Raw genomic sequence first — 288,358 nt, 5'->3', positions numbered from 1 at the left:
CTTGTGAAATGGCGACAAACTTTAGTAACGCTATATTTTCTATAGGCAACACGTTTAAAGGTCATCAGTATAGTGTTACAGAGGAGGACTGGTGTTAGAATTATTGCTCTCATTCTGGCGTGCACGACGATATGTAACGTGTATTGCAATTGACATTAGTGTAGTGTAGGCACCCGAGCATGTGCTTTTACGTTTGTGCATGCGTACATATGTGGGGGTGGGGGGGCCTTGAAAAATTTGGGGGTGTTATATGCCTGGGTGTAACTTCCATTTAAAAAAATTTAATTAACCTTTTTTTTTTTTTTTTTTTTTTTTGAAATCGCATAGGGGACAAAAAGTCCCCTATGTGATGATTTTTGGTGACAGGTTTTTTTTTAGTTTTTTTTTTTTTGAGACATCCAGGGTCTAATAGACCCTGCATGTCTCCCCTGTATTACACTTAATGTAATGCTGCGCACATTGTACCGCATTACATTCTTTCCCGGCTTCAATGACCGGTAATCTGTCAAACGGGGACCCGGAAGTGACATCACATCACCTCCGGGTCATTAGAAGCAGGGGAGCGGAGTGGATGTGTCCGCTCTCCTCCTCCCTCCCCTATACCACATCCCATGGCGCCCACTGAACCAGTCTCGGACCCGCAGATGGGCAAGTGGAGCCCGGGACATATAGCGGGGGCTTCCCCTTCCCCTCTAGCCGGCGGTGAGCCGGGCCCGCAGATGGGCAAGCGGAGCCCGGGAAACCTCACGCCAGGGCCGCAGAGAGGCTGGCACTGTGTGAAAGCAATCGGCAGCAACCCTGATAGGTGAGCCCGCTGTTTGCCAGCAGCAGGGCTAAAGGCCAAAAAACCTACCTGACCGGCACCCGGAACTACATGTCCCGAGCGTCGAGCGATAGGAATTGTACATCCCTGGTCTCTGTGTGCCACATGAAGAGAAAGATCAGCAAAGAATTGAGGATTTTAGAACAAAAAGATGTGGAAAAGCATGAACAATCTCAAGGTTGTCCATCTCCAGAGATCTTAATGTTCCTGTGTCTACTGTGCGTAACATTGCCAATTAGTTTACAGCCCATGGCACTGTAGCTAATCTCCCTGGACGTGGATTAAAGAGAAAACTTGATCAAAGATTGCTACAAAGGATTGTTCGAATGGTGGCTAAAGAACCTCGATCAGCTTCCAGACAAATTTAAGCTGACCTTCAGGCACAGGTTACAACTGTGGCAGTAAAATAATGAAAAAATTGCCACCCAAGTAGGTGGATCAGCCTATTTAACTCTCTGACAGCCGTGAGAACAGACTGTGGAAAAAAGACGGCTCTAAATAAACCCAAGCAGAGTAGTATTACAACTTAATACAAAATCCTTTATTGCAAATCTTATACAAAAAAGTAAACCTTGCAAGGTAATCAAAAAAATAACACAACAGTAAATTTAAAATAAGCAGTCCGGACTGCAATGTCAACAGGTCGTCAGTAACATCAATTAAAGCAGCCCGTGGCAACACAGTTGATCAACCGAATGCCACTGATGCGTATAAGCCTATTAAGGAGAGTGGAAACAAAACAACAAAGTGCTGTGTATAAGATAGATGTGGAGAGGGCAGAAATGGTCATCGATATCATAAGTAGTGCAAATCAGTGTCCTTAATCATAAATAATCATATGGGTTTAAGTTACAAGTTCCAATGACCTTGGAGTGGAGCATTCTCAGCGTTATGTAATTAATCCGAAGAACACTGTAGAGTTATCCACAGATGTCTATACAAGCCGCACCCCAAATCTGCAAAAGTAATGCAGGAAGTACGTTTCAAATTGGTGCGTCTCTGAAAAAAGTCAGGGAATGGTTCCATTGGCAGCCATTGGATGCGATTTAACATGCAGTTTGAATGGTCAAATCGCATGACAAGTCGCATCAGTGTGAACCAGTGACTCAACCAAAAACTACTTTGTAAGGAATGTTAAAAGCCAGCTTTCTAAATTAACAGTATGTTTTAAAACAAAACCAAAATAAATCACACAACTGTGGAGGACAAAACAAGAAAATGTTTACTCCTCTCCTTCCACTATTTTTTTCAGCCTGAGAAACTGGGTGATATCTGCATTTCCTTACGATATGTTCCAACAGCTGGGAAACTGACAGTCTGCATCTTGGAAGCCAAGAATCTCAAGAAGATGGATGTGGGTGGTTTGTCAGGTAAGCAATTACTTCAGCGTATATATATTCAAATTCATACCAGTAACTTTGTAGCAATTACAGATCTCTGACTGCTTATTGTGGAGTTTTGTTGCTTTTTTAGATGGCTGCAGTACTTCTCTATACAGCTACACACTGGATTACATGCATTCACATGTATTGCATGCAGCTGACCGAGATCTTTCAATGATTGCAATTCAGTTTTCTTAATCCTACATTACAGGTCACAGAAGTCAATTCTTACCATTGAATTATATCCCACCTCAAGGTAATTGGACAATGGCAAATAGCCAAAATGAAGTCCTTTCAGCATTGCCTCAGTATTTTGATAGCATCTGTAGGTGATGGGCCTATCTTTCTCTGCCAAGAGAGGTCTTCTGCTTTGAACAGATTTCTATTTGACTTGCTTTCTGCTGCCGAGTCCTGGTGCTCAATAGCAGTGTCAGTTGTCCCGATTGACACTTTTGGATATTTAAATCCCTGTGAGACATTACCTGGACCCCAGTGGAAGAATGGAACGGCTTGCAAGCTGCATTGGAAGATAGTTGCATCTGTATGTTAGCTGGTGGGTTTCTTTACAGGTCCACTGCATCAGAGCCCAGTTCTTGGAGACTTCAAAGGGTATGCATATTCTGGAGAAAGTGAAGATTGAGCCTTTTTGTGGGAGAATTCCCCTGTGTTTTCTCCCCAACGTTGGGGCAGTTCATCAGACTAATGGAGGATCCACGAGTCCTGGCTAGTACAGCATTACTAGAGGTTACTGTGGGTGTACTTGTTGGGACAGGGCACACATATGCCACCCTGTTTGATGCATTAAAAAGCTGATATTTGTTCTACAAAGCAGGAGCGGCCCAATGATGCTAATATATAGGAATGACCCTGCCCCATTGTGCTACTGCGCAGGTTTGGCTGGGAGACTGCACTGGCCATGTGCAGATGCCATCTTGGAATCACCCATTTCTTCATTTCTTATTGAGAACAGCAGCTGAGAAGGACTTGTATTTCAGCGTTCCTACAGCACAGTTTGCAGCATGACTGGGGACCCTGAAGCCTTTAGGTGGTGGGACACTGGGAAGCTACCCTTCCCCCCGTTATTGGTGCTCTTACTCAGAATTGTGAGTATTGCTCACCCTTGTTTGTTTGACAGGAATGGAGGATCTGGTATCAGGGAAGGATCAGGACCAGGTGGACTACAGTGCCTTGCTGCAGGAGGCAGTCTTCAATTCACAATTTGTCTTATGGGGCAGCAAACTGGTTCTTGCTCCTAGACAACATCTGGCTTCATACTAATGCCATCTTCGCAAGGGCGCCATCTTCTGGGACCTTCGTATCCAAGGATAAATTTTCAGCAGCTTCTCCAAGGTGGACTGGGCTTAAGTGTTCATGCAACATGGAAGAAAGTTTCTGCAAAAAGTGAAGCCGTTACTGTTGTGGACCCTGTGGTGTGTTACTTAAATATAACCCTTACAGCACCCGTGGGCAATGTACAGGTGTTCAGGGACCTACAGACAAAAAGTTTAAAGTGGAACTAAATCCTCTCAATCAACATTACCTATTTTTAACCCTTAAGCTGCTAACATTAGGAAATTAATAGGAAGGTATGCCATATTTACTGGTACAGTTGCTTTCTGGTTTCTGACCTGGGCCAAAGTTATGTGTCACATCCTATGAGTCTGTTTATTTTTGTTTTTTTTCACCTTAGCCTTCTCAGCTAAGCACACCGCCTGTCTTCATGCCTGAGCTAAGGGTAGTTGAATTCCACCAATTGCTACATCAATCTTCTGCCTTTTACTCAAGATGGCCTCAGCTAGAAATGTAAGGGGGTGTTTTTCAAAGTGATTTCTTAACAGAATAAAGCGTGTTTTCAGTTTGTGGTACTCAGATACAGTTTAGTTCCTCTTTAAATACCTTTTTAAGGCTTTCTTTTCCTTCACCAGTGCGTCCAGGTAACCCACCATTGCTTCCATGGGAGTTTGTCAAGCTTTGCTGGTATGGGCAAAGTGTATGTCAGATGAAGTTGGAACCTTCAGTTTGGTTCGTTGGCTAGGAAGCACTGGGAGCTCTTCCCTGAAGCGTTGCACTTCTGCATAGATCAGGGGTGGCCAACCTGCGGCTCTCCAGCTGCTGCAGGACTACAAGTTCCATCATGCCTCTGCAAGTCAGTAACTTCCCATCTTTGCAATGCCTCTTGGGAAATGTAGTTCCACAACAGCTGGAGAGCCACAGGTTAGCCACCCCTGGCATAGATGATTTGGAAGAGTTTCTCCAGCAACTCTCACCTGGGGTATATTTCAATACACATGAGGTGTGTGCTGTTGCTTAAAGGTTGGTCAGCAGAGCTATCCTGCAAGAAGCAGTTAAAATGTTAAAAACGTTTGCCTTTCAAAGGTGAACACTTCTTTAGCAAAGCTCAGGATATGTTTATCCAAAAAAAAAAAATCAAAGAAAGAGCATCCTCTTACCCCTAGAGAAACAACAGAAGCCTCCAGAACAGAAGTCCTCTTTATCTGGAACAAAGAGGAGTTCCTTTTTTTTCTTTTCACAATTCTGGGGTTAAACAGAAAACTTTCCATCAGAAAAAGTCCTGAATCTTGCCAAGATCGGCATCATCTTCCCAATGAAGGGGCTGGGTAAAGGCACATGGTAGACTTTGCAGCCATATAATCACAAGTTATCTACAGTGTATGGGTCTAGAAGGTTGTGTCCAGGGGCTACAAGCTGGAGTTGTGTTTTTCCTTCACACCATCAATGTGCTTATTGTACCTGTTTCAGAACCAGAAAGGTTTCACTATTACAGATCAAACCTGTTCAAACTGCCAAAGCCAAATGGCAGTGTGTGGCCCATTCTGCACTTGCAGTGTTTGAACAGGTTCTTACAAGTTCATGAGTTCCATATCGAATCTGTACAATCAGCAGTTGCTTACCTCTGGGAGATTTCCAGGCCTGGGCATCAAGCTTTTTGGCCTAGCCATGACATCGCAAGTTTTCACAAAGATGCTGTCCCCAGTGTATTTTCTTTTGTGAGCCAGGGGATCCCTATTCTTGGGTATCTGGACAGTCTTCTCCTGCAGGAGCAATAAAGAGATGGCCTCAGGACAGATGCACAGTAGATGAAAGTTATCCCTGGAGCCATCACATTGATATATGCGGGCCTTAGCCTGGGCATGGCCCTGCCTTTTTTTTTCTTCCCTGGAACACTTTGGGCACTGATATAATTTCATATTTTGATTGCCTAATTTTTCACATAATTTTGTTTTTTGATGCACAAGTGTTAGAGATGTGATTATTGCATGTTTTATGTTTTCACAGGGTTAGTGTATTTTTCAATCTTTAGCAATGCTCATTTTTAAGTATTTGATTCACATATTGTTTTCTGTGGGTGAATTATCAGAGTGCGAGCTTCCTGACATTTTGTTTACACACACACACATCATATTTTTTTTTGTTTTTGCACAGCGAAAGTTTTTGATTATTTGGAGTAGATGCCCTTAATCAATCCGTCGAATCTGTTCAGCCTGACTTGTGCATTTCCCCCTCTCAACCTCGGCTTCGGAAGATAGAGAGGGAAGATATTCTGTTGATTCTCACTGCACCGAATTGTCCCAAGAGGGTGTGGTTCTCAGACTTCCCTCCATCCCTTAGGAAGTCATGTGACCAGTGATGCAATGCATTGGCCAGTGCCTAGTGGTGTTACTTCTGGTAATGCACAAACTGGTGAGAGTGCGGTGAGAGGAACCACCTTTGACATTGGATTTTTATGCCTTTTATCTGTGCACTTTTGTGAGTAAATTTTGTTATAATAAAGCAGAATTCTATATGGGGTTGCACTATAATTTGTCTTAGTTTCCCTTGAGCATATACCATCCTAGTGGGAACTAGCAGTGGATGAGCAGAGATTGACCAACTTTTAAAGTGCCTATTTTCAATATAGGTCAAGGAAGAAGGTGAGTGCATGGTACATGTATTAATGACAGGAAGCACTATGGATAATTGTACACGTTAGTGTGAATACTGAAACACTTTGTTGTGGAGCACGTTGTGTCTATTCAATGTGAGTGCATACGTTTATTTCACTTAGTGTGTAGTTTATTGAAACAGTGTTGCACTACGGAATATATTTTGTTTTTATGCACGGTTGGAGCCATAACTGAGTGAAGATTTATTTGGAGGGAGTAAAGCACGGATTTATTGCAATATGAAGGATATACATTCCAACAAATGCATTTGACCTAATATAATATCTAGGTCAAATCTTAAGGTGAGCAGGGAGTGTGTCCTTAATACAAGCATGTTTGGAAAGTGAATGATGTTATTGGGACAATTTGAATTTGGGATTGGATCACTACTTTTCACAGTTGATTTATTTTTCACTGATGTGTATTGTTTATTTTTGTTTTCTTGAGTTTTATATACTTTTGATGAGTTATGTACTGCTACATGTAATTTTATGAAAAAAAAGGTTCTCAGACATTTTTAGACTCTTAGCAGACTCTCCTTGGGTCCTACCCAGACCATCTGGACCTTCTTTCCCAAAATTCCATGCATGTTTCACAGTCTCTAGCATTGATGGCTGGGTTGTAGAAACCCAAATCCTGAGGCATGGGGGCCTTGCTGACTCTATGATTCCCACGTTGCTGAAGAACAGAAAAACCTCTATATGGAAAGCATACTTTGCTGGGTGCAAAAAAGGAAAGCTTCATTCCAGGAAATAGTCTGTGGCATAGGTGTTATCCTTCCTTCAGTCAGGACTTGACAAGGTCTGAGGACTATGAAAGGTCAGCTTTCTGCCTTGGTGGTGTCTTCAGAGACTGACTTTTTCTTCCGAGCCTTTTTACAAGTGATGGCTCATATTGTTCCACCAGTATGATTGTCAGTCCTTCAGAGACCACCGTTTAAATTAATGTGGTGTATTTCTTTCACTCACCTATCACACAGGGTTGCATTTCTCATAGCAATCACATCAGTATGAGGGATGTCCAAGCTTGCAGCTTCGTTCTGTTAGGAGCCTTTTCTTGTGTTTCACAAGCACAAGGTGGTGTTGAGTCCACATAGTTTCTTCCTGCCTAAAATAATTTCTGTGTTTCATTTCAAATCCAGACATAGTATTGCATTCCTTTTGTCCAGCTTTAAAAAATCCTAAAATGATTGCTCTCCATGGTTTGGATGTGGTCAAGGCTGTGTGAGTCTACCCCACAGCCACAGCCTCATCTCATCAATCTGATGCCCTAATCATGTTGGCTAAAGGCTCTCAGAAAGACACTGTCTCCCGATCCACAATTGCTAGGTGGCAAATCATTACTCAGAAGTACTTGAAGGTAGGGTGCCTCCATTTCCTGTGAAGGACGACTTTACCAGAAGTGTTGGTGCTTCCTGGACTTTTCAACATCAGACCTTTAGTTTCACAGGCTAGCAAAGTGGCCACCTCTGATCATACTTTTGCAAAGTTTTACCAGGGTGATGTTCAGGCTACAGCAGATGAGTCTTGGTCAGAAAGTCTGCCATGCGGCCCTGTGAGTGCCAGTCAGTTGTTCTTCTTGTTATGTTAAGTGGATAGTTAGTAATGGGCCTGTTAGCCACTGTTTTCTGTTGCTTGTCCCTCATGGGAATGCTTTTGGATGTCCGTGATCTAAAAAGTAATTATCCTAAATGCTGTGATGTACGAATAAGTATACAGAATTTTTTACTTATCTGTAAAATTCCTTTCTTGCAGTATTTCACAGGGCACAGATCCCTACCATTTGGTTTCATTCTGATATTAATTGCTGATAAAACAAATAAATTGGGTGAAACATAACCCAATTATTTAATAATTAACTCTCCTGTGTCCTTTGATGTACTGTACTCCAAGGAAGGTGAGTAATTCTGTAGTGGTTATTTTGGTCACAGGACCTTGATGCTTGGTTTTGCAAACTTCTCATAATCACTGCAATCAGTTCCATACTGCAATCTGTATTTTCTCTTTTTTTTTTTTTTTAAAACTGTGTTATTGTGAGTTTTACATGTTTTATTTGTAAAATTGTGTGTATCGTTTGTGTATAAGACTTTGTTTGAAGGTTGTGTATTTACATGGAAAACAGTTTCTGGCCTTTGGTGGCTTCTAGTGACTGAGCTCAACCTTTTGTCAGCTTCTAATTTCTGGTAGATGAAGTTTTTATCCAGCAGCTGGCAGCCCTCGACACTTACTGGCTTCCTTTGGATTAGTACTTAACACGAGGCTGACCAGGGAGGAAGCATCTGCTGTCAGTTTTTTCCTGAGACAGTATTGGTATTGTAGTGGTTTTGCTGTTGAGTTTGCTTTCTCACATAGTAACATGAAAGCAGTTCATGTGGCAGACTTCAGAAAGGAACACATTTTCCTTATGAGGATTTGACAATGAAAGACTTATTATATTGCACTCTTGTCCTATGCTTTCTTTACATCAGCCATGCTACGATCTATAGTTTTTGTGTACCGTGTTATTTTTGCTCATAATTGCTTTCTTATTTTTAGATCCTTATGTAAAAATCCATTTGATGCAGAATGGAAAACGTCTCAAAAAGAAGAAAACAACAGTGAAGAAAAAGACACTGAATCCATATTTCAATGAGTCTTTCAGTTTTGAGATTCCATTTGAGCAGATACAGGTATTATGTCCAAAAAAGAAACAAAGCTATGCACATAGTGAATAAATGAAAAAAGCTGCTGGAAAGACAATCAGGTCAATTGTATACAAATATTATAAATAAATTGCCGTGCTCAAATGTTGCAACTAAGGCAACTATATAAGTGATAATATAAATAAGTCCAAATGTGAAAATAGTCCCAGTATTTTGAACCATGCAGTAGATCACCATTTGTCTTCAGTATGATTAGTGCTCCACCACCAGAAAATGGTGGGACTCTTACCAGAATATATGGACCCTTATACAAGAGTCACAAACGCATGAGATTATATACACCAAATCCCTCAGAATTGGAGGAAGTTAGATCTTGGTACTGGATGGAAATATCGCCTTCAATTCCTCTCCATTATTAATCTCACGATTAAACCTCTCAGTATGACCATGCAGAGAAAGACAAAGGGGCGACCATTGCATAAAACCATAAAACGCGTTTATTGATATATAGTATTGCACTCACATTCAGATAAGTAGATCAGCGCTGTGTACAGAGTATTCTCATATCCCAGGAACAGGTACGCTTCCTGGTGTTAAAAAGCAGCATGTAGACGTCCAATGCGCAAGCTTCTCCAACGTGTTTCATCACATATGACATAGTCTGTGGTGTGGAAACTATTTGCAACCGTCACCGCTGCTTTTTATAGCCATCCAGAGAGGGAATGGGCCCCCTTAGATAAAGTAAAGATGGACGCCGTGACACTGTACCTCGATATGGTTTTAAAATGGCCGCTGCTTGGCTAAACCAAGCCTCGGTCTAGATGTCATAATGAATCTAATTCCACCAAGCCTCAGTCTGGGGATCACCAGACCTCAATGTAAACTTAAATGGCTGCCGCTTGGCTGAACAAAGCCTCGGTCTGGATGTCACAATAAATATAATACCACCAAACCTCAGTCTGGGGATCAGACTCCAACATGGCTGCCATCATTATTTGTCTTATGTGGAATGGATAATGAATTATGTCTCTTCCACAGTGATTAATCAATATATCGCCTCACATAAACTTAAACTGAGAATGAATGTATAATTATTTAAAAACATAATCATATTCTAAAATGCTAAAATTAAAATTTTAATTCAAACCCTCTATGGATGGATGGATACAGCTCAATATACAGCGCTATATAAAAATGAGTCATATCCATTTTTACATAATTAAAGCATTCCTGATAAAATAATTAATATCCCACTCAACATTCATGCCATAGCGGGGAAAAAGATTTAAGCTCGTAAATCCACCATGTCTCTAATTGAAACACTCCCCTTTTGTGGGATCCCCCACGCCATGGTGCTTCATATCTATCGCCAAAAATTTGGCCCCCCTTTATATCTTTATTTTGATGAAGAGCATAATGTTTGGGAACACTATGTTCCTTAATCCCTTTATGTTAATGTGTTCGTTAACTCGTACTGAAAAGTACCTAATGGTTCTACCTACATATTGTTTCCCACAAGGACAAATAATTAAATATACCAGATTTTTGGAAGTACGTGTGATAAATGATTTTATAGAATACTGTTTGGGGCAATGGTAATAGGTATTTTAATGAATTAGGGGTTCATCTTTTAAGATTCCTGGTGGGCAGAAAACTGAATAAACTTGATGCTATTGATAGGGAGATCAAGGAAATCAAAGATAAACTCCTACAGTTTAAGCAATCTACTGAATATGCTTCTTTATCTACCAATTTAAAAAATTCCCTTGATAAGGAAGAACATGAACAAAGGGGGGAAAAAAGGAAAGGAAGTATATTTGAGATGTTGGAGATTGAGTCAGGTTCAGTCTTTGGCTGGCAAAAGAAAAAAGATACTAATACAGAGATGAAAAAGGAAGGACATAATGATGTTCAAAATGGGGTTAATCAGAGGCCCAACATACAACATCCTATTTGTCATGGTCAGCCTCCCTTTAGAGGTGGTTGACCACCCCCACTGACACAACCACCCCAAATGAGTTGGAAAGGACCTAATGTTAGGACACCCAATCAACCATATAGGGGCCTCCCTAATAAAAATAAACAGCCAATATGGATATGCATGTGGGTCCCCGCATAGAGGAAAGGACCACCACACATATAGGACCCCTTCATTTTATAATAATGGATATAGGGGCCCCCCACAATCCAATAATTTTTTGGAAGCCTGATTATTGGTCCACACAAAAAACAAAGGGTATCCTGGAGATTCTCATGGTCCCCAAGGATACACACAAGGGGAGAGGGGTCATGTCCCCACCTATAACAGATATTCTCCATTAGAGGACAATCCATGTCCATACATGGTGGGGATGTTGATACTTCCCCCTTACTGTATAATTATAACCAGGTGTCCCCAAATCTATACCAACAGGATTTTCCCCAATACATGCAAGGAAAAAGAGGGGCCTAGAACAAAGAGGGTCTAGAGGGGGGAGGAGATACCAATGAAAAAAAGAGAAAAATATACAGTCAGGTCCATAAATATTGGGACATCGACACAATTCTAACATTTCTGGCTCTATACACCACCACAATGGATTTGAAATGAAACGAACAAGATGTGCTTTAACTGCAGACTGTCAGCTTTAATTCGAGGGTATTTACATCCAAATCAGGTGCACGGTGTAGGTTTTACAACAGTTTGCATATGTGCCTCCCACTTGTTAAGGGACCAAAAGTAATGGGACAATTGGCTTCTCAGCTGTTCCATGGCCAGGTGTGTGTTATTCCTTCATTATCCCAATTACATTGAGCAGATAAAAGGTCCAGATTTAATTTAAAGTGTGCTTTTTGCATTTGGAATCTGTTGCTGTCAACTCTCAAGATGAGATCCAAAGAGCTGTCACTATCAGTGAAGCAAGCTATCATTAGGCTGAAAAAACAAAACAAACCCATCAGAGAGATAGCAAAAACATTAGGTGTGGCCAAAACAACTGTTTGAAACATTCTTAAAAAGAAGGAACGCACCGGTGAGCTCAGCAACACCAAAAGACCCGGAAGACCACGGAAAACAACTGTGGTGGATGACCGAAGAATTCTTTCCCTGGTGAAGAAAACACCCTTCACAACAGTTGGCCAGATCAAGAACACTCTCCAGGAGGTAGGTGCATGTGTGTCAAAGTCAACAATCAAGAGAAGACTTCACCAGAGTGAATACAGAGGGTTCACCACAAGATGTAAACCATTGGTGAGCCTCAAAAACAGAAAGGCAAGATTAGAGTTTGCCAAACAACATCTAAAAAAGCCTGCACAGTTCTGGAACAACATCCTATGGACAGATGAGATCAAGATCAACTTGTACCAGAGTGATGGGAAGAGAAGAGTATGGAGAAGGAAAGGAACTGCTCATGATCCTAAGCATACCACATCATCAGTGAAGCATGGTGGTGGTAGTGTCATGGCATAGGCATGTATGGCTGCCAATGGAACTGGTTCTCTTGTATTTATTGATGATGCGACTGCTGACAAAAGCAGCAGGATGAATTCTGAAGTGTTTTGGGCAATATTATCTGCTCATATTCAGCCAAATGCTTCAGAACTCATTGGACGCCGCTTCACAGTGCAGATGGACAATGACCCAAAGCATACTGCAAAAGCAACCAAAGAGTTTTTTAAGGGAAGGAAATGGAATGTTATGCAATGGCCAAGTCAATCACCTGACCTGAATCCAATTGAGCATGCATTTCACTTGCTGAAGACAAAACTGAAGGGAAAATGCCCCAAGAACAAGCAGGAACTGAAGACAGTTGCAGTACAGGCCTGGCAGAGCATCACCAGGGATGAAACCCAGCATCTGGTGATGTCTATGCGTTCCAGACTTCAGGCTGTAATTGACTGCAAAGGATTTGCAACCAAGTATTAAAAAGTGAAAGTTTGATTTATGATTATTATTCTGTCCCATTACGTTTGGTCCCTTAACAAGTGGGAGGCACATATGCAAACTGTTGTAATTCCTACACCGTTCACCTGATTTGGATGTAAATACCCTCAAATTAAAGCTGACTGTCTGCAGTTAAAGCACATCTTGTTCGTTTTATTTCAAATCCATTGTGGTGGTGCATAGAGCCAAAAATGTTAGATTTGTGTCGATGTCCCAATATTTATGGACCTGACTGTAGGTAGTGCATGGATTTTTAATCTCAGTAGTGTTGTACTCACAAAGGATGAAATTATGGTTTTAGATAAGTTTGCTGCTCTGCAACGACTGGATAGATTTCCCACTTTTGATATATAGAAATATATCCGGAAAATAAACATTCAACAGTATTTGATTACTGATCCTATTTTACACAGACCTGAGGTTAACTCATTAGGGGTTGTTCACTCTGGTCTGTCGAATGCCTCTACTTATAATCCTCCTGGTTCCTTGGATCCGTCTGTGAGTATCATTAGAGAATTGGTTTTGAAAGACAATGAACAATTACCTATAAGGAAATCCTCTCTGTCTATTCCATTAATCAGTGGACATAAGTTACTTTGTGAGAGAAGACCTGGTAGTACTCCCTGCTGATAAGGGGGGAGGGATTGTAGTGTTAGATAAAGTTGATTATTTGGCGGAGATGCAAATCATATTGAGTGATAGGGAGACTTATGCGATACTTAAAAACAATCCCACTTTGCTGTATATAAAAAATCAAAATTATCAATTAAGAATTTAAAAATAATATTGTAGACAAAAAGAAGAAATCTTATCTTGTCCAATTAGCTCCTTGTATACCGACCATTTATTATCTCCTAAAAATTCATAAAGATCAAAAACATCCTCTGGGGCATCCTATTATTAGTGGGATAGACTCAATTACAGCGAGGATTGGTAGGTACATTGATGTTTACCTACAACCTTTGGTAAAAAATGTACTCTCATATATAAAGAATACTAAGGATATCATCAAACTTTTAAATTACATGGTGCTTAAGATGGAACCTTGATAGTAACAGCAGATTTGGCATCACTATATACCTGGATTCCATATGCATTGGGTCTTCGTGCCATTGAATATTATATTAATAAGGATACACGGATCTTGGAGGCTCAAAAGGAATTCATTATGGAACTGTTCGTATTCGCTACTCAACACAGTTACTTTTGGTTTGATGAGCAATACTATATCCAAAGGAAAGGAGTAGCCATGGGGGCTAAATTTTCCCCCAGTCTGGCCAATTTATTTATGGCCAAATGGGAGGAGAATGAAATATACTCTTGCGTGCGACCCCAGTTACATCTGTGGGTAAGACATATAGACGATATCCTCCTACTTTGGGAGGGAGATGGAATATCTTTACAAATGTTTATAGATGAGTTGAATCGGAATAATAGGGGAATTCTGTTATCCTTTCAGGCAAGTGCATACTCTAGACAATTTTTGGATTTAGAAATTATGGTAAACAACCAAGTGTCCACCAGAACATTCTTTAAGTCTACTGACCGTAATTCTTTTATTTTGACTGATAGTTGTCGTCATAAGGCATGGTTAAAATCAGTACCTTGGAGTCAAATTATCATGTTGAGACGTAATTGCTACAAATTGGAGGATTACATGGAGCAAGCTAATATTCGACCCAATATAGGCAGGTACAAAATATTATTAAAAAACATTGGGGAGTTCTCAAAAATGACAAGGTTTTAGGCCCAGTTCTCCCAAATAGACCAGCTTTGGTATTCAGAGGACTATCTTCACTTCATGCTGGAGTGGCACCAAATTTTGTTGATCCTCCTGTACGACTAATATTTTTTCATGATGTCAAAAGGTATTACCCATGCAAGAAATGTTCTGTCTGTCGACATAACGTTTTGTGCAGAAAATTGAATAATTTTACATCTACGGTTACTTCCAAACCGCATTCTATAAAATGATTTATCACATGTACTTCCAAAAATGTTATTTAATTATTTGTCCTTGTGGGAAACAATATGTAAGTAAGACCATTAGGTCCTTTTCAGTACGAGTGAACGAACACATTAGCAACATTACAAAAAAGGAATTAAGGAACATAGTGTTCGCAAACATTATGCTGTTCATCATAATAAGGATATAAGGGGGACCAAATTTTGGGCGATAGATATGAAGCACCATGGCGTGGGGGTTCCCACAAAAGGGAAGTGTCTCGATTAAAGACATGGTGGATTTACGAGCTTAAATCTTTTTTCCCCCATGGCATGAATGTTGAGTGAGGCATTCGTTCTTTTATCAGTAATGCTTGAATTAGGTAAATGTGTATGACTCATTTGTATATAGCGTGTGTATTGAGCTGTATCCATCCATAGAGGGTTTGAATTAAAAATTTAATTTTTTGATTTTAGAATATGATTATGTTTATAAATAATTATAAATTCATTCACAATTTATTTAAGTTTATGGGAGGTGATATATTAATTGATCACTGTGGAAGAGACATTTATTATGCATTCCACATAAAACAAATATTGACGGCAGCCATGTTGGAGTCCAATCCCCAGGTTTGGTGGTGTTCTACTTATTGTGACATCCAGACCGAGGCTTGGTTTCGCCAAGCGGCAGCCATTTTAAGTTTACATTGAGGTCTGGTGATCCCCAGACTGAAGCTTGGTGGAATTATATTTACTATGACATCTACACTGAGGCTTGGTTTAGCCAAGTGGCGGCCATTTTAAATCCATATGGAGGTCTGGTGTCACGGCGGACATTTTTAATATATCTAAGGGGGCTCATTCCCTCTCTGGATGGCTATATAAAGCAGCAGTGATGGTTGCACATAGTTTCCACACCCCGGACGACTTATGTGACGAAAGGCATCAGCTGGAGCTTGTGCATTAGACGTCTACACACTGCTTTCTAACACCAGGAAGTGTACCTGTTCCCAGGATATGAGAATACTCTGTACACAGCTCTGATCTGCTTATTTGAATGTGAGTGCAATACTTTGTCAATAAACGTGTTTAATGGTTTTATGCGATGGTCACCCCTTTGTCTTTTTCTGCATGGTCATACTGAGAGGTATAATCGTGAGATTAAGAATGGAGAGGAATTGAAAGCGATATTTATATTATCACTTATATGGTTGCCTTGGTTGTGACATTTGAGCACGGCAAGGTATTATGTCCAGGCTCTTCAAATCATAAGAGCCCGATCACACTTGAGCATTTTAATTCCACAAAGTTTTAATTGAAATATTAAAGACACACTTGAGTGTTTTTCAGTTTGAAGCTCAACACTCAAAAACACTCAACAAGTACAATTACATTATTTCCAATGGCCCTGTTCACACATGAGCTTTCTGTCGCCTGTAGCAAAACTCCTGTCTGTCAAAAAAGTACTTGCACGTCTTTTCAGGTAGATCTGAGCATTTTGTCCCCATAGACTTGAATGGAAATGGCTGAACAGTGGAAATGAGTGCTTTTTCAAGCGGTTTTTTTTTTTTCAGGCATTATCAGCTTAAACAGCTGCTATTTCTATTTTTACTGGCCAGAGCAAAAAAGCCTAAATGAAACACGCCTGAAAAAAGTATATACTCTTTGCAAATGTGCTAAAAAAAAACGCCTGAGTAACACTCAGCTCAATGTGAATGTAGCCATAGTCCAGTGCTTTTTTTTTCCTGCATCAAAAATGCATGCACAGTGTATCCCAATGACCCTAGCTTACATCGGTGCAGTCAGTTCCAGTGCATTCTGCAAAAAGCCCAAAAGACGCATTGGTGTGAACAAGGCCTCAATAGGGAGGTAAGTTTTTTGGTTTCTTTTTTTTTTTTTTTTAGCTCACCAAATATGCTCCAAAAAATGCAGCAAGCAGGATTTTTAACACCAGAAGCATGACTGGTTTGAAGACATACATTGAATTTAAAGGGATGCATTTTTCTTGAGCCTTTCTTGGGCCTTTTTTTTTTTTTTGTTACGCAAATACGCTGCAAAAACTGCTCAGTGTGAAAGCAGCCTATTGGACGAAAAGGTGCTGAAAATAAATTCATATTCATTTAAATGATATTAATATACTACAATATAATACAACTATAATATATATATATATATATATATATATATATATATACACACACACAGTTGCAAGAAAAAGTATGTGAACCCCTTGGGATTACGTGGAGTTTTGCATGAATTGGGCTCTGAACATCATCTAAGTCACAACAATAGAAGAACACAGTCTGCTGAACATAATACTACACAAACATTAGATGTTGCCATGGTTTAATTGCACATAACATGTAAACATTCACAGTGCAGGGAGGAAAAAGTATGTGAACCTTTGGACTTAATAACTGGTTGACCCTCCTTTGGCAGCAATAACCTCAACCAAACATTTCCTGTAGTTGCAGATCAGACCTGCACAACGATCTGGAGTAATTTTGGACCACTCCTCTTCACAAAACTGTTTCAGTGTAGCAATATTCTTGGGATGTCTGGTGTGAATCGCTCTCTTAAGGTCATGCCACAGCATTTCAATCGGGTTGAGGTCAGGACTCTGACTGGGCCACTCCAGAAGGCGTATTCTGTGCTGTTGCAGCCATTGTTTTGTTGAATTACTTGTATGCTTTGGGTCATTGTCCTGTTGCATCACCCATCCTCTGCGGAGCTTCAGTTGTCGGACAGATGGTCGTACGTTTTCCTGCAAAATGTCTTGATAAACTCTGGAATTCATGTTCCCATCAATGACAACAATCCGTCCAGGCCCTGAGGCAGCAAAGCAGCCCCAAACCATGATGCTCCCTCCGCCATGTTTTACAGTGGGGATGCGGTTTTGATGTTGGTGTGCTGTGCCTTTTTTTTCTCCACACATAGTGTTGTGTGTTCTTTCCAAACAACTCAATCTTGGTTTCATCTGTCCACAGTATATTTTGCCAGTAGTGCTGTGTAACATCCAGGTGCTCTTTTGCAAACTTCAAACGTGCTGCAATATTCTTTTTGGACAGCAATGGCTTCCTCCGTGGTGTCTTCCCATGTACTCCATTCTTGTTTAATGTTTTCCTTATTGTAGATGTGTCAACAAAAATGTTAGCATGTGCCAGAGATTTCTGTAGGTCTTTAGCTGACACTCTGGGATTCTTCTTTACCTCATGCAGCATTCTGCGCTGTGCTCTTGCAGTCATTTTTACAGGACGACCACGCCTAGGGAGAGTAGCAACAGTGCTAAACTTTCTCCATTTGTAGACAGTCTGTCTTACCGTGGACACATGAACATCAAGGTTTTTGGAGATACTTTTGTAACCCTTTCCAGCTTCATGCAAGTGAACAATTCTTGATCGTAGGTCTTCTGAGAGCTCTTTTCTGTGAGGCATGGTTCACATCAGACAGTGCTTCTTGAAACCAGTAAGCCCAAAACAGTTGTGTGTTTTTTAAGGGCAGGACAGCTGTCAGCAACACATCCAATATCATCACACTGATTGGAGTTAAGGTTGGCTCACTCCTGGCTCCTATTAGCTCTGGGAGAAGTCATTAAGCTAGGGCCTCACACACTTTTCCTCCCTGCACTGTGAATGTTTACATGTTATGTGCAATTAAACCATGGCAACATCTAATGTTTGTGTAGTATTATGTTCAGCAGACTGTGTTCCTCTATTGTTGTGACTTAGATGACGTTCAGAGCACATTTTATGCCCAATTCATGCAAAACTCCACGTAATCCCAAGGGGTTCACATACTTTTTCTTGCAACTGTATATGTATGTATGTGTGTGTGTGTATATATATATATATATATATATATATATATATATAAAAAAAACCTTCCATTTCGGTTTCTTTTTTTGGCCAAATGCATCCTGAATTTTCAGTTTCAGTCTCAGTCCAAGGATTTTCATTTTGGAGTACCACTAATTATTATACTGGACTTTGAGCCAACAGTTTGCGCAGCGCTTTACAAAATGGAGGGAGACAGTACAGTTGCAATAAAAGGGGGATTAGAGGGCCCTGCTTGTTGGAGATTATAACCTAAACGTCCCTACATTCTAGCCCCCTCTCCACCTTACAAATCAAATTTTCCACCGAAACTTCTGTCTGGTGCCAAACGTGACTTTTTTGCAGTTATTGTGTGGTACTTGCAGACAGTAGTCTGTTTTTTTTTTTTGTTTTTTTTTTTTTTTATAACCTAGATGGGTACACAGACCAGTGATGGAAAATATTCTTTAACCACTTGCCTACTGGGCACTTTCACCCCTTTCCTGCCCAAGTCAATTTTCATGCACCACTGTACACATATGACATTTTTATAATTTTTTTGAGATGTATAGAGCTTTCTTATGGTGGTATTTAATCACCACTGGGTTTTTTATTTTTTGCTAAACAAAAGAAGACCAGAACATTTTTTTTCTTTGTTATAAAATTTTGCAAACCGGTAATTTTTCTCCTTCACAGATGTGTGCTGATGAGGCTGCACTGATGGGCACTGATGAGGCGGTACTGATAGGCTGCATTGATGGGCACTGACAGGCACTGACTGGCGGCACTAATGGTCATTGAGCATGAGGAAAGTGCAGCCGATAACGGGCAACTGTGTTTACATTGTGATCAGCTGTGCCATTGAACACAGCTGATCACATAGTAAAAGGGCATTGTGATTGACCCTTTACCATGTCATGTGATCAGCTGTGTCCTAAAGACACAGCAATCACAGAGCTTGCCGGGGGCGCACGGGAACCGCTGTTCTGGAGGACGTCATATGACGCCCACCCAGAACTAGACGACCATGATGTAGCTGTCATTCAGCTATAGCCTGGTCATCAAGTGGTTAAGCAGGCTTCAAGTAGTTAAATGGTCTCTTACTCTTACACTATCCTTTTTTTTTTTTTTTTTTTTTTCTTCACTGTGCTGTACATTTCATTTCTCTTTTTGTTCCCCCCCCCCCCCCTAATATTTTATAATGAATCTTACTGAGGAAAATGTCAAATGTGCTACAAGTAATTTTTAAAGCCTAAGGCTAGGTTCACACCTATGCCTTTTGCAGTGTGTTTTCAGATTTGCAGAAAGGCAATACAGTCCATTTAAAATTATTTCCTATGGGTCACGTTCACATCTGTGCGTTTTCAACTGGTGTCTTTTGGAAAGGGTGAGGGACTTTTTTGCCCGCAGCAAATTGCATTTTTGTAAAATAAAATCACTCTTGTGAGCCACCAATTAATTTTAAATAGGTTCGTCAGCACCAAACACATACTCATCCAATGTGCATGAAAATTCAACAAATATTACAATAGTGCCACACTCCTAATTATTATTAATAACATAGTAGTAAATTTCACAAAAAATTATTTTGAATTCGGTCCATATAATAGTGTATACACAATATATATATTCATAATATAGTGCAACCATAAGTGACAAAGTGAAAATAATCAATATTCAATGTGCACAAAAAAATAAATATAAACATGATTGATGGTAAATAAATAATGAATAAATCAGTCTCTAGTGATGCACGTGAAAATTCCCAAATGATGTTAGCCCCAATTCCCAGTGACTTGAATATTAATCTTATGCGCTCACCTCATACAAGCACTTGGACATTCTTGGGCTTGCTGGACCTTTGAGGATATACCAAGGAGGAGTGCTCCAGTGCATTAAGAGAGCGAGAGATCTTTGTTGGGATAGTGGCAGGAGAGGAGAGCCACGTTGAAGGAGTAACCACCATTACTGCCACGTTGTTAAGGAGTAACCACCATTACTGCTACGGTGCAATTTAAGGATATAGTTCCATTTGGGGAACACAAGCTGTTTTAGCCTATTCATAGGCTTTGTATGAGGTGAGCGCATAAGATTATTATTCAAGTCACTGGGAATTGGAGCTAACATCACTTGGGAATTTTCACGTGTATCACCAGAGACTGATTTATTCATCATTTATTTACTATCAATCATGTTTATATTTATTATTTTGTGCACATTGAATATTGATTGTTATTTTCACTTTATTGTCACTTATGGTTGCACTTTATTATTATATATATTGTGTATACACGATTATATGGACCGAATTCAGAATCATTTTTTGTGATATTTACTACTATGTTATTAATAATAATTAGGAGCGCGGCACTATTGTAATATTTGTTGAGATTGCATTTTTGGTTCCATAGATCTCGATGGAAATGCATGAAAAATATATGTACATGTGTTTTTCATGCATTTCCTGCACGACAAGACACTTCCCCCTAGCAATATTAACACATCCTGGAAACGCAAATCTCAACAAAAGCACATCAAAAACAAGTGTGAAAAACCGCACCTCAAAATACACGTGAAAAAATGCATCAGCTGCAACCTGCATACGTGTGGACCTAGCCTAACTCCAGGTTTCATTTCAGTTTAAATAGTTTGCTTGGCCTAGCCCAATACATGCGCCCAATGTCAGCACTGTATAAACTGTATGTAGCTTCAGCTACATACAGGCGTTGATTTACTAAAATTGGAAAGTTCAAAATCTGGTGCAATTGTACCTACCATCTTCTAACTTCAGCTTGTTCAATTAAGTTTTGACAAATAAAAACTGGAAGATGACTAGTTTCTATGCAGAGCTGCACCAGATTTTGCAAGCTCCAGTTTTTTAGTAAATCTACCCCACATTGTACAGCGCAATTTTCCTGCAGTGGTACAGGGACTTAATTAAGTCTACCTTAGCACTACTTGGCCATTCACTAGAAGCTTTGTTTTTTATGAATAAATACAAGGCCTCTTCTAATTGGCTGAGGTGGACAAATAATATCACGATCTCCACCTCAGCTAATCAAAGGAAGTCTTGTATTCAATTATAAAATACAAAGGTTTCTGTGAATGATAAAGCAGCACAAAGCCTGACTCAATTTTGTTTCAGAAAAAAAGATTGGAAGTCCCCGTACCACTAACTATACATAACGCTGTATACTATGTGTAGATGATGCTACATGCAGTTTATACAGCTTTGACTGTGGACGCATGTATTAGTAATTGAAATAGTTTGTTTGGGCCTGCTTGAAATCTGGAGTTAAGCTTTAATCCCTTGGCACCAATAGTATGCATATATGGGTCTTCACTGAAGTGGGTCTTCTTCCCTGGGGCTGCATATACAGTTGTGTTCAAAATAATAGCAATCAGACATCACTAACCTGATCATTCGCTGTTTTTGGTAGAAATTATATTTCTACATGGCAAATAATTTACTAGCAGGTGTAGTAGAGTAATAGAAATCCAGCAGACCCAACAGTCATGACATGCATGCTGCTGATTCTGTGTAATTGAATCACTAATTGAAAGGGGCATGTTCAAAACAATAGCAGTGTGGAGTTCTATTAGTGAGGTCATTCATTCTTTGAAAAACAGGTGGCAATTATTGCCCTTATTTAAGGAAGGCAGCAAATGTTGTACATGCTGGTTACAGTGCATTTCTCTCTGAAATTCTGAGGAAAATGGGTCGTTCCAGACATTGTTCAGAAGAACAGCGTACCTTGATTAAAAAGTTGATTGGAGAGGGGAAAACATATAAAGAAGTGCAGAAAATGATAGGCTGCTCAGCTAAAATGATTGCAAATGCTTTAAAATGGCAACCATAACCTGAAAACATGGAAGAAAGCGAAAAACTACCATTCGAATGGATAGAAGAATAGCTAAAATGGCAAGGACTCGGCCAACAATCAGCTCCAGGAAGATCAAAGAAGGTCTAAAGTTACCTGTGAGTACTGTTATAATTAGAAGACGCCTATGTGAAGCCAAGCTATCTGCAAGAAGCCCCCGCAAAGTCCCACTGTTGAAAAAAAGACGTGCTGAAGAGGTTACAATTTGCAAAAGAGCACATTGACTGGCCTAAAGAGAAATGGTGCAACATTTTGTGGACTGATGAAAGTAAGATTGTTCTTTTTGGGTCTAGTGGCCGGAGACAGTTTGTCACTGAAAACACTGAATTCAAGCCACAGTACACTGTGGAGACAGTGAAGCATGGTTGCGCAAGCATCATGATATGAGGATGTTTCTCATACTACAGTGTTGGGCCTATTTATCGCATACCAGGGATCATGGATCAGTTTGAATACATCAGAATACTTGAAGAGGTCATGCTGCCTTATGCTGAAGAGGAAATGCCCTTGAAATGGGTGTTCCAACAAGACAACGACCCCAAACACACCAGTAAACGTGCAACATCTATGTTCTAGACCAATGAGATTGACGTTACGGAGTAGCCAGCCCAATTCCCGGATCTTAATCCAATAGAAAACTTATGGGGTGACATCAAAAATGCAGTTTGCGAGGCAAAACCAAGAAATAGAGAACTGTGGAATGTAGTCCAATCATCCTGGGCTGGAATACCTGTTCACAGGTGCCAGAAGTTGGTTGACTCCATGCAACACAGATGTACAGCAGTTCTCAGAAACTGTGGTTATACAACTAAATATTAAGTGATTCAAAGGAAAGCAAAATCTTCAAACATTTTTTAATTTATATAGTGAATGTTTGAGTTTGTAAAGAAGAATACAAACACTGCTATTTTTTTTGAACAGTCTAATATTCACTTTTCTTAAAATTTTTTAGAGGAACAACACAAATTTGATATATTTTTTTTCATGTTTTGATTTGGAATAGAATGTGTTCCCAATGCATTTGTGTGTATGGAAATAAAAGCTATTAGATGGATTTTGAGCTTCATTCACTTTTTTCAACACACTATTATTTTGAATACAACTGTATGCACTACTGTGTATGCTGTACAATGTGCTTCCAGCCCTATTATGGGTATAAACAAATAACATACACATATACAGGTGAAACGCCAAAAATTAGAATATCGTGCAAAAGTTCATTTATTTCAGTATTGCAACTTAAAAGGTGAAACTAATATATGAGATGGACTCATTACATGTAAAGCAAGATAGTTCGAGCCGTGATTTTTTATAATTGTGAAGATTATGGCTTACAGCTCATGAAAACCTCAAATCAACCATCTCAGAAAATTAGACTATTACATGCAATCAATAAAACATATTGTACATAGAACAATATCGGATCTCTGAAAAGTAAAAGCATACATATGTACTTGGTTTGGGCCCCTTTTGCAGCAATTACTGCCTCAATGCGGCGTGGCATGGAAGCTGTCAGCCTGTGGCACTGCTGAGGTGTTATCGAAGACCAGGATGCTTCAGTAGCAGCCTTCAGCTCTTCTGCATTGTTAGGTCTCATGTCTCTCATCTTTCTCTTGGCTATGCCCCATAGATTCTCTATGGGGTTCAGGTCAGGCGAGTTTTCTGGCCAATCAAGCACAGTAATCCCATGGTCATGGAACCAGGTTTTGGCGCTTTTGGCAGTGTGGGCAGGTGCCAAGTCCTGCTGGAAAATGAAGTCAGCATCCCCATAAAGCTCGTCTGCGGAAGGAAGCATGAAGTGCTCCAAAATCTCCTGGTAGACGGCTGCGTTGACCCTGGACTAAATGAAGCACAGTGGACCAACACCAGCAGATGACATGGGTCCCCAAATCAACACAGACTGTGGAAACTTCACACTGGACTTCAAGAATCTTGCAGTGTGTGCCTCTCCATTCTTCCTCCATACTCTGGGTCCTTGGTTTCCAAATGTGATGCAAAAGTTGCTCTCATCAGAAAAGAGGACTTTGGACCACTGAGCAACAGACCAGGTCTGTTTTTCTTTAGCCCAGGTAAGACGCTTCTGACGTTGTTTGTTGTTCAGGAGCGGCTTGACAAGAGGAATACGACATTTGAAGCTCATGTCCAGGATCCGGCTGTGTGTGGTGGCTCTTGATGCACTGACTCCAGCCTCAGTCCACTCCTTGTGAAAGTCCCCAACACTTTTGAATGGCCTTTTCCTGACAATCCTCTCCAGGCTGCAGTCATCCCTGCTGCTTGTGCACCTTTTTCTTCCACACTTTTCCCTTCCACATAACTTTCTATTAATGTGCTTTGATACAGCACTTTGGGAACATCCAACTTCTTTTGCAATTACCTTTTTGAGGCTTTCCCTCCTTATGGAGGGTGTCAATGATGGTTTTTTGTACAACTGTTGGGGTCCCCCAAGGCTCTGTCCTCGGGCCTCTTCTCTACTCCATCTACACCTCCTCCCTCGGCAAACTGATATACTCCCACAGCTTCAACTATCACCTCTATGCCGATGACACGCAAATTTACCTCTCCACCCCTCAACTCACCCCTTCAGTCTCCACCAGTATCACCCACCTACTGAACGATATATCAGACTGGATGTCGCTCCATTTCCTCAAACTTAACCTTTCCAAAACCGAGCTCCTGATTTTCCCCCCAGCCCGTGCGCCCCCCCCCCCCCACCCTCTCCATCACAACCAACAACGCCACCACAGTCCCACCCCACAAGCCAAAGTCTTAGGTGTCACTCTAGACTCAAACCTGTCCTTCCAACCCCATGTCCAATCGTTGGCAAACTCATGCAGGATCCACGTCCGTAACATCTCCAAAATATGTTCGTTCCTAACCCCAGACACTACTAAACTACTCGTTCACTCCCTTATTATCTCACATCTGGACTACTGCAACTCCCTTCTCACCGGAATCCTCATCGCAGACTATCGCCTCTTCAGTCTATCCTGAACTCAGCGGCCAGACTCATCCACCTCACCAACCGCTCCGCTTCTGCCACCCCCCTCTGTCATTCCCTCCACTGGCTCCCGATTGCCCAACGCATTAAATTCAAACTACTAACATTGATGTACAAAGCCATTCATAATGCTGCCCCAAACTACCTCACCGACCTGATACCCAAATACCACCCTACCCGTAATCTTCGCTCCTCACAAGACCTCCTACTTTCTAGCTCCCTGGTCTCCACCTCCCACGCCCAACTGCAGGACTTCTCCAGGGCTTCCCCCATCCTCTGGAACTCACTACCCCAATCCATCAGACTGTCACCTACCCTCCTCACCTTTAGGCGCACCCTGAAAACGCATCTCTTCAGGGAAGCCTACCTCGCCCTCACCTAACAGCCGATCTCCTCCTCTCCTCCCACCACTCCATCCCCCACAGCCACTTCCTCTTGTACCACTATCCCCCTGTTTTGTTACTGTATTGTCTCATGTACTGTCCCCCACTATAATGTACAGCGCTGAGCAAACTTTTTAGCGCTATATAAATACTGTATAATAATATTAACTGTCAGGTCAGCAGTCTTTTCCATGATTGTGATTCCTACTGAACCAGACTGAGAGACCATTTAAAGGCTCAGGAACCCTTTGCAGGTGTTATGGCTTAATTAACTGATTAGAGTGGGACACTTTGAGCCTAGAATATTGCACCTTTTCACAATGTTCTAATTTTCTGAGATTGTGGATTTGGGGTTTTCTCATATATTAGTTTCACCTTTTAAGTTGCATTACTGAAATAAATGAACTTTTGCACGATATTCTCATTTTTTGAATTTCACCTGTACAGTATCGCTGCGATCTTCAGGAAAAGGAGAATTTCTTTTGGGTTAGTCTTTGGTGTAAGGTCATGGTGGTAGTAAAAAAATATACAGATACATTTTTAAAACTGTACAATTTTTTTTTTTTTATATTTTAAATAATATCTAATATTTAGAAATATTATCTTTTGATAATATAAAAAATTGGAGGTTATCCATTACTATCTACCACCAAATAAAGGACCAATTTGTGCTGAAAAAAACCAAGGTATAATTCACCTGGATACGCTAAGTAGATGCGATGATTTTTACAGTTTTATTTAACACATGCCAGAGTTGCAAAAAGTGGGTTCATGCTTTAAGATTTTTTTTACCCTCCATCAAACAGAAGTTAAGGATGTTATAGGAAGTACAAACATGGAAGCTTTGATTTGTAAAAGGGTTATAATTGCAATGAACTCTAGCATTCTCCTATAATGTGTGTTTGAGGTCTCTGACCATCTTCTACAGTATGTCTACAGTCTGACCATCTCTTGCAGCATTCCTGTAGTCTTTGACCATCTCTTGTTGCAGGTCTGCTGTCTGAGTATGATTAGTAGCATATTCATTCTGACCATCTCTTGCTGCATGTCTGTAGTCTCGACTTTCTATTGCACTATGTTCCATAAATATCGAGTGTGGCCCTTTAGTGAAGTCAGGGGCAACACTTGAGACCCCCAAAATTAACCACTTGTACATAAACGGCTGGACGGGAGCAGTGCCGAAGTGGGTCGTGTTTATAGTGAAGGAAATAAGTATTAGATCCCCTGCTGATTTTGAACACTCACATAGAAATGATCAGTCTAAAAATCGAATGGAAGGTGTATTGTAACATTGAGAGATAGAATAGCAACAAAAAATTCTAAAGAAATGCATGTCTAACAAATTATTCACTGATTTGCATGTTCATGAAGGAAAAAAGTATTTGATCCCCTTCCCAAAACATAACTTGGTATTTGGTGGCAAATCCTTTCTTGGCAATCACAGAGGTCAGACGTTTCCTGTAGTTGGCCACCAGGTTTGCACACATCTCAGGAGGGAGGGATCTCTCCTCTTGGCAGATCCTCTCCAAGTCATTAAGGTTTGGTGGCTGACGTTTGGCAACTCGAACTTTCAGCTCCCTCCACAAATTTTCAATTGGATTAAGGTCTGGAGACTGGCTAGGCCACTCCCAGACCTTAATGTGCTTCTTCTTGAGCCACTCCTTTGTTGCCTTGGCCGTGTGTTTTGGGTCATTGTCATGCTGGAACACCCATCCACGACCCCTTTTCAATGCCCTGGCTGAGAGAAGAAGGTTCTCACCCAAGATTTGATGGTACATTGCCCTGTCCATCGTCCCTTTGATGCGGTGCAGTTGTCCTGTCCCCTTATTAGAAAAACACCCCCAAAGCAGAATGTTTCCACCACCATGTTTGACAGTCGGGATGGTGTTCATGGAGTCATAGGCAACATTCCTCCTCCTCCAAATACAGCGAGTTGAGTGGATGCCGAAGAGCTCGATTTTGGTCTCATCTGAGCACAACACTTTAAACTAGTCCTCCTCTGCATCATTCAGACGTTCAGTGGCAAACTTCAGACGGGCTTGGACATGTGCTTTCTTAAGCAGAGGGACCTTGCGGGCACTGCAAGATTTTAATCCTTGTCGGCGTAGTGTGTTACCAATTGTTTTCTTGGTAACTGTGGTTCCAGCTGCCTGGAGATCATTGACAAGATCCTCATGTGTAGTTCTGGGATGATTCCTCACTGTTCTCATGATCATTCACACTCCACGAGGTGAGATCTTGCATGGTGCACCAGACCTAGGGAGACTGACAGTTGTTCTGTGTTTCTTCCATTTGCGAATGATTGCACCAACTGTTGTCACCTTCTCCCCAAGCTGCTTAGCGATAGTTTGGTAGCCCAGTCCAACCTTGTGTAGGTCTACAATCTTGTCCCTGACATCCTTGGACAGCTCTTTGGTCTTTGCCATGGTGGAGAGTTTGGAGTCTGATTGCTCCTGTGGACAGGTGTTTTTTATACAGGTAACAAAATGAGATTAGCAGCACTCCCTTTAAAAGACTGCTTCTAATCTCCGCTTGTTACCTGTATGAAAGACACCTGGTAGCCAGAAATCCTGCTGAATGATAGGGAATCAAATACTTTTTTCCCTCATGAACATGCAAATCAGTGCATCATTTGTTACACATGCATTTCTTTTGATTTTGTTGTTGCTATTCTGTCTCTGTGTCACAATACACCTACCGTTCGATTTTTAGACTGATCATTTCTTTGTGAGTGGGCAAACATTCAAAATCAGCAGGGGATCAAATACTTTTTTCCTTCACTGTATAACTGGCCCCGCATTCACTGCCTGTGCGCGCTCCCTGGGAGCATGCGGCACCACAATCGCTGTACGGGACCTCTGTGGGAGGTCCCGATTCATGTGATCCCTGATTGCCAATAGTAGTAAACAAGATGTCACTTCCTGACATCATTGCTTACTACTTGTGAAATCTGTAAATGATCAGAGGTCACATTGTACAAGGCTATTCAAAACAGCCTTGTACCATGTGACAAGCTGTGACCAATCACAGCTCTCACAGTATTTCTCAATGGCTACAAGAATGCAGCCAGAGAGAAGGAGAAATTGCTTTTACGCCTTTATGGGTGTAAAAGCAATCGGTGTAAAAAAAGAAAAAAAAAATCTTCATCACCCCCAGAAGTAGTACATTGTCACTATAGTGACACTGTACTGCTAGGGTGACGGTATGTGAAAAAAAAAGAAAAAATATATATAAAATTTTTTAAAATATTTAGAAAACTATAATTTTTGGTTATAAACTAATTTGGGTTATTTCTTTTTACTAAAAAGCTAGCTGAATACATTTTGACCAAGATTTATGAAAGATTTATTTGAAAAATTTTATAAGAAAAACACTTTTTTTTTCAAAATGTTAGGACTTTTTCATTTATATAGCAAAAAAATAAAAATCCCAGTGGTGAATAAATACCACCAAAATAAGGTTTTTTCTATCTCAAAAAATTCAAAAAAAATTCATATGGGTACAGTGTTGCATGACTGTGCAATTGTCTTTCAAAGTGTGATAGCACTGAAAGCTGAATATTGGCCTGGACAGGAAGGGGGTGAAAATGTCTGAACTTGCAGTAGTTAAGGAAGTTGAACGCCACTGCATTAGAATACCTATCTTAAAATGACAGTTTTTTTTCTCCAAAGATGGTACTCTGTTGGTATATTTGTTTCTGTAAATTGCTATATACTTTTTCATTTCATCTTGGATGTCTGCTATTCTTCAGTAACTATTATTTTCTTATTTTTCTCCTTTGGTGTTTTGGTTGTTTTCATTTTACTTTTTTTTTTTTCTCTTTGCAGGCATTAAAAAAAAAAAATACAGGAGCTGCCATTGCTTACCACCTCCTGAAAATGCCAGTTGCCTAGCTGACATGCTGATCTTAACTCAGGAAGTAAAGGTTGATTAAAATCAAAACTCCTGAGATTCATACTTGTTACTGGTCTATGAAAAAAAGTACAAAAACCATTGAATCAATATGACAGTCAGAAAGGTAGCATTTTCAAAACGATGGGACAGTAAGGGCACAGGTTTCCTTGAACAATGTGTATTTTAATATGGCTTGCTCCCACTAATCAAAACTGTCTTATGATAAGTGGAGACTTTTTTTCTTTTTTTTTTTTTAAGAACTTTTATTTTTATCTTTATTACAGAAAGTACAAGTTGTAATCACCGTTCTGGACTATGACAAACTGGGTAAGAATGAGGCAATTGGAAAAATCTTTGTTGGATGCAGTGCAACAGGAACAGAGCTTCGACATTGGTCAGATATGTTGGCCAATCCACGTCGCCCTATTGCTCAGTGGCATCCACTCAAACCAGAAGAAGAAGTGGACCTTGCTCTTGGATCAAAGAAGTAAACAATAAACACACATACAACACACATACTTCCCCTTAATATTTTTCCTCCAAATGCCCTCTTACTCTGCTGTGCAGACTTAATCTACAAGCACCTTCTGCTCACCCACTGGCAGCCCCAAATGCACAGCAGCCAGGACTTATGGAACACATTCAAGGGGTGGTATTACACTACAAAGCGGTTTACACATTCAGCCACCAAATTCAGAGGTTAGACAGTTTCCCTCTTTTTTTTTTTTTTTTCAAGTGATAGGATTCTAAGCCAATGATTTCTATCAATGAAGAATGACTTCTGAAGCTGATCAGTGCTAGCAACCAGACATCCACCTCTTGTGTGTGTTCTAGGCAAACTTTATATTGTATGCATACATTGGTGGGTAAATAATAGCTGTATAATATTCCAGTCTTCCAAATATTGGTAGTAGACAGCCACTGGGTTATTGAAAAAGTACTTGTATGTTCTCTGGCTTGGCTACAAGTCAGTATATCCATTTTAAATGATTACTATTAGTTGTAGGGACAGTAGGTTTACATTTGTTATTGTATTAGTATAGAAGATGATGTTTTCAAGATATTTTACTCAAAAATAAATCCAGTATATTCTGTAAAAGGTGAATATATTTCTTTACAAAGACTTTTAGTGTGTTAGAGAAATTGACATGCACATCATATTTTTTTCTTATAACTGTTGTTCGAATAATTTCATTTTTAAATGTACTTTTCTTATGCACTTCTAGATTCCCCATTTCATAAGCAATCTCCATATCTATAATATAATTCCTACTCTGTAGCATCAGTGGAAAGAGGTGGTATGAATATCTTGTCTTTAGAATCACATGTCTTCCATTTTTCTAAAGTAGACATCTACTCTAGGATAAATTGCCAAGGAAATTAAATACCTAGTGTGCATCTAGCTCAAGCAATTTTATTTTATTTGAGGTCAATATATAGATTTCTTTTGCCACCAAATGCAGATGCAAGTGGTGAAACAAAAAATTGCAGGTATCTCTATGGATGAGTGAAGTAGTTAGATGCACACGTTTTAGAAAGCAGCATAAAGATTCAGGAAAGCTTGCAGATCTACTGAGACCAAAGTGATAACCCAAAATATTGAGAGAGGTTTTCTAATAGCATTTATCATTTTTATTCTGTATAAAAGTATTTGCCAGTTTGTGTCTATAACAAATTATGGGAAGTATGTATAAAATATAGGAGGGTATTTACATTTTTTTTCCTGCATGTCAAAATATACAGTTGTTGGCAGCACCATAGAGAAAGCAAGCATTTACTAAATAGTCATGTTTTATGGCTTAAGGGAACTTTCAACCAATTTTATGCCCAAAATGAGGTGTAGTGCAAGGGAATATATTGAAATGAGATAGCTTCAAAATTTGAAAGTCATCACACCTACACTGTAAGGATCATATTATGGTCTCTGTATAATTTAAAATCTAGGGCTTGAACAATCATTAGAAAACATTTGTCAATAGATTGTAGCTGTATGTTAAAAAGAATATTTATTTGTGCTTTTTTTTTTTTCTCCCCCCCCCCCCCCCCCCAAGACTACCAGTGGCAGTAACTGTTTTGTTTACCAGTGGCAGTAACGGTTTTGTTTAGCCAGAATTGACTATAGTATCTGTAAAGATGCATGTTAAGGGGTACCCCATAGGTACCTAAAGAACATATTCAAGAAAAAGACACTGGGAATAAATGATTTATTACTAGTGACATTCCAGCCTTATTGCCTCCAGTTTTCAAATGTGAGATCCTATGTAGTAGGGAGTACTGATTTACGTATGCAGCCTGACTCCTAAACTGTTAACATGGTTAACAATAATTGTATCTATCAGAAAAAAATAAGTCGGCCTCGTCATTACCAGTTGTTGTCTAAAGCAAGTATAGATGTAGTTGCATTTTTATGCTAGTGGAAAGGTCACAGTTTGTAAATAAAAATACACAATTTGTGAAAAATTATTTGCAAAAGATGTTAAGTTATACATAATTAAAGATTTGTTTAGGTTTGGGAAACTTTACAAGGAAGACGCAAAATAAGCAGTTACAATTTGAGAATTTACAGTATATTGTTTAAAGCTGTTACTTGGTTCTTTAAGCTTTTTATTGGGAAAAGATTTTTGATAAGGTGAGTTAGCAAGGAATGTGAGTGTTTTACTTCCAGATAATATGAATTCTCAGTGGAAACATGCATTTTAGTTTATATTGCTTAAAGCCACTTTTGGAATTTGTAAAGGAGTTACCTTTGAAGTACCTCAACAGAATTATTGGAAGTGTCTTGCCGGTATAGCTATGTCCCCTCTTCCCAGCATTCCTGTGATGCCACTTACCTATGTGCTCTCCAAATCAGGGCTTTGAGCTTCTCTAGAGATGTTCACTGCTCTATGACTTGCGATTGCCTTGAAATAAAAGTGTCTGTGATCACATAACTTCAGAATGGGAAAGCCAAACACAGAAGGGAGCAGATGGTTAGAGCATGATTCCATAGTCACTGGGACCATCACAGATAGTGAATCACAAATATTTTAAATATATATGCTCTTGCTGTTTAGCAGATAGGTTTTTTTGAATCCTAAGAAAAAAAAGTTTATATGACTGGAAGAAATAAATATACAAACATAAATGGAGGAGCACGTAATGTATAAAGAAGCTAGATGTGTGTGTATATAAGGAATTAAATAAACCATGCTATACAGGGTAGTTCATAGACCAAGACAGATAACGGAGAGCAGCCATATTATGTTTAATGAAAAGTTGCAGAAATCATGTTTCCTTCATGCCCATTATGATCAGAGGCCTGTTTGTGTGTTCAGATATGTGCGTGCCTGCTCAGGATGTATGGTAAATATTCTGTACATAACATGCATGTTACACCGTGTACATACCAGCATGGGGGATAGATGTATGCTCGTGAGAGTGAGTGAGACCAGTGGAATATTTTTTGGCCCCTTTACTAACTTGGCAAATCTGTTGTGGCATTATATATTCACTAGTAAAGGTAATAGAATAAACATTCACCTTTGTTTTGTGATGCAGCAAACTATACTAACTGCGGATCTGCTTTCCCAATGCTTTTTGTTTTGCCATGATGTAAATGGGTTAAAAATAATAACACATTGGTTAAATAAATTAGGCTGCCAAATGCTGTTCCAGGCTTTACTGGCAGTTAATCTGAACATTTGGATATATCTTGGAGAGGGTTTTGTCTTACACTTTATATTTTTGAATGTACGCATGCTAAAGAGGAAAAATAAGTATATAGATAAAATATATATAAAATAAAATAAATATAGGTACATATGGAAAGGGGCTGTGTGTTTACTGAACTTATTTTTTCATTTGTGTGTGTCCTGTTGATGTCCTATAACCTGCTAAATGTTGACGGATTTTTATCCATGCAATAGATTATGGCCTTTACCCTGGCATAGGGACAGACCATTCCTGCGTCTCGTGCTGTCTGTATTATAAATCTTTGCCATGCTGAGATATAAAAGCCATAATTTCTGAGAACAGAGTATCCAGGTGGGGTATACTCAGACTAAATATGCATGTATTCTGTCTCTTGTCTCTGTGTTTTCAAAAAATATGAGGTGGTGTTAACGGAAGGTGCTTCTCTGTTCCACCTACCTTGGTGTGTTATTGTTTGTGTGAGATAATTGTTGTCTTTGTTATTTTGTAAGACGTCTCCTTAATAAAGAAACATTGACTCAAGTGTCTTCTGTAATCTTTCAAAGCACTATTTTCAAAGGTTTGTTGTAACCTTTTTATCTGTATAGATCAATTTGGAGTATTTTGTGTTAAGTCTTTTTTTATATTGGATCCTTGTGAGTGGATTCTTTAAATTGGGTTGTAAATTATAATTTTTTTTTACAGTCAAGTTTGTCAAAGTACAAACCCACTCTTATGCTTCTAACCTGTGGTAATTAGGTTTGACCTAGTTCTGAATAAACACCCTGGTTTATAATCTCTAAATGGTTTAGGCACATTTATGTCCCCGTATATGGAGAATATGCATTTTTTTTATTTTGTCTAATTATGGTAGACAGACAAAAGAAACACTAGTAATCATACAAGTTTGGAGTTTTTATCCAGCCTTGCATTCTCCTATGTGCAGATACATAACTGTAGAGATCATTTTGCATGCCCAGAGAATGAGATGCATGTGGTTGGTCAAAAATGTTTTTTCTACAGGTCTGCTCCTTCAGTAAAAATAAAGAAGACTTTTTTGAGCCTTTGCAACATTTTGCAAGAATTGCATATAACTTAACTGCCAATATTTCTGTATCTACTGATCCAGCTGACACGTGGTTGATCAGCTCGTTATGCCAGGGTTGTTTACTGTCTTCATAGCTAAAAACACAAGCAGAAAAATAGATGATTTTAGAATGGCTGCTGCTTTCCTATACAGGTAAACATTACCTATTTGTAAAATAGTATTTCATTCTCTGGAATATAATAATAATCAGAGTTAGAAATTGTCCATCTGTGCATTCGCCACTTTAGGAATGTTCCTTAGTTCTACAAAAAGTGGGCTAATCAATATAGTAAAGAGCATTTAGTCTTTTATTAAAAGAAAACATTTTTTCAAATTGACAAACTCACCAAAACTTTCTCATTAGACCTATCTAAATCCACACATTGTAGTTATGTAACTTGAAATAACATAAATGATATAAAAACATACACATAAACATCAAGCAAAATATGATGTAACAATATAGAAAAAGAGAAGATAGGGGAGTATCAGTTCCCCTAAACCCATAAACCATCTAGAAGTATTAACTCCATGGTGCACAGATATACACTAAAAAAGAACACGTAGTAAATGAGTCATTAAATCATTGGGTTTGATTTACTAAAGGCAAATAGGCTGTTCACTTTGCAATGAACACATGATGATGCAAGGAAAATAAACACAAATAGCTTTTTTGCTTGCACATGATTGGATAAAGGAAATTAGCAGCGCTTCACCTTGTTCATTAAGCTTGGGGGCGTTTCCCTTGCAAAGTGCATTTTTCCTTGCAAAGTGAACAGCCTATTTGTCTTTAGCAAATCAACCCCACTAAATCATGTGGACTGCAAACCTTTACATAGTCTAAAGGTCGTAAATTCTTTCCACAGATCCTACATGTTGCAGCTCAATGATTTAGAGCTAGGCTGTGTTAATTCGTCTATGAACATTGTATGATCTATGTGTTTAAACCATGATGTAATCAAGGCTAAACGATGACTTTCAATGTAAAGAAACATTAATCTTTAATATGGGATGATGGAATAAGCTGTTCTGATTATTCTTATATGATAAATTAGAGCCATGAAACATATCCAAGGTTCTAAGGGTGCAACTCTGTGTTTCCAGATCTGCCTTAGCTCTGCACAGCCAGGCAACATGCATTTTTACACCTGCATCCACAGTCCATGAACAGTCCTTGAACTTGGTTTTGGTTATTTTATTAGGGGAAATAACTTTGATAGGGTAAAAGGGATTATGGCATGCCCAACTTTACTGAATCAAAGCACGGGGCCAACTTCCTTTGTTTTTACAGAAACAGATCCTGGACTGTTCTTTTCCTTGAAAGCCATCACTTTGCGGATCAGTAGCAACAGCCCCGTATGGGTGAAGAACTTGAGGCCCCTCTGAAAAATCAGGTCAACTACATGCAGAGATGTTGCCTCTCCCCTGTAGAACTGCTTCCAGCTCCAAAGCCCAGAGACACTACCAGCCCTCCTGGGTGCTCTGAAGCTCTCCCAGGACAAGGATAAAGGATTGAGCACAGCGCTGTCCTTTGAAAACTTGCTACATGAGGCCTTGATACAGTTTATGCCATACTGCTGAATGGACCCTCCTGAGCCAGCCCAAGCCCAGCCTGGAGGCCAACAACCCCTAGACCTAGGGGACCCTTCCCAAGCCACCGACAGTCTCCTCAGCACTCCATTATCCAACTGACTCCCCTAGCCATCCTGACTATCCCATATTTATGGGTTAATCCACCACTCTACAAGGGCCTCCAAACCTGGGATTGGTTAGACTTCCATAAACATGCAGATTAGGTCTCCACCTCTTCTGTCCACTTGCTTCTGGAAGGTTCTAGTAGGCCTCCAGAACAAGGTGGAGGCGATAGAGTCCCAACCTGTTAAGCCATCCAGCTTGATCTTAATCACAGACTCACACAGTTACCATGAGTCATACACAACAGATTTGCCTACACTATTCTAGTAGCACACTAAAGGGTGCTACACTTAATTACATTTGCTACTCTGAAATTGTTTGAATAACAGGAAAAAACTACTACATGTATGCAATGGCCCCTGCTATGATGAATAGGTCATGGAGATAAATGCCAGTTGCCATGGGGATGAGAACTAGTATACAGCAACTTAAAATTCAGGGTAATAACCAAAACTTATGTTTTTGGTTGTATAATACATGGCCTTAAAATTTCTTTTTAAGTGAAATCTCATACATTTTGCAATGTGTGGATATGTTTTCCAATCTACGGGTCCGTTGTGTCAGGCTTTATGGTCACTTTTTTGGTTAACTTTTAAGTCACCACACAAACAACCACATGTGGAGTGTTTATAGGATTTTTATATAAGTGTATTGAATGATATGACTGGATTGTATTTGTACGAAATGTATACTGACTGTGGAATTTTAAAGATTCAAATAAAATCAACTCCTCAAAACTTTGCCTTTTTAAAATCTTGTTTTTTTTCCCCATTAGGTAGAGTAGTACCAAGATCATTTTCCCATTTGTCTAGATAACTGAGGAAAGTAGTGATCTCTAATTCCAGAATACATACCGGAAAGAGCATGATCAGAACCTAATAGGGGAGTCTCTACCAGATTTAGGTTACGTTCACACTAGCTCTGTCAGCAGGCATCAGACTGGCATTTGGGAAGCGTTTTTAATGCTTCTCAGACACCTCTGAAAATTCTGCACATGGCAGCACTCAGTGCTCTTCATACGGAAGTGTTAGCGTTGTGGCAAAACTGACGCCTCTGGTTGAGTCAGGAGGAGTTGAAGCCTCCCATTCAAGTCTATGGTGCCGCTCCGCAAACGCCTGGCCGGCATTTGCGGTGCAGTTGTGAGGCATTTGCAGAGCATTAATACTATTTAAACTTCATTATAAGAGTTTGTGGTGTGGTTTTAACGCTTGGCAAACGCCTATCAACTGCCTCAAAACCGCACATAGGGCACTTTGGGAGCGTTTGTGGAGCGTTAAAAATGCTTCACAAACGCCTGTCTAACGCTACATGGGCGTTTGGCAAGAGTTAGAAATGAAGTCAAGTGTGAACGAGCCCTAAAGTCTGCTATGTCCCTGATAGGTTGAGAAGTAGAGTGTCTGAAATATATCACCTGACTGTACCTTCCTGAATCTCCTGGGAAAGGACCTGACTTTTCCCTTTGAATTTGAGGAACCATTAAAAAATTGTGTACTGTACGCAGTATATAATACTGTGTTCATCTTAAATGACTATCCTTCAGAGCTGGCAGAAATATTCTGTGTCCAGTGATGTGCATTCATAGTGAATTCTACTTCCATGTGAAATTCTTATGGAGAAAGTGCTATTGACATAACACTAAGTGAAGCGAATGGTATTCTCCCCTTGGACTTTAATGCAGCCACACAATATCCATCATAATAGTTTTATTTATATAAGGCATAAAAAGCATGTACATGTACATTGTGTTCAGATTAACATGAGGCACATCACAATACAAGAAACCCCTTAAACTGTGGCAGAGGAGCACTGTACACTTCATGCTGCCGATAATTCCCCAATACGTTTCAGTTGAGTTTAACAATCATCAGAGGGTAGCAGGTAGTCTTTCCACAAAAAATATAAATAAAATGACAAACAGGTGCAGGAAATGATCTCCAACCAATAACATAATATCAAATATATGGTACAAAGTATCACCACACACACAAGTAGTTAAATTACATTTCTAGAAGGTGATATTCCCCCACATTGCCACAGGGAGCTCACTGGACCAAGTGCCCTCACACTCAAGCCTGCAAGGGGTTCACTGCATTTGACCGTACGCCAGCCCCCACAGTGCAAACCTATGATCAGTAGATATTAAAACAAATTAGCCCATGATGTGACAATAAGATTACAAAAATTCAAGCAAACAAGCTTATATTCTAACCAGAAACTAGAGGTACTTGAACATCCAGATGGCGAGAAAGGGCCAATGCAAGACTTGCAAATGAGGCCAAAAAATGTAGCTTAAAATAACAGAAAAAGTATAAAATAGTATTAATCAGTGAATGATAAAGGTTCTAGGGCCAAAGAAATCAAACCATACACATCATAGGTACCATACAATTAGCCACTTGCAGAGCACATCTCTCCAAACTGGACCAATTACTTTATTATTATTATTATACAGGACTTGTATAGCACCGACAGTTTGCTCAGCGCTTTACATTATGGAGGGAGACAGTACAGTAACAATACAGTTCAATACAAGAGGGATTAGAGAGCCCTGCTCCTTTGGAGCTTACAATCTAGGAGGAAGGGGATAGTGGTACAAGAGGTAATTAGCTGTGGGGGATTGAGTGGGTGGGGGAGTAGGGGATTCCAGTAGTTAGCTGGGGTCAGGGTAGGCTTCTCTGAAGAGATGAGTTTTTCAGAGTGCACCTAAAAGTGAGCAGGGTAGGCGATAGCCTGATAGCTTGAGGTAGGGAGTTCCAGAGGATGGGTGAAGCCCGTGAGAAATCCTGGAGACGAGCATGGGAGGAGGAGACAAGGGAGCTAGAGAGTAGGAGGTCTTGCGAGGAGCGGAGAGTACAATTTGGGTGGTATTTAGAGACAAGGTCGGTGATGTAGTTAGGGGCAGTGTTATGAGCGGCTTTATACGTCAGTGTTAGTGTTTTGAATTTTATCTGCTGGGCAATTGGAAGCCAGTGAAGGGATTGGGAGAGTGGTGGCAGATACAGAGCAGCATTCATGATGGACTGGAGTGGGGATAGTCTGCAATGAGGTAGGCCAGTGCGGAGGGAGTTACAGTAGTCGATGCGTGATATAATAAGGGAGTGAATGAGTTATTTAGTGGTTTCCGAGGTTAGGAACGGTCATATCTTGGAGATGTTGCGGAGGTGAAGTCTACATGAGTTTGTCAGTGATTGGGGCTGAAAGGACAGATTGGAGTCTAGGATTACACCTAGTACCCTAGCGTGAGGGGTGGTATTGATGGTAGTGTTGTTGATCTTGATGGAGAAGTCGGGGGGGGGGGGCACGGGCTGGGGGGAATACTAGAAGCTCAGTTTTGGAAAGGTTGAGTTTGAGGAAGTGAAGTGACGTCCAGTCCGATATGTCACTTAGTAGCTGGTGATCTGATCTGAGACTAAGGGGGTGAGGTAGAGAGATTTGTGTCGTCGGCATGGAGACTACTTTATTGTAACATCAGGGGCCAATTTTTTTTAATATCTACTGATCTTAGGTTTACTCTGTGAGGGCTGGCATATTGGTGACCCCCATGTGGGCTTGACTGTGGGAGCACTTGATCCAGAAAGTGCCCCGTGTCAATGTGGGGGAATATCACTTTCTGGAAACTTAATTTAACTACTTGTAAGTGTGGTGATACTTTGTACCTATATCTGTTATGTTATTGGTTGAAGATAATTTTCTGTACATGTTTGTCATTTCATTTATATTGTTTTGTAGAAAAACTGCCCTTGTTAAACACAATTATAACCCGTTGGGGAATTATGGGCAGCATGAAGTGTACAGTGCTCCTCTGCCACAATTTTCGGGGCTTTTTCTTGTATTTTGATGTTTCTCATTTTAATCTGAACACAATGTACATGCACATGCTTTTTATGCCTTTGTATAAAAAATTTTTTTGATTTTATGATCAATATTGTGTAGTTACATTAAGGTCACAGGGGAGAATACTCTTTGCATCAAGTACAATTGGGGACGTAGCAGCCCATTGTACCTCAGGCCCACCTGCACTCCCTTGTACACCTAAATTGTAAGTGGGCAGGCATTAGTGTATAGCTCTCTATAAGGAAGAACTATCCAAAAATGTTCTGAGAGATGTATTCCACATTTTTTCATTCTTTCCGCTAATGCGGAGCCTATATGTTCTGGGAGATATATTACACATTTTTTTCATTTTATCAGCTAATCCAGTCTGTCTTTTCAACAGAGTAGCAAGGCCACTCTCTCTATATTCAAATTAATATTGAAGGAGAGATTTTCTATGTTTTGCAACACTAAGCAAATTAAATTTATATAATTTTTATACACAAATAGAGCTTTTTTTCGTGGTATTTGATCACCACTGGGTTTTATTATATAAATGAAGACTGACATTTTTTATGGAAAAAAAACAATATTTACTACTTTAAAAAACATCCAATAAAAAAAAATCTAATTTCTTCATAAACGTAGTCCAAAATGTATTCCACTACATTTCTTTGGTAAGAATAAAAATCCCAAATAAGTGTAAATTAATTGGTCTGTGCAAAAGTTTTGCTAACTGACACTGGCTGGGCGGTACACTGACATCCATAGTGACACTAATACAATGATCAGTGCTAATACTGTACACTGTCACTGAACTAATGACACTCGGAAGGGGTTAACATCTAGGGGCAATCAAGGAGTTAATTGTGTGCCTAATAATGTGTAATATGTGCTGCTCTTACAATAATGTATGGCTGTTTTTTCTTCCTGCTTTGCAGGGAGAAAAAACAGCCAGATCACTGTTCCCTGTACACAGTTTCGTAAATGCAGAACTCTGTGTGTGATTATACACCACTGACTTTAGCCAAAATCGTTGGCTGAAATCTGCTGCCAAACTCGGGCTGTGTCCAATCATCTCACGAGTTGGTAGGGGGCACGCATGCACATCCCAAACTTGGAAGAAGGCCAATCACGTGTATATATACATCACTGTGAAAGGCTTGCACCTGCCAACCCACCACAGTATGTAGTACTGTGGTAGGACAGAAAGTGGTTAAAGTGGTTCTAAAGGCTCAAAGTTTTTACCTTCATGCATTGTAATCATTAATATAAAAAACCTTCTGTGTATAGCAGCACCCCCTTACACCTGAGCCCAATCCCGATCCAGTGTTGTCCACGAGAGCTTTGGTTCTCCAGAGACTCTCACTCCTGAGTCACTGAGGCAGCAGTGTGTTCCAATCGGGAGGGGGCGGGGCTGTTCCAATGCTGTGTGTGAATGGACACACAGAGCCGCAGCTCAGGAGCGTGCATGCTCGAGTGCCCCCATAGAAAGCTGCTTGCTATGGGGGCACCTGACAGGAGGGAGGGGCCAAGAGTGCTGGGGGCCCGAGAAAAGGAGGATCCTGGCTGCTCTGTGTAAAACCACTATATAAAAAATAGACTTTAGTATCATTTTAATGTTTGAATGAAAAAAGACGGATTTGTATACGCAATATCTGATACAACAAAATTATTCTAGGCAAAAGCAGGAAAAATAATAAAATCGATCTGTAGTAAAAAGCAGCACATATTAAACACTAACACTTTTTAGGCACACAGTTAACCCCTTGATTGCCCCAAGATGTTAACCCCTTCCCAGCCAGTGTCATTAGTACAGTAATATATATAATAATAGCACTGATCACTGCATTAGTGTCACCGGTTAGTGTCAGTCAGTACCCACCCAGTGTAAGATTGCCCACCGCGCTTCCACTATAAGTCAATTCCACTATAAGTCACTGATCGCCACCATTACTTGTATAAAAATTTCAGTGTGTGTATATATATATATATATATATATATATATATATATATATATATATACATACAGTGGGGCAAAAAAGTATTTAGTCAGCCACCAATTGTGCAAGTTCTCCCACTTAAAAATGAGAGAGGCCTGTAATTGGCATCATAGGTAGACCTCAACTATGAGAGACAAAATGAGAAAAAAAAATCCAGACAATCACATTGGCTGATTTGGAAATATTTTATTTCCAAATTATGGTGGAAAATAAGTATTTGGTCACCTACAAAAAAGCAAGATTTCTGGCTGTCACAGACCTGTACCTTCTTCTTTAAGAGGCTCCTGTGTCCTGCACTCATTACCTGTATCAATGGTACCTGTTTGAACTTGTTATCAGTATAAAAGACACCTGTCCACAACCTCAAACAGTCACACTCCAAACTCCACTATGGTGAAGACCAAAGAGCTGTCGAAGGACACCAGAAACAAAATTGTAGACCTGCACCAGGCTGGGAAGACTAAATCTGCAATAGGCAAGCAGCTTGGTGTGAACAAATCAACTGTGGGAGCAATAATTAGAAAATGGAAGACATACAAGACCACTGATAATCCCTCGATCTAGGGCTCCACGCAAGATCTCACCCCGTGGGTCAAAATGATCACAAAAACGGAGAGCAAAAATCCCAGGACTACACAGGGGGACCTAGTGAATAACAAAGGCTACCTTCAGTAACACACTACGCCGCCAGGGACTCAGATCCTGCAGTGCCAGACGTGTCCCCCTGCTTAAGCCAGTACATGTCCGGGCCCGTCTGAACTTTGCTAGAGAGCATTTGGATGATCCAGAAGAGGATTGGGAGAATGTCATATGGTCAGATGAAACCAAAATAGAACTGTTTGGTAGAAACACAACTCGTCGTGTTTGGAGGAGAGAGAATGCTGAGTTGCATCCAAAGAACACCATACCTACTGTGAAGCATGGGGGTGGCAACATCATGCTTTGGGGCTGTTAGTCTGCAAAGGGACCAGGACGACTGATCCATGTACAGGACAGAATGAATGGGGCCATGTGTCGTGAGATTTTGAGTGCAAACCTCCTTCCATCAGCAAGGGCATTGAAGATGATACGTGGCTGGGTCTTCCAACATGACAATGATCCCAAACATACCGCCAACGAAGGAGTGGCTTCGTAAGAAGCATTTCAAGGTCCTGGAGTGGCATAGCCAGTCTCCAGCTCTCAACCCCATAGAAAACCTTTGGAGGGAGTTGAAAGTCCGTGTTGCCCAGCGACAGCCCCAAAACATCACTGCTCTAGAGGAGATCTGCATGGAGGAATGGGCCAACATACCAGCAACAGTGTGTGCCAACCTTGTGAAGACTTACAGGAAACGTTTGACCTCTGTCATTGCCAACAAAGGATATATAACAAAGTATTGAGATGAACTTTTGATATTGACTAAATACTTATTTTCCACCATAATTTGCAAATAAATTCTTTCCAAATCAGCCAATGTGATTGTCTGGATTTTTTTTCTCATTTTGTCTCTCATAGTTGAGGTCTACCTATGATGTCAATTACAGGCCTCTCTCATCTTTTTAAGTGGGAGAACTTGCACAATTGCTGGCTGACTAAATACTTTTTTGCCCCACTGTATGTGTGTGTGTGTATATGTATGTATGTATATGTATGTGTGTGTATATATATATATATATATATATATATATATATATATATATATATATATACCATCTTTTGTAGACACTATAACTTTCGATAATTAACCAATTAATATAGGCTTAGTGAGATTGTTTTTTTTTTACCAAAGACGTAGCAGATTTCATTTTGGCCTAAATTTATAAAGAAATTTGATTTTTTTCTTTTTTTTTTTAATTTTGTTGGATATGTTTTATAGCAGCATGTAAAGCAAAAGTTTGTTTTTTTTGCCTATATAATAACAATTTTTAAAAAACCCAGTGGTGATCAAATACCACCAAAAGAAAGCTCCATTTGTGTGAAATAATTCTATAAATATGTGTAATGTGTGCTGCTTGTACCAAGCAATGTGATTATTTTTACTGCCATGCTTTGTGGGAGAAAAAAACAGCCACATCGCTGTACTCTGTAGAGAGCCCTGTGTTTACCAACACATGGTTCTCTTCTGTGATTTACCCAGCTGATCAGCAGGTCCCAGCCATAAATCATTCTAGGAGCACCATATTGAGATGGATTGGACTCCCTTGTGTTTTGTGAGAACAACCTCACACATTTCTTCACCTGTTAACCTCTAAATCTGGACACGGTTTGAGTCATCTTTTTCTCATCCATCTGCATCATATTAAAAAAAAAAAAAAAAAAACTCCTCCCTCCACGCAGTGTACAACTCACCTCTGTGTCTTTTGGATGGGAATAAGATAATATTAAAAACGTTTCCCATGAAAACAATTCATTTCAAGCTGTTTTTCAGCTTTCGTACATCGGATTTTTTTTGCAAAACTGCTTCCTTATCAGTATAGTAATTAAATCAGATAACATTGCCTAGATTGTCAGGAGATATATACGTATACCTTGGGCGAGGTACACAATGGGCCCAATCAAACAAAAGGGGGAAATCAGGCTTGCTCATAATAGAATTAATATAGCTCTGAAGGGTATTGGCTGGCTTCCTCTCCGACTGTTTCTCGTAGGCCGTGCACCCTTGTGTTATTTCTTCACCTTTTGGTTCTTCTGTCTTATAATAAACTTTACACAATGCTATTAATTGAGTGCATTCTTGCAGTTACCCGATAGACTGTAAATCTGTGCTTTCATATTGACCACTTTTGCTAATGCATGTGCAATGTCATCTCTGCTTTTAATGAGTGCTCCAGGGGGTATCTTTTCCAGCACTGTTTTTATAGGTGTCAGATTGGTTCTATCCATACCATGACTTTCTGCATAATAATCCACCTTTAGAAAGGCCTCATGGGGGGTTATTACATGGTGTCTACATTTGATCTTTCATGCTCCCCAAACCTCCCATATTCTCCTAAGTCTAGGACTGGAGTTGTATGTTCATTTTACTGAGACTTGGCAATGTGGGGTGTGGCATGAGGTGTAGCACAGGAATTCGCTGGTTCTTCCTCCATCTGTCATTGAAGTGTAACTGAAGGAATTTTTTTTTTTTTTTACATTTTGGATAGCGTGGAGATGGATTAGAACACCTATCCATTTTTATTGCTGTCTCTACCTCCAATAGGGAGATTCGCCCTCTCTATTTGTCCTGTTGAAAGTAAAAGAAATTCCCAAATGTTGTGTTTTCCTCAGAAAAGTAATAGGAAATCGTCCAATGGGGACACTAGTTCTGGTGACCTGGGGGTCCCCAACAGATTCCCTTAATTTGCAGAGTTTTCTTCTCACTTCCTGTTTTGGCTATGGAACAGGAAGTGAGGGAAAATCTCCCCAATGGGACAAAGAGGGCAAAAATTAACCTTACACTTCTGCTTTAAATAACATTTAATTGTGCTGGAATGGGCGGTAGCCATTAAAGTTATATACAGACATTGCTTTAAATTAGCATTCTTACTTCTGTTAGAATCAGAAAGCTTTTTTTTTTTTTTTATCTGCCCATTTTTACAATATGCTCAAGGTAAAGAGGGCGCCAAACCACTAATGTTCAATGGGTAGCAATGGTCCAAATAAAGATATCGTACGCACCCATAGTGTGTCCAGCATGCCACCTTAAATGAAGGTCAAAATTGAGCTAAAAAATACATTGAGAACACTATTTGTGTTGTCCAGGGAAACCACAATCTGATATTCAGCAAGAAGAAGTTCTTTGAAACTGCTCTGATTTAAGGAACATTAAAAAGCACAATAGTGTATCATATGAGAAAGCTTTACTAAAGTAAAATCAATAATTATACTCACATTTTTGGAAAGTAGTAAGCACTTGTAACTGCCTCACTATTTATGGTGGGTCATTGCAACTGAAATCCCCTGTGCTAGCAAAAAAAAACAGAACCTGAATCACAGCCTGTCCGCTGACCACGGCGGACTGTCAGAAAACCATCCAGAAACCAGACTAGCTGAATACAAGATTGTTTTCTCTTAGCAACATAGTCATGCTGCAATAGATTTTCTGAGTTCATTTATCTTTATTTTACTTCACACTGAATTTACTAGGGGTGTGCCTAATATCTTTTGTTCCAGACAAAAATTTGCTTCCATTGTAGAATGGAAGGAGGAGGAGACATTATCATGTATTCATACTGCAACCCAATAGTGCATTAGCCATTGGTTATAAGCGATATCACACTGTGCCTGTCAAATGTAAACCCACAGTTAGAATATCAAAGTTTTTGCACTATGGAATTTTGTTTTCTCTGAATGTCCATCTGAAAGCTCCTTGGAGCTATTGGTCATCCAGGAAGATAGATGTGCAAATGATGTCCACTACTTTTATTTAAGTACATTTATGGTGAGCTCTCTTCCAATCATTTATGAAGGCTCATTGAGTAAAAAAAGGAATTGGGTGTATGCATTGATGAACACTAGGATCACTATATTTAAGTTTTTTTATTTGCATTTTTATATGAAATAGTGTTTTGGTGTGTGTATATAAAGCACTGAATCACTTTAGAAAATTGAGCATAAGATACTTAATACAAACCTGATATGATTAAAACAGGAAGCACTTTTGGACTGCACACTTTTTGTTTACCTCTTTTAAAAAAAAAAAAAATGCATAAACCCAACATTTCATATTCCTGTGCCTGCTGTACCGTGTACGAGTGTGAAAAAGTATCCTGTTCACTTTGTATTGCTCTCTTTTTGTTAAAAAAATCCATAAAGGCTGTAAAAGCAATCATTTCTCCTTCTCTCTGACTGCATTCTTGCAGCCATTGAGAAATACTGTGAGAGCTGTGATTGGCCACAGCTTGTCACATGGTAAAGGCTGTTGTGAATAGCCTTGTACCATGTGATCTCTGTGATCATTCACAGATTTCACTAGTAGTAAGCAAGTTGGCCAATCAGTGGTCACATGATCGGGACCTCCAATGGACCACGGCCCTGCGTGCTCTCAGGGAGCGTGCACAGGCTGTAAATGCGGGTGCCGTTTATGAACAGCAACCCGTTTCTGCACTGCTTCCTTCTGGTCGTTTATGTACAAGGGCCGGACAAAAAGAGGTTAATAGCAAAGTCAAAAATATTGTTTTTTGACCGCCAAAAAAGCTCTATTTGTGACATAAAAACACGTAAATTTCTTTTGGGTGCAGCATTGCATGACTGCGCAATTGTCAGTTAAAGTAACGCAGCGCCGTATCACAAAAAATGGTCTGGTCGGAAAGGGGGGTAAATCCTCTGGCGGGCAAGTGGATTAAGTTGGGATATGTATTTGAATTTGTATTTTATTTTTCTTTTACACTAGTAATGGCAGTGATCAGCTACTTAAAGTGGGGCTGTGACAGTGTGGCAGGCAATATGACAGTGATGCTGGAGGGAACTGACTGTCATTGACATCACCAGTGACACGAATACAATGATCAGTGCTAATAATATACACTATCACTGTACTAGTGACACTGGCTGGGAAAGGGTTAACATCTAGGGGCAATCAAGGGGTAATTGTGTGCCTAACAAATGTTAATGAATTCACACAGCTATTTAGCAAGTTCCACCAGTGATCTGTTGAACTCCTGCTGTGTCAAAACACAGTGGGAGTAGGCAGGTGATGGTGCTCAGTACACCATTCTGCCTTTAGATGCCGCCCCACTGCAGAATATGTACTGTGGCGGGTCAGCAAGCAGATAAGGTAATATTCCATTCCAAATGAATATTCTTTTACATATACAATCACACCATTTCAAAGATGTGCTTTATTTTTAAATGGCAATCTGTGTACAGCATCCCCTTAAGTTTCACAATCATTGCATTAACATTTCTGAGTAAGACATATTTGGAAGATTTTATTCCTTTAAAGTGGTCTAAATATGCAACAACTGTATGTACCAACCAGATGGCCACCAGATTTGTATAAATGTATAAATTAAACATGCAGATCAAAATATGTCACATGCAATGTGTTGGACAACAAAATGTTTATTAAAACTCAGTTACACAAACCAAAATATTGATGCCTTGATGATTTTTGTGAGGAGCAGTGCTTCTAAAACCTGGAAGGAAAAACTTACATCTGTTTTAGTGCCACTTTGTTTTTCTTAGACAATATTTTTTGTGCAAAATGTGTTTTTCAGTCTTTAGGTATCAAACAATTTAGTACATCAACAATATTCAGTAATTGTCTTAAGCACTCATTCACACAAGCATGCAATTTTATATATTTTTATGCATGTATATGACATTTATAAATGCATGTAATGATTTTAAAAGGTATACTGGGGTTTATTTACTGAAGTTGGTTCACTCACAATCTGGTGCAGCTGTGCATGGTAGCCAATCAGCTTCTAACCTCAGCTTGTTTAATTGACCACATCTCTGCCGTCCTATAGCAGATGTACTGCTACAGGGCGGCAGGGGTGCGCAAAATCACATATATATGTGATTTTGTATTTCCGGGTAGGGGGTGCACGTGCCCTACCCGCGCCGCCATTCTCAGCCGGACGGTGATTATTGAGGATCTCTAACGGAGAGGAGGGCTGCTTTGTTTACTAACTGTCGTCCTCCCTGTCGGCTCGAGCACACTGCCCTGGATGGTCAGCCATCCAGAGCAGGTCAGCCATCCACAGCCATCCAGAGCAGTGCGCTTACAGTGATGCACCAACACACTGCCCCCCCTCCCCAGTAAAACACTCCCAGCACACATTTGACCTTTGATCGCCCCTCATGTTAACCCCTTTTTTCCAAGTGTCATTAGTACAGTGTCCTTTTTTTTTTTTTTTTTTTTTTTTTTTGCATTGTTCACTGTATTGGTGTCACTGGGGATGTCAGTGACACCAAGTCAGTTCTCCCCAGTGTCAGAATGCTCGCCGCAATACCACTATAAGTTGCTGATCGCCGACATTACTAGTAAAAAAAAAAAAAAATTTCCAGTATATATACCTCCATTTGTAAAAGCTACAACTTTCACGTAAACCAATTAATTTACACGTATTGGGATTTTTTTTTTAGCAAAAGAAATATCAGAATATATTTTGGCCTAAATTTATGACAATTAGATTTTTTTCTACATTTTTTACTGGACATGTTTAATAGCAAAAAGTCAAAAATATTGCTTTTGTCTTTTTTTATAGCACAAAAAATTTAAAATGCACAGGCGATCAAATACAACTGAAAGAAAGCTAAATTAGTTGGCAAAAAAGGACGTAAATTTCATTTGGGTGCAGCATTGCATGACCGCGCAATTATCAGTTAAAGTAACGCAGCGCCGTAATGCAAAAAATGGCCTGGTCAGGAAGGGGGGTAAATCCTCAGGAGGGCAAGTGGTTACGCTTTAGCAATAAAACATAGTTTAACTAGCTTTAGGGTAAAAAAAAATATCTCTACATCTGGATGCAGATTGGATACTCTGAACTTGTCTAAGCAGGAGAAATTGATCTGGGAAGTATACATTTTTCTACATTTCCCAAATCAAAGTCTTCCACATATGAGGCCTGTGTGAATGAGGGCTTAAGCTTTCCACATGTTAGTCTAACTCAGTGTTTCTCAACTCCAGTCCTCATTGACCCCCAACAGGTCATGTTTTCAGGATTTCCCTCAGATGAAACAGCTGTGGTAATTACTAAGGCAGTGAAACTGATCAAATCACCTGTGTAAAATAATGGAAATCCTGAAAACATGACCTGTTTGGGGGTCCATGAGGACTGGAGTTGAGAAACACTGGTCTAACTATATAATCTGTTTTAAACTTGCCAACTATGTAGTACAATGTACTGGACAAGGTTTGGAATATTCACACAGGCTCGTATAGTAAGTCATTTTAAATGCCATTGTAGGCAGACATTTGTTCAATTCATAACTTCTTTACTCCTACAAGTCTATAGAAGTGCAAAAGCAGTTTTAGACAGGTCACATGCTCCTGCAATGAATTCTAAAAGCTCTTAGAAATGTCTCAAACTGATGAGTGTCTCAAAGACCATCGACACTGGTCTAAATTAAGATTGTACCCTTAGATTGTAATGTGTGGAAATCTTTACACACTACTGATTTTTTTAGCAGGGATTCATAAATAAAGGAAATTAGTGGAATTAAAACTATGTTGAGTTTGTTTCTTGGGTGTTCTAGGACCTACCAAGTCTGAGGTCTGCCACCTTTTATGTATTTACCTATGCTATACTACACCTTTTGTTTGCATACTGATTCAAAAGTAAAGTGCAACAAAAGCCTTACTATAACTATTCTTAAAGATGTTCCCTCCCCCCATTTTCCTACCTACCCTGCCTAACCTGTATAAAAAAGTGTGTACTTACCTATTTATAATCACTCTGGTCACATGATCACGAAGCTCTGGGTTTCGTGTCGGTGAGCAGCTGCTGCATGGGAAAGGAGGGAGCACTGACAATGGCTGAGCCATGGGAACCTATAGGTGATGTCACAGCTCCTGGAATTCACAGCCATTGTAGAGCTCTCCCTTATATAGGTCTGCTGGATCAAGTGACTAGTGTGGAATGAAATAGGTTAAGTACAAAGATCTTTTTTTATACAGGTTAGGCAAGATTGGTAGGAAGACGGAGGAGGGAACATTTTTAAGAATGGTCATATTTGTAATAAGGAAGTATGTATGCTGCCATTGCTAAAGTTTGCTTCTGAAAATGCTAGTTCCCTATTATGCTGATCCAGTGACCTCTGTATTTGCAGGTCACTAAGTCAAAATAAGCATGCTGATCACAAGTCCTGACTTTCCTGAACAGTATGGTTGTTGTAGGGCAGTGTTTTAAAATATTGATTCCCAAGCCTGCTAGGCAATTAGCATTTTCAAAAAGTCATTTGTATTTGTTTCCGTAAAGGTTGCCATTAAATCCACTCAATGGGCTTTCTATTCAGGTTTATAAAATATGCAGCTGGGTTTAGATTAGACCTGTACAAAAAAACTGTATATTTACTGTTAAACATGGAAGCAGTACTTCTAGCTTTTGCCCTGAATTTCTCCTGAGATGTTGCAGTGCAGTTCCTGACGTGTGCCTAGCAATGCTTGTGCTAATAGAGGCATAATGTTCTGCCCACTCTTGCCTCTGAAGCTCATATCCCTACTGTGCTGTTCATTATCATTGTGAGGGCTTCTTGGAGGAAAAACTTTTTTTCTGAGGATCTGCAGTCCAGGTATTCCCCTAATTCATTCTGTGGATCTGTGTTTCCTCTACGTCTCCTGATGCATAATAATTACTCTATGCCCCTATACGTGATGTTTGACAAGAGGAAGAAAAGCCCTGCCTCTTCTAATATGACCATCCCTTGTGAAGAAATACCTTCATAAAAAAGCATTGGTAGGTTGGGTAATTGCAGGGAGGCTACAGGCAATATAAGTACCTAGTGCTTGGATTTACACTAGACTAGTTTAAAGGATAAGTTCACCTTTTAGACAAAAATAATAAATGCACATTTTTTTTTGCAGGTAAAAAAATGTGCATTTATTATTTTTGTCCAAAAGGAGCCTGTAAAGCATTGCACCAGCGATCAGTAGATGCCGATGCCATGCAGGTCTCCTGCACAACTATCAGAATATCTTCTGGCCATACGGCTGTACAATCAAGCAGATATACTGACAGGAAGCATCAATGAACTACCATGGCGCTCCACAATGTTTTACATAGCTATACGTGCAAAAGGGACCAGCCTGAAGTCATCTAGCAGGACTTAATTTTCTGACTAAAACTCCACTTAAGTTTTTTTTTTTTTTTTTTTAACGGTAAGCTTTTTACTCCATCAATGAAGTGAAGTGAAGCTTTTGACAGTTGCAAAATGCTGTTAGTGTGCCACAATTCAGTGTTTGCCATTTGTATTTGACATTTACCACTTCATAGATGCTGTGTCAGAGTTAATAAGCATTGCAAGAGATCTATATTAAATAAATATATTTTTCTCATTTTAAATTTAGTTTAAAGTGCATTAGTGAAGAGCATTCCAACAGTACTGACCAAACTTTTTAAGAAAATGGAAGCTAGCTCATAGCAAGAATATAGCATGGGCAGTATCCACCGGAAACCCTGACAATGTTCATATGTGCAAATTTTTATAAAAGTGGAATAAAAATTTTAAGATCCAGTAGGTCACAAATACAAAACAAGTAATAAATATGTTGCCTTAATACATGTATATACAGTCAGGTCCATAAATATTGGGACATCGACACAATTCTAACATTTTTGGCTCTATACACCACCACAATGGATTTGAAATAAAACAAACAAGATGTGCTTTAACTGCAGACTGTCAGCTTTAATTTGAGGGTATTTACCTCCAAATCAGGTGAACGGTGTAGGAATTACAACAGTTTGCATATGTGCCTCCCACTTGTTAAGTGACCAAAAGTAATGGGACAATTGGCTTCTCAGCTGTTCCATGGCCAGGTGTGTGTTATTCCCTCATTATCCCAATTACAATGAGCAGATAAAAGGTCCAGAGTTCATTTCAAGTGTGCTATTTGCATTTGGAATCTGTTGCTGTCAACTCTCAAGATGAGATCCAAAGAGCTGTCACTATCAGTGAAGCAAGCCATCATTAGGCTGAAAAAACAAAACAAACCCATCAGAGAGATAGCAAAAACATTAGGCGTGGCCAAAACAACTGTTTGGAACATTCTTAAAAAGAAGGAACGCAGCTGTGAGCTCAGCAACACCAAAAGACCCGGAAGAACACGGAAAACAACTGTGGTGGATGACCGAAGAATTCTTTCCCTGGTGAAGAAAACACCCTTCACAACAGTTGGCCAGATCAAGAACACTCTCCAGGAGGTAGGTGTATGTGTGTCAAAGTCAACAGTCAAGAGAAGACTTCACCAGAGTGAATACAGAGGGTTCACCACAAGATGTAAACCATTGGTGAGCCTCAAAAACAGGAAGGCCAGATTAGAGTTTGCCAAACGACATCTAAAGAAAGCCTTCAGAGTTCTGGAACAACATCCTATGGACAGATGAGACCAAGATCAACTTGTACCAGAGTGATGGGAAGAGAAGAGTATGGAGAAGGAAAGGAACTGCTCATGATCCTAAGCATACCACCTCATCAGTGCAGCATGGTGGTGGTAGTGTCATGGTGTAGGCATGTATGGCTGCCAATGGAACTGGTTCTCTTGTACTTATTGATGTGACTGCTGACAAAAGCAGCAGGATGAATTCTGAAGTGTTTCGGGCAATATTATCTGCTCATATTCAGCCAAATGCTTCAGAACTCATTGGACGCCGCTTCACAATGCAGATGGACAATGACCCAAAGCATACTGCAAAAGCAACCAAAGAGATTTGTAAGGGAAAGAAGTAGAATGTTATGCAATGGACAAGTCAATCACCTGACCTGAATCCGATTGAGCATGCATTTCACTTGCTGAAGACAAAACTGAAGGGAAAATGCCCCAAGAACAAGCAGGAACTGAAGACAGTTGCAGTAGAAGCCTGGCAGAGCATCACCAGGGATGAAACCCAACGTCTGGTGATGTCTATGCATTCCAGACTTCAGGCTGTAATTGACTGCAAAGGATTTGCAACCAAGTATTAAAAAGTGAAAGTTTGATTTATGATTATTAATCTGTCCCATTACTTTTGGTCCCTTAACAAGTGGGAGGCACATACGCAGACTGTTGTGATTCCTACACCGTTCACCTGATTTGGATGTAAATACCCTCAAATTAAAGCTGACAGTCTGCAGTTAAAGCACATCTTGTTTGTTTCATTTCAAATCCATTGTGGTGGTGTATAGAGCCAAAAATGATAGAATTGTGTTGATGTCCCAATATTTATGGACCTGACTGTATTTATTTGCACATCTATTAACCTCTTTGCAGGTATACATTTTATTTTATACCTACACTCTTCCCTTGTTTTTATATATACAGTATCTGGCACCCACTAGGTTATGCTAGTGTAAGGTAAATTTATTTTTGGCTCATGGTAGTGAGTGAACCTGAATTTCTGTGAGGTCAGGCTGGATAACTCAACAGGTTTGGACTCTTATCGCCTCAACCTGGTTCTGGAGGTCCATGGAAATTTCCAAAAGCCAGTAGGAGACAGGGTGGAGACCTCAAGCTGCATATTCATGGGAGTCTGACCAATCCCAGGCTAAAAAGCCCTGGTAGTGTGGTAGACTAGCCCATAAATATGAAAGAGCCATGCTAGCAGAGGAGTCGGTTGGAAGATGGATTGCTGAGAGGTGTTGCTCTGTGGCCTGGGAGGGAGTCCCAGGGGAGGAGGGTTCTGCTTCCAGGCTGGACACTAAGAAGGTGAAAGAGGGAGCTCCACTGGCCTGCCATCCACCAGGAAAGGATCGCCTGCAAAGCTTGGAGAGGAATCAGCCCGGCTAGAAGGCCTGAAAGCAGTTCTATCCACAGCTGCAGGATAAGAACAGTGTGAGTACCTCTACACCCCCAGAACGTAGAAGGGAGAGGTCAGCTGGATGTAAGTTCTGGCAAGTCTTCAGGGGACAGTTCGCAGCTTACCCAATCTCTTTTCCTGGGATCAGATACCGTAAACAGGTGGGCTGGTCTTCTGTGCACTACGGAGACCAAGAGCTCTAACACATTGTCACATGTCTAGAAATCCACTCAGGGGACACCAAGCTCCTAGAAGAGGACTACGTTACTAAGGACTGTAATGGTTCTGGCTAGAATGCAGTCAAGTGTCTGTTGTTTTTTTACAAAGTGTGCTAGAGCAGGACACATCCTAATTCTGCTATTTCTAAAAACAAATTGAGCATCCCATAACCCCTTTACCCTATCCAAGTTTAATCCCTTAATAAAAACAACAAAACCACGCTCAAGGACTATTCATTGACACCAGTGTGCAAAATTTGAAAATGCTTGTTGCCTGGTGATGCAGAGCATAGGGGGACCCAATTCAAATCCAGCAGCCCCTAAGGGAGTATCGCTACATATATATTGTGAACAAGCAGGATATTTAATGCAGAAGAGACATGCTAGGTCTCCTCTGCATTAAAGTTACTTACCTGCCTGTCCGCATGTGCAGCTTGGTGTGTCGGCAATGCTGAGATGGCTGAACTCCTGGTCATGTGCAGGATTAATGTCATCGTGGCCCGGCAAATGATAGTTGCCAGGGATCGATACCTGGAAGCTGCCAGGCCCAAGATGTCAGTGGCAGCAGATATTGCAGCGCTGGAGAGAAGGTGAGTATAGTTCTGCTTTAAGGTAAAAAAAAAATCTCTACACTCACTTAGGCAGGCTGTTTTAAAACATCAGTCCATGGAGGTTTGTAACACAAGAGTGTTACCTAATCCTCATTGTATGCAATAAAATGCCTTTGCAAACTCAATTATTACCCTGTAAAAGCACACACACTAATTGCCTTTTTGTATGCTATGCCCCTTCTTTTTAGGTTGTAAGCTCACAAGCAGGGACCCCCTTAACCATCTTACGTTCTATCTGTATTGTCTCCCCAAAATTATAAAGCATTGTGCAAACTATGGAAGCTGTATTATAATAGCCTGTAAAGAATTGTGGAAGGAACACATCATGCTGCAGGAAACTAGAGGAGGGGACAGATACAGGACCAATCATCACTAATCTGCACAAGGAGATAGCTCACAGTAGGAACTGATTTTTTTTTTTTCCCCCAGAAGCTCCTGCACAAATGCAAAGTTACACACTGGATTACTGCACAAATGTGGAAGAAATGCACAAAGCACACCAAGATTCAACTAAGAATACATATGCCTTATATTGCCAAAAATGTTTTTCCCAACGTTCCACTTTAATTCTCAAGTAGTCTTAACACAAACCAGGGACCCCTCCCCCATATTCAGGATGGTTTTATACTTAAATAATTCACTCTATGGTAACCCCTTACATTAGTTTCTCACTTTTTGTTTCCATTCCATTTCCATTAATTGTTGACTTCCATAGTTCAATACAGCTAAATAACAATGATCGAATTTGTTGTCATAAAAAAGAATGTTATAGATGCAACTAATGCTGTATATAACTAATATGTGGTACAGCAACATGCTAGATAGAATAATCCCAATACCCATCATAATATGGGTGATCCACATGACCTAGTACCATCTTGCAGTGATCAGAACATCTTGTCTCATAAGCTGGGAAAAATGAACCAGGGTTTATGATACAAACACATTCAGTAAGGGAGTGCAAACAGTATGGCAGCCCATACATTGATCATTTTTGTTTTTTGCTCAACCAGCGTGTTGGGGGGGAAAAAAAAAATCTGGTACCCCCATTCACATATTTGAGATGGATGGGTGAATCCTTCCCACTATGGTATTCTGACAGCAGGGAGCCTTCCCCACCATCAGAATACAATGATTAGTATTGCTGGCTATTGTCAGCAGCACTGGTCGTTCAAGAAAAACCCAACAGGCTGGTTGTAGACAAGTTGATCCATACATGGATCAAAATTCAGCCAGTCCCTGCTGAACTGGATAATTTTCAACCCATGTATGGCTGGCTTTAAGTGAGAATATAAGAGCAGCTTTAAGAGTGATTTTATAATTTAAAAATGTAGCGCTGCAGTGACATTTTAATTTTCTGAGGTCCGTTTAATAACAGATGACTTAACTGGCTGTGAGATTTTTTGTTCCTCTTTGCCTTCTGGTGTATTTTTTTCAACCTTACAGCATTGTGAGCTGTTAGTTTGCATTAATGTATATACAAACTTATAAATTCAGTGTATTAAGTCATCCATTTGAATATTTAAAGCCGTGAATATTTCATAAAATTCCTTGTTTAATAAATCTATTTCTCCCAAGATATACACAAAATATGCATCCAAAATATGAAGTTTTCTTTGAAGTGGCATCTCCAAAGGTGTGTATAGATTTTACAGAATGGACACATTATATGGGTTAAGTTATATCTGTTTTCACTAAGTAATTTACAGGGTCACTTGGAAAGTTTGCTTATTACTCGAATCAAGGCTCCATTTTCATCTTTCAGACGCTGGTTATCAGATTTTAGGTCTGTAACAACCTGCAACAGAAGTATAAAAATCAGGTGGTGTAATGAATCACAGCAGTGAAGAATTATTGCACAAAGGTTTTGAGGTCACATAAATATATATTTTGTCAAATTTATAAGTCTAAAGTAGGAATTCTCTTAGCCAGTCTGTGCTGCCCCAGGGCAACAAGTAGAAGTCTTACTTTTTTTTTTTTTTTTTTTTCTTTTTTGCAAAGAGAATTTGATTGCGAGCTAGGCATATCATTCTGTCTAAGAACATTCTTTGTTTACAAACAATATCTGTATACCAAAAAATAAAAGCTTGTCCCACAAAGGGATTTTCCAGACCAAAATAAAACTGGATCATGCTTCTCACACTGCACAAATGTCTTTTGAGTACGTGAAAATATCCTTTGATTACATTGCATTAATCCATGTATGTTTATTTTGAGATTCTCTAAAGTATGATTTAATATGGTGCTATGCACACAGTATATGGCCTACCACAGATATTATACAGTTGCAAAATGACCAGGACCAAAAGCAATCTTTTATCCTCCAAAAAATAGACATTCACTCTTTTGTACTATGACAATACATGTGAATGTGCTCAACACACTTCATGACTTCAAAAGAAGTTAAGTTTGAGAAAGTATAGTTTTTAGTGGTATACACTGATACCTAGTGCTTATTCATTTTTTTTTTTTAGTTTTATGCTCAATATCCTAGTGTGTTCATCACAAGAGTATTTGAAAGAGCAGCAGGGGTATCATAAGTGTATGGGGTGGAATCTGTGTCACAGTGATTTCAGAATACAGTTGATTGCACACTTCTATAATAACCTATTTCCCAAAAATAATCTACCTCAGCCATTACATTTTCCCCTGGAGACAGTGAGCCAAAGTCCCTAGTCTCCAGCAATATTTATGTTCTGCTGAAATAAGGACCAGATATGGGTATAGCATGATTGAAGCTTGTCAACAGGAAAATCCGTTTCCTATAGTTAAGGGACACAGGTAACGTTCCTCTGTGTTTATGGTCTTGCTGTCACTAAAAGGTAGTTATGTTTGGAAGCCAGTGGCTATAGCAGTGGAAAAGTGCAGGGTCTAAACACTAACTGGTCTTCACCAGAGCTCCTGATTGTATTGCTGCATGCTGCTGCCAGGTCGTTGTCCTCAGGATTGCTCCATCAGGTGGTGAGTAAGCCTGGGTGTGGTAGCAGCTAGGAAGGTAGCTAGAAAGAAAGTTTGTCCAAGGGACCATGCAGGGAACTGTCCAGTATCTCAGGTGGAGCAGCAAAGGTCCTGGGTTCAGATCCACTTCCTGACACTTGCTGTTGGCACTACTTTGTTACAAATTTGAGGCTTGCTGAGAGTGGGAGAGGTTATACCAGACTGGTCAACGTTTTTTGTTTTTTTGCCTGTGCACAAATCCTCCTGTAGGCGGTAGCATATCCTAAAATGCCTGTGAATCTCGTATCCCTCACCCAAGAAAGACTTGTCTCGGTATGAAAGCCACTTGACCGCTGAAGGTGTGCTGTAGTATCTGATTCTACACCAATAGTAGCAGATCCTTTAAGTCATGTAAGTTTTCGAGGTGGGTCCTCCATGGGTCTGGGGAATTTGAAAGCCAAGTTAACACTTCAAAACATGTTGTGTACATCAAAAAATTCTTGAACCATTTTTGCAGGGTGCATTATCCTTCTGAACAAGGCCATTGCCATCAGGGAATACTGTTTCCATTAAATGTGTCCTTGGTCAGCACCAATGTTTAGGTAGGTGGTACATGTCAAAGTAACATCCACATGAATGGCAGGACCAAGGTTTCCCAGCAGAACATTGCCCAAATCATCACATTGCTTCCGTTGGCTTGCCTTCTTCTCATACTGCATCCTGGTGCCATCTCTTCCCCAGGTATGTGATGCATACACACCCAGCCATCCACATGATGTAAAAGAAAACGTGATTCATCAGACTAGGCCACCTTCTTTCATTGCTCCAGGGTCCAGTTCTGAAGCTCACATGCCCATTGTAGGCGGTTTTGGCTGTAGACACAAGTCAGCATGGGCTCATTGACAGCTCATACACAACAAACTGCGATGTCCATTTTTTCTGATTTCAACACATGAGGGACAACGTTTACTTGCTGCCCAATATATCCACTGTCCTTCAGATGTCATTGCAACAAGATAATGTTATTCATTTTACTTATCAGATATCTCAATGTTATGGCTGATTGATGTACAATTAATACAAAAATCTATTTTTGTTCTAAAAAGTTTATCATCTTTGTTCTCAAAATTCTGTCTCAAACAAAGGTGCTTTTAGGTAAGGAAAAGACTGTCAGATAATGGAACTACAATAACAACATTTATAAATAGAAATCACTATTTGTTCTCACAAAAAAATACAGCAGCTTGTAATGTGATTAACCGTCTGTCTATCAATTTTTTCCCCATAAGATTACACATATTTTTCTCCTAACATTTTATTAGAAAAATAGGCGAATTGTCGGTGAAAACCTTAATATAGAGAACACTTGGTGTTTGTCATCATTTGGACCTGAAAAAAAACTACACCACATTTGGAAAGAGATGGTCAGCTCCTAGGACTTAAAGCAGAACTAAACTCTTATAATGGAGCTTTTGGGGCCCCCAGGAGCTCTTGCTATAATGGTATAAGGTATGCTCTGCATATTTACATGCTATGGCTCATTTAAAGAGCTCTCCTCCAGTGTTGCAATATTCATGTTCTCATCACTGGTACTTTAATCTTCTGGTCTCCTGGTGTTTTTGGCTGTCATGGTTGGCTGGGTTGGGATGATGCAACTCTTGTGCACGCACATGTGAGTTAGTTTATCCCGGCACCCACAGCATGCAGAGATTTACATAGCCGCTGCGCATGCAAGGTTTTGTGTACAATTGGAAAAAGGTATGCTATCAGGAAAGAAGCTTTTATGCAGAAGAGACGGGGAGGGAGCTGGGGGGGGGAGATCTGCACCAAGTTGTATATGCAAATTGATGTGGAGCATTGTGTACCTAATTAATAAAAATGGCACACGACACTTTCTTAATGTGTCGCATGAAATAAAAAATAGGCACAGCCATTGCTCCTCCAGTTTTCCATGTGACAGTTGCTTAATGTAAGTTGGATATTTGCAAGTAGTAAAACAATTAATTTGAGGCAGATGTACTGTATATACACACACACACACACACACACACACACACACACACACACATTTGTAAAACGGAGAAACATGAACTCATATACTTTTGCATTTCGCAGCTGAAGATTTTCATTTTCTACTTTTTGGACTATTGCTTACATATGCCACATGACATATACGAGTACCACCTGCATAGATTATTTACACCACTTGGCCAATGGCACACATTTTTGAACATATAATTGTGGTACAAGTGCTTGAATATTTTGGTGTACATAAAGAGAAATCGTTGCACACACTTCTACATTATTTTTTTTTATTCAGATACTTATATAGCGCCGTCAATTTACGCAGCGCTTTACATATATATTGTACATTCACATCAGTCCCTAACCCTCAAGGGGCATACAATCTAAGGTCCCTAACTTACATTCATTCATACACATACTAGGGCCAATTTAGACAGGAGCCAATTAACCTACCAGCATGTCTTTTGCACAGCTGACACAATTCCACATAGAAGCTGTCTTTTAACATTGTTAATTTGGGGCCATTGGATAAAAATGGATACATTTACATTTTGTTTATTCTCTTTACATGTTTTTTTTTTCTCATGCACACTGGACATTTTTACAGCAGCTGTTTTTGGCTTTTGCTGTTTTTTCATACAGCCAGTACACTCCACAGCATCTTTTTCTATGTGTCCATGCACACATAGGCTTTAATCAACTTTTTTTTGCAAGGGGCGGTTTTTGACTGGAAAAAAAACATAACTAGTGGGTTTCTAGACAAGTTTTTTTAGCTGTAAAAACACTCTAACACTGAAAAACGTGGTAAAACATGGCAAACTAGTGTTTTTGGGCTTTTTTTTAGCACACATTTTATTTATTTGTGTAACAAAACACTAAAAAATGCAAATGCGGCTAAACGCTAATGCATAAATGCTAAAAAAAACACTGGAAAAACATGCCACTTTACACAGCTAATGCTACCAGCATTATTAAAATGCCCAGCGTGCATGGAGCCTAAAAAGTTGTCTGTTATTTTGTTTATATTTTGTTTTAGGATTCATATAGTATCGATCTTAATAGGAACTCTTGTGATTGCTTTAAGGCCCCATATACATGGGACACTTCTGAATGATGGAAAGTGACTGCTGAAAAACGTCTGCTTAGCTACGTTTGCATAATGCGTTAATGCTCGTTTATTTGCGTTTAGAAGCGTTTTTTAAAGTTAAGCATAGGAGAACCTCCCAAATGCCCAGAATGCACTGAAAAGTGGTAAATTATTAACGGTTTCAGAGAGATACAGAGAGTAGAAGCAGAGGCAGAAGTATGTGTTGAAATTAGCTTAGGTGTGAGTTGCTCATTAACATTTCTTTTGTTTCCAAGGGTGGAAAAGGTGTCCAGTGGAGTGAGTCATTAAAGCCATCTGGCAGGGGGTCTGCTTGAGGAATTTGAGGTGTGAATGATCATTAACATATCTATTGTTTCCAAGAGTGGGAGAGGTCTCAGGTGTGAATTGGTCATTCCAATGTGTGACAAGCTTGATAGGAACATCCTGTTTTTAGTGTTTTGTGCATCTGAAAAAAGGCTCTGGACAGCATCAGGAACTGGAAGTGTTAAAAAAAAAAAAAAAAAAAAAAATTCAGATGCAAATACTTATAAACGCGATTTGCCGCATTTAGAAGCGTTTTGCATTTGAAACACTGATAAAATCGACTGCTGAACGCAAGTTTTCTGCGTTCAAAAAAACGACTGTAAACTCAAATGCCTGTAAACGAAGATGTGTACATGGACACATAGGAAAACATTAGGGTGAGTTCAGGGGCTGCTGAAAAAATGCTGAACAGCTCCTAAACGTGAGTTTATCAGCTGCAGTGTACATGAGCCCTAAGACTTAAGCGGCTGCCATCTTCCTCTGATGCAGTCAGCTGGGACCAGCCAACCTGGTCAGAATGCTTAGAGGTTTTCACTATACTCTGAGGGCTCCTGGAGAGGTGCTTTCAAAAATTTAAAAGGGGTACAATGGAATATATAAATTTGATTATCTACATGTATGCTGGTAAAAGATTAAGTACTATCTACTCAGCGTGAATGAACAGTTCTTCTGATAGTTTAATTTCTGCATTTTACTTGATATAAACTACATGTCAGTTTTCACATACTGTAATTGTTGCCCAAGAAAAATGATTTTTATTGGATCTTTTCCAGAATTTTAAATGCAGATATTTGTTAGAAAATATGCACCAAAGTGGGGCTGAACTTTTCTGTGAAACTGATATATTGATTTTACAGCCCATTTGTGGCTATTGCCTTTGTATTGGTTGGCTATTGCCTTTGTACTAACACAGCGTGAATAAAAGTTGTCTTTAACATGTCAGGATTCCACCCAAACATGTCTGCTGTCCACATAAAATCTCATCTTGTCCTTGGTTCTATGTACTAGGCATTAATAGAGAAACTGTGGTCAGTTTTATAACCTGTCCAATGCCTGTCCTCAAACAGGTTCTGTTGTGAGCAGCCTAACCTGAGCTAGTGGGCTCTTCAAATGTTTTTTTTTGTCCCTCAATTTCTTGTTTAAACTCACAACAAAGTCTCAGCGCCTCTTGGATGATCCTCAAACAGATGGCAGAGTTTGGGACCTTCTAAACATGTTTGTCTTTGCAAATCAGCCTTAAGGCTAGGTTCACACCTATGCAGAATGCCTTTGAGCCGTTTCTGCATTGAGTTTTGCATTGCATTTTGTGTTTTTCCACCTGCGGTTTTTACGTATTTTTGATGCATTTTGTAGGTTTTTTTTTTTATTTTTCTTGTTGCTAGGCAGATTTAAAACAGATCAAAAATGCAATACATGTTTTTCTGCAGCGTTTCCGTTGAAATCTATAGAAGCAAAAACACAACTTTTTGCGTTCAAAAAAGGCCCTGACCATTTGCAAAAAACGCACCAGGTTAAAACACACAGGTATGAACATGTCCCATAGGAAATCATGTTTTTTTTTTTTTTTTGGTATGTTTTCAATTTTCAATACAGAAAGTAAGGCACAGTAAGAAAATGTATTGAGGCATATAAGGTATACAGCAGAATTATAAAGGGGTCTAACATCAGACCCAGCTTCCAATGAAGTGATAAGTCTATAGGCCTGGCACATGGTATGGAGCATGTTATGGATCCGGGTATGACTAGAAATGTGTGGGAACACAGGTGTAGTCAGGGCTGGAGAGGTGGAATGGTCAGGCAGGCCGTCTGGTACTGTTAAGCACCGCCTGGCGGCGTCTCTAGCAGCCCACAGCATGGGGTTCTTCAGGGCGTGGGGTCTAAGTCCCAATCTGCTTATTCACCAGGGCCCATGATGGTGGGGATGGACTTGGAGCAGAGTGAGACCAGGTTGCGACCCCTGAGTACGTCCTGCAATGGTAGAGAGCGTTGTCAGAGGTGTGCGGGGAAAGGAGCCTGATGTGAAGAGGCTGCCAGACCTGGTAACAGGGACAGATCCGTGCGGGATGGATGGATGGATTGTCTGGGTAGCGTAAGGCGTAGTCAGGCAGGCTAGGTCGGCAATGTGCTGGCAGTGAGGTACCGGAGGAGCAGGCAGAGAATGGTCAGAGTCACAAGCCGGGTTCAGTAACTTACGGGCAGCGCGGTACAGAGGATCAGGCAGAAGGATGGTCAGGCAAGCCAGGGGTAAAACAGGAGATGGTCAGCTGGGTCAGGAACAATGCAGAGGTCAGCAACAGAAGATTCACAGGATACCAGGTACAGGGGCTCATGGGAAACAAACACCAAGGCACTGATTGCAGGCCTGGTCCTGCTTAAATAGACCTCCTGCAATCAGCCTCAGGTGATGGCTTTATTGCAGGAGTGAGACCCTGGCTGCTGAAAGCACCCTCTGGTAGGAGCTGGTACTGCAGCCCACAGAGCAAGTGAGCCACAGCACCACCAGTGGTGAGTCCATTCCTGACAGCATAATACTAATACAGATAAGATGCCACATACTCCCGCCCGCCGTGGGAGCAGCGAGTAGCAGTACCAAACTGATCGCCAGAGGATACGATCGACACGCAGGAGCTACGTTTCTGCACGTAACTAGCCAGTCCCAAGGCGAGAGGTCAAGTACGCCCCCCCATACATTCCAAGCTATAGAGTTAGAGATATACATAACATATATATGGTACAGAGGGCATTGCATAAACCAAACACGCATGTGCAATGAAGCAGAATATATATATATATATATATATATATATATATATATATATACACAGTTGTGTTCAAAATAATAGCAGTGTGTTGAAAAAAAGTGAATAAAGCTCAAAATCCTTCTAATAGCTTTTATTTCCATACACACAAATGCATTGGGAACACTACACATTCTATTCCAAATCAAAACATGAAGAAAAATATACCAAATTTGAGTTGTTCCTCTAAAGGAAATTGAAGAAAAGTGAATATTAGACTGTTCAAAAAAATAGCAGTGTTTGTATTCTTCTTTACAAACTCAAACATTCACTATATAAACTGAAAAATGTTTGAAGATTTTGCTTTCCTTTGAATCACTTAATTAATATTTAGTTGTATAAGCACTGTTTCTGAGAACTGCTGTACATCTGTGTTGCATGTAATCAGCCAACTTCTGGGACCTGTGAACAGGTATTCCAGCCCAGGATGATTGGACTACATTCCACAGTTCTTCTCTATTTCTTGGTTTTGCCTCAGAAACTGCATTTTTGATGTCATCCCACAAGTTTTCTATTGGATTAAGATCTGGGGATTGGGCTGGCCACTCCATAACGTCAATCTTGGTCTGGAACCAAGATGTTGCACATTTACTGGTGTGTTTGGGGTCGTTGTCTTGTTGGAACACCCATTTCAAGGGCATTTCCTCTTCAGCATAAGGTAGCATGACCTCTTCAAGTATTCTGATGTATTCAAACTGATTCATGATCCCTGGTATGCGATAAATAGGCCCAACACCGTAGTATGAGAAACATCCCCATATCATGATGCTTGTGCAACCATACTTCACTGTCTTCACAGTGTACTGTGGCTTGAATTCAGTGTTTGGGGGTCGTCTGACAAACTGTATCCGGCCATTAGACCCAAAAAGAACAATCTTACTTTCATCAGTCCACAAAATGTTGTGCCATTTCTTTTTAGGCCAGTCAGTGTGCTCTTTGGCAAATTGTAACCTCTTCAGCACGTCTTTTTTTCAACAGTGGGACTTTGCGGGGGCTTCTTGCAGATAGCTTGGCTTCACATAGGCGTCTTCTAATTGTAACAGTACTCACAAGTAACTTTAGACCTTCTTTGATCTTCCTGGAGCTGATTGTTGGCTGAGTCCTTGCCATTTTGGCTATTCTTCTATCCATTCGAATGGTAGTTTTTCGCTTTCTTCCATGCCTTTCAGGTTTTGGTTGCCATTTTAAAGCATTTGCGATCATTTTAGCTGAGCAGCCTATCATTTTCCACACTTCTTTATATGTTTTCCACTCTCCAATCAACTTTTTAATCAAGGTACGCTGTTCTTCTGAACAATGTCTGAAACGACCCATTTTCTTCAGAATTTCAGAGAGAAGTGCACTGTAACCAGCATATGCAACATTTGCTGCCTTCCTTCCTTAAATAAGAGCAATAATTGCCACCTGTTTTTCAGAGAATGAATGACCTCACTAATAGAACTCCACACTGCTATTATTTTGAACATGCCCCTTTCAATTAGTGATTCAGTTACACAGAATCAGCAGCATGCATGTCATGACTGTTGGGTCTGTTGGATTTCTATTACCCTACTACACCTGCTAGTAAATTATTTGCCATGTAGAAATACCATTTCTACCAAAAACAGTTATTGATCAGGTTAGTGATGTCTGACTGCTATTATTTTGAACACAACTGTATGTATATAAAAAGCAAAGATAACCAGAAGAGAGAAAGATGAGGAAAAAGAGAAGAAAGAAGAAAACAAAAGGGAATAGTAAGGCCGTAGAAGGCTCGTGGAGTAGAAATGGTAACACAGGATTGAGTTGGCAGCGCTTGGGGCAAAACAGGAGGGGTGGGGTAGCCCGAGGAACAGATTCCCAGAAAACCCAATCATGGCCATCTAACCACATAGATTCTGGACCTAAGCAGATAAAAGGGAACCATCTGGGAGGGGAACCGAAGGCACAGACAAAAATTATATAGAACCCATATCAGGATGAGAGGCAGCTGGGTCCTCAATTCCATAGAGTAGTACAACGATCCATCCCAGATACCATGAAATTTCTCAAGGGTGTTTTTGACTGTGTGGATCCAGCGTTCCGTCTGGTAGACCCTATCAACCTCTTGCTTCCACTGCGCCACAGTGGAGCATCTACTCTGTTTCCATAGACATGGTATTAGGCTCTTAGCGCCATTCAAAAGATGCGGGGTAATGCTACGTATATAGATTTTGATGGGAGGAGTGCCATGAAATCGATATTGTAAGGGAGTGAAATCAATAGGCTGAAGGGTCGTTTTCTGGATCCAGGGGGATATGTCCTTCAAAACTTTTGAATCTTGGGGCAATACCACCAAAATTGTAAAAAGGTGCCCTCTTGAGGGTATCCCCACCAACATCTGTTGTCCGCAATAGGGAAGATTTTAGCCAACCAAGAAGGTGTTCTATACCACCTAGATAAAAATTTATAGCATGACTCTTGCGTTTTGGAGCAGATGGACGAGGCACTAGTCATCCGAACAATTTTCCACAACTGCGGGGGATCTAGAGTGAGTCCCAATTCAGCCTCCCTTCCCTTATATAATAAGTCGTTTGGGAAAAAGTGGAATGCTCAAAGGAAGTCAGGGAATCCTGGGTTCGAACTCTGGGGGACAACCGTTGAAGAAAATCATGAATCTGACGATAATGCCAAAAATCCAAAGGGAACGAGCCAAAAGACCTGCGTAGACCATTTAGGGGTAGAAGATGCTTGGAGGGTGCCAAAGCTTGACAACAAACAATCCCTGCACCACCCCAGACGTTAAAAAAAAAATGCATATTCTTTGGCCAAAAACCAAGGAAACCCCCCCAACAGTGCGAGGGGTGAGGTAGGAGGAGAGAGACCACCCAGTCGATTGACCTGATCCCAAACTCTCAACATGTTAAGTGTAATTGGACTAGTCCAGCTGGATAACCCTCTATGTCAGCAATGGGCAAACTACGGCCCGGCGGACCTTTTAATCCGGCCCGCGGAGCGTGGCAAACATCGGCTGTCAGAATGTGTGTAGGCGGGGCAGCGTGAGGAACGTGAGGGGAGCTAGGCTCCTCTCACAGTCCGCCCTGAAGACCGGAATGGCGCGGGAACACGGCGAGAGGAACGCGTGGAGAAAAGGTAAGTGAATTGACACAGGGGGGACTTAATATGGGGGATGAATTCATATGGGGAATGAATTACTATAGGGGGGATGAATTACTATAGGGGGGATGAATTACTATATGGGGATGAATTACTATGGGGGATGAATTACTATGGGGGATGAATTACTATAGGGGGGATGAATTACTATGGGGGATGAATTACTATATGGGGGATGAATTACTATATGGGGGATGAATTACTATGGGGGATGAATTACTATATGGGGGATGAATTACTATGGGGGATGAATTACTATATGGGGGATGAATTACTATATGGGGGATGAATTACTATTGGGGATGAATTACTATATGGGGGATGAATTACTATGGGGGATGAATTACTATATGGGGGATGAATTACTATGGGGGATGAATTACTATATGGGGGATGAATTACTATAGGGGATGAATTACTATATGGGGGATGAATTACTATGGGGGATGAATTACTATATGGGGGATTAATTACTATGGGGGAATATTACTATACTTACTATGGATGACACATACACATCATTCATCTACTCTTGGTCCGGCCCCCGGGTCCAATATATGAACCCATTGCGGCCCTCAAGTCAAAAGGTTTGCCCACCCCTGCTCTATGTGCATGAGGGACAAAGGGGCCCTAGCTAAATTTCTACCAGCTATACCCAGAGCTTATCTGCCATGTGGTGTGTCCAATTTAAAATACGAACCAGGGCAATAGCTTTATAGTACAGGGAAATCCCAATCCCCATCTTCTTTACATCTGCAGAGAAGCGAAAACGGCAGTGGAGGCCTCCTTCCTGCCAAATGTCACAAATAGCTGACGCAGACGGCTAAAAAATATCAGTGGGAGATTGATCGGGATCGTCGAGTAGATATAACCTTTTTGACAGGATCGTTATTTTAAGAGTGTTAATATGGCCCAGCCAGGAAAGAGCCATGTCATGCCAAGCACCCAGATCCCTCTCCACCTCCCGTAAGTGCACTCTGAAATTTGCTGAATATAACAATTTAGGATCTGGAGAGATCTGAGTACCCAGATAAGTCAACGTGTGGGGTCGCAATACAAACTGGAAGGTGGACTTTAAAGAGTGGGCAAGGTATGGGGGAATCTTAACAGGTAGAATCTCTGACATCCGTAGTTTAATACTGAAATTTGACAGAGAGCCATACATATGAAATTCGGACACTAATACCGGTAGTGTTGTGAGGGGATTAGTGAGATAAAACAAAATGTCATTGGCGTAGACCAAAAGTTTATGTACCCCAGAGCCAATAGGTACCTCTGTAATATCATCATTACCTTTCCATAGTAGTGGCTCTAATACCAGAGCGAACAAGAGGGGATAGAGGACAACCCTGTCTGGTACCGTTACGGATATGTAGCGGTTCTTAGAATGTCCTGTTGATCTTACCCTAGCTGCAGGTTCAGCATATAAAGCCATGATCCAACCCATCATCCTCTACCCCAACACAAACAAAGTTTCCTCCATTAATTGCCAATCTACCCTTTCAAATGCTTTCTCAGCATCGTAGACAGCGCCAGAAAGGGGGAACAATGTGGGCTGAAACAAGTCCAATGGAGAACATTCAAGGCCCATATCGTATTGTCATGGGCTTCATGGTCCAAAATAAATCCTGTTTGATCAGGATGGATGACACCTGGAAGCAGTTCCCTCAATCTGGTCTCTATAAGCTTAGAGAAAATCTTAACGTTAGAGTTCAGCAAAGAAATGGGGCAATAATTATGATAGAACAAAGTGTCTTTCCTGGTTTAGCAATAACAACAATAGGCTTCTCTAGATAAAGGTGAGCAGGCAGTGAGGGCATTGAAATAGTCACTCATTGGACCAGCTAGCGTTGGAAAAGCCATCAGATCCTGGGCTCTTTCCCTTAGGAAGGTCTGAGATAACCAAGGCTATCTCAAGAGGAGTAACCGGTTGCTCCAAGACTTCAATTATGGCCGCTGACAGGCGGGGAAACTTCACCTCACTAACATATTGACAAATAAAGGACTTATGAGGGGCAGTCTGGGGCCGGTCAGGAGTCCATTTAATATTATACAAGGAGCTATAATATTCCCTAAAAGCATCTACAATACATGCGGAATCAACTGGTTTGTCACGAACCATCAGCTTATATACGTGGGATAAGGCCTGCTGTTTTTTTCAAGAAATGAGCCGAATGGCGTCCGCACTTATTCCCATGCTCATAAAATTTATGTGTGTAATACCTCATTTTATTTTTAGCCTGTCTCTCAAGACCGTCTGATAGCTTGTTTCTAAGATCCATCAGTGTAGACAAGTCTGAAGGGTTGAGTCTACTTTTATGACTCTGTTTAAGTGAGTGAATGTTTCGGACTAAAGTATCAATTTCCAAACTCCTGGCCTTTATAATTCTAGAACTGTGAGCAATCAACTCCCATCTAATTACTGCTTTGTGTCCCTCCCACCATGCCCCAATCGAAACCTCAGCAGCTGAATTGAGTTGGAAGTAAGTAGTAATTGATGATTCAATGGCGGTTCGGATAGTGACGTTGTCTAGAAGTGATTTGTTTAGTCACCAAGTCCAAGAAGGTCTGTGGGAGGAGTGCAGAGTCAGAGAAACTGAAGCGTGGTCAGAAATAGTAACAGAACCAATTTCCGTGGCGCAAATGTGACCCAAATGGTATTGATCGATATAAATGAGGTCAATTCTTAAATAGGAGTTATGTACAAAACTGTAATCCTTGTCAGAAGGATGGGTCACCCTCCAGCTATCCACAAGGTGAAGATCTTGTAAACACCTATGAAAATGTTTAAGGGCATTAAAAGAGAAGGTCGACTTTCCAGAAGAAGAGTCTAAATGAGTGTCTGGGGGAAGATTAAAATCCCCGCCCAGCACAAGGAGGCCCTCTCTAAAGGACAGTAACTTCCTCAATGTTTTAGAAAGGAAGTCAACGGTCTGTGTATTAGGAACATATAGATTAGCAAACGTGTAAACCTCCCCGTTGATGGTACATTTAAGAAACAGAATTCTACCCTCTGGGTCTAGCAGCTGATCATAAAGACTTATGTACTGCAATCAGTACTCCCTGTGTTTTAGAAAGAGGGGACGGGTAAGAAAACCACTGATTAAATATGGATTGAGGGAGCCTGGGTGTGGAAGCCACCATGAAGTGGGTCTCCTGGAGCAATAACAGTCAGGCCTATGCGGCATAATTCCTGCCAAAGCTTCCCACACTTAGAAGGGGAGCAGAGACCACGGACATTATAAGAGACTACTGTAAATGAAGATGCCATTCAAGCAGTCTTAAAGAGGGAACCAAGAACCCCAGGAACCAGTCCAGGGAACAGCGGAAAGACCAATTGACTCCTCCCCCGGCCCCAACCTCCGAGACACCACCAAAACCTGCATGCGAGAAAGGAGAAAAAAAGTAGACAACAGAGAAGAGGAAAAAAAAAGAAGGCAATGAACCACAGAGAGGTGTGCCTGCCACATGTTAAGTAACAAGGTACAAATCAGGACCGGGTATGGCATAGTTGGACCTCAACCCAATTCCCCTAAAAAAAAACTGTAATTCACAGTAATATCTCCTGGGATCAGACAATCCTATTGGGGGGAAGTGATTGACCACAGGGGGGAACGGACACCGACCCGGGCCGAGCTGAACAGCAAAAACAAAAGAGAGGGACTTTAACGGAGAAGCCCATAAAGTGTAAACAAAAACCACCTTCATCTGCGCTCCCAAACTGCCAGCCAAAAAAAAGGCGAATAGCCAAAGGAGCACAAATAAAGGGCACATTAGTGTGACATATAGGAAGACATTTAAATTGCACAAATATTTAGTTGTAAATAAACAACCAATAAACCAGAAAACTGGAAAGCTTCAATTTGAGCGTCCACGGGAGTCAGGCAAACTTTCAAGTCCTTGACATTGACGTCAACGGGTGCATTGAGGAGCCGGTTCCCAGTTGCCAGCTGTCTGGACCCACAGGAATTTGCACATCACTGGAGTATCGCCAATCTTGAAAGTCCACCTGAGGCAGATCCAGAATTTCCAGGAATGTAGAAAGATCATCTTTGGTGCGCAAAACCACAGTCTTACCATTCCTACGGGCAGTCACACAGAAGGGAAAACCTCATCAATTTTGCACCCCCTCCTGTCCTAGGAAGGCCAGGGCTCTCCTTCTCTTAAGGGTGCATCTGGATAGGTCAGGGAAGAGAAACAGGCAGGCCCCATCGAAATCCACGTGCTGTTTGCCCCGCATAGCAGACATAATTGCCTCCTTAACACTCTATATATGTAGGCGGCAAATAACGTCTCTGGCCTTTTTAACGTCCTGTGGTGGTGGAAGTACAGCACGATGTGCCCAATCAATTTCAACCGCAGTGGTAGCAGATTCCGACTATAGATCCCTTGGAGTGGGGGCATCGAATCTTGTGCACAAGTCTCTTCCGGCAAACCACGGATCCGTATATTTTGATGTCTCCCCAATCTCTCTTTCATAGTCATCTAGCTGTATCAAAGAATCAAGCATATGTTCATGCGTGCGGGAGGCCTCCCCAAGTTTTGTAACCGAATGAACTAGTGTTTCATGAGCAGATTCTACAGCTTCCACCCTGTGGCCTACAGCAGTGATATCGGACCGCACCATGTCCATGGCCTCCTTAAATGAAGATTCAACTGTGGCAATCAACTGAATCATGTCAGCTTTAGTGGGCAAGGCCCTAATGTGCTCTCTGATATCCCAGTCTCCCGCTACTTCATCCAGGACCGAACCCGCGGTCGAGGGTAATGTAGAGGCATGAGAGGTAGTGGGACTGACGCTGCATACCTGGCCCCCAGCCTGTGGTATCACCTTGGTTGTAGGTAACTGCAGGAGGAGAGGCCCTATGTGTTGAGCGGTCCGGCACCATCTTGGAATACTTGTGGCGCAAACCCAGGGATCCAGCAAATTAAGTGTCGAGTGCCCTGTCTGGTCTGGGGGGGGGGGGTCGAGTGGGGGTAGAACATACCTGCTGCCTCCCTGGCATCTCAATGTGTGGTGCCTGCTCCGTCCGAGCCCTATGAAGCGGTATTCAGCCCTGAGCAAGCAGGAGCTCTCAGGCTGCATCTCCTCCATAGCTAGGCCACGCCCCCATAAGAAATCATGTTAAATGGACTTTCTTCAAAATGCCAAACGCTGCAGGAAACGCTTAGATGTGAACCTAGGATTAATAGCTTAATCAGGCAACTGCCATCTACAGCATTGTCTGGGAGACCATGGTTAGATTTGCTTTTCAATGATTTGTGAAAACTTAAGACTAAAGAAAAGATCTGTAAAGTATTAAGTCAATTGCAAGAGTAACCCTTAAAGTTTTCAGTGGAATAAGGGACATCTTGAATGTCCAAAATGTTCTGGCAGCCTCCATTTTTTTGCCCAGTAACTGCACTTGACATGTGATGTGCATTTTTTTTTCAACCCTATGAGAGAGTTTGCATCACCAGATTATGAACTCTCCCATAGAATTTGTCATGTGTGGGCCAGGCTCAGATTTTGACAAGCAGCTCTATAGCTTCATCAGTAAAATGGAGGGCAGTAAATGGAGGGCCTAGATGATAAATGTTCAAATCTAAAAAGTATCTTGATTGAGAACTTTTTTCAAGGTCTATCTCCTCTTTAGAAAGCCTACATGTCACACAACTAAAAATAAGTTTTTGTATATTTTTCTTTTAGGCTCTATTCACACTAGGGCGTTTCAAATCGTGCGATTTGAAAACGTGCTGTGAAAATTTGAAAACGCATGATCGCGCATTCAGATGCCATTCATTTAAATGGCACCTGAAAACGCAAGGTGTTTTTTCCGCGACCACGGCACATTTTTTTGCACGACAAACACACCGTTGTCACACAAACAAAATTGCTGGATGGCCAAAAGTGGTTCCGGAACCTTTGAGTGTCACGTGTCCCGCAATTTTGTTTTCGCAGTCGCTGCATGTTTGCCGCACAGAAAAACGTGCCGCGATTGTGGCAAAATCGCCCCATTGAAATAAATGGCACCTGAACCCGTGATTGCACGTTTTCACAGCAGTTTTTCAGATCAGGGGCAGAATTGCAGGAATTCTGCCTGCGATTTGAAACACCCTAGTGTGAATGGAGCCTTAATGTGATGGCCAATAAGTGTTTAGCTGCCTGCTCCAAGATTTTAATAAAATCATGACCAAGTAGGGACTTCTAAGGCACTCTCACTCTCTCATATTGGTCACTGGAATTTCAACATGGCACTCATGGTAAAGAACTCTCTGAGGATCTGAAAAAAAGAATGGTTGCTCTACATAAAGATGTCCTAGGCTATAAGAAGATTGCCAAGACCCTGAAATAGAGCTGCAGCATGGTGGCTAAGATCATAGAGCGGTTTAACAGGACAGGTTCCACTAAGAACAGGCCTTGCCATGGTCGACCAAACAGGTTGAGTGCACGTGCTCAGCGTCATATCCAGAGGTTATCTTTGGGAAATAGACGTATGGGTGCTGCCAGCGTTGCTGCAGATGTTGAAGATGTGGGGGGTCAGCCTGTCAGTGCTCAGACCATACGCCACACACTGCATCAAACTGGTCTGCATGGCTGTCGCCCCAGAAGTAAGCCGCTTCTAAAGATGATGCACAAGAAAGCCCGCAAACAGTTTGCTGAAGACAAGCAGACTAAGGACATGGATTAGTGGAACCTTGTCCTGTGGTCTGATGAGACTAAGATAAACTAATTTGGTTCAGATGGTGTTAAGCGTGTGTTGTGGCAACCAGGTGAGGAGTACAAAGACAAGTGTGTCTTGCCTACAGTCAAGCATGGTGGTGGGAGTGTCATGGTCTCTAACATCCACCAGCTCCGTGATGTCATCATGGAGGAGTGGAAGAGGACTCCAGTGGCAACCTGTGAAGCTCTGGTGGGCTCCATGCCCAAGAGGATAAGGGCAGTGCTAGGAAATAATGGTGGCCACACAAAATATTGACACTTTGGGGCCCAATTTGGACATTTTCACTTAGGGCTGTACTCACTTTTGTTGCCAGCGGTTTAGACATTAATGGCTGTGTGTTGAGTTATTTTGAGGGGACAGCAAATTTACCCTGTTATACAAGCTGTACACTCACTACTTTACATTGTAGCAAAGTGTCATTTCTTAAATGTTGTCACATTGAAAGATATAATAAAATATTTACAAAAATGTGAGGGGTGTATTCACTTCTGTGAGATACTGTACATTTTGTTTGAGAGGCACTGTATATTCTATTTTAATATTTGTTTTTGACTGTGCGTGGTGGATTACCTTATTTATTAATAATTTTATTAACCAAGGAATTAAGCCATGCTTAACTCCTTCATGACCAGAATACGAGTCCAAATGTCCAGTACCCCTTTGCTGTAAGAAGATTATTAACCTTCATCCTATGGTTACTGCCAAATTACATGTACAGTATACCATATATGCTTTAAAGAAGGCCTGGATTGTTTCCTAGATACACAGAATATAGCTGGTTACTAACATTTATAGGTAAAGTTGATCCATGGAATATCCGATTGCCTCTCGGGGGATCAGGAAGGAATTTTTTCCCCTGCAGGAGCAAATTGGATCATGCTTTGCTGTGTTTTTTGCCTTCCTCTGGATCAACTGTGGGTATAGGATTATAACTTTTTTTTTTTCCAATGGTTGAACTGGAAGGACTTTTGTCTTTTTTCAGCCAGACTAACTAGGTAGCTATATATACCAATTATGCTAAATTGTGTCTGGGTGTCTAATGTTACATGGTTAATCTGGTTGAAAAAAAAACACAAGTCCATACAGTTTAACCACCAGAAAAAAAACACACACACAACACACAAATAGAAAAACCTCCATATACACAATTCAATACCCACAGTCGATTCAGAGAAAGGCAAAAAAACATCCCAATAAAGCATGAATCTGGGGATGGGGGAGGGGGGGGTGAAATATTTTCCTGATCCCCCAAGAGGCAATCTGATATTCCCTGGATCAACTTTATCTATACATATTAGTATCCAGTTATATTATGCATTTAGGAATCAATCCAGGCCTTTCTTAAATCAATCTAATGAGCTGGCCAGAATCAGCTCTTGAGGGAGTCTATTCCACATTTTCACAGATCTTACTGTGAAGAAGCCTTTCCGTATTTGGAGATTCAATCTCTTTTCCTCCAGCCATAAAGAGTGCCTCCTTATCCTCTGTGATGACCTTAAAGTGAATAACTCTAAACCAAGTACACTATATGGACCACCTATGTATTTATATATGTTGATCATGTCCTCCCTTAATCTAAGGGTCTAGGCTTAAAAAAAGCTCTTTCTACCAAAAGAATTAATACGTGTGTGTATGTGTGTGTCTGTCTGTTTGTGTGTGGTACATCCTCCCTTTTATTTTATTTTTTTGTCACAGCAGGCAAGAATATGTTGGATAGTCCAATTTACAGTTAGTGTGTAACTTTATAGTAATGCCATAAATAGGACTGAGTACTTCTTGAAATTAAATGGCCTGTTGTGTCTAGGGTTTTAACTTTAGAAAATGAGTTTTTTGTTGTTTTTTTTAATGGACTTCTGAGTGGCTTAAAGTGTAAATATGGTCATAATCTAAAATCGTACATATATTCATTTTCACATTGTATTTCCATTATTTCAAACCTACTCCAGTTTACTACTTGAAGTTCTTTCACACATTTTCACTATGCCCCTATGCTTAGGCACTGATATGTCACAAAATTTGCAGAGCCTGCCTTCTAAACTACAATGGTACTAAGAAGAGACGTTTCAGAAGGTGGAGTCCGTGCAGGTTTTACTGCTTGCAGGCAGCAAGGTACCATTAGAAACTGAAATTAAACAGCAGAGGAGAAACTGCAAAGCATGCAGGGGATCCAGGAAATCGTGGACATATGACTAGCAAACAGGCAGCACTCACAGCATAAAAAGGAGGTTTTTCATGTAAGCTTATAATGGATTGTCATTATACCTATTTTTGTATTGCTATTGCAATGCTGACCCATATCACCCCACTCAGACCTCAGTTTTTTGCTAGTTTCCTGTAGGTAATGGTTCTCTTCTCTCTTTTAGAGAATTTCTATGCTTAACCCCTTCATGCCGGCACCTCCCGGCCCTTTAAGAGTTTCGGGAGGAGGGGCGGGGTTTAGGGATCATGTGACCGCCGTGATGCATCGTCACGGCGGTCACATGATCGGGAAAGATCCCGATCGAAAGAGAAGACCGGGACCTTTCCGTGAGTGCCGGACATGTGCTGGGAGCGCGCAGGGTGCGCGCTCTCAGCACATATTTTTTTTTCTTAATTGAACGCAAATGTGCGGCCGCTCGGCATCTAGGCCCAGACGCCAGGAGGCCACACATTTGTTTGCGGCCGGCGTGAAGAGGTTTTAATTAATTCTTATTTACTTAGATATTTTTCAATCAACTCCTCATTGCCGTCTGCTATAACAGTATAAGCAGTGCATCTGGATTGGTGCATAGTTACATAGTTAGTCCGGCTGAAAAAAGACAAAAGTCCATCCATCTCAACCATAGGAAAAAAAAAAAGTTATAATCCTACACCCACAGTTGATCCAGAGAAAGGTAAAAGAAAAAACCCAGCAAAGCATGATCCAATTTGCTCCTGCTGGGAAAAAAAATTCCTTCCTGATCCTCCGAGAGGCAATCGGATATTCCCTGGTGCAACCTCAGAAATTCTTTGGGAACTCTACCCAGACCCCACCCTGTGGGGACGACCTGTAATATTGCTTCAGACCCTAGATCCTACATGGGTGCTTACTGGGGCACATAGTGCAATGTGTGTAGTTAGCTGCAGGGTGTTATACAGGTCCAGCAAGGCCACAGTCTACTTTCGTGGTCCCCACCAGCACGGGCGACGCCTGGATTCATATATTGACCAGTAATGTGACAGGTTTGACGTGTTATCTGATAGTTACTGTAGTCTTTAACCACTTCATGTCTGGACACTTTCACCCCCTTCCTGTCCAGGCCAGCTTTCAGTGGTGTCACACTTTGAATGACAATTGTCATGCAACACTGTACCCATTTGAATATTTTAGCATTTTTTTGAGACAGATAAAACTTTATTTTGGTGGTATTTATTCACCACTGGGAATTTCTTTTGCTATATAAATGAAAAAGTCCAAAAATTTTGAAAGTGTTTTTCTTATAAACTTTTGCAAATAAATCATCTTTCTTCATAAATCTTGGCCAAAATTTATTCAATTATCTTTTTAGTAAAAAAAAATAACTCAAATTAGTTTATAACCAAAAATTCTAATTTTTCAAAAAACGTTTTAAAATATTTTTTTATTTAATTTTTTTTAACATACTGTCACCCTAGCAGTACAGTGTCACCATAGTGACACTGTACTACTTGTGGGGGGTGATGAAGTTTTTTTTCTACACTGATTGCTGTGAGAGCTGTGATTGGTCACAGCTTGTCACATGGTACAAGGCTGTTGTGAATAGCCTTGTAATATGTGATCTCTGTGATCATTCACAGATTTTACTAGTAGTAAGCAATGATGTCAGAAGTGACATCTTGTTTACCACTGTTCATGTGATCACTGATTGGCCAATCAGTGATCACATGATCGGGACCTCACACAGGGGTCCCGTACAGCGATCGGTGTTCCGCTGTGTCCGTGGTGCACCGTGCTCCCAGGGTGCGCGCACAGGCTAAAATGGCAGGCGCCGTTTATGAACGGCAACCTGCCCCTGCACTGCTTCCGCCCGGCCATTTATATACATGGGCCGGACGGGAAATGGTTAAGCAAGTGTGAGACTTAACATCTTCACTACTTGCAATAGTTATTAGTGTCTCCTACATAGTATTAGTTTTTTAATTTAAAACTATTATTGAGTGTTTAATATTTAAAACTTGGAAGTAAAATTTCCACCATTCACAGCGTAGTTTGAGGTGGATGATTAGGTGCTACATTTCACCTTAAGTCACACTATTACCACCACTTCTGCCCAGAGCCCTTATTAAAAAAGTACTCGGCACTTCCTTCTGGTTTTTGCCAACCCAGTTGTCGACCAACTTGTAGCGGTGTATCCTTCTTTGGACACGTTTACCCCATTTCTGCACCCTAACCCATGACTACCCCACAAGGGAATACCCTAACTGGTGGCAATGGCAGAAACCAGGTGCAGGGGGAATCACCATAAAGGCTTAGGTAAAACATTTGCTCTGTCAATGGCATGGAAAGCACTCAAACCGCTTGGAGTGGAATTGCTTCCCTTGCACCAGAGAAGGACCCTATTTTAACATGGATTTCTGCTCCTGATATTATCTCTCTCTGGCACACAACAAGAAGTCTCTGACCATGGCAGATTTCCCTGAAACTATGTCAAAACTGCTTAGACAATGAATGGCCATAATTCAGCCATCACTGTTCTCCACTTCCACCTTAGCTACTAGAAGTGGAACGATCTCCCTTAGAAGAGATAGACCTGCAAAGCTTTGAAGAAGACACAGGTGGTGTTAGAGGAAGCCACGGAATATTTCTCTCAGCCTCCCAATCAACCTGATACTATGGCTTCACGCAGTATGCTTGCTAATATAGATACACTCACTTCTGCTGTTCTTGGTCTCATCAGGCCCTTCTGGATACTAAGTAACCTCCAAGTCTAAAGACATTTCCCTATTCATGAACAAATAGAATGGTGATTGGATTTCTCCTGAATAGGTTTTCACCCCTCTGAGAATCATTGCTGAACTACAGTCTATCCAAAAAAGTCCCCTCCCACTTTTTTGCATTAAAAAAAAAAAAAATGTTTACCTATGTTAAACCGCTCTGGTCACGTGATCCTGCAGCTTTGCATAAGGGAGCGCATGACAATGGAAGTAAATTTAGGGAGCCATGAAATGTGCTGCAGCTGTGGGATCACATGACTGGAGTGGATTAAGAACAGTTAAATATGCAGATCTTTCTTTATACAGGTTAGGCAGGATATATTGTGCAATAGTGGTGCATTTATTTTTAACTGTTTTTTATCTTATGAGTATTTCAGTAATTCCAAAACGAATCTGTAATAGGCTCTTACTATCTGATACTCTTTTTTTTTTTTTTTTTTTTTTTTTTTATTTCTGTTGCATGCGTATATGCATTTCTGTTGCATGTACATATATAAAGTGTGTGTGTGTGTGTATGGGCTACTCTTAAGAGCTGTAATTCCTAAACCCTTCCTCCAATTTGGAAGTACATACACTCAAATTAAACCTGAGAGTGTGCACTTTTAGCCCATATCCATTATATAACTATCACTTGAATATGTTTTGGTAAATACCTGAAAAAAACTAAAATTGTGCCTGTGTCCAAATATATATGGACCCAACTGTGTGCGTATGTATAATTATATATATATATATATATATATATATATATATACACACACACTGTATATGTGTGTGTGTATATATGAATATATATATATATACACACTATATCCAGTTTGGGTTTGCACAATTTGGATTTGCCTGTGTCACACAGTCAGTTGCTCTAAAGCCTGGGGAACAGACCAGTCATCTCTGTGAGAGCTGCAAGGTTGGTGAAAGCTGTAAAACAGCATATGTCTTGTTTATTTTGTGGAACACTGTGCAGCACCTGTAAATAGACTTGTACGTAGCATGAATAAACCCAGCAATCTTTTGTCGCTACATCACTTGATTGGTATCTGTGCTTGAAAGTGTGCTTACTGCAGAGAACTTTGTACCTGCTACCAATCCCCAGCTTACAAAATATATATTATATATATGCGTGTGTGTTTTTTACCCATACTTTCTATGTTGTTAATCTTATGATTTTTATAAATCATAGTTTACATAATATTGTGTTTTGTTGTAGCCTTGATGAAAGGAGAGGTTTTTTTTTCTGGTCCCCAAAATGAGTTGGCTGTTATTTTTAATGTAAACATTAATTGGAGTTTTATCATTCGTCTTTCTGGTAACTCACTGAGTATCCACAGAAGGTTAGCCCTGTTGTGAGAAGTCTAACATAAGCAAATTAGTTCTCAGAATGTTTTGTCCTTTTTTCTATTTTGTATGAACTCCTATCGAAGTCCTAGCTCCTCTTGGATGCTTATTTCTTCATTACAGTATCTAAAATCCACAGCCTCTAACAGACTTTGTCTTGCCAACAGGGTCTCAAAAAGAACACCCTGCTTCCAAGTCCACTATTGCCAGGCAGATAGGACAACTCATTGTAAGAGCATACAGTCAGGTCCATAAATATTGGGACATCAACACAATTCTAACATTTTTGACTCTATACACCACCACAATGGATTTAAAATGAAATGATGTGCTTTAACTGCAGACTGTCAGCTTTAATTTGAGGGTATTTACATCCAAATCAGGTGAACGGTGTAGGAATTACAACAGTTTGCATATGTGCCTCCCACTTGTTAAGGGACCAAAAGTAATGGGACAGAATAATCAGAAATCAAACTTTCACTTTTTAATACTTGGTTGCAAATCCTTTGCAGTCAATTACAGCCTGAAGTCTGGAAAGCATAGACATCACCAGACGCTGGGTTTCATCCCTGGTGATGCTCTGCCAGGCCTCTACTGCAACTGTCTTCAGTTCTTGCTTGTTCTTGGGGCATTTTCCCTTCAGTTTTGTCTTCAGCAAGTGAAATGCATGCTCAATCGGATTCAGGTCAGGTGATTGACTTGGCCATTGCATAACATTCCACTTCTTTCCCTTAAAAAACTCTTTGATTGCTTTTGCAGTATTCTTTGGGTAATTGTCCATCTGCACTGTGAAGCGGCGTCCAATGAGTTCTGAAGCATTTGGCTGAATATGAGCAGATAATATTGCCCGAAACACTTCAGAATTCATCCTGCTGCTTTTGTCAGCAGTCACATCATCAATAAATACAAGAGAACCAGTTCCATTGGCAGCCATACATGCCCACGCCATGACACTACCATCACCATGCTTCACTGATGAGGTGGTATGCTTAGGATCATGAGCAGTTCCTTTCCTTCTCCATACTCTTCTCTTCCCATCACTCTGGTACAAGTTGATATTGGTCTCATCTGTCCATAGGATGTTGTTCCAGAACTGTGAAGGCTTTTTTAGATGTCATTTGGCAAACTCTAATCTGGCCTTCCTGTTTTTGAGGCTCACCAATGGTTTACATCTTGTGGTGAACCCTCTGTATTCACTCTGGTGAAGTCTTCTCTTGATTGTTGACTTTGACACACATACACCTACCTCCTGGAGAGTGTTCTTGATCTGGCCAACTGTTGTGAAGGGTGTTTTCTTCACCAGGGAAAGAATTCTTCGGTCATCCACCACAGTTGTTTTCCGTGTTCTTCCGGGTCTTTTGGTGTTGCTGAGCTAACCAGTGCGTTCCTTCTTTTTAAGAATGTTCCAAACAGTTGTTTTGGCCACGCCTAATGTTTTTGCTATCTCTCTGATGGGTTTGTTTTTTGTTTTTTCAGCCTAATGTCGGCTTGCTTCACTGATAGTGACAGCTCTTTGGATCTCATCTTGCGAGTTGACAGCAACAGATTCCAAATGCAAATAGCACACTTGAAATGAACTCTGGACCTTTTATCTGCTCATTGTAATTGGGATAGTGAGGGAATAACACACACCTGGCCATGGAATGGCTGAGAAGCCATTTGTCCCATTACTTTTGGTCCCTTAACAAGTGGGAGGCACATATGCAAACTGTTGTAATTCCTACACCGTTCACCTGATTTGGATGTAAATACCATCAAATTAAAGCTGACAGTCTGCACATCTTGTTCGTTTCATTTCAAATCCATTGTGGTGGTGTATAGAGCTAAAAATGTTAGAATTGTGTCGATCTCCCAATATTTATGGACCTGACTGTATACTCTGAAGGATATAGTACCTCCCTGTTGCTCAGCTTTGTAAGGCTGCCACCTGGTAATCAGTTCATACGTTCTCCACGTTCTACTGCTGATGCAGTTTATGGCCACAAGGTTCTTCCTGCAGCACTCTGAGTCATGTCTTTGCCCTTTTCTGTTTTGTTGAGTCATTGGTACAATTCTGATTCCTTGCTTGGGGACATCCCAAGATCTATAAATATCCAGCCTGTGTCCTGTACTGTACGATTAAGGTAAAATGAATTTTGACTTTCCTGTAAATTCCATTTATTGGAGTACAGTACAGAACACAGGCCACCCTCCCTCTGTTCCTGTTACTTTGTATGACTTGCTAAAAAAAAAACACAAAGAGGGGTAGGGTTATGGGGGAATGCTCAAAGGGGGCATATCCAAAAGCTTTGCTAGTGTCCATTTGCCTGAAAGTAGCAGCCTATAACCCATTGTCTATTAATATCCAGCCTGTGTCCTGTGCTGTAAGATATGAAATTAGTAAGTCAATTTATTTACATTCATTACCTTAAGATCATCTTCCATTTCCGTCATCCTGCGTTCCAAAACCCTCTTCTCCTGTAAAAGAAAAAAAAAGCTTTACTGTTTGCCTGTATACCAGTATTTAGGAAGGAAGAACATTGACCACTTACTCTCTTTTCAACCTCTAGCAGTCCAGCCTGACTTGAGGATTGGTCCTGTTTCTGAAATTCATATAAGGTGAACAAATGTGTAAGTTTGGTTATAAAGAAGGAAAAACTGCGATATGGATTTTTTTTTAAATGTGCATTTAAAAGCAGATACCCTTATACAATAAAGAGTCATATTTAATGCAAATTCTTCAGTACAGTAACCTATAGCAATAGGAAATAATGTTGTACCAGTCAAGCTTCAGCAAAGTGAATTCTTTTCTGTTTGCTACACAAAAGAACTCTATAAAAATTCTTAATTTAATAAGACAGTCTTAAGTTACACATGTAGGAAATGTTGACTGTAAAATTGTAATCTAAAGCTGATTAGGCCATGCATTTAGTCTTAAAATGCAGGTGTTCATCTATAAATCATGGCTTTAAATGATCAAGCCATGGAGTCAAACTTCAGAGTGTAAACAGAGCAATACAATTACACTGGCTTGGGTCTGTGGTGGCAACACTCGAAGTAGAAAGAAGGAAAAGGCAGAGATACGGTTTATTTGCAAAGTCTCTTGGTGTCCTTAGATCAAAATTTTTATGTGTGGGAGTTATTGTGTTTTTAAAATAAGGGTTTTCCTTTACAAATGGCTAAGTATTTCAATTGCATTCAAACCTCCACAGTGAATTGAACTAATCTGCTGTATTATTACACATTAAAGCCTTACTTTTCATTTTAAGGGTCCATGCGCACTGGGCTTTAAAAAAAACACTAGTTCCCTTGGCAGAAAAAAACGCTCCTATAGAGCGTTTTTGTACAGGAGTTGAGGAACATTCAGTGTTTTTTGTTTTTTTTTCTGGCAGAAAACTGCCCTCAAAAGCACAACACAGAAGGGTTTTTTTCTGTCTCTAAATGCTGAGCTTAAAATATGCCTCTAAACTTTCTAGTGTGCATGGACACATAGGATAACATTGAGATTCTTCTAAAAGGCAAAACTCGTCTAAAAGCAGGATTGTTTATGCCAGTGTGCATGGACCTTAACTGCTGTGAAGTGATCACTACCTTGAAGTTAATGTGACATTATCTTTAAGATTCATGGTGTGCTGGCAATATATGCATTGATTCACAGTGCTTTCAAACTAGGCTCACAGATGGCAATAGAAACATATGGAAGTTCTAACTCCTCCCTACTATCTATAACAAAATGGTTTGGCTTATATTGGGCTTTAGTTGTCAAGACATAACAGAGGCTTATCTCCAGTGAAAACTTGGAAACATATTGCCAGGTATATACCCAGGTCTTATGTGGTCTTCAGTCTGAAAGGAGTGAAATGACCACATTGGCAAAAGCCTAGGATGGTGGGCTATATTTTGTGGCCAAAAAATTTGGTATTGGCATAGTTATGCAGAGGGGTACAATATGGTAATCTGCTCTTAGTGTTCTTTCCAAATTTTCAGGTTTGATTCAGTGTTAAGTAACTGTATATGGTTTAATTTCAAATAATCAAGCATTGATGCTTTGCAGCTACCTGGCAAGTGTTAAAGACTTGTCACAAGGGTTTATTATAAAAGTTGTTCATTTGCAAATTGGAGTTACTTAACCTTCACAACTCTTTCCAGCTTGGCTTTGATATCTGCAAGCTCCAGCTGGGCTTCTCGGAGGTTGCTTTTCAACTTTTCATTTTCAGTGTAGGCGCTTTCATATAGCTAAACAAAGAAAACAAAAACTTTAATTTACTGTAAAAAGGATAGTGATCAACATATGTAGTTTAAACAACATTGCATAATAACAGGCTGTCAGCAAGCGCGACGGCGCATGGATCTGCGCATGCGCAAAACGCCAATGCGCTCTAATCAGCTGGCGCTAGGACCTGGGCGGCGGCGCGGATGCGCGCCCGGCACCAATGACGGCGCTGGGCGCCCTATTTAAACCAGCTCTGCATAGACACTAATTGCCATATGGTCTATTTATCCTGTTCCTGTGTATCTGCTGATTGACTTGTTGCCGACTCTGCTTGATCCTGACCTCTGCTGACCATCTCCTGCTCTGACCCCTGGCTCGTTTGACTACTCTCCTGGATATCCCTATTGATCTGAACTCCTGTTACCGAACCCGGCGAGTGACCTGACTATTCTTTGCCTGCTGCCTTGTACCTCGCTGACCCCACCGTTACCGAACCGGCCCATCTGACCACGCTTGCTACTCTGCTATCCATCTGTCCTGCACGGATCCGGTCATCACTGCTCAGACCTTTCCGCCTCTTCACGTCAGGCTCTCTATCGGTATATACCTCTGGCGGATCCCTCTACCACAGGCGGGTGTACTGTGGTAGAGGGATCAAGCAGACTGGGGCTTAGACTTTGCGCTTTGGGGAATCCTGTCCTGTGGATTGTTAGAGGCAATGTCAGGCGGTGTCTGACACAGGCTATCCTCCTATAGTAACACAGAATTTTTCTGTAGAGTCCATTTGAAGTTCAGCTTACTGTCATGTCTTGGCAAGGAATAAAGCTGTGGCTGGGCATGGTTTTAAATTCGGTTAGACTTTACCTGACCTAAAAGTTGAACACAATGAAATGTATGCCCCATGATCTGTAATTTAGCTACTCTGTGACCAGGTGCATGCAATGTTTATGCTAAGTAATACAGTTTATTTATGCATTTAATGATCTGCGGTATACAATTTTTTTTTTTTTTCTACCCATTTTTCGAAATACTGAGTTAAAAAAAATGTGTATTTTGATGGAGACTTACATTTTTCACAATCTTTCCTCTGCACTTGAGGTATAGAATAAATTAGAATTTTGACTGAGGAGAAGGAGGGTGATACCAACCAGAAAGATGACTGTCAAAGTGTTGACTGTATTTGCAGAGGCAGCATAAGAAAAACCATTTGGCGCCATGCATTTAAAACTGATAGGTGGGATTAACTAGGGGGTTCGCAGATGTGGAGGTGGATGGGTTACTGAATGCAGACTGTATAATCCGTATGTGGGATAAATGAGATAGTGAATAGTGACCTAGTAAGGAGAACCAGATGTTGAGAGAACTTGTAAAAGAGATAACTGAAAAATGGCAAAATAACGAACATAAAATAGCTCTAAAAGATACCTATTTCCAGCATGTTTTGTTTACATTTCAGCTGTCAGTGGGGGAATCCTGCTGACAGCTGAAATAATTGAGCCTGAAGGTATCAGTCTTTAGTATCGGTGCAAATGCTTTGTATCAGCGCAACCCTAGAGAATATATAATATCTTAATTGTACAGTATTATTATTATTATACAGTGTTTATATAGCGCCAAAGGGTTTGCTCAGCGCTGTACATTAGCGAGGGGGACAGAACATGAGACAATACAGTACAATACAATACACGAGGGGTTTGAGGGCCCTGCTCTTTCGAGCTTACAATATAGGAGGGAGGGGATAGTGGTACAGGAAGAAGTGGTTGTGGGGGATGGAGTGGTAGGAGTGGAGGAGATTGGTTGTTAGGTGAGGGTGGGGTAGGCTTCCCTGAAGAGATGGGTTTTCAGGGTGCACCTGAAGGTGAGGAGGGTAGGTGACAGTCTGATGGATTGGGGTAGGGAGTTCCAGAGGATGGGGGAAGTCCTGGAGAAGTACTGCAGTTGGGCGTGGAAGGAGGAGACCAGGGAGCTAGAGAGTAGGAGGTCTTGTGAGGAGCGAAGGGCACGGGTAGGGTGGTATTTGGGTATCCGGTCAGTGAGGTAGTTTTGGGCAGCGTTGTGAATGGCTTTGTATGTCAGAGTTAGTAATTTGAATTTAATGCGTTGGGCAATCGGGAGCCAGTGAAGGGAATGGCAGAGGGGGGTGGCAGATGTGGAGCGGTTGGTGAGGTGGATGAGTCTAGCCGCTGAGTTCAGGATAGACTGGAGTGGGGATAGCATTTGTTTGGGTAGGCCAGTGAGAAGGGAGTTGCAGTAGTTACAGTACAGGGTACATTCTCGATAATCAGAGACCCTGGGTTATAGTCTGTTAACTTTAGGTAATTTGAAACTGGAACATTTTTGCCGGACATGCCACCTGGGTGTATCTCTATATCCCTACCCCACTTGGTGAGACCTCATATTTTGCTAGTGTCCTTGGGTACTTGACCAATTCTCCCTTGAACAGAAATCATTCTAAGCTTGTCTAATTTTTTTTTATTTTGGATTCTTTAGATCAACTCCTCATTGACTTCAACTACAACAATAAAAGCAGTGTATCCAGATTGATGGAACCTCACTGAAACCATACCCACACCCTAGTCTGCATGAATGACTTGTAATGTTGCTCCGGAAACTGAATCATACTTGATCACTCACTTTGGCACGAAGTGCAATGTGTGAAGTTAGTTGCAGGATGCTAAACAGGTCCAGGGTCATTGTCCATTGTGCTGGGTGAAGCCTGAACTCTAAATTGGGGTAATACGCAGGATCACCCTTCTCAGACTGATACTGTAGCCTTACAGCTAGTATGAGATACAATAACTCTATATCTTGTGTTACACTCTTTCAGGGGAGCTCAAAATGGCACCAACAACAGTTTTCTGACTGTATCAGTTGGTTCTTAACTGCTGCTTTTAGAAACTATTGCTGTGGTAGTGATACATTTTCAAAGAATTACCGCCAGTGCTCCATTTAGGAAAGCGGTGGTAATTAAAGCAAATTCTGATCTGGCATACAGAGGTATGCCAGTACTCGGAGAGGTCTGTGCTGGTTCTGGGAAGCTGCCATAACTGTGACAGCTTCCAGCACAGTGCTGTATCCTCTGCCTCAATTACCTGGCAGCTAAATATAAGCAAAGGGGTCAGGGATACAGTTGATGTCATTACCTAAATATGGGCAATGGCTTGTCATTGGATGAGTAGAGCCTGATGTGGATCTAAGAGACTAGTTCCCTATCAGGTCTGCTACACTTCTGAATGGCCATGCACAGCAGTTGTTAGATTTGAAAGCTACTATTTGACTGAATAACAGCTATGGATCTGCCCACTGCTGTGCGCTGTCAATCAAAAGTGGAGCAGAACTAAAGGGAAATAGTCAGTCTGTCAGTTCCCTGTCAGATTTCACCCACACCTAGCATAAAACTCTTGTGCCACATTTGGCACCTTTTTGGGGGGATGGTGGAGTGGGTACCTATTTTTGACAGGTACCTGCTGCCACTTCTGGCGTTATCAAGGAGGACCCCCAGATTCCCCCCCCAAGGGGATCCTTCCCCTATGTGAATGAGTACTCATTCACCAAAAAAGTGTAAAAGGTGAATAAACAACCTTTAGCCTTTATTAAAAATTTAAAAGGAAAAAAAAAAAAAGTTCCTTTCCTGACGAAGGCACCCACTGTGTGTCAGCTCCGCCATCTGACAGCTCTTAAATAAGCCAAGGGTCGAGCCACCCAGTGATGTCATTGGGTGACTCCGCCCCGTCGTGACATAATCAACCCATCATTCCCCAGTTGATGTCACAAAGAGGCAGGGTCACCTAGTGACATCACTGGTTGACTCCACCCTTTGGCTTATTTAAGAGCTATAAGCCTTCAGGTCAGCGGAGACCGCATTCATCGTGATGTTGAATCTACTTCGAGGGACCCTTTTTTTTTTTTTTTTCTTTTAACTTAAAAGGACTTGTTAAAAACTGTTGTTGTGCTTTTATTCCCAGGCCCAGCGTTGTGGGGAAGAGGCTATTGTCCTCATCAACATAAAAACAAGGTGCTTTGGGGGCAGTTCCCCTGCCTCAAAGCACCCCCCCCATGTTAAGGGCACGTGGCCTGGTATGGTTCAGGGGATGCTCACTCGTGTCCCCCCCCCCCCCTTTCCTGACCTGTCTGCATGCCCGGATAAGTGTCTGGTTTGGATTGTGGTGGAACCCCACACAGTTTTGTTTTTTTGGCGTGGGGTTCCCTTAAATTCCATACTAGACCTGAAGAGCCGAAAATGCACTGACATCCGCATAAGTGTGAACCTTGCGTAATATAGCATTTACAAATGCTCTCCTACACCTTACTCTTTTATTGTTCATGCCATAGAACACGTTACATCACAAATTTCCAAAATGGCCCTCAATTCTGTCCATATGCATAGAAAATTTTGTCTGAAAGCCAAGTTAGCGGAAGCTGCTTGAAAATGATGCCTCACTTATATGCCCTTTGAAGGAGGATGTCTGTTTGGTGAGGCACTTAACAAATACATCATATACTGTGTGTTGCAAGAGTAAAGGTCCTTCTTCCACACTGGAAGGCTCTAAACCCCCCTCCTCATGGGCTTCTACATACTTCCATTTTCCATCTATAAAGTCAAATCTCAGCCCTACCTTTTGGCACAAGACTAAACACAAAATTCACCAAGTCTACCCTAAAGACTTCTGCTAACAACCAAGGCAAAAACAGATGCAAAAAACAAACATCATTCGTTTACATCTGTTTACTTCTGTTCAGGTCAGTTTAAATTGTACAGAATGGAGAATTGTTCTATTTAAAAAATAAGAGACCTGAACAGGCATGGATGTAAATGGGTTATCTGTTTACACATAGAAATTAACTGCTGTCCATTATAATAGATGCCAGTCTTTTGAGCTGACGAGGAGGCTTCCAGTACCTTGTTGTGCAGTGAATATAGTCACCTGGAGAAACCAAGCTCCCCATTAACATTTTGGAGCTCAGAGGAAAAAAAAAAAAAGATGGTCATGCAATATGCCCTTCTACAAAGACACACCGAATTAGGGTGCAGACAGACAATGTCTCTGCTATATCCTTCATCAACCACCAAGAGGGTGCAGCCCTGAAGGAGGCAAGCCCCCAGACCATCTTATGTCAATTTGTGGTCAGGACCAGGGATCCTCTAGCGCTGGCCTCAGATGCCCTGATAATCCTTTGGTCTTAGTTCAGGCTAAACTATGCCTTCCTTTCAATGTGAAGTCTACCTTTTCTGCTCAACAGGCCAAAAAGGAAATGGTACTCCAACTTCTAGGAGATGGCCCCATGGCCTCCCAACAGGATAGACTTGCTGTGTCAGAACCCCTTATTCCATCTCTTCTAGATATAGGAGGCCTACTTACATACCTGTTGAGATTGTTTGAGGAGTCCTGGGAAATTTCAAGCAAGTTGCCTGCCAATTACATGCTCAGGACACTTGTTTTGTGAATCCTACTGAGGGGACTAACTAGGTTATCTGGCATTGTGAATGAATTAGGAATAGTAGATTTGTTCACTGGAGGGAAAGACAGCAAAGTGCTGCAGGAAGGGCCACCATAGAAATAATGGAGCACCATACAGCCTACCAGACACGGCTCGCTCCTTCAACTGGTCACTGTTGTGTGACATGCCAAATTATGGGTGTGGCAAAAGTGTGCTGAGAGTGGGAGGAGCTTAAAACTTGCGCCTACGAGTGTATGTATATTACATGCTCTGCATGATCCAATCCTGACCCCTGTACATTGGATTATGTGGTCAAGAGTGAGTAATGCAAAGAGTGCAGGGTTAAAAGTAACATACAGCCCAATGAGCAGAGTGCAAGGGATCAGGTGTATGTAATCACAGAATGCAGGTTTTTAGGAGTGGGTAACACACAAAATGCAATGTCTTCTGCTAGTCTTTATATGGTTAGTGCATGCAGACAGATAATTTTGCCCCCCATCCTTGCAGAGAGATGTTTTTTGCCCTCATCATAGGTGTCCACTTACTGCCACCCTGTTAAAAGGACAGAATTATGTCCTTTTAACCTCCCTAGTTGTCTGATTATGTCAGTATTTCTGTGCTCAAAGTGGTGCATTTTTTTGCATGGAAATATGTATTTTTTTTATTGTAGGCCTGTAATTTTTAGGAATAACTCACTGAAATCTGTCCGAACAAGAGTCTAGTAAACATCCCGGGTATGATAAAATTTGAAACACGAAATAATAAATTATAATCATAAAAAATAATAATATAATAATACATTTAATTCAATAATGTAATCAAACCAAAAACACTGAAATTTGAAATCAAGTGCCAAGTTCGCACATCACTGAGCTTAGTCGCAAAATCGTTTTCAGTGTCTGATGAATTTCCCCACAAATCATTATCACTCAATTTCTGCAAGTGGTTCTAATTTACTATCGCTGTTCTCTAGCTGGTGTAAAATTGCTTTTGACCTTAAAGGACGCTTTTTGGACTCCATGGATGTTTCTCAGTTTCCAGGCAGAAAGAACAGTAAAAATACAGGCAGGGCACAGGACAAAGCACTAGGGACAAAATGTATGTGAAATGGTTTGATACAGTAATGTTATACGATCAGATTTTAGTGTATTGCGTGAATGTCACTTTTTAAATGTTTGAATTTCCCACCGGTTCCGTCCCCTGTATGTCTCAACGCTCGTGGGAACGGAACCCGGAAGACAGATGCTGGCATTGGCCGGAGGAGATGGCCAGGGACATCGCTGGATCGCAGGACAAGGTAAGTGCTGGAGGGAATCCTTGAGCAATGCTGCAGGGTAATCCTGAGTGTAGCTCTGGATTACCGCTTCTGGTACTGAAAGTTAACCCCGAGCTACACTCAGGAATACCGCCAGGGGGGTTAACATGTCCTTTTGTAGCTCTCCACTTTGCCTTCATTTCTACTGTGATCAAACTCTCCAGCCCACTCCTCACTGAGCTCAATCGTTTGTTATTTACCCAGGTAGTTGTCAGTATTACTCCATCCCACACCCAGACAGGAAGCCTGTGGGATATAGTTATGACAGTGCACCCTGTGTACTCATTGACTGAGGAGGCAACAGGGGGCACTTCAGTCTGTAGGCTTCAGGTTGTTTTGCTTCCTCAGCCAATAAGTAGTTATGGCTCCCTTGTGAGTCCTCCCCTCCTTCCATCACTAGGGATCTCTTATATCCCGATCAGTTTGTTTACTATGCAAACTACACAAACTGCTGGCTCAATTCACAAAGAGTTGTTTTATGCCTAAAATCCGAGATAAAAAAACTCGTAGCTTTTTTTCAAACGTTTTATTGCAATTCACAAAGAAACGCTACTAACATAAGGCATGAGTAATTTCATCAAAATGTGAGGTATTTTTCTCATGAATTCATTCAGCATTTTATCTCATGATATGATATTGAGTGGAATGAATAGAGTGGAGAAGGATTAGAACCCCTGTCAGTTTTCATTGCTAATAAAGGGTTAAGATGATTTAAACCGTAGAAATATGCCAACTCACTAAGTGTGGTCCCTGCAGCATATGTATTAATACAAAAGAAAAAAAGGTGACTAGAAGCCGCTTTCTTCCACCAATAAAAAAGACAACGTTGTCATTGGGGAGATTTCTCTTCACTTCTGTCCCATAGCCAAATCAGGAAGTGAGAGAACATTCCTACAAATTTAAAGGAATCCCTTGGGGCCCCCTGAGGTCACTAGAACAAGTCTCCCCATTGGAAGATTTCCCCTCTATTACTTTTCTGGGAACAACCCAAATCTTTTACTTTCAATGATAATGGTAAACAAGACAAATAGAGAGGGTGAATCTTCCTTACACCACTGCTTGTCAAAGCAATTCAGTGGCTAATTAGCCACTAGGATTGCTTTTACATGAATGTTGACTGATGGCTGAAGAAAAAACGATACCAGGTTGATGCCTGCAGCTACTGGATAGGCTGGGAAATCACTCAAAATCCAGTGATGTACCATATATGTTGGTCTTTTTTTATGCAGCCTCTGGGTGAATGAAAAAAGAGAGAAAATCTCTGCCAGAAAGTGTGTGGTATGCCCACCATTATAATATACCTCCCTGCATCCACCCACTTCTAATGTTGGGCATACATGAAATGTTCTTTTTTTTTAGAACCCCTGTCAGTTTTCATTGCTAATAAAGGGTTAAGATGATTTAAACCGTAGAAATATGCCAACTCACTAAGTGTGGTCCCTGCAGCATATGTATTAATACAAAAGAAAAAAAGGTGACTAGAAGCCGCTTTCTTCCACCAATAAAAAAGACAACGTTGTCATTGGGGAGATTTCTCTTCACTTCTGTCCCATAGCCAAATCAGGAAGTGAGAGAACATTCCTACAAATTTAAAGGAATCCCTTGGGGCCCCCTGAGGTCACTAGAACAAGTCTCCCCATTGGAAGATTTCCCCTCTATTACTTTTCTGGGAACAACCCAAATCTTTTACTTTCAATGATAATGGTAAACAAGACAAATAGAGAGGGTGAATCTTCCTTACACCACTGCTTGTCAAAGCAATTCAGTGGCTAATTAGCCACTAGGATTGCTTTTACATGAATGTTGACTGATGGCTGAAGAAAAAACGATACCAGGTTGATGCCTGCAGCTACTGGATAGGCTGGGAAATCACTCAAAATCCAGTGATGTACCATATATGTTGGTCTTTTTTTATGCAGCCTCTGGGTGAATGAAAAAAGAGAGAAAATCTCTGCCAGAAAGTGTGTGGTATGCCCACCATTATAATATACCTCCCTGCATCCACCCACTTCTAATGTTGGGCATACATGAAATGTTCTTTTTTTTTTTCGCTCAGCCTGTGGGCTGAACAAAAAGAAGAACCTAACAGATTCCTCCATTCACATCGATCAATGTTGAAGAAGAAATCTCTGCCAAAAAAAAGAAAAAATATATGCCGAGGCGTATGAGCAATCTACCCACTGACCACCCCAGGCCCCCATTCTTGGGCATATATGGTGTTGTGGTTTTTTTTATTTTTTAACTGCGAATCTCATTTAGCAGCGATGCACCCACTGATCTATATTCTGAGAGCAAACCCTGTTGCTGTCAGAATAAACAGATTGGTGCTGCAGCTAAATGGTGTTCATGCAAAGAAAACGACAAGAAACCGTAGTAATATAACAGTAACTCAATAAAACAACTATTTTTGGCTTTTTTTTAATTATTTTTTTTACTGTTTTATTTGGTATGTTTTTTTTTTTTTTGTTTTTTTTCACTTTTTTTACTTTTTTTGGTTACTGTAATATTACAGACTGTGATTGTAGGGTCACTCAAAATGTGACAGCCTGTTAACTGACTACCTAACATCTTACAAGACCATGTGTAAGTGAGTGCCCTAGACTGTACTATGCTGTACCCTATACGAATACTCCACTAGTGTGTAGTAGCGATGGCAGCGGTCCTTGAGGCATAGACCAGGTTGAGCAGGGCAAGAGAGACAAAAAAACCTGTTGACACGTCTAACCCTGTGTCTGCTACAGACACATCTTTTTTGGAGTGTTTTTGGGTTGAGGTACCAGAAACGGCATCAGAAAAATGCCTCTCATGGAGCCGGCTCACTGCATCTGGGTTGTGGGTTTGGGCCACAGCACCTTCTGGATCCAAAAGGGCCGTGATGATCTCTTCCTTACATTTTAGGAAGGATCCACTTTGTCCAGTTGCTTTGTAAAGCATAAAAGTGTGTACAGAGCCAATTGAAATAAATATACAGAAACTTATTCTAACACCCCAGCAATCTGGGCATGTGGTCGGGTATGCTTGACCATACCAGAGACCTCTTTTTCATCATCTGAGCTATCTGTCGGAGTGCCGCTGCTCTCTACAGATTTGTATTCTGAGCCTGATTCAGTCAGTGAACATTCCCCTACGCTCTCTTCTGAAATACTCAGAATCCTGTAGGAAAAAACAGCACCTGGCTGTCAGTGACTACTTGACCTGCTACAAAAAAATTATAGTTGTGGGCACAGAGGGGCTTCTCAACAACACCATTTCAATGCAAATTTGGACTGTTGCATCTGCGTGAATGGAAGATAAAACATCCTGTTTGTCCTTCCACTTCACTGTGAACAAATAATTATTTCTCAAACAGGCTTTTTCCCTGTTCCTAAGTTGGGTTGGGGGAAGCCCCAGCAATTAGGTTGCATGGTGCCATGTGAGCCAATTCCAAGATTGTACAAATCTCTAAATAGTGGCACACTATAAAAAGTTTCTACATGTAAGTGGTACCCTATACGGAAAAAGGGCGGCGCCAAGTCCAAAAATATCTTTCCACTGTTCCCCATGTAATATGGGCATCCGGGAGGCTCCACGTGGCTATCTTTTTCCTCATAAATCAGAAAATTATATGTATAGCCTGTTGCTCTCTCACAGAGCCTATATATTTTGACCCCATATCTGGCATACATGCTGGAATGCAACTGAATGCAAGGCGGCCAAAAAAGGTTGTTTTGCTGGGGCATACACACATCTGCAAATTTCAGGTTAAGGTGATCTACGAGGCGCCGACACTGCACTTGCTGTGGGGGGGGGGGGTGCGGAGGGGCTAACCGCAGGTGCTGGCAGTTGTTGGGGTGGATCCTGCTAATGTTACATTTTTGGGGACACTGTACTATTGTGAACACTAGTATATTTCTTATCTGGTCAAAGATATTGATTCGTTCAGACACTATACTAGCACTAGAGGTTTATAGTGTGTATACGAGCATGTTCCTGGCAATCAGTGGGTTAAATGTGATGGTAATGTAGTGGCAGGCAATCTGACACTATCTGGGAGGGAGACTAATGCTATCTGAAGTCGTCTGGGACACTAATACAGTGATCATTAAAAAAGTCTGTACACTGTACTAATGACATTGGTGACAAGGCAGTGAAAGGGTTAACTGGGGGGCAGTAAGGATCAGGATTAAAAGTGACCTAGCTGTGCTTTCACTGTAAAAGGGTAGTGTTTTTACTCACATGGATCTGCTTTCTTCTCTCTCTGTAACAGAATGTGCTCCAGAGAGAGAAGATTGCATCACTTCCTGTGCCTGTGTAATGTAAACACAGGCACAGGCTGAAATCTGACTTGGTACAACTGATCAGTGAGTCCAAACCAAACTTCATTGGCCTGGATCTGGTGAATGATTGGTGCTGTACTGAATCACAGTGCCGTTGGGCATGCATGCCGATGGCTCAGGGACACAGCGGGAGCGCAGATCACATGTATATATAAGTGATTTGGCTCAGGAAGTCTGCCCTGTAGCAGTAAAAGTGCTATAGGGCAGACTTGAACTGGTTAAACAGGCCAGATGACAGCTTTAGGTACAACCTTCTTGCCAGCTCACCTCCCCCTGAGCTCTCCTGCTGACCTTATGAGTCCCAGTATAGCTAGGCTACCTGAACCTCCCTAATGGCAGCCTTGGCTGCAGATATGAAGTACAGGCACTCTAAGCATGATTTGGAAATTACCTCGTTAACCCCTTGACGCTGTCGGCGCGCTCCCAGCACAGAGACCACAGTGTCACTGAGAGCCCGGGTCCCGTTCTAATGATCGGGACCCGGGACTCCCGATTCCGTGTCACGTGATCGCTGTGATAGCCTCTGATTGGCTATCACAGTGATCAGTCACTGTGCAGCCTGGCCCCCTTGTTTTTTTCTCTCTTTATGAATGGAGAAGAGAGATACATTGTATCTCTCTAACTCCTGACATAGAGAGAGAAAAAAAAAATTTGTAAAAAAAAAAAGAAGAAAAATAAATATAAAAAAAAAAAAGAAAAATGTCAAAGGTCAGGATTTTAAAAAAATTGGTATCCGTGTCAGCGTTAATGTCAGTGTGTTTTAGGTAAAAAAAAAAAAAAAAGACAAAATGCACACTATTGTTTCTGGGCTGTACTACGGGTACAAACAACAAATAACATACACATATATGGTATCGCTGCGATCCTCAAGAGCTGGAGAATTTATTTTGGGTTGTTCTATGAAGGTAGGTTATGGTTGTAACAAGAAACACACAGCTAAATAAAAAAAAATTATTTTTTTTTACTATTTTGGGCCAGTTTTCCTTTGATAATAAAAAAAAAAATAGGAGCTATCCATTACCATTTACCACCAAATGAAAGCCCAATTTGTCCTGAAAAAAACAAGGTATAATTCACCTGGATGTACAAAGTAGTTGTGATGATATATACAGTTTTACTAACACATGTCAACATTGCAGAATTGTGCTTAGGCATTTAGATTTGTTTTACCCTTAGGCGTGAAGGGGTTAATGACATTCTCACTAGAAACTAGCCAATCATGCAACAGCAGCCTTGTTTTCAATTGCTATACCACCATTTAGGTTCTTTAAAGTGCATTTCTGGGAAGATTATTATATCTATCCAATCCTTTAGTTCCATCCAGTCGCAGATTATAAAAAAAATAAAATCAATCTTAAAATCCACATTTTTACCTGCGCAAGACTGTGTGACTGGTGCTGGATGATCCAGGCTGTGCCTGCATTGATCAATTCCCTTGTGAGGATGTCTTCTCGCTGTAGCTTTTGGTGTCTGAGCAGACCCTGCTGCTGGACAGCAAATGGAAAGTGTCCATGTTACACAGGTACCAAGATATACTGTAGACACCCTACTGTATTGTAGGAAGAGCAGAAGGTCCAGCACGTCATGTGACATGATATGAATTTAGGTAAGCACAGTGAAACTTGAAGGCCTAAATGCTGCAGTTAGTTAATTCCTCAGTCAAGCTAAATAACGCCCTTTATGTCAGATTGAATTTACAATAAATCAAAATTGCGGAATTCTATTATGTCAAACCTTTTTGAAATCTTTTCGTGATTCTTCGTCAGGTTTAGTAAGAGATGCCAAGCGATTCTCTCGTTGTTGTGTGTATGCGTTCACTCGAGCAGCTGCACGGTCACTGGCGCTTTCTGATGATGTTAGACCTAGGCCACCAGAATCCATCCTATAATAGGATTATGCAGTTGTAAAACTAGAACAAAACACGTTTTTCTAATAAGAAAAGGGAAACACAGCAATCAAATGTCTGCTTTTTTTTTTTTTTTGTAGTTTAGAGCAAATCGGCAATTTTATGGCCTTTTCAGACTTATGCACTGCAGTAGTACGTGGTAAAGGATGGCAACACAATTTGTGCACTGCAATCGTTTAGAATAGCACCCAATAAAGTACCGTTTTTTCCGGCGTATAAGACGACCCCCTACTTTTCCTGCTAAAATGTAGTGTTTGGGCTATACTCGCCGTATAAGACTACCCCTCTTCCAGTGCACACCAGTGGGAGGAATAGTGCCCTATCATCGGTGTCAGTGGGAGGAATAGTGCCCCATCATTGGTGTCAGTGGGAGGAATAGTGCCCCATCATTGGTGTCAGTGGGAGGAATAGTGCCTCATCATTGTATTAGTGGGAGGAATAGTGCCCCATCATTGTATTAGTGGGAGGAATAGTGCCTCATCATTGGTATTAGTGGAAGGAATAGTGCCCCATCATTGGTATTAGTGGGAGGAATAGTGCCCCATCATTGGTATTAGTGGGAGGAATAGTGCCCCATCATTGGTGTCAGTGGGAGGAATAGCACCCCATCATTGGTGTCAGTGAGAGGAATCATGCCCCATCATTGGTGTCAGTGAGAGGAATCATGCCCCATCATTGGTATCAGTGGCAGGAATAGTGCCCTATCATTAGTATCAGTGGGAGGAATAGTGCCCCATCTTTGGTGTCAGTGGGGGGAATCGTGCCCCATCATTGGTATCAGTGGCAGGAATAGTGCCCTATCATTAGTATCAGTGGGGGGAATAGTGCCCCATCATTGGTGTCAGTGGGAGGAATAGTGCCTCAACATTTGTGTCAGTGGGGGGTGGAATAGTGCCCCATCTTTGGTGTCAGTGGGGGGAATCGTGCCCCATCATTGGTATCAGTGGCAGGAATAGTGCCTCATTATTGGTATCAGTGAGAGGAATAGTGCCCTATCATTAGTATCAGTGGGGGGAATAGTGCCCCATCATTGGTGTCAGTGGGAGGAAAAGTGCCCCAACATTGGTGTCAGTGGGAGGAATAGTGCCCCATCATTGGTGTCGGTGGAGGGTGGAATAGTGCCCCATCATTGGTGTCGGTGGGGGGTGGAATAGTGCCCCATCATTGGTGTCGGTGGGGGGTGGAATAGTGCCCCATCATTGGTGTCGGTGGGGGGGGAGGAATAGTGCCCCATCGTTGGTGTCAGTGGGAGGAATAATGCCCCATCATTAGTATCAGAGACACCAATGATGGGGCGCTATTCCTCCCACTGACACCAATTACACTTGCTGACCGATGTTCTAGTATGGTGCTGCTGCAGCCAACATATGTGGTTGCAGCAGCACCTCTACACTGCACACTTACCGGCAGCTGCTTCACTCGATTTTCGCAGGGCCGCTCGCCTCCGCCCCCTTGCTGGTGATTGGCCGCCTGTGTGCCTTTCCTGAGCTACAGTTCTGGCGGCCAATCACCGGTGAGGAGGCGGAGCCGAGCAACCGCGCGAACATCCAGTGGCCAAACTGAAGGAGCAGCCGTGCTTCCTGGACCGGATCGTCGTGGCACCGGATCCAGGTAAGAAACAGCAGCCCCTGCCCACCCCTGTACTTAGTGTCCCTTCCGTTGGAAGGGGGGGGGGGGCGGTGGCGGCACTGCGCCGCCCCCCTAAAAAGTGTCACTATGCCGTATACCGGTGTATAAGACGACCCCCGACTTTTGAGAGGATTTTCAAGGGGTAAAAAGTCGTCTTATACGCCGGAAAATACGGTAACTCAAAATGTTTCTAAAATGACAAAGAAAAGAGAAGTATTACCAACCCATACAGCACCATACATATCAATTTCGTGTAAGCCCTCATTTACACTTGCGTCAAAATTTTTTTAAAGCACTCTGAATGCCGAAGCACCTCTCACTAAATAACATGGTTACCTTATAGTCCTTTTCACACTGTTGTGTTTACTTTGCTTCAAAAAATACCCCATGCCGCGTTCTTGGTACTTCAAAGCATCTGCAAAGCCTCCACAGAAGTCTGAAAAAGCTAGCTGACAGCGCTTGCAGTTTTTGAGAGGCTTTTATTGAGCTTTAGCTTTGCTTTGTTTTGGAGGTATTGCAGGTATGAGATATCTCAGGAGGCACTGAGAAACCAACAAGCAAACCAGACATCATCAGCAGTCACTTCTGGTTTCTGTATATATGTTCTGGGAGTGTCTGGTGCAGACGTCCCATCGAGTGTGTAGCATGGAGTAGAGGGAAGGTGAGCAGGGTCTGGACTGAAGCAGAGCAATTAGCAGACAGCATGCGTGGTGTGCAACATGGGAACGCTATAGCGAAAGTTGAGCGGGGACCGGAGAGAGAAGAGTGAGCGGCAGAAAATCAGAAGAGATGGGAGACTGGCAGGCGAAACTGGTGCACCGCATGGGAACAGAATAGCGGGAGGTGAGCAGGGATCAGAGAGAGAGGAGGATCAGCGGCGCTGGGGGTTACTACTGAGTGGGGGACAGCAGAGCTGGAGGTTACTACTGAGCGGGGCATCTACAGAGCTGGGGGTACTACTAAGCAGGGGATCTGCCCTGCCATTAAAATATGTAATTTTTTTACCAAAAAAGTACAATAACACACACACACAGCAACTTATTTTCAGTTTCCTGTAGTGACGGTGCCCAAATGCTATAATGCAGTAGGATTGCATAGCTGCTGAACTTTACACTTATCTACTGAATATCACTTGGCACCTTAATAAATAAGCCTGTAATAGTGCCTCAGATACTGGTGGAAATAAACTGGCTGTAATTTTTAACCTTCAAGTAAACTAAATGCACTTGGGGGTTTATTACTTCCACTGCTCTTCTCTTGGTTACACTGCATTTTCTGTAGTTATCCACTATGACAATTGCTGTCATATTTTACATACACCGTAATAACATGACATTCAACTGATGTAACGAGCTAAGAACAAAGTTATCTTACCTTGATAATCTTTCATGCTGTGAAAAAGATGTGAAAAGTTTAGTACTGGCAAAATGAATAATTTCTAAAATACAAATTAGAACAGTTACATTTTCCTTACTAGACTACCACTCACTTACACCAATGTGTATATACAGGTGAAACTCGAAAAATTTGAATATTGTGCAAAAGTTCATTTATTTCAGTAATGCAACTTAAAAGGTGAAAGTAATATATGAGATAGACTCATTACATGCAAAGCAAGATAGTTCAAGCCGTGATTTGTCATAATTGTGATGATTATGGCTTACAGTTCATGAAAACCCCAAATCCACAATCTCGGAAAATTAGAATATTACATGCAATCAATAAAACAAGGATTGTACATAGAACAATATCGGAGCTCTGAAAAGTATAAGCATGCATATGTACTCAGTACTTGGTTTGGGCCCCTTTTGCAGCAATTACTGCCTCAATGCAGTGTGGCATGGAAGCTATCAGCCTGTGGCACTGCTGAGGTGTTATGGAAGACCAGGATGCTTCAATAGCGGCCTTCAGCTCTTCTGCATTGTTCGGTCTCATGTCTCTCATCTTTCTCTTGGCAATGTCCCATAGATTCTCTATGGGGTTCAGGTCAGGCGAGTTTGCTGGCCAATCAAGCGCAGTAATCCCACGGTCATTGAACCAGATTTTGGTGCTTTTGGCAGTGTGGGCAGGTGCCCAAGTCCTGCTGGAAAATTAGGTCAGCATCCCCATAAAGCTTGTCTGCGGAAGGAAGCGTGATGTGCTCCAAAATCTCCTGGTAGACGGCTGCGTTGACCCTGGACTTAATGAGGCACAGTGGACCAACACCAGCAGATGACATGGTTCCCCAAATCAACACAGACTGTGGAAGCTTCACACTGGACTTCAAGCATCTTGCAGTGTGTGCCTCTCCATTCTTCCTCCATACTCTGGGTCCTTGGTTTCCAAATGAGATGCAAAAGTTTCTCTCATCAGAAAAGAGGACTTTGGACCACTGAGCAACAGACCAGGTCTGTTTTTCTTTAGCCCAGGTAAGACGCTTCTGATGTTGTTTGCTGTTCAGGAGCGGCTTGACAAGAGGAATACGACATTTGAAGCCCATGTCCAGGATTCGTCCATGTGTGGTGGCTCTTGATGCACTGACACCAGCTTCAGTCCACTCCTTGTGAAAGTCCCCAACACTTTTGAATGGCCTTTTCCTGACAATCCTCTCCAGGCTGCGGTCATCCCTGCTGTTTGTGCACCTTTTTCTTCCACACTTTTATCTTCCACATAACTTTCTATTAATGTACTTTGATACAGCACTTTGGGAACATCCAACTTCTTTTGCAATAACCTTTTGAGGCTTTTCCTCCTTATGGAGGGTGTTAATGATGGTTTTCTGCACAACTGTCAGGCCAGCAGTCTTTCCCATGATTGTGATTCCTACTGAACCAGACTGAGAGGCCATTTAACGGCTCAGGAACCCTTTGCAGGTTTATGGCTTAATTAGCTGATTAGCGTGGGACACTTTGAGCCTAGAATATTGCACCTTTCCACAATATTCTCATTTTCTGAGATTGTGGATTTGGGGTAATCATTCCAATTATGACAAATCGCGGCTTGAACTATCTTGCTTTGCATGTAATGAGTCTATCTCATATATTAGTTTCATCTTTTAAGTTGCATTACTGAAGTAAATGAACTTTTGCACAATATTCTAATTTTTTGAGTTTCACCTGTATAAGAAGGATCAAATATTATATTAGCCAAAACTCAATTTTCACAAAAACATTCACCAATAAAAAAAAATTCAACCCATTTGAAAGCACTGTTCATGAGCATTTGTCCACAGCTGTACCAATTCCAGCTCCTTCTTTTTTAGCAAAGTACAGCTAAAGGCAAAAATCCAGTGATTTGTGGAATTCAGTCATTTCTTCCAGAGACCTAACTGCACTACTGCCACATTCAAAACAAGAATGCATAGAAGATTCTATGAGTTTCTTAAAGCAGAACTACACTGTGTTTGAGCACCACAAATAAAAAAAAATGCCATTTAATTAATTTTTTTAATATTCAAAGCAAACTCACCCATCCACCCATGTCTCCATGCTTTATTTTGCAGAGAATAACCACCCCCCAGCATTTCTGGACATGGTAATCTTAAGTAAGGGCAAATATTCATGTAGCATTTATTTCTTGGAATCCATCTGCCCTTAGTTCAGGCATGCAGGCAGGTGGGTGTGCTTAGCTGAGCTCCCCTCCTGAAGACTACTGGGATGTATGACATCATTTGCCCAGGCCTGGAAAACAGGAAGTAACTGAAGAAATGTTAACCACTTTACTACTGTGCTATAGCCGAATGACGGCTACAGCGTGGTTGTCCAGTTCTGGGAGTGCGTCATATGACGTCCTCTGCAGCAGTGTGCACCCGGTGCTGTCTGTGATCGCTGATCACATGACAATGTAAAAGGCCAATCACAGCGGCCTTTTACCACATGATCAGCTGTGTCTAATGACGCACCTGATCACAAAGTTAAATACAGTTGCTGATAATTGGCAGCACTTTCCTCACGCTGTCACAGCGTGAGGAAAGTACTGCTGATAACCGGCAAGTGTCACAGAGGACATCTGAGCACCCATCATCTGAGCGCCCATCAGTGCCGCCCAGCAGTGCAGCATAATCAGTGCCTCCTCATCAAATCTCTTCAGTGCAGCCTATCATTGCCCATCCGTGCATCATCAACGCACATCAGTGAATGAGAGAATGTACCTATTTGCAAAATTTTACAATAGAAAAAAAGAAACCTTTTTTTTTTGCATTTTTTCATTTATAGTGTAAAAAATAAAAAAAAAACAGTGGTGAATAAATACCACCAAAAGAAAGCTCTATTTGTGTGAAAAAAATGATAAATATTTAATATGGGTACAGTGTTGCACGAATGCGCAATTGTCATTCAAAGTGCAACAGCACTGAAAGCTGAAAATTGGCCTAGGCAGGAAGGGGGTAAAAGTGCCCAGTAGGCAAGAGGTTAAAAAAAAAAAAGTCTAATGCAATTAAATATGATTTACTTTCCTATCTATTAACCACTTCAGGTCCGGACACTTTCACCCCTTTCCTGTCCAGGCCAATTTTCAGCTTTGAACTTTGAATGACAATTGCGCGGTCATGCAACCCTGTACCCATATAAATTTTTTAGCATTTTTCTGAGACAGATAAAACTTTATTTTGGAGGTATTTATTCACCACTGGGATTTTATTTTTTTTGCTATGTAAATGTCCAAAAATTTAGAAAAAAGTTTGTCTTTAAAATTTTTTTTTTTTACACTGATTGCTTTTACACCCATAAAGGCTGTAATAGCAATCATTTCTCCTTCTCTCTGGCTGCATTCTTGCAGCCATTGCATTGAGAAATACTGTAAGAGATGTGATTGGTCACAGCTTGTCACATGGTACAAGGCTGTTGTGAATAACCTTGTACCAAGTGACCTCTTTGATCATTCACAGATTTCACACGTAGTAAGCAATGATGTCAGAAGTGACATCTTGCTTACTACTCTTCATGTGATCACTGATTGGCCAGTCAGTGATCACATGATCAGGACCTCACACAGAGGTCCTGTACAACGATTGGTGTTCCACTGTGTCCCAGGGAGCGTGCACAAGCAGGGGGCAGGGAGGCCGTTTATAAACGGCCACCCGCCCCTGCACTGCTCCCGTCCGGCCGTTTATATACATGGGCCGGACAGGAACTGATTAATGCTAGCAGCATAAGGATTAAAAATAGTCCATGCTGATTGAAAGACTGACATTCTGCTTTAATTTACATTCATTCTGCAACATTCACTAGTTGTAAATAAAAAAGGAGAACCTGCTTGATTTCACTCAACTGTTATAAAACAGACTCCTTAGGGTGATGATTACATCGGACAAGACAGACAATAAGCAATGTATCAAAGAAACAACATTAGAAACTTACAGCGAGATAATACACAAATGCCTGAACTGTGAAATGAAAGTCTGCATACATTAACAATTAATTAGTAATAGGTGACTTTGTACACATGTAGGTGAAAAGTGTAAACCAAATTTAAAAAAGCAGGAAATGGCGTCTGTGATAAATCAGCACTATTAAAGTCATTAAAAAAATGTATACCTTTTTGTTGGTGTGTGTAAGTCATGAAATATGTAAATTAATGTAGTCTAACTGCACCACTGCTTCCCCCCCCCCCCAATCTTCCCCAATGACAAAGCATTATAATTGACCTGAGTCTATAAAGAAAGAACAAGAGGGCTGCTGAACCACTTCTGGAGGAGTAGAGTCAAAATGCCGAAGGTGGAGGTGGTTCTAGAAGCAGCATTTATTTACAGATAAGACATTGTGATGGTTGGAAGTTTTAACTACAAAAGCACAGAACTCGGGGAAGAGTCCTTTACAGTATGATCAGAGGATTTTCATACCTTATTACAAGCAAGCAGGGCTGGGACAAGGGGTGAGCAGAAGGGGCAGCTACCCTGGGCGCGGTGCTACCATGTGAGAGGTGCCCCATGAAGAGCTGCTGCCACTACAATCTGACAGAAGTATTGACTGCAGCGCAGGGGCGGACTGACCATTTGGAAACTCAGGCACTGCCCGAGGGCCCGGGGTCAGTAGGGGGCCCCATGAGATGCCCCTGGTACCTTTTTCATAGGTTTTTTTGAGTTTGGGCAAGGACACAGGGGCCCCATGAACCCCTATTGCCCGGTGGCCCCATGAGTTGTCAGTCTGCCCCTGCTGCAGCTTTACTACTGCTATCAGCATTGAGTGGGAAGTGACGAAGCCCAATCTGGAGAGGAGAAGAGTGCTGGGAGGAGGTTTGTGCTGTGCTCTATCCCCTCCGTGTTTTTCCTCCTGTGATTGCCAGACTCCTCATTAGGGACTTTCACACTGGACTGAGGATTTGCTTACCTGCCCCCATCTCCTCCCAGCAAAGAATGTGGGTAGAGAGTGGGTAAGCAAACCCTGAGCAGTCCCAATCTGCTACTGCAAGCTCTTAGTCTCATGGCCACAATCTCATAGGAGGGGAAATTTGTGCGGGAGAGAATTTGTGCTGGGGGTGATCGGGGGGGGGGGGGGGGGGTTGTGCTAGGAAGGGTAATTTTAGGGGGATTTGTACTAGAAGGTGGGATTCAGGAAGAGGGATTTATGTTATGATGGGGGGGGTTGCGCTAGTTGGGTTGATTGAGGGGGACTTGTTTGCTGACGCACAATACTCATAAATCTTGGGGGGGTGGGCTGTTTGGCATCTTCACACTACATGGCCTTGTCCCGGCCATGCAAGCAAGACTAAGACTGTGTGGATGCACATGGTTATGTTTATGAAAGTGTCTGCAGGAAGTACAGCCCATATTGCACATAGTAACCTGATGATCTTTCATTCTTCCTTATTGAACTGGGCAAGCAAGAGGCAGAGTGTGAACAGTTATTTCTTTAAACACCCTATAATTAAGGTCTAAGCTAAAAAAAACTTTTTTCCTCAACTGAGTCCCCATAAATATATTAATCAAAGCTGCAGGCATCATTCTGGTATACCAAAGTCCAGTGATGTACCAGTATGTCGCTAGTCCTTATTGGACATACATGTTCTTTTTTTAATACAGCTTGTGGGATGAATGAAAAAAGAGAAGAAATCTCTGCCGGAAAAAGTGTGTGGTATACCCACCATTAGAACTACACCGCCTTGCATCCACCCACTTCTAATGTTGGGCATACATGAAATGAAGAACCTAACAGATTCCTCCATTCACATCGATCAATATGGATAAAGAAATCTCTGCTAAAAAAAAAAATTTATGCCAAAGCATATGAGCGGCCCACCCACTGTCTACCTCAGGTCCCCATGATTGGGCATATATGCTCTTTTTTTTAACTGTGGATGATATATCTCATCCAGCAGCTCTGCACGCACTGACGTAGACTCACTGGCCACTTTATTATGTAAACCTGTTCAATTGCTTGGTAACACAAATTGCTAATCATTCAATCACATGGCAGCAACTCAATGCCTTTAGGCATCTAGCTGTGTCGGAGACAACTTGAACTTCAAACCGAGCATCAGAATGGGGAAGAAAGGGGATTTAAGTGACTTTGAACATGGCATGGTTGTTGGTGCCAGAAGTGCTGGTCTGAGTATTTCAAAAACTGCTGATCTACTGGGATTTTCACATACAACCATCTCTAGTGTTAACAGAGAATGGTCCGAAAAAGAGAAAATATCCATTGAGCGGCAGTTGTGTGGACAAAAATGCCTTGTTGATGTCAGAGATGACAGGCAACAGTAGCTCAAATAGCCACTCATTACAACCAAGGTATGCAGGATATCATCTCTGAATGCACAACACGTTGAACCTTTAACCTCCCTAGCGGTTTGATTATGCCCATATTTCTGTGCTGAAAGTGGTACATTTTTTTGCATGGAAATATGTATTTTTTTTATTGTAGGCCTGTAATTTTTAGGAATAACTCACTGAAATCTGTCCGAACAAGAGTCTAGTAAACATTCTGGGTTGGATAAAGCTTGAAACATAAAATCATAAATTATAATTTAATAAATAATCCTAAAAATAATAATATAATAATACATTTAATTAAATAATATAATCAAACCAAAAACACTGAAATTTGAAATATAGCGCCAAGTTCGCACATCGCTGAGCAATGTCGCAAAATCGTTTTCAGTGTCTGATGACGAATTTCCCCACAAATCATCACTCAATTCTGCAAGTGGTTCTGATTTACTATCGCTGTTCTCTAGCCGGTCTAAAACCGCTTTTGACCAAAAGGGACGCTTTTTGGACGCCATGGACTTTTCTAAGTTACCAGGCAGAAAGAACAGTAAAAATACAGGCAGGGCACAGGACAAAGCACTAGGGTTTGATACAGTAATGTTTTACTATGTCAAATTCATTTAGAAGAAAATGAAAGTTTCTAAAAATGTTTAAATTTGCCGCCGTTCCGGCCCCCCGTACGTCATGACGTGCGCAGGGGCCGGATGCCGGCATCGGCCGGAGGAGCGAAGGACAAGGTAAGCGCTGCAGGGAATCCCAGAGCAATGGTAAGCCCGAGTGTAGCTCAGGGTTACTGCTTTTGGTACTGAAACTTTACCCAGAGCTACACTCGGGAATACCGCCAGGGGGGTTAAGCAGATAGGCTACAGCAGCAGAAGACCACACCGGGTGCACTCGTGTTAGCTAAGAACAGGAAATAGAGGCTACGGTTCACACAAGCTCACCAAAATTAGACAATAGAAGATTGAAAAAATGTTGCCTGGTCTGATGAGTCTCAATTTTAGCTGCGACATTCTGATCGTAGGGTCAAAATTTGTCTCAAACATGAAAGCATGGATCCATCCTGCCTTGTCTCAATGGTTCATGGATGTATAGCTGACAAATCTGCATGATTCTATCATGTCAATATGGACCAAAATCTCTGAGGAATTTTTCCAACACCTTGTTAAATCTCTGCCACAAAGAATTAAGGCAGTTCTAAAGGCATAAGAGGGTCCAACCCGGCACTAGCAAGACGTACCTAATAAAGAGGCTGGTGAGTGTATATTCTGAGAGCACACCCTGTTGCTGTCAGAATAAACAGATCGGTGCAGTAGCTGAATGGCATTCCTGCGAAGAAAACAACGATTAACAATAAAACAAAGTGAAAGAACATTAACTGCATAAAACAACAACTATTTTTGGCTTTTTTTTTTTACACTTTTTTTTTTTCCACCTTTTTTTAACTTAATCTGTAACCTTTCCAGACTGTGATTGTAGGGTCTCTCAATATGCGATAGCCAGTTTCCTTACTACCTGACATCTTTTGAGACCTTGTGTAAATGTGCACCCTAGACTGTGCCGTGCTGTACCTTATATGAATACTCCATTAGTGTGTGGTAGCAATGGAAGCAGTCCTTGAGGCAGAGACCAGGTTGGCCAGGAAATTAGGGACAAAAAAAAGCGGGTGTCGTGTCGTTATTCCATGTACGCTACAGACACAACTTTATTTGGGGTGTCTTTTGGGTTGGAGTACCAAGAATGGCATCAGGAAATGCTTGAGGTCTGATTTGGTACAACCGATCAGCAGGTTCAGGACAGTCCAACATCATTGGTGGTGTACCGAATCACAGCACCAGCGGGCACACACCCATGGCTTGGGGACACGGCAGAAGCGTAGATCACGTAAATATATGTGATTTTGCGCAGGGAGTCCACCCTGTAGCAGTAAAACTGCTATAGGGAAGACTTCAACTGCATAATTAAGATCTACTCACTAGTATCTTTCCGCCTGCACTTTTGTGTATCTATTATAATTTAAACGAAATTGAGTAAGGCAAAAGTGGATGGATCCACATGACATGTTGTGAATGGATAAATGTCCTGCATGTGTTCTACTGAGGAATGCATGCAAGACCAGAGTTAAAAGCCGTGTCAGTTTAGGGACACAAGTGATGAAGCCATTCTCTTTCTGGTCTCTGTGAGATTATACTGTATGTCAATGCCATATATTTTTCAGTAGGCTCCCTGCCATTTTGCTTACCAGCACTGTGGCTCCTCACTGTACCAAAGGTACTGACATCTGTGAACTGTCCTACGAGTTTCAGTAATCCCTATCTCTAAAGTATTATGCAGTCCTGAAGGCAGACACTACCACAGATGAGACAACTATTTTTGGAACACTTGCCTTTAAAGACCCATTTGACAAGACTGTGAATGTCTTGGGGAAGACATGGAATCAAAATTTGTAGCACAATGTGTGGCAAAATGTGGGCATGGTCAAGTCAGTGCTTACTGTGGGAGCGGCTTAAAGGTAAAGCAATAAACTGGATGAGAGCCTACTGTATATAATGTATAAACCTCATACATATGCTGAGGTCTTTAGGACCTCAGGACAAACTACCCCTTGGAGCATTTCCCACATGGATTACTGGGCGATTCACATTTCAAGGGGTGCCGATACCATATGCCCCACCGAAACAAATAACACCAATATGTAGTATTATCTGATATAATGTGCCTCCTAGATCCCAATGGAGCCAAGGGGGGAGGAATCAACTTTTTAGATATATCAGTTTCCACCAATTTCCTTTATATTAGCCTCGAGGGTTATAATACAAAATTATAGGCTAGCCGCTAGACCAGGGTTATTGAATAAAATTCAAGGAGGTCCAGTCTGGCCGAGGTCCGAATAGGGTGTGCCCCCTTACATCAGGTGTAACATCTTACATCAGGCGGTCTGTGCGGCAGCGCTGATGGGGCCGTTTGCGGACCTCGGTCCGCCATTTAGTGACTGCTGCGCTAGACCATCCCCAGGTTTGCTTGTATTCCTATAGATCAAAAATAGTATGTGTGACAGTAGGCAGGTGAAATCACCTGGTTGCGTCCTGGATGGACAATACATTTGTCCAAGGTTCAGGCTTTATGGGGATTTTTTCCACTAGAGGGAAGTGCTGAGTCTTTCTGCACGGAGGTAATGAGCCCAGCTGAAGGTAGTGGGCTCATTAAGACCTGTATAAAACTTCCCAGAGTGCTTAGGGAGTTGCTCCAACCTGGAACCAGATCTGTGTCTAAACTAACTGGGGAGCTGACATCTTATCTGTGTGCAGAGAGACCAAAGCCTGTGTGGCTAGCCTCCAAGTATTAGCAGCTAGGTATAGCAGCAGGCTGTACCTAGTGGGTAGCTAGGGAAAGCTGTTGTTGCAGTAAGTAGCCAAGTTGGCCAGGATTTATTTTGATGTTTCTTTTTTTTTTGGTTTACCATAATCTGTAAATATTGTAAATAAATTGCACCTGTTTGTTTTCACCTCCAGTGTTGTTGTGCTGTGCCTGTCTTTTTGTGTTGTGCACCCATCCAGGGGGTCACACACACCCGCTGCCGAGTTAACCCCGTTACATATGCTTATGAAAGACAGGGGGCCCCCACGGGTGCCATGATATACTTAGTGCCAGAGAGACCTAAATCGTCAAAGCGCATCCACCCAGATGCATTTTGCACTATTGGCACCCCTTGAAATGTGAATCACTCAGTGGTCCATGTGGGAAGGGCTGTATGGCCTAATTTGTCTTCCTGTTATGCTCCTGTGTCTGTCCCCAAGAATTGTTGCCATCCAGTCATCTGTTTTATGAGATGCCCTCATCCGGCAATCATGCATGAATTTTCCTGTACTTGTTCTACATGTTTGATATAAAATTAGAGTTTAATTATATGTGTGTGTTACATTCTCATGGTTGGGTATTGTGCTATCATAAATGTAATTAATGAGATAATGCTGTATTGATTTTAATATATTTTTTATAGTAACTATTTGGAAATAAAATTTGTGATTTTACAAGTTGCCTCATGTTGTTGTGCCGATAAAGTCCACTTTATTGAGGGACATTTTTTTTTTTTTTTTTTAATTTAAATATTTATTATTTTTTCATATTATTACAAAAATCCATAAGAGACACAATACATATAAATATCAATACATTTCTACACTATCCCTTCTATTTACCTCTTTTCTATTCCCTTCCCTCCCAACCCACCATTTCCCCCCTTCCCCCCCCCCCTCCCCTCTGCAAGATCTCCAATTTCTCTAGGCCCAGTAACTTTGAGTAACTTCCTAGATTAGAGTTTTCTATATTTCTCTTTCAATCCCGATTTTTCCCATTTTTCCCATCGTGAATAGTAATATTTTCATCCTATCTTCCTGAATATGATAAGATTTTTCCATTCTGCTAATCTGGTTTACCCTATTGATCCAATCCTCCTCCGTTGGTATCTCTGCCTTCCGCCAATACTTGGGGATCAACCCTTTTGCAGCGCTTAAGTAGTACCATACACCTGATTCTTTATATTTATTTACTGTTGTCTCAACACTATGTAGGAGACACATGGTTGGGTCTAGTCCTATGTCATTTCCAGTTATTTTTTCTATTAATTTGACTATTGTCTTCCAGTAAACCTGAATTTTTGGACATTGCCACCATATGTGAAACACCGTGCCCTCTTCCCCACATCCTCTCCAACACATATTTGAATTCTCCCCCCTCATCCTGTGCTCAATGCTCGGTGTAATATGCCATCGTGTCAAACATTTATAGTTAATCTCAACGTCTCTCATACTAACATTCTCGTGAACTAGTCTAAATATCTTATTCTGTTGATCTTCATCTATCACCACTTCCATATCTCTTTCCCAATTTGTTATAAAAATTAACTTTGTGTCTGTGTCTATTTCTGTGAGTATTCTATACATTTTTGTAACTCCGTGTTTCCCATCTCTACGTGTTTCTAATAGCCTTTCAAACATGTTCCACTCCTTTTTTAATCTCAAGGGTTTTGGGAGAGTTCCTATAAAACATTTTAATTGATGATATTTCCACTCATCTATTTTAGTAAACATATCTCCTCCCATCTCTTTTAATTCTTTAAATGTTCTCAATTCCCCCTCTACCAATACGTCTCTCAATTGGATATCTTCCTTTTTAAACCATCTCCCTGATATCTCATCTTTTCCTGGAGGGAAAAATTCCGTGTTTGCAAGAGGCATTAATATAGAGTTGAATTCCCATTTCATGTGTTTATGTAAATTGTCCCATATCCTTAAGACAATTAAAGTGTAAGTGCTTGTGCCCTCTTTGATTCTTCTATAATGTGCTGGAACCCATATCATCTTACTCAAATTAATTCCACTCAGATCATTCTCTATTTTTACCCAACTTTTCCCCTTATGATTAAAAGTCCAGTCATAAATTCTTGCTAACATTACTGCTTTGTAGTATCTCTTGACATCAGGTAGTCCCATCCCCCCTTTCTCTTTAGTCCTACTTAGTGTTTCATATGATACTCTTGGTTTTTTATTCCTCCATATATATCTTGTTAACATTTTCTCATTATCTTAAAAAACACCTCTGGGAGTTTGATCGGGATCATTTGAAATCTATAGAGTATTTTAGGTATAATTACCATTTTAATTAGGTTCATACGTCCTAACCATGATGGATTTCCTCCTTCTAATCTTTTTAGTTCATCCTTAATTTCATTTATCAGAGAAATATAGTTTAATCTATACAGTTGTTTATATGAGGTAGCGAGTTTTATTCCTAGGTATTTTATATCTTTTTCTCTCCAAATAAAGGGGAATTCTTTTTGTAGCCTTTCTTTTTCGCTCTTTGGTATATTAATGTTCAAAATCTCAGTTTTTGTTGGATTAATTTTTAGATTAGATAGTTCACCATATTCCTTCAGGATCTTCATTATATTTGGTAGTGTTATTCGGGGGTTGCCTACATAAAACAGTAGGTCGTCCGCAAAGGCCGCTACTTTGTGTTCTATATTTTCTATCTGGATTCCCTTTACCGCTCCACTATTCCTTATTATTGATAGCAGGGGTTCCAATGTCAATACATACAGCAAGGGGGACAATGGACATCCTTGCCTTGTTCCATTGGAAATCCCAATGGATTCCGACCTCTCCCCATTTACCGTGATGATTGCGGTGGGCTCCTTTATATAGTTTACCTATCCATTCTCGCATTCTCTCTCCAATCCCCAACACTTCCAAGTTGTCCATCATAAAGCCCCAGTCCACTCTATCAAACGCCTTTTCGGCATCAATTGACAAGAGCACCACCGGGGCTTTCCCTTTTCTACTTTTCTGGATAAGCATCAGAGTTCTCAAGCCATTATCTCTACCCTCTCTCCCCTGGACAAAGCCCACCTGGTCTCCATGTATCCATTCGGGCATTAGATCTTTCAGCCTGTTTGCTAGGACCTTTGCGTACAACTTAGTATCAGTGTTTAATAGTGAAATTGGTCTGTAGCTAGAGCACTGAGAGGGATCTTTTCCCTCCTTGTGGATGAGAACTACATGGGCCTGAAGGGATTCCCTCCTCCCCTCCATCCCTTCTCCCAAGTCATTCATATATTTCTTTAACTTTGGTAACAGTACTTCACTAAATTTTGTATAGTACTTAACAGTATAACCATCCGGGCGTGGGCTTTTCCCTCCCCCTGTACTTCTTAATGCTACTTCTATTTCTTCCTGAGAGATTTCTGCATCCAGGGAGTTCAGTTGTGTTTCACTAAGCTTTGGCAATCCCGCATTTTTTAAATATATCCTCCTTTTTTCGTTAATACCTTCTCTAATTTCTTTTGATGTTCCTTGGAGGCTGATGTTATACAACTTTCTATAATACTCCGTGAATACTTTAATGATTTCTTTAGTTGAGTGGACCATCTCCCCCTTAGGGCTTTTTATCTTTTCTATATAATTCCTGTTTTTCTTCTTATTCAGGGCTCTCATTAAGTATTTTCTTGGTCTATCACCTCATCTATATCTTTCACTTAATACTTTATTATATACTCATCTCCTCTCCTCTTCCATCAATCTCTCTAATTCGTCTTTTTTATCCCTTAACTTCTGTCTTGTTTCTATTGTTATTTTTTTCTTATGTATCTGCTCCAATTCCAGGATTTCCTTTAAGAGTCCACTAACCCTCTCTCTTCTTTCTTTTTTCTTCCTTGCTCCCATCGCAATCAGGATTCCTTTTATATATACCTTATGACTTTCCCATACTGTAGCTTTCGATACTTCCTCTGTTTCATTCTCCTGGAAATATACCTTAATCTCTTCACTGATCTTCTGCACAATATCCTCATCCAAAAGAAGAGCCTCATTTAACCTCCATCCTAAACCTCCCGTCCACCTTTTTCCCCATCCCATTTTCATTACGACTGGGGCATGGTCCGAAAAAGTTCTTGTCTCTATTTCTATTTTAAGCAGCATTTCAATGAGTTGATGATCTATTAAAATGTAATCCAGTCTCGAGTATATCTCGTGTGCATTAGAGAAGAAGGTATAGTCTCTGTCCTTCATATGCATTATTCTCCAGGTGTCCACCAGTTGGTACTCGTGGATCACCTTCCTCAGAGCTCTCAGGGACCTACCCCCTTCTCTCTGCACAAGGGAGGTTGCATCCATTTGTGGGTCCATACAGAGTTTCAAATCTCCTGCTATTATCAAACGCCCTTTTTTAAAATCTATCAATTTTTTTAGCAAACCTTTCAGAAAGATCTCAGGTTTCTTGTTGGGGCAATATATATTGGCTAGTGTGCATTCAATTCCCTGTAGTTTACCTTTCAAAAACAGGAATCTCCCTTCCGGGTCAGTCCTTCTATCTTCCAACTCAAACCTCATATTTTTTGCCAATCCTATTGCCACCCCCTTTGCTCTTTTAATTGGAGAGTCAGCGTAATACCATGTAGGATAATATTTGGATTTTAGTTTCACATTAGATTCTATCTCAAAATGTGTCTCCTGCAAAAATACCACTGACGTTGCCCTATGATGTAACTCTTTAAACAACTTGAATCTTTTCCCAGGGCAATTCAACCCATTCACATTATATGTTATAAACTGTATTTCTTCCATCCTTCTTGATTTTGTTTATCTCTCTTCTAATTCGTCTCCTCCTATTAGGCCCAAATGACTTGCAGAATATTAGCCCCACCCCCCCCCTTCCCCCCACGTACCACCCCTCCCACCCTCTCTTTTTTTTCCCCTACCCATTTTTAGGCGTATAAACTGCCTACAAATCATTGGTGGATCCATTTCCACCATTGATTAACATTTAGGGCGTAAGCTCCACCTATGTACGGCTCACCTCATCTCCGACCCCCCCCGATTCCCTCTCTCTATAGTCTAGACTCAGCGAGAGTCTTTACTCTTTACCTCCCACCCTTAACCGTAGCCTCTAAGTGGGTCTCGACCTCCGGAGGAGGAAGACCAGTGGCGAGAGAGTGAAGTAAGAGAGAAAAAAAAAAAAACTCATTCTCTACTTAATTCTCCTCCCCCCGACGTGCTGCCAGTCCTCTTTTCTTGCATTAGTTATATTTCCTTTGTCTTCTTTTTCTTCTTCCCACCCAGCTATCTCCATTCTATGCAAGTCCAGTCTATCACAAAAATCTCTTAAATCTTCCGGAAATCGCAAATACGCTGTAACCCCATTTTTCCAGCCAATTAGAAATGCTGAGGAACCCCATCTATACTGCACATTCTGTTTTCTCATTTGCTCCAACAGGGGTTTCAGGGATCTCCTTCTCCTTAGGGTCTCTACTGTTAAGTCCGCATAGATTTGGATAATCAAGTCTCCAAACTTAATTAATGATCTTCCCTTGGTCTTCTTCCAAATCTCATCTTTGACCCCAAAGTTTTGGAACTGGACAATTATGTCCCTCGGTCTTTCCTTCTCAGTAGCCTGATTGAACTTTCCTATTCTAAATACTCCATCTAACTTGATCCCATCTGTTTCAGGTCTATCTCTTATGGAGTTTAGGATTTTTTTTAACTAGTTCGTATAATATTTCCCCTTTAGCAGTCTCTGGGATTCCTCGTATTCTAAGATTACACTTTCTTTCTTTATTTTCTTGGACTTCCATCCTATAGATCATTTTTTTCTGGTTATTTTCGAATTGGCTTATTTTTTTCCTTAGATTATCTATGTTCTGGGCCTGGGTTTTAACTTTCTCCTCCGTTTCTTCCATTCTTGATAGCAGATGTCCTAAATCGTTTCGAATAGCTGTCATTTCATGTTTTATCGTTTTTTCCAGATTTTGAAACATTTCAGTCATCTCCTTCTTATTTGGTACCTGTAGTTCACCTTCAGATCCTTTCCTTCCCAGGCCATCCACTATTTGTTGGCTACTGCTGCTATTCAAGCCCAATGATAATCTAGGACTACTTCCTGAACTAGTGTCCATTTCCCCCTTTGCACCTTGGGCCCTTTGTGGCGTAGTATTTCCATATGATGTATATTTCTTTATTGTTCATGTTTGGGACCCTTTGGGCCCTGCTCCCTTGGGACCTTTATTCTTCATGTCCTCTAAATATCTTGGTAGACTTGCAATTTTTCCTATATCCTTTACTCTCCTAGGACACCTGGACCTCCTCTCTTCTTATCTTCTAACCCCTGGGAATCCTCCCCCTCCTTCACCCCTTAGTAGCCTATGTCACTCAGGGGTTCACCACACAATAAGCTCCCAGCATTTTTCACTCACCCTTCCCTTCTCAGGACGGTGACTCTATACTTGTGTGGGGGGTCTTCACTGCTGCTCAGTCTTGGGGGGGATTCCTCAGGGTTTCCGATACTATATTTCTTTCTTTCCTCCTCCTTTCTCTTTCCTTTCTTGGTCCTTAGAAGTCGACTCAGGGAAGGAGAGTGGCTCTTCTGATATTTATGGGTCTCCCTGACCCAGGATCAAACAGCCGACCAGGGGGTACAGGCAGCTATACGCCGGCAACACCCTGTCACATCAGGGCGCCAGCCAGCATCCACTTTCCCTCAATGGTCCTCCGGAGCTGGCCCCTTACTCCTGCAGCATCTCTCCTCCTCTAGCCGCACAGGTTCCCATTCATGTGGTGCCAGGGGAGCCGACTTGTCACTGCCTCTCTACGAGGGAACCGGCCGGCGTCTCTACTACCCAGTCGTCCTTTGCGGCGAGCAGCGTGCTCACACCGCCCAGCCTCGTTTCCCCGGCAACCGTCCTGGGATCTCCCCAGCAAGTTCACCTCCCGGAGGTCCGTGCAAGCTCCGCTCTCCCCTCTCCACACCCGCCTCTCTCTCCCCAGGGCCCTCCACAATCCGGTGGGGCTTCACTCCGTGAGGGTCTCGGGATGGTCAGGTTTGAGATTATCGGAGAGCACTCACATCGTGCTCTCCGACGCCGCCATGTTTAGGCTCCACCCATCCCCTCCATGCCACCCCTTTTGAGGGACATATTGTTCCTAAGCTATTTGTATTGATATTTGGATGTGGCATGGTGAAGTTTTATACTTTATTTTTTTAAAATACTTTCATCAGAGTAGTACAATGTTACCAAGGGGGGTGATCAGGGATTTTTTTTTTCTTTTACACTTTAACTAGTTGCCGACCGCAGATAGCCGAATGACGGCTAAACTGCGGCCGGCCAGTTCTGAGTGGACGTCATATGACGTCCTCCCAGAACGCGCTCTCCTGCGCGCCCCAGGGGGCGCGCACCCGGCGATCTCCGTGATCGCTGTGTCCTACGGACGCAGCTGATCACGTGATGTGGTAAAAGGCCAATCACACCGGCCTTTTACCACGTGATCAGCGGTGTCCAATGACACGCTGATCACAGGGAAATGCAAGTGCCGGTTCTCGGCTGCACTTTCCTCACGCTGTCAGATCGTGAGGAAAGTACTGCCGAGAACCGGCAGTTGTCAGAGCAGGGATCGGCACCGATCATCAGGGCACTGATGATCAGTGCCCTGATGATCGGTGCCCAGCAATGCCACCCGCAAGTTCCGCCCACCTGTGCCCAGCAGTGCGCCCACTAGCTCCGCCCACCTGTGCCCAGCAGATCACCCACCTGTGCCCAGCAGTGCACCCACCTGTGCCACTCTGCAGTGTCACACACCTGTGCCCAGCAGTGCCACCTACCTGTGCCCAGCAGTGCCACCCACCTGTGCCCACCCACCAGTACTGCCCACCAGTGCAGCCCAGCAGTGCTGCCAGTCAGTGCCACCAGTCAGTGCCCAGGGGTTGTGCCAGTCAGTGCCGCCAGTCAGTGCCCAGCAGTGATGCCAGTCAGTGCCGTCTATCAGTACCCATCATCAGTGTCACCTATCAGTGCTGCATATTAGTGCCGCCTATCCGTGCCACCTCATTAGTACTGCCTATCAGTGCCCTTTAGTGCTGCCTATCAGTGCCCATCAGTGCTGCCTCATCAACGCACATCAGTGAAGGAGAAAAAATACCTGTTTGAAAAATTTTATAATCGAAACAAAGAAACTTTTTTTTTTTTTTCAAATTTTTTGCACTTTTTTAATTTATAGCGCAAAAAGTAAAGTGCCCAGTGGCGATTAAATACCACCAAAAGAAAGCTCTATTTGTGAGAAAAAAATGATCAAAATTGCATATGGGTACAATGTTGACCGAGCAATTGTCAATCAAAGTGCAGCAGCGCTGAAAGCTGAAAATTGGCCTGGTAAATAAGGGGGTATAAGTGCCTGGTAGGCAAGTGGTTAATAAAGATTATTGCTCCTGCAATGCAATGTTTGCTTTGAACTGTCATGAATGAGTTAAGTTCATGACCATTCAAAATACAGTGATCTGTGATTAGCTAAAGTTGATCACATGGTACAGGGTGCTTAGATTAGCCCCATGTAACATGTGAGAGCTGTGGGCCAATCACAGCTCTCTCCAGGAACAGAAGCAAAGCTGTTATGAATTGTATTGATTTATAACAGCTTTGTTGTCATTGTGATCCTGTGATTGCATAGTGATCACCGGGTCCCATTCCCCGGAATCTGCATTCTGGTGGACACAGCAGATGTGGGGGGGGGGGGGGGGGTCGGGGGGCGTGGGCGCCCCCCTGTGTTGGTACAACACCAGCAACGTATGGGTACATTCCTGGTCCTGTAGCTGCTGACCATTGTAATTAAACCATGGCAACATCTAATGTTTTGTAGTATTATGTTCAGCAGACTGTGTTCTTCTATTGTTGTGACTTAGATGACGTTTAGAGCACATTTTATGCCCAATTCATGCAAAACTCCACGTAATCCCAAGGGGTTCACATACATTTTCTTGCAACTGTATAACCCTTTGATTGCCCCTATTAATCCTTTGATCGCCTCGTCACCCAACCGGCACTAACTAGGTGACGAGGCGATCAAAGAGTTAATAGGGGCGATCAGTATAGTGTCGGTATATAGAATTTTTCACTGACCAGTGTATTACTGCCACTAGTGACATCAGATAGCGTCAAGGTCTGTAAGCTCCCTCCCAACCAGGGTCAGCTAGCATTGATTGCCTGCACACTATCGTACTCACGCTATAGGTCACTGTGTTTGTACGGATCAATATATTGATCACAAATAGGACTATACTAGTCCCTCCTTTGTATAGTGTCCCCAAAAATGCAGTGTTAGCAGGATCAGCTCCGTTCGCTGCCAGCACTAGCATTTAGACCCTCTGCTGTTTTTCATGGAAGATTTGTAGAAATTAATTGTGGGCCAAAGCAATTTATACGCACAGCAATACATGGTCACCCATGCAAATTCAGCTCTTGCCAGACAATTTGCATGGAAACCTATCATGGTTTCTGAATTTCAAACTTTTTTGGGCCTAACCCTCAACATGGGCATTACAGAAAATAATGAATTGCGGTCATATTGATCCACAGACCCGATTCATCATATGCCCATGTTCTCTGCTGTTACATATATACCCAACAAGTACCAGTAACATACTGGTACATTGTTGGACTTTATTACAACAGGATGATGCCTGCAGCTACAGGCATCATCCTGGTATAATTTTTTTCAGCTGGTGGTCAGCTCATGTAATTGTAAGTTCATGTAAAAGCATTCCTAGCAGCTAATTAGCAAAAACCACAGGAAGGGACGATCTTGTGTGATCAGATGCTTTAAGGGCAGAGGACAGATCTAGAGTCTAATAGACCCTAATAGACCCCAGATTTTCCGGAAAGAAAAAAAGGGACAGTGTAAAAATAAAATTAAAAATCAAAATTACAAATTTAAAAAAAAAATCACCCCCACCCCCCTTCCCGTGCTCATGCGCAAAGGCGAATGCAAGCGTAGGTTTTGTGTCGGTATGTAAACAGAGATTGCACCATCCATGTGAGGTATCACCATGAACGTCAGATCGAGGGAAGTAATTCTAGCACTAGATCTCCTGCGTAAATATAAAGTGGTGGCCTGTAAAGGCTTTTAAAATGTTACCTATCAATATTAAAGATGTACGTAATTTGTTGTCGTTGCACAGGCATGTGCAATCTTAAAGCATGTCATGTTTTGTTTCTATTTATTCGGGGTAACATCATTTTATATTTTATCAGACAATCGGGCAACATATTGTTTTTTTGTGCATTAAGATTAAAAAAAAGTGTGTTTTTCCAAAAAATTAGCGTTTGAAAATTAACCGCACAAATACTGTGTGACATAAAATCTGCAACACCCACAATTGTATTCTCTAGGGCCATTATTTTAAAAAAAATATATGTTTGAGGGTTCAAAGTAATGGCAAAAACAATGGTTTTTCACGTAAACAAAAAGTGTCAGAAAAGGCTTGTTCTTCAACTGGTTAGAAAAGTGGGTGATGTGTCATAAGCTTCTAATGTTGGCCCTAAAATGTCAGGATAGTAGAAGTCCCCCCCCCCCCCCAAATTTCCCCTTTTTGGAAAGTAGACAATGTAAGGTATTTGGTAAGAGGTATGGTGAGCATTTTGCAGATCTCATTTGTTGCCCAAGTTTTTGGAAAATGAAGAAAGAAAACAAAATTTTTTTTTTTTCTTTTTCAAAACCCTGTGGCAACATGATATCTGCAAAATACTTACCATTCCTCTTATCAAATTCCTTGGATTGTCTACTTTCCGAAAAGGGGTCATTTGGGGAGGTGTTTGTACTATCCTGGCTTTTTTGCTGTGTTTGGGGTTATTGCTGAATTTGACACAAGCTGGGGGTTATGATTTCTGATTCCAGCTGGGCTTATTTTAATCCCACAGTCTCTTCAGTTCACTCCCAGGTCTTATTTGGTTTACACAAAGGGAGAATGTTACACTACAAGCCATAGACCATGATGAAACATCCACTTGCTGGCCACACCCACTTTTTGGCCATGCCTACACCCCCACCCGTACTTCCAGCAACAGCATGGCAACCCCAAAACAATTTTGTTTGGAGTCGCTCCTGGTGTTCTGGGAAATCTTTTGTTTGTTTGCGACGTCCTTTCATGTGCACCTTGCTATTTTTTTGTACATTTGGTTAAGTTGGGTGCAGGTACGCACTGAATGCCTTCAATGCCACTGTGCTATTGCTGGGAGGCGCATGCATCCCTGTGCCTTTAAGGAGGGGTGGGCTCCCTCCAGGCATACTTGCCTACAACCTGTCCATTGTTATAGGTACTCCAATTATGGAGGCTTTGAAAATTATCAAATTAGGAACTCAATACATACAGAGGTCCCTTGTCGTGGGCACTTCAGCTCATGCATATATTTGCAAATGTATGCAATTAAAAGCCTCTGTTTCTAATGTAAACTGTTAGTTGTTTTGCAGGCTGCCAAGTGTGCTGGGAAATCTTTTGTTTGTTTGCGTTGCCCTTCCATGTGCACCTTGCTGTAAAGGCTAGTTATAGGTTGAGGTGGTTGCCATTTTTTGTCCACATGTCCAGTGCAGGGCAAGGGGCTCTGCAGAGCTCTTGATGATATCACAGGACATTAGACTGCTGGAGCACAGGGAATAAGGATGCAGGGACTAGTCTAGCAGCTCAGAAGATCAGGTAAGCAAGACTGCTGTAATTGTTCCTCTTAGGCAAAAATGAGGAGTTAACACTTCCAGTGTGGGGGCAGCTCAACTACAAGGGAGGAGTTCAAGTTTAATATACATCAATAAGAATGTCCAAACCAGCTTCAAATAGCAAGTTGACTCTGTATACCTACTTTTAAAAGATGAAAAAAATAATAATTAAAAAAAAAGTAAAATGGAACCATGCCAAATTTTTTCTATAAGGCATCTTTTAGACTTAACAGACTGATTTTTAATAATTGGAACACATAAAACAGAGAAGAGAGACCCACGCAAGGGATATAGTGTTGTTTGTTAAAGCATAATGTAATGCTCATGGAATCCAGCCAGATCACAGGATGCAGGCTTTGCAATAACAGTAATGTTTTATTAACTTAAATAGCTTCACGGCAGCAAAATAACACAACTGCAGATAAGTCTCACTGACATGAAGAGTTCAGAACTGCCATTGTAGTTACAGTCCCCGAGTTCTGGAGGAGGTAACTTCCCCTGCCAGCAGGTTTCCAGCTAGGATACTGACATGTAGCCTTGCAGCTGTACACAAATCCACAGTCTCCATTTTAGTGTATACTCCTCCACCTACCTCCTACAACTTCCTGTCTTTTTTTTTAAACCCACTTTCTCCAATCAGTGAGTTAACCCTGTTTTTCTCTTAAAGGGACCACAGTCTAAACAGAGGGGAAATAGGGCGTCTTTCCAGGACCCTGCCCAGGCATCCTGTACATATCGCCCCCCCCGCCCCAATGCCAAGGAGGTGGAAGCAGTAGTGGAGCTAAGACAATGGGCTTGGGTTTGGGCATCTGCATTTTGATTCAACCTCGCGGGCCTGTGCTTCACTACAAACTTGAATTCCTGGAGTGCCACGAACCAATGGGTAACCCTGGCATTTGTCCCTTTACCCTGTCCATGTTAAAGGTGCATGGTCCGACATCAGCCTGAATTTCCTCACCAAGACATAATATCTGAGTGATTCTAAGGCCCACTTAATGGCCAGACATACACTCTCAACTATATCATAGTTTTTCTCCTCTGTTGTCAACTTCCTACTGAGGAAGGCTACCGGGTGCACCTCTCCATGAACAACCTGTGACAGGACAGCTCCTAACCTCACATCGGAAGCATCTGAACAACAAATTCTTTTGAAAAATCTGGCGTTATCAGGACAGGGTGTTGGCACAGAGCCAACCTGAGCTCGAAAAAGCTTTTTCAGCATCTGCATTCCACTTAACCATGATAGATTTCTGACCCTTAGTCAGATCGGCCAACAGAGTTGCCAATGTGGCAAAGTTGGGTACAAACCTCCTGTAGTATCCCACTATGCCCAGGAATGCACGTACTTGCTTCTTTCTGAGGGGGCGGGGCCAGTTATGGATAGCTTGTACCTTGCTGAGTTGAGGTTTCACCAGCCCTCTACCCAAGATATACCCCAGGTACTTCACCTCCTCCATTCCCAAAGCACATTGTTCAGGGTTCACTGTAAACCCCTTCTTCCAAAGAGAGTCCAGCACTGCCTGGACTTTGGGCAAGTGTGATTCCCAGTCTCTGCTAAAAATAACTATGTCATCCAAATACATACTCATGGTGAGGTCCTAAAACCCTATCCATTGCTCGCTGGAACGCGGCTGGAGCCGTTTGTAGCTCAAAAGGCATTCCTTTGAAACATTCCTTTGAAACTACTTAAAACTTCCCTCTGGGGTAGAAAATGCGGTTTTCTCTTTAGCAGCTTTAGTTAATGGGATTTGCCAATACACCTTAGTAAAGTCAAATGTAGTGATATACCTGGCTGGACCTAGTCTCTCAATTAGCTAATTTACCCGGGGTATGGGGTAGGCACCAAACCTTGAAACGTCATTAAGTTTCTGGAAATCATTGCAGAATTGCAGAGTCCCATTGGGCTTTGGCACTAACACAATTAGGTTTGCCCACTCACTCTGCGATTCTTCAATAATCTCCAGGTCTGACATCTTCACTTCATCTGAAACCGCTTTCCTCTGAGCCTCTGGGATATGGTACGGCTGGACACAAACTTTGACCCCTGGTTCCATGATAATATCATGCTCTATGACATTAGTTAGGCCTGGCAAGTCTGAAATGTTTCTTTATTTCTCTGCAAGACCTCCTTTACTTGCTGATTTTGGGTTTTAGACAGGGTATTTTCTACTTGGAAATTGTCCACACCAACCTGAGGTTCAGGTCTTGCACCAGCCAGGGAGGATACCGGTTCCCTGTTTGTCCAGGGCTTTAACAAGTTCACATGATATATCTGATATGGCTTCTTCTAGCTTGGTTGGTGGACTTTATAATTTACTTCACCATTTTTTTCACAATTTCAAAGGAACCTTGCCATATGATCAAGAACTTATTTTCCACAGTGGGAATCAGTACTGCCACTCGATCCACCAGTTGGAAGTGCCTTATTTTAGTGGACATATTATAGACCCGCCGTTAAGCCTCCTGGGCTTTTTGCAACTGTTTCTTGACCAGTGGCCTCACGTTTATAATCCTTTCCTGCATCTGGGAGACATATTCAAGAACACACTTATGCTGAATAGGTTTACTTTTCCACTCCTTTTTAACAAAGTCAAGCAATCCACGGGGTCTCCATCCATAAACCAACTCAAAGGGCAAAAACACAGTGGAGGCCTGGGGCACTTCCCGAATACCAAACAGGAAAGCCGTTAACAAGCAGTCCCAGTCTTTCCCATCCTTTTGTATTACTCTCTTAAGCATGGATATAAGAGTCTTATTAATCGTTCTACCAAGCCATCCGTCTAGGGATGGTAGACTGATGTAAGCAGTTCTTTATTCTTGAACAGCTTGCACACATTGACCATAACCCTTGACATAAACAGAGTTTCCTGGTTCGTGAGTATTTCCTTAGGAAAACCAGTCGGTGTAAACAACTGAGATAACTCCCGGGCAATAGTCTTAGAGGAGGTATTCTGCAGGGGTAAAGCTTCAGGATATTGGGTGGCATAGTCGAGGATCACCAATATGTAGGAGTGACCTCGAGCAAACTTTACCAAGGGACCCACATTATCCATTGCTATCCTTTCGAATAGGACCTCAATTATGGGCAGAGGGACCAAAGGGTTACGGAAGTGAGTCATGGGGGCGGTTAACTGACAGGTGGGACAAGAGGTATAATATTTCTTTACCTCTGGTTTTAGACGTAGCCAGTAAAACCGGTTGGTGATCCATGCCTCCGTCTTCTCAATTCCCAGGTGTCCCCCTAAAACATTGTTATGGGCCAGGTCAAGAACCTTTAGTCTATACTGTTTGGGTACCAACAATTGTTCTACTACATTATCTCTTACTTTGTTAACCTGATAGAGCATTTCATTACATACTGCAAAGTGGGGCCATCGGTCATTTGCACCTGGCTCTTGGGCAACCCTATTTACTACTGCAATCTGTTCTTGCGCCTGGGCCAAAGTGGGGTACTGCATCTGGGCAGTACCAAATACTCCCTGGGGAACACCCAAATGTGGCAGGGCAGGGGAAGAGGCCATTCCTCATCCTCTTCTCCTAGCAATACCTGAAGTAGAGAAGGTTCCCCCCCCCCAGCAACCAGGTTGGTCTTTGGACCACGTATTTTGGCATCCTCAACCGTATTAGTATTACGTATATCACCATAAACCAGGTCATTAGCATTTTTATTATCCATACCCACATCAACATCCGTAACATTTGGCAGTTCCCCTCAACAGCAGGAACAGAGGAACTAGTTTCTCCCCAGTAGTCCCAAGGCCATTCATGTAGTTCTTCTTGTTTCCATAGTTCCACAAATAATGGACAGTCTCTTCCTATTATCACATCATGCACCAAGTTCTTCACCACCCCCACCTCTTCAGTATAACGCCACATACTGTGGAGAAGGACACTGGGATGAGAGGGTACTCTCTAGCATCCCCGTGAATGCACACAACCAGTAAAGTTTTGCTTTCCGGGCCAATCCTTCCAATTACTCTAGTATGAACCAGAGTTACCATGCTCCCGGAGTCCAACAAGGCTCTGGCAAGGAGGTGGTTCACTCGAAACTTCACACTCAAATTTACCCTCACTTAGGTCACGGTGTATCATGCAAGCTTTATGGGCACAAAAAGACCCCCTCTGGAGAACCCCGCATTCAGTGGGCAGTGTATCTGGGCATGGCCCCCAAGAATGTCATCGCCAACTGTGTACATTCCCCACTTTCTGAGCAGGAAAAGACCTCTGAAGAGGAATGGGAAGTGACTCTTGGCCTTCCGGGATGTTTGTTCTAGGGTTTTGTGGGATTTCCTTTCGAGGCGCTGCAGTTGACCAAATGGGCCGTGGTTGAATGGGCCCTTTGCTCTTGGTAGGTCTGAGCAGATCCTCCACTACAGTATATCTTTCCACCATCTCAACCAGGTGGTCCACTGTTTTGGGGTCTCCATGGCTGACCCACCGTTGAAGGTCATCTGGCAGGGACCTCTGGTATCGGTCCAACATGATCAATTCCACAATCTGGGGGCCTGGCAAAACCTCGGGCTGCATCCATTTTTTACCAGTCACACCAGGTCATGCATTTGGGACCTGGGTGGCCGATCCGAATGATACTTCTATTGGTGCACTCATTGTGCCTGAAAAGCAGTAGTCACCCCCAGATGAGCCACAATTTCTGCCTTTTAGCCATTTATAGCTCAGGCTGCAGATCAAAGTAGGCCTTTTGAGGATCTCCATTGAGGAAAGGAGCAATGAGGCCAGCTCACCGGTCTTGGGCTCACCCTTCTCTTTCTTCTGTCCTCTGAAATGTACCAAGAAATGCCTTTACATCATCACTTTCTTGCTGCAGAACCAGTGCCTCCTTGTGGTGAGCTTGTAGTACCTACAGCTGGGTTACTAAGCACTGATTATCTTTCTCATGGTGGGTCTACGCTCGCATATTAGCCAGAGATAAGTGTTTAATCAGCTCTTTTCATTGTTTCAGCTTTCAGGGTTTGTGCAGCTTTAACCAGGACATAAATCGAGTGTACTGTCCCTTTAAATGTTAGTTTCAAGTCCAATGCAATTTTCTTTGTCTTTTTTTTTCAAGCTATTTAAATCGCTTCATGGCAGCAAAATAACACAACAGCAAATAAGTCTCACCGACTTGAAGAGTTCAAAACGGCCATTGCAGTTAAACAGTCCCGAGTTCTGGAGGGGGCACCTTCCCCTGCCAGCAGGTTTCCAGCTAATCCACAGTCTCTAGTCTGGTCTATACTGCTCCACCCACCTCCTTCAACTTCCTGTCTTTTTCTAAACCCACTTCCTCCAGTCAGTGAGTTAGCCCTGTTTTTCCCTTAAAGGGAAACAGAGTCCAAACAGATGGGAAATATAGCATCCTTCCAGGACCCGGCACCGGCATCCTGTACAATAAATATTTACTGAAATAAAAAAAAAAAGTAAATGCACTCAAAGTCCTAGGAAGCAAGGCATGACAAGGGAAAAAAATCCACACACGTAGCTGGGAGAGCTGATGCTCTGACAGCCTTGCCGTGCTGGAGCAGAGTGGAAGCACTGTAAAAACTAGAGCCACTGGGCTGCGCAGAGGGAGATGCCGCTTGTCAATAGGAGCCCGCCTGTTGGAAGACATCCTCGTGAAGTAGTGCCGGGCATAGGGGGTGCATTCCTTCTCTTTTCAGTCTACCCAGCCTACTCTGATCCAGCCCAGTGAGGCTGTCCAAGCATTGACTCTCCCAGCTACACATGTGTGGTTTATTCGCCCCTGTGGTCTTGCCTCCTAGGACTTTTATGAGTGCATTTACTATTTTTTTTATTGTAATAAGTATTTAAGTTTTAACATACTACACTATATCGCTTGCGTGAGTCTCTGTTTAGGTTTTACATATCTCCCAGCAGCAATGAACTATTTTGTGTAGATCAGCTGTTACTGTATAGTGCCTGGATACCCATGACCAATACACATTTATTATTGCTGTACTCATGATTAGAGACCATATATTGTGGGTTACTTATCCATCACCCCTTTTTCATTTTATTTTTAATTGTGTATTCTCATTTTTATTTTCCTATTGTCCCACCCCACCCCCCCCCCACCCCCATTGATCCCTGTTTCTACCCTTACTAATTACACCTAGTATTTGAGATGTGTGCTCTGTAGTGCTTTTGTGCATTTATTTTTAATAGTTGGACTTGCCTTAAAAAGTGGGAAATAGATACTCTTGCTCTGATTATAATTTTGGATCAGATCCCATCAATGCCCCAGATTGTGACAGTCACCCTTCACAAAATCAAAGTTTTTTCCATTTCCATTTAGAACATTCAGAGATTCAGCTTATTTTTAATGCTTAGTTTTAATGAAAATACAAGAAAATATTTACAGTAAAGATAATACAAAATAGACTTTAGTCTTCATGTTTTTTTACAGGGGTAAAATGAGGTATCTCTGGAGTCTATAGCCCCTAATGCAAGAAAACATACCACTATTCTGAACTTCAGAAAACTAAAAAGCCCTTCCTTACAGCGGGGTTGTGCTTGCACTGGAAGGGTGAACTGCTGCATCCCTGCTGGTCCCTACATCTTTCTTGATGATCTCAGATGACCTTAGACCATCCAAGCATAGAGAAGAGACTGTAGGGACTGGTCTAGCAGTCCAGAAAAGACTATAGGAAGGGAGGATTAAGTAAGTAAAACTGCTTTTCACAGTCCCCATAGGCACAAAAGAACCGTTAACCTCTGCAGTGCGGATGCAGCCCCTTCCAGATTTCAACTTTAAGCCTATGATTTACAGAACACCCAGACACTTCTCAATTGACTGTTCTTCACCTAGATTGTATGATGCATACTTTTAGCCACAGGTGCATAACCTTACAGTTATCAACATTTAACCTCATTTACAAATGTAATCCAAATAAGGATAGTACCGCACAATTGCCCCTCAAACCCCATTTACAAATAGTGTCCAAATAACAAGGATAGTACCGCGCATATACCCCTCAAACTTATATCAGTCAGAATAGCACGTGAATAAACTGGTGCAGGACAGATAAAATCAGCTTGTCAGGCTCTAGTGGAATTCAAGAAGATCCACTAATCATAGGGGCCCTTATGACTAAGCCCCCAGAAAGGACAAACGCATCTTGAGGAGTCCTCCACAGGTGGAGAGTATGAGCTGAAGCCTGCTTTTTATCTATATTTACATTACATTGAGCCAGTGTCTGTGTGAGGATGGGCAACATTTTCTTGGAATTAAATCTTATTGTGGGACTGACACTGGCTGGGAACGAACTGCCACTACATCCCAATTGCACTAATACAGTGATCAGTGCTATTAAAAATCAATGACACTGTACTAATGACACTGGGTAGGAAAGGGTTAACATCTGGGGTGATCAAAGGGTTAACTGTGTGTTGTGTTTTACATTATGTCCTGTGTGCGTTTTACTAGGGAGACAAGCTGCTTTGTATTGATCTGTGCAGAGCAATACAAAGCAGCCTGTTCGTGCTGACAGGGGAGAGATCTGTGCTATTTACACACAGACCTCTCCCCTTTCACTAATTATAGTGAATACTTGTGAGCTATTATGGATCAAGGTGTTAAATAAATTCTGAAAGTGTATAAGGTGCGCTGGCACTTGCACTAACTCACTTGACTAGTGTATATAGATGATGGAAAAAGATAGCGCCGCGCTCCTATATAATATATACAGCTTAAGCTTAAGCTTTAAAGGTGTATTAAATTCCAATATGAACTGTGACTATACCACTAAATGCATATAAAATATTACATATAATTGACATGCATGGTGTAAAAACCTATACTATTATTGCCTTAGTGGGTGCCATAATGAAATCCTGTGTTGCACCCATATAAAGCTATGTGTACTCTATATTAATATGTGCACATGCTAAAATAAACAAATAAAAATACAGTCTTTAAGGTAAATGTGCAAGTAAAGATTCTGTTCCTTGTCTCCGAGTGCTAAATGGTCTCCTTATGTGCTCACCTCTATATTTGCCTGAATGAATCCAGGCAAATACGCTTTTTATCCTTCCAGGATAGATGAAATGGGATGATGTCTTTGCTCTAGCCGTCCTATGAGGTGAATATACATATGGATGGATCCTCCTGTTGTCTACTTTATCTCCCTGTGTACCTGTGAGTACACTGAGTAGCTCTCTTGGGATCTCCCAATTCCCCTCCTGGGGTTGTTTCCTCTTTCACTCCTCCTAATATCAGCTCATGGGATGTATGGTCAAAGAAAAGGAAAAGCAGACCATAGTGTCTTATCCTTATATAAAGTGGATTTATTTAAGCCAGTAACAAGTTGATAGTATGCAGCTCATAAATGATCCAGACAGGCTTAGATGGCAATCAGCAGGTAAAAAGTAGGTACATAGAAAACCTCTCTGCAGCTGCCCCTGCAGTGCTGTCTGCCTGTGCTTGTACTCGGATCTGCTCGCTTCTCCAGTGCAATGTCGTGACGTCAGAGCCCCTCCCCTACGCGTTGCGTCACAGGGTCACGTGACTTCATCAGGGGGAATTTGATCCGATCAAATTCCCCCTGATGAAGTCACGTGACCCTGTGACGCAACGCGTAGGGGAGGGGCTCTGACGTCACGACATTGCACTGGAGAAGCGAGCAGATCCGAGTACAAGCACAGGCAGACAGCACTGCAGGGGCAGCTGCAGAGAGGTTTTCTATGTACCTACTTTTTACCTGCTGATTGCCATCTAAGCCTGTCTGGATCATTTATGAGCTGCATACTATCAACTTGTTACTGGCTTAAATAAATCCACTTTATATAAGGATAAGACACTATGGTCTGCTTTTCCTTTTCTTTGACCATACATCCCATGAGCTGATATTAGGAGGAGTGAAAGAGGAAACAACCCCAGGAGGGGAATTGGGAGATCCCAAGAGAGCTACTCAGTGTACTCACAGGTACACAGGGAGATAAAGTAGACAACAGGAGGATCCATCCATATGTATATTCACCTCATAGGACGGCTAGAGCAAAGACATCATCCCATTTCATCTATCCTGGAAGGATAAAAAGCGTATTTGCCTGGATTCATTCAGGCAAATATAGAGGTGAGCACATAAGGAGACCATTTAGCACTCGGAGACAAGGAACAGAATCTTTACTTGCACATTTACCTTAAAGACTGTATTTTTATTTGTTTATTTTAGCATGTGCACATATTAATATAGAGTACACATAGCTTTATATGGGTGCAACACAGGATTTCATTATGGCACCCACTAAGGCAATAATAGTATAGGTTTTTACACCATGCATGTCAATTATATGTAATATTTTATATGCATTTAGTGGTATAGTCACAGTTCATATTGGAATTTAATACCCCTTTAAAGCTTAAGCTTAAGCTGTATATATTATATAGGAGCGCGGCGCTATCTTTTTCCATCTCCCCTTTCACTGTTCCTTGGCAATCGCTGGATGCCGGCGTGGAATCTCTGGCCAGGACCCAGTAATCGACAGCTGTAGCCGCCAATGGCGGTGCGCTTGCCCCCTACCCAGAAATCTAAAATCACGTATGTGTGTGTGTGTATATGTATGTATGTGTGTATATATGTGTGTGTGTGTGTGTGTGTGTGATTTTGCGCAGCCCTGTAGCAGTAGTTCTGCTATAGGGTGGCGGGGAAGCAGTTATTCACTACTTTCCGATTGTCTTTTAGCCAATTTTCTAAACTTTTACAGATTGAATTTTACTAGCCAATAGACTTTAACCACTTCAATACACGGCACTTTTACCCCCTTCCTGCCCAGGCCAATTTTTAGGTTTCAGCGCTCTCACACTTTGAATGACAATTGCGTGGTCATGCAACACTATACCCAAAGTATATCCCTCAGTGCTTTATATTGATTCAAGTACACACTATTAAAGGCTATGGTGTGTTCATTTTTCAGAGGTTTACAACCATTTTAGTGGGCATTTGTGAGAAGCCTAACCTAGGCAATAGCCACATGTGATGATGAGCCTCCATGACCGTAAACTGAAATCTAATAAATATAAAGGGATGGGTCGGGGACAGTAAGGATGTGGAAAGGAGGGATAGATGATGCTGGACATCTTCCAGCCAGGAAATCAAGTAGGTTCTAATGTGCTGCAACATTTAATGCACACAGTGAGGAGCTCATTGTGTGCAGTGAAATCAGAGTAAGCAATTTTAGTATAAGAATGGAGACTGTAAAACTGTGCAAGACTGAAGGTAAGGCTGCAGTTCAGCTTCAGGGCCCCATTCAGATCTTTCTAGTCTGTTGCGATATTGCATGTTATGTTGTGCATAAAAGCAGTCCTTTGGACTGCAAGTGCTTTACAGTAGACGAGATGCAAACTGCACAATATTTTCCAGTGACACTGCGCTCAACACATGTTAGTACACTACTTGGTGGTAGAGCATTGTGGTGCACTTCAACACAGGTGCATCAGAGGTGCCTTCCTCTAGTTCATTGCTGTGTCATTAAAAATAGTGCGTTACGGTAACATAAAGATGTAAAACTGGCCTAACAAAATTACAATTTTTGTTCTGCAACTTTTTTCTGAGTATCTAAAACAAAAACGATATACAGTTTTAGTATTTACTGAAAGTGCTCTTAGCCAGAGAAGTGAAAACTAATGGCAGCCACCACATCTGAGGACTGGTAAACTACTACATATTATATTATTGCTTTTCTGTGTAGATGTGCTGTAAAATTGGCAACCAATCTTAATAAAAGGGCAGCACAGTGGCTAAATGGTTAGCACGTCCGCCTGGCAGTACTAGGGTCGTTGGCTCAATCCCAACCACAGGACCACCTGCCTGGAGTTTGCATGTTCTCCCTGTGCCTGCGTGGGCTTCCTCCAGGTACTCTGGTTTCCTCCCATACTCCAAAGACATGCTGGTAGGTGAATTGGCTCTTGTCTAAATTGGCCCTAGTATATGTATGTATGAATGTAAGTTAGGAACCTTAGATTGTACACCCCTTGAGGGTTAGGGACTGATGTGAATGTACAATATATATGTAAAATGCTGTGAAAATTGATGGGGCTATATAAGTACCTGGAATAAATCAAATAAACAATATTCCTCAGAAACCATACACGTCCAATTACCACTGGATAACTCACAGCCTTTCCTAGACATTTACACAGAAATTGAGGTCAAACAATTGGTAGCCATTTGAAAGGAACATGGAATCCCTTATAATGATCAAAGGTTTACTGCACAATGAGCCTTATCCTGTGATTGTATTTTGAAGCAAAAGTTACTAATTTCAAAAATCCTCCGTTCAATGCACTGCACTGGTGTGGCCTTATCAGCATAATCAGGGCTTAAAGATCTGCAATATCTACTCAATCAATCTACTTTTGCTTGTTTCTGTTGCAAAGTGCTAGGGGGTCAGATGGAGCTGCTCATTAGAAAATTCTGTATCCTGCAATTTAAAATGAACCACAGCTTTGCCCATTTAAGGCAAAGCAACTGGTTGTCTATATTGAGAAGCCAACATCGGCTTGGTTGCTGGGAGCGAAGAAAACTCTCCCAGGAACTGCTTGGTATGGGGAACAAGTGACAGTCCCCTTATTTCCATGTGACATACTGGTGCTTTTGGCAGCTAGCTGCTCAGCACCCAGCACTGTTACTTGGGGTAAGGAGAGAGGCTTCAACCCTTTGTAAGCTAAACATTTCTACCCTCTTTACTTCCGATAGCTGAGCATAGCAATTGTTGAGTAAAAGGAAAGCAAGTATAGGCTGGTGCTTCCCATCTTCACTCTCTTGCAGCTGAGTCAGATAACTATTTACTCTACTGCAGATAATTTTCTCTTTTTGCCTGTTCCATTACTTCAGGGCACAGGAGTAACATGAGGCTGGTGGGTGGAACCACATGGAGAACCAGGGGACACAGGAGCCATAGCGTGTAGCTGGTATATGACACATCTGGAAGAGTGTTGGATGTCCAAGATTCTACAACTTCAGATGTAAAAGAGCAAAGATAGGAATCACCACCCACCAGAATGGTAGTTAAGCGTCTTTGCAACATGCTTTAAAATGTTTTCTGGTGACCGAGTCGCTAAAAAAATTAGCAGGAGTTGAGTGACCCTTTTAAGCGCTGAAAACATATTTTTTTAATGGGCACTTTTGGTGAGATATCTGTATTAGAGTTTGTGTCTATACACCTGCCAATATTACAGATGTCCTACTCCCAAGTTTCTATATTTTGGGGGAATACAACAGAAGTTGCTGGATGGTGTAAAACTCCCAAGTGGACAGAAACAGAGCCCGGAGTTATGGCAGAAAGATCTCCCTAAAGGAATATACAAGCTCAACTTGGAGCTTTTACATTAACTGACTGTTTAGGAATTAGGAACTATTTATCAAATAAGGCCAGATAGTTGCTGTTTTCTACCATGTGACTAACTTTTTAGCTGCCGTTGTTAAAAATAGTGGTCACTAGGGAAATCATTATAGCTTAGTGAATGGAGCATGGGGAGAGAGCATAACTGTGTGTATATTTTAATTTAGACACATTGCTGGATTTTGTTCTGTAGCTCACCTGCATAGCAGCTGTGTCTGTTTGCCCCATATTGGCACTATGGGGTGGATTTACCAAAGGCAATTAGACTGTGCGAGTACAGTTGCTCCAGAGCTTAGTAAATGAGGGAGAGCTTTTCTGACTTCCATCATCCCATCATATGCAAGCAAAAATGCTGTTTGTTTTATTTTTCTTGTAGCTATTCATTGTAAAGTGAAGCTTTACTTTATTTGCTGAGCTCTGGAGCAACTGCACTTGGAAAATGCAGTCAATTTGCTTTTAGTAAATCAGCCCCTATATGTTCACACTCTTAAGAGTATGCTAGTTTAGCAAGTAAGAGGTTGGCAATCTGCAGCATAGATTAGGGACTGGCCAATAGAGGGATTACTTTGACACAGCTGGCCAGCTTGAATATGTGTCACAATATATGCAAACTAAAGCAGGTCATAGATTATGCAATTTTTTTTCTTTTCTTCCTGGCACAATCAGTGTTGATGGGGGAATCCCTACCTACCACCGAGCTATTGTTTGATTAGTGTTTCTGACTATAGCCGGTGGCACTAATCATTCAGGAAAAACCCGACTGGTCAAATTTTGATCCATGTATGGCTGGCTTACGAATCCCTGTTTTTTTAAGCAAGAGTTTGCTAAGAGCATGTAAGGGTTAACATGTGGATATACTGCTTTAGTACATATGTTGTACATATGGAAGACATGCAGGATCTGAACACTGACAAATCTCTATTTCTACTGCATAGTGCAGGTCAGTATTAAAATGGCAGGGATACCTGAAGTTGCTGGATAATTATTTGATGGAGCAATACATGATGCTCTCTGTACTGTACATGTAGTGCGTGAATCTATATGTGTGTATATTTATTATATCAATAATAAAGTAGTCGGGGTTAATGCTGTAAGGAGTTTTGAACATTACTATACTGGGAGCTTTGCATATACAATTCAAACAGGCATGTCTCATTTCTGGATGGTGCAGGTTTATCTAGGGTGGGATACTGATGATGCCACTTTCCTAGAACAATATATTAGCACTCTAATATCTATCAGTGTAAATGATGTAAGATGTGGTGGAGAAGAGACAGGCATTATTATGTGAATGTACATATCCTTATTACAAATGTCATGTTGTGTACAGATTTTCTGCATCAGATCAACTACTCAGGAAAAACACTATTGTAGCTTGCATTTCACAGACATGTAAATTTGCTAGCTTTAGAAAAATGAAGCACAATTAAAAAGTTCTCATAAATGCCTTGTGAGATCAGCTGTGGGATCAAACATAATCTAGGAAGCATTGACTGGAATCATCTCTCTGGCAATTCCATATTAGGACAACAGACAGCAAGCTGAAGGAGAGAGAAGAGAGAGGGGAAAGGGATAACAGAGGCTTCAGAGAGTGAAGTATGTGAAAAGCGTGATATTATGGGTGGCTGGCACAAGAAGTGTGCAACAAGTGCAGTTCATTATGTGCATTTTTAACAAGCGTAGCAACCTTGCACCTATTCGAAGACACACGGATCAGGGAAGAGGTTAAAGTTGTCGTACGAGTAAAGTCTTTGCTGTCGGTGAAGGAGAAGAGGGTGGAGAGTCCGACTGGGATATCCGCGACCTTGGAAAATCCTTAGCTGATCGGTTATATGCTGAAGACATGTTGCGTCCTAGAGATCTGGGTGGCTCAGTACTTCTTCAAATACGTCTTTCCTATGGGAAAACTAGATCACTGTACACGGCTATGTAAGTTCTGACATGCAATCCAGCATTTCTACATCAAACAGCACCACTGAAATGTCCACAGGCTACTTTTTTTACAGTGGTTAGAGAGTTACAGCCTCGGAGGTAGAAAAGAATGAAAATATTTGGCACAGCGCTGCGAGGACAGAGTTATGGGAACAAGCAGGATACAGGAAGGCTTCCATCTACTCAGCAATTTAGAGGGGAAGACACAAAAAATAATAAACACAGACATATAGGGATAGAGTCTCCAGTTATGGCTATGGGTGGGAGGGACCCTCTATTACTTGCATCAGACTTTTCGTGGACGGAAAGCAAAGCATATTACTTTCAATCCTTGCCAAAACACTGCACGGTTACAGTCTACATTGTATTAAAAAGGGAATCTGACGTGTACCAGTAATCATCTTTAATATTTAGTCTTGGGAAACTAAATCCAGAAATGGACAGAACTGTACTATACAAGAAAAAGATACAGCAATTCCAGGACTGAAGTATACATTATTTAAATAGAACACTGACAAAGGTGAATAAACAAGGATCTCAGAAATCAGGTTCCACCAGCACCTTCTACTACTTATTCTCCACCCTGTAATTATATGATTAGGCTTATAAAATATTCAGGCATGCCTACAATCCACAGAAAGATCAGTTTGTGTTAAATACAGCAAGCAGATTCCAGTTGTCAGTTTCACGATGGCCTTTACAATCTCTATGTATTCTTTTGATATACCACAAACTATGCAGTGCAACAGCCTAATCAAATCATGCAATCCCAGGAGATCAGAGTTGGAAACCCTAAAGATGGCTATACCTATACAATCTGATTGTACAATCTTCTTTAGATTTACCATCATCTAAACAGTGTATGGCCCTGTTCTTACTGGTGTGCATTTGCCTCACTAAAACCTACCTTTTGAGTGCATCAAACGTGCATATTAAATGCTAACTGTTCACATCTCTGCACTGCACATTTTTTTTTTCTTTTAAGAGTGCTGCATATATATAAAGTCCTGCTTGCTACATCGTTGGTGCTCTGAAAAATGCACCTTCCATTATAGTCAATAGAAATGCACTAAAATTATTTTTTTTAAGTAAGTCGCATGTTTTTTTTTTCTTCCCAGGGGACCAGGGATGAAAAAGCATGTAAAATGCATTATGCTAATGCCTAATGTTAAATTTTAATGTAACGTATTAAAAACGTGCTAAATATCACATTTTACAATGTACAAATGTGAACAGAGGCCTACCTGATTTGATCCCAATTGAATTGATTGTTCAGGTGTGTCCTCCTATTACATAGTTTGGGTAAATCTAAGGCCCCGTTCGCATCAAGTGATTTGGGATCGTGGGCAAAATCGCAGTGATTCTGCCCCCAATTCCAAATCGCACTGCCATGCTGGCAAAATGCTCCACGTGTGTTTGTGTCATTAATGTTTAATGCCAGTTAAAGCACAGTGTGGTTTTGCCATGACTATCGAACAGCAAACCAAAGCTCCTGCCCTATTTCAGCCAGCAAGCTTATTGTGATGGCACTGTGTTTTAGGTGCCAATAAAAATGAATGGCACACAAACACGCGTAGAGCGTTTTGCCAGAATTGCAGCATGATTAGGAATCACGGGCAGAATCGCAGCAATCCCAAATCTCTAGCTGCGAACAGGGCTTAAATAGTCAGTCTGTCTGAGTCCTGAGCCGTTCATCAGTCCCACAGATTGTACAGTGCATGGCTAGCTAGCCGCTCACTACACAAAAAGAATTTGATTGTACAATTTCCTTTAGATCCACCAACAAGTTTGTAGTGCAAGGGCCTGTCTGATTGAATACATACTGTTCGGGTGACCCTCTGCACAGGTGTACTGATCAGTACACTCCTGCGAATGAGGCCTAAATCGGTACAGTCAACTTATTATATGCGTGGCCAGATCACCAGAAAAGACAACACTTTTTTATTTTAATAACTCAGATTCAGACAGTCCCAGTATGCTTTGTTTTTATTGGCAGCAGGGGCAGACTGACCATTTGGAAACTCGGGCACTGTCCAGGGTCAGTAGGGGGCCCCATGAGATGCCCCTGGTACCTTTTTCATAGGCTTTTTTGAGTGTGTGCAAGGACACAGGGGCCCCATGATCCCCTATTGCCCGGTGGCCTCATGATCCCCTATTGCCCGGGGGCCCCATGAGTTTTCAGCCCGCCCCTGATTGGCAGTATTGTATGATGTAAATGACTGTTGTTACAACAAAAGTCACCTTTAAACAGCAAAGACAACATCACTTTCTCAGGTGGAAATAAAAGTTGGAAAACAAACATTCACCTTTGTATGTATTGACTACGCACCCATGTACTCCGCAGACTTTCTGTGTAGCGGGATTGCTTGTCTCTCACTTGCCATCCAAACCTCTCGTATGTCGGCTGCGGGTTCCACAGGCATCGTTGCTCTGCCATGGCTGGGATTCTTAGTCTGACTTTCTTCTACATTACCCAGATTACCAAATGTAAAGATGAACTTCAAGGTGGATTTACAGTCATCAAACTGCACTCTAAATGAGAGACTCCAGATTCAGGTGTGTCTATTTCAGCCCTTCCTCCCATTGCTAAATTAAAGACTCAGCAGGTTAAGCAGCATGTGTCATTCTCGAAGATTTCCATTAGAAATGATGTCATCTATGATTTCTGCTACTGTTCACTTACATGTTAAGACCCAAGTGAGATGAAAGCCTATTATTCAGTCTGCTGTACAACTAAATTTGTTTTTCAGGAATGCCATTTTTAGTGTTGTTTTATTAATTTTGATGTATTCTGTTAAATTATGAAGCTTATATAAACCAATCGGCCATAACATTCTATCCACTGACTGGTAACGTGAATAGAATTGATCATCTCATTACAATGGCACCTGAAACTGGATGGGATATATTAGGCAGCAAGTAAACCTGTTCCTGAAGCTGATGTGTTGAAAGCAGAAAAAATGGGAAAGAATTTGGGGGACTTTGACAAGAGACAATTGTACTGGTTAGACGAATGGGTCAGAGAAACTTCAAAACTGCAGCTCTTGTGGGATGTTCAGTGAGATAAGAGGGTAGCACTGATCTCCTATACTGGGCTCAGACAGCAGGGAAATCAAATGTGTGCAGGTAGGGTGATCCGTGCGGCAGGGGGTACAATTACAGGAACCAATCTACAGTGTGTCTCACCCTGCAGCAGTTGAAATCTGCCTTCTCCTTCTCTACCTCCCACTGGCTTTCAGCCAGGGAGACACACACAGGGGAGACCAGTAACTGTAATTGCACCCCTGCCACATTGATTACCCTCCCTGTGCTGGATTCCATTCCCCATACTGCTCAGGCCTCCCTGTGTGCCCCCCCCCCCCCCCCATAGTCAGATTTCCTCATATTCTCTCTCACCGACAGGCTGCTGCAAGCATACAGGGCAGAGGATTATTTTTACAGGATGGAGAGTTGGAGGAGGGACCGGTAAATATGTGATTTTTACTGGCTCCCTCCTTTTGTCAATGAACTCAATGAGTGATCGCTACCGATCACTGTCTGTCTTCATTCATAACTGAAGCATAATAAACTGTGTGTGGTATTCTGTACAAAATGCTTTCTGTTCATTCACAGTCCAGTGCAGCTGAGGCTACAGAGAAAGGGATGAAGAAATATATCTCCTCTCCATCTCAAAAGTGAGACATCAGGGGTCTTTTTAGACTCCTTATATTCCATCAAAGACATACACACACACACACACACACACACACACACACACTTACTTGTAAAAAAGAAAGAAACCATTTAAAAATGTTTTTAAAAATCATTAAAAAGAATATAAAAAAAATAACAAAAATGAAGGACTTATTGCCCCAGATTCTCTGGACCACACAGGGGGAATGAGCAGTTTATTTATGTGGCTGGAACTGCCTGTTACAAACACAGATGGAGGCCTAATTTGACAGGTGTGCGGGTGAGTTGCCACTGAATGCACACTGTCTGTGTTCAGGGATGTACATCTGCAGCCACACGCCTGTCAAATTAGGACTGCAGCTGTGTTCATACATAGGCTGCCTGCACACAGCTCCAGCCACACAAAAAAACACTGATTCCAACTGTACAGGCCACAGCACCCATGTGAATGAGCCCAAAGGCCTCATTCACACACAGAACTTTATTATTATACAGGATTTATATAGTGCCAACAGTTTGCACAGTGCTTTACAAAATGATTTATTAACACAATACAGTTTTATCTTTTAGATTTAGCAGGAATATTGTAAGTTATTTTCTGTTTACGCCCATTAACCGGTTGGCAACCAGCCACAGTACATATACTGCAGCAGGGTGGCATCGCTGCGCAACATCATGTATATATACCCGATTTTACATACATACCCTGCCCTAAACGCGCTGCTGATCGCGGCTGCAGGTGTCAATCACCGGGTCCCGTTGATTGCTGGCTAACGCTGATTGTTTTCAATACAGATCTGCTTCCTGTCAGTTTCCAGCACACTGTTACGGAGAGCAGAGCTTAGCTTTCTGGGACACTGTTCCTGTGAAGTACACACCCCCCAGCCCACTAGTAAAACACTCCCCTCACACAATTAACCCTTTGATTGCCTAAAAATGTTAACCCCTTCCTCCTCAGTGCCATTAGTACAGTGTCATTGGTTTTTTTTGCACTGATCACTGTATTGGTGTCACTGGGGATGTCAATGACCCCAAGTCAGTTCCCCCCAGTGTCAGAATATCCGCCGCAGTCCAGCCATAAGTCGCTGATCACCGCTATAAGTCGCTGATCACCGCCATTATTAGTATAAAAAAATAAAAATTCCAGTATATATACCGCCATTTGTAAACGCTATCACTTTCACATAAACCAATTAATATATACGTATTGGGATTTTTTTTAGCAAAGACATGTCGCAGAATACATTTTGGCCGAAATTTATGACAAAATTAGATTTTTAAATTTTTTTTACTGGACATGTTTTATAGCAAAAAGTCCAAAATATTTTTTTCTCAAAATTGTCGGTCTTTTTTATTATAGCGCAAAAAATCAAAAACGCACAGGCGATCAAATACTACCAAAAGAGAGCTCAATTCATGGGGGAAAAAAAGATGTAAATTTAATTTTGGTGCAGCGTTGCATGACAGTTGTCAGAGTAAAGCAGCGCCATAACACAAGCTGCTTCTGTAACCACTGCCTGACCGCCCTATAGCAGAAATACTGCTACAGGGCGGCACGGGTGCACAAAATCACATATATATATACAGTCATGGCCGAAATTGTTGGCACCCTTGATATTTTTCCTGAAAATCAAGTATTTCACACAAAAAAGGTATTGCATTAACACATGTTTTGCTATACACATGTTTATTCCCTTTGTATGTATTGGAACAAATATAAAACAGAGGCAGAAAAGCAAATATGACATAATGTCACACAAAACCCCAAAAATGGGCTGGACAAAAGTATTGGCACCCTTAACTTAATATTTGGTTGCACACCCTTTGGAAAACATAACTGAAATCAGTCGCTTCCTATAACCATCAATAAGCTTCTGACACCTCTCACCCGGAATTTTGGACCACTCTTCCTTTGCAAACAGCTCCAGGTCTCTCTTATTGGAAGGACACCTTTTCCCAACAGCAATTTTAAGATCTCTCCACAGGTGTTCAATGGGATTTAGATCTGGGCTCATTGCTGGCCACTTCAGAACTCTCCAGCGCTTCTTTGCCATCCATTTCTGAGTGCTTTTTGACGTATGTTTGGGGTCATTGTCCTGCTGGAAGACCCAGGATCTTGGACGCAAACCCAGCTTTCTGACACTGGGCCCTACAGTGCGACCCAAAATCCTTTGGTAATCCTCAGATTTCATGATGCCTTGCACACAGTCAAGGCACCCAGTGCCAGAGGCAGCAAAACAACCCCAAAACATCATTGAACCTCCACCATATTTTACCGTAGGTACTGTGTTTTGTTCTTTGTAGGCCTCATTCCGTTTTCGGTAAACAGTAGAATGATGTGCTTTACCGAAAAGCTCTATCTTGGTCTCATCTGTCCACAAGACGTTTTCCCAGAAGGCTTTTGGCTTACTCAAGTACATTTTGGCAAACTGTAGTCTTGCTTTTTTATGTCTCTGTGTCAGCAGTGGGGTCCTCCTGGGTCTCCTGCCATAGCGTTTCATTTCATTTAAATGTCGACGGATAGTTCGCGCTGACACTGATGCTCCCTGAGCCTGCAGGACAGCTTGAATGTCTTTGGAACATGTTTGGGGCTGCTTATCCACCATCCGGACTATTCTGCGTTGCAATCTTTCATCAATTTTCCTCATCCGTCCACGACCAGGGAGATTAGCTACAGTGCCATGGGTTGCAAACTTCTTGATAATGTTGCGCACTGTGGACAAAGGCAAATCTAGTTCTCTGGAGATGGACTTGTAACCTTGAGATTGTTGATATTTTGCCACAATTTTGGTTCTCAGGTCCTCAGACAGTTCTCGTCTCCTCTTTCTGTTGTCCATGCTTAGTGTGGCACAGACAGACACACAATGCAAAGGTTAAGTGAACGTCTCTCCTTTTTATCTGCTTTCAGGTGTGATTTCTATATTGCCCACACCTGTTACTTGCCCCAGGTGAGTTTACAGGAGCATCACATGCTTGTAACATTCTTATTTATCCGCAGTTGTGAAAGGGTGCCAATACTTTTGTCCAGCCCATTTTTGGAGGTTTGTGTGACATTATGTCGAATTTGCTTTCTTTCCTCCCTTTTTTTGTTTTGTCCCAATACACACAAAGGGAATAAACATGTGTATAGCAAAACATGTGTTAATGCAATACGTTTCGTGAGAAATACATGATTTCCTGGAGAAATATCAAGGGTGCCAACAATTTCGGCCATGACTGTATATATGTGTGATTCGCGCTCCCGTAATTTTCATGCCCCTCCCAGATAGCATCAGATTGCCCATCAGTACACTAGTCATCACATTTAACCTCTAGATTGCCAGGAAGACGCTCATACACAATAAACCTCCATTGCTGTGTCTGAACGGATCAATATCTTTGATCTGATCAGCACTATACCAGCGTTCATATTAGTATAGCGTCCCCAAAAACGCAGCATTAGTGGGATCAGCCCTGGCACCTGCCAGCACCTGCATTTAGCCCCTACGCTTACCCCCTCCCCTTCTTTCCCAGCAAGTGCAGTGTCAGTAGGTCACTGTCACTTGATACATTGTACACAAAACCGCACTGTTGGCAGAATCCGGTCTGATCTCTGTTAGCACTTGTCGGTAAATTTTGATGACTCTCATATGCAGAACAGTGCCAGTACTAGTGCCGCGCTACCTTTTGGTGAACTGGTAACACTAGTGGCCTAGTACATCCTGGTCTTTCACATACCTCTTAGATCAGGCCCCCCTACCCCTCTTGTATTGAACTGTATTGTTCTCCCATTATATTGTAAAGCGCTGCGCAAACTGTTGGCGCTATATAAATCCTGTATAATAATAATACCAGCACTGCAGTATGACTTGGCGATATGGCGAGTCCCATAAGTGCAGTACAAGCTGGTGCGGTGGCGAGCACAAGTATTGTCCCCCAGCCACCAATAATTCGCACACAGGCCCATAAAGCCCCTAGTATCCTTCCGGATGTGCTTGCAAATCCCGACTGACAGCCAACAAATTCTACAGCACCCGTACTTCCCCCATTCACTGCCCAACCCAGAATTCAGGTAGAAACCGCAAATGTAACTACTCCCCTTGATTTTTTGGAGCTGTTTTTCACGGAAGATCTGTATACATCAAAGCAATTTATATGCGCAACAATTTATCGCCGCCAACCCAAATTCAAACCTTGCCAGACCATTCGCATAGAAACCCATTACGGTTTCTGAATTTAAATTTCTTTTTGGGTCAACATGGGCATTACTAAAAAAAATGAATTGCAGTTGTATTGGTCCACAGACCCGATTCTTCATATGCCCGTGTTCTCTGCTGCTATGGCTATGGCTGCTATGAGAGTATAATGTGTTTTATGCAATACACTCTGTCATCCTCGAGGTGACCCTGAATTTGACCGGCTACACAAACTTCAGCCCCTCGCAAATCACCATAACCAAAAAATTTGCAGATGTCTATACTACCCAGCAAAACATCTGCGTTTGAGTCCCTCATTAATATTTCTGACCGCTTTGCATTCAAACTATTTCTCCCCAGCAAGGGTGCCAGATATGGGGTCAAGATGTAGAAGACCTGTGAGAGGGCAACAGGCTATACTTATAAGTTTTGGATTTACGAGTGAAAAGATAGTCACGTGGAGCCCCCCAAATCCCCAGACTACATGGGGAGCAGTGGCAAGATAGTTTGGGACTTGGTGTCATCCCTTTTCCATATGGGGTACCACTTATACGTGGACAATTTTTATTTAAGCGTGCCACTATTTAGACATTTGTACAATCTTGGAATTGGCGCATGTGGCACAGTGTGACCTAATGTGTGCCCACCATTAGAAGTGCGTGGATGCAGGGCAGTATATTCTAATGGTGGGCATACCACACACTTTTTATGGTAGAGATTTCTTCTCTTTTTTTCATTCAGCCCACAGGCTGCATAAAAAAAAAGAACATAGCATATATACCCAACAAGGACCAGCGATGTACTGGTACATCACTGGACTTTGAATGGTTATACCAGGATGATGCCTACAGCTGCATGCATCATCCTGGTATCATTTTTTTCCAGCCGGCGATCGGCTTTCATGTAAAAGCAATCCTAGTGTCTAATTAGCTGCAGGATTGCTTTTACAAGCAGCGGGAGATGATGCCCCCCGCTGCCTTCCACGGTCTTCTCGGGCAGTCCCGTGCCATTGGGGGAACCTGAGAATGCAGCCAGTGTATCTGCCAGCTAACCATACAGCTGATCGGAGACTAGCATGGTGCCAATTATCTCTATAGTCTAAGAAATGGGAAGCTACCAGCATTTCAACACTTTAATTTCGCAGGATATAAACAGTGCCATTTGTAAATTGGGAAAGAATCTGATCACCTGTAAGAGCAGAGGAGATATCTAGAGTCTGATAGACCCCAGATTTCTCAAAACAGAATATATGACAATGCCCATTGAAGTTATAGGGGATATTTGTATTCCATGTGATAGCATTAAAAGTGATGAAAAAAAAATGAAAGGGACAGTGTAAAAATAATTAAAAAAAATCAAAATGGCTTAAAAAGAAAAAAAAAAATCGCCCCCTTCACGCGCACACACCTGTGTGCACGAGCGTTGACCCTGTGGCGGTATGTAAACAGCGGAGTTATCGCTGCGAATGTCAGATCAAGGGCAGTAATTCTAACACTAGAAATCCTCTGTAAATCTAAAATGGTAGCTTGTAAAGGCTTTTGCTGCCTATGGATATTAAAATTGTATGCAGTTTGACGCCATTGCACGGGGCATGCGTCGTTTTAAATCATGTCATGTTTGTTATCTATTCATCATCATCTTTTATAGTTTACCAAATAATTGGCCATTATATTGTGTTTTTGTGCATTAAAAGTAAAAAAGTGTTTTTTTTAAATTTACTTTTGAAAAATCGCTGCGCGAGTACTATGTGACATAAAAAATTGTAACACCCACCAATTTATGAACTAGGGTGTCTGCTTTAAAAAAATATATAATGTTTGGGGGTTTAAATTAATTTCCTAGGAAAAAATACAGATTTTTTTTCATGTGAACAAAAAGTGTCAAAAAAGGCTTGATCTTCAGGTGGTTAGAAGAGTGAGTGATGTGTGGCATAAATTCTAATGCTGGGCATAAAATGCCCCCACCCCCCAAAACAACCCCTTTTTAGAAAGTAGACACCCCAAACTATTTGCTGAAAGGCATCTTGAATCAATAGAAGATTTAATTTTTTTACCTCAAGTTTTTAGAAAATTGCAAAAACAAATTTTTTTTTACACAAAATTATCACTTAAATTATTTACTGCTCAAACATGCCATGGGTATATGTGGAATTACTCCCCAAAATACATTTGTTTACTTCTCTCGAGTATGGGGGTACCACATGTGAGAGACATTTTGGCAATCTAGCCAAGTACAGGACCCCAAAATCCAATAAGCACCTTCAGGCTTTTAAAAGACTTTATTTCCACATTACACTTCCTTACTACCTATCACAGTTTCAGAGGCTCTGAAATGCCAGGATAGCACCGAACCCCCCCAAATGAACCCTTTTTGGAAAGTAGACACCCCAAGGAATTTGATAAAAAGTATGCTGAGTATTTTGCAGATCTCATTTGTTGCCACAAGTTTTTGGAATACTAAGAAAAAAAAACAAAAACATATTTTTTCTTTTCTGTTTTTGTATTTTAAACCTTGTGAGAAAAAATGAGATCTGCAAAATACCCACCATGTCTTTTTTTAAATTCCTTGGGGTGTCTACTTTCCAAAAAGGGGTCATTTGGGGGCGGGGGAGGTTTGGTGCTATCCTGGCATTTCATGGCCTCCAAAACTGTAATAGATAGTAAAGAAGTGAAATGAGGAAGTTACGCACCTTCAGGCTTTCAAAGTGGTTATTGGATTTCAGGCTCCTGTATGTGGCTAGGCTCGCAAAAAGTCTCACATGTGGTATCCCCATACTCGGTAGAAGTAGCAGAATGTTTTTTGGGGTGTAATTCCACATATACCCATGGCTTGTGGGAGAAATAAATAATTTAACTGACAACTTTGTGTAAAAAAAAAAAAAATGTTTTCGTCATTTTCCAGAAACTTGTGCAAAAAAAAATAAATCTTCCATGGACTCAATATGCCTCTCAGCAGATAGCTTAGGGTGTCTACTTTCCAAAAAGAAAGGGGTCATTTGGGGGTGTTTGTACTATCCTGGTATTTTAGTACCTCAAGAAATGTGATGGGCAGTCAGAAAGTAAAAGCTGTGTAAATTCCATTATCTATACCATAGTTTGTAGAAGCTATAACGTTCACACAACGCAATCAATATACACTTACTGGATTTTTTTAACCAAAAACATGTAGCAGAATACATTTTGGCCTAAATTTATGACGACATTTTTGCCCCCTTCACTCGCGCACATCTGTGTGCATGAGCGTTGACCCTGTGGCGGTATGTAAACAGCGGTTGCACCATGCATGTGAGGTATTGCTGCGAACTTCAGATCAAGGGCAGTAATTCTAACACTAGAAATCCTCTGTAAATCTAAAATGGTAGCTTGTAAAGGCTTTTAAAGTGTTGCCTATGGATGTTAAAATTGTATGCAGTTTGTTGCCACTGCACGGGGCATGCGCAGTTTTAAATCATGTCATGTTTGGTATTTATTTATCATCATCTTTTATAGTTTACCAAATAATTGGCCATTATATTGTGTTTTTGTGTATTAAAAGTAAAAAAAGTGTGTTTTTTTTATTTACTTTTAAAAAATCGCTGCGCGAGTACTATGTGACATAAAAATTTGTAGCCCCCACCATTTTATGAACTAGGGTGTCTGCATTAAAAAAATATATAATGTTTGGGGGTTTAGATTAATTTCTTAGCAAAAAATAGTAAAAAAGGCGTAAATTGCAGTATCTATACCAGCAGTGGGCAAACGTTTTGACTTGGGTCGCAATGGGTTCATATATTGGACCCGGGGGCTGGACCAAGAGTAGATGAATGATGTGTATGTGTGAATTAATATAAGTTAAATTAAAATTTGTAACATTAAATGTTTAGATTAATTTAAGGTAGAAAAGCATAAAAAGAGTTATTTTACAAAACTTTTATGCAATGTATTTCTTTCATTAAATAGTGCCTTCAATTTTAGTGGGAACAGTGTTGTTGGTCTCACTTTTTTGTTAAGGCATCAAAGTCAGTAGTTAGTTTTGTTGTTGCAATTCGCAGAATAGATCTGAGGTACCATCCATAGTAAGTATAGTAATATTCCCCCATAGTAAGCATAGTAATTAATCCCCCATATAGTAATTCATCCCCCCTATAGTAATTCATCCCCCATATTAATTCATCCCCCATATTAATTCATCCCTCATATAGTATTTCATCCCCCATAGTACTATTCCCCTCCAAGTAGTAAGCCAAGTCCCCCCTGTGTCAATTTACTTACCTTTGCTCCGCGCGTTCCTCTCACGGTGTTCCCGCGCCATTCCGGTCTTCAGGGCGGACTGTGAGAGGAGCCTAGCTCCCCTCCCGTTCGTCACGCTGCCCCGCCTACACACATCCTGACAGCCAATGTTTGCCTGCCCTGGCTGTTTTTTTTTTTTGGATCACGCTCCGCGGGCCGGATTAAAAGGTCCGCCGGGCCGTAGTTTGCCCATTGCTGATCTATACCATAGTTTGTACACACAAAGCAATCAATATACACTTATTAGGATTTTTTTTACCAAAAACATGTAGCAGAATACATTTTGGCCTAAATTTATAACTAACTTTGAGTTTACTATGTATTTTTTATAGTCGAAAGTAAAAAATATAATTTTTCTTCAACATTTTCGGTCTTTTTTTGTTTATAGTGCGAAAAATAAAAAGCATATGGGTGATCAAATAGCACCGAAAAAAAGCTATGTGTGAAAAAAAGGACGTAAATTTTGTTTGGGTACAGCATTGCATGACCGCGTAATTGTCAGTTAAATTAACAGCGCCGTATCGCAAAAATTACCTGGTCAGGAAGGGGGGTAAATCCTCTGGAGGGCAAGTGGTTAAACAAGACTTTAGTATCACATTAATACCTGTTCTGCAGATATTGGGCATTATAACCTATTGTTTATCCCACATTTTATGTCACAGGTCTGATGAGCACTTGACCAAATGTGCCAAATAAATAATATAGAGGTTTATTTACTAAAGCTGGTTCACTCTGAATCTTGTGCATTTCTGCATAGAAACCAATCAGCTTACAGATTGTATTGCTGAGCCTGGATTTACATATGTGCGGTGCGGTATATCGCATGTGAATTGCACAGGAACCGCACCTCATGCCTGTGCAAATCACATGCAATTTGTGTGCGGTGCACTCACACAATAAACAATGTAAAATCACTCATCATATCACTGTAAATTGACATGCGATGTGGTTATGTAAACTCTCACCACAGCCGGACCTCTCGGATCACGCACATCCAATTCCAGTTCTGATATCACATCCGGTCACCGCACAGCCTGCCATGTTTCGTCACTTTTGATTTAGACATAGTGGATCCCAAAGCACTGGGTCAAAAAAAGGGTTTTCAAAATGCTCACCATTCTGATTACCGAGTACTTTGGAGTGTCTACTTTCCAAAAAAGGATGTTTGTACTGTCTAGGCATTTTAGGGCCTCAAGAAGTGTGACAGGAGGTCAGTATGTCAGGGTTCATTTGCAAAACCTACACTATAGTATATAGACTTTCATACAGACAAAATATACAAAAAGAAAAAAAAAATGTAGAAGAATACATTTTGGCCTGCTCTAGGAACTAGTGATTTTGCCTTGGTTTGTATTGTGAACACTTTCACAAATCTTTCTTGAACTTTGAAGCTTATGTAGCCCCCTTAAGGGCCGCTGAGTACTTTTGGGTTCCCTGTTGGTCCTGAGCCTGCTTTGAAATCTAAACCCCTTCTGACACCACCTTTGACCAGGAGGACCCCCCAGTAGATGAGCATGAAATAAACGTTAAATGCTCTAGAAGGTTTAACAAGGTTTTGTAACACAGTATCACTTTAAGCAACTTCCAAATGTCCTGCAGAATCAGAATTTAACATCAGTTCCAGCCTCTGAGATATCTCTACCCAAGTGAGCTGGGAGGAACTATGAGACTAACTCACTTTTGGGCTCTCAGTTACTAGTGACTGGTTTTAACTCAAGGTGAATTATTTGGTGAAATACAACAATGTCCCTTTTTGTGTTAGCAAATGTGTCCAACCTTCTGCTCAGTCGGTGGGGCCCTGGTTCTTGCACCTTAGGGTTTAGATCTTTTCTTGTGTGAAAGCAAGTTTCCCTCACGATGGTGTAAAAAGGGCAGAAGCAATCTCTAATGTGATTCTATCTGAAGGGTGCACATACACTGTAGCAAAGTCCTGCAACTTAATATGCTAATAAAGCACTAATCAGAAGGCCGCAATAAATTGGACAGTCTGGGCCTCAGTTTGATAAAGTTGTCATGTAAGGTGTACTGAACTGAAAGAAACGACTGGATTAACACAGTCATTTGCAACTTGTGATAATCTGGGTATGGAACCCTCTCACCCAATCTGTAGCCTCGGTAGCGGAACAGGTCCCTCTGTTGAGGAGCATTGTCGATGGCAGCACCACGATCCTCTTGCCTGTAGGAATGTCTGTCCTGCTTGTCAGCGATACCAGCAGTCTGTGATCTCTCCTCACTTCTCCACTCGACAGCCTGACCTGGCCTGGATCTCCACACACCCATCCTCTGCCCATCATCTACTTCCTTCCTGTACGATTCCCGGGCTTCTGAATATATATGCTCCCACCCTTTGCCAGCTTCTCTGGGAAATGTAGTCTGTTTACGCCTTCTCTGAGCACAAATATTCTGCTACCACCATACAAGTTCAACAAGGGTTTTCTTGAACAGAGCCTGCATAGCTAAACAACAGAACACTGCCAGCTTGTGTTCACTTAACATCCTGCAACCAGTATTAAAGTGTTATTAAACCTAGGAACCTGCATTCACTATATCTGGTCTCCCAAAGTACACAGAATTTGGAAATGCATTTATTTTAGTAAATATAAACTGCTGGACAGTGCTGATTTGCCCTGTGCTGATCACATGCACTCTCCCAAAAAAACAAAAACCTCTTTAGCAATACCAACTAAACTGAGCATGTGTACAAGCCTTTTTACACAATGCAGAGGATTAACCCCTTAGGTTCCACAGTGCGTATAACAAGCATGCTTTACTGCATATACAGACTGATTTTACTGTCGTGGGTTTAGTAACACTTTAATGCAGGGTGTTATATTTGTGAATCTTGCAGCAAACTCCTGTGAAGTCCAATGGTGGGGATGAATCTTTTTTTCAGGTCTGCACTTATGTAGGATTGATAAACAATTATAAGCTGGACACTGCCATGGGGTATTAATGACAAAATTAAAAAATATATATATTAAAAAAAACTGGATCTTTCCCTTACACATAATTGTAGGCTGACAGATCCATCACATACTGAGAATATGGTTTCTCTGAGTCCACCCTATAGAAAAGGAGCTGGGTTATCCATCTTGAACCTGCAAAATTTACAGCCAAAGTTCATGATTTTCAAACTTTGGGAGTCCTGTTGATTCCCCGAGAACACATGGTTGTCACAATTTTGACCATACAATTATATCTTCCCTCATATTGTTGTTGATTTTGTCATGTGAAAATTATCATTTTAGGCCAGAAATTGAAATATATTATCGTTTGGAAAAATTCTGCCTACTTTCAAAAGTCTGTTGTGGAAAGCTAAAAGACTTTTAATAAAAGAAAAACATGATCATTTTAACATACAGTTGCAAGAAAAAGTATGTGAACCCCTTGGGATTACCTGGAGTTTTGCAGGAATTGGGCATAAAATGTGCTCTGAACGTCATCTAAGTCACAACAATAGAAGAACACAGTCTGCTGAACATAATACTACACAAACATTAGATGTTGCCATGGTTTAATTGCACATAACATGTAAACATTCACAGTGCAGGGAGGAAAAAGTATGTGAGGCCCTAGCTTAATGACTTCTTCCAGAGCTAATTGGAGCCAGGAGTGAGCCAACCTTGACTCCAATCAGTGTGATGATATTGGATGTGTTGCTGACAGCTGCCCTGCCCTTAAAAAACACACACCTGTTTTGGGTTTATTGGTTTCAAGAAGCACTGTCTGATGTGAACCATGCCTCGCAGAAAAGAGCTCTCAGAAGACCTACGATCAAGAATTGTTGACTTGCATGAAGCTGGAAAGTATCTCCAAAAGCCTTGATGTTCATGTGTCCACGGTAAGACAGACTGTCTACAAATGGAGAAAGTTTAGCACTGTTGCTACTCTCCCTAGGCGTGGTCGTCCTGTAAAAATGACTGCAAGAGCACAGCGCAGAATGCTGCATGAGGTAAAGAAGAATCCCAGAGTGTCAGCTAAAGACCTACAGAAATCTCTGGCACATGGTAACATTTTTGTTGACACATCTACAATAAGGAAAACATTAAACAAGAATGAAGTACATGGGAGGACACCACGGAGGAAGCCATTGCTGTCCAAAAAGAATATTGCAGCACGTTTGAAGTCTGCAAAACAGCACCTGGATGTTCCACAGCACTACTGGCAAAATATACTGTGGACAGATGAAACCAAGATTGAGTTGTTTGGGAAGAACACACAACACTATGTGTGGAGAAAAAAAGGCACAGCACACAACATCAAAACCTCATCCCCACTGTAAAACATGGCGGAGGGAGCATCATGGTTTGGGGCTGCTTTGCTGCCTCAGGGCCTGGACGGATTGTTGTCATTGATGGGAAAATGAATTCCAGAGTTTATCAAGACATTTTGCAGGAAAACGTGCGACCATCTGTCCGCCAACTGAAGCTCCGCAGAAGATGGGTGATGCAACAGGACAATGATCCAAAGCATACAAGTAATTCAACAAAACAATGGCTGCAACAGCACAGAATACGCCTTCTGGAGTGGCCCAGTCAGAGTCCTGACCTCAACCCGATTGAAATGCTGTGGCATGACCTTAAGAGAGCGATTCACACCAGACATCCCAAGAATATTGCTACACTGAAACAGTTTTGTGAAGAGGAGTGGTCCAAAATTACTCCAGATCGTTGTGCAGGTCTGATCTGCAACTACAGGAAACGTTTGGTTGAGGTTATTGCTGCCAAAAGAGGGTCAACCAGTTATTAAGTCCAAAGGTTCACATACTTTTTCCTCCCTGCACTGTGAATGTTTACATGTTATGTGCAATTAAACCATGGCAACATCTAATGTTTGTGTAGTATTATGTTCAGCAGACTGTGTTCTTCTATTGTTGTGACTTAGATGATGTTCAGAGCACATTTTATGCCCAATTCATGCAAAACTCCAAATCCCAAGGGGTTCACATACTTTTTCTTGCAACTGTATGTACTTTTTCAAAACGAAGCCTAAATTGAAGCCTAAAAAAAAATACCAATTAGACATGAAATTTCAAAAAATATATTAACTAAATTTAAACAATTATTAAGACTGGGACCATGAAAAGAAGAAAAACACTTAAATAATGAATGATAAAATGGGATCCTGACTCTACATTGAATACTTATTCAATAAAAGTGGAAAAAGCTTCCAAACAGAAGCAAGACAAGGAACATACAATAAGGTGGCATAGATTTTAAAAAAAAAGTAATAACCTGAAGAATTAAAACACAGAAGATTAAGGGGAGTAGCCTAAAAGATGACTTTATATCTGCTTTGGCTAGTAAAACATTTTTGCTAAAGATTCTTCAAAAATGTAAATGACACTGACAATAAATCTTCACCTATTTGGTCATTTAAAGAACCACAGTTTGGATAGGATAGATGTATAATTATATAGGAATTATTTTCTTTTTTTTTTTTTTTATGATCTAGCCTCAAAGAATCAAAATAAGGAGAACAATAAGAGCAATCTATTTTGCAATCTGTTCTTTTATCACATAAACAAGGAAGGGGTGGGGGGAGAGTGGAGGGAGAGTTTGGACTTGATCAGCCCACACCAAAGCTCCAGATCATCTCAACCCACTTGCCAGCTTTAGAATGTAAATAGAGATGAGCGAATTATTCTAAAATTCGATTCGGCTGATTCGCCGAATTTGAGGAAGAAATTTGATTCGATGCAAATTTATTCGCTACGAATTCAACTTATAAAAAGGGTTTCTAGGCTTCAGAGAGCCTTTATATTAGTGCAGAACACTGTACCTTTAATTTAAATGCCCTTGGAGATGAGGAAGGAGAAGGAGAAGGATGAGAAGAAGGAGAAGGATGAGAAGAAGGAGAAGGATGAGAAGAAGGAGAAGGATGAGAAGAAGAAGAAGGATGAGAAGAAGGAGAAGGAGAAGGATGAGAAGAAGGAGAAGGATGAGAAGAAGAAGAAGGAGAAGGATGAGAAGAAGGAGAAGGATGAGAAGAAGGAGAAGGATGAGAAGAAGGAGAAGGATGAGAAGAAGGATGAGAAGAAGGAGAAGGATGAGAAGAAGAAGGATGAGAAGAAGGAGAAGGATGAGAAGAAGAAGAAGGAGGAGAAGGATGAGAAGGAGAAGGATGAGAAGAAGGAGAAGGAGAAGGATGAGAAGAAGGAGAAGGATGAGAAGAAGGAGAAGGATGAGAAGAAGGAGAAGGAGAAGGATGAGAAGAAGGAGAAGGAGAAGGATGAGAAGAAGGAGAAGGATGAGAAGAAGGAGAAGGATGAGAAGAAGGAGAAGGATGAGAAGAAGAAGAAGGATGAGAAGGAGAAGGATGAGAAGAAGGAGAAGGATGAGAAGAAGGAGAAGGATGAGAAGAAGGAGAAGGATGAGAAGAAGGAGAAGGATGAGAAGAAGGAGAAGGATGAGAAGAAGGAGAAGGATGAGAAGAAGGAGAAGGATGAGAAGAAGGAGAAGGATGAGAAGAAGGAGAAGGATGAGAAGAAGAAGAAGAAGGATGAGAAGAAGGAGAAGGATGAGAAGAAGGAGAAGGAGAAGGATGAGAAGAAGGAGAAGGAGAAGGATGAGAAGAAGGAGAAGGATGAGAAGAAGGAGAAGGATGAGAAGAAGGAGAAGGATGAGAAGAAGAAGAAGGATGAGAAGAAGGAGAAGGATGAGAAGAAGGAGAAGGATGAGAAGAAGGAGAAGGATGAGAAGAAGAAGAAGGATGAGAAGAAGGAGAAGGATGAGAAGAAGGAGAAGGATGAGAAGAAGGAGAAGGATGAGAAGAAGGAGAAGGATGAGAAGAAGGAGAAGGATGAGAAGAAGAAGAAGAAGGATGAGAAGAAGGAGAAGGATGAGAAGAAGAAGAAGGATGAGAAGAAGAAGAAGGATGAGAAGAAGGAGAATTCCAAGCCGGCAAAAAGTGTATCTGCAGAGCTCCGCTATTTCTTAGCGGAGCTCTGCAGATACACTTAGCGGAGCTCTGCAGATACACTTTTTGCCGGCTTGGAATTCTTCTTATTTTCATCCTACTTCTTCTTCTTCTTCTTCTTCTTCCTCATCCTCATCCTCATCCTCTTCTTCTTCTTCTGAGGATGAAGAAGAAGAAGTAGGATGAAAATAAGAAGAATTCCAAGCCGGCAAAAAGTGTATCTGCAGAGCTCCGCTATTTCTGACAGTTCTCTGACATTCACTCCATACAGCGGTTGAAACATTGTATCTATTTGTTTCCATAAATGGAAACAAATAGATACAATGTTTCAACCGCTGTATGGAGTGAATGTCAGAGAACTGTCAGAAATAGCGGAGCTCTGCAGATTCACTTAGCGGAGCTCTGCAGATACACTTTTTGCCGGCTTGGAATTCTTCTTATTTTCATCCTACTTCTTCTTCTTCTTCATCCTCATCCTCTTCTTCTTCTTCTGAGGATGAGGATGAAGAAGAAGAAGTAGGATGAAAATAAGAAGAATTCCAAGCCGGCAAAAAGTGTATCTGCAGAGCTCCGCTAAGTGTATCTGCAGAGCTCCGCTATTTCTGACAGTTCTCTGACATTCACATTTACAGCGGTTGAAACATTGTATCTATTTGTTTCCATTTATGGAAACAAATAGATACAATGTTTCAACCGCTGTAAATGTGAATGTCAGAGAACTGTCAGAAATAGAGGAGCTCTGCAGATACACTTTTTGCCGGCTTGGAATTCTCCTTATTTTCATCCTACTTCTTCTTCTTCTTCTTCATCCTCATCCTCAGAAGAAGAAGTAGAATGAAAAGAAGAAGAATGAAAAGAAGAATGAAAAGAAGAAGAATGAAAAGAAGAAGAAGAAGAATGAAAAGAAGAATGAGAAGAATGAAAAGATTCTTCTTCTTCTTCTTTTCATTCTTCTTTTCATTCTTCTTCTTCTTTTCATTCTTCTTCTTTTCATTCTTCTTTTCATTCTTCTCATTCTTCTTTTCATTCTTCTCATTCTTCTTTTCATTCTTCTTCTCATTCTTCTTTTCATTCTTATTCTTCTTTTCATTCTTCTTCTTCTTCTTTTCATTCTTCTTTTCATTCTTCTCATTCTTCTTTTCATTCTTCTCATTCTTCTTCTCATTCTTCTTCTCATTCTTCTTTTCATTCTTCTTCTCATTCTTCTTTTCATCTTCTTCTTTTCATTCTTCTTTTCATTCTTATTTTCATTCTTCTCATTCTTCTTTTCATTCTTCTTCTCATTCTTCTTTTCATTCTTCTTCTTCTTTTCATTCTTCTTTTCATTCTTCTCATTCTTCTTTTCATTCTTCTTTTCATTCTTCTTCTTCTTTTCATTCTTCTCATTCTTCTTTTCATTCTTCTTTTCATTCTTCTTCTCATTCTTCTTTTCATGAAGAAGAAAAGAAGAATGAAAAGAATGAGAAGAAGAATGAGAAGAAGAATGAGAAGAAGAAGAAGAAGAAGAAGAATGAAAAGAAGAAGAAGAAGAATGAAAAGAAGAATGAAAAGAAGAAGAAGAAGAATGAAAAGAAGAATGAAAAGAAGAAGAATGAGAAGAATGAAAAGAAGAAGAATGAAAAGAAGAATGAAAAGAAGAAGAAGAAGAATGAAAAGAAGAATGAAAAGAAGAAGAAGAATGAAAAGAAGAATGAAAAGAATGAAACGATTCTTCTTTTCATTCTTATTCTTCTTTTCATTCTTCTTCTTTTCATTCTTCTCATTCTTCTTTTCATTCTTCTCATTCTTCTTTTCATTCTTCTTCTCATTCTTCTTTTCATTCTTCTTCTTCTTCTTTTCATTCTTCTTTTCATTCTTCTCATTCTTCTTTTCATTCTTCTCATTCTTCTTTTCATTCTTCTCATTCTTCTTCTCATTCTTCTTTTCATTCTTCTCATTCTTCTTTTCATTCTTCTCATTCTTCTTTTCATTCTTCTTCTCATTCTTCTTTTCATTCTTCTTCTTCTTTTCATTCTTCTTTTCATTCTTCTTCTTTTCATTCTTCTTCTTCTTTTCGTTCTTCTTCTCATTCTTCTTTTCATTCTTCTTCTCATTCTTCTTTTCATTCTTCTTTTCATTCTTCTTTTCATGAAGAAGAAAAGAAGAATGAAAAGAAGAATGAAAAGAAGAATGAAAAGAATGAAAAGAAGAATGAGAAGAATGAAAAGAAGAAGAAGAATGAAAAGAAGAAGAATGAAAAGAAGAAGAATGAAAAGAAGAAGAAGAATGAAAAGAAGAAGAATGAAAAGAAGAATGAGAAGAATGAAAATCTTCTTCTTCTTCTTCTTCTTCTTCTTCTTTTCATTCTTCTTTTCATTCTTCCTCTTCTTTTCATTCTTCTTCTTTTCATTCTTCTCATTCTTCTTTTCATTCTTCTCATTCTTCTTTTCATTCTTCTCATTCTTCTTCTCATTCTTCTTTTCATTCTTCTTCTCATTCTTCTTTTCATTCTTCTTCTTCTTTTCATTCTTCTTTTCATTCTTCTCATTCTTCTTTTCATTCTTCTTCTCATTCTTCTTTTCATTCTTCTTCTTCTTTTTCATTCTTCTTTTCATTCTTCTTCTTTTCATTCTTCTTCTTCTTTTCATTCTTCTTTTCATTCTTTTCATTCTTCTTTTCATTCTTCTTTTCATTCTTCTTTTCATGAAGAAGAAAAGAAGAATGAGAAGAATGAAAAGAAGAATGAAAAGAAGAATGAAAAGAATGAAAAGAAGAATGAAAAGAAGAAGTATTCCAGTACAGCAAAAAGTGTATCTGCAGAGAGCTCCGCTATTTCTGACAGTTCTCTGACAGTTCCTTCACATTTACAGCGTTTGAAACATTGTATCTATTTCTGAATAAAAACATCTGTATCCTAAATGGAAACAAATAGATACAATGTTTCAACCGCTGTACATGTGAAGGAACTGTCAGAGAACTGTCAGAAATAGCGGAGCTCTCTGCAGGGACACTTTTGCCGGCTGATCGGGAAAAATCCGATTCGCGCACCCAAAGTATGCTAATATTCGGATTCGCCGCGAATCGAATTTTTCCTGAAATTCGAAACGAATTCCACTTCGCCTGGTTCGATTCGCTCATCTCTAAATGTAAACACTGTCTGGTATTTTGAAATAGTGGGAAATTTGATCCAGGCAATGTGTCATGTTTATAATGTAGGAGGTAGTTAAGTCCTCCGTCAACAGCGTTTCGTTCATCTTTTGGAACCACAGCACAACAACAGTGGATTGGGTTGCTTACCACATGCCCTAGTGGTTTTTAATCACTTGCCTACTGGGCACCTACAGTATACCCCCCTTCCTGCCCAGTTCAATTTTCAGCTTTCAGTGCTCTCACACTTTGAAAGATAACTACTCAGTCATGCAACACTGTACCCATATGAATTGTTTGTCCTTTTTTTTTACACAAATAGCGCTTTCTTTTGGTGGTATTTAATCAGCACTGGGTTTTTTTACTTCTTTATGCTATAAATGAAAAAAGACCAAAAATTTAGCAAAAAACAAATTTTTTTGGTTTGTTATAAAATTTTGCAAATAAGTAATTTTTCTTCATAAATTGTGGCCAACATTTATACTGTTACATTGTTTTGGTAAAAATAACCGAAATCAGTGTATATCATTTGGTCTGTGTGAAAGTTATGGAGTCTCCAAGCTATGGTATCAATGATTGAAAGTTGATCACACCTGATGTACTGATGGCCTATCTCCTTTATTGAGACACTAATAAGTACCCCACAAATGACCCCTTTTTGGAAAATAGACATTCCAAAGTATTTAGTGAAAAGCAGGTGAATTTTTGAAGTTATAACCTTTTCCCACAATTCTTTGGAAAATTAAGAATTTTTTTTCACTAAATTGTCATATTAACAGATTTTCTCTCACGGCATATACATACTTGCAACTACACCCCAAAACACATTTTGCTACTCCTAAGTATACCACATGTGTGAGACTTGTTCACAGCCTAGCCACATATAGAGGCCCAACATGCAAGGAGCAACGTCAGGTGTTCTAGGGACATAAATTTCACATTTAATTTCCTACCTATTACACTTTTGAAGGCCCTGGAGTATTAGGAAAATGAAATTTCCCACAAAATTACCCCATTTTGAGAAGCAACCATCTTAATGTATATTTTCTGTGGCACAACGAGACTTTTTAACATGTCATTTTTTTCCACATGTTTTTGGAAAATGTGGAAAGAAAATGAACTTTTTTTTTTTTATACAAAGTTGTCCATTTATAAGATATGTCCAACACATAGCGTGTACATACAAAAAAAATTACACCCCAAAATACATTCTGCTACTCCTCCTGAGTATGGGGATACCACATGTGTGAGACTTTTTCACAGGCTAGCTACATAGAGAGACCCAACATGCAAGGAGCACTGTCAGGTGTTCTATAGACATAAATTACACATCTAATTTCTTGACTACCTATCACATTTTTTAAGGCATTGGAGCACCAGAACAGTGGAAATACCCACTGACCACATTTTGGAAAGCAAACACCACAACTTATTTGCTATTTCAACATATTTCAGAAAGTTGTCAATTTACAAGATATTTCTAACAAACAGCATGGACATACCAGGAATTGCACCCCAAAATACATTGTGCTACTCCTTCCGATTATGGGGATACCACATGTGTAAGACCGTTTCAATGTCTGAACAGATTATGTACCCAACATTGCAACCTGTGTAACACAAAAATCGACAAACACTGTATAGAAAACAATGTAAACAAAATATTACCTCTGGTTTGAGAAGAGCATTGGTCCAGGAAGCAGGCAAATATGTGGTCAGAAACAGCCAAAGGAATCGTCCAGGCATATACTCCATAAACATGCCAGGGTCAGTACAGGCAGCAGGCTGACATGCAGGAAAGAGGTCCATAAACAGTCCTGGATCAGTACAGACAGCAGCCAGAGATATGATCAGGCACAGCCAAAGTATTGGTCCAGGCAGTAGGCAGGAACATGGTCCATAAACAGTCCTGGGTCATTACAGGCAGCAGGCAGAGATATGGTCAGCACAGCCAAAGTATTGGTCCAGGCAGCAGGCAGGAACATTAGGCTTAGGACCTCGATCAGGTGGGACCTGGGCACAGCTGCAGAGGCTTTGCTCCACTCAATCTCTTTGAAGCCTCCGGACTAACAGACCCTGCTCTGGGAATTATGAAACCCAGAGAAAACCAAAAACTGTTTTTCTCTACTCGGAAGTCAACTCTGAAGCCCCTCACATATGTGAGACCCCTGTGTTATCTTGAATTCCACTACTACAGTAGCAGGGCAAAAGATCAATCCAAGCAGCAGGCAAAAAACATGGTTGATTAACAGACTGAGATCAGTGCAGGAAGAAGGCAGAAACAATCCAGACAGAAGCATAGTCGATAAACAGGCCAGGGTCAGTTCAGGTGGAAGGCAGAAACATGGTGGATAAACCATGCAGACGGAGGGCAGAGGAATAGTCCATAAACAGCAAGGTCACATACAGTGGGTAAAGCCCCCCTATATGAGACAAGTGGTTAATCCAACAGCAAAAAAGGCTTGTATCAGAAATTGTAATTAAAAAATTATTATTTATTCATAGCAGAAAAAATTGCAATGCATAGAAAATGTGGTGGTGCACAGTGCTCAATACCAACAATATATACATAGACATACAAACAAAATGATAAAAACAATGTTAATGTAGCGACGTCTGGATGTCATATACAATGTATGTATATGTCTCCTGCAAGATACTCATCATGCAAATGCACGTTTGTGGCTAACAGTGGTTTAGTACAAATGACACTGTAAGATATATATATATACAGTACATACATGCCCCAGAGCCCATAAGCAATAGATGGTTCCAATAATGAGGGAGATCTCTCCCTGCGTAATGAATATCACGGGTGATAATGGAAACCGTCCCAAGGTCATTAACAGTGACCCAAAAAATTAGAGCTAGAAAGGATCAGGAAATTACTGTAAGGTAGGGGTTGACGTATAATACATCTGTTTATAATACAGCTGAGGTACAGCCAATAGTCAAAAGAGCCAAAAGTGATCTTTGTTTAATTTGTTCAACGGATAGAAATTATTAAGTGATGAAGGCTGTTAAAATACTAAATCTAGTGCCCCTGAGGCCAAAAGGACAATGGGGGATTACAAATGATGGGCTACAGGAGGGAAGAAATTGAGGATAGTCTTTGGATAAGGTAAAGCAGCCATGATAATTCCCATTGTGACTGTGGTCAGTGGATTGGACCTCTAACTCAGGGCAGGCTAGGAAATATCTCCATGGGGTATAGCAAGATTACAGTTGCCCTGCTGAAGGTGGACCCACACCCTGCTGTATGCATTACAGCACAAATCAATCATGCTGGTTAATTGAGCGATCCTGAGTTAAAGGACAGGGTCCAAAACTCAGTACCTCCTGAAGTTTTTGATCTGGTCAGGACTGAGCTCTTAACGCATGCTCTTCTATTTGCCTGGATAAGAAATACTATTGAGCATGTAAACAGAGCTGGTGCTACCACTAGGCAAACTAGGCAACTGCCTAGGGTGCACTGCCACCTAGGGGAGCAGCCATGGCTGCTGGTTTCCCTACTATCTAGCCAGATCTAGGGGGGTTCTGATTTCAGTTTTGGCTCCCCTGGACCAGTCTTTCCATGAATGCTGTGCCTGGCCACTGATCATTCTCTAATGATGGACAACAAAGTGATGACTGCTGAGAGCGAGCCTTGGATTAATTCTCTGAGTAAAGACAATACAGCTTCCATTCTGGAGTGGATGGAAAAGTGTAATATTAATCTTATACTTGTTAATGGTTAGAGGAAATATGGGGCCCTCCTGCACCTTCTCAAATATAATCCTGGGCCACCAAAGTCATAGCCTTCTATGGGTTCATTGTTCTTCAGCCACGGACATACTTTGTTAGCATACTTTGCAGCGCCCGGTTTCCATTGTCCACCACTATTTCTGTCTGGACCAGCCTCTCAAGCTCCCGAGGATGCTCTCCTAGGAATGGTATCCGCAGTGCAAACTGATCACAAAATGACTGCTCTGTGGTTGGAAGTAAATCTCCCCAGAGAACCTGAACCTCCTCGAGGGCCTCATTCTACAGTTCTCTTCGAATCACATCCTTCCAGTACAGCTCGTCTTCTGCCGAGACAGGACCATCAAACGGGGTCAGAGCTTCCTGCAGTCTCCACTGAAATTCAGCTGCCATTTGATGTCCATCTTCATCCATAATCACAGTTGTAGTTTGGATTGCTTTGAAGGGAGGAATCAAATCCCACTGTTGCCACCAACTGTGATGGACCACCTGTCACCCCGATTGGGTGATTCCGTCAGAGAACTGCTGCCTCGCTGCTGGAACACAGGACCAAGGTATTATAGCTGGGCATTGCACCCAAGACTAGGCGACACTAGGTTAGGTGCAAAAACTGGAACTGCTTTATTGATTAAGCTCAACAGTATGCTCCATGGGATATGGGTTATGAGTCACCCACCAAGTGCCTCCAGCCCATGCCCTGGATTTCCTACACTTCCTCAGACTGGGGATTTAATAGACTTTTCTGCTGTGGAGGAACAACCCAGTGAGTCTCCAGCATTAGAGATGGCACTGAGGCACAGCGTTGTTGACCTCTGCCTACAACAGTCAGTGGCCCTGGAGGATTTGTGTGAGGCCACCAAATTTGCATTTTACTTCCCAGCAGAAGAGCTGGCACCAGGGCAGAGCACCACTGACCTCTGCCTAGCACCAACAGAGCCTCAGGGAACCAAGGCGGGCAGCCCTTCCCCCAGCAGCAGGCTGATACAGTAGAACTCCTAATCCCAGCTGAAATGCTGGCAGCGGAGTAGAGTGCCGCCAGTTTCTGCCCATACACAGTCCCAGCAGAAGCACTGGCAACATTACAGAGGATCCAAGACCTCTGCCCCACACCCACAGCAGTTCCGGAGGCCCAGGGAGAGGAAAGTGGTCATCCTCACTCCCCAGCGGCAGATCAGATACTAGGGAGTGAAGAAAGTCATCCTCGCTCTACAGCAGGATTCCGGAACACCAGGAGATGGAGAAGCTGGCTCATCTCCCCAGTGGCTGTTCCATGGTCAAGGAGGGGAGGTGGTTGTCCTCCCTCCCCAGCGGCAGATCCAAAGTCTGGGAGAGGAGGTGGTCGTCCTTCTTCCCTAGTAGTCAGCCAGAGTGGAGGAAACAGTTTTTTCCCTTTCCAGCAAAGATCTTTGCACCTGGGAGACAGTACCAGAAAAATGTTGTCCATGCAGCTGGATGAGGGTACAGAACATGGAGCAGCCGGCTCATCTCCCCAGCCGCAGTTCAAGGACCAGGGAGGGGAGGAAGTCATCCTCCCTCCTCAGCGGCAGTTTCACAGTCTTGGAGAGGAGGTGGTCATCCTCTCTCCTAAGTGGCAAGTCCACAGTTCGGGAGAGGAGGTAGTCATCCTCCCTCTCCAACAGTCAGCCAGAGCAAAGGATGTTGGGTTCACAGCTGAAGTGCTGGGTACAGGGCAGAGTGCTGCTGGCCTCTGTCTAGCACCTACCCTGTCTTCATGGCCCCAGGGAGTTGGGGCAGTCAGCCTCTCTACCCAACAGAAGATCAAGTCCCAGAATGGTAAAGACCTCCCAACTGAAGCGCTGTCAGCCGGACAGAGGGTCCACAATATTTGCCCAACACCCACCGACAATTCTTCCCTGCGTTCAAGAATGGAGAATGTGTGGGGAAAGAATTCTGACAGACCCAACCATGGCAGGGGCTTTTGAAGGGGGCCTTCTACCCACTGATTATGAAAGATCAGATCATTCTCTAATGATGGACAACAATGTGATGAATGCTGAGAGCGAGGTTTGGATTACCTTCCCTTCTGGAGTTTACTAAAAAGTGTAATGTTAATCTTATACAGGTTAATGGTCAGAGGAAATATGGGGCCCTCCTGCAGACTGGATTGGAAAACCTCCTCCACTTGGGACAGAAATATTTATCAACAATCTCCCTCAAGAAATCTATGAAGATAGAGGAATTCCACTTTTTCAGACTGTTGGGATATTGTATGAGTTTTGTTTTATAACGGACAGATTATACAAGTGAAAGCAAACACCTGAAAGACAGCATGTGTAATGTACTTTGTGTATTCAGGGGTGGGCTTATTGTTGGGCTGTCTGTCTGCAGAAGAAAAAAAAGTTGCGTTTTTGTTTCCATAGACTTCAATGGAAATGCTGCAGAAAAGCAGGTATTGCATTTTTGCTGCGTTTTTAATGTGTTTTGCATTTTAAATCTGCCTAGCAACAAGAAACCTCAAAATAAAAAGCAAAATGCGTCAAAAATGCAAGTGGCAAAACACAACGCATAAACGGCTCAAACGCAACCTGCATATGTGTGAACCTAGACTTACAGAAGGAGCGAAAATAAATCTACCAGCTGCCTCAATCTCATGGGGCAATGGCTTAAAATGGGTATCTCTCCTTTCCCTTTCATTCCAGGTCTTCAGCCTGTTACTTGATATTGGAATGTGCATGAGCTATGTCATATACCTTGTTAGGTTTTGCGCTCCTTTTATCATAGTCTCAGACTCTAGATATGATCTAAATGCCTTGTTGACTTATTGACGGATAGGCCAAAATAAATACAAATTAGAAATTTTTTTTTAAGAGCCTTAATATGCATGTTACATGTACAGTAGTTTCATCCAACAAGAACTTGATTCAGACAGAGTCTTATGTGGCTTAATAGACATACCCTCCCATATAGTATGGATTCTGTACAAAAGGAAAATCACTAAACTGACAAGTGGAAGCGTACAGCAGTAAAACCTCCTTGACTGGGCCTTTTTCCAAGCACAGCCAGGCTCCAAATCTCTTTGAAGTGATTTTGAGATACAGTCATGGCTAAAAGTATTGGCACCCCTGCATTTCTGTCAGATAATGCACCATTTAGGGTTGCCACCTCATCCCCTTAATACCGAACACATATTAATTACACAGGTTCTGTGGCTGACTATGGTGGTGAATAAACTTAGTGCCTTATCTGCATTAAATTAGCATAAGAAACATATCTAATTTATTTATTATTTATTTCAGGTACTTATATAGCGCCGTCAATTTACGCAGCGCTTTACACATATATTGAACATTCACATTCGTCCCTAACCCTCAAGGGGTGTACAATCTAAGGTCCCTAACGCACATTCATACATACACATATAAGGACCAATATAGACCGGATGCAATTAACCTACCAGCATGTCTTTGGGGTGTGGGAGGAAACCGGAGCACCCGGAGGAAACCCACACAAGCACAGGGAGAACATGCAAACTCCATGCAGGAGGTGCCATGGTCGGGAATCGAACCCATGATCCATTTACTGCAAGGCAGACGTGCTAACCACTAAGCCACTGTGCCACCCCTTAATATGTGTTCAGGTTTAAAGAGATGAGGTGGCAACCCTAACACCACTTCGCCCAGAAAATTGCTGCAATTACAAATATTTAGGCATTTTCATGTTTATTTCTTTTGTTTGTATTAGTATGACACAAAAAAGTGGAGAAACAAAAAGCCAAATCTGACACATTCCAAACAAAACCCCAAAAATGGACTGGACAAAATTATTGGCACCTTCTCAAAATTGTAAGAAATAATTGCATTCCAAGTTTGCGATGCTGCTGTAATTTGTAATTAAACTCACCTGTATCCAATAACAGATCTGTTCCTGTGTTCACTGTATACAACATTGTCAAGAAGTTTACAGCCCATGGCACTGTAACTAATCTCCCTGGATGTGCAAGAAAGATACAAACTTGATCCAAGATTGCAACAAAGGATTGTTTGAATGGTAGACATAGAACCTTGATCAACTTCCAGAAAAATTCAAGCTGACCTTCAGGCACAGGGTACAACAGTGTCATCTCGCACCATATGTCGCAATCTGAATGAAAAAAGGGATGCTATGGTAGAAGACCCAGGAGGTCCCCACTGCTGACAAAGAAACACACAAAAGCCAGATTAGCATTTTTCCAAACGTACCTGAGGAAACCAAAATCCTTTTGGGAGAATTTGCTGTGGACAGATGAAACTAAAATTACAGCTTTTTGGAAAAGCCCATCATTTTATAGTTTTCAGAAAAAGATATGAGACCTTTAAAGAAAAGAATAGAGTACCTACAGTCAAACATGGTGGAGATTCACTGATGTTTTGAGGTTGCTTTGCTACTTTAGACACTGGATGTCTTGACCATGTGCTTTATGAAATCTGAAGACTACCAAACAATTATTGGGTGCAATGTAGAGCCTAGTGTCATAAAGTTGGGTCTACTTCAGAGGTCATGGGTCTTGCAGAAGGACAATGACCAAAAGCACATGTTAAAAAGCACCCAGAAATGGTTTCAGACAAAGTGTTGGAGAGTATTGAACTAGCCAGCAATGAGTCCAGATCTCAATCCCATAGAGCACCTGTGGAGAGATCTCAAAACAGCAGTTGGGAAAAGGAAACCCTTCCAAACTGAGATATCTGGAGTAGTTGGCAAAAGAAGAGTTGTCCATAATTCCAGTAGAGAGGTATAAGAAACTCATTGATGGTTACAGGAAGCAATTGATTTCAGTTACTATTTCAAAGGGGTGTGCTACCAAATATTAAATTGAAGGCGCCAATCATTTTGTCCAATCATTTTTGGGGTTTTGCATGCAATGTGTCAAATTTGGCTTTTTGTTTCGCCACTTTGTGTTATACCAATGCAAACAAAAGAAATAAACATGAGAATGCCTAAACATTTGTAATTGCAACAATTTTCTGGTTGACGTGCCTCATTATCTGACAGAATTGCAGGTGTGCCAATATTTTTGACCATGACTATACATTTTTTTAATTCCTTCCAAATTGTCTGAACTGTATTTCTGAATAGAAGTAGATTGATGTAAGATGCTAACTCCACCCATCCTACAGTCAATATTTTAATTCAGATATCCCAAATCTGCATATATTATCTTGACATTGAGATCAGGCTTGATCTGAAAGATTGGTTAAAAAAATGGCCTGCTAGCTAGAAGATTTATATAACCTTTTGTGCAGAGACTGTTATCAGTCTTCACAGTCTTTAGAAACTAGTGAATAGATAACTAGCGTTATGTGAATATTACATTTTAGAAATCCAAGTTGTTTTTTTTATTTTTGAAGAGAAGGGATGCACAGTAAGCTTAGTGAGATCTAGAGATTGAGTCTGACTGACAGTAGGACTCTGCTATGGAAAAACATTCATTGCTAATATAAGCCAACAGTCTGAACATATGACGTATGTGATGATACACTCAGTCGCTTGCTTTAAAACACCATCTTTTTGCTTTATAACCATTTGCCGCCCGGCCTATAGCGGTTTGGCAGCCACAAAAATGCATTAGCTTTCCGGGTTGTACGCCATTTGGCGTCCTCCCGCACATGCGCAGTTTGCGCGGTTGCAGAGCCACGCAGCCTGCCACCGGCCTTGTACCTCGGACAAGGTCGATGACAGATCTGAGTACCAGCCCCTGTTGCAGGTACCATGTGACCTGCTGTGACCAATCACAGCAGGTCACATGACAGTTGTATACAATGGATGGCTTCATTCATGCCATCCATTGTATACTAGTGTCTAGCTGTGAATGGTCACAGCAGGTCACATGCACATGTCATGTGATTAGCTGTGGCCAAATCACAGCTAAGCACAAAAAAACAAAAAACAAAAAAAAAACCTGAATGAATCGATGTCATTCAGATAAATGCTTGCTTATAGCAATTCTTTGCTATAAGCAAATTGTGTAAAAAAAAAAAATTACTGATCACTTCCCCAAAGTAGTACAATGTTACTATGGTAACATTGTACTACTTTGGTCATAGTAAAATATGAAAAAAAAATCTTTAAAAAAATGTAATAAAAAAAATAAAAAATAAATATTTTTTTTTCATACTGTCACCAGTCAGTGTCCCTGTTCACCGCCATGACAGTTATATGATGATGCTGTACTGCACTGGTGACAGTATGTAAAAAAAAAATAGTGAAAATAATTTTTTTCTTTTTTTTCATTTTTTGAAAAATTATGACAAAAAAAATACAACTTCAAAAAACTCGCCATTCCTCTTATGAAGTACGTTGGACTGTCTACTTTACAAAAAGGGGTCATTTGGGGGATATCTGTACTGTTCTGACATTCTTGGACCTCAAGAAATTAGATTGGCTGTCAGTACTTCAGGATTGATCAATTTTCAGATCTATACCATAGTTTGTGAACTCTATAAGTTTCCTACAAACTAAATAATACATCCTAATTTGGGTTATTTTCACCAAAAACATGTAGCAGAATACATCTTGGCCTAAATTTATGAAGAACAATTATTTATTAACTTTTATAACAGAAACAAAGAAAAATGTGTGTTTTTTCAAAAATATTTGGTCTTTTTTTGTTAATTTAGCAAAAAATAAAAACCCCAGCAGTGATTAAATACCAACAAAAGAAAGCTCTAGTTGTGTGAAGAAAATGATAAAATTTTAGTTTGGGTACAATGTTGTATGACCGCGCAATTGTCATTCAAAATGTGAGAGCGCTGAAACCTGAAAAATTGCCTGGGCAGGAAGGTGTAAAATTGCCCGGTATTGAAATGGTTAAAGAGACAATATGTCAAGGCCTTGTCAAGCTTGGGATTCTCCTTCTCTGAAATCAGGAGATATTTTACATGTGAAATCACTTTTTTTGCCTATGTAAATAAAGCCAGCAAAATGGTGAAAGCATTTAGGAGCATGAGCATGACATTGGTTTGTCATATTAGCAAGCATTTATATGATTTATGGAAATTTGATAGTGTTTTAGATTTTGAGTGAAATGAGTCTTGATTTAAAGCACTTTCTATTTACTTGTTACTTTTTTTTACTACAGGTAGGTGACTTCTGTTCTCTAAGTACTTAGTAAACTGCCATATAAATACAGCTACAAAGTTATGTACATTCCTTTGCTAAAGGAAAATCACTACTATGCAATTTCCTCTGGGAGAAGATCCAAGGAGGAAGAAGTACCTGTACATCACATTGACCTGAAGACTTTGGGTAGTGAAAAATGTAAAAAATAAATAAATAAATAAATATATATATATATATATATATATATATATATATATATGGGTAAAAAAGTATTTAGTCAGCCACCAATTGTGCAAGTTCTCCCACTTAAAAAGATGAGCGAGGCCTGTAATTGGCATCATAGGTAGACCTCAACTATGAGAGACAAAATGAGAAAAAAAATCCAGTCAATCACATTGGCTGATTTGGAAAGAATTTATTTGCAAATTATGGTGGAAAATAAATATTTGGTCAATATCAAAAGTTCATCTCAATACTTTGTTATATATCCTTTGTTGGCAATGGCAGAGGTCAAACGTTTCCTGTAAGTCTTCACAAGGTTGGCACACACTGTTGCTGGTATGTTGGCCCATTACTCCATGCAGATCTCCTCTAGAGCAGTGATGTTTTGGGGCTGTCGCTGGGCAACACGGACTTTCAACTCCCTCCAAAGGTTTTCTATGGGGTTGAGATCTGGAGACTGGCTAGGCCACTCCAGGACCTTGAAATGCTTCTTACAAAGCCACTCCTTCGTTGCCCGGGCGGTATGTTTGGGATCATTGTCATGTGGGAAGACCCAGCCACGTTTCATCTTCAATGCCTTTGCTGATGGAAGGAGGTTTGCACTCAAAATCGCACGATACATGGCCCCATTCATTCTGTCCTGTACATGGATCAGTCGTCCTGGTCCCTTTGCGGAGAAACAGCCCCAAAGCATGATGTTGCCACCCCCATGCTTCACAGTAGGTATGGTGTTCTTTGGATGCAACTCAGCATTCTCTCTCCTCCAAACACGACGAGTTGTGTTTCTACCAAACAGTTCTATTTTGGTTTCATCTGACCATATGACATTCTCCCAATCCTCTTCTGGATCATCCAAATGCTCTCTAGCAAACTTCAGACGGGCCCAGACATGTACTGGCTTAAGCAGGGGGACACGTCTGGCACTGTAGGATCTGAGTCCCTTGCAGCGTAGTGTGTTACTGATGGTAGCCTTTGTTACGTTGGTCCCAGCTCTCTGCAGGTCATTTACTAGGTCCCCCCGTGTGGTCCTGGGATTTTTGCTCACTGTTCTTGTGATCATTTTGACCCCACGGGATGAGATCTTGCGTGGAGCCCCAGATCGAGGGAGATTATCAGTGGTCTTGTACGTCTTCCATTTTCTAATTATTGCTCCCACAGTTGATTTGTTCACACCAAGCTGCTTGCCTATTGAAGATTCAGTCTTCCCAGCCTGGTGCAGGTCTACAATTTTGTTTCTGGTGTCCTTCGACAGCTCTTTGGTCTTCACCATAGTGGAGTTTGGAGTGTGACTATTTGAGGTTGTGGACAGGTGTCTTTTATACTGATAACAAGTTCAAACAGGTGCCATTGATACAGGTAATGAGTGCAGGACAGAGGAGCCTCTTAAAGAAGAAGATCGCTTCTCGGCCTTTTGGCTAAGATCAAGTGTTTAAAGGCTAAGCAAGAGTGAAGACGCCGAGGAAGGAGAAGGAATCCGCTCAAGACCTTTTGGAAAGCCTTCCTGAGCAAACCTCCTCGGCAAGATGGGGAAGAGAACAGCAAACAAGAAAACGCCGACCGCCGCTCCTGCCAAGACCCCGGGAGAAGCCCCCTCCACCTCCACCTCAGAACGCTCCGGCCCTGCAGAAGGACTCCCCTCCCTGGAGCCCTGGATGAAGCATACAGTCGTGCTGCGGCTGAAGGAAGTGGAAGGCAGAGTCCCGGAGATTACCCCGGAGGTCTTCGGCAAGAAAATGATCCTCGATCAGGGATTCAGCAAGGCAGAGACCCTGTTGGTGCAGTCCTTTGTGAGAGGTATCTTCTATATAACCATTGTATCGTTACAGGTTTGCAGAAGATACTGGGAGATGGTGAAGACCTCTGGGCCCGATTCCCCTTTCCGCAACTTTGTTGCAAACTCTCCCATTCAAAGGGATGAAAGGCGGATTACGGTGTCTATGAGGAACCCTCACGTCCCCGGAAGAGATATCGCCACCTATCTCCAGAGGTTCTGCGTCGTGTTGAAGGACCCAGTCCGGATACTAGATGCTAACGGCTTCTGGACAGGTATGTGGGCCGTGTTTTGCAGGTTGCTGAGAGATCGACCCGCTGGAGACCTCCAACACCTGCAACAGTGCTTCTCCCTGGGAGCATCCGCAGGACTCCTACACTACCCGGATCAACCTCAGTCATGCCGCAGGTGCGGACAGCCGGGGCACGAGGGTAAGGATTGCCATGTGCTCTCTTGTAGGTTCTGCCGGGCTGCAGGCCATGAGACCAAGGATTGCCCGAGGTCCAAAACCTGCAAACTTTGTGGACGGTCAGAGCACGTCTACAAGGACTGCCCCGAGAGAAGCAGAACGTATGCGGGGGCCCTGAGCAAGGGGCCCCGCTAAACCAGCGCCACAGAAACCCCAGAAGGACCCAGGTAAGAGGAACCCCCCACCCCAGCCCCCCCTACCTCTCCGGTGTCAGAGGCCGCCCCTCCCCCCGGACCCCCTGCCCCTTGCCCTCTGGCCCCCCCTCCCCCCTGACCCTGCCCAACCCATCCCAGGCCCGGTTCCGCCCCCCCCCCTGACCTGTCCTCACAGGAGGATTTCCCGGCCCTTCCCCCTCCCACCCCGGCCAGCAGCTCTGGGGCGGGGAACAGGAAGCGGAAGAAGGAGCAGGCCAGCCCGGCGGCGGAGGACCCCTCCTCCTCCACCAAATGGCCTGCTGTCCTCCAGAATGCCGCAGGTCCCGACCCCGTGGGAGAGGACCTCTACACACTGGAAGAGGAGGAGGTGGAAGAAGAGATGGCTCTGACCCGAACGGAGCCAGATCTCTCCACCGACTTCAATGAGGTCCTCAATGAGGTCCTCAACCAGATCGGACTGAGCCAGGACATTGGTCAGGCTGCAGAGGCCCCCCCCCTCTCCAGGGGAGGTAAGTACAGCCCCTGCCAACTAACCACTTCATCTCCTTCCCATGATGGCTGAGATCTCTATCCTTTCCATTAATGTGAGGAGCATTAAGGATGCGTCTAGGAGGCAGACTGTGCTGACCTTTCTTTCCACACAGCAGAGTGATGTCTACATGCTCCAGGAGTGCGCCCTTCCCCCTCTGAGGAGGTACACTCATTTGTCCTCCCAGTGGACCCACGGTCCCTCCTACTGGTCTGGGGGTGGCGATTGCAAGTCTGCAGGGGTAGCGGTTCTTATCAGGGGGGGTCGTTTCACTGTTGACTCCATCCATGAGCTCGTCTGTGGCCGCCTTTTGGTCACAGACGGTTCGTGGGCAGGAGAGCCAGTTAGGCTCATCAACGTGTACGCCTCCCTGGAGAAGAACGCGCAGATGGAGCTTTTCCAAACCCTGCGGATGCAACTCGTCCGATAGAGGAGGACGGGCGCAGCTCCAGCATGTACGCTAAACTCGATGCCACCTCGAAGCTGCTCCGGGAGGTGAATGCGGAGGCTTCCCTGCAGGACGCCGTGGGATCCGTGGGGCGCGGCTCCGTGAACTACTCATGGAGCCGCCCCAATGGATCTGTGCGTTCCAGGATTGACTTTGTGCTCACCTCTAGGGCAGTCAGGCACCGTGGGTTCTCCATGGTCCCCTGCTTTTTCTCTGACCACAGGGCCATTCACTTTCGGGGTGACCTGGGAGAGGGCTTTGCCCCCGGCCCGGGCTCCTGGAAGCTGAATTGCACCCTGCTGGACGATGAGGAACTGCTGGAGGAGCTCAGGGAAACCTACGGTGCCTGGCAGGAGGAGAAGTCTTTCTTTCCCAAGGTAAGCGACTGGTGGGAGTTTGTGAAAGTCAAGCTGCGCAGCTTCTTTCAAGCCAGGGGACACCAGCAAGTGTGTGCTAGGAGGAGGGAACTCAGGAGACTGCAGCGTCAGCTGCAGTCCCTGCAGGACCTTCATCACTGTGGCTGGGACGTTAGGCAAGACCTGGAGGACACCAAGAAGAGCTTGAAAAAGCACTTTGAGGAAGAATCCAGGCACATTGTCTTCCGTGCCAAGGTGGAGCATCTAGAGAAAGGTGAGAAGTGTAACTTTCTTTTTCAGGAAACTCCACTCAGGACACACACCCCTGTCGGAGCTGCGCGACAAGACTGGAACACTCCAGAAGGGGAAGGAGGCCGTGATGGAAGTGGTCAGCGACTACTACACCGACCTCTACTCCCCCAAAGAAACAAATACGTCAGCAGCCGACAGATTCTTGTCAGGTATCACTAACACTATTGATCCTGCAGGTTTGTCGGCCACCAACGCCCCCTTGACGTTGGAGGAGCTGCACTCTGCCGCTAAATCCTTTAGGCGGGGCAGGACCCCGGGCTGCGACGGTCTCCCAGCGGAGCTCTATGTAGCGCTGTGGGACCTCGTAGGCCCGGACCTGCTCGAGCTGTACGAGGAGATGGTGGTGGAGGGCAGGATGCCTCCTTCGTTGAGGGAGGGGATGATCACGATCCTGTACAAGCGTAAGGGGGAGAGATGTGACTTGAAAAACTGGCGTCCCATCTCTCTCCTGAACGTGGACTACAAGATCCTCGCCAAAGTCTTGGCTAACAGGCTGAAGGCCGTCATTGGACAGATCATCCACCCGGATCAGATTTGCGGCATTCCTGGCCGCAGGATTGCGGACAGCCTAGCGCTCGTCCGGGACGCGGTCCAATACATCAAGGACCGCCGTGTGCACGCGGCCCTGGTCAGTCTTGATCAGGATAAAGGCCTTTGACCGTGTCTCCCATGAGTTTATGTGCAGAGCCCTGCGCAGGTTTGGTCTCGGAGAAATGTTTTGTTCGTATGTTGACATGTATAATGACATTTGTAGTTCGGTGCAGGTGAACGGCTGGAAAACTGACCCCTTCCCGGTCCTCTCCGGGGTCAGACAAGGCTGCCCTCTTTCACCTCTGCTTTTTGTTTGCTGTATAGAGCTCTTCGCCGAATGCTTAAGACGGAATCCAGAGATCGGGGGAATCACCGCGCCGGGACCAGACAGAAGGGAAGTGAAGTGCTCGCTCTACATGGACGACGTGATGGTGTTCTGTGCCAACCAGCGCTCCATCGACCTGCTCGTCCAGACCTGCAAGGACTTCGGCCAAGCTTCGGGGGCAAAGGTCAACTGCGGGAAGTCGGAAGTCATGCTCTTCGGAAAGTGGTTCCTGCCTTCTTCTGCATCCATGCCCTTTGGCATCAAGACAGACTTCATGAAAATCCTGGGAGTTTGGTTTGGTGCCGAGGGTGCAGCCCTGAAGTCTTGGGAGGAGAGACTGGCAAAGATGCGACAAAAATGTGGACTTTGGAGCCTCAGAGACCTCACCATCGAAGGGAAGACACTGGTACTCTGCAGCGAGATTCTCCCTGTGTTGCAGTACCTCGCCCAGGCCTGGCCCCCACGGGTCAACACCTGTAAGGCCATCACCAGGGCGGTGTTTCACTTCATCTGGGGCTCCAAGATGGACAGAGTGAAGCGGGCAGTCATGTTCAAGGAACCCCTTAAGGGCGGTAAGGGCGTGCCCGACATCGCCACCCAACTGAGGGTGTTCTTTGCCTGCAACTGCATCCGCAGAACTTTGCCCAAAAGGATTATGGACTCTGGCGGGAACGCAGTGTCACGCTTCTTCCTGTTGCCTCTCTGGAGGTCCCTCGGATGGGACAATTGGCACAGTTCCATCCCCTACAACTGGGACACCCCTTGGTACTACCTGGATACCTTCAAGTTTATCAAGGAGCAGGGGCTACAGGGAGTCAAGCCTGACTTGTGGAAGCCAAAGACCATTTACAAGCTCATCAGAGCAAGTGACATTTTGGAGTCGGTTCCAGGCCTGCCTTCAGACACCTGCAAGGTGGTCTGGAGGAATGTTTCTTCAAACATCCTCACCAACAGGCACAAAGATCTGGCATGGATGGCAATCCAAGGGGGGTTGCCTCTCAGGACATTTATGCATGCCAGGAACCTGAGCAGATACAGACACTGCCCCTTCTGCATCATCCATGAGGAAACGTCTCGCCACATTTTCTGGGAGTGCTCTTTTGCTCAGGACCTGTTGAGGGCCCTGGAACCTGAACTCAAGGACTTTGTACCACAGACAGCCATCACACACTTTGGGGTGTTGAATGGACTATTCTGTGGAATTGTTTCTCTGGAGGACATTGACAGCGTCTGGCGGGTGCTGTGTTGTTTTAAGGATGCTTTATGGTGCACCAGGAAGTGCCTCATCCACCAGCGGGAGAGGATGTCCATTGAGGACTGCTGCAGACTGATCCTCAGTCTGCTCAGAGACTATACCTTGATGGACTTTAAGGAGGAAGAGGACGTCTGAAGATCTCCCCTTCCCCCTACTCCCCCTTGTGTGTCTTTGTCCCTTCAATAAAGCTTCGGGCCTGTGTCCCCCTCTTTTTCCCCTTCCCCCCCACACACCTGATGCTTATTGTAAAGTGTAACATCCGTTTTTTTTTTGCATGACTTCGTAATGTTAGGAAATGTACTTTGTTTTAGGATGCTATGGTTTCGGGGTAAGCGGCGTTATGCATGACGTGTTGGTCTGGGGATTCGTCCGCCACGCACATCACGTCAGGCATCATACCGCTGAGTGAATGTATTTATTTATTGAATGTATTTATCGTATGCTTGGAACTATATTGCAATGTGGTGCGCTGCGTCGCAGTATAGGGTGAGATGTACCCCGATAACGAGTATCATGTTTTTTTATACTTCTGTAATAAAAGTATCTTATTCAATCAAAAAAAAATAGTGGAGTTTGGAGTGTGACTGTATGAGGTTGTGGACAGGTGTCTTTTATACTGATAGGTGCCATTAATACTGGTAATGAGTGCAGGACATAGGAGCCTCTTAAAGAAGAAGGTACAGGTCTGTGAGAGCCAGAAATCTTGCTTGTTTGTAGGTGACCAAATACTTATTTTCCACCATAATTTGCAAATAAATTCTTTCCAAATCAGCCAGTGTGATTGTCTGGATTTTTTTTCTCATTTTGTCTCTCATAGTTGAGGTCTACCTATGATGCCAATTACAGGCCTCTCTCATCTTTTTAAGTGGCAGAACTTGCACAATTGGTGACTGACTAAATACATTTTTGCCCCACTGTATGTATGTCAGGGATCCCCTCGATCCCTGCCGCGATGGTCCCGGCGCAGACGCACTGCTCCGCCCTGTGCAGGGACACGGGCACTAGGTCCGGGACGGCCGCGGCGTTCGAGTTCGCGCATGCGCAGTAGAAGCCGCGGTCGCCCGCTGGGCACCAATGGCAGCGCAGGGCGGGATATTTAAATGTCCCTGAGCTGTCATTTCGTTGCCTTCTGGTCTTACCTGCTTCCTGTGATTCTGAACCTGTGCCTTGTAAGTTATTTGACCTGGATTGTTCCTAACCTGCTGATTTCTCCTGCCCAGACCCTTGCTTTGCCTGACCTCTCTCCCTGGATGCCCCTCATTAGATCTGACCTACTGTTGCTGACCTGGCGTGTGACCCGACGATTCTCTGCCTGCTCCCTTGTACCTTACCGTCCTCTGCCTTACCAACTCAGCCTGTCTGACTTCGCACTTGCTCAGCCAGCCATCCATCCATCCATCCCATCGGGGTCACCCGACCTCCTCACATCTGGCTCTCCCTGGCTGGAGCCCCTGGCGAACACCCCTACCACTGACAGGTGTACTCAGTAGTGGCGACCTGGTCCCGGGGTACTACAAGTCCATCCCCACCATCAGGGGCCCTGGTGAACAAGTACCCTGGGGCTTAGACTCCGCGCTCTGGGCACGCCTGACCAGTGGAGTGCTAGTGGTGCCGCTCGGCGGTCCCTCACAGTGTATATATATATATATATATATATATATCTCACAGAAGTGAGTACACCCCTCACATTTTTGTAAATATTTTATCTATATCTTTTCATGTGACAACACTGAAGAAATGAAACTTTGCTATAGCGTAAAGTAGTGAGTGTACAGCTTGTATACCAGTGTAAATTTGCTGTCCCCTCAAAATAACTCAACACACAGCCATTAATGTCTAAACCGCTGGCAACAAAAGTGAGTACACCCCTAAGTGAAAATGTCCAAATTGGGCCCAAAGGGTCAATATTTTGTGTGGCCACCATTATTTTCCAGCACTACCTTAACCTTCATGGGGCATGGAGTTCACCAGAGCTTCACAGGTTTTCACTGGAGTCCTCTACCACTCCTCCATGACGACATCACGGAACTGGTGGATGTTAGATACCTTGTGCCCCTCCACTTTCCATTTGAGGATGCCCCACAGATGCTCAATAGGCTTTAGATCTGGAGACATACTTGGCCAGTCCATCACCTTTACCCTCAGATTCTTTAGCAAGGCAGTGGTCGTCTTGGAGGTATGTTTGGGGTCGTTATCATGTTGGAATACTGCGGCCCAGTCTCTGAAGGGAGGGGATCATGCTCTGCTTCAGTATGTCACAGTGCATGTTGGCATTCATGGTTCCCTCAATAAACTGTAGCTTCCCAGTGCCGGCAGCACTCATGCAGCCCCAGACCATGACACTCCCACCACCATGCTTGACTGTAGGCAAGACACACTTGTCTTTGTACTCCTCATCTGGTTGCCGCCACACACGCTTGACACCATCTGAACCAAATAAGTTTATCTTGGTCTCAACAGGCCACAGGATATGGTTCCAGTAATCCATATCCTTAGTCTGCTTGTCTTCAGCAAACTGTTTGCGGGCTTTCTTGTGCATCATGTTTAGAAGCGGCTTCCTTCTGGGATGACAGCCATGCTGACCAATCTGATGCAGACGAATCGTATGGTCTGAGCACTGACAGACTGACCCTCCACCTCTTCAACCTCTGCAGCAATGCTGGCAGCACTCATATGTCTATTTCCCAAGTACAACCTCTGGATATGATGTTCAGCATGTGCACTCTTCTTATAGCCTAGGCAATCTTTATGTAGAGCAACCATTCTTTTTTTCAGATCCTCAGAGAGTTCTTTGCCATGAGGTGCCATGTTGAACTTCCAGTGACCAGTATGAGAGAGAGTGATTAACACCAAATTTAACACACCTGCTCCCCATTCACACCTGAGACCTTGTAACACTAAGGAGTCACATGACACCAGGAAGTGAAAATGGCTAATTGGGCCCAATTTGGACATTTTCACTTAGGGGTGTACTCACTTTTGTTGCCAACAGTTTAGATATTAATGGCTGTGTGTTGAGTTATTTTGAGGGGACAGCATATTTACACTGTTATACAAGCTGTACACTCACAACTTTACATTGTAGCAAAGTGTCATTTCTTCAGTGTTGTCACATGAAAAGATATAATAAAATATTTACAAAAATGTGAGGGATGTACTCACTTCTGTGAGATACTGTGTGTGTGTGTATGTATATATATATAAAACCAACGAGGGCTACCGGGGGGAACACTGGGGTGGTGGGATGCTGGGCCCCCAGTTGTGTTTTAAATGCTATATCAGTTTGAAGGATAAGCTTGCCAGAGACTTTATCCACTTTAGGGCCCCAGCAGTGTGTTTTACTGGAGACACAATATCATGTGGTATTTCGTATGTTGACATGTGGTGACTTGTTGCATTGATGCAATGTTTGAATAGGCTGTGGAGGCATGACAATGGAAGAAACATTGCCCCTGAAGCATTATTTTAATACACATGGCATTTGTGTTGTGGTGCACTCTAGGACAGGTCCACTGCCACAAACTGTACTTTTGTGTTGGGGTGCCTTTCTAAATGAATGGCATCACAATACACCAGAATATGTGCATCTCCTTTTTACAGTGTGTTATTTCTTTGATTGTTTTTATGCAATATCATCACACAGCATTACATTTTGGGGTCCTGCTTCCCCATTTCCTATATCTATTATCCTATAATCATGAATAAGACTGTGGGTAATGTTATTCACTTACATAGTTACATAGTCTGGCCGAAAAAAAAACAAAAGTCCATCTAGTTCAACCATATAAAAAAAGAAAAAACTTGAGGGCCAGCATGGTATACCCACTTCAGGCAATTTTTCAGTTTTCAGAGCTTTGATAGCTTTGCCGTCATTTATTCTATCATGTAACACTGTGCCTAGATTCATTTAATATCTTTTTTAGACAGATAGAGCTTTCATTTGGTTGGATTTAATAACCAATGAGATTTTTACTATATAACATTAAAAAAAGAAAATAGAAAAAAAAAAACTGTTTCTCTTACTTATATACAATCTAGCAAATAAAAAAAGGCCAGGACACTATGGAAATCCAGGAATTGATCCCTTTTTGGAACACAGAAACCAAAAGGTGACCTAATTTTTTGCCAAATTTTTGGGAATTAAGAAACATTCCTGTGTAGCACCCTCCTAGGTAGCTAAGAGGAACTAGTGATTATTTTTTAGTTAGAGGCTGAGTAGCAGCCTGGAGGAATAGTCAAGAGGGGGTCAAATTTTGCTCAGGGATGAGCGGCTCTGCAGACCAGCTCTCTGGAATTTTCCCCTGATCTAGAGACTTGAAGAATTCTCTAGAATTCAGTGGGCAAGGTTGAGAAGTAGCTGGTCTACACTCTCAAGCAGGAGGCTTGGCATGGGTTCAGGTCAGTTACTGAGCCTGCTCAGCAGCAGGAGAGTTCGGATGAAAGATGAGGAGTGCAGGCTGAAGAGCAGGAGCCTGGGAAGGGGCTCACCTACACGCAATGGATCTGGAAAGGAGGAAATTTCAGGACCTCATCAGCCCCCAGAGTGAGGAGCATCGGTGCAGCAGGGAAGGAGTGGCCCAGTAGAAGACCTGAGAGCAGCAACTGACCCATCAGCTCACAGAACTGAGTGAGTAGACTTACAACCCCTGGGCCAGTAAGGGGAAGGAGCACTCTAGTGGGAAACTAGATTAGCTTTCTACCCAGGACTGTCTTACATTTAAAGTGATAGGCATTGGATCCCCTGCCCAGGGATTCCTTCAGCCAGCTGGAAAGAGGAGTATCTGGGGTCTGGGGTGGTATACTAGGAGAGGTTGGCTAGAATATTTTCTTTTGCTGTTTAAAGAGATTTGTAGATAGTTCCAGGAAAATTGTCCTCAGTTGCCATTCCCTTGGGCATCCCATACACCCCTTGTCACCATTCACCCTATACACCACCCAAGTTATTCATCCCCTAATAAAATAAAATAAAAAACAAGCTCGGTGACTGGTTACTGTCTTCTGGATGCAAGTGTGTGAAAAATGCATGTTGCCTGGCTGTGCAGAACTATAGGGGGACCCAAAAGATCAGCAATTCCTAAGGGGATAGTGCTACACCCGTATTGAGGGGGTTAATTCATGCGAGACTGGTGATGGAACAGGACAATGACCCAAAGCATACAAGTAATTCAACAAAATAATGGCTGCAACAGCACAGAATACGCCTTCTGGAGTGGCCCAGTCAGAGTCCTGACCTCAACCCGATTGAAATGCTGTGGCATGACCTTAAGAGAGCGATTCACACCAGACATCCCAAGAATATTGCTACACTGAAACAGTTTTGTGAAGAGGAGTGGTCCAAAATTACTCCAGATCGTTGTGCAGGTCTGATCTGCAACTACAGGAAACGTTTGGTTGAGGTTATTGCTGCCAAAGGAGGGTCAACCAGTTATTAAGTCCAAAGGTTAACATACTTTTTCCTCCCTGCACTGTGAATGTTTACATGTTATGTGCAATTAAACCATGGCAACATCTAATGTTTGTGTAGTATTATGTTCAACAGACTGTGTTCTTCTATGGTTGTGACTTAGATGACGTTTAGAGCACATTTTATGCCCAATTCATGCAAAACTCCACGTAATCCCAAGGGGTTCACATACTTTTACTTGCAACTGTATATACATGATTTTGCGCACCGCTGCCACCCTGTATCAGTATTTCTGCTACAGGACGGTCGGCAAGCGGTTCAAAGGAAAGATGGTAATGTTTGTGTAAACAAACAAAAAATGGAAACCTCCACTGCTCTGTAGTTTTTTTTGTTTTTTTTTTTACTTTTAGGTAAGAAAAAAAAAATCTAAGCAGGGAGTTAAAGGTGCTCATGTGGTTATACAATAACAGCAGATTTAATGTGTAAATACACATTCCCTAATCCAATAGGGCTGACTACTCTACAAATAAAAAAACAACAACCCATATCAGTGTATTATTTTCTTTTATGTGTCCTCACATGTAAGATATAGACTATACCTTCCATCATTATGGTGAATATATAAACCCTTTACTGGATCAAACTCATTACTGTCTCTCCTGGTCGAAGTCTTTATGTTTTTGACCTGAAAGGCTCTTTATTAAGGATATCCCCATTTTTGGTGGCATTGGGGAACATTGTTTCTACCTGCCCTCTACCTTTTTGGTTTTCTGTTTTAACCCTATGCTCTGGCACTGGTATCTGATATTATAACACGCATCCATGTGACATCTCTCTGCTAACCATTCTTGTTCCCTGATGTGGGCAGTGAGGACATGGTTGGAGGTGTGTGGCTGAGCACAGTTTGTGTGACCTATTTAAAGGCAACCATGGTGGTGTAAAAACACTGACTGTTTGAGAGGGGAAATCTTGCTTTCGTCCTCTCCCACTATCTTGCTGCTCCTTGGGGTTTACAGTCTGTCTCTTTGCCTGGTAGGTAATTATCTTATAGCTGAGGGAAATCTTTTGAGGTTCTGGTTCTATGGTGTGTAGCCAAGCGTTTGACTAGAAACAGAAAGTAATTTTGGACACTGTGCTGCAGTGCAGTGTCTCCCAATGGACTTCAGCTAAATGGGTTTGTCACATACCTGATCAAAGGCTGAAGTGACGAGAGGACTCACCTTATGGCTGAGTGCAGAGCACCCCTGAAGGTGATAATAGAGGGTGCTGCGGCCAAAGTATCAGGGGTTGCCAGAAATGTAGCTGCCTGGAGGTCAGCTTGGATGAGGTACCAGAGGGATATTTGATCATGCAGCAATGTCAGTGAGGCAGATGATGCCTTAAAGTTGAAGTCTTGACCATGCAAAGTTAACAGCTGGGGAGGTGACACTCTCACTGTACAGGCAAATCTTGATACATGAGTGAAGCAGGAAGCAGTGTCAGAAGCCAGAGCCAGGGAAAAGCATGGTCAAGAGCAAGCCACAGTCAAGCATAGGAAAACAGGCAGTGACAAGTCTGTGGAATCAAGCTGGGGAAGGAGAGAAGTCAAGATAGGTCAGATGAAATCCGAGTCAGAAAAGGGTAATCCAAGCAAGGTAGCAAACACAGGATGACGATAATCCAGCAATTGATGAATTGACCTTCCATTCTTATAAAGGCCACTGGGCACCAGCAACTATCCCACTTTGCTCCCACCAGTGTACTAGCATGCACAAAGTTTTGCCAATGCATGTCACATGAGCATGCGCACATACTGCATAATTTAGCTTGTCTATACTAGAAATTGCCAGGTCTTTTCTTATTCCTTTCCTGACAGGGTTAACCCTAACTCACCTTCATCCACCAGGGGGATCTGACAAACAGAAGGACCTCAGGAGGCTTCATGGTTGGCAGCATTGAATTATAGAACATGAACTTCAGGAAAGAAATGTTAATATGATAGTGAATTGACTATTGAACTACAATTCCCAATGTGAGCCGGGTATAAAAAGAGAGAGAGTTGTATTTTCACAGGCTGAATACCGAGGGATTTTCTCTTCACTTCAAGGAGTGCTCCTATGTGCACATCAACTTGATACAAGTCTCCAGCCATGTGCTAAAAAACGAAAGTCGTTCAAGGCAGATATAGAAGTTAGCTGGTATTTGAACAGCTGGACCCCTGCTGCCATTAACCTGTGGCTGCTAGCAGAGACTGAGCACATAGCGACTGGCCATCTATCTAGCAGCATTATTTACTGCATGCAGATTTTCCTGGGACTGTATTCGTGCACCGCTGTAAAGACTGGGCGCCCACACTAGTCTGCTGAAGAACTAGGGCTAAAGACTGGTCACTCAGCTGCTTCACAAGAACTTTGTCTGTTGTCCATAGTCAGAGGTACCTCTTTAGGGATTCTTAACTTTCATCTCCGCCAGTCAGTGCACTCTAAACTGGTTATAGCCTACTGTTTATAGAGAAGTTATCAGAGTATTGGTTATTATTCCTGTTACTGTTTTCTAATGCCATCAATTGCTGACTTTGTGGGTTACCAGGTTTACTCTAATTTATCTGAGAACTTCATTATATGTTGCTATAGTCTAGTAAACATATTATCTAAAGAATAGTAATTGAGCTAATTCTTCCCAGGAATGTATTTAGAATTTGAGCTGCCCTAGGCAACGCAAAATCTTCCACTCACCATACCCCCCCCCTGGCCTCTGCCAGCCGCTGCCCACCCACCTGTGACCCCCCCCTCCCCAGCACACCACGGCTCCCATGAACCCCCCCTTCCCCCAGAGAGAGACTCACCATCACAACAGCTCCCTTCTTGGAGTCACATGGCCACTCCCAGGAGAACAGCCCACAGCTATCTGCCGCCAAGCCCCAGTGCCCTGGAGAACTGGCATCCCTTCTTCCACAGGGCAGCACTCCGCTTTGCCATCAAGCTCCGGTGCCCAGGAGTACCAGTGTTCCTTCTTCTAGGGAAAAATGCTGCTGAAAAATGCCTCCCAAGGCAAACACCTTGTTTGCCTCGCAGGAAATACACCCCTGACTGAACTGAACCTTAGGTTTGTGCAGGGTATCTGTATTTGTGCTCACAGTAGCAGTGCAGTATGTATTTAGTTAACCTGGTGTGTCCGTGGAGCTGATAGTCTTGCAGTTGAGGCAGAAGAATAGAGAACCAATCCCAATCTACCAGGCAGCTCCTGCGTGGGTAGTGCTACAGGTTTATTGCCTTCTCATTTTTTATTTTACTTTGATTATGTCCTTTAAACAGCTTTGCATACTGTATATGCTGTTCTTTATCCAGCATAAATGCTACCCACACAGTCATTAGTGCAAAGAAAAGGGTTGGTAAGTATGAATATATATTTTTAAAAGAGGGCTGCATCTTTAGCTTATAGTGCCAATATTTATTGGTAAAGTTCTTTACTGCTCATACAGAACCAGTGACTCTCCTTGTCCACATCCATTGCATGGAAGATCTAGGAAGATCCAGATTGCCCAGTCACCAAATCAATCTCACAACAGATGAGGGTCCTGTCCCTGTAGGAGACATTCCCTGTGTTCCCATTATTACAGTTGTCCTGGGGATAAACCGGGTCAGGCTGTCTAGCCCTTCCAGATAAACTAGCTTGTTCCAATTGCTTTTCTGAGGTTTTGACTTGCATTAAGAGACTGTAACCAGTCTTTGGGCTTTATTAGTGGAATTGAACTTGGATGGCGTAAGGGGTGTATGGGATGCCCAACAGAGGACAAACTCCTTAGCAATTATGTACAAGTCTTTACAGCACATAATCTCTTTTGGAGAGCTAGCCAGCATCTCCTGTAGTACCACCCAAGGTAAATCTTCTCCTCATCCAGCTGTACTGGGTGTTTCCCTGGACAAGGGATCCAAGGCCTGCTACTGCAATGTGAACAGTCCTGGATAAAAATCTAATCCAGTTTCCCATTAGATTGTCGCTTTCCCCTTACTGGCCCAGGGGGTACAGGTCTACTCACTCATTCTTTTTTCCTGTGACTACTAGTAGGCCTTCTAGCTGGGCCGTTCCTTTCCTGATGCTCAAGTGATCTTCGCTCTGGGGACCGGTGAAGTCCTGAGGTTTCCTCCTTCCAAGCTCCACTGCCTGTCAGTGAGCTCCTCTCCATCTGGGCCCCCTTTTAGGCTCCTGCTCTCCAGCCTTACTTCCTCATCTTCCTCCTGAATTCTCTCTCCCTCTGCTGCTGAGCAGGTTCTATATCTTTTAAGGGCTGTCCTGGCCCTATGCCAGGCCTCTTGTTGGGGATTGCCCAGGATCCCTCAAAAGTGCTGATCAGCCACTCATCTCCGCCCACTGCTTCTAGAACTTTCTCCAAAGTTCCAGAGTAGGGGGAAGTCCCAGAGAGCTGGTCTGCAGAGCCTCTCAGCCCTGACCTGAACTTGACACTCTGACTATTTCACCAGGCTGATACTCAGCTTCTAACAATTAGAACTAGAGCTCCTCATAGCTAACTAGGAAGTGCAACAATAATGAAAGTTGCACATGAAATCACCAGAAATTGTGCAGGAACCTTTTTCAAAATCTGTGCAAGTCAAAGTCACACCGATTTGAACAGTTCCATAGGTACAAATACATTGTGACTTGTCATGTGATTTTGAACTGTCAAATCGCAAGACAAATCGCATTGATGTGAACAGGGGCTCAAAGAGAGTTCAGATCATAAAACGGATATGGACATCAGGGAGGTCTATTAAATCTCAAGAAATGCATGCACTGTATGCCAGATTTGGCACTCATCTCAATGGTAAAACCTGTTAAAAAAAATGGTGAACAACACAGAATCGGCCTTAAAGGTGCAGATTGATATTAATAAGATTATTCAACAAGCTAAAATTAGTAGGACACTTTGTTGCTGTGGAGGAGACTGATGTCGGTGGTCCATGTTTATGGCCCACAGGGCTGAAATCTTGGCTGAATCACAGTACATTCACAGTCCCAAAAAAATTAGTGCAAGATTCCATTTGATGGTTTGTCTTTTTTGATAGTAAATTCAGTGCCACAATCTCTAAAGATTAATCTAATCTGGCCCAATACCTCAAAACTTCAAGAGGAAAATATTACTGTTTATTTTCAGATAGGAGGCAATCTAATGAGCTCTTCAAAGATATGAGGTCTTCCAGGCCTAGAAAGAAATTTCAGAAAGGGTTGCATCTTCTTCCTTAAAGCTGGCAACATGTAAAGCAACTTTGATTTTGGAGCTCTAATAATCTTTTGGTCAAGGATCCAACTTTATTCTCAGGTTTGAGGAAAAATGTTGCAAACATTGTGGACTGTTTAACAATTACAGAAGGTCAAGACTTCCACTTTACATCTATGGGACTTCCTAATTCTTATGAAAAGCTACAGCATGCCCATACATAAAACTCCAGAGGTGTCTCCATCTTGATCTCTAAAAGACTACCTTGGTTACTTCTCGTGTCCAGAGCAGAGGTGGAAGGCTGATATTTGTTCCTCAAAGGTATGGTTGGCGTAATTAAGATGACTTTGGCCACAGTCTATGCTCCTAATAGTCAATAAGACCAGTTTCCCTGTGTTACTATCGAGGCGGTCATGCCTTTTACTGAGGACACTCTCCTCCTTGGAGGAGACTTTAACCTAGCTGTGAACCCAAAAGTAGACACTTTATCGGGGGGCTATTCTGTTGCCTCTAGAGGCCGCAAACGTGCTTTGCAGACTCTTCATCAATTCCAACTTACTGATGCTTGGCGGTTGTTTCATCCGGATGAAAGAGACTATACTTTTTATTTGCTGCCTCATAAGGAGTATTCCCATATCAATCTTTTTTTGGTCCCCCACCATATACTGCCAGCAGTTGAGGTGGTTGAGATCGGACATAAACCTTGGTCAGACCATGCCCCGGTCTCATTGAATATATGTGAAAAACATACTCCCCCCCCACATGGGACATTGGAGACTCAATGAGGGTCTTCTCCAAGACAAATCAGTAGTGGAGGACATAACCAAAGAGATCCAATTCTACTTTCAAATGAATTCCACTTCACTTTCTACTTTCTAGATTGCTTACGGAAATACACTTGTTAGAGACTCAACATAAACGACTACCCACAGCATCTGTGGAAAAGGATCTTCTAAGTTTACGCCAACAAATTACATCTCTCCTCCAATATAAAGCCAAAGCGGCATTACAAACTTGCAGGAAATGCTATTATGAGTCTGGAGATAAATATGGCCACTTACTTGCTAGAGCCTACAGGACCAACGTGCTCAATCCTACATTCCACATCTCATGGGACGTGATGGTAGGAAGGTATGCCTACCCCCTAAGATTGCAGCAACCTTCCATGAGTTTTACCATAACTTATATAATCTGTCTACTGATGCGGTTCCTCCGGAAATCACCCTAGAAGAACTGCAAGGGGCTATAAGCACTATGAAACTGGGCAAAGCACAAGGCCCAGACGGCTACACGCTTAGCTAATACCAGCTATTCCTCCCTGTCTTAGGGCCTCACATGGTAGAACTGTTCAATGTATTGGGGCATGAAGCAGCCTTTTCTATCGATTCACTGAGAGCTGACATTTCTGTCATCCCCAAAGAAGAGAAAAACCCTTCATCTTGTGGGAGCTACCGTCCCATTTCTCTATTGAATGTGGACCTGAAAATCTTCGCGAAAATTTTGGCCACCCGCATTCAGCCCCACCTGCCCGACCTGATTCACCTTGACCAAGTGGGCTTTATACCAACACGGGAAGCTCCAACAATACCATCAAGGTTCTCAACTTAGTACGTGTCTAACCTCTCTAAGATGCCTACAGTGTTCTTGGGTACAGATGCAAAAAAGGCGTTTGACCGCGTTGCTTGACCTTTCATGTTTACAGTCTTGTGCCATGTGGGGATGGGAGAGAAGATGATCAATTGGATTTCCAGCGTATAATTGATTCCAAAAGCACAAGTCAAGGTGAATGGACTCCTCTCCGAGCCTTTCTCCATTTCTAATGGTACCTGCCAGGGCTGTCCATTATCACCTCTTCTCTTTGCCCTTTCTCTTGAACCATTTCTTTGTAAATTTGTAAGTAATCCAGATATCACCAGTAAACAAAGTCTCTGCATATGCGGATGACATGCTTTTTTCGCTCACCAACCCGAATATCTCAATACCTAATCCTCTCAAGGAACTAGAGATATATGGATCCCTTTCCACTTTGAAAATTAAATTATCCAAGTCGGAAGCGATGGGTGTGTCCATGCCTCAAGCCCAAATAGATACCCTGAAAACAAATTTTGATTTCAAATGGACAGCTTTGGCATTCCCTTATCTCAGCACCTATATTCCTCCACGTCTAAGCCAACTCTATGTGCTGAACTTTATCCTCCTACTTAGTAAAGTACGTACCCTGCTTTCCATATGGCACCAAGGTCTATTCTCATGGTTTGGAAGATGTAATATCATTAAAATGTCCATTTTACCTAAATTCACTTATCTTTTTCAAGCTTTGCCGATCCATATAACCAGGGAATTTTTCACACAAGCAAATGCCCTAATTATTAATTTTATATGGGCCCATAAGAGACCCAGATTACAAAGGCGATTATGCACTCTCCCCAAACACCACGGGGGCCTTGCAGTCCCTGATATCTACAAGTACTATCAAGCGACACATTTGGGAAGACTTATAGATTGGTGCAGACATGTTGACATTAAACTGTGGCCACGGATAGAACAATCTCAAAGTAATACCTCCTTATGTCGGGCAGTTTGGTGCTATAAGGAACTCCCTTCCAATATCAGGAGACACTCGACTCTGGGAACCACGATACTTATTTGCTCTCGGTTGTGTCATACCACCTCTCTATTGTCCGCCTACACCCCTTTTTTTCAATTTTAGGGAATCCATGCTTTTTTGCTGGACTACCGGGGGGGCTCGCGCTATACCTTATTAGGCTCCCAATGCTACCAAGCATCCCATTTTTTGAACTCCACACAATTGTCTTCAATCTCAATGCTCCGAGATGAGTCGTTATCGCCTGAACGTTTGGAGTGTACTGCAGTTAGGACACTTCTTAATGGCATTCCCTCCCCTGGAGAGGTTTCAACATCAATTGACTTCTTTTGAACACCTTTGTGTGGGCGAGAGCCCCCTGCCACATTCCCTTTTTCAGATGTATAAAAGAAACAGAAAGAGATAAAATAGGGCTAGCTAGTGTCAATAAAACAATTTATATCAAGCTCTATGTTAAGGCCTAGTGGTAATTGTGTCTGGAGTAGATAAATCCATTTCGTCTCCAGCATCGAGACTGCCCTTCTTTTGTGTACTCCTCTCCAATGCTTGTGGATTATATCGATACCGATAAATTTGAGGGAGTGAGGGTTCCGATTGTGCTGTTGGCGAAAATGCATCGACAAAGAGTGCTCCTTAAAGCCTTTTTTAATATTCGCAAGATGTTCACGCAATCTGTCTCTTAGTCTCCTAGTGGTCCTGCCCACGTATTGCATGCCGCAGGAGCATTCAAGGAGGTAGACTACATGGAGGCTATTACATGTAATGGTAGAATTAATTTCAAATTGCTTGCCTGTGGACCGGGAGCAGAAAGTAAAAACCGGAGCTTTGTGGATGCCATTAAAAACGCACAACATACATCTATTACACGGAAAGAATCCATTTCGGGTAAAAAAGTATGTAAGTTGCCTTGAAGGATCAACCACGTTGGGGGCAAGTTTGTTTCTTAATGAAGGGGCCTTCCTAAATGTAATTTCTGGCAGGCTTGGTAAAACATTTCCTAGGACCGGGTCGCTCTTTAGTATACCCCAATGCTTTTTAATAATTTTGGCCACATCTCTATGTTGAACAGAGAAATTCGTGATAAACGGACAGACCCTATTATCTTTATTTTTATTTGTAGTGGAGAGTAATGTCTCTCTAGTGGTGTTTTTCACGTAGTTAATTTCTGTCTCTAGTGTATTACTGTCATAGCCCTTCTCGATAAACCTGTTTTTAAGTATATTTGATTGTGAGATAAAATCCTCCTCCTTGTCACAGTTTCTCCTAATCCGCAAAAACTGACCTCTTGGTATATTATTTAGCCATCTCGGATGGTGGCAGCTATTCTTTGGAATGAAACTATTCCGATCAGTCTGCTTAAAAAAGGTTTTGGAAGATAGTCCCGTACCATTATTAAAAATAGTCAGGTCCAAGAAATTTATTTCTTGATAATCATATTGGAAAGTCAGCTTGACATTAATAGAATTATAGTTTAAGGTTGTAAAAAAATTTTTCAATGAAAATTCATCCCCGTCCCATAGTAATAAAATGTCATCAATATAACGACGATAAAACAGGAGGTGAGGCCAATCCCTGGAGTAAATGATGTCCTCCTCCCAGTAGGCCATGAATAAATTTTCAAGGCTTGGCGCAAATTTTGCACCCATGGCAACTCCCGTGACCTGTCGGTAGTAATTACTACTGAACCAAAAATAGTTATGGCTCATTGCAAATTAAGGAGATCCAATATAAAACCTTGTTGAGGTGGAGGAATGTCTAACGCACAACTCAGATAAAATTCAGCAGCTTGAAGGTCATCCTCATGCTTAATGTTACTGTAGAGAGCGGAAACGTCTGCCATGACCAAAAAGGTGGGCTTAGAAAGTTTTATATCTTTAATGGCTAATAGGACCTGTTTCGAATCCTTCAAAAATGCAGGTGTGTTATTCACTAGAGGTTGAAGAAACCCATCTATGTATTCACCTACCCGGGCACAGAGAGACCCAATACCGCTAACGATGGGACGCCCAGGAGGATTAACAGGGTCCTTATGGATCTTGGGGAGACAGTAGAGTATAGGTAATCTTGGAGCAGTAGGACAGAGATAATCTTTTTCTTTCCTGCTCAAAATGCCTGCTTCATAGCCTGAATTGATTAAAGCTTTAAGAGATTTTTTATATGCGCACAGCGGGTTCCTGTTAAGCAGCATATAAGTTTCTTTGTCTTCTAAAATCTTATTGACTTGTAGTAGATACTCTGGTCTATTCATGATGACTACCCCACCCCCTTTATCAGCAGGCCTTACTACCAAATCTTTACTTTCTAGTAATTCCTTGGTTGTAATGTCAATATGTCGCTGGTCATGGTATTTTTTAATCTTTGTTTTCTCCAGATCTTTCAGAACCATACTCTTGAAGATATTAATATGGGAATGGGCAGGTGGATTAAAAAGAGACGCATTCTTAAGATTAGATGCTTTATACACTACAGAAGAAATGGGGGTTATGTTACTTCTGATAGGGTTACTAATAAAGTGTCTTTTTAATGAAAACTTTCTAGCAAATTTATGCACATCTATAAAGGTGCTAAATTTGTTCAATTTAGTAGAAGGGGCAAATTTTAGCCCTTTATTTAAAAGAAGTAGTTCCTTTCTGGTGAGTGTTTGGTTGCTAAGGTTAAAAATCCCTGACTCTATTACATCCTTCTCTTTTTGTGTATTAACCCTCGCTCCTCCTCGCTTTCCTCTTCTCGTAAACCTGCCACCTGTTTAGTTTATTTCCACCAGATCTTGTATTGCCCTACGGTGGAGGGATACACGACCCCCCCCCCCGCCTCGCTCTGGCTGACGAGAGTAGAGGAGGTCAACAAGATGGAAGACCTGATTATAACAGTGCAAAATAGGCGTGAGGCCCACTCAAAGACCTGGCTTCTCTGGAATATGTTTACTTTCTCAGAAGAGTGGAAAACTCTTTGTATCCTCCTCACTTGACTGACTCATTTTACCGCCTTGTGACTGGAACATCCCTCCCTCCTCTGGTATCCCCTACCCCTCTTCTCCCCTTCCCTCTCCCTTTTATTTTTTATCTCTCTCTCTCCCTCTTTCCCTCCAGCTTTCTTTATCTGAATTCACTCCGCTTTTCTATCTCTCCCTTATACTCTCTAAAAAAGCAGACAAACCTGAGCACTCATGGTTGCAGTCAGTTTAGACTCTGATGTATGCTCCTTGTTTGATTACCATTTTACTGCCTACAGTCCAATTTGCAGCCTTCCGAAAGTTTATTTTTTTGTATTTTCTAACTGTTTATACTTCTGGCTGTTTCTTGCAAAATGACTTCTGTACGCTGATTTGTTTACCCAGAATATGTATTGAACTGTTCTGTGAGTGTGGTGATGTCTACATAAATAAAGAATTTGAAAAAAAAAGCTACAGCATGCAATCCAGGGCTGCTGTTAGAATTCACAGGGTCCTGTACAGCCTACCTGACAGGCTTCCCCCCTGGAAAATATCAATCTATATTTTTGCTAGAATGTCACAGCCGTGATGCTATCCAAAGCACATGGTTGCGGTGCGTATAGTGTGGGGTTAAAGCAGATGGTGAGAAGGCAATATGTCTGCTCACCACCTCTCAAATATTATCTGCAGAACGATCCAAATGCTGAATTGTGTTCAGAGAGCAATGAGCACATGTGTACGAACCCTTAATTTAAAAAAAAAAATGTTTCTAAATTATTTTTTATTTTTTTAAATTTTTTTTTAAAATGTTATTTTTAATTTATTATTATTATTATTTTCATTTTAGTTAACTGCCCTGCTTTGGTGAAATATTAGCAGTCTAAACAGACCCCTGATGTCTCACATTTGATACAAAGAAAAGGACTGAGGACAAATATTCATCAGTCCCTTTCTCTGCAGCCTCGGCTGCACTGGACAGTGAATGGCGGGGCAGTGCGCTGTGCTAGGCAGCTTCTAATTTATTAACAAATTGAAGAATAGTAAACACAGTTCACTATGCTTCAGTGAAGAATGGACACCAATTGCTCACTGTGTTTATTCAGGAAAAGAAGGGCCGGTAAATATGAGATATTTACTGCCCCCTCCCCTCTCTCCATCCTGAGCCCAATCCTCCTGTGTACCCTCAGCAGCTGCTGGTGGGAGAGGAGGGAATCCAGCATTGCTGCCAGGAGGGCAGCACATGGGGGGCACAAAGGGGGACCAGACAGCAAGTGGAAGGGGGTGCAGATGCAAGAACCAATGCCCCTGCAGCGCAGCCAGAAAGAGAAAGCTGGCAGCTCTGCAGAGGGATCCACAAGAGTCAAAAGGCATTACAGCTGGCTCTCTTGCTCGGCAGGTGCCTGGGACCCAGGTCTGGTACAGGGGGGCTAGTTGTACTGCCTTATCAGTTGCCCTGGTGCAAAAGAATATCTGAGAACACTAAAAAATGTGTACAAATAAAACTTCAGTGCAACAAATAACTCAAATTCCTGTGTATACCAGTGCTGCTGACACTTGCATGCGTTTCCACACACAAAAGATATATCATAAAATAGTGCTGCTCATATATCTCTATAACCTCATATCTGAATTAAAGCATCCAAACCATGTGATTATGCAACAATAGAGAATACACTGAATACAACTTAAAAGTCCATAATGTGCGCTTGTATCAGAGTCTCTTGAGTCTAAAGTTCAAGAAATAATCAATAGGAGGAACCCATTCTACACATTCCTATTAATTCAGCATTTCATAATTTTTCCCAAAGGTCCTGTTACCTCTAGTTGTCGTCCTGTATCAAAGAGGGTTCCAAACCTTTCACTATCACAACCAGGGCTGCCGATAAAGGGGTAGTGCTGGTGGTCTTGTAGGGGGCCTGGGCCCCATCAGTTTAACAAAGGTGCCCAGGTAGCTTCATGGTACATTATGATGTGCAGGCTCCTAGAATGTCCAGTAAAAACTAGCATTTTTCCGGGCCCCATTATATCATCACAGGGGCCCAGAGGGTAGGAAATATTTGTTTAAATCCGGCTAGTAGACAGCGGGCACCGCATCTTTGAAGTTTAATATTCTATTCCCAGCTGGTGGAGGTATATGCGGGAGATGCCTGCTTGCCTCGCTCCCTCAGTAACTCCTGAGGGCAGAGGGTGGGGCTACAGCCAGTGGTGTATGTGTGGGATTGTGGCAGCCCGGCACACTTTGCACAGCCAGGGGTCATCATCTGAACTGCCTCAGCAGCAGGCAAGCACGCAGGCACTTTTACTGATAAGAGTTCCCCTACCTGTGTACACACAGTGTAAGACCGCACACAATATTCATATTTTCGATTTTTCTACAAATATATATTTGTACGTATCCCTTTTCAAGTTTGTTCCCTTTTCCCCTTCCCTTTTCTGTGTGGGATGCCCTACTCCTGGGCTCAGAAGCCTTTTTTTTTGTCCCCCAGTTAATGAGCACATGGCTGTTTTCCAGCCGGGGGTGAATGTAGCACCCCTCTAGTTAGTCAGGGGGACCTAGATAGGTTTTTAGTTAGAGGCTTGATATTAGCCTGGGATGAATTATCCTGGGATGAGTCAGCCAGGTAGCTTCAGGTCTGGGCTGAGGGCTCTGCAGGTCAGTTCTCTGATACCTCCCGCTGCTCTAGAAACTTGAGAAGTTTCTAGACTGCAGTTTGTGCAGGTGAGGAGGGGCTGATCTGCATGTGTGAGGGATCTTGACCAATCCCCAAGCAGGAGGCCTGAAGGCAGCCACCAACCTATAGAGTTATCAGGAAGGACAGTGTGCGTAACCTTACACCCCCTGGGCCGGATAAGGGGAGAGGGCAATCAGATGGAGAAACCAACTAGTTCCTCAGCTTGGACTGTTTGTCTTTGGCAGCTTCTGGATCCCCTTGTCCAGGGAATACCCTCAATGCAGCTAGGCAAAGAGGAGGTATCACCTGGAGTCTGAGGAGGTACACCAGAGAGCTGGAATGCTCTCAGAGAAGAGACAGATATTTCTTTCTTGTCCATAGACGTGTGCATAGTTGTACAGAGGAGATTGTTTCCGCATTTCATGGTTCCTTGGGCATCCAATGCATCCCTCAACCCCATCCAAGTTCAATACCCCTTTAATAAACTACAAAAACAAGCCTAAGGACTGGTTACTCTCCAGTGTCCAAGTGTGGAGGAAGAAAATGGGAGTTGCTTGGCTGTGCAGAACTGTAGGGGGACACAAACCTCAGTGACTACTAAGGGGGTAGTGCTACATAGGTAATATGAATACTTGTTCTGGTCAGTGATTCAGAAACAACTGAAGCCACTGAATTCGTTTGACAGCCAGGCAGCTTTTTTTTTTTTTTCAGAAGACATTAACAGGTGCATATTTCAGCATAGTTTTTTTTAGCACAAATCAAGACTGACAATTCCCATATATTTGTTTTTACATGCAAGCTCCAGTGGGTTTTCAGAGAACAAACTGGGAGCCAGTAAAATCTGGAAAACCCAACCTGCAAATTTACTCCTAGTTATGGGCTCATTAACCACTTGCCTTCCAGAAGATTTAACCCCCTTCCTGAACAGGCTATTTTTTGTTATTCTGCACTGCCCCATTTCAACTGATAGTTGCATGATGATACAATGCTGTACCCACACAAAATTTAGGTCTTTTTTTCACACAAAATACAGCTTTCTTGTGGTGGTATTGGATCACCTCTGGGTTTTTAAATTTTTTTGCACTATAAACAAAAATTGTCTGATATTTTCAAATTCCTGTTATAAAAATATCCAATAAAATTTAGGCCAAGATGTATTTTGCTACATGTCTTTGGTAAAAAAAAATCCCAATAAGTGTACATTGGTTTACGTGAAAGTTATTGCGTCTACAAACTGGTATAGATACTGGAATTTATGCAATTTTTTTTGCTATACGGCACTGCGTTAGGTTAACTGATAATCGCGCGGTCATTCAATGCTGTACATAAATTAATTTATCTAATTTTGTTCCACAAATAGAACTTTCTTTTGGTGGTATTTGATCACCTCTGCTTTTTTTATTTTTTGCGCTATCAACAAAAAAAGACCAACAATTTGAAATAAATGGTATTTTCTAATTTCTGTTATAAAAAATATCCAATAATATCAAATGTTGTCATAAATTTAGGCTAAAATGTATTTTGCTACATGTCTTTGGCAAAAAATCCAAATAGGTGTATATTGGTTTATGTGAAAGTTATAGCATCTACAAACTATGGTAGAGATACTGGAATTTATGCCATTTTTCGCTGTACGACACTGTGCTAGTTTAACTGACAATTTCGCAGTCATGCAATGGTGTACATACAGTCAGGTCCATAAATATTGGGACATTGACACAATTCTAAAATTTTTGGCTCTATACACCACCACAATGGATTTGAAATGAAACGAACAAGATGTGCTTTAACTGCAGACTGTCCGCTTTAATTTGAGGGTATTTACATCCAAATCAGGTGAATGGTGTAGGAATTACAACAGTTTGCATATGTGCCTCCCACTTGTTAAGGGACCAAAAGTAATGGGACAGAATAATAATCATAAATCAAACTTTCACTTTTTAATACTTGGTTGCAAATCCTTTGCAGTCAATTACAGCCTGAAGTCTGGAACGCATAGACATCACCAGACGCTGAGTTTCATCTCTGGTGATGCTCTGCCAGGCCTCTACTGCAACTGTCTTCAGTTCCTGCTTGTTCTTGGGGCATTTTCCCTTCAGTTTTGTCTTCAGCAAATGAAATGCACTTCTTTCCCTTAAAAAACTCTTTGGTTGCTTTTGCAGTATGCTTTGGGTGATTGTCCATCTGCACTGTGAAGCGGCGTCCAATGAGTTCTGAAGCATTTGGCTGAATATGAGCAGATGATATTGCCCGAAACACTTCAGAATTCATCCTGCTGCTTTTGTCAGCAGTCACATTATCAATAAATACAAGAGAACCAGTTCCATTGGCAGCCATACATGCCCACACGCTGACACTACCATCACCATGCTTCACTGATGAGGTGGTATGCTTAGGATCATGAGCAGTTCCTTTCCTTCTCCATACTCTTCTCTTCCCATCACTCTGGAACAAGTTGATCTTGGTCTCATCTGTCCATAGGATGTTGTTTCAGAACTGTGAAGGCTTTGGCAAACTCTAATCTGGCCTTCCTGTTTTTGAGGCTCACCAATGGTTTACATCTTGTGGTGAACCCTCTGTATTCACTCTGGTGAAGTCTTCTCTTGATTGTTGACTTTGACACACATACACCTACCTCCTGGAGAGTGTTCTTGATCTGGCCAACTGTTGTGAAGGGTGTTTTCTTCACCAGGAAAAGAATTCTTCGGTCATCCACCACAGTTGTTTTTGCGTGGTCTTCCGGGTCTTTTGGTGTTGCTGAGCTCACTGGTGCGTTCCTTCTTTTTAAGAATGTTCCAAACAGTTGTTTTGGCCACGCCTAATGTTTTTGCTATCTCTCTGATGGGTTTGTTTTGTTTTTTTAGCCTAATGATGGCTTGCTTCACTGATGGTGACAGCTCTTTGGATCTCATCTTGAGAGTTGACAGCAACAGATTCCAAATGCAAATAGCACTCTTGAAATTAACTCTGGACCTTTTATCTGCTCATTGTAATTGGGATAATGAGGGAATAACACACACCTGGCCATGGAACAGCTGAGAAGCCAATTGTCCCATTACTTTTGGTCCCTTAACAAGTGGGAGGCACATATGCAAACTGTTGTAATTCCTACAATGTTCTCCTGATTTGGATGTAAATACCCTCAAATTAAGGCTGACAGTCTGCAGTTAAAGCACATCTTGTTCGTTTCATTTCAAATCCATTGTGGTGGTGTATAGAGCCAAAAACTTTAGAATTGTGTCGATGTTATTTATGGACCTGACTGTAAATTAAATTTATGTCATTTTTTTCCCACGAATAGAACTTTTTTTTGGTGGTAATTGATCACCTCTGGGGGGTTTTTTCTACTTCTTTTTTTTGCACTGTGAACAAAAAAAGACCAAAAATTTTGAAAAAACCCCCCAATATTTTCTCATTTCTGGTATAAAAAATATCAATTAAACTCAAATTTCATCATAAATTTAGGCCAAAATTTATTTTTCCATGTCAAAGAAAAAATAAGTGTTAATTTTCCAAAAACGTGGCAACAAACGAGATCTGCAAAATACTCGCCATGCCTCTTATCAAATTCCTTGGGGTGTCTACTTTCTAAAAAGGGGTCATTTGGGGGTGGTTTATACTATTCTGGCATTGCAGGGCCTCCAAAACTGTGATAGGTAGTCAGTGTGATGGGAGTCATTTTGGGTTGGGGGCCCATGGAACCCAGCTCATTTTGGAGAGGTGGTGAGACAACTGTCTCAGCTCCCCATATCCCTCTTATGTGTGCCTGTTAGGGGTACAGGGTGATCTGTCCTAATATTGTTTCAAATGATGTAGACATGTTTAGGAGATAGGTGGGGGTTGTTGATTGTTTAATGTTGTGTGTTAGCTTAGTGGGGAGGGGTGTCTCCAGCAGCCCTCCCTCCTGATGGGACTGTCTGCTGGTGTGAAGTTTGAATACCTGTGTGTCTCTTGTTACTAAATGTAGATTGCCCTGTGTCATTATGCAGGGAGGAGGGATTGTCCCCTGAGTGTATATATCTTGTATCTGTGTTCAAATAAAGTAGTCTACCTCAAATCTGGTGTCATCTGGATCTTGGGGTAACAATAGCCAGATTCACTGGTCTCATGTTCCAGAACCTGAGAAGCAGCTTCTTGATGGAGATATCCAGTCGTGGGTGTCAGGGGTCTGTTACAGTCAGGAAGTGTAATGAGGAAATAAACTCCTTTAAAAGCCTGAAGGTGCTTATTGGATTTTGGGGTCTTGGGCTCTAGACTGCCAAAAAGTCTCTCACATGTATTTTGGGGAGTAATTATTATTATTATTAATATACAGGATTTATATAGCGGCAACAGTTTGCGCAGTGCTTTACAAAATGAAGGTAGACATTACAGTTACAATACAATTTGGTGCAAGAGGAAACAGAGGGCCCTGCTTGTTAGAGCTTACAATCTAGGAATTCCACATATACCCATAGCATGTGTGAGGAATATATCATTTCATTGACAACTTTGTGTAAAATAATAAAAAAAAAAAAATTTTTTCATTTTCCAAAAACTTTTCATAAAAAATAAATTATTCTATTGACTCAACATGCCTATCAGCAAATACCGTATTTGCCGGCGTATAAGACGACTTTTTGACCCTTGAAAATCTTCTCAAAAGTCGGGGGTCGTCTTATACGCCGGTACACATGTTAGGGGGGCTGCGGCATTAAGTACAGGGGTTTGCAGGGGCTGATGTCTCTTACCTGGATCCAGTCCCACGACGATCCGGTCCAGGAAGCGCGGCGTCTCCTTCAGTTCGGCCACTGGATGTTCGTGCGGCTGCTCGGCTCCGCCTCCTCACCGGTGATTGGCCGCCAGAACTGTAGCTCAGGAAAGACACACAGGCGGCCAATCACCGGCGAGGGGGCGGAGCCGAGCGGCCCCGCGAAAATTGAGTGCCGGAGCAGCAGGTAAGTGTTCTGTGTAGAGGTGCTGCTGCAACCACATATGCTGGCTGCAGCAGCACCATACGAGAACAGGGTCAGCAAGTCTCAGTGGGAGGAATAGTGCCCCATCATTGGTGTCACTGATACCAATGATGGGGCACTATTCCTCCCACTGATATCAACGATGGGGCACTATTCCTCCCCCCCACTGACACCAACGATGGGGCACTATTCCCCCCCCCACTGACACCAACGATGGGGCACTATTCCACCCCCCACTGACACCAATGATGGGGCACTATTCCACCCCTCACTGACACCAATGATGGGACACCATTCCTCCCACTGACACCAATGATGGGGCACTATTCCTCCCACTGACACCAATGATGGGGCACTATTCCTGCCACTGATACCAATGATGGGGCACTATTCCTGCCACTGATACCAATGATGGGGCACTATTCCTCCCACTGACACCAATGATGGGGCACTATTCCTTCCACTGATACCAATGATGGGGCACTATTCCTCCCACTGACATCAATGATGGGGCACTATTCCTCCCACTGACATCAATGATGGGGCACTATTCCTCCCACTGGTGTGCATTGGAAGAGAGTCTTATACGGCGAGTATAGCCCAAACACTACATTTTAGCAGGAAAAGTAGGGGGGTCGTCTTATACGCCCAGTCGTCTTATACGCCGGCAAATACGGTAGTTTGGGGTGTGTACTTTCTGAAAAGGGGTCACTTGGGGGGGTGGTTATTTTGACATTTTAGGCCAAGCATTAGAAGCCTTTGCCATATATCTCTTGCTCTTCTAACCACTTTTTAAGCAGACACCCTAGAGAACAAAATGGTGGGTGTTGCAATTTTTTATGTCACACAGCACTTGCGCAACAGTTTTTCAAACGCCAATGCAACAGCGACAAACTACATACATTTTTAATATCCTTAAGCAATGCTTTAAAATCCTTTTACAGGCTTCCACTTTAGATTTACACAGGAGGTCTAGTGCTATAATTACTGCCCTTAATCTGATGTTTGCAGCGATACCTCACATGCATGGTGCAACCACTGTTTACATACCAACACGGGGCTAAGGCTTGCGTATGCCATTGCACACGCATGTGGGGGGACAAGGGTGCTTTAATTTTTTTCATTTTTTTTAATCACTTTTATTGCTATTATATTGTTATTATTTATTAGACTCTAGATATCTCCTCTGCCCATGATCGGTGTGATCAGATGCTCTCCCAGTTTAAAAATGATGCTACTTATAAGTGATGAAATGCTCATAATTTCCGGTTTCTTAGATGATAGAGATGATTGGTGCCATTCCAGTCTCCAATCAGCTCTATGGTCAGCTGGCGGAAATGCCGGCTGCATTCTTATGTTCCCCGATGGCGCGGGACTGCCTGAGAAAGCCATGGAAAGCAGTGGAAGGGGGGGTGGCATGTCCTTCTGCTGTTTATAAACACAATCCTGCAGCTAATTAGCCAATAGGATTGCTTTAACATGAAAGATGATCGCTGGCTGAAAAAAATTATACCAGGATGATGAAGTCCAGTGATATACCAGCTGGTCCTTGTTGGGCATATATGTTATTTTTTTTTTTGTTATGCAGCTTGTGGGTTGAATAAAAAAAGAGAAGAAATCTCTGCCAGAAAAACTGTGCGGTATGCCCACCATTAGAATATACCGCCCTGCAATCACCCACTGCTAATGGTGGGCATACATGAAATAGGTTCCTCTATTCACATCAAACAATGTGGATGAAAAAATAAGAAATCTCTGCCAATATATATCACGAAGCATAGGAGCAATCCACTTACTGACCAGCCCGGGCCCCCATGCTTGGGCATAAATGTTCTTTTTTTTTTTTTAAACTGTGGATGAGCAATCTCATCTAGCAATGCTGCACGCACTCACATATGTTTTGAGAGCACACTCTGTTGCTGTCAGAATAAACAGATTGGTGCTGCAGCTGAATGGCATTCCTGCAAAGAAAACAACAATGGTTAACAATGGAACACTAACTTGATAAAACAACTTTTTTTTATTGAAATCTGTGATAAAAATATGAAAAAAATATATACTGGAGCATAGGAGCAATCCACCCACTGATCACCCCAGGCCCCCATTCTTGGGCATATGTGTTTTTTTTTACCTGCGGACAAAAAATGCTATCAGAATAAACAGATCGGCACTGAAGTTGAATGGCATTCCTGCAAAGAAAACAACAATGATTAACGATAAAACAGTAACTCGATAAAACCGCTACTAATTTTTTTTCTTTTTTTCAACTTTAAAAACTAAAATCCAGATGTTAGGGTCTCTAAAACATCTTTGGAGACCCTTTGTATATATGTGCCCTAGACTGTGACGTGCTGTACCCTATACTAATACTCCATTAGTGTGTGGTAGTGGCGGAAGCAGTCTTTGAGGCAGAGACCAGGTTGGCCAGGACAGAAGGGGCAAAAAAAATCGTGTGTCGTGCTTAATTCCATGTCTGCTACAGACACATCTTTTCTGGAGTGTCTTTTGGGTTGGGGTACCAGAAATGGCATCAGGAAAATGCCTCTCATGCAGTTGGCTCACTGCATATGGGTTGGGGGTTTGGTCCACAGCTCATTTTGGATACATAAGGGCCATGATGATCTCTTCCTGACATTTTAGGAAGGATTCACTTTGTTCAGTTGCTTTGTAAAGTACAAAAGCGTTTTACAGAGCCAATTGAAATAAATATACAGACACTTTTTGTAGCATCTGGCTTTTCGGGAAACTAAGTATGGTTTCATTATCCTTCCTGTGTTAAGGTTATAGTCATGGACACAGAGGGGATTCTCAACAACACCAGCTGCCATTTAAATTTGGATGGTCATGCCTGCGTGAATGGAAAACAGGGCGAAAACATCCCGTTTGTCCTTCCACTTCACTGCGACCATATCATTATTTTTCAAGCAGGCTTTCTCCCCCTTTCTAAGACAGGTATTAACAATCTGTTGTGGGAAGCCCCAGCGATTAGGTTGCACGGTACCATATGCGGCAATTCCAAGATTGTACACATAGCTAAATAGTAGCACGCTTGCATAAAAATTGTCCATGTAAAAGTGATACCCCATATGGAAAAGGGTGACACCAAATTCCAAACTATCTTGACACTGCTCCCCATGTAGTCTGGGCATCCGGGGGGGCTCTATGTGAATCCAGAAATTACATGCATAGCCTGTTGCACACTCGACAAAGTGTAATGTCATTGAAATGTATAAATCGCATTATATTCTCATATCTATGATTGGCCATTGAAGCAGAGAAGAAAGGCATATGTTGAATTGGGTCTGTGGACCAATACAACTGCAACTCATTCTTTTAAGTAATGCCCATGTTGAGGAAAACTGTAATAGGTCTGGCAGGGTTTGAATTTGGGTTGGCGGCTATAAATTGTTGTGCATATAATTTGTTTTGATCCACAATCAATCCATATATTCCGTGAAAAACAGCTCCAAAAAATCAAGGGGAGTAGTTAAATTTGCGGTTTTCACCTGAATTCTGGCTTGAGCAGTGAATGGGGGAAGTATGGGTGCTGCAGGATTTGCAAGCACACCCAGAAGGACACTATGGGCTCTACGGGCACTGTGTTCAAATTCTTGGTGGCTGTGGGACACTACTTGTACTAGCCACTGCGCCATCTTGTACTACACTTGTGGGGCTCGCCACGTCACGAAGTGATACTGCAGTGCTGGTATGTAAAGACCAGGATGTACTAGGCTGCTGGTGCTCGCCAGTTCACCAAAAGATAGAGAAGCACTAGTACTGGCACTCTGCTGCATATGAGAATCATCATGTAATTGTAACACCTTAGCAACGTGTGAACAGGGTCAGTTACACCTGACCTTAGCAGGGACCTCTTTTTCATCATCTGAGCTCTCTGTCAGGGTGCCGCTGCTCTCTACAGGTTTGTATTCTGAGACTGATTATGTCAGTGAGGCTTCCCCTTTGCGCTCATGTGACATTCTCAGGATCCTGTAGGCCTCTTCACTAATGTACCTTTCGTTGGACATTTTGGCCACTAAACTTATATGTACCTAGTGCAACTCACTGGAAAAAGAGCACCTGGCTGTCAGAGACTGCTTGAACCACTATGAAAAAATGTACCTGCTAGTGCTAGCAAAGATCAGGCCTGATCCTGCTAACCCTGCAGTTTTGTGTGCAATGTATCAAGTGACAGTGAGCTACTGACACTGCACTTGCTGGGGGAGAAGGGGGGTTAAGAGTAGGGGCTAAACACAGATGCTGGAAGGTGTTGGGGCTGATCCTGCTAACACTGCATTTTTGGGAGGATTCTATACTGTTACAGTTGTGGCCAAAATTATTCAACCCCCAATGCTGTAAAGGGGTTTAGGGACTATAGTGTACATTTGGAATTGTATTCAGAATCAAATCCTACAAGGACGTTGTAACTACCCAAATGCAACTAAAATGACATCAATTGTTTATGTAATACAGTAGTAAATGGTTCTTATGTGGTTTCTTCATTGCCACAATTATTCAACCCCTTAAAGACTACCACTCTGAAGAACAGAGGTTCATACAGGTGCTTTCCATCAGGTATTGAAAACACCTGTGGATGTCACCGAGCAGCAATCAAGCATAATAAGCACCAATTAGGCAGCTTTAAAATGACTGTGATACTCAGCTCCTTCTAGACATTTACTGGTGTGGTTACAAACATGGTGAAGGCAAGAGAATGGTCCAGGAAGACAAGAGAAGAGGTGATTTCTCTTCACAGGAAGGGCAATGGCTATAAGAAGATTGCAAAGATGTTAAACATACCAAGAGACACCTTAGGAAGCATCATTCGCAAATTCAAGGCAAAGGGCACTGTTGAAACGCTACCTGGTCGTGGCAGAAAGAAGATGCTGACTTCGACTGCTGTGCGCTACCTGAAGCGTAGAGTGGAGAGAAGTCCCCGTGTGACTGCTGAGGAACTGAGAAAAGATTTGTCAGATGTGGGTACAGAAGTTTCAGCCCAGACAATAAGACGCACACTGCGTAATGAAGGCCTCCGTGCCAGAACTCCCAGGCGTACCCCCTTGCTGTCTCCAAAGAATAAGAAGAGTCGACTGCAGTATGCCAAAAGCCATGTGGACAAACCACAAAAGTTGTGGGATAGTGTTCTGTGGACTGATGAAACAAAATTAGAACTGTTTGGGCCCATGGATCAACGCTATGTTTGGAGGAGGAAGAACAAGGCCTATGATGAAAAGAACACCTTGCCTACTGTGAAGCATGGTGGAGGGTCAATCATGCTTTGGGGCTGTTTTGCTTCTGCAGGTACAGGGAAGCTTCAGCGTGTGCAAGGTACCATGAATTCTCTTCAGTACCAGGAGATATTGGATGGAAACGTGATGCAGTCCGTCACACACCTGAGGCTTGGGAGACGTTGGACCTTTCAACAGGACAATGATCCCAAGCATACCTCCAAGTCCACTAGAGCATGGTTGCAGAGGAAAGGCTGGAACATTTTGGAGTGGCCATCGCAGTCACCAGACTTAAATCCGATTGAGAACCTCTGGTGGGACTTAAAGAAAGCAGTTGCAGTGCGCAAGCCTAAGAATGTGACTGAACTGGAGGCCTTTGCCCATGAAGAATGGGCGAAGATACCCGTAGATCGCTGCAAGACACTTGTGTCAAGCTATGCTTCACGTTTAAAAGCTGTTATAACTGTAAAAGGATGCTGTACTAAGTACTAAGATTGAATGTCACTTGGGGGTTGAATAAAACTGATAATGCTGTGAGCACAGAAAAGACATTTGTGGTTATTTCATTATAACTGTTATGTTATATTTGTCTGACCTACAAGTGCCTCTTTAATGTAAATGTAAGCAAGATGACTGAATGATCAAAAGCAATGTCAAACTGGCCAAAACACTCAATTTCAGTGGGGGTTGAATAATTTTGGCCACAACTGTATATACTATACTATTATGAACGCTGGTATAGTTCTGATTTAGTCAAAGATATTGATCCGTTAAGACATTATACTAGCAATGGAGGTTTATTGTGTATGTGAGTGTGTTCCTGGCAATCAGAGGGTTAAATGTGATGAATGATGCAGTGGCGGGCAATCTGACGCTATCTGGGAGGGACTCTAACACTATATGGAGTTGCCTGTGACACTAATACAGTGATCAGTAAAAAAAAATACGTACACTGTACTAATGACACTGGTGACAGGGCAGTGAAAAGGTTAACTGGGGGGCGATCAGGGGGTTAAATGTGGCCTAACCGTGCTTTTACTGTAAAAGTGGATCTGCTTTCTTCTCTGTCTGGAATGGAATGTGCTCCAGGGAGAGAAGATTGCATCATTTCCTGTACCTGTTTAATATAAACACAGGCACAGGCTGAGCGCTGATTCTGTACAGGCGATCAGCAGATCCAGGCCAAACCTTTATTGACCTGAATCAGGTGAGTGATCGGTGCTGTACCAAATCACAGCACCGCCGGGCCAGTGGGGGCACCTGCCCATGATCACTGCGGGGGCGCGGATCACATATATATATATATATATATACTGTACGTGATTTTGCACAGGGAATCTGCCCTGTAGCAGTAATACCTATAGGGTGGAGGGAAAGATTTTAAAAAGACCCTGTTAACTTGCCAATTAAGGGAGAATTGCAGCATCTTTTTAAACCCTACGCGCTATCTCTCTCTGCTCATTCATCCATTGCAGTGACCACATAATACTGTGTACTGTGCAAGCTTTGCACTGGATAGTGGCAAAGCTTACATGGGGGCAATGGTCACACCCACTATCATGTGACAGTGTTTAGGCCGGGTGATTGCCTGCTAGGGCCAAGCACTGCATCATGGAAGCAGGGCACATGCCTGCCCATATCCAGAAACACTGGGTATTTTGCAGTGGCTGCAACAAATGAAGGAATCGTTGGGGAGTAATCTGAAGGCGATTATTAAGTTGGGAGGGGACCTTAACGAGAATCTGTCACTTTGCCCTAAATAGGTCTTTTAATAGTGAAGCAAGAATGAGGATGACAGCTACAGAGCTTGCACTTTAAAACAAATTGAAAATGGTAGTGACAAGTTTGCAATACAGTATTTCCATCTTTCCAGCTCTAAGTGAAAATACCATCCTTCATTTTCAGATTTTGCCAATGTGAAGTAGAGAATTTTCTTTCTAACAGACTTGAATGGTTGTATTTGCAAATGTAAAACTTTTCATTTTTTGATACTAGTCATAAACACCCCGGTCACATTGGGTGTCGCATGGCATGCGATTTGCATGCCATGCGACTTGCAAATCGTATGCTAAGTCGCACCCTATTGTCCGCAATTAGAGCGGTCAAATCAGTGCGGTTCCGACTTGGTTGGAGCTGCAGCGATTTCTAAAATACTACATGTACTACTTTTGGTGTGATTTGCATAGACATCTGTGTCAGATGTCTTGCAAATCGCACCTGAAATCGGCAACTCACCCAACTTTGAAATTGCGTGACTTCGATGTAAGTCTCACGATTTCAAAGTCGGGCTTAATGTGACCGGGGTGAAATGGGGCATATATAAATGCATGTGATCACTTTTATTTATTGTGATTATACATATATTTTACAATCATTTGTTCATCCCTTGCAGTACATACTGTATATGACTTGTCTTTTTTAATCTGATCACTAGCATTCTCAGAAGCGGGTCAGCAATGGCAATACCTATATTTTTCTTAGCAAATGTTTACATTAAAAGCAATTAAATGTCCAAGAATGACTGCTAGAAACATATACAAATCATGTTTAAATAGTCTTTAAACTCTCGAGATCACTTTGAATCTTTCCTATTTATTTTCTCCAGGAAAGAGATGCTAGATATTTAGGATGAAATCTAATGAGTGTGTTTAATAGTATAAAACAAACTTTAACAATTTAAAGCAAAATGCAGTTTTTGGTAGCAGAGTGTAAAATAAGAGGCTAAAACAAATTTTTTTTTTTTACACATCACGTGTATCTTCTCTGGTAGAATGAATTCCATGCTACAGAGAAAGACACTATTACCATCCTGCAAGTTTTTTAGTTATGTCAGCCTTTCTGCTTGTAATTCATTCCTTTATTACTGGCAGGAGAGCAAGCTTTGTTGGGGGCATACCTTACCATATTTGGTCTCCTGGCAATGACATGGGGAAGATTTGTCTGCCTCTAACTTTTACCTAAAAGAGTAAATCCTTGCTGCTCTCTGCAATTCCACTAAAGCTCACTACTAGAACCAGTACTTGTGAGATGGAACAGCTGCTAAAAGGGGAGCTTTTATTTATTTTATTTTTTTTACAAACTCACTTGATCTTACATAATGCAGTGTTAACTGTAATAATTGTCCGTCTTATTAGAAGGATCAGCCTGTTAGAAAATGTGAGAAAAATTATGGATTTTTTCTTTTAAGGAAAACATATTGTAAAGTAGGATTCATTAGACCCCTTTTATAAGGTTCCTATTATCTTAAGTATATCTTGAGATGTATTTAATAGGGCATCCTGTCATACAATGTTTCTCAATATTTTCTTCTTTACTCAGATGGCAAAGGTGGTATGTTGTTGACATATTTAGTTAAGCGCTTAAAGCGGAGCTCCACCCAAAAGGGGAAGGTCCACTTTAATGCATTGTCCCCTGCTCCCCGTTAAGGACCGGCACCTTGGGGGAGCCAGTACCCAAATTTAACAGGTACCTGCTCCCACTTCTGCTGCGATTGCCTAAGACAATCGTAAGTGGAAGTTGTCCTCCCTCCCCGTAGTCTTCTGGAACATTTGACAGGTCCCAGAAGACTACGGGGCCATTCACAAAGCGCAGCACTACTCGCACATGCGCAGTGGGCACCCAGCTGTGAAGCCGCAAGCTGTCACAGCCGGGTGCCCACACTGAAGATGCCGACGCCGGTGGTGAGGGCACTGCTGGACCTAGGGACAGGTAAGTGTCTGTAGTTTCAGCTGGAACTCCGCTTTAAGAACGACAGTGAAAATTCACAAATGATGATGAGAGCTAGAATGTATACATCATTGATAGTGCTTCAGGAAATTTTAATATAATACAATAGGGCTCAGTTCTTGTCCTCAAAGACCCTAATAGTGTATGTTCTCAGTCTTCCTTATAAAATGTCAGGAGATTATAATGGGACAACAGGCAGCAGTTAGTACTTCAGAATAAATAACGGCAAACACCTAAAGCTGGATAAAATTGGTTTTATTATTGGTTTTAAGTTCCATTTAACAGATAGAAAACACATATAACTTAATTAAAACTTTTCTTAACTGCTTCCGGACCGCCCTATAGCAGAACTACTGCTACAGGGCGGTAGGGCTGCGCAAAGTCACATGTATATATACGTGATTTCGCAGTTCTGGGTAGGGGGTGCGCACGCGACCCTATCCGTTCTGCCATTGGTGGCTACAGCTGTTGATTTAGATGTATAAAAAGAGGGGGAGGTGCAGCGCTATATAACCTAGCAGATAGTAATAAAATTCAAAATCAAACACAGATAATAAACAGTGATAATAAACAGTGACTGTGTGTTAATAAAGCCACTGAATGGTGGCTATGAAGTGAAGGAAGTGGAAAAAACAAAGTAAAAGAGTCCAATGGAGGAGTGCTCTTAAGATCCAGGATGATCCTCAGACGTCCAATATTTGGAACCGCCAGGTGATAAGAAATGTAAAGATTACGCACTCACCAGATACGCAATCTTTATGCGCATTTGTGTATGATATCACTGGACCTCCTGTGTCATCAACCTGGTCTGGTCAGATCTGGTCAGCGTGTCTTTCACTGCCTGGTACCCGGATCGAAATCGAAACTACCGAAATAACCTATCGAATCTATTGAGATAAGCTATTGAATTAACCCACTGTAATGCGAAATATACAGAACAAAATAAGTTATCGATATAATCCACCGAATTAAGCCACTGTTATATGAAGAAAATTGAAGTTATTAAAGAAGTTAACTAAAGTATTCGGTGTGCTCTTTAAACCTACTGCATCCATAGAGCGGCATTGGAGGAATTACAGAGTAAAGTCAGTCTAATCAAACAAAGAAACAGCAATTGCATAATTGTTCTAATGCCACAGCGCACAAGGCACCAAAGGGTGCTGCGCCTGCCACACTGCTGTTTTGTACCTGCCTTGGAGAGAGGTCCCCCTGGTGGCGATGTATGATACCATGGTACAAGGAGTGTGATCACCCTGGTGGATGGCTGAGTGATTCCTGATCCCTGAAGACAGATGATCCTGCTGCGGTTTGCCAGTTGAGCTGTGGATGTTCATCCTTCTGTTACCAGAGGACCAGGAGTGATTTAAATACTTAAATGCGCATTTGTTTGCGCTATCTGGTTAGTGCAATCTACATCTATATACACATCACCAGAGTCATGAATTGCACCTTTTTATGGATTTGGGGACTTATATGCTTATATATTACACTCTATTATTGGAGTTCACCATCTGCACTATTTTAACGTCCATAGACGCTCATTGCACATGATTTCGATCGTAGCGCTCTACAGCGCTGTTATACCTATTTATATTATCTGTGTGTTCTAACATATAGTGCTGTATATTTTTGATTGTATTTAGGAAGGTATAGAGGATTTTGCCTTTGTCAGCTGCTTATTCCCTGTACTACCTAGCGCTTGTATACCTTTGCTATTGGCGCTATATAAGTAGCAATTGTGCACACAGAGACGGATACGAACCTCCATTTTGGCAAAGGACCGTCCATCTTGATCAATCATATCTCTCTCTCCCTCGTTGCTCATCCCCCTCCCTCTCTGTTGAGTGACATGTGGTCTGTTTGATGCAGAATTCAAAAAGGCATTGAAACCCAGTGGGAGGGCGTCCTGGCTATAAAACCTCACCAGCTAGATGCCCCCCGTCTGGTAGCTGTGCAATCTGGGATATCGTAAAAGCGTAAACCAAGCCCTTCACTGAGTTCAAAGACATTCCAGAGAAGTAATAAACTAGACACCACATTCAACATCCATTTTTCCCTATGATTTCATATCTTGGAATATGAGGGACTTACATAAAAACCAGGCATATATTCCGATTGGTCACTTTGATACAAGATTCCTGATAGGTTACACCCCTTAGCTGGCATATAAGGAAAAGCAGAAAATTATATCTCCTGAACCATTCAAGTAGATATGACATGTTTCATCTCTAACCATTCCGCAGATGCGGCTGAGTATTAATATACTAGTGGCCAGGCTGCTAAATCCCCAGAAAAAAAGTTATGGGCCAAAATTGAAGCTATGAGAGTTTCTGATCATAACTTAAGTCTCCACCTACATTTCCCTCCCCAAAAGGAGACGATTGGTTTACTGCTCCAAGGAGACACCCTGCTGAGATCCTAGAAAAAGGCTGTTATTCTTGGTGTATGTGAGAGAGAAAAGAAGAGTCTCCTGTCTTAACATCGAAACTGACAGTGAGAGACAAGAAATCCTTTTGACTTATGAAACTTGAAGCTGCTTAAACCAAGGCTGACTGGCAAGTACTTTAATCCTCTAAAATCTTTTCTGTTATCTCTTTGCTGTGCTGTTGTTCTCTGTATATTTATATATATATATATATATATATATATATATATATATTGGCTACATCTTTTTCTGTAAATATTTTTATTGCACCCTTTTGACCTTTTAGTAATAAATCTTACTTTCTGAAAGTGTTGAACTGTTTCTAAAGCTCTTTAATGCAAATTACGAATTCCTGCCGCTGAAGAGCGCTACTGTATGTGTTTAACCCTCTGTATAACCTGCCTGCAGTGACAGTGGTATACAGACGATTATTTCAACCATCATAGTGTTATTGCTGATATTGCCGAGTTTCCTCTTTCTCTGTACAAAAAGGAGGTGGTGGCAGTGTGAAGGGTTAATTGCATAATTAACCTGACCCAGTAACAATCGCGCTCAGGCTGCCGGTTCATGCCGGTACATCGATTGTGGTCCATTACCTGGAAAATCGTTGTGCAGGGTGCAGCTAGGCATGGCATTGTTACGCACGTGACATCGCGGTTTTAGATTGGCTAGTCCTTCAGTCACAAGTTTGGTTTGAAGGGCTGGGATCTGACGTCGCAATCGTCACAGTACTTGAAAAAAAAAAATAAATACATTTTGCAGTTTCCATGACGGCCCCAATTCTGAATGAATGAGATGTTAAATGCATATGCTCCTAATTCAACCTTTGTTTACATTGCTGGAAAACAATTAAGAACTGGTATCTGCTAAGAGGTATACCATCCTCATGAATAAAGAATTCCTGTTTGAAATTCGGATGCACTTTCAGATATGAGTTTATCAAAAACACTGGACAACAACGACTCCCAATGTAAATTCTCGAAAATATGGGAACCATGGTTGCAATATGCCTTTCCCACGCTTCCTTTGGCTAGTATGGGGATGTACTGGTGTTAGGCACTGGCGTTTGATGGTGGCGCTCTTGGATCTCTGCCCCCTCTTCTCTTTTTTTTTTTTTTTTCTCTCCTCTTATTTCTCTTCTCTTTCTTTTTCTCCATTTCTGTTAGTTTTTTTGGGTGATAGTTGACAGCTGCCTTTAATTGCAGTTAGAATTTCATTACCGTCATTGTAACCTATGTGCCATTGATAGCCCCTGTGTGGGCGTACCTTCTGCCTTGTTGAAGTTAGAGCACTGTTTTTCTTTTATTATTATGTTTTTTATCTTATCGGTGCAATTGATAGCCCCTGTGGGGGCATGTTTTGTCGCCTCTGTTTTATACTGCTTAAAACTAATAAAAACTATTGAAATACAAAAACACTGGACAAATGTTATGCATCCTCAGTTACTATAAGGTCAGCAAACTAAAGACCAGATTACTTCTTTTTATTAGGAGAGATCATCACCGAAATCCTTAAGGCAGAAAAGAATGCCAAAGAAAAAACTGCTTTCAAAAATTGATCAACAAACAGATTCTGTTATTTTACAAAAATTTGAGAGTATTTTAGGAGTAATTGGTCTGTGACTGTCCCTACCAATGTGATCCCTCTTGTACCCTTTCAAAGCTTGTTTAATGGTAAACAAACTAAAACAATATGGCAAATTGTTTAGTTTAAAGAAAAAGGAAATACATGACAATTTTATTTACATGGGCCCAGGAATAACCTTTCCCAAAAAATGAATAAAAAAAAATACAATTAGGCTTTCTGAACATGATTTAGTATCTAAATCAAAAGGAACTGTAGCACTACCCCCTTAGGAATCGCTGAAGTTTTGGGTCCCCCTGCAGTCCTGCACAGCCAGGCAACACACATCCTCCCATCCAGACTTGCATCCAGGAGACCATAACAATCTTTGAGCTTGGTTTTTGGATTTTATTAGGGTAATTAGAACTTGGATAGGGTAAGGGGTATATGGGATGCCCATGGGTATGGCAATAGAGGACAATCTTCCTAAACTAAACTTTTAGCAGCAAAAGATCAAATTCTTCTTGGAGAGTTAGCCAGCATCTCCTATAGTAACCATCACAGACCCTAGATACTCCTTATCCAGCTGTTCTGAGTGAAACCTGGGCTGGGGATCCAGTGCCTGTCACTTTAAGAGAAGACAGCTTCGGGTACTAGCTAATCCAGTTTCCCACCAGAGTGCTCATTCCCCTTACTGGCCCAAGGGGTGCAGATCTACACACTCAGTCCTTCTCCTATGCTGCTGCTGGGTCAGTGGCTGCTCTCAGGCCTTCTGTTGGGCCACTCCTTCCCTGCTGCATAGGTGATCCTCACTCTGGGGGCCAGTTCAGTCCTAAGCTTTCCTCCTTACAAGCTTTCCTGCCTTTAGGTGAGCCCCTTCCCATCTGGGCTCCCTCCCAGGCTCTTGCTATCCAGCCCCACTTCTCCATCTTCCACCCAAACTCTCCTGCTGTAGAGCAGGCTCAAACACCCTTAAGGGCTCTCCTGGCCCCATGCCAAGTCTCCTGTTGGAGATTGGCCAGGATCCCTTGAGAGTGCAGACCAGCCACTCCTCCCTCCCTCCCACTGCTTCCAGAATTTTATCCAACACTCTAGGGCAGGGGGAAGGCCCAGCGAGCTGGTCTGCAGAGCCTCTTAGCTCCTGACTGAAATTTGACCCCCTGACAATTACACCTAGGCTACTTCTCAGCCCTTCTAACTGATAATTAGAAGTCTAGCTACATAAGAGGGTGCTACAGAACCTGGAAAAGAAATCCATAACCACCAGACTGATTGATATCCTGCCATGGAAGATGGAGCAATGGAGTTTTGAATGCTTATAATAACCTGGTTATCTTCTTACCTCTCTACATGTCCATATCAAATGAGCAAAATCAGCTTCACTTTGATGATAGCGTAAACATTTAGATGTAGTCCTCCTACCCATTCTATACAACCTAGTGGGACTAAGATACATTCGATGTATAATATACAATTGTGTAATTTTATTATTAATTGCTGGTGAGGACCATATTTCCTCCCATATCTTATCTGGTATAATTGGAATAATTTCTTGCCACTTGTCCCTCACATTCAATGGTTCTCCACCAATTTTAGCTTGTAAAAAGAATTAATATAATATTGATATTAATCCTTTTGGCCCCTGGGACCTCAAGATTCCTATAAGGGGATTTTTTGATATCCTACAATCTTTACCAAACTTCACATTTAAAGCATGCCTCAGTTGTAAATACAAACATTTATGGGGAATACCATGTTGTTTCCTCAAATATTCAAATGTTCACATAACCCCTTGTTCGTACATGTGTGCTAACTTTGATATCCCTCTCCTCTTCCAAAATGTCCCACCTGCAATTCCATTTAGCTGCTCTAAAAATGATTTATTTCACATTGGGGTTTCCTGAGGTATATCTTTAAATCCTATCAATTTCTTAACCTTAATCCATACTGCTCTTGCCAATGTAAAAAAGGGAATCCTGACCATAGGTAACTTCAACGATTTTGTCTCCAATCTAACTAATAATTCATCTAATTGAAGGATTTTTAATAAATATTTATCCACTCCTCCCTCTCCCTCTTGTTTTACCCATGCCTGTAAATTTTTAGAGTCCACTGTCCTCTATGGACTGTTGAAACAGGTGGTCCGTTACCATCTGACTGAGATCTGATCCGATTATCCAGACGGATGGAGAACGGATCCCCATCCATCTGTTTTTAGCGGACAGGATCAGAGCGGATGCATGTCCGTTTACACCCACTGCTCCATAGAGAGCAATGGAGAGTCCAATTGGGTCACCATTCAAAACGTAAATCATGATCCACTACCGAATTCAGTATTAAAGTGGTGTAAACCTTTGATATGCGGAATAAACAAAGCATAACCTCATATAAAGTGCACTAGCCTCTATCTATGACACCTAGTGTGGATCCTGACTTTCCTCCCATTCCTCTACAATCTGCATTGTGACTCCTGGCAGTTTTCTCCAACACCAAGCAATCCAAGGTGACAGCTCCCTCCCAATGCATTGTGTGGCATCAGATCCTTGCTCCCTGCTTCCTAGAAAGCTGAGAAATACCCTCTGATCTGTATAATTTGGAGGGCTTTGGAGGAAAGAGGGCTGCAGCTAAAGAAGTACAGCTTATGTCGGAAGATTTACTTCATCGTTTGTCACCTGTCATTTCAGTGGGCTTATGTAAAGTTTTTTTGTTTACCACTTCAAATCCATTTTTTAACCTGTTTCTGTTCACCCACAGTACATTTACTGCGGACGGGCAGCACAAGCAGGCTGGATCACGTAAATGGATCTCATCCAACCTATTCCATATTAGAAGCACGTGCACGCTCCCGTTGTCCTGAGCGATCACTGGCTACAGCAGGATTTTGTCAGCAGGTCCCGGCCAATGATTCATGGCTTAAAAACATGGGAATAAACTCAAGCGCTTACTATGGTGAATATAAAATATATATATATATATATATATATACAAATACTGTAGCTGCTAGTGCACACAACCCATGTCTCAGTGGGCTAAATAATGAATAATAACAATGAAAATTTGCTGCACTACATCTAAAAATTCACACACCTCTGAAATATATAAGCAGAGAATGGTGATCGCAAAAAACAAAAAATAATGATACAAAAAAAAATAAATGTGTGGACTCTGAAGTTGTTCAGCTATTTGATCTTCAGAGTCCACACATTTGGGACCAAAACATTGTATAATGTGAGGTCACACTGCTGGAGGTGAGCAGATATATGGTGGAGGATGTTTTGCACTGGAATTCCTTAACAGATTCACACGGTAGTCATTATCCCAAGGAAGGTTAATGGGAGAACACAAACTTTTGGACTGTGATATATCATTTTAATTTTTTTTGTATTGTTTATATTTTTTGGGGGACTATATATTTAATTTAATTTTATTTTTTTGGTGTCATTATTTTTTTGTTTTTTGCTATCACCGTTCTTTGCTTATATATTTCAGAGGTGTGTGAATTTTTAGATGTAGCACAATTTTTCATTGTTATTAATGATTCATGGCAGACACCTGCTGATCGTTTCTAGCCAATCACAGCACAGAGTCCTATACACAGATCAGTGATCTCGCTGTTTCTTCTCCTAGCAAAGCAGGGAGAAAAAATGTCCAGATCTGTTAGTGAAAGCAGCGCATGTTGGACACATTACACTTGTTAGGCACACAGTTAACCCTTTTGATTGCCCCCTGATGTCAACCCCTTCCCAGCCAGTGGCATTAGTACAGTGACAGTGTACAGTATACGCACTGATCGCTGTATTAGTGTCACAATTGATGTTAATTTCAGTTAGTGTACCTCACAGCCAGTGTCAGCTAGCACCAGATTGCCTTCAACACTATCACAGTCCCACTATAAGTTGTTGATCAAAGTTAAGGGTATAGCATCATAGCTGCATAAATGCCATTATATATGCCATTGTTTGTAAACACTATAACTTTCACACAAAACAAATACATTTATACTTATTGGGATTTCACCAAAAACATGCAGCAGAATACATTTTGACTTAAATTTATGAAGAATTTTGATTTTATGATTTTTTTATTGGATATGTTTTATAACAGAAAGTGGAAATGTTTTTTTTTTCATCTATATAATAATAAAAAAACTAGAAAAACTACAATTTCTGGGGAAATTGTGTGAAGTGTTCTTACCTCCACCAGTAGTCTACAACTGGAGTGGGTAGAGTAACTGGGTGGAGTGGCTTGAGTAACTATTGTGTGGTTGGAGTGGCTAGAGTAACTGTGAAAAGGTTGGACTGGGCAGAGTAACTTTATGGAGTGGGCAGAGTAACTGTGTGGAGTGTTTGGAGTGAGTAAAGATAGTAAACATTACACTAACCAATTGATTGATCAAATTTAAAAAGTGCACATGGCAAGCTTGATAGAGTGAGAAATGCATTTCAACTTTTATTTTTCAGCTCACACTCTAGCTTTTGTCACTCTGCTGCCTGCTCACACACCTGGGTTCCTATGGCAACTCACTCTACAGCAAGGGCAGAGAAGAGCGGTTAAAAACAAACTGCTCCAACTTGCTCACTTCACTGGCGGTTGCCATCTTCAAACAGTTGTAGTTTAAAATTATAAATCCTACACCGAAGAGCTTTATATTGTGAGAATCACAAGACCCAAACCTACATTTTGATGCATAGTATGTTTCTGCAATATTAAAAATGAAGGCACCGTCGCAGTTTAGAAATTGCCCTTCAAATTTGAGGTGGCTAGAGTGGAGTTTCAATGAATGTCAATGGGCGGCGTGAGTTGCAAACAAATGGTCATATTGTGAAAACTATCAGGACTATGGCTTAGCTGTGGACATTTTTAGTGGCAGCAGGGATAGCTGAATGTGTTGATATAAGATTTGTATAGGTGGACTTGAAAATGAGGGAGTGATGGCAGTTTAGAAATCATGTCCTGGTTTTTAAGCTCACACTCGAGCTTTTGTCAGCTCCCACTCTAGTTTTGAACATTCCGCCATTCATTCCTATGGGACCAATTTCACAACAAAAATGCCGATATTTCGTGAACCATTCGGCGAAACGTTCCACAAAGTAATAGCACACAAATCGGGAACAATCCGCACATTTCGGTATATTACTGTCTATGTAGTGTAAAAACTGTGGGAGGAGTTAGGGTGGTAAATTTGGCTATAATAATAAGAATATATATGTGAGATAACAGTAAGTGGTCCTGCCATGCAAGAACACTTAATAAAAACCCAGTGGTAATCAAATACCACCAAAAAAAGCTCTATTTGTGTGAAAAAAATTATACAATATAAAATTAATTTGGGTGCAGTGTTGCATGACCAAGCAATTGCCAGTTTAAATAGCGCAGTGCTGAATAGTAAAAAATTATCTGCTCATGAAGGGGGTAAAACCTTCCAGAGGTCAAGTGGTTAAACCTTTTCCAACCATGCGGACACAGCAGAATAAAGATCCCAGTGCACGGGACTCAGTGATCATTGAGATCGCATAGCGGTCACATGATCACTATGTTAGCAAAGCTGTTATGAATCCATGTAATTCATGACAGCTCTGCTTCTCTTCCTAGTGAGCTGTGATTGTCCCACAGCTGTCACATGAAACATGGGGCCAATCACAGCACCCTGTACTATGTGACCAGCTCCAGCCACTCACAGATCACTCTCCTGACAGTTCATGTTTGTGACAGTTCATGAATGAGTTAGGTTCTGACAGCAAGCCTTGCATTGCAGGAGAAATGATCTTTATTTCTCCTGCAAAGCAAAGTTTAAAAAAAATAAATAAATATGTAAAAATAATATTGAATTTTGTAAAAAAAAAATTTCTAAGATTTTTTTTAAACTACTTGCCAGCTGCTAACTGCGGGCAGTAGATCTTGGCAAAGCGACGTAAACATGCGTCACTTCCTATTTTGGGGTGTGAATGCACATGCGCAGCTCCCACCCATCAGTCCATGGAGAAAAGAAAGAACATGGCACTGAGTAAAAGCACCACATTTTACACGCATGCGTTAGATTAGCACATTTAACCATTTGATCGCCCCTATTAACCCTTTGATCACCCCATCACCCAGCCAGTGCCATTAGTACAGTGTCAGTATATAGCATATTTCTAACTGTATTCCTGCCACTAGCGACATCAGATAGCGTCGGGGTCAGTTAGCGCTCCTACCAGCCAGGGCCAGCTAGCGTTAGATTGCCCGCACTACTATTGCACTCACACTATAGGTTGCTGATCACCACCATTACTAGTTTAGTGTTTGTACGAATCAATATGTTGATCATAACCAGAACTATACTAGTGCCTCCTTTGTATAGTGTCTACAAAAACATAGTTAGCACTTTTACTGCCAGCACTAGCGTTTAGCCCCTCCACTGTTCTTCACGTTCGATTTGTATCAATTGATTGTGGGCCAAGGCAACTTATATGCACAACAATACATGCCCGCCCACCCAAATTCAGCTCTTGCCAGGCATTTTGCATGGAAACCTATCACTGTTTCTGAATTTAAAACTCTTTTGGGCCTAACCCTCAACACTACAGAAAATAATGAATTGCGGCCATATTGGTCCAGAGATCCGATTCATTGTATGTCTGTGTTCTCTGCTGTTACTTACTGTATATGCCCAACATGGACCAGCAATGTACTGGTATGTCGCTGAACTTTGAGTGGTTATATTGAGATGATGCCTGCAGCTAAGGCGTCATCCCGGTATTGTTTTTTTCAGCTGGTGGTTTCTTTCAGCTTTAACGTAAAAACAATCCTAGTGGCCAATTAGCTGCTGAATTGTTTTTATGAGCAGCTGGAAGGGACATCCTTCCCCCTTCCCCCTCCTGCTGCCTTCCACAGTTTTCTTGGGCTTTCCTGTCCCACAGGGGAATCCGAGAATGCAGCCGGAAGTTCTGCTGGCTGACCATAGAGCTGATCAGAGACCAGAATGGCTCCAATCATCTCTATTGTCTAAGAGACCAGAAGCTACAAGCATTTCATCACTTCCGTTTCGCAGGATATAAAAAGCGCCATTTGGAAATTGGGAAAGCATCTGATCACACTGATCTTGGTCAGATTACGTAAAGGCAGAGGAGATATCTAGAGTCTGATAGACCCCAGATTTCTTAAAAAAGAATATATGACAATGCCCATTGAAGTTATAGGGGATATTTGCTTTCCCTGTGATAGTGAAAAGTGATCCAAAAAAATAATTTAAGGGACAGTGTAAAAAAAATCAAAATAACTAAAAAAAAAAGCACCCCTTGCCCCCCTGCGTGCGCGCACATGCGTGCGTAAGCGTTGACCTGTGCCTGTATGTAAACAGTGGTTGCACCATGCATGTGAGGTGTTGCCACGAACATTAGATCAAGGGTAGTAATTCTAGCACTAGATCTCCTGTGTAAATATAAATTGGTGACCTCTAAAGGCTTTTATATCGATAATAAAAATGTATGTGCTTTGTTGCCATTGCACGGGCATGCACAATTTTAAAGCATGTCATATTTGGTATCTATTTACTCAGCATACCATCATCTTTTATATTTTATCAAACTATTGGGCAATATATTGTGTCCTGTGCATTAAAATCCTAAAAAGTGTATTTTTCGCAAAATATTTGCGTTTCAAAAATCGCTGTGCAAATAAAAAATTTCAACACCCACAGGTTTATTCTCTAGGGCCTCTGCTTTAAAAAAAAAAAATATATATATATATATATATATATATATATACAGTTGCAAGAAAAAGTATGTGAACCCCTTGGGATTACGTGGAGTTTTGCATGAATTGGGCATAAAATGTGCTCTGAACGTCATCTAAGTCACAACAATAGAAGAACACAGTCTGCTGAACATAATACTACACCAACATTAGATGTTGCCATGGTTTAATTGCACATAACATGTAAACATTCACAGTGCAGGCAGGAAAAAGTATGTGAACCTTTGGACTTAATAACTGGTTGACCCTCCTTTGGCAGCAATAACCTCAACCAAACGTTTCCTGTAGTTGCAGATCAGACCTGTACAATGATCTGGAGTAATTTTGGACCACACCTCTTCACAAAACTGTTTCAATGTAGCAATATTCTTGGGATGTCTGGTGTGAATCGCTCTCTTAATGTCATGCCACAGCATTTCAATCGGGTTGAGGTCAGGACTCTGACTGGACCACTCCAGAAGGCGTATTCTGTGCTGTTGCAGCCATTGTTTTGTTGAATTACTTGTATGCTTTGGGTCATTGTCCTGTTGCATCACCCATCCTCTGCGGAGCTTCAGTTGGCGGACAGATGGTCATACATTTTCCTGCAAAATGTCTTGATAAACTCTGGAATTAATTTTCCCATCAATGACAACAATCCGTCCAGGCCCTGAGGCAGCAAAGCAGCCCCAAACCATAATGCTCCCTCGTCCATATTTTACAGTGGGAATGAGGTTTTGATGTTGGATGTTCCACAGTATATTTTGCCAGTAGTGCTGTGGAACATCCAGGTGCTCTTTTGCAAACTTCAAACGTGCTGCAATATTCTTTTTGGACAGCAATGGCTTCCTCCGTGGTGTCCTCCCATGTTCTCCATTCTTGTTTAATGTTTTCCTTATTGTAGATGTGTCGACAAAAATGTTAGCATGTGCCAGAGATTTCTGTAGGTCTTTAGCTGACACTCTGGGATTCTTCTTTACCTCATGCAGCATTCTGCGCTGTGCTCTTGCAGTCATTTTTACAGGGCGACCATGCCTAAGGAGAGTAGCAACAGTGCTAAACTTTCTCCATTTGTAGACAGTCTGTCTTACCGTGTACACATGAACATCAAGGCTTTTGGAGATACTTTTGTAACCCTTTCCAGCTTCATGCAAGTCAACAATTCCTGATCGTAGGTCTTCTGAGAGCTCTTTTCTGGGAGGCATGGTTCACATCAGACAGTGCTTCTTGAAACCAGTAAACCCAAAACAGGTGTGTGTTTTTTAAGGGCAGGACAGCTGTCAGCAACACATCCAATATTATCACACTGATTGGAGTCAAGGTTGGCTCACTCCTGGCTCCAATTAGCTCTGGGAGAAGTCATTAAGCTAGGGCCTCACATACTTTTTCCTCCCTGCACTGTGAATGTTTACATGTTATGTGCAATTAAACCATGGCAACATCTAATGTTTGTGTAGAATTATGTTCAGCAGACTGTGTTCTTCTATTGTTGTGACTTAGATGACGTTCAGAGCACATTTTATGCCCAATTCATGCAAAACTCCACGTAATCCCAAGGGGTTCACATACTTTTTCTTGCAACTGTATATATATATATATATATATATATATAAATATAAAAAATGTTTGGGTTCAAAGTAATTTTCTAGCAAAAAAACAGTTTTTCCATTTGAACAAAAAGTCTTTTAAAGACCAAGCCTTTTCCTGAGTGGGTGATGTGTGGCATAAGCTTCTAATGTTGGCCCTGAAATGCCAGGATTGTAGAAGCAACCCCTCCAAATGACCCCTTTTTGGAACGTGAACACTCCAAGGTATTTGCTAAGAGGCATGGCGAGTGTTTTGCAGATCTAATTTGTTGCCACATGTTTTTGGAAAATGAAGAAAGAAAAAAAAATATTTTTCTTCTCATTTTTTCTTTTTCAAAAACCTGTGACAAAAATGATATCTGTAAAATACTCACCATGCCTCTTATCAAATTCCTTGGGGTGTCTACTTTCCATTTGGGGGGAAGAGTGTTGTACTATTCTGGCATTTTAGAGGCTCCAAAACTGTGATAGGTAGTGGGGAAGTGATATGAGGAAATATGCCCTTTGAAAGCCTTGAGGTGGTCATTAGATTTTGGGGGGCTTGTATGTAGCTAGGCTGCCAAAAAGTCTCTCACATGTGGTATCCCCATACTCAGGAGAAGTGGCAGAATATGTTTTGGGGTGTTATTCCACATATACCCATGGCATGCATGAGCGATATATCATTAAAGTGACAACTTTGTGTAAAAAAAAAATTGTAATATTCAAAAATTTGTGGCAAAAAATAAAATGTTCCATGGACTCAACAAACCTCTCTGAAAAATCCTTGGGGTGTATACTTTCCAAAAAGGGGTCATTTGTAGGGTGGGGGGGGTTGTACTGCCCTGGCATTTTAGCACCTCAAGAAATGTGATAGGCAGTCAGAAAGTAAAAGCTATGTAAATTCCAATATATATATCAATATATATATAGTTTGTAGACACTATAACTTTCACACAAACCAATTAATATACATGTATTAAGATTTTATTTTTACCAGAGACGTGTAGCAGAATACATTTTGGCCTAAATTTATGATTAACTTTGAGTTTATTGGATATATTTTATAACCAAAAGTGAAAAATATTTGGGTTTTTTAAAAATTCTCAGTCTTTTTTTTGTTTCCAGTGCAAAATATAAAAAACACAGAGGTTGTCAAATACCAAAAGAAAGCTCTATTTGTGTGAAAAAAATGAAATACATTTCTTTTGGGTACAGAATTGCATGACCATGCAATTACCAGTTGAAATAGGGCAGTGCCGAACAGCAAAAAATGGCCTGGTCAGGAAGGGGGGTAAATCCTCAGGAGGGCAAGTGGTAAAAAAAAACAGCTTTTGGGTCCCCCCCAATCCACACCAGGCCTTTGGCTGTGGTATGGATTTAAGGGGAACCCTACACCAAAGTTTTTAAAAAATGGCATGCCCCCCCTCAAAAAAAAAAATTCATACTAGACCTTTATCTGATCATGCAGCCGGCAGGCCAGGAAAGGGGAGGGACAATGAGCAGCCCCCCCTCCTGAACCATATCAGACCACATATCATACATAACATGGGGGCGTGTTTTGGGGAAGGGGAGCACCCTAAAGCTCTTTGTCCCCATGTTGATAGGGACAAGGGCTTCTGCTACACAACCCTGGGTGGTTATGGAGGTCTGTGAGCAGGGGCCTATCAGAATCTGGAAGCTCCCTTTAACAAGGTGGCCCCCAGATCCTCTGCCCCTCCTGTGAATCTATACTCAGTAAATGTTTACTCGCCTGTAAAGGCAAAATGAGCTGCATTTAGATCAGTAAAAAAATGAAATGCCTGTATGACTAAAAATGGTTAGTTTTAGCCAGAATTGTGAAGAGGCCTTCAGTTTCTTTCTGCAGACATAAACTGACTAACTTGTAAGCAGATGTACCTCCATTTTCCCCATAGACTGAACGCCAATGTGAAAGGGCCCCAACTCTTTCTGGATAATATCAGTTTTGAGTCAATGTGGTTCATTTTAGGTTATGTTACTAATATTCTCATGTTAGACATAATTTTCAATTTTCCTTTGTATACACAAGGATAAGGAAGGCATTTAATAGATTTTCTGAATGCTTCATGTTTGCCCCAGTGATGAACTCTCAGATTTAACTCCACTTTCATAGGAAAAAATTGCAAAATTAGAAAAAAAAATACAGCATATACAATTGCTAACCAAGTCATACTGTAATTGAAAGTTATTAAAAATGAACTTTTCTTTTCAACCTGAAGTATTGTAATTTTCTGTAAAATGCAATTCAACATGGCAACTTGGAGGCATTCTGTACACAGATGGTGTACAGAACACACACCAGAAATGATTTCCTGCTTGTGTGATTGGCTTACTGATTGACCCTGAAGTTTGCAGTAAGATACAAGCCAGATTTTGAGCATCCCCTGCGACAAAAATGTCATTTTGGTGACATACATTAGAACCCTGCAAGTACAGCAGTTACAAAGTCACTCCTATTCACATTTGCACATGGACAAATACAAACCGGTATTTCTTCAGAATAACAAAGGGTAGGAATCTGCCACAAAGTTTGCTAACATTCCTGCAAGGTACACAATGATCACCCAGAGGGGAATGTTTTTTTTTTCTCAGCAAAAGTTGTTACTCTCTAAATATCTCCAAATTTTTTTTTATCTTACTCTTTTGCAACCTGGTGTTCATTCTGAATTTTTGCCATTTCCTTTTTTATAGCCTTTGTATTAGCACATGGGGGCCTACACACATTTCCTGTTGCTACAGCAGCCAGGCATGCAATTAAATTTGACAAGCCAACTGACAAATGTCAGGCAGAAGTAATTGGAGGCTGTACAGCTGTTCAGCCACCTTCCATTGAACCATGATAGTAGCTCACATGACCCTTCCTGCATGGGCTCTGCTGTCCTTTCTGTAGGCCCAGGACCACCGTGAACGGTGCTGCTGGGTAGAGGGAAGGGAGACAAGTGAACATACATTCACTGATCTTCCTTAGCTAGAATTAACATGGTACATTACGTCACTTCTGCGTTTGATTGTTTCTTTTCTAGCTAATGGACCATGACTAGTGATCTATTAACTTCAGTGTAAGACAGGTGAAATAACAAGTGCATATTAGAGCCTGATGTCTCATTCAAGAGAACCTCTCATAGCAATGTGCTATCACATAGGGGACTAGTTAAGTGAAAAATTAAAGGTGTAAAACATTTAAGTAACACCCAGGCACTTAAACCCCCCCCAAAAGCATTTCGAGCCTACTCTGCCCCCATGCACACACAAACATGAATATAAACACACGTGACTGAGTGCCTATGTATAAAAACATTGCGCTATACATGTTAACCATGTTACCCTTCAGTACAGGGCACTTCTACCCCCTTCCTGCCCAGGCCAATTATAAGCTTTCAGTGCTCTCACAGTTTGAATCACAATTGCGCGGTCATGCAACACTGTACCAAAATTAGATTTTTATCATTTTGTTAAAACAACTAGAGCTTTCTTTTGGTGGTATTAAATCACCACTGGGTTTTTTAATATTTTTTGTTGAATAAACAAAAAAAGACTGAAAAATTTGAACAAAAAACAAGTTTTTCTTCGTTTCTGTAATAAAATAACCGTTCTTCATAAATTTAGGTCAAAAGGTATACTACTACATTTCTTTTGTAAAAATAACTCAAATTAGTGTATATTACTTAATCTGTAGGAAAGTGATAGAGTCCACAAACTATGGTGTGTATATATATATATATATATATATATATATATATATATATGAAAATCGATCAATCCTGCTGTACTATAAGAAATATAAATCTCAGCGAGCGCTTAATAAAAGAAGCAGCTATTGCACTAAAAGGAAAACCATATGCCTTCTAAAAGATAAATAGAATACCAAGAGTAAAATATCAAGAATAAAAAGAGCATCCAGTTAATAATCCAAATATGTGCATTTCAATGAATGTTCTGATATCATAATACATGGAGAGTAAAAGTTCAAATGGGTGTGATCCCAATTCAAATAAACATCAACGATTAGAACCAAGGTGACTTTGTTATTCCCAGCTGTGCATGATTCAATATTCCGGTGAAGTGCGGGATATAGGTAAAATGCACACTCACCAGATGCGCATTATTAAAGTGTAAACAATAAATGATGATCTACCAGGAACCTCTTCTAGGGTGCTACCGGATGCAGCCTGAGTTAGGTGGCCTTCACCTGGATTATGGGATGGTCACCAAGGAATTTCTGGGGAATTAAACGCTCAGTGCAGAGCAAAAAGGGAATATGCACAAGGTTAAAATAGTAGTGGATGATACATGCAGCATAAAGCTGCTGAATAAACTGACCAGCTTGAGATGGTATGGCTGTCAGACCTTCGTGATCCAGTGGTGTGGCCCCATGGGCGCTTGCAAGCCAGCGATCTGAAAGGATGTCATATATTGCCCACCTGAATCAACAAAAGTCCCGCTTGGCCGTCATTTTGCTATTGGCCGGGAGGGAACTGAATAATTGTCTCCATGAAAGATGTGAGTGTAATAATTATATGGCTATTATTATTCATAACTCTAAACTGATGACCTCTAGGAGCTTTTAAATTGTTAACTATGTAAAATTCTGGGTACAAACATTCGTTGTCATTTCACGTGCGCACACATTTTAATGGTTATATTATACTATATATCTAATTCTACAATCTCTGTAAAATTTCCTTTAGATTTACCAAAACTGTGGAATAGGAGGACCCACCTATCTATCCATTTACTCTGTATCCAGTCAAGCAGGGCCTTGCACTATATTCTACCCATGGCCCGTGGCCTGTGGGCCGCATGCAGCCCCAGAGAGTTTAGCATGCAGACTGGGCCCATCTGGAGGGACAATGTGGATGCTGTGCAAACATAGCATGTCAATGTAGCTGTGGCAGCCTACATTGACAAACCAGACAAATGCACACCTGGAGATGCTGGGGACGTGGTGCTAACATAGTTGATGGGTGCTAATGAGGTCAGCTGGTGAACTGCTTCCTGTGCCTTACTGGTTTTCACGTCTCCCTTATCTACATACCAGAAAGTCATGAAGTTTTCTATGGAACACAGCAGGGGTATGGTAAGGTTCTAAAAATCAAAGGGCTTACAGTGAAGCACAGGGACACAGCCCCATAATAAAACACACCCAGCACACAGTTAACCATTTGATCGCCCCAGATGTTAACCCCTTCCTGCCCAGTGCATTAGTACAATGTCAGTGCTTTTTATTATCACTGATCACTGTATTGGTGTCACTGCGGATGTCAGTGAAACCAAGTCAGTTCCCCCCAGTGTCAAAATGCCCGCCACAGTCCCGCTATAAGTCACTGATCGTCGCCATTAATAGTAAAAAAAAAATTTTTTTAAAATCCCAGTATATATACCCCCATTTGTAAATGCTATAACTTTCACGTGAACCAATTAATTTACACGTATTGGGATTTTTTTTAGCATAGACATAGTAGAATACGTTTTGGCATAAATTTATGATGAAATTTGATTTTTTAAATTTTTTTTTACTGCACATTTTTAATAGCAAGAAGTCAAAAATATTGTTTTTTTTCTTTTATAGCGCATAAAATAACACACAGGCGATCAAATACCTCTGAAAGAAAGCTCACTTTGTGGGATAAAAAGGACGTAAATTTAATTTGGGTGCAGCGTTGCATGACCGTGCAATTGTCAGTTAAACTAACGCACTGCTATAATGCAAAAAAGGCCTGGTCTTGGAGGGGGGTAAATCCTCTGGAGTGCAAGTGGTTAAAGTGTGTGAAAAGCCAAACTTTGTTTAGTTTGGATGTAGTAGGGAAAGATTGAAACATTTATCATTATTTTTTGCTGCCATTGTTATGCTGGGGGGATTTCCCTTTACTATCTGTATTTGAGAGACAAGAAGAGATGGAAAATTTCTGGAAATTAGGGGAGTTCCCAACTCACAGTTGTCACCAGAACACTTGTCCACATTGGAAGATTTCTCCACCCCTCTTATGAAAACTCTAACATTTAGGATATTTCCTTACTTTCTGTCTTTAGAAGAATTAAAAGGTTGAATCTCTCAGGGACATGTACCACATAGGAAATGGTAAAGGACCTAACCCCCCATGCATAATTGAAAGGAAAGTTTTTCCTTTACATACACTTTTATTACCTAACCTCAGCTTCCCGCTGAGCTTACGCAAATATGTGGCCCCACTGGACTGGGCTTTTTTCCATGGGGCCGCATATGTGCATATCTGTCTTTGTGCTGGGAGCACATCACGCTCCCAGCATAGATACCAGAGTCTCTCCAAGAACTCTCTCAGAACTCTGAAGAAGGGTGTGCGTCTCCCGAAACGTGTCAGCTAACCACATCCACGGGTGCCTGGAATTTGGGACCGATCTCACTGGCTCTTTGTCTCTGTTTTTATATCTCCTTGGTTTGTGAGTATGCACTTTTAGAATTTTAATAAACTCATGTTTCACTATGGTAATGCACGAAGAGAGTGCACCCTGTTTTTTGTTTTTGTTCACCAGTAATAAGGTTTCCCGATTTTCCAAGGGCTGCACCTCAGAGAATGACAGTTACAGTACACCTGGTCAGCATGAAGATTTGAGTGCTGGTTTAGTTTTTTTCAGTGCGAGGGATAGTGTTTGGGTCAGGGTCAGGGTCAAAGTTCAGGGTCAGTAGTCAAGGCCAAAGGTTAGGGTCAGTATTTTTTTGGGCAGGATTTAAAAAAATTTAAAATTATTATCAGTGTTACTTAGTGTCAGTGTGTTTTAGGAAGGAATACAAAAAGCAAAATGCGCAATATTGTTTCTGGACTGTACTACGGGTACAAACAACAACTAATATGCACATACATGGTAAGCTGCGATTGTCAAGAGCAAGAGAATTTATTTTGGGATGTTCTTTGGTGGTAGGTTATGGTAGTTGCAAGAAATATACAGCTACATATAAAAAGTTGTTTGTTTTTTTTACTATTTACTACTGGGCCAGTTTTTTTCTTTGATAATAAAAAAAAAATCAAGAGATATTTATTACCATTTACCACCACATGAAAGCTCAATTTGTCTTGTAAAAAACAAGGTATAATCCATCTGAATGTACAAAGTAGTATGTGTGCTGTTACACTTACTGTATAACAATATAATGCAATGCATAGTTATGGTTAATGTTAATATACTGCCATTTTGTTGACATCTTGATTATTGCACTGTCCTTTTTTGTCTTTCATCCTGATTGCAAATACCATCCTTTCATTCATCTGCTACATCTTGTTGTCTGATGTACCTTCTGCATTACAGTAAAGATCCATGGATGAGAAAGGTGTTTGGTGAGTTCAGCTATCTGATAAAAATTGTCCGCAGTGATTGTATCTGCTTATACAGGCCAGGCATAGAGGTCTCAGCAAGGGATAAGTCACTAACACACCAGTTGAAGTCAGAATAATATGTACAATTTTACTAACTCATGTCAAAGTTGCAAAATTGTGCTTGGGCATTACCATTTGTTTTACTCTTAGATGTGAAGGGGTTAAGTTGACAAATAGTTTCCTGGATTTTAAACAAATTGGAACAACCTTCCCTAAACAGAAGTGGTGGTGGTGGGGGGGGGGGCTCCACCAGCACTACCTATTGGCAATGCTCAGTGTTGCCTTTCCCTGCTAATTTCATATTTCCATCAATCGGGGGGGAATTGGGACAGGGAGGCAATTGTCCTCATGGCTGCTCTGATGCAACTGGAACAGGGTTTTTGGAGGGGACTGTGGGCTAGCCTCTTGCCTACTGACTATGGGCCCTGGCATTTTAGGGGCCTCTATTGTTTCACAGGTGTGTGCCTGGGGGACCTTTTTGAGGTGTTTTACTTTGGATTCAAGTCCATGTCTCCACGAAACACACAGACTCTGAGAACTGGAAGACCCGGATACAGATTTGGGGCCTCTGTGTTTTGTTGGGATATAGACAGCCAAACCAGCATTGACTACTTCAACCCCCTCCTGGACTCAGAGCAGATGTTTATATAGTCAGCTCAAAACAATCTGATGCTGAGGCCTCCTGCTATAGTCTGTTAAAGTGTTATGTTTTTACTGTTGTGTCTTTCTCCCATTGTTAATAGAGTTATTTGAGTCACCTATTGTTTATGTCTGTTGGCTTATCCTCCTGGAGGTTCCTACATGATGGAATTAGTCTTGTGTCAACTTTACCTCATTACCTAGTCATTATGGGATGTTTATCCTTATGTGTAATATTTGCTGTTGTTGTTCATGTGGGGACTGCTCCTATTTCTGAAGCATATAAAAACCTGTATTTCTGTTCAATAAAGGGATTCCTTTGTTTTTTACCTTAACATCTTGTCTGTGAATGATGCTTGGGGTAAAGGGCTGGTATTAGCTCTCTCTCTGCTGGAATTGTTTGGAGGGCAGGAGGCACTGTTTGGCCAACGCACCCAGGTGGGGTGCCAGGCAGTCCGTCAGAGACCCCAAGAGGCCGGACTGTGGATCCCCAGCCACACTCCCTGGCAGTGCTGTGCTTCGGAGAAAGAGGAAGTTTGAAGCCCAGCATCTAAAAGAGCAAAGATGCATTCTGCTGAACCATCCATCCACTGTAAATGAAGTTTCCCCTCTCCCTTCTCTCTCCTACCTCCCAGTGAGTATTTTCTTTTCTTTTCCTTCTGTTTTCCTTCCTGTTTCCATCTCTTTTCTATTTCTTTTCTTTTTCTTTCCTTTTCCTCCCCTCTCTCTTGTGCTCATCTTAATATGTTTGTGTACATATATTTATAAGGCCAGCCACAGATGGATCAAAATGTGGCCAGTTCAGCAGGAACCAGCCAAATTTCAATCCATCTATGGGCAGTCTGGTTGCACTGATGTTGATTGACGCAGTAGCAGTAATCATATTCTGAGGGTGGGGAAACCTCCCACTGTCAGAATACAATAGCACAGCGGGAGGGTTTCCCCCATCAACACTAGCTATGATGATGGGGGAATTGAGTGATTTTCTTTCATTCTATCTGCGGTGGAACAAAAGAAAATTGTATAACCTATGAGCTGCTTAAGAGTGTGTGTGTGTGTGTATATGTGCAGTGCATTCAGAAAGTATTCAGACCCCCTTCATTTTTTCCAGTTTTATTATGTTGCAGCCTGATACTACAGTTGTTTAAATTAATTTTTTTTCTCAATCTGCAGTCAGTACCCCATAATGACAAAATGAAAACAGAACTTTAGAAATGTCTGTGAATTTATTAAAAATAAAAAACTAAAATATCACATTGTATTCAGACCCTTTGCAGCAACACTTGAAATTTAGTTCTTCACATTTCTCTTGTTTGTTGCTGAGATGTTTCTACACCTTGATTGGAGTCCACCTGTGGTAAACTAAATTGATTGGACATGAACTGGAAAGGCACACATCTCTCTATAAAAGGCCTCACAGCTAACAATGCATACTGTATCAGAGCAAAATCCATGAGGTCAAAGGAACTTCCTGCAAAAGGTCATATACAAGATTATTGCAAGGCACAGATCTGGGGAAGGCAGCAAAAAACATTCTGCTGCACTGAAGTCTCCCAAGAGCACAGTGGCCTCCATAATTTTTAAGTGAAAGAAGTTTGGTGCAACCAGGAAGTTTCCAAGAACTGCTCGCCCAGCCAAACAGCAATTGGGGGAGAATGGCCTTATTAAGAAAGGTGACCAAGAACCCAATGGTCACTTGCACTGAGCTCCAGACATCCTGTGTGATGATGGGACACAGTTCCAGAAACTCCAAGTGGGCTTCCACTAATCCCACCACCACCATGATCCCCCCCCCCCCCCCACCACTGATCACATCCTGGGCATAACTACAGGGATCACATTTGCGACCCGGCCCCATGCTCCAGGGAACCCATGCCCCTGAATCAGATGAACTGTGCACTGTAAGTCTGTGTTCTTTCTGTGTTACACCACTGACCTTTGCACTATGCGTCACACCATTGACCTCCGCACTGTGTATCATTTTGTTTCCATATTGATGTAAAGCACTTCTTTTCCTTTTTTGTTTACACTGTTAAAGTTGTTAATATTTAATTTTGTAACTTTATTCTGCATAAAACATTTAACAGTGTAATTTAATGTGATACAGTTAGGTCCATATATATTTGGACACGGGCACAATATTCATACTTTTGGCTCTGTATGGCACCAGAATAAATTTAAAATGAAACAATCCAAATGAATTTAAAGTGCAGACTTTCAGCTTTAATTCAAGGGGTTGAACATAAATATCACGTACAAATTTTAGGAACTGAAACCATTTTTATACACAGTCCCTCCATTTTCAGGGGCTCAAATGTAATTGGACAAATGAATATAAGCATAAATAAAATGTTAATTTTTTATATTTTGTTGAGAGTCCTTTACTTGCAATGACTAATAATGGACTTTACCAAGGACTGGGTTTCCTCCTTTCTGATGGTTTGCCAGGCTCTAACTGAAGCTCTGTTCAGTTCTTCTTTGTTTGTGGGACTTTCTGCCTTTAGTTTTGCCTTCAGCAAGTGAAATGCATGCTCAATTGGGTTGAGATCAGGTGATTGACTCGGCCATTGCAGAATATTCCACTTCTTTTCCTTCGAAAGCTCCTGGATTGCTTTAGCAGTGTGTTTTGGATCATTGTCCATCTGTACTGTGCAGCACCATCCAATCACCTTTGCTGCATTTGGCTGAATCTGGGCTGACAGTATATCTCTTAACACTGCAGAATTCATTCAGCTGCTTCTGTCTTCTATCACATCATCAATAAACACCAACAACCCAGTGCCACTGGAAGCCATGCATGCCCATGCCATCACACTGCCTCCACCATATTTTACAGATGATGTTGTGTGCTTTGGATCATGAGCTGTTCCAAGCCTTCTCCACACTTTTTTCTTCCCGTCATTCTGGTGCAGATTAATCTTAGTTTCATCCGTCCAAAGAATGCTTTTCCAGAACTGGTCTGGCTTTTTTAGATGTTTTTTGCAAAATCTAATCTGGCTTTTCCATTCTTCAGGCTTATGAATGGCTTACACCTTGTGGTGAACCCTCTGTATTTGCTCTCATGAAGTTACAATGATACTCCCACCTCCTGGAGAGTGTCCTTCACTTGTCTGGATGTTGTGAATAGGTCTTTCTTTACGCTAGAGAGGATCCTCGATCATCCACCACTGTCGTCTTCTGTGGACGTCCATGCCTTTTTATGTTGCTGAGCTTACCAGTGCGTTCTTCTTTCCTCAGAATGTACCAAACATTTGACCACTCCTAATGTTTCTGTTATCTCTTTGATTGATTTGTTTAATTTTTGAAGCCTTACAATGGCCTGTTTCACTTGCATGGACAGTTCCTGTTGGACGCATGATGTAGGTTCACAGCAATAGATTCCAAATGCAAATGCCACACTTAGAATCAACTCCAGACCTTTTACCTGCTTAATTGATGAAGAAATAACAAAGGAGCAGCCCACACCTGGCCATGAAACAGCTTTTGATTCAAATGTCCAATTACTTTTGGTCCCTTGAAAAATGGGGGATGGCTACTCTTAAGAACTGTAATCCATTATATAACTATAGCTTGAATATGTTTTGGTAAATACCTGAAAAAAACTAAAATTGTGCCTGTGTCCAAATATATATGGACCTAACTGTAATTAAGAGGACGCGTTTGGGGTGGAGTTAGGGGCGAGGCAGGGTTGGGGTTGGGTGGGGCAACTGGTGGCGAGTAACTCTTAAGTCCCTAAGAGTGTTTATTGACAACTACTTCACTGCACATAGTACACTACTCTACAATGGAAATGCTTGCCCAAACATTTCAATGCCATCTTCTGTAGCCCAAGGAACATGTTAGATTAACAAATCTTGGAATTGCACTAGAATCTAAAGCAATGCATAAAGTGAAATACATAAAAAAGGTCAGTTGACTACAACACAGTCCCGCTATAAGTCGCTGATTGCTGCTATTACTAGTTAAAAAAAAAAAAAAAAAAAAAAAACTGTATATACACCGCCATTTGTAAACGCTATAACTTTCACGTAAACCAATTAAATGTACCGTATTTGCCGGTGTATAAGACGACTGGGCGTATAAGACAACCCCCTACTTTTCCTGTTAAAATATAGGGTTTGAGCTATACTCGCCGTATAAGACTACCCCTCTTCCAACGCACACCAAATAAAAATGAAAAAACATCAGATTTGATTTCAATATGGTATGGTATTTCAGTATGGTATTCCAATGATGGGGTGCTATTCCTCCCACTGACACCAATGATGGGGCATGATTCCTCCCACTGATTGGTATCAGTGGCAGGAATTGCGCCCCATCATTGGTGTCAGTGGGAGGAATAGAGCCCCATCATTGGTATCAGTGGAAGGAATAGTGCCCCATCATTGGTGTCAGTGGGGAGGAGGAATAGTGCCCCATCGTTGGTGTCAGTGGGGAGGAGGAATAGTGCCCCATGGTTGGTGTCAGTGGGGGAGGAATAGTGCCCTATCAGTGGGGAGAAAAGTGCCCCATCATTGGTGTCAGTGGGGGAGGAATAGTGCCCCATCATTGGTGTCAGTGGGGAGGAGGAATAGTGCCCCATGGTTGGTGTCAGTGGGGGAGGAATAGTGCCCCATCATTGGTATCAGTGGGGAGAAACGTGCCCCATCATTGGTGTCAGTGGGGGAGGAATAGTGACCCATCATTGGTGACAGTGGGGAGGAGGAATAGTGCCCCATCATTGGTGTCAGTGGGGGAGGAATAGTGCCCCATCATTGGTGTCAGTGGGGAGAACAGTGCCTCATCATTGGTGTCAGTGTGGAGGAGGAATAGTGCCCCATCGTTGGTGTCAGTGGGGGAGAGGAGCGGCTGCTCCTTCTTTCAGTTCGGCCGCTTGATTTTCGCGGGGCCGTTCGGCTCCGCCTCCTCGCCGGTAATTGGTCGCCTGTGTGCCTTTCCAGTGCTGGCGCCCAATCACCGGTGAGGAGGCGGAGCCGAGCGGGCGGCGGGACCATCGAGCGGCCGAACTGAAAGAAGGAGCAGCCGCGCTTCCTGGACCGGATCGCCGTGGGACCGGGACCGGAGCCAGGTAAGGTACAGCAGCCCCTCTGCCCACCCCTGTACTTGGTGTCCGTGGGAGGAGGAGGGGGGGTGGCGCCGCCCCTCGAAAAAGTGCCGCCCTGACACCGGCTCGCCGTGTACCGGCATATAAGACGACCCCCGACTTTTCAAAAGATTTTCACGGGTTGAAAAGTCGTCTTATACGCCGGCAAATACGGTACATGTATTGGGATTTTTTTAGCAGAATACATTTTGTCCTAAATGTATAGTGATTTTTTTTTATTGGACATGTTTAATAGCAAAAAGTCAAAAATATTGTTTCTCAAAATTGTTCGTTTTTCTTGTTTATAGCGCAAAAAATAAAAAATGCACAGGTGATCAAATACCACCGAAAGAAAGCTCTATTTGTGGGAAAAAAAAGGCCGTAAATTTCATTTGGGTGCAGTGTTGCAATTGTCAATTAAAGTAACGCAGTGCCATAACGCAAAAAATGGCCTGGTCAGGAAGGGGGATAAATCCTTTGGAGGGCAAGTGGATAATCTTGGCAAACATGAAACACTTCCTGTTCTTGTTGAAAGGGAATAATAAAACAGGTGCAGTTGCAGTGAATGCCCAATAGATGGCTCCTTACTCAACACGATATACAGAACACCCACATATATTCCAGACTCATCCACCTTACTAACCATTACATATCTGCCATCCCTCTCTGCCAATCCCTCCATTGACTTCCCATTGCCCAATGAATAAAATTCAAAACCTTAACAATAACATAAAGCCATTTATAACTCTGCACCAAATTACATCACCAATCTTGTCTCCAACTATCACCCAAACTGTCCTCTTCACTCCTCCTACAACCTCCTGTTGTCTAGCTCCCTTGTCTCCTCCTCCCATGCTTATCTCCAGGACTTCTCCAGAGCCTCTGCCATCCTCTGGAACTCTCTACCGTAATCTATCCAACGATTGCCTACTCTGCCCACTTTTAGGCTCTCTCTGAAAACCTATCTCTTCAGGGAAGCCTATTCTGCCTTCAGCTAATAAAATAATCTTCTATTCCTCCTATCAGTTCATCCCCCACAGTTATTACCTTTTGTACCACCAGCCCCTCCCTCTTAGATTGTAATCTCCAAGGAGCAGGGCCCCCCTAACACTCCTGTATTGAACTGTATCGTTGCTGTATTGTCTCACTTTATATTGTAAAGCACTGAGTAAACTGTTGGTGCTATATAAATCCTGTATAATAAAAATAATACTATATACCAGGGATTATTCTTTGTAAGAATTTGATGTATTTGAGAGATATAGTGGGTTTTGATCAGATTGTGAGCATGTAGTGCCTTTTTGGCTGTTTTCAGTGTGTAAAAAAGATGAGAAGAGCCTTGAGACACACCTAATAATGGATCAAACACAATATCGTGGTCATCTCCATTGACATGTATTCCTTCTCTATGTTGTTTGATCTATGATTCTAGCGTGGACATTTTGGTCTCGTTCAGTAGAAATATGCTCACTAGTGTATTTTTCTGGTTTTATTTTTGTGTTTTCTGGTTGTGTGCAATTAACAATTAGGAGGTGACTGTTACTATTCATAATCACTTCTCTATCTTTCCAAGAGAGTTGGTTGGAGATCAGAATTGACACCCATTTAGATTTAGATTTCTGGAGACATATTATGATATATTACAGGAAGTTTGGAATTATATAGTTTTGTTATATTGTCCATTCTGAAGTGTATCTCTTGTAGGAACACTATGGGAAACTTTTGATGTCAGAGCTCATGGAGAAATCTGGGTAATTTCTCAGGGGTATTCTCTTGTTCTGGGTGGAGGACATCCACCTGGAATAAGAGGGCACTCGTCCGACCACATTATTACAACGGGCCAAGTGGGAAGTGGTTAAAGTAGTATTAAGCCTTAAAAAAAAAAAGTAATACGTTTGAGTTTACCTATCCTTAGATGTGATGGTTGCATTAGTTTTCTTTTTTGGGGTTTTTTTTCACCTGGTGATCTGGCTAGTAACACCCTTCCTGTCTTAGGATGTCTGCATTCTGAATGAAATAGTAAAGCAGACACCCTTAGCAACACCAGGGCGGACTGACAACTCATGGGGCCCCCGGGCAATAGGGGATCATGGGGCCCCTGTGTTCTTGCCCAAACTCAAAAAAGCCTATGAAAAAGGTACCAGGGGTATCTCATGGGGCCCCCTACTGACCCCGGGCCCTCGGGCAGTGCCCAAGTTTCCAAATGGTCAGTCCTCCCCTGGACAACACTGTCAATTAGGGGTGACAGTAGTGTAAGATTAGCAGAATTAGATGGACTTGACTAAAATCGAAGCTGAACTTAGTGAGCTAACACCTTATAAATAGTTACAGCAAACAGTTTTTTTTGTTTTGGGATGAAGGTTTTACATAAATGAATAAAAGCTGACCATTGTAAGCAATCCTGTCAGTGGTAAATGGCTCGTCATAACCCTCTACCTGCTATTTTGTCTGAATGCGGGAAAGAAAGAAGAAGGGAAAGAAAGGAGCAAGAAGGAGGTAAAGAAGGAAAAGAAAGGAGGAAGGAGAGAAAGAAGGGAAGAGGGAAAGAAAGATGGAGGAAGGAGGGAAAGAAGGATGGAGGAAGGAGGGAAAGAAGAAAGGAAGGAGGGAGAGAGAGAAGAAAGGAAGGAGGGAGAGAAGAAAGGAAGGAGGGAGAGAAGGAGGGAAAGAAAGAAAGGAGAGAAATAGGAGACAGAGAGAAAAAAAGAGAGAAGTATACTGTAGAAATAAAGGAAGAAAGAAAGAGGGAAAGAAGGAAGGAGGGAAATAAAGAGAAATAGGAGACAGAGAGCGAAAGCGAGAGAAAAGTATAGAAGTAAAGAAAGAAGGAAGAAGGTAAAGAAAGAGAAGGAAAGAAGGAGGAAAAGAAAGAAGGAAGGAGGGAAAGGAGGAAAGAGGGAAAGAAGGAAGGCTTGAAAAGGAGGAAAAGAAAGAAGGCAGGAGGGAAAGAAGTAAGGAGGGAAAGAGGGAAGGAGGGAAAAAAGGAGGAGGAAGAAGGGAAAGGAGGAAGGAGGGAAAGACAGAAGGAAAGAAAGAAAAGGGGAAGACAGAAGGCTGGTGGGGAGTGTAGGCAGGGCAGACACAGGAGGAGAGTGTCAGGGCAGGGCTGTGGAACGGACAGGTAGGCCTAGTGGCAGGGTAACGCACTGGCTGACGACAACCACCACCAACAGACCGAAGTTCCTCAGGGCGCGGAGTCTAAGTCCCAGGCTGCCCTTCACCAGAGCCCCTGATGGTGGGGATGGACTTGACGCAGCCAGGTACCAGGTCGTGGCCCCCGAGACACCCCGGCTGCGGTAATGGCCACCGCCAATGGCGTGTAGCTGGTGAGAATGACAATAGCGTAGTCAGGCAAGCTGGGTCGACAACAACGGGACAAAACGGTACAGAACAGTAGACAGAGAATCACAGGTCATGGGCCGGGTTCAGCAATGGAAGGTCAGATCAAAGGAAAACACAGAGAATGGTCTTAATCACAAGCCGAGTCAGAATACCAGAAGAGTCACGAGCGTATACACAGAGCTGTAGGAAGACCAAGACACAAGACACAAGTGCAAAGAGCATGTGCGGGCCACAGGCTTATATGTCATCAGCCACACCCCTCTGGGGGATGGACCTCAGAGACCTGAAGGCATAAAAGGATTCCCACCATGCACAGCAGAATCCAAGATGGACGCCAGCACATGGAGTAACAAAACCTCAGGGAAAAGGTAGGACCTTGACAGAGAGGGCAGGAGGAGGACGGACAGAACCTGCTTTCTCTCTCCTTTCCCATCTGTGGTAAGCGGGGAACTGTCAGCACTGGGAACAGTCTATGCTGATAGATGTTCTGCAGCTCTGCACGGAGGGGGGACCCTGGCAGCAATGGTGCAGCAGATGAGGAAGGGGGGGTGGATGGCCATGGAGGAACTGAGAATGGATGGATAGGAGGGACGGCCGGGTGGCACATAGAGGAACCGAGAAATCCACAGTATGGTTACTCTGTGCCGCCCAACTTCCCCTCCTATCCAGGTGGCCCCAGCCTACTGGACAAATGTCCGGTGTGCCCTATGGCGAGTCCGGGCCTGGGAAGGAGGGAAAGAAGGCAGGAAGGAGGAAAAGAAGGCAGGATGGAGGGAAAGAAGGCAAGAGGGAGACAAGGAAGGAGGGAAAGAAAAAAAGGAAAGAAATAGGAGACAGAGAGAAAAAAAGAGAAGTATAGAAAGGAAGGAAGAAAGTCTGTGGTGGGTGGGGAACTGTCAGCGCTGGGGACAGTCTATGCTGACGGATGTTCCACAGCTCTGAAGGGAGGGGGGAACCCGACAGCAGCAGTGCAGGAGCTGAGGGTGGCCACGGGGGGGGGGGGGGGGGGGAAGAGCATACAGCAGCCCACAGCATGCAAGAGATGGATAGGAGGGGCGGTCGGGTGGCACATAGAGGAACCAAGACCAAGAACTCTACGGTCCGGTTACTCTATGTGCTGCCCAGCTGCCCCTCCTATCCAGGTGGACCCAGCCCACCGGGCAAATGCCCAGTGTGCCCTATGGCCAGTCTGGGCCTGGGAAGGAGGGAAAGAAGATAAGGAAGAAGGGAAATAAGGAAGGAGGGAAAGAAGTTGGGAAAGAGAGAAGGAAGGAATAAGGAGAGAAACAGGAGAGAGAGAGAGAGAGAGAGAAAGGAGAGAAACAGGAGACAGAGAGAGAAAGAAAGAGAAGTATAGAAAGAAAGAAGGAATGAGGGAAAGAAAGAGGGAAAGAGAAAGAAAGGAGAGAAACGGGACAGAGAGAGAGAAAGAAAGGAGAGAAACCAGAGAGAGAGAGAAAGAAAGAAAGAAAGAAAGAAAGAAAGAAAGAAAGAGAAGTATAGAAAAAAGAGAGAAAAAGGAGGGAAAGAAGGAAGAAGGGAATAGATTACAGGGTTTTGTGCAGCTGCTTTGTCAGTTGAGCTAGCACTGATTCTTGAAGAAACTGATTTTGAGCCTGATGCATTTAAATAAAACACTGACAGCAAAATTGTGGCTATATTCACAATACCTCCAGAAAATGTTATGTGTTTGTCTCAAGCAAGGTAATCTACATAAGAAAATCCACTAATCCAGATCAATTGCATTACGTTTACACTAGTCCAAACCCAGTAGATAACGATACCAGACTAATTCAAGCAGCTCACATGAAACATCAACTCGTTTTCATGCCCAGATTTCTTGCATCATGCAGATACGAGCAAACCACTGAAAGCTAAGGTATTTAACCTCATTGAACCAAATTATGACAATGAGATCAGAGCTAAAGTGACAGCCTTGGCAACTAAAGTGCATGAACACCGGTTAGGCTCACTTAGATTTCTCAGATTCTTAAGTTAGAAATCTTTGGTGAGAGGTATAGCAACAGCTATTCACATCAATAAAACCTTTTCCAGCAGCACTGCTAAAGTATACCTCCAACCTGTCTCAGATTCAGTAGTCATTTTCTAGAATAAAGAGTTACCTAGTTAAACATTACAGTAAATATATATAGTAGTGATATATATTTATACCAGGCGGGGAGCGTTCTGTATCATTGTGTTGATTAAGGAGCCATCTCTTGGGCATTCACTGCAAGTGCACCTGTTTTTATTATCCCCTTTCAACAAGAACAGAAAGTGTTTTATATTTGTTAAGAATAAAGATTTTCCATAAACCATTGCAGCTATTTTATCTTCTACAAGAACACCAGTGAAAGTCTCCTCTATTCTCCCTTTGACAAACACAATAAAAGAACTTCCAGGCATATATCTATCAAAGTCACAAACATAGCTAGATAGCATTTAATTGTATTCATTGTGATTGTAGGTAGTTGTTTGTAAGAAATGTATTCTCTGTATGCATTTGTGAGGGACATGTGTACATATTGTAATTTCAGTTTTTGTGATTGTATTGCAGTTTTACAGAACTATTCACAGAAGTAAATTCAGTTTTGAAGTGAAACAACACTGCTTCTGTCAGTTTTTTTAGCTAGCTGTTGGCTAACCATTAGGACAGCATAGTGGGAGACTCATAAATGTTTTCTGTTAGGCAATTTATTGAAACTGGGTTCTCAAAGGAAAACATATTCACAGCACAGATAGATTCCCTGACAACCAAGATCAGGAAACTGGAGAGATGCCATAAAATGACTTTGGCTGTATAGAAACTGGAATAAAATGAAAAACTTGATAGACTAGCTAAATACTCTCCTTAGAGATGTAGCCAGATGTTCAGAGACCCTGGTGAAGAAAGTAAGCTGGAAATTAGACTCCCCACCCTAAAGGAACCCTGATTTGGTGATCCACAAGGGCTCACTATCACAGACACCTGACGATTACATGGTTAGTCATGCCGACAATTCGACCCCCCCACCTGCTCCTGCCTCCACCAACTGTGACATTTCTCCCCCTTGCTCCCTCACCTCCACAAACTGCCACTAAATCATGCCCTGCTGCCACTCTAATTTTCTAATTTCTTCCAGAACTGATCCTTCCCCACACCAATCAAACCCCCCCCCCCCCGCCGTGTCTTCCCTGCAGCCATCAGCTTCCCTCCTCTGCCCTCCCGCCAGCTTTAATAACTGACAGACATCTGACCCCCCCCGCTTCCGGTCCAACCCCCCTGCTGTTAACCCTCTTCCCACATCCGATCCTCGGTATCCCCTCCATGCTGTGTTGCTGGGATGGCCTGCTCTATCTCCTCTCCATCCCACCAGCTGCAGCCTCTGCTGAGACACACAGAAACTGTCAGGGTGGAAAGTGGTTTGTGTTGGGTGGAGGGGGATGTTGGTAAACCTGCCCCCTTCCTTCCTTTGAATGTTGATAGTGAGCAATCAGTTCTGATTGCTCCTATGTCCATTCATCATTGGAGCATAGTAAACACTGTTTACTATGATTCAGTTTTGTGAATGAATAGGAGTCTATATACAGAGATATTTCTATTCATTCGTATTAAAAAAAAAAATATTTAAAAAAATTAAAATGAAAAATAATTTAAAAAAAAAAACATAGTAAGACCTTGTTCACACAGGGCATACTACAGCATACACAGGTGTTCCATTCATCTCTACACAGGCAGTCCTATTGATGTCAGTTGGGATGTAGCATAAACACAGCCACTGCTCCCAATATGACATCCCTGTGGGTCCAGGTGCATGTCCCTGAGCTCACACTGTCTTCGTTCGGGGCCATACACCCACACAGATGTCAGACTGTAAGCAGCAGCTGTATCCGTGCATCAATTGACATGAATGGGGCTGCCTGCACGGGGAAGCACAGAATATTTGGGTGGGTAAACACAGCCCTCCATGGGCAAACACTGTAGTGCCCCATGTGAACTAGGTCATAGTAGCAACTGTCAGGGAGCGAGGAGCCAGACACACAAGGAGGTGCAATTAAAGGTAGGTTTATTAATATCAAAATAAGACAAGAGTCTATGCAAGTCCAACAGTGGAAATCGTAGCCAAAGTCGGGATCAAGAGCCAGGAAGAATCGTCGCCAGAGCTGGGATCAGGAGCCAGGAAGAATCGTCACCAGAGCCGGGATCAGGAGCCATGAAGAATCGTCACCAGAGCCGGGATCAGAAGCCAGGAAGAATTGTCACCAGAGCCGGGGTCAGAAGCCAGGAGGAGTCTTAGCCAAAGCCGAGTCGGTATCCAGGAAAGCAATGAGTAGCTAAACAGGAGCTTGCTGCTGTGCAAGAGACAGGACACGAATGCAATGGACAGCTACAAAACAGCAGATTTATATGTGATAAGCCGCCACCTCCTGGGGGAGGAGCCGCAGAGGGCTGAAAGCATAAAGAATCCCACAATGCTTTGCAGACACCTAAGATGGATGCCAGCACATGGAGCAGCACAAGCCCTGAGGAAAGATAGGACCTTGACAGTACCTCCTCCTCAAGGACCCCTCCACGGCTCAACATAAGGCTTCTGGGGAAAGCAGGTGTGAAAAGCGCGGAGGAGGTCAGGAGCATGAACATCCGCGGAAGGAACCCAGGAACGCTCCTCGGGACCATAACCACGTCAATGGACCAGGAACTGCACCCGACCGCGGACCAACCGAGAGTCCAGGATGCGGCTCACCTCATACTCCTCATGACTGTCAACCCGGATAGGACGAGGCCGAGAGGCAGTAAAGCGATTACAGACCAGAGGCTTCAACAGGGATACATGGAAGACATTGGAGATATGCATCCCAGGAGGAAGAGCAAGGGCATAGGCAACCGGGTTCACCCTGCAGAGGATGTGGAAAGGACCAACAAAACGGGGAGCCAGTTTCGGTGCGGGCACCCGAAGATTGAGGTTACGAGTGGGCAACCACACCCGATCTCCGACCTGGTATGAAGGAGCGGGCAACCGTCTACGATCAGCCTGGAGCTTCTGGCGCTGAGTCCCTCAAGGACCTCTGGATCTGCTCCCACGAGGAACGCAGAGCAGGAAGATGGTTATCCACAGCCAGAAAGTCCTGTGGCGAGAACAACTCAGGCAATACAGCGGGTTGGAACCCATAGTTGGCCATGAAGGGAGACATCCCAGAGGAGGAGTTGACAGCCGAGTTCCTCGCAAACTCTGCCCATGGCAGGAGATTGACCCAATTGTCTTGATGGTCTGAGATATAGCAGCGAAGGAATTGTTCCAGGGCCTGGTTGGAACGCTCCGCAGCCCCATTGGACTGCGGGTGGTAGGCCAAAGAGAAGGAGAGCTTGATACCCAACTGGGAGCCGAAGGCGCGCCAGAACCTGGACACAAACTGGCTCCCACGGTCCGAGACAATCACCTTAGGTAACCCATGCAAGCGAAAGATCTCCCTGGCGAAAACTGTAGCCAGTTCTTGCGCAGTCGGCAATTTCTTGAACGGAACACAATGGCATATCTTGGAGAAACGATCAATGACCATAAGAATGACCGTATGGCCTCGAGACGCAGGGAGGTCTACAATAAAATCCATGCCCAGGTGTGACCAGGGACGCTCTCCATTAGAAATGGGTTGCAGAAGGCCCAATAGAAGATGCCGAGGAGATTTATTCTGGGCACAGACAGAACATGCCGCTACATATGAGGCGATGTCGGAACGGAGAGATGGCCACCAGAATAAACGAGAAATGACCCAGGACAACTGGTTCCTCCCCTGGATGACTAGCAGTCTTGGAATTATGGTAGGTACGCAGCAAGCAGGTGCGCATTCCCTCAGGTACGAAACATCTACCAGCCGGTCTCTCAGAGGGAGCATCAGTTTGAGCCGCCAAAATCTGCTCCCCAAGGGAAGAAGTCAGGCTGGTACAAATGGCAGCCAGGATCTGATCCGGAGGTATGACCGAGGTCGGCTCAGAGTCCTCCCTGGACAGCTCAGAGTATTGCCGCGACAAGGCATCAGTCCTGACATTCTTGGAGCCAGGCAAATAGGAGACCACATAGTTAAAACATGACAAGAACAGAGCCCATCTGGCCTGACTGGGCATCAACCTCTTAGCTTCCGAGAGATACGTCAGGTTCTTGTGATCAGTGAGAATGAGGACCGGAACCGCAGAACCCTCGAGCAGGTGCCTCCATTCCTTGAGAGCCTGAATAATGGCCAACAACTCCCTGTCTCCAATCTGGTAGTTGCATTCTGCGGAGGAAAGCTTCCTGGAGTAGAACCCACAGGGAAGTAGGGGTCCATCGGGCGACCGACGCTGAGACAGGAGGGCGCCTACTCCCGTCTCAGATGCATCAACCTCGAGGACAAAAGGCAACCCAGGATTGGGATGAGACAGTATCGGAGCCGAAGCGAAGGCAGATTTCGGAGCTTCAAAAGCTAAGATGGCCTCGGATGACCAGTCGTGGGGATTACTGCCCTTCTTGGTCAGATCTGAGAGAGGCTTGGCCAGCGTGGAGAAGTTCCTGATAAACTTCCGATAATAGTTGGCGAATCCCAAAAATGGACCGAAGACCACTGGGGCGAGGCCACTGCAGAACCGCCGAAACCTTCTGAGGTTCCATGGAAAATCCCAAAGCGGAAATGATGTAGCCCAAAAAGGCAACCTGGGATTGGTGAAATTCACACTTCTCGAGCTTACAGAAAAGCTCGAGCTTACAGAAAAGCTCGTTCTCACGTAACCATTGCAGCACCCGCTTAACATGGATATGAGACTCCATAGACGTAGAGTAAACCAGGATGTCATCCAAGTAAAACACCACGCACTGCTGCAACAAGTTACAAAAGACATCATTAATGAACTCCTGAAAGACTGCGGGCGCATTACACAACCCGAAGGGCATAACCAGGGATTCATAGTGGCCGGTTCTGGTGTTGAACGCGGTCTTCCACTCGTCGCCCTCCTTGATCCGTACAAGGTTGTACGCAGCCCTAAGGTCGAGTTTAGTAAAGACCATTGCTCCCTTGAGGCGGTCGAACAACTCGGTAATCAACGGAATTGGGTAAGCATTCTTAATCGTGATTCGATTGAGACCCCTAAAATCAATGCAAGGCCTCAATTCACCGCCATTCTTTTTCATGAAGAAAAAGCCAGCTCCTGCTGGAGAAGTAGACTTGCGAATGTGCCCCCGGGAAAGCGCATCCGCAACGTACTCCTCCATGGCCTGATTCTCCGCAACCGAAAGACGATACACCCTGCCACGCGGAGGAATGGCACCGGGTTGTAAGGTTATGGCACAATCGTATGGACAATGAGGAGGCAGAGCACCAGCGCTCTCCTTGTCAAACATGTCCAGGTACTCCCCATAGTCAGTAGGGCAACACAGAGTCCAAGGAGGCACACAACACCTTAACAGGTCCACGGATGCAACCGGCCCCACACTGTGGAGACCACAGACGAGGAAACTCCACCCAAGATCTGCCCCCGAAAGGATCTCAGGTGCGAGCGTTTCCCGGACGGACCGGACGGGACTGCCGAAAATGCCCACCGAGACCATAGTACAGGCAGCGACCCTCCCGATGCCGAGAGGCCCGCTCCCCCTCGGAAAGGCGAGCAAACCCCAGCTGCATGGGCTCACCGCCAGACAAGCCATCCCCAGGAGGCGTGGGAGGAGAGAGAGGAACGGGTGGGACAGAAAACGTAGGCGCCAATCGGTTAGGAGGCCTCCGCAGACGGTCCTTAAGTGAAGGCCTCTCCCTGAGCCTGGTGTCAATCAGGATTAGGAAGGAAATGAGTGCTTCGAGCTCCACAGGCAGTTCTTTGGCTGCAATCTCGTCCTTCAACGCATCTGAGAGACCATGAGAGAAAGCAGCCACCAGAGCCTCATTGTTCCAACCCACCTCTGCCTCCAGGGCACGAAATTCTATGGCGTACTCGGCAACGGTTCGTGAACCCTGATGCATGGACATGAGCAGCTTAGCAGCAGAGGCGGAGCGAGCAGGCACATCAAATACCCTATGGAAGGAGGTAACAAAACCGGCAAACTCGTGAATCACAGGGTTATCATTCTCCCATAAGGGATTTGCCCAGGCCAAGGCCTTGTCCGAGAGCAGCGATATTAGGAAGCCCACCTTTGACCTCTCCGTAGGAAAAGCGTGGGGTATCAATTCAAAATATATGCCCACTTGGTTAAGGAAACCCCGACACTGACTCGGCTCACCCCCAAAGTGCTGTGGAAGGGAGGCTGAACCAGTCATACCTCTGGGCACCACAGTTGCGGCAGCAGATGCGGAGGTAGGCGCAACAACCGGAGCAACAGCAGGAGCGACCACAGGAGTGACAACCGGCCTAATAGCACCAGGAGTGAGGTGAGCTGTGCGTGCAAGCAGCGTCTGCAACGCCTGAGCGAACTGATCCAACAAGAGATCCTGCTGATCAAGTCTGGCAACCAACATAGGGAGCGAGGGCGTACCTGCACCGTCAGGATTCATGGCATTCGTGTAGTGTCAGGGAGCGAGGAGCCAGACACACAGGGAGGTGCAATTAAAGTTAGGTTTATTAATATCAAAATAAGACAAGAGTCTATGCAAGTCCAACAGCAGAAATCGTAGCCAAAGCCGGGATCAAGAGCCAGGAAGAATCGTCATCAGAGCCGGGATCAGGAGCCAGGAAGAATCGTCACCAGAGCCAGGATCAGAGGCCAGGAAGAATCGTCACCAGAGCCGGGATCAGGAGCCAGGAAGAATGGTCGCCAGAGCTGGGGTCAGAAGCCAGAAGGAGTCTTAGCCAAAGCCGAGTTGGTATCCAGGAAACAGTATAAATACTTATTTTTAATGTTTTACATACAGTAGGGAAAATTATAATTTGATCCCTTACAGATTTTGTAAATTTGCCCACTTACAAAGAAATGAGGGCTCTATAATTTTTATCATAGGTGTATTTTAAATGATAGAGACAGAATATCAACCCAAATTCCAGAAAAAAAACACAAATTGAGTTGCAGTTCAGTGAGTAAAATACATTTTTGATCCCCTACAAATCAACAACAATTCTGGCTCCCGCAGACTGGCTATGTGCTCATGTGGTACACAGATTAGTCCTGCCAATTTAAGAAGGTGCTCCTAACAATAACTCATGTGTATAAAAGACATCTGTCCACTGAATCTCTCACTTGCATTCAAACCTCATGGGCAAGACCAAAGAACTGTCAAAAGGATGTCAGGGACAAGATTGTAGTCATGCACAAGGCTGGAATGGGCTACAAGACCAAGTTTGGCCAGAAGGAGACAACTGTGCAATTATTTGCAAATGGAAGAAATACAAAATGACCATCAATTGCCCTAGGTCTGGATCTCCATGCAGGATTTCACCTGATTGGGTAAGGATGATCATGAGAAAAAAGTGAGGGATCAGCCCAGAACTACACGAGAGGATCTTGTGAATGATCTCAAGGCAGTTGGGACCACAGTCAAACAAACCAATGGTAGCACAATACACCGTCATGGATTGAAATCCTGCAGCACCCATAAGGCCCCCCTCCTCAAGAGGGCACATGTACAGGCCCGTCTGAAGTTTGCAAATGAACATCTAAATGATTCAGAGAAGGATTGGGAGAAAGTGCTGTGGTCAGATGAGACCAAAATTGAGCTCTTTGGCAGTAACTCGACTCAACCTGTTTGGAGGAAGAAAAATGCTGACTATGACCCTAAGAACACCATCACTACAGTCAAGCATGGAGGTGGAAACATTATGCTTTGGGGCTGTTTTTCTGCTAAAGGTACAGGCCGACAGGCTGCATTGAGAGGCCAATGGACATGGCCATGTATTGTAAAATCTTTTATGGAAAAATTTTTCCTTCAGCCAGAACACTAAAGATGGGTCGAGATGGATGGGTTTTCCAGTATGACAATAATCCAAAATATAATGCCAAGTCAACAAAGGAGTGGCTCAAGAAGAAGCACATGAAAGTTATGGAGTGGCCTAGCCAGTCTCCAGACCTTATACCTATAGAACATTTATGAAGGGAGCTGAAACTTCGAGTTGCCAAGCAACAGCCAAGAAACCTTAAGGATTTAGAGTCTGTAAAGAAGAGTGGACCAAAATCACTCCTGAGATGTGTGCAAACCTGATAACCAACTATAAGAAGTGTCTTACCTCTGTGCTTACCAACAAGGGTTTCTCCACCAAGTACTAAGTCATGTTTTGCTTTGTATCATGTGTTTTTTCTGGATTTTTGGTTGATATTCTGTCTGTATGATTTCAAATACAATAAACTTATATATAAAATCTATATATAAAATCGAGCGCAGTGTATAGGTGTAAGTACGGTAGCTGCTTGCACAAAAAGGCACCTCGGGAACCTCCAAAGTAATTGATAAAGAATGAGAGTGCAGCGCTAGATAAAGAATGAGAGTGCAGCGCTAATAAAGAATGAGAGTGCAGCGCTAGTAAAGAATGAGAGTGCAGCGCTATAACTCTCATTCTTTATCAATGATTTCAAATACAGCTATGACAAACATTATAGACCCTTAACTTCTTTGTAAGTGGGCAAACTTACAAAAATCTGCAGGGGATCACTTAATTATTTTCCCCACTGTAGCTATACCTGCAAAAGTGGGCCAGCCTGAAATGATCTAGCAAAACTTAATTTTCTGTCTAAAGTTCCACTTGAACTCAATACAGTTTAGTATTTATATTTAGTAGGAACTTCGCACAAATTTTGTACATTTTGCTATATAGGTATCCAAAAGTACTGATCTTATTCCCCCTTATCACCTCTTCTCAAGAGAGAATAAATTCGGTTCCTCTAATCTTTCCTCATAGCTGATCCCCTCAATGCCTCTTATCAGTTTGGTTGCCCTTCTTTGTACTTTCTCCAGTTCCCCAATGCTCTTTTTGTGAATCGGTGCCCAACACTGAACTGCATATTTCAGATGACTAGCTCCCTAATCTTTATAATACATACTGTAGTATACAAATAATATGATGTATTTATGATGATGTATTAAAAAGAGGCAACAATCTTTATAAAAAAAATACAATGTGGCCATATGTTTATTACACATATCAATTACTGCTAAACCTGGTATATGAAAATTACACTAGATGGCAGCAAAATCACTGTCACTAAAATGACTTGCAATTCTTCCTTGCTTTGACCCAATCAACCTTCCTTTTCATTACTGGTTCTATTAGTATGATCTAAAAATTATTTAGACATCAATTGAGGTGCAACTCAACATTAAGCCCTTTAGGGCTACAAATATCCACTTAAGTGCTTAATATTTTAGGTTACTGGCTCCACTCTGTCACAGTGTGAGCACAGTTTCCAAGTGGATTATGTCAACTCCAGGTATGCCGAGCAACTTCCAAGCCCCAGGGGGATAAGTGCATTCTTCATGCACAATCACAAGTGAGTTTCCAATCATATTTGTTTTTATGTGAAAGATTTTACACTATGAAGGCCATTCTTCTTTCACTGTGATGTACTGTATATGGGGCATGTGATTTAACAGAAGTGCTAGTGAAACCTATCCCTAGTGGATGAAGCATGGAGTGTTATGAAGCACTGAGTAGTTTAAATGACACCTATAAGGATATTATTATTATTATTATTATTATACAGAATTTATATAGCACCAACAGTTTGCTCAGTGCTTTACAATGCAGCAACAATACAGTTCAATACAAGAGGGTTAGGAGGGCTCTGCTCCTTGGAGCTTACAATCTAAGAGGGAGGGGCTAGTGGTACAAAAGGTAGTAACTATGGGGGATGGACTGGTAGGAGGAGTAGAAGATTCCATTATTAGCTGAGGGCAGGATAGGCTTTGTTTGAAGAGATAGGTTTTCAGAGATCACCTAAAAGTGAGCAGAGTAGGTGATATTCTGCTAAATTGGGGTAGAGAGTTCCAGAGGATGGGGGAATTTCTGGAGAAGTCCTGTAGACGAGCATGGGACGAGGAGACTAGGGAGCTAGAGAGCAGGAGGTCGTGCAAGGAGCGAAGAGTACTGTTTGAGTGACATTTGGAGACAAGATTGGTGATGTAATTTGGGGCAGAGTTATAAATGGCTTTATATGTTATTGTTAATGTTTTGAATTTTATCTGTTGGGCAATGGGAAGCCAGTGGAGGGATTGGCAGAGAGGGATGGCAGATACAAAACGGTTAGTAAGGTGGATGAGTCTGGCAGCAGCATTCATGATAGACTGAAGAGGGGATAGCCTGTGATGAGGTAGGCCAATGAGGAGGGAGTTACAATAGTCAAGGCAAGAGATAACAAGGGAGTGAATGAGTTACTTAGTAGTTTCCGAGGTTAAGAACGGGTGTATCTTGGAAATGTTGATGGGGTGAAGTCTACAAGAGATTTGGACAGCGATTGGATTTGGGGCTGAAAGGACAGATGGGAGTCTAGGATTACACCTAGCACCCTGGCATGAGGGGAGGGACTGATGGTTGTGTTATTGATCTTGATGGAGAAGTCAGGGAAGGGGGCACAGGCTGGAGGGAATACTAAGAGCTCAGTTTTGGAAAGATTGAGTTTGAGGAAGTGGAGTGACATCCATGCCAATATGTCACTTAGTAGGTTAGTAATGTGAGAGGAGACTGAAGGGTTGAGGTGAGGAGTAGAAAGATAGATTTGTGTGTCATCAGCAAAGAGATGGTACTTAAAGCCATGGGAGTTTATCAAGTGACCAAGGAAGAAGGTGTAGATGGAGAGTAGTAAAGGTCCAAGGACAGAACCTTGGGGGACCCCTACAGAAAGAGGGAGTGGAGAGGAGGAGCCAGAGTTATAGGTAACTCTGAAGGAGCACTGCGATAGGTAGGAAGAGAACCAGGAGAGAGCAGAGTCTTGGAGGCCATGGGAGTGAAGTTTTTTGAGGAGGAGGGGATGGTCAACAGTATCAAAAGCTGCAGAGAGGTCAAGTAGTAAGAGTATAGAGTAGTGGCCATTGGTTTTAGCAGTTAGTAGATTATTAGTGTGCTTTAGTAGGGCAGTTTCAGTGGAGTGGAGTGTGCGAAAGCCAGATTGTAACAGGTCAAGAAGGTTGTTGTCAGTGAAGTAAGAGCTCAGGCGATTGTAGACTAAGCATTCTAAGAGTTTAGAGGTAAACAGGAGCAGGGAGATGGGTCTTAAGTTGTTCAGCTTGGTGGGGTCAAGTGAGGGCTTTTTAAGTATGGGAGTGATGTGTGCATGCTTTAGAGGGGTGGGGAAGGCACCGCTAGAGAGGGAGTGATTGAAGATGTGAGTGAGGGAGCATAAGATAGAAGAAGACGGTGACAGTAGTAGTTGTGAGGGGACAGGATCCAGGGGGCAGGTAGTTAGATGGGCTTCTGAGAAAACCTTAGTAACCTCTTCAGTAGTAGCACGGTCAAAAGAGGAAAGTGTTGAGGGAGGTTTAGTATAAGGTATGCTGAGTGGGAAGAATGTCTGTGTAATGGAGATGCCCCTACAAATTGCATCAACCTTGTTTTTGAAATGATTTGCAATCTCGTAAGCAGTGATTGAGGTACTGGGTGGAGAAAGTAGAGAGTTAAAAGTAGAGAAGAGACGACGAGCTATTGATGAGAGTGACAAAGTAGGCTTGTTTGGCAGCATGGAGGGAGGAATTGTATATTAAGAAAGCAGATTTATATAGGGTGAAAGCTTGGTGTGATTTCATTTTACACCACATTCGCTCCTGCACACGACTATGTCGCTTAAGATTTCTGGTGTCGTCAGTCTGCCAAGGTTGTAATGGTCGGGGCCTGATACTTTGTGTTGTTAGAGGAGCAAGTGAGTCTAGTGTGGATGAAAGCAAACTGTTGTAGACAGCAGTGGCCAGGTCAGGGTCAGAACAGGGGAGAGATTCTGTCATAGAGGCAGTCAGTTGCAGAGTAGAAAAGAGAAGGGTTAAAGTTTTGAAGGTTTCTGCGGGTAACTGTTTGCTGCTTGGAGGGATAGGTGATTGAAGACGAGGAGACTGTGACGGTGATGAGATTGTGATCAGAGAGAGGAAAGGGGGTGTTTGTGAGGTTGTAGGGAGTGCAACAATGGGAGAAAACAAGGTCTAATGTATTCCCATCAGAGTGAGTGGAGGACTGTGTCCATTGTGTTAGGGCAAAAGATGAGGTTAGGTTGAAGAGTTGGGATGTAGCCGGGTTGTTCACAATAATGGGGATGTTAAAATCTCCAAAAATGATAGTGGGTAGTTCAGAGGAGAGAAAGTAGGGTAGCCAAGCAGACAACTCATCAAGAAAGTGGGACACCAGTCCAGGAGGCCGATAGATCACTGCAATCCTCAGAGAAATGGAGGAAAACAACTGAATGCAGTGAGTCTCGAAAGAAGAGAAGGATATAAAGCAGAGTAGATTGCTAAAATCCTTTTACGAATGTGGATGGAATGCGGTACTGCTCACTTTTTGGATAAGCATGGGACACTTTCTGGATTAATTGTTTAAGCATTGGCCAATTTAACATTAAATTGTAATGTTTTGTCATTGATTTTTAATGGATTGTTGTTTTTTAGCGCTGTATATTTGTAAGAGTTTGACACTTAAGGTGTTTGGTACAGCAGCTGTAACATTTGTATTCCACTAAGTGCAGGTAAATAAGAACTGACAGAAACAGATAGTAATGGGCCAAACATCTCCCTGTTCAGTTCGTGGTTGAACATTTGAACCTACCGAAAATTCGATTGTGAACTTCGAACAGGGACAGTTTAGTGGTATCTTACTGCATCTGAGTATGCGGTAATATACTGCTCAGCTACTAAAATACCACATGAGTTATATTAGTAAGTCATGCAGTATTTTAGTAGTGAAAGATTCTTTAATATTTCAGCTGTCAGCGGGATTCTCCACTGACAGCTGAATGTCAAAAGAATTGTCGGCATTGCCCAACAAATACAATTTTTTTTTTTTAAATGGTGTGGGGTCCCCCTTCCCATCCATACCAAACCCTTCAGGTCTGGTATAGATTTTGAGAGGAACCCCCATGCCACAAGTTTAAAAAAAAATGGTGTGGGGTTCCCCCCCAAAAAGGCTACACCAGACCCTTATCCGAGCATGCAGCCCAGCAGGTCAGGAAAGGGGAGGAATGAGCAAGTGCCCCCCCCCTTCTGAACCATACCAGGCCACATGTCATCAACATGGGGGGTGCTTTAAGGTGGTATAGTGTAGTAGAAAGTGTAACAAAACATAACAGGAGTCAGTCTTTGACAAATAAAAAAAGAACCCCAAAGTAGATCCAACATCAATCACGATGCCCGCCACCACCATCAACCCAAAAAAAGGAAAAAAAAAAACTCCGCTCTCGAAGCTGGCTTCTGCGTCTGACAGCTGCACCAGGATGACAATTCTTAAATACTGTGATAACGTGACATCATCATGCCCTGTGATTGGCCAAAGCATTGTACCTGACCTGTGGTCAGGTGCGTTCCTTTGGCCAATCACAATGCACTGTCAGGACGTAGTGCATTATGGGGCATGGCAGACGAACTGCCCGCCAAACTCTCTTACCAACCTTACTTTCGACTCAACATGATGCCCATCACTAGAAACAGACTTATTAAAGTGGTTGTAAAAGCTAAAGTTTTTTTTTTAATTCTCTGCATTAAGATAAAACACCTTTTAGGTGCAGCTACCCCCCAGCTCCTCCCCTGAATTCTTATCTGAGCCCAATCTCGTTTCAGCACTGTGCCCAAAAGCAGTGGCAATGCTCTCTCTCTCTCCCTCCCCACAGGACTCAGTGAGAGCAGTGGGAAATATTTTTTCCTGTTGTATGTCAATCAAATTCAGTGACAAAGGAGTGGGGGGTTGGGGCCAAGCCGCACTGTGTGTGTCAATAGACACACACAGTGTGGCTCAGGATCAAGCAAAAACGAGTAGACCTCTGGCAAACAAAAAAAGATTTTTTACAATCACTTTAAAGGTAACTTAGAATTCATCAGAAGAAAACTATTTATACCCTCAAATCCTTGTGAATGTGAAATAATTGGGTACAATGATGCAACATTTGTAGTCTCTAAAATCAAACCTAAATTGTACTTAATTTTCTTTAAAAGTTGTATCTATATTTTTTAACTTGGCCAAACTAAAATTAAAGATGGCTTGATGTAATGGAATTTTCTTTCTCTGCCTGTCCAACACCCCCTTCCTCTTACACTTTCTACCCCCCCCCCCTCCATTCTGATCTTTCCCACAGGGTCCTCCCTCTCCCTCTAAAAAACATGATTGTATTGTCTGATCTTGTGTACTCACGTTGCACTGATATAATTACTGTGTTTGGAAATATATGGCAACATATGGGTATACTACTGTTCATATCATTAGAATTCTAGAATGGTAAGTTCCCCGTTGACTTTATATAAGAATGGTTTCTTAAAACTTTTGGAAAGGATAATTTTGCACCCTAATTCTCAGTGGAAAGAGGTCATAGAGTGGCATCCCAACCCCTACCATCAGAGGGCCCTCCTAGACTCCTAGACCATTTCTGCTCAAGCTACCTAAAAGCAAAGAAAAGGATATTGCTTTACAGACTTAACACAGTGGTGTATTTTGTTTTTGTACTGCCCTGGGCAAGAAGAAAATTGGGTACCCCCCCCCCCCCCACAAATGAAAAAAAAAAGAGAGAAAAAAAAGAGAGAAAAGAGAGAGAGAGGAAAGAGCTGTGCTGTGCCCAGATGTCTGCTCTCCAGCTCCTTGGTGATCTCGCTGCAAGCAGACCCAGCGGGAGGTGGGGTGGGGCTGGAGCATGGGGAGGCCATGGGGGTTAAAAAATCAGCGATCACCCAGGGGGAGAGGAGTGGAGGAAAAGTGACAGCTGGGCAGTTGTCAGCAGAGGTATAAGCAAAGAATTGGGGAGAGATCAGCTGATATTGTGTGCTGGAGTTTTCACACTTCACTGCCGTGGTCTGCTATCAGATGATCACCCCTTGCTTGGCTGCCGGCCCTGTCTCCCTCCAGGTGACTCTCCACTCTCCCTGAAGATCAGCCCTAGCTCTTGCTTTGGCTACCTACTATATGAGTCCTTTCTTCTGGGGAGGAGGGGGGGGGGCGGCACCCCCCTTAAAAATGCCGCCCTAGGCAAATGCCTTGTATGCCTCACAGTAAATATGCTCCTGACTTGACATCCTTAGGCTGTTTTAAAATGTTTTGGACTTCATGTGGATTTACCATAAACTAGGACAAATCTACATCAGCACTGTCTTCAATTGGGACAGCTTGTGGCTTCACAGCCGGGTGCCCAATGCACATGCGCGAGTGTCGTGCTGCACTTTGTGAATTGTCCCGTAGTCTTTTGGGACCTGTCACATATCCCAGAAGACTATGGGGAGGGATGGGGGAAGACAACTTCCGCTTCTGATCGCCTAGGTGATCGTAGCGAATGTGGGAGAGGGTACCTGTCAATTTCGGATACCTGCTCCCCCCCACTCCCCAAAGGTGCCAATCCTTAACACGGAGTAGGGACCAGTCCTTAAAGCGGAACTTCACCTTTTGGGTGGAGCTCCGCTTTGTTACTCATTTTGTTTTTTTGCATTCATAACGAAATTCATTTTGTTTATTAGTTTTTGACCAGATTTACATTTTTCCAATGGATTCAAAGTATTCTAATCAAATTTCAATCGAAAATATCAAATAAATCTGAATTCATTGTGAAGAATAGCTGGTTCTTTTCTATTTGAATTTTGGAAGACAGCTATATTCTATTCAAATTTTGGAAGACGGCTATATTCTTTCTATTCCATTTTATTTTATTATATTCTAATCTGTTCTTTATTTTTTCCTATTTTATTCTTTTATTTTCTATTCCTTTATTTTCAATTCTAGTCTATTTTACTTTAGTATTTTCTATTCTATTTTATTCTATTCTGTTAGAAATTTGAATTTCAGAAGACTACTATATTCTTTCTATTTTATTCTGATCTATTCTATTTTTTTCCTATTCTGTTCTTTTCTATTCTGTTTTTATTTTCTATTCTATTCTTTTATTTTCTATTCTGTTTTTTCATTCTATTATTTTTGAAATTCAAATTGCGGAAGATGGCTACATTCTTTATGTTTTATTTTATTCTATTCAAAAATCAAATTTTCTATTCAATTATTTTTTAGTCTCTTCTATTCTTTTCTTTTAAATTCTGTTATATTCAGTTTTATTCTATTTTTGCAATTCAGATTTTGGAAGGTAGCAATAGTCTTACACTAATACACACAGTCTTTGAAGGAAATCAGCAATAGTCAGCAATATGTCTATATTTCAAATTTGTTTTAGAAATTGAACTCATTATTTAGGACGACATTTCTTTTCATTATTTCAAATTTGTTTAACTTCGTTACTATTGTAATTTGGAAATTAGGATACATCTGAATAATGAAAATTTTGTCCAAATTTCAATTTCCAAATTCAACTGGTTACAGTCCCCAGACTACTTTTTTGCTGCAAGTTAAGCTACATTGTTTCTGTCTCCACATGAAATTGGGCTTGATGAAGTTAAGTTTACAAAGTCAGATTCACATCTATCTCTGCCTAACTTTGTCTGTTTTTTAATGGCCATTGTAACGCATTGACACATATGTTCATTATGCGTTGTGATGAGTTTTTGATACATCAATATGCAATTTTCATGTGTCATGCAATATTGGTTTGGCCAATGAGGTTTCATTTCCTGGAGTGACATCATTGTTAAAATGGAAGTAAAGGCAAAACCTAACTGAGTCTAAACCTACTCTCAGCCACATCCTGTCTCCCTCCGCATGCAGGAGAAAGCCGATAATGGCTGGGAAATGCCTGGGAAGTGTTGTCACCCATAGAGTTACTATGAGGCTTCCATTGTCAGCTGCTTCTCCTACATGCTGAAACCGCTACTGATAGTTCAGCCTAGAATTGGACCAGAGCTGCAGAACAGTAAGTATCAGGGGCGGATTGACAACTCATGGGGCCCCCGGGCAATAGGGGATCATGGGGCCCCTGTGTCCTTGCCCAAACTCAAAAAAGCCTATGAAAAAGGTACCAGGGGCATCTCATGGGGCCCCCTACTGACCCCGGGCCCTCAGGCAGTGCCCGAGTTTCCAAATGGTCAGTCCGCCCCTGGTAAGTATAGCGATTTTTTTTTTTAAATCTTTACTGAGCTAGATAGATTAGGCTTAGAATGTGACTGAGAGCAGGTTTAGCATTAGTTAGGTTTTGCTATATATGTGTTTTCATGCCTTACTATAGATTTCTAGGTGCCTCACAGGGCGTGAAAATGCACAGAAAAACGGATACAGTATTTATCTTTTTTTCAAAACGCAACAAAGCGCATAGTAGTAAAGGTTTCATTTGGTTCTTATGGCTTGTTTGTTGTTTGGCATTTTGATTAAAACCTGAAGGTGTCAGATTTTCAGCTCACAGAGCAGTTTGTGATTAAATGAAGGATGATTTATGAATGGAGCAAGTAAACCTTTCATTCATCTGCCCATCCTCCATTCAAAGATATTTTTACATTCAAAAGTTATCTAATGCACCAAGATGTCTCCATAAAGAGAACGTTTCACAGCCTTTATGCTATCACAAGGAAGTTATTCGTCCCCTATGTGAATGCAATAAATGCAACTTTGGCACTGGAGCAAATATTTCATCTTTTGCACACATTTAAAAATCTGCATTTTTTTCCATAGAATTACTTAAAACCCTCAGAATATTATATATTTTTCTGAAAGCAGAGACCCTGTAGAATAAAAAAAAAAAGCAGTAGTTGCAATTGTTTATGTTGAACAATATTTGCACCACTGTTTATCAAACACATATTTTCAATAAATAATATGATATGAATTTTTAGTGCACTCAAATACAATATAATACCTAATTTTTTTTGTAAAAGATGGGATTGCATTGAATAGATAGATACCAAACAAGCCAAGTTTTAAATTGCATGCGCTTCTGATATTATGAAAAAAAAAAACCCTAAAAGACACTCAAAAATCTCAGTAGGCAATGCTTTAAAAGCCTTTACAACTCACTCACTTAGCGTTAACTGTAAGTTTTGGCACCAGAATTGTTTCTCTCACTCTGAAGTTCACAACAATATCTGACATATGTAGTGTGATCGCAGGTTACATACATGTGTGCAGCTTGGGCTGCAGTTGCTTTTGTGGGTGTGTGGAGCAATGGGTATTACAATTACATTTTTTTGAGGGGGTTTTTAATACATTTTATTAGAATTCTGTTTTTAATCTTTTAATGTTTTTTTTTAATTCAAAGTGATTCTAAAGGTTAACTTTTTTTTTTTTGGGGGGGGGGGATAACAAACATGTTATATTTACCTACTGTGTGCAGTAGCTTTGCACAGATCAGCCTGGATCCTCCTCTTCTTGGGTCCCCCGCAGATTCTCCCTTCTGTTGGGTGCCCCACAGCAAGCAACTTGCTATGGGGGCACCTACTGTTGTTTGTGTCCATTCACACATGAATCCATGGCTTGGCCCTGCCCCTATCTCTTCTCATTGCCTGACTGGCTGTGATTGACAGCAGCGGGAGCCAATAGCTCCTGCTTGCTGTCTCAGCCAATGAGGAGGCAGAGACCCGGGACAGCCGATGTTGTCATTCACATCACTGGATCGCGATGGGGCTCAGGTGGATATTGAGGGGGCTGGGGGCACTGCTACACACAGAAGGTGTTTTTACCTTCTTGCAGTCTTACCTCCACTTTATCTTTATTGCTATCACAAGGGGTTAACAAACCCCTATGTGAAAGCACTGAGCAGGTGCCAGGTACTCTTTATGGAGACATGGAAGATCTAATAGACCCCAATGTCTCCCCTGCCCTCTAAAGCATGTGACTGAGAAGAGATCTGCTTGGTTACCTGTTTTTCTGGATGTTTCAGCCAGAGAATGATGGCTCCGAAACTGGAAATAATCATTGCTTCCAGTTTCATTCCTGGCAGAGGAGATCAAAGAATGGATATTCTTTGGTCTCCTCTCACATGCCATGATGAAGCCCATTGATGTGGTCTAGTGCTTGGGAGAGCCGGGAACCATGCAGGGTAAGGGGAAAGTCCCAGAAGGGGGAACCTCACTGCCCACACTATGAAAATGATCTGCAACTTTACAGCCCCCGGAATACTTTCACTTTACAGCTGGTGAAAAAACAAGCACAGTTTGATGGCTATTGCAGCCATCAACTTGTGCTTAACTCTTCACTATTTGGATGCACTTACAATGTACATGTACATGCAAAGAGCTGAACTGATTTAAGGGACAAAACTTTAAAGCCACCCCTACCCCATATATTTTATACTTTACCATAAGTTGGTGTTATATTGGGTTTATGTGCACTAAAATGAAGTATAATGTATTTTTTAATCAAAAATACATGTTTGATAAATTATTGTGTCATGTTCATCAAAAATAGCAACTATACCATTGTATTGTCTAGGGTCCCTGCTTTCATTAAAAAAAATAAAATGTATGTATATATGTGTGTATATATATATATATATATATATATATATATATATATATATATACACACACACACTGTATATATATATATATATATATATATATATATATATACACACACACACTCCTGGGCAGTGAGTGAGTTAGTGGGTGGAGGCAGTGGAGGACAAAGTAGAAAGTTGAAGGTTGAGACCCCTCCCAGCACAAATCCCAACTTCTAGCACACAATCCTCCCTCCCAGAGCAAATACTCTCCCCATTTCTAGCACAAATCCTTCTCCTCCAATCCCCCTCCTTCTAGTACAAATCATTCACCACCCCTCTCCCCTCCCAAATTACCTCCCAGCACAAATCCTCTTATCAGTTCCCTCCCCAAAAACCCACCCCAGCACAAATCTTAACTGCCCCCCCTCTCCAGGTCATATGGCCCCCCAGTGCAATGTTCCTTCCCTAAACACTGAAAAAGATCAATGTTGGTCAATACAGGGGGACATCCCTTCTCCCAGCTTCTACTCTCTCTTATGCTTGTGTTGGTGACTGGATGAGAAGTTGTTAATGAGAGTGATAAAATAGTGTAGGTCTGCTTGACATTTTGGAGGCTGACATTGTATTTTTAGAGGGCAGATTTATATTTATTTAAATCTTTCTGAGACTTATTGTTACACCACAGGCACTCAAGAGTGTGGCTACTTTTTTTTAAACTTCTGGTGTCATCATTTTGCCAGGGTTTTAGGGTTCAGGGCTTGATTCTATGTAGTGAGGGGGTGGGGTGAGTGTGTCCAGGGAAGATGACATTGAACTGTTGTATACAGAAGTGGATAGGTTAGGCTGGACTGGATATAATTTTGTCATAGAGGTGGTCAGTAGCAGAATAGCGAAGAGAAGGGTTAAGGTGATGAAGGTTTGCCTTTTAGGCAGTTGGAGGGAGAGGAGGTAGAAGATGGGGAGAGTGTGAAACTAGTAAGGTAGAGATCAGAGAGAGGAAAGGGTTTGTTGGAGAGGTTGCACGGAGTGCACAGGTAGGAGAAAATATGGTATAGGGTGTTTCCATCAGAGTAGAAGCAATGACATACTGTGGGTTGCCAGCCCCCAGGGCAAGGCAAGTATTTTTTGTGCCCCCTAACCCGTGGTCTCCCTGATTCCCTTCCACCAGAATATACTGTGTGTATGTGTGTATATATTGTGAGCTGGGGATAGGCAGCTGGGATATATGCTTCCTGGGGTAAGCAGTCTTTCAGACACAGATACCAAATACAGTGAAGGTGTTTATTAGTGCTATTTACAAAACTATATACAAAGTGCTGTACAGTGTTTAACCAAAGTAAACAGGGCAAGAAAATATCAAACAAAAACCTAACCATGTCCCAGTTCTCACTACACAGTAATGCAGGTCCTAACTACCAGACTGATCAAGCTTACCACTTGTCAGCCACAACATACACAGCTTATTAGTTTCCACCAACCTTTCAGCTCTCCAGACAGGACTTGCCAGGCCAAGAGCTCTAGCTACAGGTCCCAGGTGGATTTAATTGCCCATGGAGAGAGAGGTAAACCCTGCACTGGACCTTATGTCAGAGATCCCTAAAGGTATAAGACTTTCCGGGTTCCTTTGGGACGCTCTGCCACAATATGTGTGTGTGTGTGTGTATTTATATATATGTGTATATATGTGTGTGTGTATGTGTGTATATATATATATACTGTATATATTCGGAATCTCTGTGCCTTACCTTACCCCTGGCTTACAAATTCCTTCCCCTTCTAGGCCCAAATCTTACCTGCTCCTCCCCACCCCTCCAGGTCACAATGCCCCCAGTGCAATTTACCCTCCCCGAACTCTGAAACAGACCGTAGATTATTATTGTTATTATTATCATTATTATATAGCGCCAACAGTTTGTGCAGCACTTTTCAATGTGAGGGGGATGAGCCGATGGAAAAAATAAAAGTATATTTTTTAGGTGGAGGCAGGATAGGCTTCTCTAAAGAGAAAAATTTCCAGGGATCACCTAAAAGTGGACAACTATATCGTTGGACAGATTGGGGTAGGGAATTCCATAGGGTGGGAGAGGCTCGGGAGAAGTCCTGCAGGCAAGCATCTAGAGAGCAGAGGTCTTGGGAGGAATGAAGAGTGTGATTGGGTTGGTATTTCGAAACTAGGTTAGTGATGTAGCAGGGGGCAGAGTTGTGGATGGCTTTGTAAGTTGTTAGTATTTTGAATTTAATTAGTTGGGTGAGTGGCAGCCAATAGAGGGAATGGCAGAGAGGGGTAACAGACACTGAACGGTTGGTAAGGTTGAAGAGTCTGTCAGCAGCATTCAGGATGGACTGGAGGCAGGCCTGGACTGGGACAAAAAAATAGGCCTGGGCAATTTGGACTGAGCAGCCCAAAGCCTGGGGACCCTTTCCTCAGAGCCCGATGGCATAACGCCAGGGCCAGGTCGCAAGAATGACCTTTGTGACCCTGGTAGTTCCACCACTAGCGTCAGTAGGTTTTTTGTTTTTCGCAATTTTATATTTTATTTTTTTTTTACATTTTGTAGGAGAGAAAGAAGAAGCAAAGAAAGAAAAAAAGAGATAAGGAAATAGAGAAAGAGAGGAAAGGAAGGAGAGGAAGGAAGGAAGGAGAAAAAGAAAGGAAGAAGTGGAAGGAGGGAAAGAAGGGAGGAAGGAGGGAATGAAGGGACAAAGGAGGGAATGAAGGAAGGGAAGGAGGGAATGAAAGAAGGAATGAGGGAGAGAATGAATGAGGGAGAGAAACAGGAGACAGGGAGAAAAAAAGAGAACAAAGGAGGGAAAGAAAGGGGGAAAGAAAGGAAGGAAAGAGAGAAAGAAGGGAAGGAAAGAAGGAAGGAAAGAGGGAAAGAAGGCAGGAAGGAAAGAAGGAAGGAAGGAAAGAGGGAAAAGAGGAAGTAAGGAAAGAAGGAAGGAAGGACGGAAAGAGGGAAAGAAGGAAAGAGGGAAAGAAGGAAGGAGGGAAAGAAAGGAGAGAAACAGGAGACAGAGAGGGAGAAAGAGAGAGAGAAGGAAGGAGAGAAAGAAAGGAGGGAAAGAAATGGGGGAAGGAGGAAGGAAAGAAAGAAGGAAGGAGGGAGGAAACGAAAGAGGGAAAGAAGGAAGGAAGGAGGGAAGGAAAGCTGGAATGAGTGAAGGAGGGAAAGAATGAAAGGGAAAGAAACAAGGAGGGAGAAAACAGGAGACAGAGAGGGAGAATGAGAGAGACAGAGAAAGAAGGAAGTAGGGAAAGAAGGAAAGAAAAAAAGGATGGAAAGGGGGAAGGGAAAGAAAGAGGGAAGGAGGGAGGGAAAGAAGGAAAGAGGGAAAGAAGGAAGAAAGGGAGAGAAACAGGAGACAGAGAAGGAGAAAGAGACAGAAGGAAGGAGGGAAGGAAGAAGAGAAAGAAAGAAGGAGAAAAAGAAAGGGGAAAAGAAGGAAGGAAAGAGGGGAAAAAGAGAAGGAAGGAAAGAAAGAAAGAAAGGAAGGAGGGAAAGAGGGAAGGAGGGAAAGAAGGAAGGAGGGAGAAAAAGGAGAGAAACGGGAGACAGAGAGGGAGAAAGAAAAAGAGGAGGAGGAAGGAGGGAAAGAAAGAAAGAGGGAAGGAAGGAGGGAAATGAGGCAGGAAAGAAAGAAGGAAGGAGGGAGGGAAAGAAGGAAGGAGGGAGGGAAAGAAGGAAAGGGGGAGGGAAAGAGGGAAGGAAGGAAAGAGGGAAGGAGGGAAAGAATGAAGGAAGGCGGGAAAGAAGGCAGGAGGAAGGGATAGAAGGAGGGAAAGAAGGAAGGAAGGAGGGAGAGAGAGAGAAAATGAGGGAGAGAAACAGGAGACAGAGAGGGAGAAAGAGAAAGAAGGAAGGAAGGAGGGAAAGAAAGAAAGGGGGAAAGAGGGAAGAAATGAGGGAGAGAAACCGGAGACTGAGAGGGAGATAGAAAGAAATAGAAAGAAGTATAGAACGAAAGAAAGGAGACAAAAAGGAGACTGAGAAAGAGACAGAAAGAAAGAGAAGTGCAGAAAGAAAGACAGAGAGAAGGAAAGAGAGAAGTACAGAAAGTAAGTAAGAGAGAAAGAAAGGAGAGAAACAGGAGACAGAGAGAGAGACAAAGAAAGAAAGGGAAACAGGAGACAGAGAGAGAAAGAAAGAGAGAAGCACAGAAAGAGAAAGAAAGAAAAAAATTAGAGAAAAGGGAGACCGAGAGAGAGAGAACGAGAGACAAATACAGAAAGAAAGAGAGAAAAAGAAAGGAGGGAAACCGAGACAGAGAGAGAGAAAAAGGAAGGAAGGCAGGAAAGAAGGAAGGAGAAAGGGAAGGAGGGAGGGAAAGGAAGAGGGAAAGAAAGAAGGAAGGAAAGAGGGAAAGAAGGAAGGAAGGAAAAGAAGGAAGGAAGAAAAGAAAGAGGGAAAGAAGGTAGGAGGGAGAGAAAGGAGAGAAACAGGAGACAGAGGGAGAAAGAGAGAGAATGAAGGAAAGAAAGAGGGAGGGAAAGAAAGGGGGAAAGGAGGAAGGAGGGAGGGAAAGAAGGAAGGAGGGAGGGAAGAAGGAATGGGGGAGAGAAAAGAGAGAAACAGGGGACAGAGAGGGTGAAAGAAAGAGAGAGAAAGAGGGAAGGAGGGAAAGGAGGAAGGAAGGAAAGAGGAAAAGAAGGAAGGAAGGAAAGAGGGAAGGAAGGAGGGAGAGAAAGGAGAGAAACAGGAGACAGAGAGGGAGAAAGAGAGAGAGAAGGAAGGAGAGAAAGAAAGAAGGAGGGAAAGGAGGGAGGAGGGAGGGAAAGAAAGAGGGAAATTGTGAAGGAGGGAAAGAATGAAAGTGGGAAAGAAGCAAGGAAGGAGAAAAACAGAAGACAGAGAGGGAGAAAGAGAGAGACAGAGAAAGAAGGAAGGAGGGAAAGAAGGAAAGAAAAAAAGGAGGGAAATAAGGAAGGAGGGAAGGAAAGAAGGAAGGAAGGAGGGAAAGAAGGAAGGGAGAGAAACAGGAGACCGTGAGGAAGAAAAAGAGAGAAGGAAGAAGTGAAAGAAAGGGAGAAAGAAGGAAGGAAAGAGGGGAAAAAGGAAGAAAGAAAGGAGGGAAAGAAGGAAGTAGGGAGAGAAAAGAGAGAAACAGGAGACAGAGAGGGAGAAAGAGAGAGAGAGAGAAGGAAGGAGGGAAAGAAGGAAGGAGGGAGAAAAACAAGAGACAGATAGGGAAAGAGAGAGAAGAAAGGAAGGAGGAAAAGAATGAAGGAAGGAAAGAAAGACAGGAGACAAACAGGAGACAGAGAGAAAGAAAGGAGAGAAACAGGAGACTGAGAGAAAAAGAAAGAGAAGCACAAAAAGAGAGAAAACGAAAGAAAGGAGAGAGAGAGAGAGAGAGAGAGAGAGAGAAGTACAGAAAGAAAGAAACAGAAAGAAAATTAGAAAAATGGGAGACAGAGAGAGAGAGAAAATAATGAAAGAAGGACATGCGAGAGAGAGAGAGAGAGAGAGAGAGAGAGAGAGAGAGAGAATCTTTTCAGAAAGATTGAGAAAAAAAAGGAGACAAACAGGAGACAGAGAAAGAAAGAAAGTTAGAAGTACAGAAAGAAAGAAATGAGAGAAACAGGAGACAAAGAGAGAGAGAAAAAAATGAAAGAAAGAAATGAGAGAAACAGGAGACAGAAAGAAGAGAAAGAAAATGAAAGAAAGAAATAAGAGAAACAGGAGACAGAAAGAAAGAGAAAGAAAGAAAGGAGAGAAACCGGAGACAAAGAGAGAGAAAGAAAGAGATAAAGAAAAACAAATGAGAGAAATGGGGCACAGAGAGAGAGAAAGCAGAGAAACAGGAGACAGAAAAAGAAAGAGAAAAGAAAGAAAGAAATGAGAGAAACAGGAGACAAAGAGAGAGAAAGAAAGAAAGAGAGATATAGATAAAACAAAATAAGAGAAACGGGGAACAGAGAGAGAGAAAGAAAGGAGAGAAACAGAAGGCAGAGAGAGAAAGAAAGAGAAAGGAGAGAAACAGGAGACAGAGAGAGAGAAAGAAAGGAGAGAAACAGGAGACAGAGAGAAAGAAAAAAATGAGAGAAACGGGAGACAGAGAGAGAAAGAAAGAAAAAGAAAGAAGATGGGGGGAGAGAAGACACAAGGCTGCCAGGGAGTGTGGGCGAGGCGGACACAGGAGGAGAGGACAGCAGGAGGGGCGGAACCAGCTTTCTGTCTCCTCTCCCGTCTGTGGTGAGGAGCAGTGGTGTATTTTGGTTTTGTGCTGCCCTAGGCAAGACTAAAATCGGGCACCCCTCCCTTTTATCTGCAAACTCCGCCCCTTCCTCTTCAGGCTCCACCTCTTCCTCATAGAGCTCCACCCACTGGCAACGATGGGGTGCTATTCCTCCCACTGACACCAATGATGGGGTACGATTCCTCCCACTGACACTAATGATGGGACACTATTCCTCACACTGACAGTAATGATGGGGCACTATTCCTCCCACTGACACCAATGATGGGGCACTATTCCTCCCACTGACATTAATGATGGGGCACTATTCATTGCACTGACACCAATGATGGGGCACTATTCCCCCCACTGACACGAATGATGGTGTCCCATCATTAGTGTCAGTGTGTGAGGAATAGTGTCCCATCATTGGTATCAGTGGGAGGAATAGTGCCCAATCATTGGTATCAGTGGGAGGAATAGTGCCCCATCATTGGTAACAGTGGGAGGAATCGTGCCCCATCATTGGTGTCAGTGGGAGGAATAGTGCCCCATCATTGTTATCAGTGGGAGGAATCGTGCCCCATCATTGGTGTCAGTGGGAGGAAAAGTGCCCCCTCATTGGTGTCAGTGACACCAATGAAGGGGCACTATTCCTCCCACACTGACACCAATAAAAGGACACTATTCCTCCCACACTGACACCAATGAAGGGGCACTATTCCTTGCACACTGACACTAATGATGGGGCGCTATTACTCCCACTGACACCAATTATTCTTACATCGCTGTGCTGACCCCTGCTCCAGCCCGTGCTCCCTCCTTCAGACACAGACACTTACCCATCAGCTGTCTTCCTTCTCCAGCCGCTCTCCTCCTCTTCACCGGCTCCAGCTGCTCCCTCACTCGATCTTCAATCTTCGCGCTGCCGCTCAGCTCCTCCTCTCCAAGCTCCGCTTCCTCGCCTGTGATTGGCCGCCTGTGTGCCTTTTCTGAGCTACAGATCTGGCGGCTAATCACCAGCAAGGAGGTGAAGCTTGCAGAGGGAGGGACAGGCTGCCATAGGCTGCCCAGTGATCCCAGGGGTGTGGCCAGATTAGAGGGATGGCTTGTCATCCCGCCTACATCGCGATCAAGATCCAAGAAGATGAAGACACCGGACGGACACCCTCTGCACCCCTCCTCCAGCAGCGCCTTGTGGACCGGATCGACGTGGGACACGAAGTCAGGTAAGACACAGCAGCCCCTGTCCCTTTCCCACGGTAGTGTCCCTTCCATGGGGAAAGGGGGGGGGCACTGCAGAGGGACAGGTGAGGGGCAGTGGGACAGGAGGAGCTCAGAGGGACAGGTAGGGGGCAGTGTGACGGGGGGCATGGGACAAAACCGGGCAGCGGGACAGGATCAGGGCAGTGGGACATGAGCGCAAAGGGACAGGTGAGGGGCAGTGGGACATGAGCGTAAAGGGACAGGTGAGGGGCAGTGGGACATGAGCGTAAAGGGACAGGTGAGGGGCAATGGGACATGAGGAGCGCAGTGGGACAGGAGAAGCGCAGAAGGATAGGTGAGGGGAAGTGGGACAGGAGGAACGTAGAGGGACAGGTGGGGGGCAGCGTGACAGGGGTCATGGGACAGGATCGAGGCAGCGGGACAGGAAGGAGTGCAAAGGGACAGGACCAGGGCAGTGGGACATGAGGAGCGCAAAGGGACAGGTGAGGGGCAGTGGGACAGGCGAAGCGCAGTGGGACAGGATCGGGGCAGCGGGACAGTAGGAGCGCAGAGGGACAGGTGAGGGGCAGTGGGACATGAGGAGCGCAGAGGGACAGGTGAGGGGTAGTGGGACAGGAGGAGCACAGAGGGACAGGTAAGGGGCAGTGGGACAGGAGGAGCGTAGAGGGACAGATGGGGTGCAGCATGATGGGGGGCATGGGACAGGATCGGGGCAGTGGGACAGGATCGGGGCAGCGGGACAGGAGGAGCGCAGTGGGACAGGTGAGGGGCAGTGGGACAAGAGGAGCGCAGTGGGACAGGTGAGGGGCAGTGGGACAGGAGGAGCGCAGAGGGACAGGTGAGGGGCAGTGGGACAGGAGGAGCGCAGAGGAGCAGGTGAGGGGCAGTGGGACAAGTGAGGGGCAGTGGGACAGGTGAGGGGCAGTGGGACAGGTGAGGGGCAGTGGGACAGGAGGAGCGCAGAGGGGCAGGTGAGGGGCAGATGGACAGGAGGAGCGCAGTGGGACAGGTAAGGGGCAGATGGACAGGAGGAGCGAAGTGGGACAGGTGAGGGGCAGATGGACAGGAGGAGCGCAGAGGGACAGGTGGGGGCAGATGGACAGGAGGAGCGCAGAGGGTCAGGTGCGGCGCAGAGGGACAGATGAGGGGCAGATGGACAGGAGGAGCGCAGAGGGACAGGTGAGGGGCAGATGGACAGAAGGAGCACAGAGGGACAGGTGGGGGGCAGTGGGGACAGATGGGTGGTAGAGGGACAATGTGGGGGACAGGAGGGGGAAGTGGAACAGGTGGGGGGGCAGTGTATCAGGGGACAGTGTGACAGGAGTGGGGGTGCACCAGTCCTCCAAGCACTTACCTGTCCAGCAGGGGCTCCTCCAGATGGTGTCCCTTTTCCCCACAGGTTCTCCGGTGGCAGCGGCTGCAAAAGAGTGGGCGGGATCCGCCCCCCTGACCTCGTCCTCTTCTGCTTCCTCCTTCTGGCCTTCCTGCACATCCCGGGCCCGGCACACTGACAGCGGGCCCCGCCTCTCCAGCGCTCCGAGCGCACACCGGGGATCCGCCTATCACTCCGCTCTCCTTTGCAACTGGTGACATGCGCAGATACGTTAGGGGGACAGATCTTGCCGCTACACCGGTCCCTCAGCCACGGCGGCCCTGCCCCTGTCCCTTTCCCACGGAGGTGTCCCCCTGAAAAGTGCCGCCCTAGGCAACTGCCTAGTTTGCCTCCCGGCAAATACGCCCCTGGAGAGGAGGCGGGGCGGACTGTCAGCACTGGGCACAGTCTATACTGACAGATCCCGCAGCACTACAGGAGATGAGGGGGGGGCAGCTGCAGGGGACGCATACAAAGGTGCCCAGGGCATGCAGGAGATTGATAGGAGAGGCAGCTGGGCGGCACATAAAGGAACCGAGAAATGCACGGTCCTCAATGTGCCGCCCGGCCTCCTCTCCTATCCAGGCAGCCCCGGCCCACTGGGCAAATACTGATGTGCCCTATGGCCATTCTGGGCTTGACTGAAGGGGGGATAGCCAATGTAAAGGTAAGCCAATGAGGAGGGAATTTCAGAAGTCGAGGCGAGAGATAACCTGGGAGTGAAATAGGAGCTTTGTGGTGTCATTGGGCGTATTTTGGAGATGTTGTGGATGTTGAGACGGCAAGCTTTGGAAAGTAATTGGATGTGGTTCTGAAATAAGAGTTAAAGTCCAGGATTACACCTAGCAACCTGGCATGCAGGGATGGGATGATGGTTGTGCCATTGATCATGACAGAGAAGTCAGGGGAAGGGGTATGTGGGGGAGGAAATATTATGAGCTTGGTTTTGGATAGACTGAGTTTGAGGAAGTGGTGTGATATTCAGGCTGATATGTCAGTCAGAAAGTTAGCGATAGATGGGGAGACTGTTGTTGTGAGCTGAGGGGTAGTGAGGTAGATTTGTGTGTCATCAGTGTAGAAATGATATTGAAAGCCTTTGGAGGCTATCAGATGACCAAGGGAAGAGGTGCAGATTGAAAATAGGAGAGGTCCAAGAACAGAACTTTGGGGGACCCCAACGGAAAAAGGAAGAGCAGAGGAGGAAGTAGAATTGTAAGCAACACTGAAGGTGCAGTGGGATAGGTAGGATGAGAACCAAAGAAGAGCACAGTCAGGGATACCAAGGGAGTAAAGTTTTTTGAGGAGTAGGGGGTGTTCAACCCTATCAAGGGCAGCTGAGAGGTCCAGAAGTAGAAGTACAGAATAGTGTCCATTGGTTTTTTTATTAGTAAATTATTTGTGAGTTTTAGGAGAGCAGGTTCTGTGGAGTGTTGGGGGCAAAATCCAGACTGAAGGGGATCAAGAAGGTTATTTTTGATGAGGTGGTTGCTCAGTTGATTATAGACCAGGTGTTCAAGGAGTTTGGCAGAAAAGGGGAGCAAGGAGGTGAGGCATAGGTTGTTAAGTATGGTGGAATCCAAGGAAGTCCTTTTAAATATAGGGGTGACTAGTGCATGTTTTAGAGTGTTGAGGAAGGTACCAGAAGAGAGGGAGAGATTGAAGATGTGAGTTAGAGAGTGTAGAATAGAGCCAGAGGGTGACCACAGTATTTGAGAGGGAATAGGGTCCAGGGGACAGGTGGTTAGGTGGGCATTAGAAAGAAGTTTAGCAACCTTGTCTGTAGTAGCCGGGTTCAATAAGGGTAGTGTTGAGTATACCTGTGGACATGGGTGTTAAGTGGGGGAGTTATCTGTAGAGTGGAGATTTCATTACGAATTGTATAAATCTTATTTTTGAAGTGATTGGAGATCTCCTGGGAAGTGAGTGAGTTAGTGAGTGGAGGGAGTGGAGTACAAAGAAGAGAGTTAAAGGTAGAGAAGAGTTGATGGGGACTGGATGAGAAGGTGTTAATGAGAGTGATAAAATAGGTCTGCTTGTCAGTGTGCGGGCAAGAGTTGTATTTTTGGAGGACAGTTTTATAATGGTTGAAGTCTTTGTGAGACTTAGTCTTACGCCACAGATGCTCAAGAGCGCTGCTGCATTTTTTAGACTTCTGGTATCATCTGTTTGCCAGGGTTGTGAGAGTCGTGCCTGATTCTGTGTGTAATGAGAGGGGTGAGCTTGTCCAGGGCAGACACAGGGATCTATTTTAGACAAAAGTGGCTAGATTGGAGCAGGACAGGGGGTAAGATATTGTCAAAGAGGTGATCAGTAGCAGAGTGGAGAAGTGAAGGGTTAAAGTGGCGAAGGTCTCTACGGGTAATTGTTAGGCAGTTGGAGGGAAAGGTGGTGGCAGACAGGGAGAGAGCGAAACTAATAAGGTGGTGATCAGAGAGCGGAAAAGGATTGCTGGAGTGGTTGGATAGAGTGCATAGGTAGGAGCAAGGGTGGACTGACCATTTGGAAACTCGGGCACTGCCCGAGGGCCTGGGGTCAGTAGGGGGCCCCATGAGATGCCCCTGGTACCTTTTTCACAGGCTTTTTTGAGTTTAGGCAAGGACACAGGGGCCCCATGATCCCCTATTGCCCAGGGGCCCCATGAGTTGTCAGTCCGCCCCTGGGTAGGAGAATACAAGGTCAAGGGTGTTGCCTTCAGAGTGAGTAGAAGCATGAACACATTGCTTCAGGTCTAATGAGGAGGTTAGACCAAGAAGTGTAGAAGTAGCAGGTGTGTTAGTATTAACAGGGATGTTGAAGTTTCCAAGAATGATTGTGTGAATTTAATAAGAGAGAAAGTAGGGTAGCCAGGCAGAGAAGTCATCAAAGGAGGTTGATAACAGTCCAGGGGGTTGGTAGATGATAGCAATTCTTAAAGAAATTAGAGAAAATAGACATACACAGTGAGCTTCAAACGATGAGAGGGAAGAGAGTGAAGAACCTGAATGGTGGTCTGTGGGGATAGGAGGCTTCCCATTCCATCTCCCTTGCATCCACTGGGTCTGGGGGAGTGAGTCCAGAGAAGACCACTGTGGGAGAGGGAAGCAGGAGAAACAGTGTCAGATTCATGAAGCCAGGTTTCGGTGACAGCAAGTAGATTAAAGAAGTTAGTGACAAAGAGGTCATGAACAGAGGTGAGTTTGTTGCAGACAAAGCGAGCATGCCAGAAGGCACAGGAGAAGGGTAGACTGGTTTTAGGAAGAAGAGGAATAGAGACTTAATTGTGTGGGTTGCAGTTACTCCCGGAGGGTACAGGGCGATGGGTGCATTGGTTACAGTTAAATAAAGGATGCCCAGGGTTTAGGGATATGTCTCCAGAGTTTAAGAGAAGCAGAAAGATGAGAGTGGTAATATGAGATTATGATTTATATGAAGGGACATGCCTCACCATCCTGGGGGTTTTATTAGCATGTGGGATTAGAATTAGGAAGAGATGATGAGTGCAGTGTTAAGGGGAGGATAGAATTGAGAATTGTGGAGTTTGCCAATGAATCAATCAGAAGTTAATTTAAGGCACACAGCTAGCAGAGCAGCCTTTTCACACCATAATCAAACTGCAAGAGGACAGGGTTGTGAAGATTAAGATCAGTTATAATTTAGGCAAGAAACTTAAAAACAAAATAAACAAGACAATAATGTGAACAGGACTATAGATGGATGTGAACAGCAGTAACACAAATGCAGGTTTACCAAAAAGACATTGAGAGTTGTCAGTCTGTATGTAGATCAGTGTTGCTCAATACAGGAGGCTTCCTTCTTCTACTCTTTCTGTTATGCTTGATAATTTTCAGAGCTGAGCCTGGCAGTCATACCTCCAGGCTGGTCCCAGGTGGTTATTGGTGCACACTGTCCAGACAGCAGTACTCTGTGCAGGTGCGGGCTAACCTCCTAGACCATATCCTGGGGCTCTCATTTCACACTGGCTCCTCAGGGTGCCCTCATGTGGTCTCCCTGTGCCCAGTGGGGGAGGAGGGGGTGCCAGGATCAGGCGATGATGAGCAATAAGATCCAGGGAAGCCCTGTGGCAGCCTCGCTGTGCACTCCCTGCAGGCTTTGTGATACAAAGGACTGCAGAGCTGAGCAGGAGAACCCACTAACCTGGTGGTGGCCTGGCACTCTGCCCAGCTGCCCCCCCCCCCCCCGAATCATGTAATTACTGCTTCTGGTCAGACAAGGAGGTAAGACTGAGAAGTTTAGAAGTAGAAGGAGCGTTGGTATTAACAGGGATGTCATGGAGAATAATTGTGGGAATTTCAGAACAGAGAAAGTAAGGTAGCCAGGCAGATATGTCATTCTGCATTAACTCAGAAGTCTTTTATCAGAATCTTAAAAAAAGTCAATAACATAGCTGAGAGCATACATAAACTCTTTCATAGCAAAAACTCCCATGTGTGTTAGAATCAATGTTTTATTTGTTTGTTAGTCTATATATATAGATATACAGTGGGGATCGAAAGTTTGGGCACCCCAGCTAAAAATGTGTATTAATGTGCATAAAGAAGCCAAAGAAAGATGGAAAAATCTCCAAAAGGCATCAAATTACAGATTAGACATTCTTATAATATGTCAACAAAAGTTAGATTTTATTTCCATCATTTACACTTTCAAAATAACAGAAAACAAAAAAATGGCGTCTGCAAAAGTTTGGGCACCCTGCAGAATTTATAGCATGCACTGCCTCCTTTGCCAAGCTGAGACCTGCCAGTGTCATGGATTGTTCTCAATCATCATCTGGGAAGACCAGGTGATGTCAATCCCAAAGGTTTTAAATGCCCAGACTCATCTGACCTTGCCCCAACAATCAGCACCATGGGTTCTTCGAAGCAGTTGTCTAGAAAACTGAAACTGAAAATAGTTGACGCTCACAAAGCTGGAGAAGGCTATAAGAAGATAGCAAAGCGTTTTCAGATGTCAATATCCTCTGTTCGGAATGTAATTAAGAAACGGCAGTCATCAGGAACAGTGGAAGTTAAAGCAAGATCTGGAAGACCAAGAAAAATATCAGACAGAACAGCTCGCAGGATTGTGAGAAAAACAATTCAAAACCCACGTTTGACTGCACGATCCCTCCAGAAAGATCTGGCAGACACTGGAGTTGTGGTACACTATTCCACTATAAAGAGATACTTGTACAAATATGGTCTTCATGGAAGAGTCATCAGAAGAAAACCTCTTCTACGTCCTCACCACAAAAATCATCGTTTGAACTTTGCAAATGAACATATAGACAAGCCTGATGCATTTTGGAAACAAGTTCTGTGGACCGATGAGGTTAAAATTGAACTTTTTGGCCGGAATGAGCAAAGGTACGTTTGGAGAAGAAGGGGCACAGAATTTAATGAAAAGAACCTCTGTCAAACTGTTAAGCATGGGGTTGGATCAATCATGCTTTGGGGTTGTGTTGCAGCCAGTGGCACAGGGAACATCTCACGAGTAGAAGGAAAAATGGATTCAATAAAATTTCAGCAAATTTTGGATGGTAACTTGATGCCATCTGTGAAAAAGCTGAAGTTAAAGAGAGGATGGCTTCTACAAATGGATAATGATCCTAAACTCACCTCGAAATCCATGGGGGATTACATCAAGAGGCGTAAACTGAAGGTTTTGCCATGGACTTCACAATCTCCTGACCTCAACATAATTGAAAATCTATGGATAGACCTTAAAAGAGCAGTGCGTGACAGACAGCCCAGAAAGCTCAAAGAACTGGAAGACTTTTGTAAGGAAGAATGGGCAGAAATACCTCAAACAAGAATTGAAAGACTCTTGGCTGGCTACAAAAAGCGTTTACAAGCTGTGATACTTGCCAAAGGGGGCAATACAAGATATTAACTCTGCAGGGTGCCCAAACTTTTGCACACACCATTTTTTTGTTTTCTGTTATTTTGAAAGTGTAAATGATGGAAATAAAATCTAACTTTTGTTGACATATTATAAGAATGTCTAATCTGTAATTTGATGCCTTTTGGAGATTTTTCCATCTTTCCTTGGCTTCTTTATGCACATTAATACAAATTTTTAGCTGGGGTGCCCAAACTTTCGATCCCCACTGTATATAATATTTTAATTTAATATCTGTGCTTAGGTTGGCTATTGGCATTTTCTTTTAATGCAAATTCATAACAAAATAAAAGCATGTTTTAGTATAGAGAAGAGTACATTAACAGAAACGTTTGTTTCCTTAGTGTGATAACAGGCTACTAACTAAATTGGTTTTGCTAGCTACTCACTACTAACTCAGTAGTATAGTTCTTACATATTTAATACATGCTTTGCTTTCACAGCACAGTGGCAGAAAGAAAACTATCTTTCAATATGACATGTAATAATAATAAGTTCAGCTCCTGGACCATAAGGACAAAGGCAATTCTTACATTTGAGCTATGGGCCCATATTATTTATTTATATTTTGTCATATCTATAATGACACTGAAATTCTGTTTCTATTACAAAGCATGGTGAAGTTGTTTCTAAATGAAATACTTTTCTTCTTAAGTGTGTGTTTTTTTTTAATGTGTCACTAAATAAAATAAAAAATAAAATAATTAGACAAAACAAATGAAAAAAGTTCAAATAATAAAGGGTAAAAAAATACAAAACAAAATCACCAACAAAATAACTAAGGGGAGGAAGGTGGCCTAATTAGTGTTAACATAGGCTAATAAGGGCTGAATAGGAACACAATTTATTTATATTTTAACTTGCAGACCAAACCTCATACCTTTTGATCTGCTATGAATCAACCAAGTTAGTTACAATGTAGCAAGAATAAAATAGTCAGCAGTGACAATATTCTGCTAGTGTATATTAATTTACACAGAAGCAGCAAGATCTGCTCTTGTATTTTAGAACCTGGGATTTGCTGGTAAATACAGCCATGGAACTACGCAAGAGAAACAAGACATACTACACGTGCCCAAAATATTTGGATGGAAGTTTTTTTGGCATGTGTAATATGCCCAAAGTTTGCAGCTGGTTACATAACATTGTATATTATCACAAGATATTTGTAAATATTATTTAAATGATGCCATAAACTGATACTAAGGGCTCTGTTAAGGCATTCGATAATGTACCTCATAAAGGTAAAGCAGTTCTTCAGTAATTGTTGGGAAAAAAAAATAAGCAGGTACAAATACTGTAGCTGATGACTTTTAATACACAGATACTTATTTGTCCAAGGTTCCAGCGTTGTCCTCACCTGTGCTGGTTCTTTGCCAGTCTTTGGGTCCCAGGTGCTAACATGTTTACTGTGGGAAGCTAACTGTGACTCCTTGTGGCTTTACAACCGGTTGCGCATGCGTGAGGAATGCTGTGAGAGAATAGACAGGTGGCGCACACACCTAGTGCATTATCCAAAGTTTATTGAAAGGTATGAAAGGTAAAAACATACTCACAGATGAATCATGTATCTAAAAAGCATTTGCATAATGACGATGGCCACAACGGCAAGCAAGGTGTTTCAACTGTCAGTGTGGTCAAATGTCTGATGCGTTACGGGAATGAGTCCCTTTCCGCATCACCAGCAAGGCTCCCATCATCCATCCACATCCATACACATCTGCACCAGAGGCTGGTCAGTAGCTCTGAGGAAAGGGACTGGTCCCCGAAACGCATCAGCCATTTGACCGCACTGACAGTTGGAACACCTTACTTGCTGTTGTGGCCATCGTCATTATGCAAATGCTTTTTAGACACATGCTTCATCTGTGAGTATGTTTTTACCTTTCATACCTTTCAACAAACCTTGGATAATGCACTAGGTGTGTGCGCCACCTGTCTATTCTCTATCTAGTGGCTGATCTCCCTGTCTGAGGAGGACTGCACCCCTGAAGCATTTCCTTTGGTTGTTGCTGTCCTGGTTCCCTTGGCTTCCCTTTTGGCTGTGCATTTTCTGAGGCGCTGGAGAGTACACATGATATCCTGTGAGGAATGCTGTGCTACATGAATGGTCCTACAGCCCCCTGGGACCTGGAACCCAGAAGGTTCGTGGGGGGGGGGGGGAACTTCCAGTGGCGTTTCCAGTGGAAGTGGGAGCTGGCACCTGACAAAACTATAAATACAAGTGCTTACTATGGTGAATACAAAAATATAAATAAATACGTTTGATAAGTGAAATATAAATGCTGTAGCTGCTAGTGCACACAACCCATGTCTTAGTGGGCTAAATGATAAAATAATATAAGTGAAAAAATGCTGCGCTGCATACACAAAAATACAAAATTCCTACAGAAAAACTAAAAACCAAAAACACAGACCAGTGAAATATACAGAAAAACAAACAAATAATAATTATTATTATTATGCACAAGATGGCCCTATGTATATATGCAATTGCCTCCAGATATGACAATCTCCTTGATAAATTCACATGACTGGTGATGAAACGCGTCGGAGAGGAGTGTGCAAATGGCATCACGACATTACCATTCATCGAAACAGCAGTAATAGTAATCCACACACTGCTCCAGGATTGTCATATCTGGAGGCAATTGCATATACACATAGGGCCTGTGCTTTGCCTTGCTTTACACATTGAGGAGTGACATTTTGGAGCCTTGTTGGGTCTATGCTGCTGGGGATGATACTGCCATCTTGTGCATAATTAGTACATTACTGGATGTTCATCATACCTGGTGCGGTTATGCACCTACTGAATGTGAGTGCATTTCTTATGTTTTTTGTGCAATAAAAGTTTTTAAAGGATAAAGCACTATGTTTAGCTTTTGTTTATGAGGAATTCAGCTGACAGTAAGGCGGTTATCTGGAGAGGGCATCCTGGGAGACATTATTCAGCAAGTTAATCTACAGAGTCTATATATTTGGGACCAAAAGTGCAGTTAGACCAAAACATTGTGAAATGTGAGGTCACACTGCTGGAGGTGAGCAGATTTATGGTAGAGGATGTTTTGCACTGGAGTTCTGTGACAGCCGCACACGATGGTCATTATCTCAAGGAGGGCTCACAGAAGAACATTCAATGGATTGGACTTTGTTTAACCACTTGCCTACCAGGCACTTATACCCCCTTATTTACCAGGCCAATTTTCAGCTTTCAGCGCTGCCGCACTTTGATTGACAATTGCGCGGTCATGCAACATTGTACCCATATGAAATTTTGATCATTTTTTTCTTACAAATAGAGCTTTCTTTTGGTGGTATTTAATCACCACTGGGCGCTTTACTTTTTGCGCTATAAATAGAAAAAGTGAAAAAAATTTGAAAAAAAAAAAAGTTTCTTTGTTTCTGTTATAAAATTTTTCAAACAGGTAATTTTTCTCCTTCACTGATGTGCGTTGATGAGGCAGCACTGATGGGCACTGATAGGCGGCACTGATGGGCACTGATAGGCAGCACTAAAGGGCACTGATAGGCAGTACTAATGAGGTGGCACGGATAGGCGGCACTGATAGACAGCACTAATGAGGTGTCACGGATAGGCGGCACTAATATGCAGCACTGATAGGCGGCACTGATAGGTGACACTGATGATGGGTACTGATAGACGGCACTGACTGGCATCACTGCTGGGCACTGACTGGCACAACCGCTGGGCACTGACTGGTGGCACTGACTGGCAGCACTGCTGGGCTGCACTGGTGGGTGGCACTGGTGGACAGCACTGGTGGGTGGGCACAGGTGGGTGGCACTGGTGGGCACAGGTGGGTGGGCACAGGTGGGTGGCACTTTTGGGCACAAGTAGGTGGCACTTCTGGGCACAGGTGTGTGACACTGCAGAGTGGCACAGGTGGGTGCACTGCTGGGCACAGGTGGGTGCACTGCTGGGCACAGGTGGGTGATCTGCTGGGCACAGGTGGGCGGAGCTAGTGGGCGCACTGCTGGGCACAGGTGGGCGGAACTTGCGGGTGGCACTGCTGGGCACCGATCATCAGGGCACTGACCATCAGTGCCCTGATGATCGGTGCCGATCCCCGCTCTGACAACTGCCGGTTCTCGGCAGTACTTTCCTCACGATCTGACAGCGTGAGGAAAGTGCAGCCGAGAACCGGCACTTGCATTTCCCTCTGATCAGCGTGTCATTGGACACCGCTGATCACGTGGTAAAAGGCCGCTGTGATTGGCCTTTTACCACATCACGTGATCAGCTGTGTCCGTAGGACACAGCGATCACGGAGATCGCCGGGTGCGCATTTTTTCACTTAAATTATTTTACATGACAAAACTAGGTGCCAGCTCCCCCACTCCCCCCTTCCAAAAAAAGTTCTAAAACTATTAAGGGGGGAAACGGACATCAAGTAGAACTTGCCTTTTTAGGTGAAGTTCCACTTTACATGTACAAAAGATCTACTAATGTAAAAGTAAGTATATGTACATGAACAGAAAACTGGTTAAGAGCAGTAATAAATGACGCATTCTCCAAATAAACTAAAGTTGAAGTGGTGTGCCCTAGGGCTCTGTCTTGAGGTCAATGTTGTTTAACTAGTCTTTTTTGTCGAGGTTGGAGTAAAGAGTTCAATTTCAGTGTTTGCTGAAGATACCAAATTATGCAAGAAAATACATTTGGCACAAGATTTATTTTTGTTATATTAAGACCTAGAAAAAATAGGGTGGGCAACTACATGGCAGATGAGGCTCAGTATTGAAAAATGGAAAGTTATGGAGCTAAAACGTACACTTGTGGAGAGACTCATCTAGGTAAATCTGTGATGGAAAAGGATTTGGGAATCCCTGTAGATTGTTTGTTAAGCAAGAGCATGCAATGACAGTCTGCAGCTAAGAAGAAGAATACTCTCACATTAAAAGGGCATATAAGAGATAAAAAAAATTATTCTGCCCATCTATAAAATACTGGCTCGGCTTCATCTTGAATATGCAGTGCAGTTTTGGTAACCAGTTCACAGAAAGGATGTCCTTAAGCTAGAAAGGGCTCCGAAAAGCGCGACAAAATTAATAAGGGGGTTGAAAAACCTAATTTTTGAGAAACTGTTGCAAAGATTACATTTATTTATTATTTTATTCATTATGTATTAAGCAAGAAGTGCTTAGAATATGACTGCAATGTATAGGAATTCCGTTTGCTAAAAAGCAGCATTTTGCCTGCAGTTGGGGGAACATGAGTGACTAGAATGCTTTCCCCGACCCGCATATGTGTGAACCTAGCCTAAAGCTATACAGAGTTTAGTCTCTCAAAAGCTGATGGAAAAAAAACAAAATAAGAATATGACATTGTTTTAACACTTCATTTACATTTCTCTTTAGCAGGTGTAATTGGTAGTTTGGCTAAAATGTAAAAGCACATATTTTTAAATCTCTTTTCAAGACTGAATTCAATTAAACAAAATAAATGGTGATTAGGCACTGAAACCTTTTATTGTGAAAATGTATAATAAAAACAATAATTCCATGTAATATATTCTGTATAGAATGTTCGGGAGCTAAACCTACATCACAGGAAAGATCAGTAAGGATAGATTCACACTGTTCTGTGAATTGTAGTGTGAGTAGTAACACACTCATAGGCATTAATAAGCTAATATAGTTTACGTTTACATTATACTGCAGTACATACTGTAAATGATTCACATAGGAAAGAATTGGATTTCTACATATAAGGCATTGTCATTCAAAAAAATGCATGAAATTCTGCTGACTGGAAACAAACAAGGTTTACTAGGCCCTCAAATTCTAAATAAAACAAACAATGCTATCATGGTTTTTGTGGGGGGGGTTTGCTTGACTTTTCTATTTCTGTGACTTTGATGACAAATGAGACACACAGGTACAAGAATTCTTTGAAAGACCATCTTGCAGTGTTACAAACTAAGCAAAATGGAGTGAGTAGGTTGACCAAAGAGTGGAGTCTTGGTTGGGTAGCAGGGTCGGACTAACAACTCATGGGGCCCCCGGGCAATAGGGGATCATGGGGCCCCTGTGTCCTTGCCCAAACTCAAAAAGGCCTATGAAAAAGGTACCAGGGGCATCTCATGGGGCCCCCTACTGACCCCGGGTCCTCGGGCAGTGCCCGAGTTCCCAAATGGTCAGTCCGCCCCTGGGTGGTAGTCACCTGGGTGCCTCTCACAGGGTTTGGACACAACTACACTCCAATCCATCTCAAGTCCCTTCCCCAGATACCAGCAGATGTGATAGGACCTTTGGCAGAAACTGCTGGGAGACTGTTGAGTGTTCATATATTTTACAACTTTGTGCCTGCTACATTGTTGTGCAATACTGAAGCTTAGTGGTATCCCTATCCTGTACAACACCTGTTGCATGAAATCCTATGTAGGTGGTGTGATTCTTTTGCAGGCAGAGGTTTAATGGATGCAATCCATTCATGACAGTTCAAATGATTGGTTTAGTGGTACAGGTTGCAGCAAGTAGATGTAGGCTGCTTGCACTGTCTCCTTAATGCCTAACTTTGTTATGATACTGTTTTTGATGTAAGTTTGTGTATTATGAACAATATAGATATCCATGATATGACTTCTGTTGTAGCACTGCAATTTCCAGGTGATTGGTTGGTTTAATATTTTTCTTCTATCTCTACTGTATACCCAGAGATCAGGGTAGGGTTGCCCTCTCCAATAGGCATCTATTTACGCCAGTGGGTAATATTGGAGTGCATGTTAGTATAACTATCTTTAACTACTTAAAGTGAAATTAAACCTCTGCATAAAAAAAAAATAAAAAACAGGTCACAAGGAACTCTTAACTAGAACAACGCATTGACTCCTGCTGCTTTCTCTGGGTAAATGCACCTATCTCCTATCTCAACTCTTAACTAGAACAACGCATTGACTCCTGCTGCTTTCTCTGGGTAAATGCACCTATCTCCTATCTCCACTCTTAACTAGAACAACACATTGACTCCTGTTAAATTCAGAACAAATAGTATATTTATATTTTTGTATATGTTGACCAGTTCTCACCTCTAGCTGCACCCGTTTTATGACTGTAGTCTGTTTTCTGGTCTGCTTGAGAAACATCCCCCACTATTCATGTGATCCTTATCAGTTTCTAATTGGGGCGGAGAAGAGTGCTCATTTGACCATCTCCCTATAAATTTAGACCAGCTTATGGGGGGAGATCATTGATGGGGGGGGCACAGTCACTGATGGGGTGCTGCTTTTGCATGAGTGCTGCGTTGATGGAGTGCTAAGACGCAGTTAAACACAGCAGTTGAACTAAAAGCAGGATAACTCAAGCAGCAGGAAGATACAACAACAGCAAGAAACTCTACTGCATGCTGGACAGACTGCAAGCAAACACCCTGGGAAACATCTCTTAGTCTGAGTGCCACTCCGTGTACCTTTTTAATATGTCCCCTCTACTCCACCTTTTCATATTAATTTCCTGCGTTCCCAAAATCTCATTTCTTTACCCCTCTGCTCCACCCCAAAACTTGTACATCTCACCCTCACTGCTACTATCTCCCTACTACTGTTCTCATCACCTCCTGCTGATACTTCACTCTCCTGCTGACCCAAACACCAGGACTGGAAGGCATGTGCATTCGTGTACATCCCGCTCCACTGTTACTTTCCTCACCCTTCTTCTTCTCCTAACCTCTGGGGATATCTCCCCAAACCCCGGTCCTCCACTATTTCACCCCCACACCAGGCATCCTCTATCTTCTGGGAATAGCCGCAATCCCCTCAATTTAATATCGGTCCCCGTGCTCCCAAAAACCACCCTCCCTTTTTCATGTGCACTCTGGAATGCCCGCTCACCTCTGTCCATGACCTTTTTGTCACCAGCAACCTTAACCTACTAGCAATTACAGAAACCTGGCTCCAAGCAGCAGATTCTGCTTCCCCCGCAGCACTTTCCTATGGAGGCCTCATCTGGACCCACTCACCCAGACCCAGTGGTCGGAAAGGTGGTGGGCTGGGTTTGCTTCTATCCCCACTGAGCACCTTTCAAGTCCTCCCTAACCCTCCCTCTCTATCCTTCTCTTCTTTTGAGACTCACTGCATCCGGCTGTTTTCTCCCATTTCTCTGAGGATTGCAGTGATCTATCGGCCTTCTGGACCGGTGTCCCGCTTTCTGGATGATTTCTCCGCCTGGCTACCCTACTTTCTCTCCTCTGAACTACCCACTATCATTCTCAGAGATTTTAACATCCCTATTAATGTCAACAACCCGGCTACATCCCAACTCTTCAACATAACTTCATCTTTTGCATTAGCACAGTGTATACAGTCCTCCACTCACTCTGATGGGAATACATTAGACCTTGTTTTCTCCCATCTTTGCACTCCCTACAACCTCACTAACACCCCCTTTCCTCTCTCTGATCACAATCTCATCACCTCCACAGTCTCCTCGTCTTCAAACACCTATCCCTCCAAGCAGCAAACAATTACCCGCAGAAACCTTCACAACTTTAACCCTGCTCCTTTCCACTCTGCAACTGACCAACTCTATGACACAATCTCTCCCCTGTCCTGCCCTGACCTGGCCACTGCTGTCTACAACAGTTCGCTTTCATCTGCATTAGACTCGCTTGCTCCTCTAACAACACGAAGCATCAGGCCCCGACCGCTACAACCTTGGCAGACTGACCACACCAGAAATCTTAAATGACATAGTTGTGCGCTGGAGCGATTGTGGCATAAAACCAAATCCCAGCAAGCATTCACCCGATTTAAATCTGCATTGTTAACATACAATTCCTCCCTTCATGCTGCCAAACAAGTCTACTTTGTCATTCTTAATAATACCTTCTAATCTAGTCCTCGTTGTCTCTTCTCTACTTTTAACTCTCTACTTTCTCCACCTCCATCTCCACCCAGTACCTCACTCACTGCTCACGAGATTGCAAATCATTTCAAAACCAAGATTGACACAATTCGTAGGGGCATTGCCACTGCACAGACATCCATCCCACTTAGCATACCTTATACTAAACCTCCCTCAACACTTTCCTCTTTTGACCTTGCTACCGAAGAGGTCAATAAGGTTTTCTCAGAAGCCCGCCTCACTACCTGCCCCCTGGATCCTGTCCCCTCACAACTACTACGGTCACCCTCTTCTTCCATCCTATGCTCCCTCACTCACATCTTCAATCCTTCCCTCTCTACTGGTGCCTTCCCCTCTAAAGCATGCGCACATCACTTCCATACTTAAAAAGCCCTTCCTGGACCCCACCAACCTGAACAACTTAAGACCCATCTCCCTGCTGCCATTTACCTCTAAACACCTAGAACGCTTAGTCTACAATCTCCTGAGCTCCCGCCTCACCAACAACAACCTTCTTGACCCTTTACAGTCTGGCTTTCGCTCTCTCCACTCCACTGAAACTGCCCTACTAAAACTCACTAATGATCTACTAACAGCTAAAACCAATGTGTAAGGGATTTCTGGCAAAAAGAATCACGTTCGGGTACGCGCATGCACGAAAGAGATTCTGCAGAAGAGCTGCTGGTTGTGTGCAGGCGCGCAGGAATGCGCGATCGTGCACATGCACGCACACGTGCACACGCACGGCGAACATTGGAGCCAGGCGGGCTATTTAAAGAGGGCCTCTGCTCTGGTTCAGTGCTGACTGGTCTTCAGCTCCCCCGTGTCCTGCTTGCTCCTGTATGATTCCTTGTTGCTGACCCGGCTTGTTCCTGACCCGACTCCGATTAATCTCCTGCTCCTGGTTCCTGACTTCGGCTCTGCTCCTGACTTTGGCTCTTCCTACTGATTCTGTACCACGCTGCCCGACTGTTTATGACCCTGGCTATCCTATGACCCTGCTCCTGTCCTGTATCCTGGCTACCTACATTGCTCTGCTGCACATCAGGCATTACCCAGAACCTGCTCTGTCTGCTACTACGGTATTCAAATCAGAGGATACTCTGCCTACCAAGGTCACCATCTGCAAGAGCCGCAAGTAACAACCACTGGCGCTCTTGTCCCCCTGGTCCCTAGACTCCCTCTGTTCCAACCTCAGCGGGGTCAGGGCTAGTGACACAAGTGAGGCCGACCTCATCAATTCAGTCTCCTATCAGGTACTTTACACAATGGCCACTACTCTGTACTCTTACTACTTGACCTCTCTGCGGCTTTTGATACGGTTGACCATCCCCTCCTCCTCAAAAACTCCACTCTCTTGGCCTCAGAGACTCTGCTCTCTCCTGGTTCTCCTCCTACCTATCGCAGAGCTCCTTCAGTGTTACCTATAATGCTGCCTCCTCCTCTTCACTCCCTCTTTCTGTATGGGGTCCCTCAAGGTTCTGTCCTTGGACCCCTTCTCTTCTCCATCTACACCTCCTCCCTTGGTCACTTGATAAACTCCCATGGCTTTAAGTACCATCTCTATGCTGATGACACACAAATCTATCTTTCTACCCCTCACCTCACCCTCTCAGTCTCTACTCGCATTACTAACCTACTAAGTGACATATTGTCATGTACCTGGTTGGGGAGCCTGATGTGGAGCCCCTGGAAGTGGGAACAGGGGCGCAGAGCCAGGAGTGGCAGCAGTGCCATGTGGATCATGAAGACTGTTAGCAGGTAGCTGCGGACCCAGGCAATCCGGACACAAGCCAGGTGTGAGTGCAGGAATGTAGGTGCAGCAGCAAGCAGGTGTGGCGGCAGTCAGAATGCGGGTTTTGGGACCGCGCACCGGTGTGTGGATGCAGTGGCTGACAGGTGTGTCGGTGATCTGGATGCAGGCCAGATGCAGAGCCATGGGTACAGCGGCAGGTGGTATGGTAGCTGACCAGATGCAGGTCAGGTGCAGGGGCAGGCAGGATAATACAACAGAGTCAGGCAAGCCGGGTCAGTATCAAGCGGGCAGAGAAGTACAAGTGGAGCAGACAAAAGAATGGTCCGGGATAGCCAGGGTCAGTGCAGGCGGAGTTCTTTCTTAGGCGGGTATGCAGAATACAGGTATCAGGATCAGGAATGTATGCAGGAACGTTGTAGACCAGAAGGCAGTGATTTTACAGTGAAGCAGGTTTAAATAGCCCGCCAGATGTGATGTGAGCGCTTACTGTGCATGGGCAAGCTTTCCGCGCTACCGCACATGCGCGGCCGCATGCTCCCACGCCTGCGCACTCGCACTGCCGCGACCCGAGGGGATCCGTTGCCGTCGCACTGCTGCACGGCGACAGGATCCCTGACACATATAGGCATGGATGTCACTCCACTTCCTCAAACTCAATCTTTCCAAAACTGAGCTCTTAGTATTCCCTCCAGCCAGTGCCACCTCCCCTGACTTCTCCATCAAGATCAATAACACAGTCATCAGTCCTTCCCCTCATGCCAGGGTACTAGGTGTAATCCTAGACTCCCATCTGTCCTTTCAGCCCCAAATCCAATCACTGTCCAAATCTTGTAGACTTCACCTCCGCAACATCTCCAAAATACGACCGTTCCTAACCTCGGAAACCACTAAGCAACTTATTCACTCCCTTGTTATATCTCGCCTTGACTATTGTAACTCCCTCCTCATTGGCCTACCTCATCGCAGGCTATCCCCTCTTCAGTCTATCATGAATGCTGCTGCCAGACTCATCCACCTTACTAACCGTTCTGTATCTGCCACCCCTCTCTGCCAATCCCTCCACTGGCTTCCCTTTGCCCAATGGATAAAATCCAAAACACTAGCAATAACGTATAAAGCCATTTATAACTCTGTCCCAAATTACATCAACGATCTTGTCTCTAAATATCACCCAAACTGTACTCTCCACTCCTCGCAAGACCTCCTGCTCTCTAGCTCCCTTGTCTCCTCCTCCCATGCTTGTCTCCAGGACTTCTCCAGAGTTTCCTCCATCCTCTGGAACTCTCTACCCAAACCCTACTCACTTTTAGGCGATCTCTGAAAACCTATCTCTTCAGGGAAGCCTATCCTGCCCTCAGCTAATACTGGAATCTTGTACTCTTCCTACCAGTCCATCCCCCACAGTTACTACCTTTTGTACCACTAGCCCCTCTCTCCTAGATTGTAAGCTCAAAGGAGCAGGGCCCTTAAATCCCTCTTGTATTGAACTGTATTGTTACTGTATTGTCTCCCGTTATATTGTGAAGCGCTGATCAAACTGTTGGCACTATATAAATCCTGTATTATTATAATAATAATAATAATAATAATAATGCACAGCATAATAGCACTTTATGGCAGTGTCACCTAGGAAGCAAACCCTCCTAGCACTGCAGTGTCAGCATCCTTGCCCATTACAATCACTTCCATCTTCTCCTGGTTTTCCTTCCAGGTGAGGACTCTTCAGCCACTTGATTAGCCTGGTCAACATGACATTGCAAAGTGTTGGATGGAAGAGACCAATAGGGTCTTTTTTGTAATACAAATCCTACCTATCTGTGTTTTTATTTTTTTTTTAGGGTTAAGTTCCACTTTAAAGTAGAACTGTGGTTAGGCTGTGGACATTCAGATATTTGCATATTACTAACCACTTGGTCACCCACTAGCAGTAGCTTTACTGCTAGTGGGTGGCAACTGCAGGCTAAGCTATGCACTGGCACGTCACTGAGTACATGCTCACTGGAATGCCCTCTGGGCTATGCAGCACCACGATCCTGTGATTACGGCACCCAGTACCCACTATGTCCAATCACATGATAACCTGTAATCAAACTGCCATCAATGGCTTTCATTCATGACATTTTATTACTGTTGTGATGCTGTGATTGGTCACAAGTGATCACATGGTACCAGGGCTAATCACAGCACCAAGCACAATGTACCATGTGATCACGTGTAAACACAGCATCACAATAGTAAATGCTAAGTCATGGATACAATCCATTCATGCCAGTTCAAATGATTGGTTACAACAGTGATCATAATAATAGAAAATTAATAGGTTAAAAACAAACCACTATAGATTCAAAATCACCAATCTTCACCAATAGGAATGACAAAACAATTAAAAAACAAATTTACTGTCTGGATGTCAGCTGCACATTCATACCGTATCCTGCAAAAAAAATTGTACAGCCTAAAATGACTTTTACAATGAGGGGCACCTTTTAAACATGTTGCATGTCCCCCCCCCCCCATATTAAGCTGCAAATTAGGTTGTTAGATGAAAGCAGAAGCTGTTAGATAGCAAGCAAGGCTGGACGGATCAGAGGCAGTTGATAGTAATGCGAGGTACACACCAGGGGCGGACTGACCATTTGGAAACTTGGGCACTGCCCGAGGGCTCGGGGTCAGTAGGGGGCCCTATGAGATGCCCCTGGCACCTTTTTCATAGGCTTTTTTGAGTTTGGGCAAGGACACAGGGGCCCCATGACCCCCTATTGCCCGGGGGCTCCATGAGTTGTCATTCCGCCCCTGGTACACACTAGTTTTTTGTTTTTTTTCCTTCAAACCAGCAAGCTGAACAAAATTAGCAGACAGTGACTAGATCCAATCATCCTGCAGATCATAGAAAGCTTTAATCCAAAACCTATGCAGATCATAACAGATGAACATCAGATAGGTTAACAAAAAAATCATAGTGTGTTTAGCTCCAGCAGAATACAGCACATGTGATGAATAGAGGCAAAAATAAGAAGAAGGGCAGGACTAACTACATAGAACATTCCCTATCTATGGAGTGAGGTAGGGACAAAAATATTTAAATTATTTATAAAATCAAAGATGTGCATTTAGTATTCATGTTTTCAATATCAATGCAGCTCAGGGGCAGCTGAGGGAAACAGAGTACAACCACTACAGAGAAGTCAGGAGGTCAAAGACCTCTGATATTTAATTAGCATGATACAAAGAAGGTTGATATCAGTAGAAAGGGGGGTTACCTCCCCATATCTATAATAGACCCCCCTAGTGAGCTGCCTGCCTAAATTCAAAACATTATTACTTCCGATAAATTTGTTTTATATATGTAAAAAAAAATAATGCACAAAGATTACAGAGGGAAGAAAGAAGAAAAAAATAGGAAGGTAGGGGAAAAGGCAAAAAAAGAGAAGGGTGGTGCACTGGGGGGAACCAAAGCCAGGTTGCGCCCAAAGGGGCTTATGTTAGAAATCCAGTGCAGCTTTTTGAGGTTGAGAACTTAGTCAAGGCCACGCAATGGACTAGGGCTGCCTGAAGGTGTGACAAAATTATTTAAAGGCAAATAAACAACAATCCATGTACAGTTGCAAGAAAAAGTATGTGAACCCCTTGGGATTACATGGAGTTTTGCATGAATTGGGCATAAAATGTTCTCTGAATGTCATCTAAGTCACAACAATAGAAAAACAGTCTGCTTAACATAATACTACACAAACATTAGATGTTGCCATGGTTTAATTGCACATAAG

General features: G+C 42.4%; 2 protein-coding genes across 10 annotated transcripts in view; one reads left to right on the top strand and one right to left on the bottom strand.

Annotated features, from left to right (window-relative positions):
- Positions 1 to 33,839, top strand: part of LOC149462017 (synaptotagmin-2-like) — a 172,589-nt gene extending 138,750 nt beyond the window's left edge. For both annotated transcript variants that reach the window (XM_089677584.1, XM_089677585.1), the window contains exons 7-9: positions 2,076 to 2,193; positions 8,684 to 8,817; positions 29,912 to 33,839. In XM_089677584.1, the coding sequence (XP_089533710.1) occupies positions 2,076 to 2,193; positions 8,684 to 8,817; positions 29,912 to 30,118 (459 nt within the window). In that variant the 3' untranslated portion in view covers positions 30,119 to 33,839. The remainder of the gene's footprint in view (positions 1 to 2,075; positions 2,194 to 8,683; positions 8,818 to 29,911) is intronic.
- Positions 33,840 to 56,660: 22,821 nt separating this feature from the next.
- On the bottom strand, positions 56,661 to 268,240 carry LOC149462016 (protein phosphatase 1 regulatory subunit 12B-like). Of its 8 annotated transcripts, none has more exons than XM_089677575.1 (8): positions 268,079 to 268,240; positions 100,577 to 100,593; positions 97,402 to 97,549; positions 97,041 to 97,151; positions 84,516 to 84,620; positions 82,937 to 82,987; positions 82,812 to 82,862; positions 56,661 to 56,923 (listed from the first exon to the last, which is right to left on the bottom strand). In XM_089677575.1, exons 1-8 carry the CDS (start codon positions 268,214 to 268,216, stop codon positions 56,837 to 56,839), a joined length of 708 nt encoding a protein of 235 aa, XP_089533701.1. In that variant the 5' UTR covers positions 268,217 to 268,240; the 3' UTR covers positions 56,661 to 56,836. The 8 variants fall into 8 exon arrangements, with proteins under 8 accessions (XP_089533701.1, XP_089533703.1, XP_089533709.1 ...); XM_089677577.1 differs by lacking the exon at positions 268,079 to 268,240 and adding an exon at positions 138,510 to 138,722 and having other exon boundaries at positions 97,041 to 97,154; XM_089677583.1 differs by lacking the exon at positions 268,079 to 268,240 and adding an exon at positions 138,487 to 138,608 and having other exon boundaries at positions 97,041 to 97,154.
- Positions 268,241 to 288,358: the final 20,118 nt, after the last annotated feature.

Source organism: Staurois parvus, unplaced genomic scaffold (assembly GCF_062004578.1).
Source record: "Staurois parvus isolate SC_StPar_1 unplaced genomic scaffold, SC_StPar_1.0 ptg000188l, whole genome shotgun sequence".
Taxonomy (NCBI): domain Eukaryota; kingdom Metazoa; phylum Chordata; class Amphibia; order Anura; family Ranidae; genus Staurois; species Staurois parvus.
This window is presented reverse-complemented; position numbering and strand designations above follow the sequence as displayed.

Excerpts from the sequence above, each read along its gene's own strand:
- LOC149462016 (XM_089677575.1), bottom strand. The coding sequence starts at position 268,216 with ATGTGCAGGAAGGCCAGAAGGAGGAAGCAGAAGAGGACGAGGTCAGGG. Across the intron at positions 84,621-97,040 it reads AGTCACACAGTCTTGCGCAG|CTATATGAAAGCGCCTACAC; the intron begins GTAAAAATGTGG and ends TTCTTTGTTTAG. Across the intron at positions 56,924-82,811 it reads AAATGGAAGATGATCTTAAG|GTTGTTACAGACCTAAAATC; the intron begins GTAATGAATGTA and ends CTTCTGTTGCAG.